This window comes from Eschrichtius robustus, chromosome 20 (genome assembly GCF_028021215.1).
Source record: "Eschrichtius robustus isolate mEscRob2 chromosome 20, mEscRob2.pri, whole genome shotgun sequence".
Lineage (NCBI taxonomy): Eukaryota > Metazoa > Chordata > Mammalia > Artiodactyla > Eschrichtiidae > Eschrichtius > Eschrichtius robustus.
Genome location: NC_090843.1, coordinates 7590215 through 7834007, shown reverse-complemented (window position 1 = coordinate 7834007; position 243793 = coordinate 7590215). Strand labels below are relative to the sequence as shown.

General features: G+C 53.2%; 15 protein-coding genes, 1 long non-coding RNA gene and 1 other non-coding gene across 40 annotated transcripts; 12 read left to right on the top strand and 5 right to left on the bottom strand.

Annotated features, from left to right (window-relative positions):
- The first annotated feature begins 534 nt into the window (after positions 1 to 534).
- EVPL (envoplakin) lies at positions 535 to 16911 on the top strand. The gene is made up of 22 exons (XM_068531105.1): positions 535 to 641; positions 2922 to 3021; positions 3375 to 3529; positions 3640 to 3766; positions 4524 to 4649; positions 4857 to 4895; positions 5023 to 5184; positions 5259 to 5366; positions 5583 to 5678; positions 6655 to 6777; positions 7229 to 7375; positions 7668 to 7822; positions 7985 to 8082; positions 8381 to 8553; positions 9878 to 10056; positions 10144 to 10282; positions 10414 to 10607; positions 11159 to 11309; positions 12042 to 12125; positions 12253 to 12363; positions 12475 to 12567; positions 13236 to 16911. The coding sequence occupies exons 1-22, from the start codon at positions 544 to 546 to the stop codon at positions 16683 to 16685; spliced, it is 6108 nt and encodes a 2035-aa protein (XP_068387206.1). The 5' UTR covers positions 535 to 543; the 3' UTR covers positions 16686 to 16911.
- A 338-nt stretch (positions 16912 to 17249) lies between these two features.
- On the bottom strand, positions 17250 to 20877 carry CDK3 (cyclin dependent kinase 3). The gene is made up of 7 exons (XM_068531193.1): positions 20686 to 20877; positions 20256 to 20333; positions 20056 to 20176; positions 19772 to 19942; positions 19588 to 19689; positions 19116 to 19319; positions 17250 to 17962 (listed from the first exon to the last, which is right to left on the bottom strand). The coding sequence occupies exons 1-7, from the start codon at positions 20850 to 20852 to the stop codon at positions 17837 to 17839; spliced, it is 969 nt and encodes a 322-aa protein (XP_068387294.1). The 5' UTR covers positions 20853 to 20877; the 3' UTR covers positions 17250 to 17836.
- A 738-nt stretch (positions 20878 to 21615) lies between these two features.
- TEN1 (TEN1 subunit of CST complex) lies at positions 21616 to 40527 on the bottom strand. Of its 2 annotated transcripts, none has more exons than XM_068530389.1 (4): positions 40339 to 40527; positions 31593 to 31689; positions 27964 to 28121; positions 21616 to 21968 (listed from the first exon to the last, which is right to left on the bottom strand). In XM_068530389.1, exons 2-4 carry the CDS (start codon positions 31679 to 31681, stop codon positions 21847 to 21849), a joined length of 369 nt encoding a protein of 122 aa, XP_068386490.1. In that variant the 5' UTR covers positions 31682 to 31689; positions 40339 to 40527; the 3' UTR covers positions 21616 to 21846. The 2 variants fall into 2 exon arrangements, with proteins under 2 accessions (XP_068386490.1, XP_068386489.1); XM_068530388.1 differs by lacking the exon at positions 40339 to 40527 and adding an exon at positions 40041 to 40224.
- Positions 40528 to 40589: 62 nt separating this feature from the next.
- On the top strand, positions 40590 to 65282 carry ACOX1 (acyl-CoA oxidase 1). Of its 7 annotated transcripts, XM_068530383.1 has the most exons (16): positions 41199 to 41285; positions 42048 to 42207; positions 43648 to 43774; positions 45700 to 45860; positions 51666 to 51826; positions 54376 to 54483; positions 55693 to 55812; positions 55953 to 56068; positions 56481 to 56650; positions 57581 to 57743; positions 58338 to 58528; positions 58796 to 58975; positions 59099 to 59204; positions 59338 to 59481; positions 59640 to 59846; positions 60892 to 65282. In XM_068530383.1, exons 4-16 carry the CDS (start codon positions 45796 to 45798, stop codon positions 60940 to 60942), a joined length of 1782 nt encoding a protein of 593 aa, XP_068386484.1. In that variant the 5' UTR covers positions 41199 to 41285; positions 42048 to 42207; positions 43648 to 43774; positions 45700 to 45795; the 3' UTR covers positions 60943 to 65282. The 7 variants fall into 7 exon arrangements, with proteins under 7 accessions (XP_068386482.1, XP_068386481.1, XP_068386488.1 ...); XM_068530385.1 differs by lacking the exon at positions 43648 to 43774; XM_068530381.1 differs by lacking the exons at positions 42048 to 42207; positions 43648 to 43774; positions 45700 to 45860 and adding an exon at positions 40590 to 40850 and having other exon boundaries at positions 41126 to 41285.
- A 622-nt stretch (positions 65283 to 65904) lies between these two features.
- FBF1 (Fas binding factor 1) lies at positions 65905 to 88780 on the top strand. 9 transcript variants are annotated; one of them, XM_068530050.1, is made up of 31 exons: positions 65905 to 66026; positions 66466 to 66526; positions 67590 to 67673; positions 68386 to 68413; positions 69218 to 69259; positions 71287 to 71380; positions 72020 to 72080; positions 73013 to 73063; positions 75287 to 75428; positions 75965 to 76042; positions 76579 to 76698; positions 77059 to 77179; positions 77303 to 77436; positions 78042 to 78141; positions 78411 to 78848; positions 80142 to 80240; positions 80581 to 80669; positions 80836 to 80894; positions 81717 to 81872; positions 82026 to 82126; positions 82253 to 82459; positions 83164 to 83271; positions 83353 to 83492; positions 83577 to 83695; positions 85025 to 85147; positions 85233 to 85418; positions 85867 to 86043; positions 86124 to 86261; positions 86363 to 86480; positions 86905 to 87014; positions 87612 to 88780. In XM_068530050.1, exons 3-31 carry the CDS (start codon positions 67671 to 67673, stop codon positions 87693 to 87695), a joined length of 3426 nt encoding a protein of 1141 aa, XP_068386151.1. In that variant the 5' UTR covers positions 65905 to 66026; positions 66466 to 66526; positions 67590 to 67670; the 3' UTR covers positions 87696 to 88780. The 9 variants fall into 9 exon arrangements, with proteins under 9 accessions (XP_068386151.1, XP_068386152.1, XP_068386150.1 ...); XM_068530051.1 differs by having other exon boundaries at positions 65905 to 66063; positions 66462 to 66526; XM_068530049.1 differs by lacking the exon at positions 66466 to 66526.
- On the top strand, positions 84023 to 84126 carry LOC137755721 (U6 spliceosomal RNA). Its single transcript, XR_011072104.1, has one exon. It is a non-coding gene; the product is annotated as a U6 spliceosomal RNA (small nuclear RNA).
- A 4769-nt stretch (positions 88781 to 93549) lies between the features above and the next one.
- On the top strand, positions 93550 to 98554 carry MRPL38 (mitochondrial ribosomal protein L38). The gene is made up of 9 exons (XM_068531800.1): positions 93550 to 93689; positions 93806 to 93985; positions 95333 to 95467; positions 95547 to 95755; positions 96301 to 96373; positions 96544 to 96589; positions 97492 to 97650; positions 97836 to 97972; positions 98195 to 98554. The coding sequence occupies exons 1-9, from the start codon at positions 93623 to 93625 to the stop codon at positions 98329 to 98331; spliced, it is 1143 nt and encodes a 380-aa protein (XP_068387901.1). The 5' UTR covers positions 93550 to 93622; the 3' UTR covers positions 98332 to 98554.
- A 103-nt stretch (positions 98555 to 98657) lies between these two features.
- On the top strand, positions 98658 to 105196 carry TRIM65 (tripartite motif containing 65). 2 transcript variants are annotated; one of them, XM_068531798.1, is made up of 6 exons: positions 98658 to 100489; positions 101748 to 101843; positions 102090 to 102323; positions 102409 to 102583; positions 102722 to 102787; positions 103341 to 105196. In XM_068531798.1, exons 1-6 carry the CDS (start codon positions 99872 to 99874, stop codon positions 103913 to 103915), a joined length of 1764 nt encoding a protein of 587 aa, XP_068387899.1. In that variant the 5' UTR covers positions 98658 to 99871; the 3' UTR covers positions 103916 to 105196. The 2 variants fall into 2 exon arrangements, with proteins under 2 accessions (XP_068387899.1, XP_068387900.1); XM_068531799.1 differs by lacking the exon at positions 102722 to 102787.
- LOC137755606 (uncharacterized) lies at positions 105142 to 114718 on the bottom strand. The gene is made up of 4 exons (XR_011072029.1): positions 114533 to 114718; positions 112659 to 112754; positions 112081 to 112154; positions 105142 to 105166 (listed from the first exon to the last, which is right to left on the bottom strand). It is a non-coding gene; the product is annotated as an uncharacterized lncRNA (long non-coding RNA).
- On the top strand, positions 113717 to 118499 carry TRIM47 (tripartite motif containing 47). 2 transcript variants are annotated; one of them, XM_068531797.1, is made up of 6 exons: positions 113717 to 114441; positions 115432 to 115527; positions 116103 to 116333; positions 116509 to 116707; positions 117173 to 117244; positions 117527 to 118499. In XM_068531797.1, the coding sequence occupies exons 1-6, from the start codon at positions 113767 to 113769 to the stop codon at positions 118165 to 118167; spliced, it is 1914 nt and encodes a 637-aa protein (XP_068387898.1). In that variant the 5' UTR covers positions 113717 to 113766; the 3' UTR covers positions 118168 to 118499. The 2 variants fall into 2 exon arrangements, with proteins under 2 accessions (XP_068387898.1, XP_068387897.1); XM_068531796.1 differs by having other exon boundaries at positions 117170 to 117244.
- A 14085-nt stretch (positions 118500 to 132584) lies between these two features.
- WBP2 (WW domain binding protein 2) lies at positions 132585 to 140353 on the top strand. 3 transcript variants are annotated; one of them, XM_068530546.1, is made up of 9 exons: positions 132634 to 132708; positions 134336 to 134438; positions 134989 to 135097; positions 136290 to 136425; positions 137291 to 137383; positions 138033 to 138167; positions 138381 to 138503; positions 138941 to 139017; positions 139152 to 140353. In XM_068530546.1, the coding sequence occupies exons 3-9, from the start codon at positions 134996 to 134998 to the stop codon at positions 139203 to 139205; spliced, it is 720 nt and encodes a 239-aa protein (XP_068386647.1). In that variant the 5' UTR covers positions 132634 to 132708; positions 134336 to 134438; positions 134989 to 134995; the 3' UTR covers positions 139206 to 140353. The 3 variants fall into 3 exon arrangements, with proteins under 3 accessions (XP_068386646.1, XP_068386648.1, XP_068386647.1); XM_068530545.1 differs by lacking the exon at positions 134336 to 134438 and having other exon boundaries at positions 132585 to 132708; XM_068530547.1 differs by lacking the exons at positions 134336 to 134438; positions 138033 to 138167 and having other exon boundaries at positions 132585 to 132708.
- A 1325-nt stretch (positions 140354 to 141678) lies between these two features.
- On the top strand, positions 141679 to 143758 carry LOC137755041 (protein unc-13 homolog D-like). Its single transcript, XM_068530992.1, has 7 exons — positions 141679 to 141795; positions 142552 to 142587; positions 142825 to 142932; positions 143026 to 143085; positions 143174 to 143240; positions 143468 to 143652; positions 143705 to 143758. The coding sequence occupies exons 1-7, from the start codon at positions 141679 to 141681 to the stop codon at positions 143756 to 143758; spliced, it is 627 nt and encodes a 208-aa protein (XP_068387093.1).
- Positions 143758 to 155232, top strand: UNC13D (unc-13 homolog D). The gene is made up of 27 exons (XM_068531765.1): positions 143758 to 143839; positions 144067 to 144111; positions 144246 to 144314; positions 144498 to 144567; positions 144756 to 144860; positions 144956 to 145048; positions 145123 to 145226; positions 146449 to 146566; positions 146673 to 146797; positions 146937 to 147027; positions 147101 to 147157; positions 147244 to 147341; positions 147447 to 147498; positions 147591 to 147721; positions 147809 to 147929; positions 148290 to 148433; positions 148599 to 148697; positions 148806 to 149012; positions 149193 to 149261; positions 150310 to 150389; positions 152133 to 152238; positions 152316 to 152387; positions 152951 to 153034; positions 153130 to 153250; positions 153464 to 153587; positions 154058 to 154254; positions 154965 to 155232. The coding sequence occupies exons 2-27, from the start codon at positions 144107 to 144109 to the stop codon at positions 155072 to 155074; spliced, it is 2652 nt and encodes an 883-aa protein (XP_068387866.1). The 5' UTR covers positions 143758 to 143839; positions 144067 to 144106; the 3' UTR covers positions 155075 to 155232.
- A 1519-nt stretch (positions 155233 to 156751) lies between these two features.
- Positions 156752 to 190237, bottom strand: UNK (unk zinc finger). Of its 2 annotated transcripts, XM_068531767.1 has the most exons (19): positions 190071 to 190160; positions 185816 to 186072; positions 185361 to 185526; positions 185133 to 185235; positions 170981 to 171190; positions 169767 to 169943; positions 169496 to 169626; positions 168787 to 168922; positions 168119 to 168236; positions 167031 to 167115; positions 165694 to 165836; positions 165083 to 165283; positions 164440 to 164505; positions 163650 to 163824; positions 162662 to 162763; positions 162322 to 162510; positions 159983 to 160164; positions 159104 to 159361; positions 156752 to 158248 (listed from the first exon to the last, which is right to left on the bottom strand). In XM_068531767.1, exons 4-19 carry the CDS (start codon positions 185189 to 185191, stop codon positions 158093 to 158095), a joined length of 2388 nt encoding a protein of 795 aa, XP_068387868.1. In that variant the 5' UTR covers positions 185192 to 185235; positions 185361 to 185526; positions 185816 to 186072; positions 190071 to 190160; the 3' UTR covers positions 156752 to 158092. The 2 variants fall into 2 exon arrangements, with proteins under 2 accessions (XP_068387868.1, XP_068387867.1); XM_068531766.1 differs by lacking the exons at positions 185133 to 185235; positions 185361 to 185526; positions 185816 to 186072 and having other exon boundaries at positions 190071 to 190237.
- Positions 190238 to 193958: 3721 nt separating this feature from the next.
- On the top strand, positions 193959 to 195540 carry H3-3B (H3.3 histone B). The gene is made up of 4 exons (XM_068529866.1): positions 193959 to 194078; positions 194556 to 194693; positions 194813 to 194966; positions 195063 to 195540. Exons 2-4 carry the CDS (start codon positions 194566 to 194568, stop codon positions 195189 to 195191), a joined length of 411 nt encoding a protein of 136 aa, XP_068385967.1. The 5' UTR covers positions 193959 to 194078; positions 194556 to 194565; the 3' UTR covers positions 195192 to 195540.
- An 8658-nt stretch (positions 195541 to 204198) lies between these two features.
- Positions 204199 to 212108, top strand: GALK1 (galactokinase 1). 2 transcript variants are annotated; one of them, XM_068530175.1, is made up of 8 exons: positions 204199 to 204489; positions 205351 to 205540; positions 205981 to 206100; positions 206304 to 206439; positions 206549 to 206730; positions 211452 to 211602; positions 211704 to 211866; positions 211959 to 212108. In XM_068530175.1, the coding sequence occupies exons 1-8, from the start codon at positions 204199 to 204201 to the stop codon at positions 212028 to 212030; spliced, it is 1305 nt and encodes a 434-aa protein (XP_068386276.1). In that variant the 3' UTR covers positions 212031 to 212108. The 2 variants fall into 2 exon arrangements, with proteins under 2 accessions (XP_068386276.1, XP_068386277.1); XM_068530176.1 differs by having other exon boundaries at positions 204442 to 204663.
- A 179-nt stretch (positions 212109 to 212287) lies between these two features.
- ITGB4 (integrin subunit beta 4) lies at positions 212288 to 239417 on the bottom strand. 3 transcript variants are annotated; one of them, XM_068530172.1, is made up of 39 exons: positions 239339 to 239417; positions 238254 to 238336; positions 237931 to 238032; positions 237575 to 237779; positions 236794 to 236890; positions 236437 to 236608; positions 235037 to 235300; positions 234627 to 234716; positions 234217 to 234339; positions 233638 to 233802; positions 233387 to 233463; positions 232471 to 232673; positions 230035 to 230138; positions 229816 to 229914; positions 229512 to 229641; positions 228638 to 228760; positions 228431 to 228537; positions 227633 to 227666; positions 227265 to 227456; positions 226899 to 227002; positions 226525 to 226583; positions 226370 to 226393; positions 225225 to 225373; positions 224947 to 225130; positions 223968 to 224112; positions 221231 to 221435; positions 220265 to 220422; positions 219740 to 219920; positions 219456 to 219593; positions 217406 to 217588; positions 217183 to 217318; positions 215872 to 216037; positions 215072 to 215378; positions 214189 to 214338; positions 213439 to 213627; positions 213186 to 213343; positions 212941 to 213103; positions 212740 to 212847; positions 212288 to 212632 (listed from the first exon to the last, which is right to left on the bottom strand). In XM_068530172.1, the coding sequence occupies exons 1-39, from the start codon at positions 239415 to 239417 to the stop codon at positions 212493 to 212495; spliced, it is 5496 nt and encodes a 1831-aa protein (XP_068386273.1). In that variant the 3' UTR covers positions 212288 to 212492. The 3 variants fall into 3 exon arrangements, with proteins under 3 accessions (XP_068386273.1, XP_068386274.1, XP_068386275.1); XM_068530173.1 differs by lacking the exon at positions 215872 to 216037 and adding an exon at positions 214763 to 214921 and having other exon boundaries at positions 215072 to 215308; positions 217187 to 217318; XM_068530174.1 differs by lacking the exon at positions 215872 to 216037 and having other exon boundaries at positions 215072 to 215308; positions 217187 to 217318.
- Positions 239418 to 243793: the final 4376 nt, after the last annotated feature.

Genomic DNA, 243793 nt, shown 5'->3' with positions numbered 1-243793 from the left:
GCCCCCGGCAGGCTGAGAGCCGTGGGTGGGGGCGTGCCTGACAGCACTGTGTTGGCTGGAGGTGTTTATTAACCTTGCGCCCAAGCTCTAAGGTCGGGCCTCGGTCCCTGAGCCTGTGCGTGCATACACACGCACGCACGTCTGTCAGCCCTGTCCCTCCTGGGCCCGGCTATTTCCACATCTGGGTGTGATCTCTGCCGACTCCCTCTGGCTCTGGGTGTGTGAGTGTAACAAGTCCAAACCTTCTCTGAGAGTCGGGCAGGCTCGGGCGCCCCGCCCTCTGGGCTGTGCCCTTTCCTCCCAAACTGGTTGTGCAGGAGCTGGCATGAGTGGGGTGTGGGCAAGCGTGGGTGCGCACAGCCCCGGCTGCTCGCCCGCCTCACCTGCAGGGAGGGGCCGCACAAAATCCGCCCGCCCAGTGCCCGGCCTCCCCACCTCGCCAGAGCCCAGCTGAGCAGCCAGCGAGGACTCGCACCTGCTGCCTGCCACCCGCCTGCCATCGCCGGCCAAGCCCAGCCCGAGCCCGCACCTGCCTTCACGACCATGTTCAAGGGGCTGAGCAAAGGCTCCCAGGGGAAGGGGTCCCCCAAGGCCTCCCTGGCCAAAGACTCCCCCAAGGGGTCCCCCAACAAGCACAGCCGGTGAGCGGGGCCGGGGGAGGGGGTGGGGGCCGGGGTGGCGCGGGACCAGGCCAGAGCCGGGGCCGGCCCAGTGCTGGCATTCGGTGTCCTGAGGCCAAGAGCCCGGGGGTGGACTCTCTCCCCGGCCCAGGCCGAGCTCCAGCCCTGGCAGGAGACCAGGGATGGCCTGGGGCTCCCCACATTCTCCGGGGGGCCTGAGGGCCACGGGTTAAGGCTGCTCTGCAGACGTGCTGGATGGGGGCCTGAGCAGCTGCCTTCCTCTGCTGGGAGGCTGGGGGACTGTCTCCCTGTCCATAGCTCTGCCCTCAAGGCTCTGCTTGGATTGTGATGACCCTTGGGACCTGGGCACAGCACAGGGTGGGCAGAAGGACTGAGGCTGGAGAAGCGGAGAGGTGGCAGGTGGGGTGCCCGGAGGCAGGGCTGTGCTGCCCCCACGTCCAGGCTGCAGCTTTCCCCACCCGGCTCACGCCTCGGGTCTTGAGAGTTATTACAGAGTTGAGATGATTCCTTCACCCTACGGGTGTGTGGAGGGGGTGCTGGAGGGAAGGGGGAGGGGCCCGTGGGCCCAGGACATCCTCAGAGCCTCTCTCAGTTCCCCCAGCTCCCGGCAGGGCCCAGCCCAGCTCTCCAGAGCCACACAGTCTGCAGACTTGGCCAGCCTTCTCCCACTCACTGGCCATCAGTCCCCTCTGCAGGGTGGAGGTGGCGGCTCGCGGGGTCCTGGGTGTGGAGGTGGGAGCGGAGATGAAAGGCCCATCACCCCAGTAGGGCTCAGGGTGACGACTCAGAGGCTGGGCTTCTCGGCAGATGGGAAAGATGGCAGTTAAGACTCACTGGAGTGAGCTGTCCTCCCTGGGGCTCCTGGGCCCTGCCCAGCGTGGAGTGTGCTCCTCCCAGCAGCGCTCCCAGGCTCAGGACCCAGAGCTCCCGTCCCCAGCGAGGCCGCTGGGCAGCTCGGTCCCTAGGGCCCTGTCCTGGCTGCAGCCGCCCCAAGAGGGCTCATCATTCCCCTTATGTGCAATCTGCTTGCTCAACACATATTTATTGAGCACCTACTGTGTGCCAAGACTGGTCTAGGCCCCGGGGATGCCATCGTAAACAGAATCGACAGGTCCCTCCCTGCCTTCGAAGCGCCTACATTCTAGAGGAATAAAAACTAACACTGGGTGCTGACTCTGCACAGGACACTTCAGATGAATCAGTTCTCTTAACACAATAACACGGTGAGGTAGATATTACTAGAGCCTTACTTTACAGGTGAGGAACCTCGGGCACAGAGAGGTTAAGTAACTTGCCCAAGACCACACAGCTGCAGTGGTGGAGAAGGACAAAAACCAGGCTGGCTGTCAGAGTTCTTTCAGACTGTGTCTGTGTCACCGCCCCTCTGCTTTGTCCTCTGGTTCAAGGCCCAGCTAATGAAGGTTTACCTTCCTCAGGATTGTGACCTCACAGGGTGTGTGCTCCTGAGGCTTAGACCACTCTGCCTTTTATTAGGTCTGCTCGAGCCTCTGGGCTCCAGAGTGAGCTCAGTTCCACAGGAGGCGCCCTACAGAGGCTGGGAAAGGACCCTGGCAACCCAGTTCAGGCTCATACTCTGCTCCTGGCTGTGTGGCCTGCGGCAAGTCAGGTCCCAGTTTGGGCTCTGAACCCCTAAATCTGGAAAGGGTTGGGGTGCCCTGGCAATCTCGTGGACTCCCCCTGCCCCGGAGCTGTGTGTCTCCTCTGGAAGCTTGTTAGCCTGGGCACAGGAAGAGAGCCCAGGGGCAGCGGTGGGGAGACAGGGTTGGCGTGAATGGAAGTTGGGCTGGGGGACACGCTGCTGCTCCCCTGTCCCCAGCCAGCCCAACTGCCCCTCCCCAAGATCCAGCCGTTCCGTCTCAGGTATTAGAGGCTGAGCCAGTGATTCACTCACTCCCCTGCGGGCTGCCTGCCCTCCAGCCAGAAGAAGCGGCAGGGAGCTAGGCGGGGTTGGGGACACACTTCCAGGACAGGGAGGTCGGCTGGCTCCGCGGTGCGGCGTACACCCGGGACCCCCATTTTCTGAGCCCTCCTGTGGAGGCAGTGCTTCCCCGCCCAGAACTGGGTATCTCACAGAGATTCCCACAGAGAGGCCAGAGCTCCCCAGGTCTGGGACTCCTCTCTCCAGGGCAGTGAGCCCGGCTGTAGGGCAGGATGGGGCAGGCGGAGGAAGGGACACCACCCAGGTGGGCAGACCTCTGCCCAAGGGAAACAGAGGGAACTTTTCCAACCACGCTACCCTCTGTCCCCACCACCCATCAGAGATGCCACCAAGGAGCTGGCCCTGCTCATCTCTCGCATACAGGCCAAAGCCGACCAGGTGGAGAGGGACATCCTGGAGACCCAGAAGAAGCTGCAGCAGGTGAGGCCTGGGGGCAGATGACAGGGCATGGGGATGTGGGAGGCCCATTGCCATGCCTGGCGGTCCCTCCTGTGCCCACTTGTCGTGGTGAAGATGGACAGACAGTCCCGTCCTTCCCTGGCCACTCTCCAAACACAGTGGGAGAGAGGGCTTATCCCTCCTTCTCTGTTGGGCTCCTAACCTGCGGGGTCAAAGGGGCTTGAGGGGCCCAGGCCTCCCCTGTGTCCTGAGTCCGCCCCGCAGGTGCCCATGCCCTGCCCTCTGCCAGTGTGGGCACAAAGGTTGGCCAGAGTCCCTCAGGGCGGGGCTCAGGCAGCAGCGGTGGGCAGTGAGGATGCCATCTGCTGCCGCAGGACCGGCAGCACAGCGAACAGGGCCAGGCCCTGCAGCACCGGGAGGATGCGGGCCGTAGCCTGAAGGAGGCCGAGGAGCTGCTGAAGGACCTCTTCCTGGACGTGGACAAGGCCCGGCGGCTCAAGCACCTGCAGGCCGAGGAGATCGAGAAGGAGTGAGTGGGGTGCGGGTGGCGGCGGGGGGCTGGGGCTCAAGGATGGAGGCGCTGGGCATACGGGGGGAGCCCCGGGCCCAGCTCCGACCTGCTGGCCACTTCCTTGGCAGCATCAAGCAGCTGCACGAGCGGGTGACCCAGGAGTGTTCCGAGTACCGCGCCCTGTATGAGAGGATGGTGCTGCCGCCTGACGTGGGGCCCAGGGTCGACTGGGCACGGGTGCTGGAGCAGAAGCAGGTCAGGAGCCATCCCCAGAGTCGGAGACCCCTCAGGGATCTGGAAGTCACACCCAGCAGCAATCAGAGGGCAACCCAGAGCTGCGTTTCGTCAGGGGCTGATGCGTGCTTGGACCTGGGGGCAGCTGGCCATCTGGGAAGGGAGTGGGCAGAGGCGACGGTGCAGTCAGGGAAGGCTTCCTGCAGGTGGGAGGGCTCGGTTGGGTTGGGGTGAAGTGGTGAGGAGAGGACATTCCAGAGAAAAGGAAGAGGCCTGGAGGAAGCCTGGGGTGCGATGGGAAGTGGGGTTTTCTGGGCAGGTAGGCAGAACCAGGTCACGGGCACCCTGAGCATCACGTGAGGAATTGTGCTTTGATGTCACGACAGAAGGGGTGCCCTGATAACAATGAGGGGACGGGGGGGGGCCCGTGGACAGGGCAGGGTGTGCAAGGCTCCTGGAGCCAGGCTGGAGGTGTCCCGGCAGGAGGCAGGGCAGAGCGTGGAGACTTTTCAGAGGCTGAGCCCTGAGTGCTGGGGACCAGTGAGGTTCAGGGTCCTCAGTCATGCGATGCTGAGGCCTCGGCCGGGGCCACTGGAGAATAGCACGTTCCCCGGGGTGAGCCGCAGCCCTTCACCCAGGCGCCCACCCGTCCACCCTCTGCCCCAGTGACCAGCTCCGCCTCTGCCGATGGGGATGCCAGGGGCCAGGGGGAGGGGAGGTGCAGGAGGGCTCCCACCCCAGGCCCTGCAGCAGAGCTGAGCGGCCAGCCCTTCTGCAGAAGCAGGTCTGTGAGGGCCAGTACGGGCCAGGCATGGCGGAGCTGGAGCAGCAGGTCGCCGAGCACAACATCCTGAAGAAGGAGATCGAGGCCTATGGGCAGCAGCTGCGGAGCCTCATAGGGCCGGTGGGTGAGCTGTCGGACGCACATCCCTGCTTGGCCCCGGCCCCACCCCCGGTTCCCTTTCTCCCATCAGATCCTGAGTGAGGCCTGGCTGGCCCTCTAGGGCTAGGGATGGAGGAGGGGGGCACGGGAGGCCTAGGACGTGGGGACATTCTCCCCTGCACCCCATCTCTCACTGCGCTCGTGTTCTCTCTCCCTTGGTCGAGGCAGGACGCGGCCACCATCCAGAGCCAATACCAGGATCTCCTGGTGAGCAGGGGGAAGGGACAGGCTGGCGGGCTGGCGGGCTGGCGGGCTGGGCGGGCTGGGAGTGGGGCACAGCGTGATGGTGCCTCTTGCTACCCCTTCCCTCTCCCTGCCCCTCGCCCGAGCACAGAAGGCAGCCTCGTGGCGAGGGCAGAGCCTAGGCAGCCTGTACACGCACCTGCAGGGCTGCACGCGCCAGCTGAGCGCCCTGGCCCAGCAGCAGCAGCGCATCCTGCAGCAGGACTGGAGCGACCTCATGGCAGACCCCGTGGGCGTGCGGAGGGAGTACGAGGTCAGTGCGGGCAAGTGGGGGCGAGGTGGGGGAACGTCCTCGTCCTCACCGCCCGCTCCCCGCCTCTCTCCCAGCACTTCAGGCAGCACGAGCTGCTGAGCCAGGAGCAGTGCGTGAACCAGCTGGAGTATGAGGGGGAGCACATGGTGGAGCTCGGGCACCCGGCCGTGGGGCCCATCCGGGTGCGAAGGCCCACACACTCCCTGCTGCCTCGGGGACCCTAACTCCCTCGCTCGGGAAGCTTCCCAGGGAGGCTGGGAAGACGGAGACGGAGACACCACTCGGGTCGGGGACGGTGGGCAGGACCAGCAGAGTGGGTGGGTGGGTGGGTGGGTGGGTGGGCGGGTGGATGGACCAGGTCGGGGCATGGTCCGAGGACTCCGTGCTGCTGCCCCCAGGCCCACCAGGAGGCCCTGAAGTTGGAGTGGCAGAACTTCCTGAACCTGTGCATCTGCCAGGAGAGCCAGCTGCAGCACGTGGAGGATTACAACCGGGTGAGCCTGCGGGCAGGGCCGGGCAGGGGCACGGGGGTGTGTCTGGAGGACGCCGCAGGACACGCTCGCATCTCGGGGGTCAAGGCACTGAATAAAAAAGACAGAGCTGTGTTGTTGTGACTAGTTCCCGGGGGGAAAATAATGTCACACATACATCCTCAACAGGGTGATATCACTCCTGGGGGATGAAAGTTGGTTCTCATGGGCGAAAAAAAAAAAAATCTTATTCTTTTTATGCATAAATCACAGATATACATACGTAAAGGATATACAACATATCTATAATACTAAAATTTCATGGCGACAATGGGGAAAGTAACGAAAAAAATGTCTAAAAAACCCCTTAGAAGGGACAATAATGAAACAAGGGTTGACAAACATTGATACAATAGACTTACAAATAGAAAAAGAAAAAAAAGAAAAAAAGAAAAAATAAAAAAATGTATATATACAACAGGGACTTCTTTTTTTTAATAATTTCCAACTAAAATGGTTTATATACTTTGAGAAAGACAAAAGTCGAGGATTTTTTCCTTCCCTTTTCTTTTTTTTTAAAGGCATTTTCCTATATATCCACAATACCATTCTCACACCCACTGATGAGAATTCCGTAATATCACCCAACTGTAGGATGTTTCTTTAAAGCACACTCCCGGCTTCTACTCTGAGGCACCCTGGGCACCCGGGGTCCCAGCCAGGACTCCAGGTGCTAGAGTGAGGCGGGAGGGGCACTGCCCTTCATCTGTGCAGGAAGGACGAAAATCAAAGTGTTTCACAACACTAAAAGAAATTAAGTTCAGTGACCTCAAAATGCCTGATCTGCAGAGCAATTTAGTTAAAAAGACTGCACTGCCTGGGTAGAAAGACCGATGGCAAGTGGCAGTTTGGGTTTAACCGGTTTGCATTTAGCTGCTTTGCGGGGTGCCCTAGGGCAGCGGGTGCCCCAGCTCTGCCCTTGACCACCCACCGACCTCAGTTCCAGGAAGAGGCCGACTCTGTCAGCCAGACCCTGGCAAAGCTCAACTCCAGCCTGGACACCCAGTACAGCCCTGCCCCGGGGGGCCCACCTGGCGCCCCAACAGAGCTGCTGCAGCTGGAGGTGAGATGGCCCCACCCAGCCCCTGCACCCACTCCTGGGAACGGGGCCTGCCTGTGTGTCTGGGCCTCAGGCCTCCCGGGTACTTAGTCCTGCCCGGAGTCCCAGCCTTCGGAGCAGGAGAAGGAGGTCGGCTGCAGCAGGAGGAGCCTGGTCTGTTACCAGCAAGCCCTTCCCACCTCCGGACCTCAGTTTCCTCGTGGGTGATGTGACAGGGGCTGCCCAGAAGAGCTCTGAGGCCCCTCCAGCTCCCGCTCTGCAGGCCTGGGTGGTGCTGGGCAGCCTCCTACCCCACCCCAAGCAGCAGGCCCTGGGATCCTGGGTGCCCTGGGAGGGGCTCCTTTTACTTTGCTGACTAAGAGACCCTGTCTTCATGAGGGCCAGACCCCTCCCTGGCCCTCCTGGGGGGCACGGATGAGGCTGGCCTGAGCCCCCATTGTCTGGATCCCTGCAGGCAGAGGAGAAGCAGCTGGCTGTGGCCGAAAAGACCGTTGGGGACCTGCAGCTGCGGAGCCGGGAGGTGGCCCCTCTGCCGCAGCGCAGGAACCCACCCCAGCAGGCCCTGCACGTGAACAGCATCTGTGACTGGGAGGCGGGAGAAGTACAGTCTCTGCCTGCCCAGCTCCTCCGGCCCCGCCCACCCCACCCCTGCCCCCTCCAGTCCCTCCCCTCCCCCTCCTACCCACTCCTGCCACTGCCCCCGCCCCCTGCCCCGCCCCTGCCCGAGCACTACCCCTCTCCAAGCCCTGTCCCGCCTCTGGCCCGTCCCTGCCCCTGCCCCAGCCCCTGTCCCTCTACCTGTCCCCGTCCCCAGCCTCTACCCATCTTGGCCTTGATCCCTTCTCCTGCCCGGCCCCTGAGCCTGCATGAGCCCCTCCCCACCTGCCCCCTAGGTGCAGCTGCTGCAGGGTGAGCAATATACGCTGATAGACAACACTGACTCGCACACCTGGGTGGTCCAGGGCCCGGCAGGCGAGACCAAACGTGCCCCAGCCGCCTGCTTCTGCATCCCAGCTCCGGACCCTGAAGCTGTGGCCAGGGCCTCCAGGTGGGTTTGCCTGGGGATCCTCAGGGACAGGAGGCAGGCTGTGGGCCCAGAACGGGCCGTGTGGTTTGAGGCCATTGCCTGGCCTTCGCCTGGACCAGTGACTGCTGGGGCCGAGGGGAGAGAGTGGAGGGACGTCCTTCTCTGATCTCCTCCTTGTTCCAGGCTGGCCTCGGAGCTGCAGGCCCTGAAGCAGAAACTGACCACAGTCCAGAGCCGCCTGAAGGCCAGTGCTGCGGAGCCCTTACGGCCTAGCCAGAAGGGTACCGAGGGCTGGCCAGGGAACAGGGGGAGGCACTACTGGGACAGAGGGAGTAGACTCGGCTCCGGTCACTGTGAGGGCTGCCACGGGCAGGGGGTGACCCTGAATTAAGGATTTCTGCTCTGGGGATTTCATCTCCTGGGTTGGCAAGCCCCTGGGGATGTCCCTCCCTCAGTTAGGCCCTGCCCGCGGCCCTCCCGCCCTACCCGCCACAGGACCCTCTGCAGGCACTCAGGGAGGGGCCCACCAGGCAGACGTGAGGTAGGCCCTGGACCCTCACAGGCACTCTCTTACCCCAGCTCCAACCAGCTCAGCCCCAGCTGACCCACAGGCCCAGAAGCTCCTGACACAGATGACCCGGCTGGAGGAGGACCTGGGGCAGATAGAGAAGCAGGTGCTGACCTGGATCCGGGCCCCGCTGAGCCGCACCACACCACTGGAGGACCTGGAGGGCCGCATCCAAAGCCACAAGGTGGGTGAACCAGGGCAGCTGGGATAAGAAGTGGTCCGGCCCTGGGGGATGCACAAAGTAAAGACGAGGCAAGTGTGGGAGCAGCCATGGGGCCCCGAGGTGGAAGAAGGGAGTGGACAGTCCAGGACTCACACAAGCTGGTTCCCATCCTGGCTCCTCCACTGACTGGCTCTGTGGCTTTGGGCAATTCACTCAGCCTCTCTGGGCCTTGGTTTCCTCATCCCTGAAAAAAGGCACAATAATACCCAGCTCATCTGGTGTCCTGAGGATGAAGTATAGCGAGGCCCAGGAAGGTTCTAGAGGGGCAGGGCTCAGAGTAAAGGCCCTGTACCCCACGCTGGAGGGGTGTTCTGGCGAGAGTCCTGAGAGCAGCAGGAAGCCTGGAGCACCTTAGGGGTGGTTTCTCCCGGGTGGCAGGCAGGGAGCCTCCCTGGAGAGGTTGCAGGAGTATAAACATGATCCCAAAAGGACTCAGAAGTGCCAACAGTGAAAGCCGCCCCTCCCCCACACCCGGGGGGGGGCAGCAGTTTGGGTTGTATCCTTCCAAACCGGTTTCTACTCAGATATATTGTTTGGATATCGTTTTTAAAAATTTGAAGCACGTTGTTCATGTTATTGTGCAACTTGTTATTTTCACTCTGCCGTGTTCCGTAGCGTTTCAGCTGGTTCAGAGCGCTGGCCGGGGGCGGGAGGGCTCCAGAGGTGGGAAAGGTGCTGCAGATGGGGTCCTGGGGCGGCAGGGGGAGGAAGCAGGAGTGGCAGAAGGAGACACTGTGCGGCCTCAACGATACCTCTGCCCACGCCGGGCCTTGGTTGCCACTGCCCTGGGACCTGGCAGTCTCCAAGTAGGTCCTTGGGTTTTGAAGTCACAGCGTCAGGGGTGTCGGGGGTCCAGTTAACCTGGGAAGGAGGCAGTGCACGGCATGGAGTCGGCACCAGTGGCTTATGGACTAGATGAGTGAATAACTGATAAAAGAATCAACGCAATAACCCCAAGTGGATGGAGCTAGGGCTTTGCTGCCTGACCTGGAGCGAGGGGGCAGGGAACTGAAGGTTTTGCGAACAGGATAGTGACATGAAGACCAAGGTGGGCAAGAGCTCCTGACTCACAGGGTCTCATCTCATCCTCCCATCAAGCATTCTGTAGATGAGGAGACAGAGTCAGAGAGGTTGACTTGCCCACGGTCATCTACATGGGAACTGAGCCCCAGCACGTCCGCACCACACTCTCAGGCCTCGTGGGCAGAGTTAGGTTGACACGGCAGGAGGGCTGGGTGGAAGCCACCTGCCCAGAGCAGAGATCCTGAGCCCCGCCCCACCCCAGGGCATGGCCCAGCGGCTGCAGAGCCTGGGAGCAGAGAAGGCGGCAGCCCAGCAGGAGTGTGAGGCGTTTCTGTCGGGGCAGCCTGCGGGCCCCGCCGCCCTGCACCTACCCGTGGCCCTCAGCAACGTCAAGAACAAGTACAGTGACGTGCAGGTTCTCTGCAGACTCTACGGGGAGAAGTGAGTGCTCTGGGGATGGGGGTCGCTGGGCGAGGCCGCACGGGTGTGGCCAAAGGGGTGTCTGACCCTTGGCCTCCTCTGTGGCAGAGCCAAGGCTGCCCTGGGTCTGGAGCGGCAGATCCGGGATGCGGACAGGGTCGTCCGAGGCTTCGAGTCCACCCTGGTGCAGGAGGCCCCCATCCCTGTAGGCCCAGGTGCGCTGCAGGAGAGGGTCAGCGGGCTGCAGGTGAGGGGCTGGGTGGCCTCCTGGCAGAAGGGGGCCACAGCCTGCCCAAGCATTTGAGGACAGGTGGAGGGTGGACGTGGTGTCCGACCGAACCATGAGGGTGCATCACGCTGTGTCCCCTCCTTCCCCAGCGCCAGCGGAGGGAGCTGCTGGAGCAGCAGGCCTGCGTGCTGGGGCTGCACCGCCAGCTGAAGGCCGCCGAGCACACGTGCAGCGTGCTGCACAGCAATTTCCACGAGTTCTGCCAAGACCTGCCGCGCCAGCAGCGCCAGGTGCGGGCCCTCACGGACCGCTACCACTCCGTGGGTGACCAGCTGGACCTGCGGTGAGTGCTGGGCCGTCGCGGCTCATGGCACAGCCCCACAGTGCACGGTGGCCACGGCTGGTGAGCTGTGTGACCTTGGACTGGCGACTTCACCTCTCTGAGGTTCAGTTTCCTGACCTCTAAAATGGGATAGAGGACTTCCCCGGCGGTCCAGTGGTTAAGACTCCGCGCTCCCAATGCAGGGGGCCCGGGTTTGATCCCTGGTCAGGGAACTAGATCCCGGGTGCCGAAACTAAAGATCCCGCACACGGCAACGAAGATCCCATGTGACACAACTAAGACCCGGCGCATCCATATAAATTAAAAAAGGAAAAAAAAAAAGGGAGAGTAACAGCACCGACCTCCCAGGTGGTACCTGGCAGAGAGTGTCCGGTCCATCTCTGAATGCCCAGCTCCAGCACAGGGCCAGAGTTAGGGGATCGGCATGGTGGGTCACTCAGCCCTCCTGACCTGTCCCAGGGAGGGAGGCGCCCACCAGCCTCCTCCGTGCACCCCTCATCTGTCCCCTGAGGGCAGCTCTCACCTCTGCTCTGGGCCTCATCCTCCTGCAGGGAGAAGATGGTGCAGGACGCTGACCTCACCTACCAGCAGTTCAAGAGCTGCAGGGACAACCTGAACTCCTGGCTCGAGCACCTGCCCCGCAACGAGGTGCGGCCCAGGGACGGGCCCAACCAGATTGCCTACAAGCTGCAGGTGCAGAAGGTGAGGAGCTGGGGCTGCAGGCGACCTGGGGGCCGGTACCCAGAGCTGGGCCCTCAAACCTCATCCCTTTCCCTGGCCACCCGCGCAACAGGGAGAGCTGCCTGTGTGCATGTGGCCCTCTAGTGGCCAGTGTTTTAATGACCTCAAAGCTCAGACCCCAGAGGCCTTGTGTCACACCCCCCACCCCAAATGCTCCAATTTGCCCACAGAAACAGCCAGCCCTTCTCTGTCTGGTCCGAGGTGGACAGCGGGCCTTATGCTCCTGAGCGTTCCAACTCCTACTGCATCCTCTTCCTCATACTTGCCAAGCCCCTATTACATGCTGGTAATGAACCAGGGGCGGGGGTACAGCCCGGCCCTCAGGCAGCCCACAGTCTGAGGCGGAGGCCAGTGCATCCCAGGCCATGATGCTGATAAGTGCTTTGGTGGAGAAGTCAGAGCGCTGGGGGAGCCCATTGCGGGATGTGCATGGGGGCCGGGGCAAGCAGTCTGGAAGGAACTGACACCCAGGCTGAGGCCTGAGGAATAAATAGCGTGGCCAGGTGTGCGTGTGGAGGGGTGAAATGTCCTGAGCAGAGGCCACGGTGGATCACAGTGGGGGAAAGGCAGTTTCGCGCAGAGCCCTTCCCGCCTCTGGGCGGTGCTGGCCGGCCGCCTGAGGCCCTGGAGGCGCCCGGCTGGAGAAGAGTCCAGGTGAGTGGTGTTTCCTGACTTTCCCTTCTGCCCCGGCAGAGGCTGCTGCAGGAGATCCAGGGCCGAGAGCAGGACAGGGCCAAGGCATCCCGCCTCTCCCAGCACCTGCAGGCGGCCCTCCAGGTAAGCAGTTACTTCAGCTTGTCCCTTTTATCTCCCACCCACCCACCCTCCCTCCGACAGCCCCCTCCTCCCCCTCCCCCCTCCCCCCGCTGAGGGCCAGCCTGTTGTCCCTTCCCCCGCTGCTCAGGACTATGAGCTGCAGGCAGACACCTACCGCTGCTCCCTGGAGCCCACCCAGGCGGGGGCGGCCCCCAAGACACCCCGAGTGGCTCCCCTGCAGGAGACCATCCAGGCCCAGGTGAGCTGGGGCTCTGTATTCCTCATTCCTCAACACCGCCGCCGCTGGGCTCCTCAGCCTCTGAGGCAGGAGCTGACACCGCCCTCCCCCACCTCCCTGTGGCCTCTCCAGGAGAAGGACCTGATGAAGGCCTACGCTGAAGTTGCAGCCGCGCACCAGCAGCAACTGCACCAGCTGGAGTTTGCCGGAAAGATTCTGGAGAAGGTATGGGGGTGAGGCCCATCCGCTCCCGTACTAGGCAGCCTGGCCCAGTGGCTGACCTGGCAGGCGTCCCTTCCTCCCCCCCCCAGCAGCTCTTACAGGCTGGTGACCATCTCAGAGTTAGTACCAAGAGATGTCATTCAATGCGGTCACAGCTTCGCCACTGGGCAGTGCTCCGGCGGGGACGGGAGAGAATCCCCACAAAGTCTTCAGCCTAGGGTCCAGCCCCAGTGGGCAAGAGGCCACCTAGGTCTCCATCCCCGAGAGACCAGGAGCCGGGTGCTCTCCATGACTCTTGGTGACTGGCCAAAGGACTGGCCAGCTTCTTCCCACCCAGAGGCGTACTCCAGGGTCCCCCAGAGGAGTGCGGGCCCATTTCTGGGAGCCTGGGTGGAAGTGGAAGGAGGAAAGTTTAGGAAGGGAGGACCTTCCTATTTGCACGTTCTAGTGCAGACGCGGCCTGAACGCTGCCTTGAATCCTAACATCCTGGGCGTCGATGGAGCCTCTCAAAATCCTACCTCCAAGCATCCCAGGTCTTCAGGTCCACCTCCCAGGACCTACTAGGAAGTCTCAGGAAGCAGGAAAGGGTCCTGATCTCAGGAGGGTGTGGTGGGCTTATCCCTTTCCTCCCCTCACCCCAGGACTCTCCCCTCTTCTTCTCACCCTGCAGAAGGAGCTCAGTGAGGACATCCAGGTGACCCATGACGCACGGCAGGGGTCCGAGAGCCCAGCCCGAGCCCGGAGGGAGTCAGAGGCCCTGAAGTCCCAGCTGGAGGAGGAGAGGAAGCGGGTGGCCCAGGTGCAGCGCGAGCTAGAGGAGCAGAGGAGCCAGCTGCTGCAACTGAAGACCCAGCAGCCCTTGGAGAAACTGGAGGAGAAGGAAGTGGTGGAGTTCTCCCGGGACCCCCAGCTGGAGAGCACCCTGTCCAGGGCAAAGTCCCAGGTGGAGGACGAGGGCAAGAAGCGGGCTGGCCTGCAGGCAGATCTGGAGGCGGCGGCCCAGAAGGTCATGCAGCTAGAGGACCAGAGGAAGGCCACGCAGCCTCACCTGCTGACCAAGGAGGTCACCCAGATCGAGAGGGACCCTGGCCTGGACGGCCAGGCGGCCCAGCTCAGCAGCGAGATCCAGCTCCTGCGGGGGGAGAACACCGCCGTCTTGGCCCAACTGGAGGCGCTGAAGACGGAGCTGCTGGCCCTTGAGCAGAAAGAGGCGAACGTGAAGGAGAAGGTCGTGGTGAAAGAAGTGGTCAAGGTGGAGAAGGACCTGGAAATGGTCAAGGCAGCCCAGGCCCTGAGGCTGCAGATGCAGGAGGACGCGGCGCAGAGGAAGGGGGTGGAGGCAGCCGTGGCCGGGCTGCAGGCTCGCATCGCGGAGCTGGAGCAGGCGATCCGCGCCGTGCAGCCGAAGGTGATCGTGAAGGAGGTGAAGAGGGTGGAGCAGGACCCAGGCCTCCTCCGAGAGGCGTCCAGGCTGAGGAGCCTCCTGGAGGCGGAGAGGCAGGAGAACGAGGCGCTGGCCGGGGAGCTGAAGGAGCTGCGCGGCAAGCACAGCGCGGAGGAGAAGCAGAAGCCCAGGGTGGACCTGCAGGAGCGTGTCCACGAGATCTTCCAGGTGGATCCGGAGACGGAGCGGGAGATGGCGCGGCTCAGGGCCGAGCTGCAGGAGACCGCCCGCAAGAGGAGCGGCGTGGAGGAGGCGGCGGCGCGGCTGCTGCCCGAGCTGGCAGCCCTGCGGGCGCAGAAGCCCGTGGTGGAGTACAAGCAGGTGACGCAGGAGGTGGTGAGGCACGAGAGGAACCCGGAGGTGCTGCGGGAGATGGACCACCTGAAGGCCCAGCTCAACGAGCTGGTCAACGGCAGCGGGCGGGCCCAGGAGCAGCTCATCCGGCTGCAGGGGGAGCGCGACGAGTGGAGACGGGAGCGCTCCAAGGTGGAGACCAAGACGGTGAACAAGGAGGTGGTGCGCCATGAGAAGGACCCGGTCCTGGAGCAGGAGGCCGAGCGGCTGCGCCGGGAGGTGCGGGAAGCGGCCCAGAAGCGACGGGCGGCCGAGGACGTGGTCTACGAGCTGCAGAACAAGTACCTGCTGCTGGAGAGGAGGCGGCCCGAGGAGAAGGTGGTGGTGCAGGAGGTGGTGGTCACCCGGAGGGACCCGAAGCTCCGCGAGGAGCACGGCCGGCTGAGCCGGAGCCTGGATGAGGAGGCGGGCCGGCGGCGGAAGCTGGAGCGGGAGGTGCAGCAGCTGCGGGCCGCCGTGCAGGAGGACGAGGGCCTGCTCAGCTTCCCGCAGGAACACGGCAAGAAGCTGGCTGTGGAGCGGGAGCTGCGGCAGCTGACGCTGAGGGTCCAGGAGCTGGAGAAGCGGCCTCCTGCAGTGCAGGAGGTCATCGTGGAGGAGGTGGTCCAGCTGGAGAAGGACCCGGATCTAGAGAAGTCGGTGGAAGGCCAGCGGCGGGACCTGGACCAGGAGAAGACCCAGGTGACCGAGCTGCGTCGGGAGTGCGAGAACCTGCAGGTGCAGATCGACGTGCTCCAGAAAACCAAACTGCAGGAGAAGACCATCTACAAGGAAGTGATCAAGGTGGAGAAGGACCCGGTCCTGGAGGGAGAGCGTTCCCAGGTGTGGGAGATGCTCAACAGGGAGCGCGCAACCCGGCAGAGCCGGGAGGAGGCGGCGAGGCGCCTGCGGGAGCAGATAGACCGGGCGGAGGCGCAGAGGAGGACCTGGTCGCGGGAGGAAGCCGAGCTCCAGAAGGCCCGGGACCAGAGGAGCCAGGAGTGCAGGCAGCTGCAGGAGGAGCTGCAGGAGCTGGAGAGGCAGAAGCAGCAGAAGGTGCTGAGCCTGCAGGAGGAGTCGAAGCTGCTCAGCCGGAAGACAGAGCGCGAGCGGCAGGGGGCAGCCCAGCGGGGCCAGGAGCTCTCGCAGCTCGAGACGGCCATCCTCCGCGAGAAGGACCAGATCTACGAGAAGGAGAGGACCCTCTGGGACCTCCACACCAAGGTGAGCCGGGAGGAGCTCAACCAGGAGACCCAGACGCGAGAGACCAACCTCTCCACCAAGATCTCCATCTTGGAGCCCGAGACGGGGAAGGGCCTGTCCCCGTACAAGGCCTACAAGAGGGGCATCATCGACCGAGGCCAGTACCTCCAGCTGCAGGAGCTCGAGTGTGACTGGGAGGAGGTCACCACCTCGGGTCCCCATGGGGAGGAATCTGTGCTCCTGGACCGCGAGAGCGGGAAGCAGTACTCCATCGAGGCCGCCCTGCGCTGCCGGCGCGTCTCCAAGGAGGAGTACCACCTCTACAGGGACGGCCACCTCCCCATCAGCAAGTTCGCCCTGCTCGTGGCCGGGGAGACCAAGCCCTGTTCCTCCCTCTCCATCGGCACCATCATCTCCAGGTCCCCGCTGGCCTCCCCGGCCGCCCAGAGCACCAGATTCTTCTCTCCCGGCTCCTCTCTCGGCTTCTCTCTCAGGCTCAGCGAGGACAGCTTCCCCATTGCCGGCGTCTACGACACAACCACGGACAACAAGGTCACCATCAAGACGGCCGTGGCCAAGAACATGCTGGACCCCATTACCGGGCAGAAGCTGCTGGAGGCACAGGCAGCCACAGGGGGCATCGTGGACCTCCTCAGCCGGGAGCGCTACTCCGTACACAAGGCTGTGGAGAGGGGGCTGATCGAAAACAGCTCAGTGAAGAAGCTGCTCAATGCCCAGAAGTGCTTCACCGGCATCGAGGACCCCGTCACCAAGAAGAGGCTGTCGGTGGGCGAGGCCATTCAGAAGGGCTGGATGTCCCAGGAGAGCGTGCTCCCACACCTGCGGGTGCAGCACCTGACCGGAGGGCTCATCGACCCCAAGAGGACGGGCCGCATCCCCACGGTGCAGGCCGTGCTCTCCGGCATGATCAGTGAAGAGCTGGCCCAGCTCCTGCAGGACGAGGCCAGCTACGAGAAGGATTTGACAGACCCCATCTCCAAGGAACGGCTGAGCTACAAGGAGGCCATGGGGCGCTGCCGGAAGGACCCTCTGAGCGGCCTGCTGCTCCTCCCAGCCTCGCTGGAGGGGTACCACTGCTACCGCTCGGCCTCCCGCACGGTCCTGCGCTCCCTGCGCTGATGGGGGCCAAAGCAGTCACGGGAGCGCGTGTGAGCGGGGAGGTAGGATGCATGCACCCCTGGCCCCAGAGCAGCCCAACCCGAGAGGGTGGGTCTTCCCTCTGTCTGACTGACTCCCGGTGTTGGGCTCTCTCCCCTGACCTGGATGGAGATGAGCAGCTCTGTTTTCCTCCCTCTTCCCTCAACCCAGTGCTTCCAATAAACGAATTCTCCTGGTGCCTTGTTCACATTTGGGAACATAAGAGTCGATTAGTCTGGGGCATGAGCATGAGGGACAGCACTACTTGGGTCCTGGGGAGTGGACACGCCCAACTGGCCCTGCTGGGGATGGGGTGCTTTCGGGGGCCTGTGGCTCCTCTGACCCTAGGAAGGACCCGACGGGGGCTGGCCTCGGAGGATGATGCCCCCCCATACCCCCACCCCCCACCCCCCACCCCCCCACTCCCCACCGGCTCAGGGCCTCTCGGTTCAGGCCAGGAACTGTCTTCAGCCCGCTGTCAACCTCCCCCTTGTCGGCAAGTCCCTGGTGTCCCCCCCCCCCCCGAGCAGAGAAACACTGGAAAACTCAGGAATGCATCAGTTTTATTTTCTGTTCTTAAAGCCAGAAGCAAACAAACGTTAAGCATATCCTAGATGACGAGACAACTACTTAGAACACCCGGCCTGCCCCAGGGTCAGGAAAACGTCCTCTCTCCCTCACCCCGCTTCCTGTTTAACTTGGGACTCTTAACTGGAACTCAACTCTTCCCCAAAACATTTTAAATCCAGAAGACCAGCCGGGAGAAACCCTTTCCCCCGGGGTCTGGCTCTGCAACTGAGGGCCAGGCAGCTGAAGGGCGCTAGGAGGGCCTTGCTGGCGGCCCGGGCAGGCTTCCTACTCTCCTCGGCACCTGCCATTCTGGTGCCAGGGGACCCAGCCTCTAACGGACCCCCTCGGGCATGGGGCTTCTGTGCCCCCATCTTGAAACGGCACCAGCACACCCAACAAACAACACAGGAACTCGCTAACCTGCTGGCAGGACAAACCCAAACTCAGCCCTCTGACGGCTGATGCCAAATTGCTCTCTCCCCAGATGTGTCCTCTTTCTTGGGAAGTGAGTGGGGAGGCAGGGGGGCAGCAGCTGGAGAGACGCTTTGAGGCCTCACACCTTCTCAGCGGCAGAAACCCTCCAGCACACACTGGCGCGGGGCTGGGGAGGTCTCGGTGGACGAGAAGTACGGGTGCGCAAGGGCGGCCTTGGCTGAGATGCGCCGGCTGGGGTCATACTGCAGGAGTTGCTGCGGAGGAAGGAGGAGGAGGAGAGAGAGTGGGCCCGGGTGTGGCCAGGGCCCCAAGCCCCAAAGCAGAGCTGCCTTCAAACCCAGAACGACACAAAGCCTGTACCTCCCAGCTTGCGAACCAGTTCTGGATACTCCCGGAATCTGGGGACAAAGACTTTGTTCTAGTCCAGCCCTGCTAAGTCACCCCCTGTCTCCTTCACGTTACTGAGGCTGAGTCAGTCTCCCCACTTCCTTAGGGAGCTTTCCAGGCTCCAGCCTAGTTCTAGTTGAGACAGACTTTTCTCTAGGTATCGGGATGAGGGAACCAAACCTGTCCAGGGAGCATGCTTGAGGGTGGGGCAGAAACACGAAAATCCCTCAACCTGGCCAGGCTGTGGAAGGACCCCCCTGCCTTAGAGTAGCCAGGATGGAGGGCTAGGAGGCTCCGTGGGAAGTCCACTCCATCCTCCTGGCATTGGGTTGGGAGACGCACACAGCCCTCTGGAAAGCTGGACACAGAGCCTGAAGATGAACTTCCTGCCCTGCCTTCCTCTGACCCAACACCAGACTAAAGAGAGAAACGTGCTCTGAGTCTTTGTGGGCAAGAATGGATAGCTCTGCCTGAGGCCCTCTGGGCAGCCTGGCCTGGGCCAGCCCAAGGGGTCAAGAGGGTACAACCGGAGGGGTGAGTGAGGACCGGGGCAGGGGCCGAGGCAGCGGGGAGCAGCCTGCTCTGAACAGCCTCGTGTGAAGAGTAACCGCTGTGGAAGGCACTGCGGGGGTACCGAGGCAGTGGGCGGTGTGGTCCCTGCCTGGGAACGCTTACAGCTTAGATGGGGTAATAATGTCCACGAGAAAAAAATTACCAAAACACAAGGCAACTAAGAAAAAGGGCACATATCACAGCATAAAAACAAAGCTAACTAGAAGAGAGAAGTTTTAAAAGGGATGATGAACATTGGACCTATCATGGGAGAGGCTTCCAGGTGGAGCAATCAATACACATGGGGACAAGCCACCTCTGTATAGGGGTCAGAAAAGAGACGAGCTGGGACTCAGGAGGAACCAGGGTTGCACAAGAGGCTGGATGACAAAGGGGACACTTCTAGCAAGAGCAGCAGCTGGCGCAAGGAGGTCTTTCTCAGCCTCCCTGCCGCCCACCTGTACCTACCATGAGCAGGTCCTTGCCCTCTGGCTCCAGGTGGGGAACGATCTCCTCCAGCCCCTTCCTGGTCCACTTGGGGAAACTGCCCTTATAGTCAGGCAGCTGGGTGACTCCTGGCCACATGGCTTCACTGGGTGTCCCCAGGGTCCGAAAGATACGAAAGAGTTGGTCAATCTCAGAGTCGCCAGGAAACAGGGCTTTGCGGGTCACCTGGAACGGGGAAGGGGAGAAGGTGTGGGGTCTACTCCCTTGTCATGCAGAATCCAATACCAGAAAAGAGGCCAGACCAGGGAGGCACCTCCAAGATATCTTTCCCAGGGCTGTGCTAAAAATCCTGGCCTTTTCTGGAAAAAGACCTTAGCCAGTCCCAAACACCCCTTAATCCACTTCTAATAGGATAATCAGAGCCCCTTCTACCCCCCACCCCAGAGGACCCTGCCTGTGGCCTCCCTGTGGCCATGTGTGGCCCTCTCTCTACCATCTCTGCGAAGATGCAACCAATGCTCCAGACATCCACGGCTGTCGAGTAGAATCTGCTTCCCAAGAGGATCTCGGGGGCACGATACCAGAGTGTCACCACCTGTGGGGACAAGAAAACAGCATCATTCAGGGTGGCTGGGTGCACGGGGGACATCCCTTCTCTCCCCTCTGTCCTGCGGTACCTCATGGGTGTAGGTGCGCAGGGGCACCCCGAAGGCCCGAGCCAGTCCAAAGTCAGCCAGCTTGATGGCCCCCAACTCACTGATGAGCAGATTCTGGGGCTTCAGGTCTCGGTGGATGACCCGATGCGAGTGGCAGAAGTTCACCCCCTGCAGCAGCTGGAAGAGGTAGCTCTGGAACAGCGAGCGTGAGAAAGAGCTGGCTGAGCGGAGGCGGGGCTGGCTGAGCGGAGGCGGGGCTGGCTGAGCGGGCGTTCGCTGGTTGCCCCCTGTCCTTCCCCCGGTACCTTGACTAAATGCAGGGGGAGCTCAGAGGCTGGGGTGGAGTCCATGTACTTCTTCAGGTCCTGGCTGAGGAACTCAAACACCAGGTAAAGCTTCTTCTCGCTGTGCACCACGTCCAGCAGCCTGGCCGGGCGACACCAGTCAGCATGCGGCTCCCAGCCGGGCTGGGAGAGGCCCACTTCCCCGCTCCTTCCCGCCTCACCTGACGATGTTGGGATGTTTAAGCTCTTTGAGCAGGGAGATCTCCCTGATGGCGGTACTTGGGACCCCCTCGGTCTCCCTGGAGAAGAGAGGGGTACAGCAGTGGAGGCAGGAGCTGAGCAGGCCCTTCTGCCAGGGGGCGGGGGGCAGGCGGGGGGTGTCACCTGTGTTCCTTATTCCCTAAGGATGCCCACCCCCCTCTCCCCAGCGATGGGGCTCTGTGCTCCTCGGCACACACCCGTCACCCCCAGCGGCCGGGGGCAAAGCCTGGTCGGGGTGAGGACGCGTGAGGGCTGCACCTCTGTGGCCCCCGTGTAACTGGGGAGCACTCGGAAAACGAGTGGAACACAAAACCCTGTGATGAGGGACGGATGGGTGGGCTGTGGGTCACCCCTGGACCAGGGGGTCTCAGAGGCCGTCCCAGCACTCACAAATCCAGCCTAATCTTCTTGAGGGCCACGAGCTGCCCGGTCTCCTTGTTCTTGGCCTTGTACACCACCCCATAGGTGCCCTCTCCGATCTTCTCCACCTTCTGAAACACATCCATGCCCGCAGAGCCGCCCTGGAAACAGAAAGCGCCTGGGGCGTTCGCCCCCATGCCCAGCACCCCCGCTGCCCCTCCAGCCTCCACGGCACAGCCTGCCCGGCCCCTGCCCAGGCCCCGCCCCGCCCTCCCCTCCTCCCCTCCACCCCCCCCCCCCCCCGCCCGCCCCCGGCTCCTGAGGCCTGTGGCCCCCAGGGCTCACCCTGCTCTGCCTGCCAGGCCGCCCAGGCCCAGGCCTGGATCCCACCGCCCGCCAAAGCCCCGGCCCCAGCCCCAGCCCATCCCCGGGAACCTGGTGTGGAGCAGGGCTGCCCCTCGCCCAGCCCAGGCCGGGCAGGAAGCCCCAGGCCCCAGGAAGCAGCTGCCCTGAGCCGCGCTACGGAGCGCAGGAAGGCCCAAACTTCTCCTGCCCCAGCCCCCCACCCCTGCCCAGCCAGGCCTGGACCCTGGGGGCAGAAGGCTGCCCGGAGGGGCCGCCCAGGGGGGCCGGGGTCAACTCAGGGCAGAGGTCAGGGGTCAGGAAGGGCTTCTGAAGCCACAGTCCTGCCCTAAGGCCGCATGGCCACGGCGAGGTGCTGTGCCTGGCCTGTTTGGGGACGCTCGGCCTCCTGTGAGGGCAGAACCTCGGCAGGAGCAGCCTCCACTGTGTCCCGGGCCCCCCCCAGGTCCTGAGCGCCCCCAGCGCCCTCCCCTCAGGCCCCTAACCCAGAATTCACCAGAAACCCTCCGCTCCCGCAGCCTCACTGCCGGGCCGGCTGCCTGCTCCGAGGCTCCCCCTGCTGGCCCCTCCCGGCGCTGCACCACGTGCACGCACTGCTCCGTCACACCACATGGCTTTATTCACGAGGACCTTCTGCAACCCTCCAGGACCCACACGGGGGCCAGCTCCCAGGGCCCCAGAGACCCGCCTCTGATCTCTAGGCTCCCATTTCTGGGGCAATCCCGATGAACAACCCCTCCCGTCTTCTCTCCAGGAAGCTCCTGCATCTTCTCGGCAGCAGCGCAGCGCGGGAGCGGGGGGGTTTGCCAGGAGCTGCCGTTTTGCTCTCTACTGGCTGCTGTCCCTCTCTCGCTGGTACAGCCTCTGCTTCCGGATGGCTTGTTCTAACAAGGGGAGATTCATTCCTTCCACACAAGTCAGCACCCGGGCCTTCACCACGCAGCCTCCATCTGAAAGACACAGACACCAAGGCACAGGCCGTGTCAGCAACACACCCTGCAGATGCATTCCAGCCGTTTCCCCTCGACTTGATCTCGGTCCTGGGTTTCGACAGAAGAGTCTGACAGGGCACAGGTGAGAAGGATGGTTTACAGGATGCTGACCATTTGTCTTCCTGGGCCTCAGAACTGCGGGCCCGCCATGCACTACAGGCACATGGCTGAAACTCAGGGGGCAGCCTGAAAATTCCATTCCTCCAGGGAGGAGGCCCAGAGAGATGTAGCCTCTACTTCCCTCTTTTGTCATCTTAACTCCTACCAGCTTCTCTGTAGCTCCCAAGTGCCCAGAGTTGAGGAGGGGCCTCAATCACCACCCTAGTTCTCCATTTGTACCAAGGGAAGGGCCCCTTGGCTTCGTAGGGCTCACTGGCATTGGAAATTGGGGCAAAGAGAACCCCATATTTAATCAATCCAAGGGGAGAGTCTGGCCTTACAGGGGCAAGTCATCCCACCCTGGACAAGGGGCTGGGGGGCGCTTCTAGCAGATGCTGTGGTGAGCTGATGGAAAGGTTTGTCAATGTTCAGGTGACACCAAATAGGAAGGACATCCGGGGTTTTCCCTAATAGGTTGTTTTTGGTTGTTGTTTTTTTTTTTGCACTATGTTCTCTCTGCTCTCTGGGCACGTCAGTGAATACATTCAATGTTCTAGAACATTATGCTGTCCTCTTTTGATGCCGTTTTGAGATAGAGGCTCTCTCTGGTTAAAGTCTATGCCTAACTTTTCCTCTAGTCTAGGCCACTTTATTGATTTAACAGAGCCCGGGGGCAGAATTCAGAGAGTTGGACTGTGTAGATTCCAGGCTTCAACACAGAAAGATGAACTCATTTGAAACATGAGGTTGCCTGTGTGTCGTCAGCTTCTGTTGGCCCCAGCGCTGGACTGCAGGGGCTGCATGGCCTAGAGTGGGGTTGCGGGGGGGGGGGGCATGGGACAGTATGTGGATCTGTGGATGGGTGTAGACTGTTGATTCTCATCACTCAGGCCTCTTCAGGAATAGCTGGCTCACCTATACTGATCAATCAAACAGGATATTTGCCTAAACTTCATTTGGCACTGAAAGGCCTAGACCTTTTCTTGTGACACATGTGGCCCTAAATAGTTTTCACAGAGCAGCTGCATGTGTTCAGGATGACACAGGGAGAGCAAGGACAAAATCAGAGTGCTCTAATTCGCAGTTAAAAATCTCAAAATAGAAGCATAGGTCAAATGTTTCCAAACTTCCTGTATGAAGATTTTCTTAGTATTGGACTTAATTTCACAGAACTTTCCTTACAATAATAATGCCTGTCAGCTCTTTCCTCCCCTCAGCCTGGGGAAACCTTCTCTTCGAGATACAGATAGTGGAACATGTTTCTTCCTGTGAATGAAGAAAAGTTATTAAAAATGGAAGTGAATTTTACAAGTATGATTATCACAGGGACAAATTTGGCAATTCTGTTAGTCCATCTGCAAAAGGTCTGTGTAAATGGAATAAAAGAACGGCATTTGAAGAGTGCTGCAGGGGAGGAGAAAGGAGTTTATGAACCCAGAGTAATAGTCATTTAGGGGAATCTCTTCTTGCAAAGAAAAAGAACCTGCTGCAAAGGAGAAGGGCTGAGGGAATTCCCTGGTGGTCCAGTGGTTAGGACTCTGCACTTTCAATGCCGAGGGTGTGGGTTCAATCCAGAATGCAGTGGGTTGAGGTGTGAGTCTGAGATAAGGAGGGGTGATATGGAGAACAGATCGTTTTTTTTTTTTTTTTTTTTTTTTGAGAACAGATCTTCTTTTAGGAAGTTTGACTGTGGAGGGAGGAGGGTCACAGCTAGGTAGGGATAGAGCTGAACTTGACATTATTGTTGCTATTATTTTAATACAGAAGAGGCTTGAGCGCTTTATATGCTGGGAGGGAAGAACCAGTGGTAACAGGTTAAGGATTCAGCTGAGAAAGCAAAGCCCCTGCAGGAAGGCAGGCATGCATCACAGCACAGGGGCTGCACCGCAGGCAGGAGGGACCCTCCTCTCTCCCAGACTGGAGGAAAGGGGCTACTGATGGGTGTGGATGCGTATAATTTTAGGAGAGGCTGCAGCTGTGGCCTCAATTTTACCTGGGATGTAGGAGGTGAGGTAATTTGCTGGAAGGGACGGGGAGGTGATGACGAAGGGGGTCCTGCGTGAATGCCTGAAATAGCTGTTGCGGGTCCGGGGGAGGGGGGGCCAGCCAGGACATATGGAAGGAATTCTAGGCAGCGTGAAGGGCCCGGAAGAGATAAGAGACCTTGAAACCATTGTGCTAGGAATCCCTGGAGCTTTGTGAACTTTCTCCATCAACAGCTGGGTGGGACCTGAGAGGGTGGGGATTGGGGTTTAATCAGGGAGGAATGATGGGAGACGAGGGGTTGGAACTTCTGCCAGGAAAGTGGTTGAAATGATAGTGAGGTCAAGCTGGAGGGGAGAGAAGGTGGTCCCAATGGGTGACGAGGCAGAAAGATACTGAGGGTGGAACCTAGTTTCAGGCGGCAGAGGCCGGCGGGTCCGGGTACGTCAGGCAGCAGTGGGGCGGAGGTGGCAGAACTGGTCGCTGCAAAGGAGGAGCTGCCAGGATTTCCGCCCCACCTCTGGGTTCTGTGATGCGTGCGGGGCCTGGGAGCCTCCACGTGGGAGGGCGGGAGGGGAACTGCTGCCTGGGGGGAAAAGCCAGGTTTCAGGCAAGTCCCAGAGAAGGGGGCTTGAAGGTTCGAGAGGACACAAGGAAGGCCTGTGAGGGCAGGAAACAGTCAGGTGCACGGAAACCGGAACAGGTGGGATTTATGGTGAGAGCTCTGGGGCAGCTTCTTGCTGTAGGCGAGTAACCTTCAGCCTGGTATTCCATGCGGGCCCCTGGAGCAGAGCGGGGCCGAGGCTGTGTCCTCACATCTTAATCCCCGGACTGGACGCCCTCGGCCCTGCGGGGTGTCCCGGCCAGCTGCTGTTGGCACATGGCTGGCATTTCTTCTCTTTCGTGTGCAAACATTTCAGAAAGGTGACTTGAAGGGGCCTCTGGTCCATCCTCAGAACTGCCAACCTTGCCACGGGGCAGGCAACCGTGTGTGGTTGACCTTTGTGTCCCCACAGGACTTCAGACCTGGCCGGGGGCCAGACAGGCCACCGCAGGTTGGAGGTCAGCGACCACTGCCAAACTCAGCCCACACTCTGCCCTCCCTCTTCACCGTCGTCTTTCTTTCCTTGTGTCAGTCTCGAAAGACGAGCATGTAGTCTCAGAAATTAGAAACTGAGGGGAAAAATTTTTTTAAGAAAAAAAAACCCTACACATTGTGATGAAAATAATGATAAGTGGTAAACTAGCCAGAGCCTAGGAAGAATCCTGCTGGGTCTGAGGCTTAGTCTGACTACTGAGGTTCCATTTTTTTTTGTTTTTTGGCAAGAACACATCAGAGCAGTACTGTCTGTGCTCTCCTGGTGCATCACGCCAGAGGCACACGATCGATGGGTCCGATTTTTGTAATGTTTGATCACCTGAGCTACAGTGTTCCCGGCAAGAGCTACAGTGTTCCCGGCAAGCGTCCACCTAATGATCTGAGCGGCCAGTGATAACGATCGTTGCCTGGATTTATTATTTCCTCGGGGCTTTTAACACGGTGACTTTAGCATTTAATTGTTTCTCCTGCGGTTATTCACTGTGCTTCTTCTCTAAAGAACGTTCCCTCCTCCAGCCGTTTGGTTTCCCTGAAATACATTCCTTTCAGAAAAAGGTAGGATAAACTCAAGGGAAGAGCAGGTTTAACGCAACCAGGTGGAAGCAATTAGCTACTTCCAGAACCAAGTTCTCCAATAAATAGCATTAAAAAAAAGGAAAAAAGGAAGACAGAACTGTTATAGAGACTTGGGATGTGTAACCCAAAGACAATGCATGGACTTTGTTTGCCTCCCGCTTTTAAACTAACTTTTTGTAAAAAGCCATTTTGGGGCCGAGGAGGGGAATGATCACAGACAAGGTATGTACTAGAGTATATTAAGGAACGGCTACTCGTTTTGTTGGGCGTGATCGTGATGTTAGAGATAGACGTTGAGGCATTTACGGGTAAATGAAATGATGTCAGATTTGCTCTAAAACACACCAGCAACATAAGTAAGTAAATGCGGGCGATGATGACACAAGAGTGGAATGTGGATCACTGCTGAATCTGGGTGACGGGTACGTGGAGGCTCATTCTACTTTTGTGCTCGTTTGATTTGAAAACATTAAATTTAAAAAGTTGTATGGGTTGAATTTGTACTTTAAAGTTTTCTCCATTTTTCTTCCCACAAATAATTCTAAATGTCTTCTCCAGGTCCCGCCCTGGTCCTGGCCTGATGTCCCACCTTAGTATCAACCCCTCTCTGTATCTGCAATCAGACCTTTGAGTTACAGATACTGGGCAGTTGGCTCCTGAGAGCTCCCAGGACTCCCTGTCGGGGCCAGGAGTGCAGGAGGAAGTCTCAGGTGATGTGGGCTGCAGTCAAAGTGGAAATGATTTATTTAGTGGAGTGAATGATTTATTCAAGGCCCTTTGTACCCATTTCCACCCCTCCTCCTGATACTTCTCTCAAATCAATTACGAAGGCAGGGACTCTGAGCTCAAAGGCTTAAGCCTGAATAAAGATTAACTTTTATTAAATCAAACGTAATTAAAGTAAAGCCCATTTACTTTTTTTCTAGTGCATTTCATCCAGAGTTAAAAACCACTGCAACTTTTAGAAAGTAAGTTGGGAGTGTAAATCAAGAAACATAAATGTTCATATCCTTTAATGTAGCAATTCCACTTTTAGGAAACTACCCTAAAGAAACAATCAGAAAATGGACAAAGATTGGTAATAGTTTAAGGCTATTAACTACAGCATTTTTAACATATATCTAGATAGATTGTTTAAACTGTTTTTTCCCTCTGGCTATAAAGCAATACATTTTCATTGTCAAATGCTAATAAAAGTATAAGGAATCCCACAGCCCCACCACCCAGAAATAATTACTATTAACGTTTTGGTAAATAATATTTCAAACTTTTATGTGTATAAAAAATGTCTATTTAACAAAAATGAGATCATATGATACATACTGTTTTGTAAACTGCTTTTTCTTAGTAAAATACTACGAACATCTTTTCATGTCAACTGATATAAATTTACAACACCATTTTTGATGGCTGTATAATATTCTCCTGGCTGAATATCTCATAGTTTCTTTAACCAATTAATGTACAGTGTACTTACAAGAGCAAAAAATGGAAACAATACAAATGTCTAATGCTTGTGTGAATTAGTGTACACATCTAATCTATAAAATATTATATAGCCACTAAATACTATATCTAGAAAAAATTTTCAAGACATGGGGGAATGCTTATGATATAATGTTAAATTAAAATAACCAGATACAACGTGTTATAGTTACATAAAGCATGTGAAGGAAAGTGGCACAGGGACAGCCAGAGAGAGAGGCAAAGAATACAAGTACCTAGGTTTTAAAGGGCAAGCTTCAACCCTTGATGCCATAGAGATTCTCCCAGGTTGCTTCTGTTCCTTCCCTTGTGTTTTATTTCTCTTACCCTGACTTCCTGGCCTGTTACTCCAGCCCCATCCTCTCTGAGCCTTAGTTTTCTCATCTATGAAATAGCCATAAGATGACTCATTAAGGGCTGGTGAGCAGATTCAAAAAGATTTAAGCAAACCTCCTAGTACCAGGCCTGGCATGTTGTAGGCCTTCAGAAATTAATGATTTCTCTCCCCTCTTTCTCGCTTCCCTACGGCAGGTCCACCTCAAGCCCAATCACGTCTCTTTGCTATGAGTCCCTGTAATTCGTGGGCTGATTTGGAAGGAATGTTAACCCCAATGAGGGACCCCTGCTGGGTCAGAAGCCAAGCCCAGGCACCCACAAGACTGCCCCACTCAGGACCCAGAGTGGAAAAGGGTGTGTGAAGCCAAGGCTTACCCTTCTGGTGCTCCAGCTCCCCAAGGACCATGTAGAGGGAGCCCACCTGGGCTTGGAACGGTTCTACCAACTTGGTACAGACGAGGATCGGGTGCTGGTCAGATCTGTGCTGAGCCATCAGGGTCACTCGGGACTTCGTCATGTCGTAGCTGTACAACCTGGAGGTCAGGTAAGTGTGATCATTTCCATCCATAGACAGAACCAACCCAAAGTTCAAAAGGTTCTGGGAGGCCAATACATCCATGGGAAAATGTTCAGCCTCACTCGGATCAGAGAAATTAAAGTGGCAGCAACAGAAAAGGTTAATTAGGTCTACATAACTGAGGTATAAATTACATGCATTAAAAGGGACCTGTTCATTGACTGTTGACAAAAGTATACACTGTGTAACCAGCACCCCAATCAAGCTTTGGTACATTTCCATCACCCCCAAAAGTCCCCTTGTGCCCCTCTGAACTCAGTCTCCCCACCTCCCACCCCAGGCAACCACTGATCTGCTCTTGGTCTCCACAGATGAGTTTTCCTACTCAAGCACCTCATGTAAATGGAATCCTAACAGCATGAATTCTTCTGTGTCTAGCCTCTTTCACTCAGCATAATGGTTTGGAGACCCATTTATGCTGTTGGGTAAATCAGCAGTTTGTTCCTTTTTATTGCTTGGTAGCACTCAGTTGAATGGATCAATAAATTACTATATCCTCACCAGCTGATTTGGTTTGCTTACAGACTTGTGCTGACATATGTTTTCATTTCTCATGGGGAAATACCCAAGTGGGATTTCTGGGTCATATGGTCAATCTGTCTGTTTAAAGGAAACTGCCCAATTGTTTTTCAAAGTGGTTGTGCCACTTTACTTTCCCCCCAGCAACATATGAGGGTTCTAGTCATTCCAAATCCTTGTCAGCACAGGCTACGGTCAGTCTTTTTAATTTTAGCCACTCTAGTGGGCATGAAATACCGTACCATTGTGGTTTTAATTTGCATTTCCCTAATGACACACGATGTTGAACAAATTTTCATGTGTTTATCTGCCCTCTGTATATCTTCCTTGGCAGTGTCTTGTTTAAATCTTTTACCCGTTTAAAAATTAAGTTCTTTGTCTTCTTATTGGGTTATATGAGCTCTTTGTTTATTCTAGGTACAAATCATTTGTTGAATATAGATAATATACACACACGTTCACTTATTTTCTACCAGTTCGTGGCTTGCCTTTTAATCTTCTTAATGGTAGCTTTTGATGAGAAGCTTTTAATTTTGTTGAAGTCCAATTTATTCATTATTTTTCTTTTATGGTTTTTGTTTTGTTTTGTTTTGAATATTTATTTATTTATTTATTTGGCTGCACCGGGTCTTAGTTGCGGCCTGCAGGATCTAGTTCCCTGACCAGGGGTGGAACCTGGGCCCCCTGCATTGGGAGCTTGGAGTCTTACCCACTGAACCACCAGGGAAGTCCCTATGGTTTTTGTTTTCTGAGTCTAAGAAATCTTTGCCTATCTCAAGGTGTATATGAAGGTTTTCTCCTGTTTTCTTCTAAAGATTTTATAGTTTTAGCTTGTTCAGTTATGATCCAGTCAGAATGATTTTTTTTTTTTTTTTTTGGTATGCTGTGGGGTAGGGATCAAGGTGTTTTTTTACCCCCATAAAAATATCCAGTAGTTCCAGCACCATTTGTTGAGATGACTATACTTTCCCCACTCAATTAAATTGATGTCTTTGTTGAAAATCAATTGATTTTGGTTAAATAAATAGATGTGGTTAAATAAATTATGGTATGTCTATGCAATGAAATAAAATGGATCTATTTAAAGTGATGATATAGATTTACATATTTGGCATGGAACTAGGTCTACCATACACAGTTAAGTACGGTACAATATAGTAATATAATAGGATCTCATCTAGCTTAAAATATTTATACATGTATGTATATATATGTCTCCAAGATGGTCCCCAATGATTCTTATCTCCTGGCATCCACACCCCTGTGTAGTCCCTACCACCCTGACTAGTGTTGACCTGGGTAACCAACAAAACATTGCAGAGATGACCTAGAGTGATTTCTGAGGTTAGGTCATTGACATTGTAGCTTTCTCTTTGCCCTCTCTGTTGAGTCACTCCTTCTGGGGAAAGCCAGCTGCCATGTCATCAAGACTCTCAAGCAGCCGTATAGAAAAATCCGTATTGAGGAAGTGAGTCTTCTTGACAACAGGCAGCACAAAATTGCCAAACATGTGAATGAGTCATCATAGAATCAGATCCTCCAGGTCCACGCCAGCCTTCAGATGCTGGCAGCCCTGGCTAACATCTCGACTGCAATCTTCAAAGTCAATCTGAGACAGAACCACCCAGCTAAGCCACTCCCACATTCCTGACACTAAGTATGAAAAAATAAGCATCTATTGTTATTTTAAGCCACTTAATTTTGGGGTGATTTGTTACACAGCAATATGTGACTAACACAGTATATGTGTATATACACATATTGTGTATATACACACCCACCCACATATACACACAAACACACATGAAAAAGCATGTAATCACCAAAAGGTTAGCGGTGGGTGGTTGTCCAGACAGTGGAATTACAGGTGATTTTTACTTGCTTTCTTTACACCCTTACGGATTGTCTACATTTTTTACAATGAATATGTATTAATTTTTTAGCATTTAAAAATTATTAGGGACTTCCCTGGTGGCGCAATGGTTACGAATCCGCCTGCCAATGCAAGGGACACGGGTTCGATCCCCAGGCCGGGAAGATCCCACATGCCGCGGAGCAACTAAGCCCCTGCGCCACAACTACTGAGCCTGTACTCTAGAGCCCACGAGCCACAACTACTGAAGCCCACGAGCCACAACTACTGAAGCCCGTGCGCCTAGAGCCCGTGCTCCGCAACAAGAGAAGCCACTGCAATGAGAAGCCCATGCACCGCAACGAAGAGTAGCCCCCACTTGCCGCAACTAGAGAAAGCCTGCACGCAGCAACGAAGACCCAATAAATAAATAAAAATAAATAAATATATTTTAAAAAACAAAAATAAAAATAATTAGATAAAATTATGACTATTTTAATTTTTAAAATAATTTTGAAAATATAAATAGATAATAATAAATAATTTAAAATGTAAAGATAAGTGATTTTTTAGTAATTAAAAATATGTACTTTAGGGGACTTCCCTGGTGGTGCAGTGGTTGGGAGTCTGCCTGCCGGTGCAGGGGACACGGGTTCCAGCCCTGGTCCGGGAGGATCCCACATGCTGCAGAGTGGCTGGGCCCATGCGCCACGGTTGCTGATCCTGGGAGCCCGCGGGCCACAGCTGCTGAGCCTGCGCGCCACAACTGCTGGGGCCCGCGTGCCTGGAGCCCATGCTCCGAACGGGAGAGGCCACCGCAGTGAGGGGCCAGCGCACCGCAGCAAGGAGCGGCCCTGGCTCGACGCGGCTGGGGGGAGCCTGCGTACAGCGGCGAGGACCCAATGCGGCCAAAAATAAATTAATTAATTAATTAAATAAATTTATAAAAAATATATATATACTTTAAAAATAATTTTTAAAATATTATAATTTTTAAAAAAGACTATTTTAATTTTTTTTAAACATCCCCCCACCATGTGAAAAAACCATTCTCACCTGCCGAACGTCCTCAGCGTGTCCCCGTCAGGAACTTGGCCGGCACTGACCTCCCAGGGGAAGTAATAGACCCCAGGCTCGGGCAGCATCTTTGCTCCTGTAACCAAATAGTTGAGATGGATTTTTGAAGATTCCTGACAAACCAAGCCAACCACAAGATGAATATTAACAGACACGGGACCAGCAACAACTGAAAAGGCAGTTCCAGGGGGTGGTGTTTTAACATTTAAAAAGATTTTTTGATAGGTTTATGCGTTCACATATTTTAAAAAAAAAAACAACAATATACAAAAGATCTATGTGGAAAGTGTATTATTCCCACTCTAATTCCCGTGCAGCCCATTCCCTCCCCAAGCCCCTAAACCTGGGATCGGTAAAAAGGCAGATAGTAATATATGACCTCTGTCACAACTACCAAACTCTGCCATTACAGTATGAAAACTCTCAAAGAGAATAAATCACGAATGAGTGTACCTTATTTCCTTCAAACTTTATTTACAAAAACATGTCATGAGTTGTCTTGGCCTATGCTGATGTTTGCCAACCCCTGCCCTGAGGGGACCATTTCCATAAACTTTTATTTATCTTTTCATTATGCAAATAAGGACAAATATGAGTATATATTTATTTCCCTTCTATACTATAGTATACATACTGTTCTTTTTTTTTTTTTAATTTTTATTTATTTATTTATTTATGGCTGTGTTGGGTCTTCGTTTCTGTGGGAGGGCTTCTCTAGTTGCAGCAAGCGGGGGCCACTCTTCGTCGCGGTGCGCGGGGCCTCTCATTACATACTGTTCTTGATTTCTTTTTTCACTTAATATATTTTGACACTTTCATAGTTGTATATAAAGGGAGTCTTCACATTTTTTAAATAACTTTTTATTTTAGAATGGTTTTCATTTATTTTTTAAAGAAACCTGTAAAGATGGTACAGAGAATTCCTATAAACATCACACCCAGTTTTCCCTATAATTAACATCTTATGTTAGTATGACACATTTGTCACAATCAGCCCGTATCAATATGGTACTATTAACTCAACTCCGTACTTTATTTGGATTTCATTGGTTTTTCCCTAATGTCCCTTTCCTGTTCCAGAGTCCCCTCCAGAATCCCACATTACATTTTCTTTTTTTTTAATAAATTTTATTTGTTTATCTTATTTTTGGTTGCGTTGGGTCTTCGTTGCTGCACGCGGGCTTTCTCTAGTTGAGGCGAGCAGGGGCTACTCTTCGTTGCAGTGCGCGGGCTTCTCATTGCGGTGGCTCCTCTTGTTGCGGAGCATGGGCTCTAGGTGCACAGGCTTCAGTATTTGCGGCACGTGGGCTCAGTAGTTGTGGCTCTCGGGCTCTAGAGCGCAGGCTCAGTAGTTGTGGCCCACGGGCTTAGTTGCTCTGCGGCATGTGGGATCTTCCTGGACCAGGGCTCGAACCCATGTCCCCTGCATTGGCAGGCAGATTCTTAGCCACTGCGCCACCAGGGAAGTCCTAGAATCTTTTTTAAAGTAATTTTTCTACTCTCACCACGTATAAGCTAAGCTATAAGTAACTATATCATTAAATTTATTTTTATTTTTAAAATTACCATGCAGTAGCATTGACTCTTTGTGGGGTTAGGGTTGGGGGAGATAACTCTTTTGTAAATTTTAACCTCAATTTCTTCTTCAAACAAAAGCTGCTATGTGTTTGTTAAGACACTTCTGTTAAATAAGCACAGCTGGCTCCATAAATCATTATCCATACATTATCACATATTCAAGAAAGTTTCTGAGAAGACATATCAGGACAGGCTTCTCTTGTGGGTCAACTGGATTTCAAATACTCTCTCTAGAAGTCTGAGTAATGATACAACCTGTACTTCGAGCCTTGCCCTTTTCATTCCCCAAGGCAAAATATCCACTTCTAGGAGAAAAAAATCCATGGTATGAAGAGAAATATGCTTCTTTTTAACAACTGGGAAGTTTGAAAATACTGTACAGGAAGGATGGTGAACCAATCTGACTGCTTCTTTCATCTTTTCTGAAGCAACTGTCAAGATTTCTGTAGTGGGATTGAAGGTCAGAGAAGTAACACTTATAACTAGGTTCATCATAGCTTTTATGGGCTTTGGGTTTGTTTCTTGTGGACAAGAAAGTTGATTGTATATGTTTACCACCCCACAATTAGAATAGGTTACTGGTTTGTCATAAAAGGATGTAATTCAGGAACAGCGAGAGAGAAGAGGTGCACAGAACACGGTAGGTGGGGAGGGGTGTGGAGCTTCCATGCCCTCTCTGAGCTTTGCCACTTTCCCAGCCCCTCCCTGTGTTCACCAACCCAGAAGCCATTCATCAATGTGTTTAAAGTTACAAGTCTTTGTTAGTCTATATTACACAATGAATCTCCAACATTAAAACTCGAGTTACGCCACATGATTTGACCTATGGCCTCAAAAGATTCTATCACCTGGGGATTATTTCCAATTTTAAGTGTAATCTCAACTAAATGAATTTTACAGTAACCGAATAAAATGATTATTTTACTATGCCTTTAAAAGTTTTGCAATCACCAGAGTAAAAATGAATTCAAGGAAGAATCACCACTGGATGCAAAAAGTACTGGGTAAAAGTTTGATGAAGAACCGGCATATTTACATGGTCTCTACAGTATCTCCCCCACAGATTACTTATGAATTACAAAGGGAAAAATGGTCCACTTCACAGTGAAGAAAATTAGCAAATACAACATTCATGTGCCTTCTGGATGTGATGCACTAAGAAGGACACATTGTTTCTGTGATATTCCTGTAAAAAAAAAAATGTATAATCTAATCACCAAGAAACATCACACAAATCTGAATTGAGAGACATTCTACACAGCAACTGGTTTATATGCTCCAAAAGTGTCAAAATCACAGAAGATAAAGAAATTGCTCCAGTTAAAGGAGGCTAAAGCGATAGGACAACTGCTATGGGTGGAATTGTGTCCCCGCAAAAAGAGATGTTGAAGTCCTAACCCCCAAGGACCTCAGAATGTGACCTTATTTAGAAAGAGGGTCGGGCTTCCCTGGTGGCGCAGCGGTTGAGAATCTGCCTGCCAATGCAGAGGGCACAGGTTCGAGCCCTGGTCTGGGAAGATCCCACATGCCGCGGAGCAACTGGGCCCGTGAGCCACAACTACTGAGCCTGCGCGTCTGGAGCCTGTGCTCCGCAACAAGAGAGGCCGCGAGAGTGAGAGGCCCGCGCACCGCGATGAAGAGTGGCCCCCGCTTGCCGCAACTAGAGAAAGCCCTCGCACAGAAACGAAGACCCAACACAGCCAAAAATAAGTAAATTAATTAATTAATTAAAAAAAAAAAAAAAAGAAAAGAAAGAGGGTCTTACAGAGGTAACCAAGTTAAAATGAGGTCATTACGGAGGGCCTAATCCAATATAACTAGTGCCCTTATAAAAAGGGGAAAGTTTGGACAGAGACAGACATGCACAAAGGGAGGAGGCCAGGTGAAAAGGAAGGCAGAGATTGGGGTGATACGTATACAAGCCAAGGAAAGCCAAAGATTGCCAGCAAACTATCAGAAGCTAAGAGAGAGGCATAGAGCAGATTCTCACTCATAGCCTCAGAAGGAACCAACTCTGCTGAAGCCTGGATCATGGACTTCTGGCCTCCAGAACTGTGAGACAACAAACTTCTGTTGTTTAAGCCACCTGGTCTGTGGTACTTTGTTATGGTAGTTCCAGCAAACTAATACAACTAAATATAATTCATGATCCTGGATTGGACCTTGGCTGGGAGAAAAAATTGTGATAAAGGACTTTATTGGACAATTGTAAATCCACAGAAAAGTCTGTAGGTTAGGTAATAGTATTGTATCAATGTTAAGTTTCCTTAATTTGATAACTGCTGTTCTCCTGTTCTCTTTGTCCATTTAGGTGGGTCCTTGGGAGGGAGAGGAAATAGGCACAGGAGGACGATGTTTTAACCAGAACCAAGTCCCATGGCTTTAATACCACCTCCAAGCCACCCTTCTCCATCCCTGATCTGCTCAAGCCCAGGAGTCATTCTTTTTTTTCTTTTTTTTCCAGGAGTCATTCTTGATGTGTCCCTTTCTCTCATGGTTGCATCCAATCCATCACAAATTTCTGTCAGTTCTACGTCAAAATATTGAATCTGTCCACTTCCCTCCATCTCCATGGTCACCACCCCATCCAGGCCTTCACCACCTTTATAACTGGTCTCTTTGTTTCCACTCTTTTCCTTCTACAGTCCATTCTCTTCATAACAACCAGGGTGATATTTTATTGTATTTTTTTTATAAATTTATTTTTTATTTATTTATTTAGTTTTGGCTGCATTGGGTCTTTGTTGCTGCACGCAGGCTTTCTCTAGTTGTGGTGAGCGGGACCTACTCTTTGTTGCGGTGTGCGGGCTTCTCATTACGGTGGCTTCTCTTGTTGTGGAGCCTGGGCTCTAGGCACTCGGGCTCAGTAGTTGTGGCTCACAGGCTCTAGAGCACAGGCTCAGTAGTTGTGGCGCACGGGCTTTGTTGCTCCGAGGCATGTGGGATCTTCCTGGACCAGGGATCAAACCTGTGTCCCCTGCATTGGCAGGTGGATTCTTAACCACTGTGCCACCAGGGAAGTCCCCAGAGTGATATTTTAAAATAGAAAACATGCCACAGGAGTATTTTTTGCTAAAGCCTCAAGCCTGAATCTCATAAAGCCTCTAGATCTAAGCAACAGCTTATAGAAAATACAGAAATAGAGGAACATGTTAAAGATATCACAGAGAGGGAAATCGTGGGCAAGTCACATGAAAAACAACCTAGCTTTTTCAATAAATAAATTGAAGAAAAAATCAATGTCTAGTGGAAACCTATACATTAAAAGAAGCTTAAGATTCTTATCAACCAACTGCAACGTGTAGACCTTGTTTGGACCCTGATTTGAACGAACCAACTGCAGACTATTTTTTACAAAGCAATCAGAGCAATCTTAATACTGATTGGATCTGTTGAGGTAGGAGATAGATGGGCCCCTGGGCCAGACGGCTGGGGTTTGTCAAGTGGAGTAAAACTGAAGCTTTGTTCTCACCCAGACACTCCAAGGACAAAGCTAGTGGCAGAAGCTGAGCTCTGCTGAAGTAAAGAGATAAGATGACCACTCCTGACGTCAAGGAAAACTTCCCTGTCTGCACATGCGCAGGAAGACTCCTTGGGATTCAAAAAGGGAGGGGGTGCCACCCCATAATAAGTGTGGACATACTCCCACAGGCTTCTGCAGTGGGATCCACCTTAGCAAAAATATGCGCACGCATGTCGGGGAGGGTGTACTGGTCAGGTGTGAACAAAGAAACGAGATAATTGGCCAAAGGTAAACAAAGACCGGGAAGAACTGTCCTATATAAGCGATTTAAATTACTTTTTTTTTTTTTTTCCCCCCGGCCACGCCTCGCAGCTTGTGGGATTTTAGTTCCCCAAGCGAGCAGGGATCTGAGCAGGGATCGGAGCAGGGATCGAACCCAGGCCCCCTGCAGTGGAAGCACTCAATCCTAACCACTGGACTGCCAAGGAATTTCCTAAATTACTTCTTTATTGCGCTCTTCCTCATTAGAGAGGATGCCCATACCCTTTCTCTCTGGGTATGTATTTCTGCCTAGCTTCTGACTTCAATAAACTGCTTCTCTGTGTGCTCTCCCATACATTGTGCTGTGTCTCTGATAATAAACTTTGTACCTGTTTTTACAGTTTTTGCCTCCTTGAAACGTTCTTGCTTTCAAACGGGGAGGGGTGGGGGTAGACCAGGGCCACTGGCGGTCTGGCAGCTGGGATTCCTGGTTTTCATCCAGGTTACCCAGGTTCAATTCCTAGGCAGGGAACTAAGATCTCTCTTCAGGACCACTCGCTGCTATCTCTGTGAGATCACTGGGATGACAATAAGGAATTTTTATTACTATTTCTAAGAGTGACGATGGAATTGGGATTGTGATTGTATTGTGACTGTGTCAAAGATAGTTTAAGATACATCCTGAAAGCTTTTATGGATGATATGATATGGGATTTGCTTAAAATTAATGTGGTGGGGGAGTGGGTGGTGGCACAGTGGGTAACTGTTGAACCTGGGTGAAGAGTATATGGGGTTCTTTGTATTATTCCTCCTACCTTTGCGTGTTTGAAAATTTCCATAATAAAAGGTTTAAAAATGTAAATCAGATCACATAACTCCATTGAAAATCTATTAAATGCTTCTTACTATAACTGGTAAAATTCCAAGTCTACATTGGCCCATAATGCCATGTGGGGTCGGCGCCTGGCCTACCTTTCTGCCCTTGTTTGCCATCACCTTTCCTCTAGCTCTCCTTCACCTCAGAACTGCACATGTGCTTTGCCTCAGACTGGAACAGTCGTCCCCAGACTTTCACATGGCTGGTTCTCTCCCCTCTTTAGCTCTCAGGCCATCCACCTCCTCACCAAGGCCTTCCCTGTTCACCCCATCTAACCACCCCCAGTCACTCCATCCTCACTGCAGTTTACTAAATAACAGAATTTCAAATAGCGAGATTTGTTTACTTGGTTAATGTCTATGTCTCCCACTAGCTTATCAGCTCCATGAGGGCCAGGATTCTGCATAGTTCCTCAGCGTATTCCCTGTGCCTGACAGTGTCTGGAACATTTTAAAATATTCATTGAACGGATGAATACACTCAGGAAGAAGAGAGTGAAAACCAAAACCATCTACCCTCCACACTCAGCCTGTTCACAGAGAACCCAAACCACATCGTACTGTCCACATTGACTTGACGTTGTGCTCCTGTGTCTTCATTAGCATCTTTTACTCTTCCTGGCTGTCCAGTCCAGACAAATGGTTTGAATATCAACAGCCAGTTTGCCCACTGAGATTTTTTGAATTCCCTCGCCTTGCTCTTTCCACCAATTTTGACTGTTGTGCAGCGCTGTGTACCCAGTCCCCATCAAGACCCTGAACTGAAAGACTCGTCTTACACCAAACTTCCAATTCTCAGTAAATTCTGGCCTTACCCTCTCTCTGAGGCACTGCTGAAGCTTTGCCAAGTAGTGGGCACCCTTACTCGAGTAAGCAATCAACTCAAATTTGTCTCATCAACAGGTTGTGTTGGTGATATTTGGAGAGGCAGCTTTTAAACAAGAGGAATACACAGTAGCCAAACTAAATAGTCTGATGCCCCGGGGGGCATTAAAAACAGCATCAGTTATCTGTGACTTGCCCAGATACATTGGAGCCTGAGACAAAAGGAACAATCAGTAATAATGATTTGTCCCTATTTAAGATTTTCATATTTTATTCATTGTGGATTTTCCTACATTTTGATTTTTTAAAATGTCTTATTAAAACACTACTAATCTTGGGCCTTCCCTTAGTCCAGTGGCTAAGACTCCGCACTCCCAATGCAGGGCGCCCGGGTTCAATCCCTGATCAAGGAACTAGATCCCACATACCGCAACTGAGAGTTCGCATACCGCAAGTAAAGATCACACATGCAGAAACTAACACCCAGCAGAGCCAAATAAATAAATAAATATTAAAATAAAAAATACTACGGACTTCCCTGGTGGCGCAGTGGTTAAGAATCCGCCTGCCAATGCAGGGGACACGGGTTCGATCCCTGGTTGGGGAAGATCCCACATGAAACCGAGGGACCAAGCCCGTGCGCCACAACTACTGAGCCTGCGCTCTAGAGCCCGTGAGCCATAACTACTGAGCCCACATGCCACAACTACTGAAGCCCGCGCGCCCGGAGTCCGTGCTCCACAACAAGAGAACCCACCGCAATGAGAAGCCCACGCACCACAATGAAGAGTAGCCCCCGCTCGCTGCAACTAGAGAAAGCCCGCGTGCAGCAACGAAGACCCAACGCAGCCATACATTAATTAATTAATTAATTAATTTTTTTAAAAAAACCTACCAATCTTGATTAGTTTCTTGGTGCTCCCTTTACTGTGTCTGAGGGGAATGCCTCACTCACCTTACCCTATTCTCAGTAGTGTTATTAAAAATTGATGCGTCAGTTTTACAAACAAGTTTTTTAAACTATTAACACTATTAAAAGTGTATAGTTTTAAAAAACGGGATTAGTATGTTGTTTAAAGTTACAAAGGTAAATGAGAGATAAAGGAGATGGGTAGCGTGCCACACCTTCGTTACCATGGCATAAGGTCAAAAGGTAACTAAAATGAGCAAATCAAGAAATAGCTTGGAAGTATTTTACTTCGATGTTCTTTAGGAAACAAAACTAGAAACACAATTTATTATGGTTAAAGTGGCTGCCTCTGAGGATGGGGAACTTCTGCTTTTCATTACAAATCCTCTTATACTAGCTTTTTTCAACGTGTGCTTTTACTACTTTGATGACGGTAATTGTGAAAACAAAATGTCTCCTTTCCAAAACCTCTAAGCACACTGCCAGTTCCGTCTCACTCTAAGTCCAAACTCACCCCATAAACAGGGGGGAGCGCCCCCAATTCCACACTCAGCTCCCCGCGGCCCACGCCTCTGACAGCAAAGATGCCGTTATCTTAACAAACGATAGTTGGAGCCTCTCCCCGGTGCGACCCTTGTTCCCGTCCTTTTTTTCTCCAATCTTGGAAGGTTTTGGGTCATTCCCGGGGATGCCTTAGTGCGCGGACCCGGAAGCGGCGGGGGGGGGCTCCCCCCCCCCCGCGGCGCGTCCCGAGGCGCAGGCGCAGTCGTCCTCAGCCTCGTTGTCCCGCCCCTTCCCAACCACTCGCGAACCTTTCTGGGCTTCCTGGCCTTGGGTTCCCTCTTTCCGCCCAGCGTGACCACGTGACGAGGGAGGGGTGTGTTGCGGATAGCGCTTCGCTTGCCCCCTAGGGCAATTTCTTGACCTTCTTCCGGGGTCTCCCTGCCTGGGGCCGCTTAGAGGCTCCCCTGGCCGAGAGCAGGGGATCCGCCCGCCCCGGTGCCGCCTCCGCCTCCGCCTCGGCCGCGGTCGGTCACGCGCGGAGGGGCCGCGGTGAAGGAGAAAGGGCGGGCCGGGGCGGGACGAGGCGAACGGGGGCGGGGACTCGCGGTGCCCTGGGGAGGCTCTTAGGGCTGGGCCCGCGCTGGAGGTGCGGACGCTGGCTGTTGCTGCTGCCCGCCGCCTTGGTCTCCGCTGCCTCTGCTGGCCGTCACCATGAACCAGGACCTGCAGAAGGAGCGGGCCGCCGCCAGCTTCAACCCGGAGCTTCTCACGCACGTCCTGGACGGCAGCCCCGAGAACACCCGGCGCCGTCGAGAGATCGGTGAGGGCGGCGGGCCAGGTCTCCTTCCTTCCCCGGGCAAAGCTTGAGACTCCCTCCGGGAGGAGTCGGGGGACGTTGTAGGGCGTAGGCCGCAGCCTCTGGCCCAGCTTTAGGGGAGCCGGGACCCCCATTTCCAGGGGCGGCTCTGGCGGGGGGAATCGCCTATAATGAGAGGGGACCTGTGCCCTTGATTCTGAAACCTGCTGTGACCCAGGGAGCTTTAACGGAGCCCTGAATTTCTGTCTTCCTCTTGATACCCTTTAACTCCCTACCAGAGAACCTGATTCTGAAAGACCCAGACTTCCAGCATGAGGACTTGAATTTCCTCAGTCGTAGCCAGCGTTACGAGGTGGCTGTTAGGAAGAGTGCTACCATGGTGGAGAAGATGAGGAAGTTTAACATCGCAGACCCTGCTGAAATCATGTGGTTTAAAAAGTAGGTATGCCTTAGCTTAGATCAAGTGCCTAAACCAAATCCGCAATCTGCGGTGTCCTTTTTCATCGTGCTTGACGTTTGAAGACTCGAATTGGCATATTTTCACGCCATTTTAAAGTTATTTGTGTCGAAAATAATGTTTACTTTTGTATTTAAGCCTTTTAAAGGGATGGCATTTGTAAAAAGTTGATCATGGAAATGCTATAATTTTCTATCTGAAGAGTCATACAAATTCGGTCCAGATGTCTCAGTTTTGAGTGATTTAAATACAGAATGACTTTGCTTTTTGTAAGAAGGAGGCCTGCTAAATTTAGAAGCTGCATTTGGAAGGATGCTTTCAGTTGCAAGGACCAAACATTAAATATCTTGGGGCAGTAACAGTTTGTATTTTCATATGCGTGTAGATCTTGAGTTTAAAATAATGGAAAATATGGGTGGATGAAGAAGAACCTTAGTCAAACCTCAGAATGAGTATAAAGTATTCTAAGAACCCAGCATTGTTGAATCTGGTGATGGTATTTAAATGGCTCCCCTGTGCATACAAGACCTCATAAAAACATGCCTTGGTCCTACTGCTGAAAAGAGTATGTCCTTTTTTCAGACCATCTGCTTTTTGTAGTATTTTTAGATTAGAAATAAAACACACATTTTTTTTGTCTTTATGTAAATAAACACTATAATTATATAATCTTAGTACAAGATTTCTTTGACTTTCAGCACCTCTTACACTTCTTGCTTATTCCTGGGCATTTCCTGTTTTAGGCCTCTACATTTTAGAAGAACTCCAGTATTTTCATCAATAAAGAATAAATGGTGTGAATGGTACATATTTAAGAGCCAAGAAAAATGAAACATGTTACAAGTTCTGCCTTTATGTAGCCATAGGCATTCCTCCCTTATACTACTGCTGCAAATACATTTGGTATGTAATTATTTTCAATTTGACCTGGTTATTATTGTCAAGAGGAAATGATTTATTCCAGCCCTCAGGACCACACTCAGAACTCCTTTCCATTTTAGTTACAAAAATACAGTTAATTTGGTAGTCCAATCAGAGTACTTACTAACTTCCAAATGCTTTTTTTTTTATTTTTAAAGTTTGTAACTCTTGGCTGTGAAGGTATTGAGGTGGAGTAACTCCTAGAAGATTATGTTTCTAATTTTCCTGAGTTTGGTCTGTGAACTTTAAAAAATTAGTAAGATTTTATTCTTCCTTAAAACAACACAAAAGAGGAGGTTTGTTTTGTTTTACTTTAAAATGGCTGATGCCGTGTGTTTCAGAGTTGGTTAGAAGATTTCATGATCTGTGGTGGTGCATAACGTGTAACCAGACTCCAGTGAAGTCACAATGAAATAAAGTCCTTTATGTGAGTTAAAGATCAGTGGACACCAGCCAACTGTTTTGCGTATCATTTTTTATGACACAGACCTCACTATTTGGGAAATACAAAGTACAAACTGTGGCATACCCTCTGACATCCTTCCAGTATTTCTGGGATGTGACAGGGAGATCAATGTATGTTAGAGAAGGGGATTGAAAATTAGTCTTGGCAATTACTGAACGCCATCGATTGTCACTCACACCCATGTCTTATGTATCACTAACAAAGTTAACTATGATGTACCATTAATTGTGAGATGCATCAGATTTCTTAAATGCTAAAATTGGCTGTGAGGAGAGGGATGCTATAATTAATGAAATAGAGTAATATTTCTCTTTCTGGGGATTTTAGGCATTTACTGGTCTCTTTTACATCCAATTTCTCTATCACAAAATAAAACTCATGAGAATATGTTGAAATTGACTAAAGTATTAGTAAAGTACTTTGAGATTTCTCAACTTGAGCAGTGAAAGAATTCATCTCTCCATTCCTTGAGAAAATAAGACTTTGCTGTTTGGGGAATAGGAGTTACTTTCCTAATCTCCTTTCCTGTAATTTTGTCTTTTAACTATACTGTTTGCTATGCAAAAACTGTAAAATATTCTTAAAAGTAATTTAAAATTCTGATGAGAATCATTCATGGTTTTTGTTATCCTTATTAGGTTTTTAAAGCTAGTTGCTTGAAAAGCATCTTCAGGAGGGATTAAACATAACTTAAAAACAAGCACTCAGATTTTGTTCTTGAGTTAACTTTCAAGTGGCCTCAAAAAAAAAAATCTCAGTATGTTTATGAAAACATCAGTATTTGACAGTCTTTATTTTGTGTCACATGCTTTTCCCTCTCAGTTTCCTAGAGTTAATTATTTCGTGTCAGTGTCATCACTTTACCGACCCAGAGCCTCCTCAGTTCCCTCAAGGGATTGGGAGTGTCTTATATTGCCACCATTTTTAGCACCTAAATTACTGGTTTTATTTCTCAGAAATTCTCGCAGGTTCATTTCCTCCTTTAGTAAAGCATGGTTGTGAGAGAGTGCTGTGGTGCCCTTGCTGTTGAGAGGCCAGTTTCTACATTTATCTCCTCGTTACTTATCTGCACTTTAGTGATGGGTAAGTTTTGCAAAGTGCCTTACTTCTCTTTGTAGTACAGCAGCAGGAAGTTGCTGCTTATTGGTGTTACTTGGAACTCACCTCTGCTGTTCCTACACCTCCTTTCCCCTCTTTCTCTCCTTTCAGTTTAAGTTTGTTATTTTTTAAGGTATTTTTTTAAAAATTTATTTATTTATTTTTGGCTGCGTTGGGTCTTTGTTGCTGTGCGTAGGTTTTCTCTAGTTGCGGCGAGCTGGGGCTACTCTTTGTTGCGGTGCGCGGGCTTCTCATTGCGGTGGCTTCTCTTGTTGCAGAGCACGGGCTCTAGGGCGCGCGGGCTTCAGTAGTTGTGGCTCGCGGGCTCTAGAGCACAGGCTCAGTAGTTGTGGCGCACAGGCTTAGTTGCTCCGCGGCATGTGGGATCTTCCCGGACCAGGGCTCAAACCCGTGTCCCCTGCATTGGGAGGCGGATTCTTAACCACTGTGCCACCAGGGAAGCCCTCAGTTTAAATTAACATTTGATATTTGTGTGAAAATCATAGAACCTCAGGGTTAAAAAGCGTTTCTGATGTTGGCTAGTCCAGGCATTCCTTGGATGTTTGAATCTGTCCCCAGCACCCCTGAAAGGTGGTGGGATGGTTTCAGGGCCTCCCCAGATGTGAATTGGCAGCCTACCCGGCCCTTTCCCTTAACTCATGCTCTGCGTGTTGTACAAGCCAGGATAGGCTGGCGGTGACACTGCTTCCAGTCCATCCCTTGAAAAGTCACGAGGGTCAGTTAGGTGGTACGTACTTTGTACCCTAAGCTCTTTTTTTTTATAAATTTATTTATTTTATTTATTTTTATCTTTGGCCGTGTTGGGTCTTCGTTGCTGCGTGCGGGCTTTCTGTTGCGGCGAGCGGGGGCTACTCTTCATTGCGGTGCACGGGCTTCTCATTGCGGTGGCTCCTCTTGTTGCGGAGCACGGGCTCTAGGCGCGTGGGCTTCAGTAGTTGTGGCTCGCGGGCTCAGTAGTTGTGGCTCGCGGGCTCTAGAGCGCAGGCTCAGTAGTTGTGGCGCACGGGCTTAGTTGCTCCGCGGCACGTGGGATCTTCCCGGACCAGGGCTTAAACCCGTGTCTCCTGCATTGGCAGGCGGATTCTTAACCACTGTGCCACCCGGGAAGCCCCTGAAGCTCTCTATGTAGATAGATCTGACAGAATAGACCCCTGAAAAATCTACAGCACAATGTAGCCGAGGCTGACTAGTGTACGTAACTCGTATTTTGACTATCTCACAGATTCTCTTTTGTGAGAAAATCGTTGAAGACTGAATTTCATTATGATTAGAGTTCCCTTAATCTGGAATAATTTTCAAAGACCGTTTGTGATAAATGTTTAATGCTCTCACATTACCTACTTAGCTGTCTCTAAGCTCTGAAGACCTTTAGAGATTTGTGCTTTGGCCCCAGAATGTATATGTACTATCCTGGACATTTGCTTCGGTTACTAGGGAAAGGCAGTTTAAATTCTTCTTCTTTGGGACATTTTGTTAACAGCTCAACAAATAAGTGTTCTGTGGAATGTCTTTTGATTTTCAAAACAAGTAAAACCTGAAAATAAAGCAAAAACAAACAGGCAGACCCTCCAAAAACTCAAACCAAAAAATAACACCAACAAAATAATAAACAAAAGGGGGTTGAGGCTAAAATATGGTAGAATTTGCTTCCTGGATTAAGTATGAAATTCAGAATTCTGGCCCTGAAATGACTAGGGGGAGAAGAGATTCCACTAGATTCTGCTGTTGGCTTTTTAGGTAGTAAATGATAAATATTAGTCTTAATTTCATAAGAAAGGGGTTTAAATTTTTCTAACCTTCATCCTCAGGGCCACAGCTATCTGGCAGGATTGGTAGTAGAATGCAGTTTCCAGAGTAAGGCTGAGATCCTTTTCTTTTCTCTCCCGTAGACTACATTTGGTCAATTTTGTGGAACCTGTGGGCCTCAATTACTCCATGTTTATTCCTACCTTGCTGAATCAGGGCACCACTGCTCAGCAAGAGAAATGGCTGCTTTCATCCAAAGGACTCGAGATAATTGGCACCTACGCCCAGACGGAAATGGGCCACGGTTAGTCCACGTTTGAGGCTCAGCGGGTAACCCACCTCAGGACTTCAGTTAACAAATGACTCCTGGCAAAACAAACAAACAAACAAAAATGACTCCTGGCATTTGACTTTTTTCTGCTGCTACACATTTGGGATTTTATTTTTAAATGGTTAAATCTTAAATAAAATTCAACCTCTTATTTTCTGATAGTTTCTTTCCCCTTAAACTGGTCCAAGACTCTGGCCTGAAGCATCTGTCATTGTTATTTTTTAAAGCTCGTTACCATTGCTGCATACACCCATTAAAATGGGTGTTGAGCAGTTTGGAAAGATGGGGTTGAAAATATGGCAAAGCGCCGCATTGTATTGGTGTCTGATTAAAGACTTAGTTGAAAATTCTTAAGAGGGTTCATGCCTCACCAACATCTGGAAGATGCTCTGCTTTAATGAAGTTGAAGATGTGGATTTTAATGGGGCAGAGGGTTAGAGTGGCGAAGGTTGTGAGATGGTTTGGGAAAAAGTCCACGATGCTCTTCATTTCTTTTTATTCATTTTTCTATTCATGTCCGTGGACTTTATATTACCAGTAATTTTTGGTTAAATTGTTCCTAAAAACCTGGCTACTTTCAAAAAGTTTTGTGTTCAGTCTTGTGAAACAGGTTTGTTTTCATAGATGAGGCCACTGACAGGTTTGAGTGTCTTGGAATTTGAGCTGCCCGGTTCATAATGCTTCCCTTATGTAAATAAAGGAAAGTAAAGAAAAAGAATGAGAAAAGGATGCAGATATCAGGAAGGCTTCATTTTTGTGCTTGATTTGGTGCTTTTTGGTTTGCAAATAGGTTTAAGGAAATGTTCTTTCCCATAATGCCTGTGGGAACTGCAGATTCTGGTCATGGTACAGTTTTATGAACACCCTGTCAAACACCCGTGGCCATCTTCAGGATGGTCAACGCTGAGATGACAGACCTGAAGGAAGGTGTCCTAACGGAAGGAATATCACGTTCCTACAATGTTCCTCTCTTGGAGTGTGCGTGGATGTTTGGTAATCTTGAGATAGCTTTGAAATAGGGGGCATAAGATGTAAACTATTGTGAGGCTAAGTGAGTCTGATCTGTGTATCTCTTGTTGGTCTAATCCTTCTGCCTCTATTTATAAGGTACATTTCAAATGTATATTTGAAGGAAGAGAGGAGGAAATGATGACTTGAACTTCACTGGTTTGAGGAGCCCGGAATGTTGGACCGAGGTCCTGTGTTGCTCCGGGCGAGTTTGTATTTGTTAGAGTTTTCTTTCCCTTATTCCTTCTAGTTTTCGAATGCTTTCTTGTATTCGAACCAACTTTGTCTCAATCTCTGTGGTTTATTTAGAGAACAGAGTTTTAAGATTAGGTCTTGTTTCTTGCTGGAACTTTGTCAGTTCGTATTAGTTGTGCTTCGCTGACTGCTGTTCTTTTCCAGAGAAACCAGTCAGTTTGTTGGCTAATTTGCATACTGTGACAGTACAGTCTTATGTAGAATATATAAAAAGTGCTTCAACATCAACGGGATTGGAAATAGAGCAACTTGTACAGGATGAAGATTTGACCATTTAAATTCTGAGATTTTGGAACATTGGTCAACAGTGATTATCTAAGTGTTCTCACAGAATTGGCTGTAACTTCGAGACTCTTTCACCTCTAGGTAGCCGCTGAGAAGTGAGGAGACTCAAAATTTCTCAGGCTTATTCCAGAATCCTCAAGAATCTTAAAATTCAACCACTTGCAGAAAGTCTAGGTCACCAGTTTTCTCTCTTCCCTCTAGAATTGTGTCTTCCCTCCTCTAAATACACACCTGTCTGTATAGGCACACAAGCCGCAACACACATTTGGTCTGTGGGTGTGCGAGCCTTAATCAAAGGCAGAGGCCTGGGCCAAGGAGGGCACCCTCTTCCTGGGGTTCTGGTGTTAAAAGGACAGTCTGGGACATGGTCCAGGGGTATTATCCTGACTCCGTTTCTCTGGGTCACAAAGCAGGTAGTGTGTTTGGTCTTCACAAGTATTTGATCATTTCACGTTCTGGCCACTTAATAGGAATTCTTCTTGCCTTTTCTATTATTGTTATTTTAATTATTAAGGAAAATAGAGCTTATGTAGTACATACTTATCATCCTTGAAGATGGTGCAGATTCTTTGCAGACTCCCATCACTAATACTGCAGTGTGAAAATACTCTTGCTCTGAAACTTGAAAAATAAATAGTAAACTCGATTTTGTAAGTCACTAATCTTTCTCTCCCTGTATCTCACTGCTCTGTCTCTCCGAGAGTCTCCTGTCTTCTTTTTCCAGGAGGGATTCTCTTACCTGTTGGACTTCCCATGAGACTTGCTCCTTGGGTATTCTAATTTCCCCACTGTTAGTAATAACAATATCAGTCTCTTTACAGAAACTATGTTCTTTGGGTTATGCCTTTGGAATATCTTTCTCAGAAATGAATTACTACATTTGAAGGGAATGAACACTTTATAGCTTCTGTTGCTCAAGACGTGGAACAAGTTTTGATGTACTTAGTGTGCTTGTGTCTCCATAGTCCCATCAACATGATTACTTTGTTTTCTTGCTACTTTTATATATATCTAAGAGTTAAAGTTTTAATTCTTCCAGTGCTAGTGAGCCTGGATGTTACATGTTTAGCTTACTGTAAACAGGGTTTTTCTCCTTTGAGTGTTGAATAAATAGAATCTGCATATTGACCTTACAAGATTTTATTGTATCCTTCCAATATTTCTTTCTGTTGCCTCTGTTTGATTAATGTGTTCAATGCATCCTTCTCTGAGTAGGTATAAATTTTCTTCTTCCCATATCTTGGATAATTATCTTCTATTTTATTCCCTTTTTTGTTCGTTTGATTTGTGTTTAATGCTTTGACTTGTGTATGATACGGAGATGAGTGAACCCCATTAATATTTATATGTTTATTAACTAGTAGCTCTTTCCCCTTGTTATGTTCTTTCTGGTTCATCTTAGAGTTTTGTAATAGTTTCAGTTTATTTATGGAACCTTAAATATATTACATTAATTTTTTTCTTTATTTTTCTCCTAACATCATAAGCTTTGGCTCATTGTTGCTTTTTAAGATATTTAAAAATCTGATAGAATAAGCCTACTATTGCTATATTTCAATTTATATGTATTTGGTGTTCTTGCATACTTATTCTTCTAGATGAATTCTGATCTCAATTTGCCAAGTTCGAAAACATATTCTGTAGGAATTTAAAACTCATTACCTTAAATCCCTGTATTTTCTTGGGAAGTATTAATTTTACTTAGTCCTCTCAGCCAAGAATTAGCAATTTCTTTCCTATTGTTCATTTTCGTATCTTTTATTCATCCTATTAGGTATTTATATTTTCTCTTAATTAAATCTGTAATATTCTGAGCTAAATTACTTAACACATTTTTAAAATATTTTGTTGCTCTTATAAATCACCTTTCTATTTACCAGGGTTTTCTATTTGAATGGCTCTAATGGATAAGAATGAGTGATTTTTTTTTTTTTTTTTATCCTGGTTTTTCTAAATTCATTTATTATTGATGGTGTTTTGTTTTTGTTTATTTCCTAGGATTATAATCATACTGTCCGTGGAGATGCTATTTTGATTTCTTCCTTTCTCATATATTATTCATCTAATCATTTTGTCCTCAGTATTGACTGCGAGCCTTCCCAGCCCTGTATCATGTAGGAGAGCCTGGGAAGGCCTTCTGGTGTTACGGTTTTGAAAGAATCGACTCCAGCTCTTTACCAAGCAAAATGTTGGTGCTTTGCAATTTTAAAATAAATTAATTAAAAATAATATATGATCTTTATCATGCATAAAGAGTATAGCAAATACTTGATTTAAATCAAAAACTATCCAGGTCACTTTCTCCTTGTAACATTTCTGCATTTCATCCACTTCTGAATAATCCTTATCCAAGTCAGAAGAGACATTTTTCTCCGGAAAACATTTTTCTGCTTCAAGACAGTTTCTGATTATAAGTAGTTTTACCCCTGCCCTCCTGAGTGTACTCTGTGGTAACCCTTGGTGCCCCTCATTATTCCCGAATACACGCCCACCCATGACGAGTCTGATGGGCGCCTCTGAGCGGCCTCTCTTTCACCAGGAATCGCTCTGGTTTCTAGTCATGGAAAGTAGCCTCTCCGCACTGTGAGTGGCTGGCCCCAGGCCACAGCTTTCAGTCCTACTTCAGAGTTTTCTTCTTACAGCTCCTAGGCGCACATTAATTTTTCTTCCTACACATCATTCTTTTAAAAACAGCACAGTTGACGTTCCTGTTTGTGCGTGAAAGGTACTCTCTCATCCCTGGAATGTGTTTTTCCAGGGATTTCCACTTTTTTTCTTTTCTTTAACTTTTTATTTTGAAATGATGACAGATTCATAGGAAGTTGCAAAAATAGCACGGAGATGTCCCGTGAACCTTTCACCCAGCTTGCACCAGGGGTGACATCTTACAGGATTTCCACTTTGATGCTTCCAAGTCTAGCTCTGACTTTGGCAAGTCTTTCCAGTGTCCCCACCGTTGCCCTCAGCCCAGGTTGCACTAGAAGACGTGATTAGGAGATGAGATTCTTGTCCTTGTTTTGCCATTATCTTTTTGACCTGAAGACACATAATTCCTCTCAGCTTTAATTTCTCTGTAACATGAGGAAGTTATTCATGCATTCTTCAATCTTTATGTGATTGGTTAGCTGAAAGCTCAGCCCACCCGCACCCTCATTGGAACACATCACACGTCAGCCCCTGCCTAGAGCACCCTGTCCTGATTATTTTCCTCAAGTGGAACAGTCGGAGAAATTTTGAAACTGAAATGTTTAGGCTCATTTCTAAGATAGTGAGCATAGTAAGAGTAATACAGAATTGATTAATTTTGAGCTGGAAGTTTAATAAAATGCCAGTAGCATGCAACATTACAAAGCCATATAGAACTATTTCCTATCAGAAATAAATTCACATAAAAGTCTAAGGCACCTGCAAATTTTAAATGGAAAAGAATGACTTTAGAAAGTGGATTTAAAATGACAACTAACATATGTTTATTATCATTTGTGATAATTCCCGTATAATTGTAATGGGAGCTTGTTATGCATGAATCTGTTATTTGTAAATGTTACGGTCTTCACTAAAAATCGCATGTCTTTTTATTTCTGAAATTAATTATTGGGATGAAGAGCACTGTCAACTTTTGTATTACATTGTTTCAGTAGCATGTGGCTGGATATTTGTGATGGATCCAAATGAAATGACCGGAATTATGTGAGGAATGTGGATTAATGCTGGATGTTTTATGGACAAACAGAAAAGATTCTAGCCTAGAAGCATTATTGGAATTAGATCCTGGAAAAACTTTTGTCCAAGAGAACCACTATGTTCTCCTGTCTCAACTTTTCATTAGAATAAATAAATCATTGTACAACTTAAATTCTCCATTCCATCCAGCCTTTTCAGGTTTTTTATTTACTTTAATTGCAAGGCTGGAATCCTCTGCCTTGCTCACATGGTCTTGTGCTGCACAGGCTTTGGCATCGGTAGCCAGTCCCTACTGAGATTAATTAATTTTAGAGATGAGTAGCATTAGAAAATACTTCTCGCCAACCTAAGAAAAATGGAAATTGCTAAGAGTTATAAAGTAATACAGACGGGGCAGTGCTCCCATCCATGATAAAGTCCACCCATTAATTCATACTTAACAGAAGGGTTTTTTTCTCCTTCCCTTGCTCTGTTTGTTCAAATTGCTGATTCTCTCACACCTGCTGACTCCTCTCTCAAATGCCCATCCTTGGTATTTCTTTGAAGCTTTGTGCACCGAGGGCAGTCTGGGCCTCTGGATCTTCACTTGGGCATGTTCCTGCCCACCTTGCTTCACCAGGCAACCGAGGAACAGCAGGAACGCTTCTTCATGCCCGCCTGGAACTTGGAGATCATTGGCACTTATGCCCAGACAGAGATGGGTCATGGTACGGTGCATTCAGTCTACCTTCTGGGTTGGGCGGGGCTCTTCGAGCTTAGCATGCATGGAGTGTCCACCACGTGTCAGCAGTGGCATGTCCACCTGCTGTGTAAGATCTGTTTAAATGCAATCGTTCTGCAGCGGCCAGGGTTTTCACACATGTAAGTCTTGGCATAAATAATGCTTTGGTCGGTGGAAATTAAAGCTTATATTATCACAGACATGCTGATTGATTATTCATGGTTCCCCTTCAGAAGGTCAAGAATTACAAGTCAGGCCTTACTTAATAAGTGATTTTTCAAGTTTACTGAAGTTGTATGGAATTTGTGTGTATATAGAGTCTGAACCCATCTCTTTTTCTTCATTACTATCTGATGATCTTTGCTACTGATACCTTAATGAACTTGCACAGATTGCAGAAGAAATACAGATTAATAGACTGTGTGCTCTTTGACTTGCTGAAGGGAAATGAGTGGCTTATATAACCAAAACATGCAGCATTTTGTACCTTGACGTTATTTGTGCCTTGATTCAGTAAATTCAGTAAAGTTCTGAAAGTGGCTTTGGCCAAAGTTTAGAAAAAATAAGATAAGTTGTACTTCCGGGCAGTTGATTTCACACTCTGTATGTACCGCCTTTCTTCTTTTTTTAAAAAAAAAATAAATTTATTTATTTTTGGCTGCATTGGGTCTTCGTTGCTGTGCGTGGGCTTTCTCTAGTTGCGTAGAGTTGGGCTACCCTTCATTGTGGTGCGTGGGCTTCTCATTGCGTGGCTTCTCTTATTGTGGAGCACGGGCTCGAGGTGCGCGGGCTTCAGTAGTTGTGGCACGTGGGCTCAAGTAGTTGTGGCTCGCGGGCTCTAGAGCGCAGGCTCAGTAGTTGTGGCCCACGGACTTAGTTGCTCCGCGGCATGTGGGATCTTCCCGGACCAGGGATGGAATCCGTGTCCCCTGCATTGGCAGGCGGATTCTTAACCAGTGCGCCACCAGGGAAGTCCCTGTACCACCTTTCTTTTTTCTTTCCATCCCTCGCCTGTCTTTTCCTGTGAACTGGATGGGGCTGGAGGTGGTGGCTGTGCCAGGTAGCATCCGTTCCACATTGGTATCTGTGTTTGCCATTCATTTACTTCTGGCTTCTCTTTTCCTACTCAGACGTTTCAGAACAGCTGGTCTAGTGTATATTTGCCACTTGCTCCTTACTCCTGTACAGCTTCATCTTCATTTGATTGCTAATTTGGCTTTCAGCTTCTGTGGTAAATAGTATTTTAGAGGATTTTCCTAAGACTCGAAGTGGAATACTATTTGATTCAGTTGTGCATTTGAAAACGTTTTGTCATTACCTGTTCTGTTTAATATGCTACCTCGTTTTCTATAAAAGTTTTTTCTTTGGTGAAAGGAGTCTTAGTGTCTGATTCCTTGATTCCCACACAGGGGAAGGTTGTGGATCACACATAAACTGTCCATTTCTGTTATTTAACTCAGGAGTTTCTAAGTGTTTCACAGTTTAAGTGTTTAATGAGATCTGGCATTATCAAAGCAGTTTGGTAAAAGGTTCTCAGCATTGGCTACAGGATAGCATTACTAGGGAGGGTGTCAGAACATTTTTCTGTAACTTTTTTCAAATAATTTTGGCACGCTTGTATTAGGATTTAAACATCTCCATTATAAATAAAAATGGAAACTCTTCCTGGTCACACTAGTGAACCAGCCAGGAATAAGTTAAGACTTAGCGTTGAGTCTGCAGGGTGAACTTGGACCTCTTACTATTGGACTTTTAGAAATTTTAAAAAGTCACTGTTCCAGGTCTTTTCCACATAATGATTATAACTTTTTTTTTTTTGCCGCACGGCGAGGCATGTGGGATCTCAGTTCCCCAACCAGGGATCGAACCCGCGCCCCCTGCATTGAAAGCGCGGAGTCTTAACCCTTGGACCGCCAGGGAATTCCTGGTTATAACTTTTTAAGTTCTTGTTTCCCTTTCTAGCATTCATTCTGAAATAAATTCTCAGTTTACAAGAACTTTAGTCAGAGTCTCTTCCTGTCACGTGTTCTCATTCTTTGTTATAATACAGAATTCCAGAACATTGCATTGGTGTGGTAGACACAATACAAATGAGTTGAAATTGGCACACTAACAACTTAGATATGCCTTTAAAAGGTCAGTTAACTTCCCTGTTAAATTCGTATCCTGTGACCTTAACGAAACTATGATTCTAATCTGCCTTTATTTTACATTTTCTTTTGGTTGATCTAAATAAATGTTCCATATCCACTGCCACAGAAGTGCACTAAATCAAGTACAGAAATGGAATATGCTTGACATTTATATTTGCAGCTTAATAGGAACAAATCAGGAAATTACGTACTAATTAATTAAGCATAGGAAATTATGTATCTTAGTTATCAACCATTTGTAGTTCATCTACAGATGTTTTGTTGTTGTTAGATTTTGTTACTCTCTGAGATGCTAGAGCTTTAAAGGACTGGGCAGGAGATTCTACCCTGTACCTATTTTTTCCCATATTCTATCTGAAGTAGGTGTAATTCATTTTCTTAGGAACTCATCTTCGAGGCTTGGAAACGACAGCCACTTATGACCCTGAAACCCAGGAGTTCATTCTCAATAGTCCTACTGTGACCTCCATCAAGTGGTGGCCTGGTGGGCGTAAGTGAATTTTTTAACAGTTATTGGATGTTTTAAGATTTATTACAACATGTTTAGAGTGTAGAGCTTATATGAGAATATAATTTTGAAATATAGAAAAAGCTATAGAACTTAAACTCTTAGAACTTAAACTATTCTAAGCTATTTCACATTCTCTTGTGTTGCATGTTACAGATATTTTACATTTTGCAAAGTGCAGAAAGGACAGCTATCTTACTCTGCTTTTCATGGTTTTTCATTTAAATAGTCTCGTGTGTTAGCATAGTTTCCATAGTCATCATTTAAAGTAATTTAGTTTTCCCTGTTTGGTTAGTAATTTCCATACTGGAAAGCATTTGAGTTGTTTTCAAATTTTTATTATAAATAGCTTTGACATGAAATTTATTTAATATCGTCTTCCATTCTGAGTTATTGTTTTAGGATATATATTTCAGATGAGATTAGTGGTTGAAGGGTTTTGTTATTCATGTTATATATTTTAATATGTGATGTTACATTTTGATAGGAAAAAAACTAGCATGCAAAAAAAGAAATATTTCTGGATGCGCTAACCAAAAATCTCTTAAAGCAGCTGTATCCCATAGTACTTTCTGCAATGATGGAATATTCTCTGTCTTTGCTGTTCACTATGGTAGCTACTAGCCACTTTCAGCTTTTGAGCACTTGAAATGTAGGTAGCTGACTGAGAGACTGAATCTTTTATTTTATTTAATTATAATTAATTTAAATGTAAACAGCCACATGTGGCTAGTGGCTACTGTTTTGGAAAGCCCTGCCTTAAGGGAGAAAAAGGATGTAATTTAAAGTAATGTTCTAGGATTATCCTAAAAATTTCTTTATGTAAATGAATGAAAAATAAGTAGAAAAGAAAGCCTACTTTTTAAAAATGCTATCAAATTAACATGCTGTATACCTTAAACTTAGACAATGTTATATGTCAATTATATCTCAATTAAAAATGTGTTTATATATTTAAAAAAATGAAGGATTGCTTTGCCAAAATTCAATGAATTTTAATAACTATCAGCTTAACTGGATTTCCTTCTGAAAACTAGGCGTGGCACTGTCATAAGAAAAGCTCTCTGGGCACGCTTTATTGATGGAATCTAGTGTTATATTTAACATATGCTTTTTTTCCCCCTCTTTTGTTTCTGTGAAAATGTAAAAATGTTTGCTCACTTCCCTCTCTTGTTCTCTTTGATGTTGCAGTTGGAAAGACTTCAAATCATGCGATAGTACTCGCCCAACTCATCACTCAGGGGAAATGCTATGGATTGCATGCCTTCATTGTACCTATTCGTGAACTTGGGACCCATAAGCCTTTACCAGGTTAGAATTGTTCATCTGATGTTGAGGTGAAAATTAAACCAATCACTTTCTTCTGCAAAAAGTATAATACATAACTAAAGAAGAGGAGGGAAGCCAGGGATTCCAGAGCATAAACACCTTGTGACTTTCATCTGCGGTAGGTATTACTGTTGGAGACATTGGCCCCAAATTTGGCTATGATGAGATGGATAACGGCTACCTGAAGATGGACAATTATCGCATTCCCAGGGAAAACATGCTGATGAAGCACGCTCAGGTATATTTAGACAGAAAATAGGAGGAGAGGTGTCAAACACGGGGGTTTCGGTGGCTGTTGATAATCACGGGGTTAGAAGGATCTGTGCTTTCAGAAGGTACTAACAGGTTTTTGCTTCTGAAGCTGCTTTTATTATGACCATGAAATCAAAAGCAGTTGGCAGGTATGAAGAGCATGTTTTGTTTTGCTGAACCAGTGGGGCTCTAACTTCTGCGTGCATTAGAATCACCTGGAGGGCTGGCTAAAGCCTAGAGTGCTTGGCCCCCAGAGTTTCTGACTTAGGAGGTCAGGGTGGGGACTGAGCATCAGGGGGTGCTGATGCTGCCTTTCTGGGGACACTTGGAGAACGACTTGCCTAAACTGCCACTCGGTTTTAACAGAAGGAAGCGTCCATCTCACGTTCTTCTTCCAGGTGAAGCCTGATGGCACATACGTGAAACCCCTGAGCAACAAGCTGACCTACGGGACCATGGTGTTTATCAGGTCCTTCCTTGTGGGAGAATCCGCTCGGTGTCTGTCTAAGGCTTGCACCATTGCCATCCGATACAGTGCCGTGAGGCATCAGTCTGAAATCACGCCAGGGTAAGGGTGGAGTCTGAGATGAGCTTGGTACTGAAGACCTGGCTTGGACCCCATCCAAATATCAGAATTCCCAAATGTGTTGTGGGGAAAGTGCATTTGCTGTAAAATTAGCTAGGATGGCAGTGTACTGGGTCTGAGAACCTAGACTTCCCTTAAGTGGAAGGATGAGAATAACCACCTAATTATTACTTTTAACCTTCTAAGAAAAACAGTAATATTACTTGAGCTTTATAAATGAAATGTTGAAAACACTGAAGGTGGTGTGAAGATTCTAGTTGCTACTAACAATTACAAATCGGGTATAGTGAAAGTGACATTAAACTTGATTCTCTGTTGTGTTCATGGACATGGTTTATTCTTGCTACTGCCTATTACTTGGGCATGACTCGTGATAAACTTTTTACTCTTAAAGAAGGAATAAAGAAACTGATAAGAGCAGACCTGCTTAGACTTCAAATATTTAACTCAGTGCATTGGGTCTCCTCAAATTGTGGTCAGAATATAGTTTATTCAGCCATCTAGACCCCTTTAACGTTGTCTTCCTCCTGTGAAGTTAATGAACTTTGGTTCCGGAAGTTGCCATGAGATACAATTTTCTTAGACTGGAAAGACTAAGAAAAATATGAAAGTCAACTAGAAAATCCTGTCCACCTAAGGCAGCTCATCAGGGTGGTTAAGCACATGGTCTTCTATAGCCAGATACCCTAGATTTAAATCAAGGATCTGCCACTTATTAGCTCTCTACCCTGGGTAGGTTCTTAACCTCTCATTTTCTCCATCTGTAAAATGGGGGTAATAACAGTTAACCTCACAGGATCTTTATAAGGATTCGATAAATTAGTCTTTCAAAGTGCTTAGACCAGAACCTGGCACATAGTAAGCTCTGTATAGGCATTTAATTTTTTTCCCCCCTTTTTTTATATGCTTTAGTGAACCAGAACCACAGATTTTGGATTATCAAACCCAGCAGTATAAACTCTTTCCCCTCCTGGCCACTGCCTATGCCTTCCAGTTTGTAGGCGCATACATGAAAGAGACCTATCATCGGATTAATGAAGACATCAGCCAAGGGGACCTGAGTGAGCTGCCTGAGGTCTGCGTCATGTCTCGTTCCCTTGTGGGCACCCTTCTGGTTCATATTTGCCTATTGGATCATGTCCGGAGAAAATTAAACATTGGGATATCTTGAAAAGAATCCATATATTCTCAAAAGATAAGAGAAAATTTTCTAATTGAGAGTGGATCAGATGTGAAGATGTGTGGATTTGTTTTTAAGTTTCAGAATTACTGTACCATGTTGGTCATTTATTAATCAAAGGAACTTAAGTGGTGCCTTTTTTGCCAAGTAAAACAGTTGAGAAGGGAATGTGGGAATGTTACTAGTTCAGGCCAATCAGATGAGCATGCTTTTCAGTTCACATGGCATAGCAAGTGATTTTGTTTGGTTTTTATTTGGTTTTGTTTTTTTTTGGCTATGCCACGTGGCTTGTGGGATCTTAGTTCCCTGACCAGGAACCCGGGTCCCTGGCAGTGAAAGCGTGGAGTCCTAACCACTGGACCGCCAGGGACGTCCCTGCCAAGTGATTTTGAAAGTGACGAGTGCTGTTAAGTGAGGCTAAGTGTGTCTCATTGGAATGTGGGCTGTCAGCACCGCAGATGTTCTGATGGCCTGTGCTTCTCCCTTCAGCTTCACGCCCTCGCTGCTGGGCTGAAGGCTTTCACGTCCTGGACGACTAACACTGGTATCGAAGCATGTCGGATGGCTTGTGGCGGGCATGGCTATTCTCACTGCAGTGGACTTCCAAATATTTACGTCAATTTTACCCCAACCTGCACCTTCGAGGGAGAAAACACTGTCATGATGCTACAGACGGCCAGGTGAGAATCTAATTCATGATTTCTCATATGTGTTCTCAAGAATGTTCAAGTCCTTTCCGTTCGTTCTTATTCCCATGTTTTCTCTTCTCATTATATTTGTTCCAGAAAGATGTCATTTTTGCCTTCCATCCTGACCCACGGTTTTTTCTTGGGGTCAGGCTAGTATGAAACAGCTGTCACACAGCTTAAAGTCATTTCAGGAGTTCGTTTTATTTCTGTTTCACGAGAAGCATAGTTGCTGAAAGCATGTGTCCTGGTGACTTTCAGGTTCCTGATGAAAAGTTATGACCAGGTGCACTCAGGCAAGTTAGTGTGTGGCATGGTGTCCTACTTGAATGACCTGCCCAGCCAGCACATCCAGCCACAGCAGGTGGCCGTCTGGCCAACCGTGGTGGATATCAACAGCCCTGACAGCCTGACAGAAGCGTACAAGCTTCGTGCGGCCAGGTGAGCACACCCTCAAGAGCTGGGACAGGGCCATGGGGCCCTCTGTGGCCAGGGGCGAAGGCACAAGTACTAGCGATCACTTCCTTGAGCTCCAGTTTTCCAGTTCTTTTCTTTTTTTAACAGATTAGTAGAAATTGCTGCGAAAAACCTTCAAACTGAAGTGATTCACAGAAAAAGCAAGGAGGTAGCATGGAACCTAACTTCCGTTGACCTCGTTCAAGCAAGTGAGGTCAGCGATGGTCCTCTCTCCCCCTCCCCTTCTCCGTCCTTCACCAACCTCCTCATTTTCTTAGTGCAGAAACCGTATCACTGTTGAGTCTTTTTCAAAGGTTCTTGCACTCTGGTGTTTTCTTTTTATCTAGGCACATTGCCACTATGTGGCAGTTAAGCTCTTTTCAGAAAAACTCCTCCAAATTCAAGAGAAATCCATCCAAGCCGTCTTAAGGAATTTGTGTCTCTTGTATTCTCTGTATGGAATCAGTCGGAACGCAGGGGATTTTCTTCAGGTATTTTCTAAGTTTAAGTCCTTTTATTTATGTATTTCTTAATTTTTTATAGAAAAATAATTGTGGTTTACTTTGTGGTTGTATGTGTATCTATACATATATAAATATATTTATACATACCTATGTAATATCTCTGTTTGCTTGCTTGTTTCTTTCAGGGGAGCATCATGACAGAGTCTCAAATCACCCAAGTGAACGAGCGCATAAAGGAGTTACTGACTGTGATTCGCCCCGACGCTGTTGCTCTGGTTGATGCATTTGATTTTCAGGATGTGACACTGGGCTCTGTGCTTGGCCGCTATGATGGGAATGTGTACGAAAACTTGTTTGAATGGGCCAAGAAATCCCCACTGAACAAAACAGAGGTAAAAAAAAAAAAGTCTTTTCACCTTTTGAAATTGTTCATTTAAATATTAAGGCAGGAAAGACCTCTTGAGTGATCATCTGTGAAAGCTTTGAAAGCTCTCATGGCCACTTCGGACAGTCTCTTTCTTTGAGCAACAGGTTCTGAAGGGAACAAGGTCATTCCTGCAGTGTGCAGGTTTTTAGTTTTCCCCAACTATCTAGCAACAATTGAAAAATTTCAAATGTATACACAAATAGAATACTCCAGTGCATCTCCCCCGTACCCTTTGTCATGTTTCAGCAACTGTCTGCTCATGGCCAGTTGCGTTTCATCTGAACCTCCCAGCTAAACATTATTTTGAAGCAAATCCAAGATATCAGATAATTTTATTCATAGATATTTCAGTATGTATCTCTAAAAGATAAGGACTCTTCTTAAAAAACATAAACACAATGCCATTCTCATACCTAAACAAATTAAAAAGAATTCTTTAATATCATGAACTACGTCCCAGTCAGTGTCCAGATTTCCCCAGTTAGCGCAGTTCTTTTTCTCTCCCCACTTCGGATTTTTTGAATCAGGATCCAAATAAGGTTCAGATAATTTCTTTTTTTTTTTTTTTTCCCCCAGATAATTTCTTGATTAAAAGTATGCTATTTTATTTTATTTTATTAATATATTTATTTATTTATTTTTGGCTGTGTTGGGTCTTCGTTGCTGCACGTGGGCTTTCTCTAGTTGTGGCGAGCGGGGGCTACTCTTCATTGTGGTGCACGAGCTTCTCATGGCAGTGGCTTCTCTTGTTACGGACCACGGGCTCCAGGCGCGCGGGCTTCAGTAGTTGTGGCACGCGGGCTCAGTAGCTCTAGAGCACAGGCTCAGTAGTCGTGGCGCTCGGGCTTAGCTGCTCCACGGCATGTGGGACCTTCCCAGACCAGGGCTCGAACCTGTGTCCCCTGCATTGGCAGGCGGATTCTTAACCAGTGCGCCACCAGGGAAGTCCAAGTATGCGATTTTAAATTGCAAACTCCGTATCAGCAATTTTTTCTCTCCCTTCCCTGCAGGTCCATGAATCTTACCACAAGTACCTAAAGTCACTGCAGTCCAAGCTCTGAAGTGTCTTGAGGACAAGTTCGATCTGCTCCCAAAAGTAACTGTACTCTACTCCCCTTATACCTGTCACACAAATTTGCGTGGAATCTTTATCAAATTTAGAAAAGCTAGAGCAAATGATAAATTGACCTTTTCTCTTTTTATAAATGAAAAAAAAAAAGAACAGATTTGAGATTAAAGGAAAAAACCAGATGTGTTTTACAAGTGCAATTAACGCTGAAAGAGACCTGTTAAGCATTCAGAAAAAGCTTTAAGAAATGCAGCGTGACTTCCATCTGTAACGCTGCTGGTCCCAGGAGGCCAGGACTTTCGATAATTAGTAGAATTTAACTACTAAGTAGTTAATTATTTTCACATCTTAATTGCTAATCACTGGATATGCAAGTGTTTTTAAGCAAAGGTAATTTTTAAGTGGGGGTAGAACCCTTCCAAGCTTTCCTGCCGTGGGCCCTGGCTAGAAAGCAGGACTGAAGAAGAGGGCCTGGGGAAAGAAACTAATCAGGAAACTTGGGGTGTGTTGTGTGTGTGTGTGTGCGCGCGTGCGTGTGCACGTGCGTGTGCGTGTGTGTGTGTGTGTGTGAGTGCGTGCTTGATACATTGACATGTTTCCTGCCTGCTTGCCCTCCTTTGCTGGTGTATTGTTCCTGTCTACCTGTTCACAGTAGCATTTTTCTAACACAAGGATTTCTTCAGCACAGGCTACTGCAGGGTCACTGCCCCATGTGATTAGGAGCTAATCTTCCATTGGAGGGTTTCCCTAAATTGTTGCTCTCGTAGCAGTACAACTCCCTTCGCCCCAACTTCTTGGGAAGGGGTAGACAGCAAAGTTATCTCTACATATAACTTTTGGCAACTGATGGGACCTCCCAATCAGTGGTTTTGCTCTCCCTCTCTCTCTCTCCCTCCCTCTCCCTCTCCTTCTCCTGAGAGAGATGCAAAAAAAAGGAGAAAAAGAGAGTCACATTTCCTTCTTAGTAGAATAAGGGCAGGAAGAGCTATCAGTTATGGTTACTGTAACTTTGGTGACCATATTAACGAAATTTTCTGGAACAATCCAGATTCCCTCTATTCTGTCACTTTGGTGTAAGCTGTGAAAATGCTCGGTGGTTACAGTGTCTGGCCTTACAAAAAGAAAAGCATCACTCGCCGCCTCTTACACCCAGGAGTCGCACAGAAAGATCCTTTGATAAACCATGTGTTCTGATTTTTGGATCAGAAAATATAATCATTGAAACTGTGGCTAAAGGATAAATGGATGTTCCATAGAAAATCCGTTTCTTATTGTATATCTGGCATTATTTTCAGTATGTTTCTAGGAGCTTTTTCTGACTTGCTAAATTGTTCTTTCAGCTGAAATCTAATTTATACAATCATTCTATATTTAAAGCCTAAACATGTATCTCTTAATGAATTTTTTCTTAAAATCAGCATAAAACAAGTTACTTGACTTTTTGTTTTTGTTAACTCTTTGTGACATCTGCCTCATGAAACCAGTTGTTCTAGCATCAGTCTTGAGAATGTAGTATGTAATTCAGTGGAAATGTAATTCCTGTCTTGGGACCTGCCATAAAATCTATCCCAGTGGAACGGGTAATAGGAGATAAGGTCCAGCAGAAGAAATACTGTCAGTTGACAGAAGCCTTTATCTTTCCACCAGGAGAACTGATTGATAATTGTGTTAAGACTGAAGTAAAAAAGCACTCTGTTAATCTCATTTGGGTATATCTTGGACTAGGTCAGATTCTGGGAAATAACAGAGAGTAAATTCAGATTCCTTAATATTGACCTGTTAAATGTAGAATTGTTTCCAATTAGGGGTTAAAAGTCTTATTCACAGAGAGGATATCTGTGGTCAGGATCTAAGGGTGTTTGAAATGACACCCACCCAATCCAGCTGCATAGATCTGGGATCTAAGCAGGTTGGAACAGGTGGTGGACTCTGTAGAGCCACCTTCAGTCCAGCACCTTGAGTTTTATTTAAAAACAATCTGATATTGACAGTATTTTTATTAACATTGGAATGTTTTGTCTTGAACTTTGGTCTCTGTAATTAAAGAATAAAGATAGCGTAAAACCTCACTTTGTTACTATCAAGATGGAAAGAACGTGCCACATAATTAAACATAAGTTTAAATTATGAAGAATTTTAAGATACAGGTGTAGGTAACACTAAACAAAAGAAGGAAGGAGTGAGAACTGCCTAAGCAGATAAGGCTGACTGGGCCGTGACGCTGTCATTGCAGAGCATCTGAGTGCTCTGTCCACGCAGGAATACAGGCCTCTTGGCTGCTCGTAAGGAAGCAGCAGGCCCAGCCTGCTGTCCCTTAGAAGCCAGACTTTGCCACAGATAAGTTTGGTTCTGTGGGGTTCTTTTATGAGTCGTTTTCACAAAGAGTGCAGATAAATTTCAACCTAATCTCCAAAATGATGATAAATCTCAATAGAATTAGTGAGATTTTTCTGTTCGATGATACTGATATAAGCCTTTGAAGTTTCATAGAGGTTTTTGCTATTTGTAATGGATGAAGGTTGATACTTCCTCACGTATTTGGAGTTCTGCTTCATGCTCTACTCAGTAGATACCAAGGTGTACTTAAGTGTTTGGACATGAGTGACCTCAAAGCACAGTTGGCCCCAAAGCCTTTGGGGGACTTCATGTTCTTGTCTTCAGAACATAGTACTGCTAAGTAGCAGCTTATCTTCAGAACATTCACTTAATTGCAACATTAACCACGTTCAGATACTTTCTGAGAACTCACTGCTTGTAATTTCAGATACCATATACCTAGAGGCGTTTAACAGTTCCTAAAGTTAACATGTTAGATCTCAATTCTTGGATTCTCTCAGTGCAGGGCGTGGTCGGGGAAATATATCCAGATTCATCATCCTCGAGTCCTCTGGGGAACAAAAATTCCTTAGACGATTGACTGTTGGTCAAAGTTCCTCCTACCCCTTTCTGAGTTTTTTCCATCCATCCTAGTAGAAAGGGAGAGGATTAGATGCAGATGGCCTGTAACACCCACTAATCTTTTTATACATGTGGAAGGGATTTTATAGCTCTTCTTCAAGCAGTAGCTCTGCTGCAGCTGGAGAGAGGACCAGTGCCAGGAGAATGATGATTCTGCTTGAGACGAAGAGATTTTTTGAGTCTCCTCAGATAAAGGTTTTGATCATTTTCATGGAATAACACAGAGATCATCTCAGCTAATTGAATATTTACTGATCCATTCCTGGAGGATTAGACCAAGTCATTGTAAATGATGAAAATGTATTTTCATTTTAAAATATTGGTGGAGTTTTGCTTATAGTTGTCCAAACTAAAATTTTCAGTACCTATTCCTGTGGTCCATGATAGTAAACTTAGAAACATAAGGAAATTTTAGAGTTACTGGATGTTAGCTGTTGCAGACCTGCAAATTCCTAGATTCGAAGGGATTTTGTTTGATTTTGATTTTGCCTTAAATTTAAGTGAGCCACTGATTATCTCTGGAAGATCACGGAAAATTGGGAGTGATTTTAAGAATTCCAAACCAGGGACTTCCCTGGTGGCACAGTGGTTAAGAATCCGCCTGCCAGTGCAGGGGACATGGGTTCGAGCCCTGGTCCTGGAAGATACCACATGCTGCAGAGCAACTAAGCCCGTGCACCACAACTACTGAGCCTGCGCTCTAGAGCCCGCGAGCCACAGCTACTGAAGCCCGCACGCCTAGAGCCCGTGCTCCGCAACAAGAGAAGCCACCACAATGAGAAGCCCACGCACCACAACGAAGAGTAGCCCCCGCTTGCCGCAACTAGAGAACGCCAGCGTGCAGCAACGAAGACCCAACACAGCCAAAAATAAATAACTTTAAAAAAATAATAATAAATTTTTTTAATGTATAAGAAAAGAATTCTGAACCAAAATAAATTGTTTTGCCACATTACTGTCAACTGTTTCACAGATTAGGTAACAAGTATGTGATCTTCCACATAATATTCCAACTGATGATTGCTACTTTGTAAACACCATTTTATTTCCAATTGCTATGGATTCAAGGAAATGACTTGTATCTTTTGGAGTGTGTAATTACTTTGCTACCTTTTTCCCCTTTAACTGTTGTGGTTTGAGTTTGGTTCCTACCTGACGAGATGCATTTAGCATGTATTGTTACCCATCCCTGGCAGGACATGTCAGTGAGGGTGGGAGTACCAAGGAGGCGCGGGGGGTACAAAGCGTGAGAATCGTGGTTGGACAGTGGTGACCCACCAGCTTTGCTGGGCCTGCGAAAAAGCCAAACCACTAACCTCTTCTTCTTTTGTAAAACTGACAAACCCCTAATAAAATCTGTAATCAACACAAAAAGTGTCTTTATTAGGTGATGGTGTTGGGTTTCATTCTGGCTTCCCAGCTTTGATTTTCATAATTGAACAGGAAGGTCACAGCTACTTTCCTAAGCTTTGGGGTGTGGAATAAATGCATATTTATAGTTTCACCACGTCAGTCTTCCACTCTTGACACATTTCTCACGCCCTCCACCTCTCCGCAAGTCAGCCCTCCCAAGAGAGCTGGAAAAAATTGATTTCCGCGCGCAAGGGGGATCCTAGTTCCCCGACCAGGGATCGAACCCATGCCCCCTGCAGTGGAAGCGCAGAGTCCTAACCACTGGACCCCCAGGGAAGTCCCTGGAAGTGTTCGGTCGTGGAGCCCAGGCCCCCGGCAGTTCCCCAGGGAAACCGGGAGGAAGAAGCTCACCGGCCTTGGATCCCGGTAGCGACCTCTTCGCAAAGGAGCGTTCAGGCAGCTCCTAGCAACGTGCCAAGCCGCAAACAGAGGCCGGGCGCCAACTAACGGCCTCGGCGAGCCACCCTGGGAAATGTAGTTCATCTCGGCTGCCCAGGTTCCCTCGGCTCCGGTATGTAAGCGGGCCTAGGACTACAACCCCCAGAATGCTTCGCGTCTCGCCTTGCTTCCGGAGGCCGGGCGACTGAGAGATTGGCGATCTAGAGGCTCCGAAGCGGGAGGCCTGATTGAGCTGGGCTCGAGTGGGGCCTGGAGCAGCGGCCATGTCTGGGACACGTCCAAGCGGCTGCCCCTCCAAGGGCAATGGCGCGTAACGGGGGGGATTTCAGGGGCTGGAAGGATCGTAGGTTGCGCTCGGGATCGAGACGGGCTGGGCGCGCGGAGGGGGTGGCGCATGGAGGGACGCGGAGTCTCGGGACCGAGGGGGTGATTCCGGGAGGGCCCTAACTAAGGGGCGTCCTCGGGATCTTAAAACGCCTGGCACGAAGTTGGCTGAGCAGATGCAATGACGCGATGGTCTTTGTGGCCCTGAGGCCTTTGCAAGCCTCCCTTAGAAATTCCCACGGTCTGGGAGGCTGGGAGAGGATCGCTAGGAGATGGCAGACGCCCTTGGATGTGATAAGAGACAAAACGTGTTGAGACTTGTAGTCCGTGAACATTGCATTACAGAGAAAGAAACACAGCCATTCAGAGTGGCCCCTATACAGTAACCTCACATAAACTTTGCATTCTAATAACAAGACAGGCCGACACCAGAGAACTAGAGAAGCCCACCTCCCACTCCTTTCTTCCAAGCTGTGCCAAAGGTCAGTTTTGGCAACGTTGAGGAGGGGGTGGGAGAGAATGATAATTCTGGGGAAAACAGTTCTCTATTAATGGAGTGAGTCGGGCTTACAGTTAGTGTGAAGGGAAATTTTTCCACCGACAGTGAAAATACTATCAAGGAGTAACCAGCATTCGCAGCCGCTCTTTGCCCTGAACGCTGCCAAGAAAGTAGTCATGGGTGTTGCCTGGGAAGGTGTATTGGCCATAGTGCTAGGCACCCACCTCCTTTCTGAGATGGGTACCTGCCATTTTCCACATTCTCTTTCAGGGTAAGGGATGAGGACCACTGCACTTTTTTCGAATAATCTCCAGGCCTCGAAAAGTTACCCAGGGGACTTCCCTGGTGGTCCAGAGGCTAAGGCTCTGCGCTCCCGATGCAGGGGGCCTGGGTTCGATCCCTGGTCAGGGAACTAGATCCCACATACCGCAACTAAGAGTTCCCACATGCTGCAACTAAGATCCGGTGCAGCCAGATAAATAAATATTTGAAAGAAGAAAAGAAAAGAAAGAAAAGTTACCCAGAACACTTCGCTTCTCATCTGAATTGCTCACCCTACAAGGAATTTTTTTTTTTTTAATTTATTTATGGCTGCGTTAGGTGTTCATTGCTGCGCGCGGGCTTTCTCTAGTTGTGGCGAGTGGGGGCTACCCTTCCTTGCGGTGCGCGGGCTTCTCATTGCGGTGGCTTCTCTTGTTGTGGAGCACGGGCTCTAGGTGCATGGGCTTCAGTAGTTGTGGTGCGCGGGCTCAGTAGTTGTGGCTCGGAGGCTCTGGAGCGCAGGCTCAGTAGTTGTGGCTCACAGGCTTAGTTGCTCCGCGGCATGTGGGATCTTCCCGGACCAGGGCTCGAACCTGTGTCCCCTGCATTGGCAGGTGGATTCTTAACCACTGCGCCACCAGGGAAGCCCTACAAGGAATTTTTAATTGATGGAAGTGTTTTGACCTCTTGAATGGGTAAAGTGAGAGAAGGCTTGATCAACCTTGGACTCAACCACTGTTAAAGCCAAATCATTTTTAAGCAACCACTTTAATTTTCTTCATTAGGGAGGATGAGCCTGATGGGCAGAATTCAAATGAGCTGGACAGCGCTGTGAAGGAGCTGCAGGCAGCCCCCAGAGCCTTGAGATGGTAGGCAGAATGCAGAGTAGGTGTGTGGAAATGCGAGCCTGCCCTCACCCCTACTCCCACCTCCAAGATCTTGACTGCATGAAGTACTTGGGGGGCTGGGTGGCGCCAAAGAAGAGTGATGGTTAGGAGCATTGATATCAAACTTATTAATGGGACTTCCCTGGCGGTCCAGTGGTTAAGACTCCACGCTTCCAATGCAGGGGGCGCGGGTTTGATCCCTGATCCAGGGAACTAAGATTCTGCGTGTCACGTGGCATGGCCAGAAAAAAAAAAAAAAAAAAAAAACTTCTTATTAAACAGTAAGCAAGCATCTCTTTTGAGCCTCTGAATGTTCATCTGAAAGCATCCTTACATGTCTGTCACTGATACTGAAGAGTCAGGGACATGGAATAGAGGGAAACTTTACATCCTGGCTGGCTGGGAGGGTTTGCGTGTGGCGTCTGGAAATCTGAGGGAAAAGGAGAGACTTCTGCCCACCGGATGGCACCCACAGTGGTGTCCACTGCTGGTTAGTGGGGGCCCTTTTCGTGCTCTGAATGAGTCTATTCTCAGAAACTCAGGAAACCATAAAGGGCGTCTGTCTATAAATGCCATTGGTGCTCCTTTTCCTCTGGTGACTCGGCAAAAGGCAGAACAGTTCAGTCTGCGTTGTTGGTTTCAGTACACGTTCACTGTCTCATCTTGTTAATGTGATTTGTTTTTCCCATTTTAGGCACCAAAAACCAAGAAGGGATTGAAAGGTGAGTGGAGATGGAACACCACCCTTAGGCCAAAAATAACTCCCCCACTTTGGGTCCACACATAACTTAGACATGTCTGTCTGAATGTTTTCGGTGTGAGTCTTGCTGATTTCCCCATAATCCCATAGGCAGCTTTGGTTTTCCTAGGGAATTCCTTATGCTGCCTCATTGGCCCTTGGAGTAATTCAGAAGTAAACAACAGATGGGACTTGGGGGAAAAAAAATCCTTCTTGTTGAAGTATTTGTATCTAGAAGTATACCGTTGGGGTTAAGGGTGGTAAAGGCGCTTAAGCTTGATTTGAGAACTAATTCAGTACTCACACCTGGGTTTCCCCTACTTGCTGCATCGGAAAGTGGCCGAGGAGGTGTGTCTTCAAACCGGCTTGGCAGGGGTGGGGTGGGGGCGGGCGCTCAGCTGGAAGGGGACAAGGAGACTGTTGGTATGAAAGAAGCTTGTATATGTGCCTAGAAATCCTGAACACTTTTCCCAAAGAAGCATCTGGGCTTTGTTCAGAGTCTGGAAGACTGGCTTGTTGGCCAGTGTGTCACGTAGAATGTAGGTTCTACTGAAAAATCTTCATCATCCTTTGAGAAAGTTATTTTCAATTTCCACCCTGGGGTCTTTCAACAAAGCATTGTGACTTGTTGCCAGGAGTTAGAAAACATCTCATGGCCAGTGAAGAGAGAGCCAAGCCTAAGTCCCAACCTCTGAGGGCTTTGAGGTCCCGGATGAGGTCTCAAGACATGAGGCCCTAAGGACCATTCTTTCTTCCTGAAGCCACAGTGGCCCCTTTTCTGTTCCAGGCTCCATCGATGATGTCCTTGGTGACCTCCTGGGAGACGAGAGTAAGTGCCCCTTTGCCGGAATCCCCTGATTTAGGCTTGCTCTTTTTTTTTTAACTGAGATAAAATCCACATAAAGTTCACTCTTTTTTTTTTGGCTGCCTTTGGTCTTCGTTGCCGTGCACGGGCTTTCTCTATTTGAGGCGAGCGGGGGCTACTCTTCGTTGCAGTGCACGTGCTTCTCATTGCGGTGGCTTGTCTTGTTGTGGAGCATGGGCTCTAGGTGTGCGGGCTTCAGTAGTTGTGGCACACGGGCTCAGTAGTTGTGGCTCACAGGCTCTAGAGCGCAGGCTCAGTAGTTGTGGCGCACGGGCTTTGTTGCTCCACGGCATGTGGGATCTTCCCGGAGCAGGGCTCGAACCCTTGTCCCCTGCATTGGCAGGTGGATTCTTAACCACTGCGCCACCAGGGAAGTCCGAAGTTCACTCTTTTAAAGTGTACAATTCGGTGACATTTAGTTTATTCAGAGTTGTGCAACCATCACCACAGTCGAATTCCAGAACTTTTTCATCACCCCATGAAGAAACTCCATACCATTAGTGTCACTCCCCATTCTCCCCTCCCCCACCCCTAGGCAACCACTTATTTAACTTTCTTTCTCTATGGATTTGCCTAGTCTGGACATTTTACATAAAATGGAATCATACAGTATGAGGCTTTTGCATTTGGCTTCTTTCACTTTCCGTAATGTTTTCGAGGTCTGTCCACATTGTAGCATTCCTCTCTTCATTGCTTTCCATGGCTGGACAATAATATTCCATTGTATGATATATCTCGTTCTGTTTGGTCATTCATCAGTTGATGGACATTTGGGTGGCTTCCACATTTTGGCTAGGCTGTTATGAATAATGCTGTTATGAACCTCCATGTACAAGTTTTTGTGTGGGCATATGTGTTCAGTTCTTTTGGGTGTAAATTTAGGAGTTGAATTACTGGGGTATATGGTAACTCTATGTTTAACTTTTTGAGGACCCGCCAAATTAGTTTCCACAGCAACTGTACCATTTTACATTCCCACCAGCAGTGTAAGAGGATTCCAGTTTCTCCACATCCTTGCCAATACTTGTTATTTTCATTTTGATTATAGCCATCTTAGTGGGTGGAAAGTTGCATCTCGTGATTTCCATGGGCATTTCTCTAATGACTAATGATGCTGAACATGTTTTCATGTGTTTCTTGCCCGTTTATATCTTTGGAGAAAGGTCTATTCAGATCTTTGCCCAGTTTTCGTTTTTTTTAATTTTTATAAATTTATTTTATTTTGTTTATTTTTGGCTATGTTGGGTCTTCGTTGCTGTGCGCAGGCTTTTCTCTGGTTGCGGTGAGCGGGGGCTACTCTTCATTGCGGTGCGCGGGCTTCTCATTGCGGTGGCTTCTCTTTGTTGCGGAGCACAGGCTCTAGGTGCATGGGCTTCAGTAGTTGCGGCACGCGGGCTTAGTTGCTCCACAGCATGTGGGATCTTCCTGGACCAGGGCTCGAACCTGTGTCCCCTGCATTGGCAGGAGGATTCTTAACCACTGCGCCACCAGGGAACCCCTGCCCAGTTTTTAAATTGGGTTATTTATATTTTTATTGTTGAGTTGTACGAGTTCCTTCTATATTCTGGACATTAGTCCCTTACCCTGTGTGTCCGTGTCTGCTGCACTGAGAAGCAGGGCTTCGGGGTCATGCAAAGCTCACCAGGGACAACAAGGCCGAGGTTCCCCCGACCTGGCCCATAAGAACCCACAAAGCACAAGCCCATGGACAGTGCCTTGTTGTTCCTGCATTTCCATGGGGCTGCGCTGGCATTGGAGTAGCCTCTTCATTTGGCACCAGTTGGGTTGACTTCCTGCTTGGAAATATACCGCTCCCTCCCCCATTCAGGTTTTTAAGGGACCTGCCTACAGGGCCAGTTTCCTTCCTCCAAAAAGGCCCCTCTTTCAGTAGGAAGGTGTGGGAGACAGCTTGGTGGGGAACTTGCAATCCTTTTCCCCTTGACTCCAGTTCTCTGTGACCGAATCACATCTTTTGTTTTCTTTTTTTCCAGCGACACCGCCTGAGAAGCCTGTTAAACTAGCTTCACGTGCCAGAGACGCCACAGGTGCAGCTCAGGCGCTCCCTCCCTCAAGGGCTAGAACAAAGTGAGCACACGGGGCTGGCCTGGGCATCCAAGCCCCATTTCAGGCCCAATGCTCCTGCCCCTCCCCTACCCACCCGCCACTTTCCACTCACTGTGGGCCCCGCTTGTAGTGTCACCACCTCCCAGTCCTCCCGTCAGCTCCTGGGCAGTGAAGGAGCCTGGAGGAGTGCGAAGAGAACTGAACTGGAGGTCGGAGGTTCTGGCTTCTAGTCCTACATCGGTTATTTACTGTGTGACCTTGGGCAATTCCTGAACCTCTCTGAGCCTCAATTTTCTTACCCTCAGAATAAGAGGATAGGCCTAGTTGGGTGCCTCCCAGATTGTGTTTGTCCTCCTGAGCGTCTCCTGAGAGTTGCGAGATAGGGAGACACTTTGTGAGCTCTCTGCCCTCCACCTTCATTTTAGCCCAAGCAGTTCTGTTTTTCTCTCTTACCTGTTGTTTTTAAAGGGGCTCTACTGCTTTAAAAAAGTTTAAAAATCACTGCGTTAGGTGACCTGTGAAATTCATTTCAGCAACTCTGTTCTTCCAGAGAAGAGTCTATCCAGGTTCACTTGGACTCTAAGCCACTTCTCCTTCCTTAGAATCATCTAGTGCCCTGGGGACCATTCGTGGGTGGGTGCTGACTCTGCCCCTTTGCAGGTCCCTCTTGGAAGATGATGCCTTCAGCACCAGGGCAGGCTTGGCAGGAGCTGATGCTGAGGTGAGCCTGGCCCATTCCCTGCTCCTCACCAACCCTACTTATCCCCAGAGACAGTGAGATGGGTGTTGTGCCGAGGGGCTGCCCACAGAGGTTTAGAAGTCCCTGCAAAGCCAGTTTGTTCTTAAAAGGGCTGCTGGGGCTTCCCTGGTGGCGCAGTGGTTAAGAATCCGCCTGCCAATGCAGGGGACAGGGGTTCGAGCCCTGGTCCGGGAAGATCCCCCATGCCACGCAGCAACTAAGCCCGTGCGCCACAACTACTGAGCCTGCGCTCTAGAGCCTGTGAGCCACAACTACTGAGCCCACGGGCCACAATTACTGAAGCCCACGTGCCTAGAGCCCGTGCTTTGCAACAAGAGAAACCACCGCAATGAGGAGACCGCATACTGCAACGAAGAGTAGCCCCCGCTCGCCGCAACTAGAGAAAGCCCGCGTGCAGCAACGAAGACCCAACACAGCCATAAATAAATAAATAAATAGATAGATAGATGATAGATAGATAGATAGATAGATAGATAGATAGATAGGGCTGCTGAGTGGACCCAAAGCAACATCCTTTTCCTTTCTGCCAGTGAGATGAGCTAGAAAGTAGAGCTCTGAGCAACTGCTTTAGGCTCGATGTTGCCCCTTCTTACTGCACTTCCCATAATAAACTCCACGCTGTCCAATCACGTGGATGGAAAGTAGCCTAATTTGAGTCCTATGATGGCTGTGGACTTACTGCTGAGAGGACCAGAAAGTGGCAGCGCTTTCTGGGTGTCCACAACTGGGCAGGCTTGACTTCATACAATACCTGAGCCCCAAGTGAGGGCAGGACCCTCCAATTTATGCCCCCTGACCCAGCTCTGCTCCTTCCCTAACAGAAGCAAGGCGACAAGGGCCCTGAGCTTTGTCGGGCCTTGACTAACACGCCTCGTTACCCTCCCGTCTTGTAGGTTTCAGACATCTCCGACGCAGACCCGCAGGCTCTGCTCCAGGCCATGAAGGTGAGGAAACAGCTTGCACAATTCGGGGAGCCAGGGACATGGGGTGGGATACTATTTTGTGCCAAGCCTTCATTCTCCCTCTCATTTTTTCTTTTACAATTTGTATTTCTGAGCCCTACCTCACGCAAGAATGGCATTCATCCATGAGCTCTTGCCCTCCCTGCCCCTCTGGGTATAAATCAGATTTCCTGGTTTATGGAAATTCACCCACCCAGAGACACAGTCACGTCACAGGCCTCTGGTGAAATGGGGCTGCCTCCCCCCATGAGGAAAGGGGGAGACCGTTTCCCCTAAATCTTGTTCTTTTTTTTTTTTTTTGGCCACGCTGCCCTCACCAGGGATTGAACCCGGGCCATGGCAGTGAAAGCCCAGAATCCTAACCACTGGGCCACCAGGGAATTCCCCCCTAAATCTTGTTCTTAATCTTCTCCAGATTTCTCTTCACATCCCCTGCCAAGTCCCCTTTAGTACAGCTGTCCTCTCGTCAGATCAAGCCCCAAGCTGATCTTTGCAATGGAATTTTAAGACATAAATTCTGAACCTAAGCACCATCTCATGGGGCTCGGGTGGCCTGGCTGGGGTCTAAAACGTTGAGTGGTCCTGTTTTCTCCCTCCCCTTCTGTCCGGCAGCATCTTCCCTCCTGACCTCCGCTTCACATCCCTTCTGGTTAACCCATGCTGCCACAGGCCAGGGCTGAGCGCTTGCTTTCAGCCCTGTGGGGCCCTGAAGGGTTGGGGTCTGTTTCCTTCTTGGCTCCGGAATCAGCTTCTTTAACCTCAGTTTGAAATTGCTCCTCCCCAAGACCAGGCAGCTGGGCCCCCTGGGCACGATGCTCGAGTCCTCTGACGAGTCGAGAGTGGGGCTCTGAGTCTCTCATCCCAGAACCATGAGCTGAACCCTCCACCCACTCTGCTTACCTTTGGTTCCGTTATCTTGCCCAACTCACCTTTTTTCTGAATAGTTTTCTCATTCTTTTGTTTCCTCACATTTCTGCCCCTGGAGCGCCAGCTGCCCTTATCAAAATCGTCATGCTCCCAGTCTGTACCAAGGGCTTGTGGCGACCAGGGAGTCCCCGGCCGTCTTCCTCTCCCAGCTTGCTTATGGTGGTTTTTAATGCCCTTACCGTAGAACATTCATTGACCCAGAATAGCATTCTTATCATACCTCTGCCTCTGTTGTCAGTTTGCTTCCCCTGACCCAGGCAGGCTAAGGAATCCAGATCAAAAAAAAATTTTTTTTAAAGGCTTTGTATTTTGCAGGCTTCTTCATGCCTTTTTTTTTTTTTTTAAATGAATAGCCCAGTTTTGCTTTTTTTTTAAAGAAATTCACGTTCTTTTATTTATTTATGACTGTGTTGAGTCTTCGTTTCTGTGCGAGGGCTTTCTCTAGTTGCGGCAAGTGGGGACCACTCTTCATCGCGGTGCGCGGGCCTCTCACCATCACGGCCTCTCTTGTTGCGGAGCACAGGCTCCAGACGCACAGGCTCAGTAATTGTGGCTCACGGGCCCAGTTGCTCCGTGGCACGTGGGATCTTCCCAGACCAGGGCTCGAACCCGTGTCCCCTGCATTGGCAGGCAGACGCTCAACCACTGCGCCACCAGGGAAGCCCCCTTTTTTTTTTTTTTTTTCTTCCCCCTGGCCAAGCTGCTCGGCTTGCGGTATCTTGGTTCTCTGACCAGGGAGCGATTGAACCCGGGCCCCCTGCAGTGGAAGCGCGGAGTCCTAACCACTGGACCACCAGGGAATTCCTGAGATCAAATTTTTCTTGACTTTGGACGGAGGGTTATCTTCTTGCCTCAGGTCCCTTCTCACTGCCCAGTGGGAGTCCCTTGGGGAGTCTTAAACCGCAGGATCCTGCTGTTTCGTTTCTACTGCAAATAGCTTTGACATTTGCTAAGCCTTTGTGAGAAGCTGCTGAAAGCAGGTTTTAGGCACCCTCTCATTCTAGCATCAAGGCAGGAGCTGCCAGTGGGGCTGATAGGAGTACCAACCTGAGACCTTTCAGCTTATCTGAGATGGACCATGTGGAGTCTTAGGGCTTTGGCCCTGCCTCTGTCCTTGTTCTGTGACCCTGTCGGGGTCAGTCCCCCACCCCAAGTCCCCGTTTGTTCCACATGGAAGCTGCAGGCAACATCCTCACCAGGCTGCTCAGAGCATGAGGGTGTTTAGCACCCGCTGGCTGAGCACCTGTGGGGATTCCTCCCTCCTTCCTGCTTTTCCAGGATCTGGATGAAATGGATGCTGATCTCCTGGGTCTGAAGAAGTCTAATCTAGCCTCAAGCAAAAGGTCTGCAAAGGGTTCTGGGAAAGAAGAGCAGCCTAGCCCTCTTAAACCTGCTGGTGTGTTAACAGCCAGTGAGAAACGTGAGTGAGAGATAGGTCCTCGAATCAAGGGGCATTCTGGGGATGTGGGAGATGCCAGATGCCCAGAGGGTAGCGCTCAGCCCTGTGGGTTTTCTCTGCCTGGGATGGAGAGGCCAGGAGCTCACTGTGTGCAAGTGTGTTAGTGTGTTTACAGTGGGGGAGGGAGACAGGCTGAGCTTTCCTCCTTCCTATGGCTTTTCCAGTCCCTCTAAGTCCAACATGGCATCTCCCAGAGAAGCCATTTGAGTTAAACTGGAGAATTTTATGGTAGCCTGTGCATCTCCCAAACCTATGTCCCTGTTGGAGCAACATGTGAATAGGGGGCCAGAGGTAGCTTCCAGACCACATTTCCCGGCCAGAAGCCTGTTTGAGAACTGGAGAGGTGTAGACCCACCCCATGGCTGTGTCCACGGCCACAAGCCCTCAGCCTCCAGGTAGAAGTGCGCGCCAGCCCAGTGGTCCCAGTCTTGGTCTGGCAGAACATAGGCCAGGAGAGATCCAGGCCTGTGACCTAGGCTTCTCTTTGCTCCCTGCAGGAGATGCCATTCCCACCAAGAAGCTATCTCCCTCTCCCAGCAGCCTTGGGCATCAGTACAGGAAGTTCTCCTTCGAAGGTACCACAGGCCCTGCAGTCACACCTCTGGGGTGCTTCAGTTTTGAGAGTGCAGTAGGCTGGGCGATGCTTGCTTGCTTGCTCGAGGCCAGGCCACTGTGTATGTCAGATGAGGAGCAGATAGCTGGTACCACTGGTTTTGTTCCTCGTGAATTCAGGGAGGGACTAATTATGTTCTACTGGCTGGCATATCTGGGGCACTTATTTGCAAGGACTTAGAAGCCAGGTGTCAAACTGAAGACTTTATAAAGTGTGGAGAAAAGTTCCTTTTCCTTCATGAATGCGTGGATGTTTTACTTCTCATGCCTCAGTGCAGGCCCTGAAGCCCGGGCCGCCCTCCCTGCCTCCTCTCCCCTGGCCCAGCCTGGTCTGTGTCCGAGCCCCGCTAACCCAGGCCCCCAGATGCCGAGCGGCTTGTATAGGTATCAGAGCGGCTAGGAGTCTCCAGTAGAGCAATAACTCCCCTAGCACAGCACAGCGCTTGTTTTCCTGAACGAAGTGTGCAGTCTTCCCTTTGCTTCCCCTTCTGGCCGTGAGACTTGGAAGACCCGTTGGCAGGACTCCTCTCTGATGATGAGGAAGGAATCGCCAAGAAGCTGCCAGGGACGGAGAGTAAAACAGCTTCCGTAAAGAGCCCAGCCCCGGCCAGAGATCAAGGTGGTGTGGGCGTGTTACCCATCCTGGGGCAGGTGCAGTTGGCTAACTGAACTTTCCGGTGCAGAGCCAGACACCCCACCAGGCAGGGACCACAGGTCTCAGATCCTGGACCAAGAGGTTATCAGTCTCTGGGAACGGGGAGGGGGGATGCACGAGCCCGGGAGTTGGGGCTGTGGGAGTGGGGCCGGGGAAGCTGGGTGCTGTGGGCAGACCAGACACTGCCATGCCCGCCCTTCCACCCAAAGGCCAGGGTTGCAGGGAAACGCCCCCCTCGACCCATTCAAACATCACCGTTGCGGGCCAGAAGGCTGTGGGCATTGTGCCCTGTGTTCTGTCCCTTAGGGCCCTCTATCCCTCTAGCTCCTGGGAACACTCCGGTCCGAAAGAAAGAAGAGTTGCTCTTTGACGATGGAGACGACATCATGGCCACCCTGGGGTTTGGAGACAGCCCCAAAGCAGAGAGGAGGCACACGGGAGACCAGTAAGGGTCCCTGTGAGCGGACAGTCCCTCCCCGGCCAGGGAAAAGCGAGAGGGAGGGTACAGTGTGGGCCCTCCAGGAGCCCCTCGTGTTCACAGGTACCTGCCCTATGTCCCATCCTGCAGGGAGGGGCGCCTCCCTGCCCGCTCCAAGCTGGATGAGCTGCTGGGTCGGGGCACTGCCGCCAAACTCCTGGCCCGTCCGGGCACCGGGGAGCACAGGGAATTCAAGCTAGACAAGAAGTATCAGCGGCCACAGGGTGAGGAAGCGTGTGGGGCAGGGGCGGTGGGGAGTGGACCCCCAGAACAGGGTTTTACCACAAGCCATAATAAGAAATAAGCTTTACATCATGACACACATTTAGTTATTCACGTTTATAACTGAGACCAAAAATGTCAGGAAATAATAATCACCACGTGCAACACTTATTTATGTGCTCTTTGACTCATAAATACGTTGGTTGCGACTCATTAAATTAGTATTTCCACCTGCTAATAGGCGGCAGCTCACAGTTTGAAAAACACTGCCCTGGACCAGTGTCCCTCCGTTCAGAGCGTCGGCCCGCGGGCCATCTGTTGGGAATCACCCTCGTGGCACGCACGGCTCACTCGGCCTCACCTGCAGGGGGTCTGGGGCAGGCCCGCCGGTGCACTTTTCGCAGCTCCTGGGTGATGTTTTGTAGGCTGGAGCCTCAGCTGCTGGCAGACGCCCAGCCGCTCACCCTGCTTTCCCCACAGCGGCTTCCCTATCGCTCGTCTTGCCCATCAAGCTGCCAGCTCAGCTTTTCTTAAACAAAGAGTTCTGCAGCTACGGAAGAAGAGTTTGAGTCGCCCTGCTCTAGATCACAGGGTCCTTCATTCGCAGACAAAGAAGACACCGGGGGTGACGAGGACTTCACCTTTGGGGCCTATCAGCCCACCGTGGGCTCCTCCGAGGGCCGGCAGTCCCGCCGGCAGTCCGTCAGGTAAGCGGGGCCTGCGAGGAGCTCGGCCTTGGGGGCAGGTTGCCCGCTGGGAAAATGGGCGGAATCCAAGATGTCTTTCGTGGGTGTTCATGGTGTTCTACGGACACCACTCAGCTTGCCGCGGCTCTGGCTGTGCAGGGCCCCGGGCATCGCGACTTCTTAGCATGGGCCCCATAGTCACCCCCAGCAGTGGAGGGAAAGGCCAGTCAGGGGGCTCTTGGGAGAGGCTGCTTGCCCCGCCTTAGACCCCCCACTCCTCTGTCTTGAAGTAGGTTCTTTGAAGGCGGCACAGACCCCAAGGCAGAACCAGGCTCCAGACAGAGCACCCCAGCAGCATCCAGCCCCACCCAGCCCAGGAGGGGAGGTGCCGACTGGCTGGGCCTCAAGGACGAAGGCTTGGACCTGCTCCCTCCCTCCCCGACCAGGGAGGCTCGGAGGGGACCCCCTCCCGCCAGCCAGCATTCTGCTCCCAGCCGCCACTCTGCCCCGGCCGGGCTGCCCTCCTTGGGGGCGAAGCCACCAGCCGAGGGTACCGGTTCTCCTGCCAAAGGCAGCCAGCCTTCCCAGCCAGGAGCGTCTGAGAAGGAGGAGGCGGGGGACTGGCTGAGCCACGCCCTGTCTCGGAAGCAGTCCCGGGGTCTGGCCGGAGAGGAGCACGACGTAGCCTGTAAGGGCCAGCACTCGGTAGGGGCGCTGCCTTCCGACAGGTAGGGGCTTGGGCTGCTGTCCCTTTTCTCTTCTTTTTTTTAATATTTATTTATCTGGCTGTGCCGGGTATCAGCTGCAGCGCGCGGGATCTTTGTTGCCACGTGCGGGGTCTTCGTTGAGGCACGCGGGATCTTTTTTAGTTGCAGCACGCGAACTCTTAGTTGCGGCATGTCGGATCTAGTTCTCTGACCAGGAATCAAACCCAGTCCCCCTGCACTGGGAGCGCGGAGTCTTAGCCACTGTGCCACCAACGAAGTCCCAGGGCTGCTGTCTCTAGCGGAAGGAGGACCTTGCCGCCTCGGTGCCTCAGAGCAGGGCACCACCTCTTAGCCGTGCTTCTCCCCTTCTTTAGGTGCTGGGGAGAGTGTGTAGCTCCCTGCCTTTGCTCAGGTGAAAACACGAGGGAGCTGGGGGGCTGCTGACGCTCACGCCCTGACTGCTGTGGGGACAGGTGCCGACCTGATCGGGCAGGAGACCGAGGGCACCCTTATGGCAAACACACGGCCATCCCGGTGCCTCTGAGCAGGGGCTCCGTCCACAGCGCCCTCGGGCTGGCGGGACACCCGGTGCCCAATTGCTCTGCTGACCAGGCTAAAGCAGGCAATGCGTGCGCGGGTTGGGACTCACCCGTGCTCTTGGGGAGTGTTCGAGAAGACCATGGCTGTGAGGTGGCTCCTAGGGGAGGCCGCAGAATGTGGGGGGGGCGGGGATAGCAAGCGGCCCCGAGGGGGCGGGCGAGGCCGGGACTGTCCAAAGGAAGCAGCAGGACGCTATGCGGCTGGACCGAAGGGGAGGTGAGGGGGCGGTTGTGTGACAGGCCAGGGGTGTCACCCAGCCCTGGGGTTGGGGTGAATGAGGAGGGCGGTTTGGACCTGGACCTGAAACCGAGGTGACCCCGAGAGCCGAGAAGCAAGGGGGAACAACAGACAGGAGAAGAGAGGAGCCCAAAGGGTGCTGGAGCCGGCGGGAGGCCGAGCAGGCCCTCCGTCGAAGCTGAGCGAGCTGCGTGGACCAGAGCGCGGCCTTGCTGCCCGTAACAGGCCCGTGGTCGCTCCTTGGACATCATCAGGTGGTCCCAGTGAGCACTGAGGCCAGGACGGGGTACGGAAGGCCAGGCGCTCAGACTTGGGAGGAGAATTACCAAGACGGGACGGCAGGAACAGGAGGAAGGCTGAGGGAGGGCGGGAAGAGGGGCGGCCACACAGCTTCACTCGTGGGCTTTGTCCCAGCCCGTCTCGGTCCAGCCTGACCCGGACCTTCTGCCTCCTTCACTTTAACATTTACTTCCTCAGCCAGCCTGCTGCCGGCACCCAAGGGCTCGAGCCAGCAGCCGCCGGGGGGACCCCAGGCACGGCAGCACAGAGGCCGCCCGCCCGGCCTGCCGCCTCAGGGTACATTCATGGCGGGGGCTGCGGGTAGGTGAGGTGCGGCAGGGCGGCCCGGGCCTCCTTCCCTAGAGCGGCGGACGGCTGTGCTGGGCTCCACGTGGTCAGTGTGGCGTGTGGTATCCCAGACCACGTAGCAGGCCCACGGAGTAAGGGGCCCGAAGCTGGGTCCCCGTCCCCTTTTCCCAACTGAGACCTCACTCTTAGTAAACTGCCAGCCTCCAGGCCTTTCCAGTCAATGACTGGAACCTGACATTTTCCTTTCCTGCTGGGCCAACCCTCCCCTTCTCCTGGCATCCTACACAGAAGGCTCTTCAGCTTGCCACCCCCATTCCTGTGTCCTCAGGTCCCCTGTGACTTGGAACCCCGCTGCCTTGGCCCTCCATGCGGGTGACCCAAAGAGGGGAACAGCCCCTGGAGATTGCTCCGGCACTGGTTTGTGTTCTCTTTGTTCCAGGGGTGTAACTGGGTAGAGGAGAGACTCTGAGAGCTTCCTTCGGGGGCCCCGGCAGACGAGAGAAGCTGGGCTCTCCCGAGCACACACCCAGCCCGCGGGGCCTCGCTGCAGCTCCTGCTCATTTCTCTGCTGTTGCTTTTTCAGAGCCTGCAGTTGGTTTCCCAGGCTCCCAGGAACCCCCAGGGCTCTCTGTGCCTGTCCAGGTAGGGAGGGTGAACCAGCAGGTGTAGGTTTCGGGCCCATGGAACAATTCTCATGTGCCCAGAGGCGCACCACCTGCCAAACCTGACAAACTGCTGGGAGGCACGCATCGTGCTATCAGCTAGCTCCCCCGGCGCTCCCCACCAGCACTTTCCGTGCCGCTCCCGGGCAGGTTTGGGTGCGAATTTGCCAGCACCGGTAGGGAAGTGAGGTGGCACCCAGGTGGGGCAGCTGGGAATGCTCTAATCAGAAAGCAGGGCTGCAGGTGTCCTGATGCTCTGTCTAGAAAGCCTCCTCCATCCTTGCCATCCTCCCACTGCACCGCCTCTGTTTCCCAGGTGCAGCGGCGCCTGTGACCCCTGGGCCTGAGGAGGACTGGCCCCACGGGGGCACCTCCCGGGTAACCCGGAAGTGCCTTGGAGACGGTGGGTGGTGGGCAGCCTGCAGGAACCAGAGCAGCTGTCTACACTGGGACTTCAGGCCTGACAGAGAGGGCCAGGGTCATAACCTTTTGCTGTAGCTAAGGCTCTGCTGGGGCTCGGCTGTTCATCTAGGGATCTGGAACCCTTGCTGGGAGGATGTTGTTCTGAGGGCGGAAGGGGGACTCATTTTCCCCAACGAGACCTGCGAGGGGAGGGGCAGTGACCATCTGACTCTCCTGGGCCTCATCCTTGGCCTCTCGGTGTCACGAGCTTGTCCCCGTCTACAGCCACAGATCAGACACAGGGCCTGGGAGGTCCAGTGAGTGAGGGCCAGAGGTAGGTGAGCTCAGCTGAGACCCTGTCCCCTACCTAACAGGGACCATCCCTCCCCTTCTCCTCCAGTGCATGCTCCCAGAGTCCCTGGCCCGGAGCCTGCTGCCCGGCTCCGAATACCAGCAGCAGCTCCTGGCGGCACAGGCTCAGCTTCAGAGAGGCACTGCCGAGCTCCAGGCCGACCTCCTGCAGAGTCAGGCCCGGCTGGCGGAGCTCGAGGCCCAGGTGCGGGGCAGAGGGGCAGCCGGCTCCTGGGGCAGGGCTGAAGTGGGAGCGGGCCACGTGAGGGCTGGACGGCTTCCCCAGGCGGTCTAAGGGACCCCGCCACCTCCCCCCAACAACACACACACACACACCGTCCCTCCCGCCATCTCCCAGGTGCGGAAACTCGAGCTGGAGCGGACACAGCACCAGCTGCTGCTGGAAAGTTTGCAGCAGAGGCACCAGGCGGACCTGGAGCTCATCGACAGCGCCCACAGGTACCCCCGCTCCTCCGGCCCGGACTTCCGGTGGCACACGGCCGGCCCCAGCTCCCGTGCTCTGAGAGGCCCTTCGGGTGGCCGCTGTCACCTCCTGAGCCCCGCGATTGGGTGTGCTGTTGGCAGGAGCCGAGTCAAGGTGCTAGAAACATCGTACCAGCAACGGGAAGAGCGGCTGCGGAGAGAGAATGAGGAGCTGTCTGCCCAGTACCTGTCGCGCTGCCAGGAGGCCGAGCAGGCCCGCGCCGAGCTCACAGCCCAGCACCAGCGGCGCTTGGCGGCCACCGCGCAGGAGAAGGACCAGGAGATGGAGCGGCTCCGGGAGCTGCAGCGGTGAGGGGGAGGCCCGGGGGCAGGGGGGCTGCCTTCAAGGGTGGCCAGAGGAAGCCAATTGCTGTAAGACCCCCAGCCATGGGCTCAGCAGCCTCTGAACCGAGGCTTGACCCCTTCCCTTCTGGGTAAGGACCTAGGCCGAGCTCACTGCCCCATCGCCCCACAAGTGGGGACCCACCACTCCTACAGAGGGGGGAGGGCATACCGGCAGGGCCCAAGGTCACTAGCTGTTCGGGCAGGGCCTGGCAGCAGCAAGCAACCCAAGGGCTAACTCAGCACCGGTTAACCCACTCACCGGCCGGACTTCTCGAGTCTAGTCACTAGACTGGCCCTGGAAAAGGTCGTGCCTGGCGTGTTGATCTTGTTACCTTTCTAGATGAGAGCAAAACTCAGAAAAAGCACGTGAGGGAGTTGGCCGACGGGGGCAGAGCAGGCCTTTTCACACGGCTCAGATTGGCCAGACACGAAAGGGTTGTCGGCACACCTGTCGAGTGTCCTTTGCTGAAAAACAAGCAATCTGCCCCCAGAGAGTGGATGTGGCATTGAGGCACCAGGACAGATAAGGCAGAGGAGCCGGGGAAAGTGATGCAGTGCCCGGAGATGGGGAGGAGAGGCCCACGGAGCATGGACCACCCGGAGGCACGCCCCTGCCACGCAGAGCTGCCCCCGGTGTTCACTGCCCCGCCCTCCCCACTGTCCCCCAGGGCCTCCATCCTGGAGATGCGCAAGGACCACGAGGAGCAGCTGCAGCGGCTGAAGCTGCTGAAGGACCGGGAGATCGACGCCGTCACCAGCGCCACCTCCCATACGCGGTAGGCGCGCCATCCAGGCCCTGCCCACCTGGCGCGGCAGTGCTGGGGTCCACGGGCCTTCGTGACCTGAGCCCCCCGCAGGTCCCTGAATGGCATCATCGAGCAGATGGAGAAGTTCTCCAGCAGCCTGCACGAGCTGTCCTCCCGCGTGGAGGCCTCGCACCTCAGCACTGCCCAGGAGCGGGAGCTGGGCATCCGGCAGCGAGATGAGCAGCTCCGAGGTACTGCAGGCCACATGTCCCTCTCTCCTGTCCCCCGTTGTGGGAAGGGGGGCGGGCAGTGAGTGCCCTGTGGGCCGCCCCCAGCGCTGCAGGAGAGGCTGAGCCGGCAGCAGCGGGACATGGAGGAGGAGCGGAGCCGGCTCCAGGAGGTCATCGGGAAGATGGAGGCGCGCCTGAGCGAGCAGAGCCGGCTGCTGGAGCAGGTGGGGCACATCCTCCTGCCGCAGGGCCTGTCTCCCCCGGGCACCCAGGGGATGGCAGCTGTACTCTGACCTCGCCTCCTCGGCCTCGGGACTTTCCTCTGGAATGTCTCTCCTGCCCTCTCCTGCCTCTGCAGGGGCTCCCACCTCCCCACCTCCAGAAGCGCCCCAGGCCCACCCCATCCAGCTCCTACCTGCTCATCAGGGATGCCTGTGACTTTAGGAGAAGTGCTCTTGCCTTCTGAGCTGTAACGGATAACGTATTTAAACTCCCTACATATCTTCCGTGTATAAGAGCGAGCTTCAGTCTTTAGAAAATCATGGCTTTTCGTGCTCGCTTCAGCAGCCCATATACTAAAACTGGCACAACACAGAGAAGGTTAGCATGGCCCTGCGCAAGGATGACGCAAATTCGTGAGGTGTTGCATATTTTAATAAGTGTGCTTAAACAATTGGCTGTACTATGGGGAACTCCCTGGCAGTCCAGGGGTTAGGACTCCATGCTTTCACTGCAGTGGGCCCAGGTTCGATCCCTGGTCAGAAAACTAAGATCCCACAAGCTGGGCAGCACGGCAAAAAAAAAATTAAAATTAAAAAATAAAACAATTGGCTGTACTTATGAAAAAACTCAAATTGACCCCTACCTTATGCCAAACAAAAAAGCAATCCCTGATGGAATTGATCCAATAAATATTTGATGAATTCAGAAATAATAATAATACCTTTTCCTTTTTTGTACAAGGTTATGATACATCTCACTGAAAAAACTAAAATAACAGGCAACAATAAAGAAAATAAAAATTACCCACTAGCCAGAGATAGCCATTGATGACATCACATATATCCTGTAGACAGTTATGTAGACATAGACGTTTTTACATCGTGAACCATATTTATTCAGCCCTTCGTTCGGTGCTTTATTCAGCGCCTGCCTCGGGCCAGGCTTGTGTGTGCCCCGAGTCCCCTGGCATACGGTGTCATGCCCACCCTGGTGCTCTTTCCCTGTTGGATGACAAGAGACAGGCAGGCAGTGCTGTAGTTGGCGATTCAGGGAGCAGGGATATTGCTGTTCTTTGGCCCTTTGGAGCCGCGAGGTGCCTCTCTCAGCAGCGGTTCCCGAGCCATTAGCCTCAGCACGGTTGATCCCAGCGGCTGGGCCCTGGCAGGCCTCAGGCTCCGTCCCATTTTCACCGCTCAGGAAAGGATGTGTTTGTGGGAGAAGCCAGATGAGGGCGGTTTGCACAGCTCCCCAGGGCACGTTCAGGCCTGACTGGGGGCAGGCGGAGCCTCCAGGGGCACGAGCTCTCAGCCCTGACCCTGCCCGGCCCGCAGGAACGCTGGCGGGTGAATGCCGAGCAGTCCAAGGCCGAGTCCGCGCAGCGCGCTCTGGAGGAGCAGAGGAAGGTCATGGTCCAGCAGATGGCCATGGAGCGGGAGGAGCTGGAGAGGGCCAAGGTGAGTCCAGCCACACCACGGTCAGCTCTGTCCCCGCCACCGCGCCCAGGGATGCTCACCCCGTGCCCTCACGCCCTCGCCCCAGAGTGCCTTGCTGGAGGAGCAGAAGTCCGTCATGCACAAGTGTGGGGAGGAGCGGCGGCGCCTGGCGGCCGAGTGGGCCGAGTTCTTTGCACAGCAGAAGCTGAGTAAGGAGCGGGCCGAGCGTGAGGCGGAGCGGGCGCTGCAGGTGGACACCCAGCGGGAGGGCACCCTCGTCAGCCTGGCCAAGGTAAGACCCAGAGCCTCCCCGGACAGCGGGAAGCCCAGGCAGCCCTGCGCCTCTCCCCACCCCGGGGCCTCACTGCTCCTCGGTCAGGATGCGTCAGCTCAGCAAAGAGCGCAGCGGTAACAACGAGTATAGGAATTCAAACAACAGTAATCATAATAACTACTTCCTTTTATTGTATCATCGCAGGTACTTTAGACACATTTGCTCATTTACTCCTCATCACGTTCCCATGACTTAGATATTCTAGAAATCGGATTCCGAGAAGTTGAGCGCAGGGGCGAGGGGCTGCAGCGGGGCTTGGCCCCAGGTCTCCCACCACCTCCTCCCAGAGTCAGGGCGGAGCCGAGCCACAGCGATGAGGCAGGGAGGCCAGCGGGTCCTCGGAACCCTGAGCAGAGCCCAGTTCAACTCCGGGGAGGAGACTGCAGAGAGGCTTTCCTGTCTCCAGGAACAGGCAGAGCTGAAGGTCAGGGCGAGCGAGCTCCGGGCCAAAGAGGACCAGCTGGCGGCCGAGAGGGAGGCTCTGGAACAGGAGCGCCAGGAGCTGCGGCTGGAGAAGGAGAGGGTCGGCGCCGCCGCCCAGCGCATCAGGCTGCGCGCTGAGGAGGTGGAGCGCCTGAGCCAGGTGCCCAGCGGCTCAGCCCCTGGGCGTGGGCAGTGCCCCCACCCCAGCCGGCCCAGCTGACCCAGGCGGCCTCCCCGCAGGTGGCCTCGCAGAAGTACGAGGAGGGGGAGCGGGCACTGCGCGAGGCCCGGCAGGTGCAGTCGGAGCAGCAGGCCCGGCTGCAGCTGGTGCAGCAGCAGCAGGAGCGGCTGCGGCAGCAGGAGCGGCACGTGCACCAGGCAAGGCTCTTCCTGGCTCCCGCTCCCCCCGCCTCCCAGGGCATCCCTGCCCCCAGCCTTCTGCCCTCACAGCTGTGTCCTCTCTGGGGGGACGGGGACAGGAGCACCTGAGTCTGGCCCAGCAGCGGCTGCAGCTGGATCGTATCCGACAGGACCTGCCCTCCGGGCCCGTGGGGCTGCTCTCCAGGGCCCAGGGCCCGGCAGCCTCCGGCCTGAGTGGTAAGTGGCTCCAGGAGGGTGGGACATCGGCTCAGCCGGCCCACTGGGCAGGACAGGGCCAGCAGCACCCTGCCCACGCCTCCTGTGTGCTCAAGTTAGGGGGCAGCTGGGTTTTAAAGTCATCTTGGGTTTTTTTTGTTGTGGTTTGTTTGTTTGTTTGTTTGTTTGTTTGTTTGTTTATTTATTTATTTATTTATGGCTGCGTTGGGTCTTCGTTGCTGGGTGCGGGCTTCTCTAGTTGCGGCGAGCGGGGGCTGCTCTTCGTCGCGGTGCGCGGGCTTCTCATTGCGGTGGCTTCTCTTGTTGCGGAGCATGGGCTCTAGGCGCGCGGGCTTCAGTAGTTGTGGCATACGTGCTCAGAAGTTGTGGCTCAGGGGCTCTAGAGCGCTGCAGTCCCTGACTCCGTCCTCCTCGGCCTTTACAGCCATCGTGGCTCCTGCCCGCCCCACTCCTCAGTGCAGCCAGCTGCCAGCCGGCCTGGGCCCCTCGCACCTCCACGCCAAGCTGGTGCTGCTGAAACACACAGCTGAGCAGGTGAGCTTCCCAGAGCAGACGCCGCCCTGGTCCAGGCCCGCCCACTCCCCCTGGACTTAGGGCTCCTCGTGTTCACACTGGGGACAAGCATCTCTGGCAGAGGCAGGAGGGAGCACGGCCTGGCCCCGGGGAGGGCTGAGCCCACCCCCTGGAGGAGGGCAGCAGCGCAGATTGCTTAGAGGACACGTCTCAGAGATGCTCACCGAGTCACTGATGGAGCATTTCCTACGTGCCAGGCTCTGTGCCGTGCCTGATAAGCTTTTACCCCCCCACAGCCCTACATGGCAGGTAATGTTATTTTCTCCAGTTTACAGACAGGCTTAGAGGGATGAAGTCCGTGCGAACAAGGGGCCCCACCGCGAGTGAGAGCTGGCGTCTCACTCCAGTGCGCGTGCTCGCTCCCTGCCCCTCCCTCCCCCACTGACTCCCAGAGCCAGGCTGAGCCGGGATGTAGGCGAGAGGGTCCCCGAGGGAGGGCTGCTCGGCTGGCACCCAGGGTCCACCTCACTCTCAGTCCAGCAACCCAGCGTCCCTGTGCGCAGAAGCGGGGGCAGGAGGGAACCAGAGGGTGGCAGCTCACTCAGCTCTGCCTTTCAGGACCGTGACTTCCTGGAGAACGAACAGTTCTTCCTGGAGACCCTGAAGAAAGCCTCCTACAACATGACGTCGCATTCAGCCTGAAGGCCCCACTGCCTCCTCAGCAGAGGCCTGACTCTAGAACCGTCCCACTGCCCGCTGGCCGCCAGCGCCGAGCAGGGGCGCCGGGGAGAGCCCTGCAACGCCCAGGGCCTGATTACAGCTCCTCCCGTGGACGGGGTGCCAGCGCGTTCTTTCCGACGCTCCGGCCCACGGGGGGGCAGGCAGGCGCCCCCGTGCCTCTCAGACTCCCCAGGAGGCAGCAGCCTCTGGGGAGACGCGAGGCTGAGGCCATCTCAGCCCCACGACACCGTCAGCGACAGCACCGGTGCTCCTGCCCCGCAGACGTCCGGCTCAGGGCCCAGCGTCTGACTGGGCTCTGTGGACCCCTCGGCCCCTCAGCCCATCGATGGTCTGGGGATCTTTTCGCCTGGGCCTCTTCTGAGGCGGGGGGTCTTCTCGACTCCCTTGCCACAAGGAGCCTGCTGCCCTCCCTGCCTGAGAGGCCAGCAGAGGGAGCGCCGGGTCTCCTCCCTGATGGGGACGTAGAGTCAGGCCGCAAATCTTCAAGAGCCTTCTAGCCTCCTGGCGGAGGGGGTGGGAGGTGCTGCAGGGGCAGGGAGGGCGCCGTGCCCGGCGGCTTTTACCTCACAGACTGACCTGCCCTTGGGACTCAGCCAGCCCTCCCTGCTCCCAGGCTGGTGCACAAAGCCCCCGCCTCGTTCCCAGCTGCCTCGTTCCCAGCTGCCGGGGCAGCGGACTCACTAGCACAGATGCTGGCCTCATCCGCTTCTTCTAATGCGTTCCCCAGAGGCAAAGAGGGGGCTGCGGGTGACAGTGGGGTGTGGGGAGGGACAGAAGGCTTTTCTCCACGCTGTTCACTTGCCACAAAACCCCGGCCAGTGGGAACGAAGATGACAGCGAGAGCCCCTGCCTGGGAGGATACAGAGCGCCGAGGACCATGAGGGGCCACACCCCGGCCACTGTCCCGGGTGGGGGGCTCTGCCCTTCTCCACGTGTGGGCAGAGGGCCAAGGCCAGCCAGAGGGGTGCCAGGACAGGGGTGGGAGGATTGGTAGTTGTCTCCTGCAGACCCAAGGACTCAACTAATAAAATCACAATTAACCTCTAGAGCGGCTTCTCTCACCTCCCATCAGAGGGGACCGTCTGGGGAGCGGGAAGGTGGTGGAGAGGGCAATGCCGAGTGGGGTGTGAGCGGGCACAGGTGCATCTCTGCTCTTTTAGAACAGCTTTCAGAGGGAGCTCATTTATATACAGCCTCTTGGACCCACTAAATTGCTATATTCTTCTCTTTTTTTTTTGGCCATGAGGCTTGTGGGATCTTAGTTCCCCGACCAGGGATTGAACCCGGGCCCTCAGCCGTGAATGCACAGAGTCCTAACCACTGGACCGCCAGGGAATTCCCTAAATTGCAATATTCTTAATGATTGGATTCTTAGAATTTGCCATGGCTCATCAGAGTTTGAACCTATTTCTTGGAAACGTTCGCTCTGTCGGGCTGTTATTTGCTGTAAAACTGGCCAGGGCTGGGACTCTCCAGCCCCATACTCCCCTGGCTGGACCACAGGCAGGAGAAGGGTGTGATTATCACCCCTACTTCGCAGATGAAGGGACTGAGACTCAGAGGTTAAATAATCTGCCAAAGGTGACGCAGCAAATAGCAGAACCTGGATTTGAGTTCTGCTTGGACAGATTCCGAAGCCCCAGGCGCTCAGCCACATCACTGCTGGCTCCTTCTAGAAAAGCGTGCTGCACACGGTGCTTCTGTGAAGTAGAAGATCCCCAAGCCGCTGCTTGGGGTGGTGCCCACACACAGGAGGGACGCATTCGTGTCCCATTAGAAGCCTTGTTGAAGCTTGGAATTCAATCCTCTCAACACACACTTAACGAATTCCCACCTGTGTGAAGGGCCGGAGGTGGGTCTAAGGTTGGGCACAGCCTGGGAGCAGCTGGCATTTAAGCAATCACCTGACAGATATGTGGGTGATCACAGGCACATGTTGGGGGAGGGTGCAGGGAGACCCAACGGGAATGAGTTTAGAATTAGGGGGCAGGTCGACGAGGCTCTGTATACCTTGTTAAAGTTTGAATTTTTATCTTCAGGGCAAATGGGTGTTCATTGAAGGGTTTTAAACAGGGTGGAACCATTTTGTGTTTTAGAAAAACTACTGTGGCTTTGGGTGGAGAACAGACCGACCAGAGGGGGCAAGAGTGGGGACAGGGAAGCAGGCAGAAGGCTGTCTGCCGTGGTATTGGGGAGACGGGAAAGCACTGCGCCGGGCGTGGCACTGAGGGACCTGGTGCCTGACATGCAGGCAGGGTCAGGAAAGAAGGCGTGTCGAGGCGGACCCCCAGGTTGCTGTCTTGGGCAACTGGGTGCCCATGGAACAGCCAAGTAGACACGTTCCACAGGCACTTAGTTACGATGACACATTACCCAGTGTAACTGCTCTGGATCCCTGTCACTGGCGTTAAGGTGTGGCAGGTGGCTTACACACCCCCTTTTCATTAACGTTCTCCCACGCCACAGGCGGGAGACAGCTGCACACAGGATTGAGTGTTCTGTATCTGCTGATCTTTCTTTTTCCCTTCAAAATTATAAACAACTCCTCAAGGTCATAACCCAGATGTTCCCTGTAGAAAGAGAAATACTGGTGGAAAGTAATGATGATCAAAGACACTGGCTGGGCTAATACTTCCAGTTTCAAGAGTTATTCATGTTTATTATTTGCCTCAAGTTGATACAAGTGGGAATCCCTGCTAGGCCTTTCAAACAGTTAAAATCCCAGCAAGCCCCATTCTTAGAGGGTTCTAGGACAGCGAGAGAACAGGAATGTTTTTCAAAAGTAAGGAATAATGGAGAAATAACAGCCATCTGACTGACCAGCAAGCCCTATGCCTCTGCCCCGGAGGTCCCATGAGTCTTCATTTCTAGAGGGGCAGGCTGGGGTGGGGGTGGGTTTAGAGGCATGTAGAAGAGGATTCAGAAACAAAAGGAGAAGATAAAATAGCAAAGGAGGCCAGATTAAACACACGCAGGACATTAAGAATATAGGAACCCCTGTGCCCCTCCCGGCCTGAGGCACAGTCCTGGTCTGCCCACAACCTTCAGCTCTGCTCTTCGATCAGCAGAATTTCACAAATTAATAAGCAGTGCCTCCAGGAACTTCCCTGGCGGTCCAGTGGTTAAGACTCCACGCTTCCACCGCAGGGGGTGCGAGTTAGATCCCTGGTCGGGGAACTAAGATCCCACATGCCATGTGGCGCGACCAAAAAAATAAGTAACATCTGAATAAAAATGAAAATATAAAAAATAATAAAAATAAGCAATGACTCCGTAAGGGCAGGACTGGGTCCTATGGGCCTTAACATAATAGTAGCTGTGCATTGATGGGTGAATCGGCAGTGACAGTGAGTTTAGCTGTTTGGCTGCTGTTTATGAAAGCCAAATTCAAGGTGTGGCCACTTCCTGCTGGATTAAGAGACCCCTCATGCCATTTCAGTGTGAATGTGAGGGTCAAGCTTCTGCTAGTACCAGAGCAACTGAATGGGTCAGCAGCCCTGGTTGAGACATCAGGGAAGGCTTCCTGGAGGGACCACTTCACAGGGTCTAGGAGATAGCCAAGCAACAGAGGGAAAGGTAAGGAGTGCAAGGCAGAAGTAACAGCATGTGCAAAGGTCCGGTGCCAGGGGGAGAAAAGTGCTGAGTAAGTGAAAAATGTGAAACCGAGTCCCTGTAAAACCGTGTTCCCTTACCGAGTTTATGATTAATCTCTCTATCCAAAACTTTATTCCCTTTCTTGTCTCCTCTGATCTCAATCCTGTGCTAACTGAACAGTAATCAACCAGAGTCAGATGACTAAAACTGCTGCTGTTGATAACATCGTTAATGTACTAAAATTGCTATTATTATAGATATCGCCGTTAATGTGCAAACTCAGGCCGTTTCTCCAGGGCAAGATGAGCTAACAGACCCCCAAGCCATGGACCACCTGGCCAGAGAGTCGTAAACCAGAAACTTCCTGATTCCCAAAACTTCGATTAAGAAATGTAGGGGGGGGCTTCCCTGGTGGCGCAGTGGTTAGAAATCCGCCTGCCAATGCAGGGGACACGGGTTCGTGCCCCGGTCCGGGAAGATCCCACATGCCGCGGAGCGGCTAGGCCCGTGAGCCACAGCTACTGAGCCTGCGCGTCTGGAGCCTGTGCTCCGCAACGGGAGAGGCCGCGACAGTGAGAGGCCCGTGCACCGCGATGAAGAGTGGCCCCCCGTAAAAAAAAAAAAAAAAAAAAAAAAAAAAGAGTGGCCCCCGCTCGCCGCAACTGGAGAAAGCCCTTGCACAGAAACTAAGACCCAACACATCCAAAAATAAATAAATTTATAAAAAAAAAAAAAAAAAGAAATGTAGGGGGCTTCCCTGGTGGCACAGTGGTTGAGAATCTGTCTGCCAATGCAGGGGACACGGGTTCGAGCCCTGGTCTGGAAAGATCCCACATGCCGCGGAGCAACGAGGCCCGTGAGCCACAATTACTGAGCCTGCGCGTCTGGAGCCTGTGCTCCGCAACAAGAGAGGCCGCGATAATGAGAGGCCCGCGCACCGCGATGAAGAGTGGCCCCCACTTGCCCCAACTAGAGAAAGCCCTCGCAAAGAAACGAAGACCCAACACAGCCATAAATAAATAAATAAATAAATAAAATAAAAACCCAAAGTTTAAAAAAAAAAAAAAGAAATGTAGGGACTTCCCTGGTGGTCCAGTGGTTAAGACTTCGCCTTCCAATGCAGGGGGTGCGGGTTCCATCCCTGGTCAGGGAGCTAAGACCCCACATGCCTTGCAGTCAAAAACCAAAACATAAAACAGAAGCAATATTGTAACAAATTCAATAAAGACTTTAAAAGTGGTCCATATTAAAAAAAAAATCTTAAAAAAAAAAAGTCAAAAAACGATGATTAACCCCAGCTTCCTTTTTCCTCCCCTAAAAAAAAAAAACACAAAACAAAACTCAAAGACCAAGTTGGGGTGGATGTGAGGTTTGTCTCCCACTCCCTTGCTTGGTGCCCTGCAATAAATCTACTCTGCTGCAAATCCAGTGTCAAGAGTCTGGCTTTCTGCATCACAGGCACAAGAGCCCTTTGCTGGGTTACAAACGGTTGGTGTCATGGAAGCTTGAATTCCAGAACAGAGGGACCAGAGCAGAAGCGGGTCCAGATCACCTGGGGTACCAAGTTTCATCTTGTTAGAACTGAATCCCAAGAACAACACAACCCTGAAAAGGTTTAGGCAAAGGCAAAAACTTGGAGGTGATCAAAAGCTAACACATATCCCACAGTTAAGTTCTTTATATATGTTAATTCACATTTAATCCTTCTAACAATCCTATGAGGTAAGCACTATTATTACTACGTGCTTTTTTCTTCCAAATGAGGAAACTGCAAGGGCGACAGCAAGGTCACAATCTGGAATCTGAACCCAAGTAGGAGGACTCCTGAATCCCTGCTCGCAACCCCCTCCCCTGCCCGTGCTGCCGGGGGTGCTCAGGATGCCGCCTTCAGGGACTGGGTGACCCTTGAGAGAGAGCAGCACCCAGAGCCCCGCAAAGCACCTACCTCGTTGAGCCGAGGCGGCTGCGGGCCCGGCCGATCGTCCCCACTCTGTGCCGCCCCCTGGTGGCTGGACGCGGGAAGGGGTCCGGACCGCTCGCAGCTCCGCCTCGCCATTCACCGGTCACTTCCGGAGCCGTGGCGCCCGAGGTCCGCAGCCACCTCCCGGAGGGAGGAGCTCGGGGATCCCAGGAAGTAAGAGTCCTGGGCCTCTGAGGGGGCGTGGCTCCTATGACGCTGGGGCGGGGCCTGGGGGCGAGGCCTCCGCCGTGCGCTCAGGCGGTGCTGCGGCCGCCTCTTCCGGGTCTTAGGAGGGGCAGTGGCGACGGCGGCGGCCGCGCCGGCCTGAGGGAAGATGGCGGCGACCTGGTGGCGAGTCGCGCTGTACGGAAGTCGGAGGTGGCGGGGCTTCAGCACCTCAGGTGAGGGCTCTTGGAGGTCTCCGTATAGCCGAACCCTGGGGATCGAGCCAGCTCCCGCCCCCGACCTCCGTGGGGCCGGGCCGGGGCCAGCATGACGTCCCGCTCTCTGCCCGCAGCCGCCCTGAGCCGCCGGACCGCTCCTCTGGGGCCGATGCCCAACGAGGTCATCGACGTGAGCAACCTGGAGCGGCTGAAGAAGTACCGCAGCTTCGACCGGTACCGGCGCCGGGCGGAGCAGGAGGCGCGGGACCCGCACTGGTGGCGGACCTACCGGGAGCATTTCGGGGAGGAGTCAGGTGCGGGGCGACCGGAGCTGGGCGGTGACCCCGCCGCCTTGGGACTCGGGGGGGGGGGGGCCCGCCGGCGTCCTCCCCGAGCTTGGGGGAGGGGGCCTGCCAGCGTTCCCGTGCGCACCGGTGGCGGTTTAGTCCCACCAGGATTTTTCACCCCTTTCGGTCCCCCTACTTGGAACATTCCCTTCTGTCATTATTAGAGTTCCACCTTAGATATTTCTACACCTAAAGTCCTTTCCAGAGCAGCTCCCCACGGCCCAGTTCCGGGTTAGAACGCCCCTCTCTGCTCCTATAGTACTGTTCATGTAGCCTTGGCCACGCCGTATCCTGACTCTTTTCGCTGCCTCCCTCCCAGTTTATGAGCTCCCTAAGGATGGGGATCCTGCCTGTCTTGACCACCATTGGATCCTTGCACCCGCACAGTGCTTGGCACGTAGGTGTGCAGTACTTTGCTGAATTAAATTGAAAGCCCTGGGCAAGGTGACTCAGGGACCCTGCTGCTGAGAGACTTAACTACGCTTAAGGAGTTTGTTCTTTGGAAAGCATTTATGAAGGCATTTTAATGATGGTTAAGGGCACACACGTGGAATCTTATTTAAACCCAAGTCAATCTCTTGGTAGTGACTTCCCTGAGGTTCAGTTTCCTCAACTATAAAATAAAAAGATTGTGTCTGTGTCACAAGATCGTTGTGAGGATTAAAGGATGCAGTTAATCGGAATTCTTAGACTAATGTCACGCCTGATGTGGGCTCAGTGTCTGTTTCTTATTGTCATAGTCTAATGTAAGTGGGAAAGGGTGTTGGATTGAAAGTTTTCTAGGGTCTTGCTCCTCAGAGTGTGTTCTGGGAACAGCAGCATGGGAACCATTACCTAGGAGCTTGTTAGGAATGCTGAGTCTCAGGCCCCACGCCAACCTGCTGATTCAGAATCTGAATTTGAACAAGTTTCCCAGGTGACTTGTGTGGCTTTGTGTATTAAAGTGTGAGAAGTGCTTCTTTCCTTCTAGCTTCCGCTCTGAATTCTGCCAGGTACACAGCTGCGAGTCCATGGCCGGCTGTGAACAGGCTCGAAGGTGCTCCCACCTACAATAGGGGCGACCATCCGCCCTCGATTTCCCGTGACCGAGACAGATGATGTAACCTGGTTTAGGGATCAGTCTCAAGTTGTATCCAGTTTGCTTAGCAACTGGACCCTGTTCAGGTCTGTGAAGCTGACCACACAGTATATTTTAGTTTTGTGAATTAAAGGGTAAGCTTCAGCAGCAGAGCTTGCCCAGGGAAAGGAAAGGTTTGGACAGGCAGCTTAACCAAGACCTGATCCCACTTTCTCCAACACACCTTCCCTCCCCAGATCCCAAAGACAAGATTGACATTGGGTTGCCTCCACCTAAGGTCTGCCGGACCCAACAGCTGTTGGAGCGGAAACGGGTCCTCCGGGCGCTGCGGGCCAACGTGGAGGAGGAGCGGGCCGCTCGCCTCCGCACAGGTAAGCCTTCCCAGGGGAGAGGGTCCTGGGTGTGTCCCTGCCCTGACCCTGCATCCCAGCTGGCATCATTCCTTCCCAGCACGCATCCCGCTGGAGGCAGTGAGGGCTGAGTGGGAGAGGACCTGTGGCCCCTACCACAAGCAGCGTCTGGCTGAACACTACGGCCTCTATCGAGACCTGTTCCACGGGGCCACCTTCGTGCCCCGAGTCCCCCTGCACGTGGCCTACGCTGTAGGCGAGGACGACTTGATGCCTGTGTACTACGGCAATGAGGTCACTCCAACTGAGGTAACTGCTGGCCTGTGCCCCTCCCCGCCCTGTGTACACAGACGCAGCCCACCATGGGGCCACAGACAACAACTCCTTTTTGAAAGCATTTATAGAGGCGGTTTTTATGGTGGTTAAGGACACAAGCATGGCATCTGTATAGGCTGATCTGGGGTTTTCTTGTTCTCTGTCTCCTCTTTTTGATTTCCTGATAAACAACACCATGATACAGTAATTACAAAGACGAGAATGTAAAATGAAAGGAAAAGAAGCTCCAACTTGGCATACTACTGTGACTGACCCTCTGTCTTCAGAGTGTCCTCCTAGCCCCTGGTCATTGGCCTTCTTGTGGTTCAGATCTTTGCATAGTCAACTCTGTAGGGTTCTTTCTACAAGTCTCTCTTCACCCACCTGCCTCTCAAGGGGCTGTCATGGGCATTTGGTTCAGAATGGGCTCTCCTTTCTCCAAGGTTCCTCAGGCTCCTGACCTCCAGAACAAAGGTCTGTTTAGAACAGCTTGTCCATCCCTGACGGGGGTGACAGCTCCATCGTTCTTTCCCCACCAGGCTGCCCAGGCCCCGGAGGTGACCTATGAGGCAGACGAGGGTTCCATGTGGACACTGCTGCTCACCAACTTGGGTAGGTGTCTGGGGCTCACTGGGACTCCTGCCTCCTTCACCTCCTGTGAGCCAGGGCCCTGGGGAGCTGGGGGAGGGGCCAGATGGAAAGCTCCAGGCCCAGGTCCTTCCAAGGGAGGATGTGGGAAGGGGCGGCAGTTCCCGCAGTCAGTGGGGTGTGTTTGTGTGCAGATGGACACCTGCTGGAACCAGATGCCGAGTATTTGCACTGGCTGGTGTGAGTACCTGGGGTAGGGGAGTGGGTCAGAAGCATTCCAGGAGGTCCTGGCATCCTGGAAAGAGCTGCACCTGAATTTCAGTCTTGGCTCCACCGTGGATTGACCACCACCTCCCATCCCTGGAGGTGGTTCGTCACCTCTGCTTCCTGAGGGTGTCAGGGGCCCTGTGATCCAGTGGCTGAAGACGGGTGCAGAAGGAAAGCAGGCAGTGGGCCTTGGCCTCTCCCACAGGCCTCCTGGTCTCCCTGAACTCATTTCCTGACCTGTGAAAGTAGGATGATGCCACCACATGCCTTAGCCACCCTGAGGGGCTCTGTGACAATCAGATGGGAAAGGAGTCCATGAGAGGCCTCTGGTACCTGTGGGCTGCCTCTTGTTTCCTCGGTGGCCTTTGGTTCTGAGCACCAGGCCAAGGGGAGGAGGGCAGGCATTTTTATTCAACTGCAGTTACCAGCCTGTGCAACAGGACCCTCTGGGGAGTTGTACCTGGGGCAGGTACAGCGGCCATCCCAGTGCCAGGCTGGGCAAACACTCCCTGACAAACCTAGAGGCTTTGGGAAACGGGGAGAGAAACAGCCCAAGGTCGCATGGCTCTCCTGCGTGCACGGCTGTGGCATCCCACAGCTCCCCAGGGCCAGTAAACGGGCTGCTTGACCTAGCTCTCATCTTGACAGTTCCTGGGGCCCTTGTTGGCCTCTGAGCCCCTACTGTTCCCTCCACAAGTTTGCAGTCCATCCGAGGGTTTACAGAGCTCTACTTCCTACTTGATTGTACAACAGAGATCATTTTAGGGTCTCTCTTCCTGGGGAGGTATATCAATCTCTAGGGAGCACACGGGTGGGGATGTTCCTGCTGCCATCTCCCGCGAGTGGCAATTAACAGATGCTTTTCGTCCCACCAGAACCAACATCCCGGGCCACAGGGTGGCTGAAGGACAGGAGACGTGTCCCTACCTGCCCCCCTTCCCTGCCCGAGGCTCCGGCTTCCACCGCTTTGCCTTTCTGCTCTTCAAGCAGGACAAGCCAATCGACTTCTCTGGGGACACCCGGCCCTCACCCTGGTAATCTGTGCCCCTCCCCCCGACAGCTACCCCCAGCCTCAGGCCAGCTTCCCAGTGGTCAGTCTTTCTCAGTTCTCCTCTCTCGTAACTTGAACTGTGCTAGGCAGACCCTGAGGGGCTTCTCAGCATTGCCTGTGGGGCTCTGGTGCCCCCCTCCCCACTCTAATGCTTCTCTCTTCCTACAGCTACCAGCTTGCCCAGCGGACCTTCCACACTTTTGATTTCTACAAGAAACACCAAGATGCCATGACTCCAGCTGGCCTGGCCTTCTTCCAGTGCCGCTGGGATGACTCGGTCACCCACATCTTCCGCCAGCTCCTGGGTAAGGGCAGAGTGGGCTGGGGGAGGGGGCGGCTGGCCTGAGCTCACAGACCTCTCCTGACTTGCCAGGAGGAGCGCCTGTCAGGAGAGGGCCACCAGCAGGCGTGCCACTCCTGGGGTGGGCTGGCTGGGTGGTGCCAGCCTGGGCAGTCCCACCTGGCAGACGAGATAGGGGCTCAGGCCAGCAGCAGTCCACACACACGCCCCTTCACTCTTCTTGCAGACATGCGAGAGCCTGTGTTTGAGTTTGTGCGGCCGCCCCCTTATCACCCTAAGCAGAAGCGCTTCCCCCACCGGCAGCCCCTGCGCTACCTGGACCGGTACAGAGACAGTCACGAACCCACCTATGGCATCTACTGAGTGGCTGGAGTGCCACCCCCCTCAGAGAGTGGACTGGGCCTCTCAGGCCACCCTGTCAGGCTCTGCAGGCGGGAGCAATAGAGACACAGTGCCAAGGGGGCCAAGCATTGGGGTTCTCCGGCCTGCCTGAGGCAGCCCCTCTGCTGTCCTCCCAGCAGGCCCAGGGCTTGGGAGTGAAGAATGCTGGGGGGTTGCGGCTATGAATATATTGATTTTTGCTGTAGCTGGTCTGGGTCTGTGTTCTGGGAGCAGCCAGAGTGCCCCCTGGTGGGACTCTTGCTTTATGGGTGGGAAGAAGGCTGCTTCCCACACCCCTCACCTCTGCTTCCTGAGGGTGTCAGAGGCCCTGCGATCCACTGGCTGAAGACGGGTGCAGAAGAAAAGCAGGCAGTGGGCCCTGGCTGCTCCCACAGGCCTCTTGAAAGAAATTTGCCAGCCCTGGGCATTGGCCCCTTGCCGGCTGTTCACAGGCTCCTGGCCTCCAAATGCTTTGAATAAGAAGCCTTGTCAGGTGGGGGCAAAGGCAGGTCTCAAAGATCTCTGGGCATGCCCCCTGCTCAGGACCCAGAAAGCTCCTGAGTGCTTGCTTGGATGGTTAGGGTATTTCTCCTATCTAAAGGCAAAGACTGCCTAGTAGCCAGTCAAGAGATCAATGCACCTTTTCCAGCAAGAGAAACTTCACATATTACCACACAGAAGACATAATATGCTTGCTGCATCGAAGGGAAAGGACGCCCTGCCTCAAAATTAGGCCAGCTCCTTTGGAAAGAAAGAGTTTAACCCTCCTCCAACTCACGCTGGCCCAGCACACACTACCCCAGGGCAGGTGGGTTAGCGGTCAGGATCCTTCTGTGCTCAGCTGCCGGGGAACCACCTCTAAAAAGTGAGGTTCCAGAACAGTTGGGACCTGCAAACAAGGAACTCTCCCCAGCAGAGGGCTGACACCAAGAGGGGATTCCAAGTGCAGTTGAAGCTTGCTTTGAGTTTCCATTAAAGGGGGTAGGAAGGAACCACTGTTTTTTGGTCTCTGTCTCTTGGTAACCAGAAATTTCCACCTCACTGTTTACCTTAAAAGAACCAAAATTAGGCATAACCTAGAGAAGGGAGACACCCTAATCCGGCAAGTGCCTGAAACTCAGCTCAAGGAAAAAGTGCAGCAGGGCCCCTCGGGTCAGGAGAGAGCATTTAATGAGCACTAGCTGTGTGCCCCATGCTCATTGCCAGGCACTACCATGTGCGGTCCTGTTCCATTTAGTCGCCAAAACCCCTGGGAGGTAGATAACAACAACCCTTGTTGTTGTTAGTATTTGCATGAGATTTTCAGATGAGGGGCTCAGAAGAGGTTCCTGTGGTGGCCCTCAGCCAGGAGGAGGCCTGGAGGCCCGACGGGTTTCCCAGATTCCCTGCACGGGAGCTGCTGGACTGAGGATCTAGGGAAGCAGGATGGAGGTCCCAGAGAGTTGCTGGACCCCAGCTCCCAGCCTGGGGTGGTAAAAGGCAGGCAGGGGTGGCTCGGAGTTGACAGGGGCCGAGCACCGGAATGGGAAGCCAAGCCCGCAGCCGTCGGCGCAGGGTGGAGCGGGCGCGCTGGGAGTGGCGGCTGGTGGGGGCGGAAGAAGGGCTGTCAAGTTCGTCTTCCCAGGCGGGTCATGGCTCCGCCCGCCGCACCCGCACCCGGGCGCCGGCGGGCCCTTTAAGAGGCCCCGGCCTTCCGCCCGCGCGCCTAGGGCCGCCCGCCGCCGCCATGGCTTCGCAGAGTATGGAGGACTGCCTGACCTGTGCCATCTGCCTGGGGCTCTACCAGGACCCGGTGACGCTGCTCTGCGGCCACAACTTCTGCTGGGCCTGTATCCGGGACTGCTGGGGCCGCTGGGAGAAGGTGTGCCCCGAGTGCCGGGCGCCCTTCCCCGACAGCGCCGAGCTGCGCCGCAACGTGGCTCTGTGCGGCGTGCTGGAGGAGCTGCGCGCCCGGCCGGCGCCAGACCCCGGCCCCGACCCCGGCCCCGGCCCCGGCCCCGGCGCGTGCTGCCCCCGGCACGGGAGGCCGCTCGAGCTTTTCTGCCGCACCGAGGGCCTCTGCGTGTGCAGCGTGTGTACCGTGCGCGAGTGTCGCCTCCACGAGCGGACGCTGCTGGACGCGGAGCGCCGGGAGCGCGAGGTGACCCTCGCGGGACCCCGCCCTGCTCTCTGCACCCGGGCGGGGCTGGCAGCTTCAGCAGCTTCGCTTGGCCCTGTTTTTATTCTGGGTTGAAAGGAGGTGGTGGTCAGAAAACAGATGCTTGAAAGAGATGTTAGAGCTGGTGACGGGTCCAGGGTGAAGTTACAGGGGTGAGTGGCTGAGATGGAATGAGGAGGTCAAGGAGCCCAGAGCTAGAATGTTGGAGGATAATCCCTGTGGCTGCTGAAGGCACAGAGTAAGGACAGGATGTTACTGCTCGTGGGGCCTAAGACCTTGCACTAAGCATCGAAGTTTGCAGTGGAGGCCAGCGGAGGGCAGCAACAAGGAGAGAGGGAGGAACTGGTGGTACAGCCGGCCAGATGCACTGCAGGAGCTAGAATTTGGCTAGAGAGAGGGGAAGTGACGCTGGGGTGTGAGGGGCTGGATGTGTGCCCTTGGGGGAGAGTCAGGGTGAACCAGAAAAATCTGCCCTGCCCCCTCCTACCTTCAGCATGTTTTACTGTGCTGGAGGCGGTGAGGCCTGAACAGAGGCACAAGCGTTGCACTTAGGAAGACCTGATTACTTTGGCCAAGTTGGCAGCTTCTCTGACCCGTTTCCTCATCTGTGAATCGGGGATAATATCAGTCCTTCTGTCAAAGTGTTGCTGGGACGAGAAGAATCAAGATAGGCTCTTGACCTGATACAGGGAACCAAATCCTAGCAGGTGCGCAGTCCTGAACTACGAGAGTACAGCATTTTGATCCTCGAGGAGACCAGACAGGTCACAACCAAATAGGGGTGCCCCCTTCCCCCTCATGTCCAAAGCTGGGCCTGAGGACTGGCCAGGCATTTGGAAGAACCCACCTTATACCTGCGCTGCACTGCCCACCTGTCAAAAAGCTTTGGTGCTTTGGGTCGTTGCCCCTTCCCGGCAAGGCTGCCTAAGCTCCCATTTATTGACTTGGCGTAGTGGGGGGCTGCTCTGCCCCAGGTTGCTCGTCTTCAGCCCAAGGCCTCTGCGCCACCCGTGCACCACCCTGCTCCCGGTGGGGAAGGGGCTTTGTCCAGGCCTCCCTGGGACTCTGACCCAGTTCTCCCGGGGCTTACACCAAGGCTGATGCTCTGCATGCTGGCCTCACCTGGGGTGGCATGAGGAGGGGATGCCCAGCATCTGCAGGTGTTTTGACTGGCTGAGGGGGGAACTTCACAGCCAGTCCTGGCCCCCTCTTGTCACTTGTCCCCCGGTGGGCACCACAGGCCCAGCTGAGAGCCACACTGGAGGTCGCCCAGCAGCAGGCCACCCAGGCTGAGAGCCAGCTACAGGAGCTGCAGCAGCGAAGCAGCCAGATCCAGGTATAAGGCCTGTCTGTTCCACGCCCCCCATGTCCTCATGCTGTGTCCTTCAGGCAGCCACCGGCTGGTCCCTGGGACACTGGGCGGTAGGTATAAGCTGCCTTGAAAATGCCTCCTGGCAGCAGGAAAGGAAGGGCTGAATGGGGGGAGAGATTCCAGGGACCGTGGCTCCCCACCTCCCCACCCCTCAGGCCAGCAGGCAGCCCAGGGCCCTGGCTACCCTCGACGACTCCTGTGCCCACCCAGAGCTCAGCCTGCACGCTGACCTCCGTGATCTCTGGCAAGTTCAGCCGCCTGCTGCAGGCCCTGGAGATGCAGCGGGACTTGGCTCTGAGGGACATCGAGGTGGCCAAGACACAGGCGCTGGAACAGGCCCGGGACGAGAAACAGCGACTGCGGGGCCACCTGGAGGCTTTGTCTTGCTGTGACCACAGGATTCGCAACCTCCTGGAGCAATTGGATGACCGGACCTTCCTCCAGGTACCGGGCCTTGGGGCGGCAGGGTGGGGGACCAGTGTGCCTGCCCCTCGTGCCCCGGCTTACTGCAGCTGTCCCCGGGGCTCAGGAATCACAGCTCCTGGCGCCCCCAGGCCCTCTAGGGCCACTGACTCTCCCGCATTGGGACGAAGATCAGCAGCTTGGTGGCCTGAAGGAGTCACTGAGCCAGCTGTGTGCCCTCCTCCTGGAAGAGGGGGGCCACCCCGGAGCACCAGCCGAGGCTGCTGACTTGGGCTCCATGGGTAAGGCTGACCCCAGATCTCTCTCTACCCCTCTGGGCCCAGCTGTTCTTCCCACTGGGGTGGTAATGGAGTCAAGGCCCAGCCCCCCATGAGCTCCCCTCCAGATCACTCCCCTAAAAACACTGCTTTGCCCCCTAGAGGCCCCAGGTCCCCTGGCACCAGTCCCGAGCCTCGTTTGTCCACGGAGGAGGAAACTCTGGCAGAGTAAGAAGGCCCATCGAATGTGTGTGTGCACCTGTGTGAGCGTGTGCGTGTGCGTGCATTGTGCGTACACATGGGTCTGTGTGTGTACACGTGTGCACTGTGCGCACGTGTGTGTGCGGGGCACGTGCTGTGACTGTTCTGTACAGGAAGTCTGTTTCACTCCCCTCCCTGGGGCTAGCCTCGCCCCCCTGCACACCTGTTGCAGGATGTACACCTCTCACATGTGCAGGCAGCATAGTGTTTAAGGAGATTCTGGGCACCCAAATCTGGGATCGATCACAGTACTTCCACTTACTACGAAGTTAGGTGACCTTTCTGAACCTCCGTTTTCTCATCTGTGAAACGAGGCTGATGGAAGGTTCCACCTCAGGGGTTGCATGGAGGGTCGGATGCTGAGACGATGTCCACGTTAGCTCAGCTTGCAGTCGCCCCGGCAGATGTCTAGCGATCTGCCCGTGGAGCTTCAGTTGCTGTCTCTCCCCTCTGGGGACAGGGTGGTGGCCAGGCACAGGCACCCTTGCCCACTCACCTTCCGTCCATCTCCGCCCAACAGATTATCGCAACCTGACCTTCGACCCCGTCAGCGCCAACCGTCACTTCTGCCTGTCTCAGCAGGACCGGCGGGTAAAGCACTGTCGCAAGCCCCAGGGCCCAGATGGGCCGGGCAGCTTCGAGCTCTGGCAGGTGCAGTGTGCCCAGAGCTTCCAGGCCGGGCGGCACTACTGGGAGGTGCGTGCGTCCAGCCACTCGGTGACGCTGGGCGTCGCCTACTCGGAACTGACGAGGCGCAAGCTGGGGCCCCACACGGACAACATCGGCCGCGGGCCCAGCTCCTGGGGGCTCTGCATTCAGGAGGACAGCGCCCAGGCCTGGCACAACGGGGAGGCCCGGCGCCTCCCAGGGGTATCAGGGCGGCTCCTGGGCGTGGATTTGGACCTGACCTCTGGCTGCCTCACCTTCTACAGCCTGGAGCCCGAGACCCAATCCTTGTATACCTTCCATGCCATCTTCGCCCGGCCCCTCTACCCCGTATTCTGGCTCCTCGAGGGTAGGACCCTGACCCTGTGCCATCGGCCCGAGGCCAAGCTCCCTCCAGGGCTCCAGGAAGAGGCCTCAGGGCTCAGCTGAGGAAGGCACGGGATGGAGCTCGGGGTCAGGACCAGGTGCCACCAGGCCTGTGGGCCCAAGAACTGCCCCAGCCCCTGGCCTGGGGGCCTGAGGCCACAGCTCTAACGGGACCAGTTGTTGGCCGGAAGACCGAGTCAGGACCAGGCACTTGGAGAGAGAGGTGGGTGGAGCCTCCAAACTGGAGTTTACCTTTCCAGCCTCTCTGAAGGGGACAGGGGCTAAAGGAAGTAAAATGGGAGCCCAGTTCTAGGCACTGCCTGGACCTCAGAGGCTAGTGCAGTGCCCAGGGCTCCTGGTCCTTTAGGAGAGCGAGTGTGGTGCGGGACACACCACAGAGTGGGACAGACAAAATCATACATGCAGCAGCCCCAGTGTAGACCGAGGAACAAACGATTCCTAGAGGAAATCTTGGGAAAATTGATATTTACCTTTTCCCTCCTCATCTTTATCTCTTTTCTTTTGTTATTTTCCTTAACATTTGGTATATTTTGGTCTTTTTCTCTTCTACTTTGTACGTCCTTGTGATCGTATTCTATAAACAATTGTGTTTTCTGCGTGTTTTATTTAACAAGCATTTTTCACATTGTTAAAAACTTTTCTCTGAATGACTACAGTATAGACAGTCATTCTAATGACGAAGACAAATTCTAATCAGAATTTGTTTACCCATTATTGGACAGTCAAAACGTTTTATTTGAGGGCTGTAAAAATATGGCCGTGATGACTATTTTTGAACAGGAAGCTTTGGCCATATTTATTGTTACGTACATAGGCTACATTTCCTAAAGAGGAATTGCTCAACGGAGAAATTTCTGTTGAGTGTTCAGAAATGAACACTTGAAGATTTTTTATTTTTATACAAAGGACCAAAATAAAGGAACCTTGAGTCAGGCCAGCTAGGGCCCCTGCCCCGCATCCCACCAGGCCAGCTGTTGTGGCAGAGCCTCAGCCGCCGTCTTCCCCACCTCATCCCCAGCCGGGGTGTGGGGATTAAGCACAGTCATTCGTGTAGGTGCCAGCACACTGCCGACTCCTTTTATTTTGGTTTTTGCTCTTCAGAACATGTTTCCGCGAAGATCCTTGTACGTGTTTTTGCTTGTGTTTCTGGAAGTGAGGGCGCTGGGCCATAGGGGAGCAGTAGCTTTGTACTTGAAATGTTCCACTTCTTGATCTGGGTGGTGGTTCCAAGGGTGTTTGCTGTATAACTTTTCCCACTGCACACACACGTTTTATATACTCATGTGTAAGTATCTGACAATAAAAGTTTTATTAAAGGATAACACATACTCCAAAAATTAAAAAATATTTTTATATTTATATAAAGTGTACCTCCCTCCCCACACGGTAACCTGGCCCCGGCTGCTGCCACAGTTGCAAACTCCATCTTGCGGCCTCACTCCTCAGCTGTGTGGCTCTCTGTTCAAGGGCAGGGCCAGGCCTCTGATTGGTGCAGCCTGGGCAAGGCGCTTCCAGTAAGAGTCCTAAGGTGGGGAGGTCCCCAAACAGGGGAAGGAGGTTGTGACACTGGGCAGCCGGCCCGACAGTGTGACAGCTGGGTTAACAGCAGGAGCTGAAAGGCCTGGCAGGGCGGGATGCAGGATTGGGCTGGCCAGGTAGCCATCATCGCTGGCTGTCCCGGCATACAGATTCTAACTGTCCCTCATGATCCCAGAGCCCCGACACCCAACACAAGTGTCCAGCTAGCCGAGCCCACGTTCTGAAAGGGGCAGAGAAAGGAAGAACAGCCCCTTTTCTGCTTCCGTGGTGGGAAGTGTCTTGGGTCATTTATTCTGTGGATTTACTTTTTTATTGGGTTGTTAGTCCTTTCCATGTTGTCCTGTGGGAAGGTTCTATATTGTGATCATTAACCTTTGTTTACATGTGACACTACTGCCATTTTTCTTTTTCTTTTTTTTTTTTTTGCCGTGATGCTTGTGGGATCTTAGTTCCCCGACCGGGGATCAAACCTGGGCCCCCCGCAGTGCAAGCGCTGAGTCCTAATCACTGGACCACCAGGGAAGTCCCTATTTTTATAGAGTGCTATGGAGAAGTGCTTCCCAAGTAGGTCTGGAGGCAAGCATTGACAGATCTCCTGGACAGCTACTTCAGATTAAATTCGCTGGGTCCTCCTGATTCTAACAGGACTCTCCGCCTCCTCTCCAGGAAAAATGCCTTGGTGTAGAGGGAGAAAGAAGCATGGGCTTTGGGGTGTAACTTTTATAAAGAGGACACATTTGATGAGCCTAGGGGTGTTGCCAGCACCTCTGCCCCACTCCTCGCAGTTTCTGGGCGTCTGTGAGGCAGAATCAGCAAGGTGGGCGCAGGGACAGAAAAAGAGCAGGGGAGGGCGGGAGAGATTTTAAAAGACAGGGGCCTCTGGGCCAGTGGAGTTGGAGGGAGTTGGATTGGAGGCCAGAGAGGGGAGGGGTAAAGAGAATAAGAGGCTGCTCTTGCCCAGGCAGGAAGGGATGGAAGGGAGCAGCGTGGTGACAATAGGAAATGTGGCTTCAAGTAACACGGGGCTGGAAGCTAGAAGACAATGGAGCCAGGCCTTTGAGACTCTGAGGGGGAAAGATTTCCATTTAGAATTCCATACACGGGACTTCCCTGGTGGTCCAGTGGTTGAGAATCCGCCTTCCGGTGCAGGGGACGTGGGTTCAATCCCTCGTCGGGGAACTAAGATCCCACATGCTACGGGGCAATTAAGCCCGCTCACCACAACTGCTGAGCCCACATGCTCTGGAGCCCGCGCACCACAACCAAAGATCCCACATGCCACAAGAAAGACCCGACGCAGCCATAAATAAATAAATAAATATTAGAATTCCATATCCAGCCAAACTGTCAATCATGGGCAAAGCCTGAACCAAGACATTTGCAGACACTTCCACATCCATTCCCAGGAAGCCCCCAGAGCACCCACTTTTCAAAAATAAAGAAATCAATGAAGGGAAAGGGAGACCTGGGATCCAAGCAATGGGGAGCTCAACACAAAGGAGAAGCGATAAAGAATCAAAATTTCCAGAAATACGAGCACAGACGTTCACACATTCAGGGCTTATAAGCACGTGCTTTAGAGACGAGGAGGTAAGTGCTGGAAGAGATGGTTAAGAGTTGAACCTGGTTGTCCATGGGAGCAAGAATCTGGAGGAGGTGGGACACGGGACTGCCAGCTTTTGTTATAAGCCTCATTAAATTGTTTAGTTTTTAGATACTCTAAATATAGTACTTTGAAATAAACAAGTGTTTTAAAGCACGTCAGTAGCATAAAGAAGAAGTGCTACTGTGGGACATGGCTTGGATCCCATTTCCATTTTTTTTCAGAGATGCAAGCAAAGCTAGCCGTGGCTTGCTAAGTACTATCATTTGCTCAACTGCTTTTGCTTGTTTGTTTTTGTTTCTGTTTGACTTTTTTTGTTTTGTTTTTTTTTTGGTAAGCAGTACTGCAGCCAGACAAGGTCATTTATGATGTGAGGTTTAGGATTACTTTCAGGTTGCACCTTCTGGGTTTAAATTCCACCTCCTCCACAGGACTAGTTATGTGACCTCTGGCAAGATATGTAACCTATTGGAATTCTATTTCCCCTCCTTCATGACAGTCCTGGCAAGGGCAGAGTGAGATGCAGGCGTCAGCAGAGTGTCAGTTACCCTTTCCCCTTAAGAGCCAATTCATTTCAAGAATAATGAATATATTGGGCAACTTAAAGCTACCGTAACGGAAATGAAGTATCAAAATGCCGCCACCCTGGCAAATCACATCTCCAAGCTTTCCTGAGGGAGCACATCTTCCTGAACAGGCTGTGGGGTGGGGAGCAGAGGGCTGGCTGGGACTCATCCCTGAGCACCCCCAAGCCTGAGTGGCACCCTTCTTTCCCCTCCAGAACCAGGCGGGTCTGTGGTCTCAGCAAGCCCAGGCATCCTGGCTGCCAAGCTGCCGAGCAGGGTGGCGCTGATGCCTGAGCCTCTGAACCGTTGCTGGGTCTTGGCAAACAAGGGACAGTCAAGATCAAGTGCTCCTTGTGGAAACCAACTTATGGAACTCATTACCCGCCTTCCTGCCAAACTAGGCACACCCAGCCTGGTTCCCTCTGCTGCTCTGCCCAGAAGATCTTTTCCCACCCTAGTTTCTGCATGCCTGAGCCCTAGCAGTCTGTGAAAGCCCAACTCAAATGCTACTTCCTCCATGCAGGCCTCCACGGTTTCCTGCCCTCCCCCCCACTTCCCACAAAACCCCCAGGAGTGGATCCCACCTCTCTTAATACATAATAGATCTTAGTTTTCTTCTCTCTTCCCAGGAGGCTCTGCATAGCATCTTTCTAAATTAGCCTTTTTCTGGGGGGGGGGGGGGAGCTGTGCTGCAGGATCTTAGCTCCCCAACCAGGGATTGAACCCAGGCCATGGCAATGAAACTGCCAAGTCCTAACCACTGGACTGCCAGGGAATTCTCCCTAAATTAGACATTTTTAACCCGGGGTCTTAGGGGGGAAATTCTCTTTATTTTCACTGTCCTCTAATGGAAATTTAGCATTTCTATTACAAATGGAGAAAACACACTGCAGTGATGTTAGCAACAGCTGTGACTTGTCACCAATAGAAATTACAGATTTTTTTCAAAAAATACCTAGAGACAAATTACAATGAAAACACGATGATCCAAAACCTATGGGATGCAGCAAAAGCAGTTCTAAGAGGGAACTTTATAGCAATACAAGCCTACCTCAAGAAACAAGAAAAATCTCAAATAAACAATCTAAACTTACACCTAAAGGAACTAGAGAAAGAAGAACAAACAAAACCCAAAGTTAGCAGAAGGAAAGAAATCATAAAGATCAGAGCAGAAATAAATGAAATAGAAACAAAGAAAACAATAGCAAAGATCAATAACCCTAAAAGCTGGTTCCTTGAGAAGATAAACAAAATTGATAAACCATTAGCCAGACTCATCAAGAAAAAGAGGGAGGGGACTCAAATCAATAAAATTAGAAATGAAAAAGGAGAAGTTACAACAGACACTGCAGAAATACAAAGCATCAAAAGAGACTACTACAAGCAACTCTATGCCAATAAAATGGACAACCTGGAAGAAATGAACAAATTCTTAGAAAGGTATAACCTTCCAAGACTGAACCAGGAAGAAATAGAAAATATGAACAGACCAATCACAAGTAATGAAATTGGAACTGTGATTAAAAACCTTCCAACAAACAAAAGTCCAGGACCGGATGGCTTCACAGGTGAAATCTATCAAACATTTAGAGAAGAGCTAACACCCATCCTTCTCAAACTCTTCCAAAAAATTGCAGAGGAAGGAACACTCCCAAACTCATTCTATGAGGCCACCATCACCCTGATACCAAAACCAGACAAAGACACTACAAAAAAAGAAAATTACAGACCAATATCTTTGATGAATATAGATGCAAAAATCCTCAACAAAATACTAGCAAACAGAATCCAACAACACATTAAAAGGATCATACACCACGATCAAGTGGGATTTATCCCAGGGATGCAAGGATTCTTCAATATACGCAAATCAATCAATGTGATACACCATATTAACAAACTGAAGAAGAAAAACCATATGATCATCTCAACAGATGCAGAAAAAGCTTTTGACAAAATTCAACACCCATTTATGATAAAAACTCTCCAGAAAGAGGGCATAGAGGGAACCTACCTCAACATAATAAAGGCCGTATACGACAAACCCACAGCAAACATCATTCTCCATGGTGAAAAACTGAAAGCATTTCCTCTAAGATCAGGAACAAGACAAGGATGTCCACTCTCGCCACTATTATTCAACATAGTTTTGGAAGTCCTAGCCACAGCAATCAGAGGAGAAAAAGAAATAAAAGCAATACAAATTGGAAAAGAAGAAGTAAAACAGTCGTTGTTTGCCGATGACATGATACTATACATAGAGAATCCTAAAAATGCCACCAGAAAACTACTAGAGCTAATCAATGAATTTGGTAAAGTTGCAGGATACAAAATTAATGCACAGAAATCTCTTGCATTCCTATACACTAATGATGAAAAATCTGAAAGAGAAATTAAGGAAACACTCCCATTTACCATTGCAACAAAAAGAATAAAATACCTAGGAATAAACCTACCTAGGGAGACAAAAGACCCGTATGCAGAAAACTATAAGACACTGATGAAAGAAATTAAAGATGATACCAACAGAAGGAGAGATATACCATGCTCTTGGATTGGAAGAATCAATATTGTGAAATTGACTATACTACCCAAAGCAATCTACAGATTCAATGCAATCCCTATCAAATTACCCATGGCATTTTTTACGGAACTAGAACAAAAAAATCTTAGAATTTGTATGGAGACACAAAAGACCCCGAATAGCCCAAGCAGTCTTGAGGGAAAAAAACGGAGGTGGAGGAATCAGACTCCCTGACTTCAGACTATACTACAAAGTTACAGTAATCAAGACAATATGGTACTGGCACAAAAACAGAAATATAGATCAATGGAACAGGATAGAAAGCCCAGATATAAACCCACACACCTATGGTCAACTAATCTATGACAAAGGAGGCAAGGATATACAATGGAGAAAACACAGTCTCTTCAATAAGTGGTGCTGGGAAAACTGGACAGCTACATGTAAAAGAATGAAATTAGAACACTCCCTAACACCATACATAAAAATAAACTCAAAATGGATTCGAGACCTAAATGTAAGACCGGACACTATAAAACTCTTAGAGGAAAACATAGGAAGAACACTCTTTGACATAAATCACAGCAAGATCTTTTTTGATCCACCTCCTAGAGTAATGGAAATAAAAACAAAAATAAACAAATGGGACCTAATGAAACTTAAAAGCTTTTGCACAGTAAAGGAAACCATAAACAAGACGAAAAGACAAGCCTCAGAATGGGAGAAAATATTTGCAAACAAATCAACGAACAAAGGATTAATCTCCAAAATATATAAACAGTTCATGCAGCTCAATATTAAAGAAACAAACAACCCAATCCAAACATGGGCAGAAGACCTAAATAGACATTTCTCCAAAGAAGACATACAGATGGCCAAGAAGCACATGAAAAGCTGCTCAACATCACTAATTATTAGAGCAATGAAAATCTAAACTACAATGAGGTATCACCTCACACCAGTTAGAATGGGCATCATCAGAAAATCTACAAACAACAAATGTTGGAGAGGGTGTGGAGAAAAGGGAACCCTCTTGCACTGTTGGTGGGAATGTAAATTGATACAGCCACTATGGAGAACAGTATGGAGGTTCCTTAAAAAACTAAAAATAGAATTACCATATGATCCAGCAATCCCACTACTGGGCATATACCCAGAGAAAACCGTAATTCAAAAAGACACATGCCCCCCAATGTTCATTGCAGCACTATTTACAATAGCCAGGTCATGGAAGCAACCTAAATGCCCATCGACAGACGAATGGATAAAGAAGATGTGGTACATATATACAATGGAATACTACTCAGCCATAAAAAGGAACGAAATTGAGTCATTTGTTGAGACGTGGATGGATCTAGAGACTGTCATACAGAGTGAAGTAAGTCAGAAAGAGAAAAACAAATATCGTATATTAACGCATGTATGTGGAACCTAGAAAAATGGTACAGATGAACTGGTTTGCAGGGCAGAAGTTGAGACACAGATGTAGAGAACAAACGTATGGACACCAAGGGGGGAAGTGGCGAGGGGAGTGGTGGTGGGATGAATTGGAAGATTGGGATTGACATGTGTACACTAATATGTGTAAAGTAGATAACTAATAAGAACCTTCTGTATAAAAAATAAAATAAAATTCAAAAATTCAAAAAAAAAGAAGTTATAGATTTTTCATAGCACATTACAGAGGTGACAGAGAACTTGAAATATGTTTACATTCATCACTATTTCAAAAATACAGTAATTCTTAGGCCTCCATCAGATCTTGTTATTTGTTCTTGTGTTAAAGAAACACATATATAACTTTATCGCAAATTTCTTTTCTTTATATTTTGAACCTGTATTTCAATGTAATTGGTTGCCATGGAATCTTCTGCATTTTATTTTGTGCATTTAAAAGCATTATTCCGGAAAGGCTTCTGAGACTACACCAGGCTTCAAGAGGGCCCCCCGCAGAGCAAGAAAGGCTAATCCCCACCTCTAGGTGGATCAATCCTCTCCACCACTTTATTCCTTCCACTTTGGCCTCTCATCAGCAGCAGGTCTGCAGGCCTAGGGGTAGGAAGCATTGCCCCAATTATTTTAGTTTTTTTTTAAAATGAACTTTTAATTTTAGAATAGTTACAAAGTTACAGAAAAGTTACAAAGATCATTCAGAATTCCCATATACCTCCCTCCCAATTTCCCCTTCTGTTCACATGGTGACTATGGTACATTTGTCACATTGAAAGAGCCAATATTGATACATTCTTATTAACTATATTCTATAATTTATTCGAATTGCCTTAGTTTCCCCTTAACATCCTTTTTCTCTCTCAGGAACATGTCCAGAATACACATTACATTTAGTTATCATGTCTCCTTGGGCTTCTCTTGGATGTGACAATTTTTCAGACTTTCCCTGCTTTTGTTTGATGACCTTGACAGTTTCAAGGGGTTCTGGTCAGGTGCTGTGTAGTCTGTGTCTTATTGGGATTTGTCTAAAGTTTTAATCATAATTAGAGTGGGGTTATGGGCTTTTGGGTAGGAAGACCACATCATATCAAGGGTACTTACTGCCGACATGACTTATCACTGTTGATGTTGACCTTGATCACCTGGCTGAGGTGGTTTTCATTAGGTTTCTCCATTGTAAAGTTACTCTTCTGCTCCCTTTGGAAGAAAGTCACTATGCACCGTCTACACTTAAGGAGTGGGAAGCCATTCTCCACCTTGGAGTATTTACCAAAACTGTTTGGAATTCCTCTGAATGGGAAATTTGTCTATTCTCCCTCATTTATTTATTTATCCAGTCATTTATTTACACCAGCCTGAGCTCACGGATGTTTGTTTATTTTATACTTTGGGTTACAACCCAATGCTACTTTTGTTATTCTGTTGCCATTCTATTTTTTTAAATTTAACATTATCGAGGTATAGTTTACATATACTAAAATGCACCATTTTGAGTGCATAGTTGAACGAGTCTCAGCAAACGCCTCCACTTGGGGAACCCACACCCCTAGCCCCAGGCACACCACAGGAGTGTCGGTGGACCAGAACTGAATTCCCAGGACGATGGACCTGGAGGGTGACATCAACTTCCCATTTCAAGTTTAGAGAAGCCCAAGTTTCCCACCCGGGTTAAATAGGGGCAAAAACATGCGCATATCAGCAGTTATTCCCCCCCACCCCCCCACCCCCCCCCCCCCCCCCCCCCCCGCCTTCAGCAGCTCAGCAACTTTGCTTAAAGGTGCTGCGGAGGGGTCTGGAGCGCAAAGGTGCCTGCGGAACAAAGTGGGGTCACCCAGCCCCTCCGGAGCCCCTGGCTGGCCATGGGGTGGGGGAGTTTATGGGGGGTCATGGAGGAGTGAACTCCTTCCCTGCTTTCAGCGTGTCCCCCGCATTGCCTTCTCTGCCCTCTGCCCTCTCTCTCTCACAGCCCTTTCGTCCAGGAGCCCTTAGGGGTCAGACGGGGCCCAGAGGCCACCCCGCGCTGTCCGGGGGCCTGGGGCTGGGTGTCAGGGCCGGCGGGCGGGCCTGTGGCGCTGGGGGGCGGTCCGAGCCGGGGGGCGGGCGGGGGCCGGATCCTTGGCCTCGGTCCCAGGGGCGGAGCCGCATCGCGAACAGTCCGGGTCCCTCCCAGACGGGAGCAGCACAGGCGGTGCCCCGCGACCGCGGAGCCATGGACGGCAGCGGCCCCTTCAGCTGCCCCATCTGCCTGGAGCCGCTCCGGGAGCCAGTGACGCTGCCCTGCGGCCACAACTTCTGCCTCGCCTGCCTGGGCGCGCTCTGGCCGCACCGCGGCGCGGGTGGCGCCGGCGGGCCGGGAGGCACGGCCCGCTGCCCGCTGTGCCAGGAGCCCTTCCCCGACGGCCTGCAGCTCCGCAAGAACCACACGCTGTCCGAGCTGCTGCAGCTCCGCCAGGGCTCGGGCCCGGGGCCCGGCCCCGGCTCCGGCCCGGCCCGGGCCCCCGAGCCGGTGGCGCCCAGTGCGCCGCCCAGCGCCCCGGAGCCGTCGGCTCCCTGCGCGCCGGAGCCATGGCCGGCGGGCGAAGAGCCGGTGCGCTGCGACGCGTGCCCCGAGGGCGCCGCCCTACCCGCCGCGCTCTCCTGCCTCTCCTGCTTCGCCTCCTTCTGCCCCGCGCACCTAGGCCCGCACGAGCGCAGCCCCGCGCTGCGCGGACACCGCCTGGTGCCGCCGCTGCGCCGGCTGGAGGAGAGCCTGTGTCCTCGCCACCTGCGGCCGCTCGAGCGCTACTGCCGCGCGGAGCGAGTGTGCCTGTGTGAGGCCTGTGCCGCCCAGGAGCACCGGGGCCACGAGCTCGTGCCGCTGGAGCAGGAGCGCGCGCTCCAGGAGGTGGGGCGCGGGCGCGGGCGGGCGACGGGCCTCGCGTGGCGGCCGAGGGCCGGGGACCCCCTCACCCCCATCCTTAATTCCCTCCTCTAACCTGAGGATTTTTGCGGTCCCTTCCAGCCCTGACGGTCTCCGCTCGCTGTGGGACATTCCGCTCGGGACGAGAATGGGGGTTGGAGGGACCCAGTGAGAACTCGAAAAAGATGGGCGGGCTGGGAGCCTGAGGCTGGAGCAGGGGCCTTGGGGTTTAAAGCAGCAGGGAGCCGGGTTAGGCCCACGTGATCCCAGGCGGCTGATTTTCGCCGCTCAGATTTGCCTGGGCTGAGGGTTTGGATGGGTGTGGCAGGCGAAAGGAGTGCTGCAGAGGGTGGGCCGAGCACACAGACCGCTCTGTCCAGCTGTTCCGGGGGCCCGTGGTGGGAGCTTGTGCACGCTGTCCGGCCGGTTACCTCCGCCCGCAGTTTCCTTTGGCCCCCAGCCCGGTCTTGGCGCCTCTGCCTTGGGATTTTCCGTCTCTCCTGCCTGGAGTGGTGACTCATAAGACCCAGGGGATTTGCCCGGAATCCCTATTTTTCAGGCCTGGGCTGGGGGCACAGACTCTTTGGGGACAATGATCCCCGGGACAGCTGAATGCCATCTTGTGCAGGGCCCCCTCCTCACTCTCTTTCTCTGCCTCTTCCCCACTGAAGGAAGTTCTCAAATGAATGTGAGCAACACTGAGGACCATAGATGGCCCTCTACTTGCTCACCAGTCAAAGAGGGGAGGCAGACAACACACAGCTGGCCAGCCTGCCCTCTCCCTGGGCATTCGGGAATGGCATCAGCCTGGGCTTGAGGCACCTCTGGCATATCATGGCCACTCCCAGTCCCACCTATACCCAGATACCACTCCCTCCCAGGTCACCCCTCTCCTCCCCCCCTTGGTGAGGCCTGGGACACCAGTGCAGTGTTGTGACCTCTGCCAGACCCCGTGCTCAAGGGTGTCGTTCACAGGCCGAGCAGCCCAAAGTCCTGAGTGCTGTGGAGGACCGCATGGACGAGCTGGGAGCGGGCATCGCACAGTCCCGGCGCACGGTGGCCCTCATCAAGGTCAGATCCCGTCCTAACCCCCGTTCCCTCCTGCGGTAGGCTCCTGGCAGTGTGAGCTCTCAGCATGGTACCGTCCACTCTAAAGAAGCCCACGCTCGGGCTTCCCTGGTGGTGCAGTGGTTGAGAATCTGCCTGCCAATGCAGGGCACACGGGTTCCAGCCCTGGTCTGGGAAGATCCCACATGCCACGGAGCAACTGGGCCCGTGAGCCACAATTACTGAGCCTGCGCGTCTGGAGCCTGTGCTCCGCAACAAGAGAGGCCGCGATAGCGAGAGGCCCGCCCACCGCGATGAAGAGTGGCCCCCGCTTGCCGCAACTAGAGAAAGCCCTCGCACAGAAACGAAGACCCAGCACAGCCAAAAATAAATAAATAAATAAATAAAATTTTAAAAAGAAGCCCACGCTCAAGGCATTGCCCGGCTCCAGTGAGCACAAGTGTCTCCCCTGACCTGACATAGATCCAGGGCAGCTGGGGCTGGTGCTTCTGTCCCCCCGAGAGGGCAGGGTGGGAAAGTGAGGTCTGGGAAGTGACGTTCTTTGCCCTCATCACCGCCACCTCTGTCCTCCTGTGCAGAGTGCAGCCGTGGCGGAGCGGGAAAGGGTGAGCCAGCTGTTTGCCGAGGCTGCGGCCGTCCTGCAGGGGTTTCAGACAGAGGTGCTGGCCTTCATCGACGAGGGGGAGGCGACCCTGCTGGGCCGCTCCCAGGGCGACCTGCGGCGGCAGGAGGAACAGCGCAGCCGGCTCAGCCGGGCCCGCCGCAACCTCAGTCAGGTCCCTGAAGCCGACTCGGTCAGCTTCCTGCAGGTGAGGGCAGCTCTGCAGGCCAGAGAGGACACGGAAGGGGGTAGGCGGGAGGCGGAGGGAGAAGGCAGCGGGTGCCTGGGCTTCAGGGCTGTGCCAGCCTCCTGGCGGAGCCGTCTCACCCCAGCCAGGAGGAGCTGTGGCCAGCAGGGCCTTAATGGGCGTTTGTCTGGCACAGGAGCTCCTGGCGCTCAGGCTGGCCCTGGAGGAGGGATGCGGCCCTGGGCCCGGGCCCCCAAGGGAGCTCAGCTTCACCAAGTCATCCCAGGCCGTGCAGGTGGTACGAGACGGCCTGGCTTCAGCCTGCACCAGCCAGTGGGAGCAGCTGCAGGGGCTGGGCAGCGACGAGGACGGGCTGCAGAAGCCAGGCACGGAAGGTGGGTGCCCCCCCGCAAGTGACTCATCCTTCCCCAGACTCCCCGCACAGGCCCCCAGGCCTGGTGCCCGTTCAGGAGTGGAGGATGGAAACTGCCAGGCTCAGGGTGGGACCCAAAATCCTGCCAATGGCTGGAGCCACCACCCTGTAAGCACGAGTCAGCCCCTTTGGCCACAGCCCAGGGGGCAGAGCAGGCCTCTCCTAGACCACCCTCTAGCTTCAGAAGGGCTGAGGCCCAGGGAGGAAGTGGAGTGGGGGCAGAGCCCGAGGACCAGGCATGTGTGTGAACACAGTGTACCATATTTGGGCATGTGCCTGTCCCCAGGTGGCCTGGGGTGCTGGGAGGAAGGGGGAGGAGGGGAAGTTCAGTCACAGGTTCGGGGTCGGGGGGGAGTCACCTTGCACAGCGGCCCAGCCACGGGCAGCCGGGGAGACCCCCTCTGCGCTGTCTCCTCTTCTGCAGCAGATGCTGAGTCCCAGGACCCCGAAAGCACCAACAGCCTGGAGAGTGAGGCTCCCAGGGATTACTTCCTCAAGTGTAAGTCGACACCTGGGCTCGCCCCGCTGCTCATACTGGGCCCTCCCAAGGCTGCTGGGCTGGGCCCTGGCGCATGAGGGCTTGGATTCCTGTCCCTCCTCATTCATGCTGGTGAACCAGGTCAGCTCATGCGGTGCTCCCCAGGGTGGCCTGGTTGCGGAGGGCCAGTTGCAGAGGAGGGGAGAGGCTGTGTTTGGGGAGGTGGGCCCCTAGGGGAGGGGCTGTCCCACCTGACCTTGGACCTGAGCCCTGCATCTCTCTCTGTCTGTTCCGTGGGAGCAGTTGCCTACATTGTGGACCTGGACAGCGACACGGCAGACAAGTTCCTGCAGCTGTTTGGAACCAAGGGTGTGAAGAGGGTGCTGTGTCCCATCAACTACCCCGAGTCGCCCACCCGCTTCACCCATTGCGAGCAGGTGCTGGGCGAGGGCGCCCTGGACCGGGGCACCTACTACTGGGAGGTGGAGATCATTGAGGGCTGGGTCAGCGTGGGAGTCATGGCCGAAGACTTCTCCCCGCAAGAGCCCTACGACCGGGGCCGGCTTGGACGCAATGCTCACTCCTGCTGCCTGCAGTGGAACGGACGCAGCTTCTCCGTCTGGTTCCACGGGCTGGAGGTGCTCCTGCCCCAGCCCTTCTCGCCCACCGTCGGGATCTGCCTGGAATATGCTGACCGAGCCCTGGCCTTCTACGCCGTGCGGGATGGCAAGATGAGCCTTCTGCGGAGGCTGAAGTCCTCCCGGGCCCGCCGGTGTGGCACCCCAGCCTCCCCGGTTGACCCCTTCCAGAGCCGCCTGGACAGCCACTTTGCGGAGCTCTTCACACACAGGCTCAAGCCCGCCTTCTTCCTGGAGAGCGTGGATGCCCATCTGCAGATCGGGCCCCTCAAGAAGTCCTGCATATCCGTGCTGAAGAGGAGGTGATGCAGGGGGCACGGGGCCTCCTCCCGCTGCTGTCCCAGCTCCTGGGAAGCTTGCTTCTCTGCACCCCTGCTTTGCCCCAGGGAAGACACCAGCCTTGGAGCCCCACACATTCCCCAGGCTTCTAATTTCTAGAGGCCTCCACCTTCCATATACAAGGTCTTCCACCTCTCAGGGAGGAGGCTGAGACCCTGTCCCCCTGCGGGCCTTGTTTCTGGGAGAAGGCACTGCAGCTTGGACAGCTCCAGGGTCACCCCGACCTTTCCTCTCCCAGGTTCTTGGGACAGTGCCTGGCACATAGTAGGTGCTCAATAAACATTTGTCGAATGACTGACTCCCTTTTCTACCCTTCTCTCCACCCACCAAGAATTCCCAATACTTCTCATCTTTCAAGAGCAGGTCTTGAAAGGCAGGACAAGGGAACAAGCCTAGTCCCAGATTCCTATTGGGAGGGAGAACCCTGGCCCAGGAAGAGGAGGCTGAAATGGGGTGCCTACCCTTTGGGGCACACCTGCTCCCTGGTTCTGGACAGGGAGAGGTAGAGGTGGCTTCTCCCGGAGGGGTTCAGCCCCACAGTCATTCTGGCTGCCCGAGTGTTTGCTTTGGATAGCCTGGTTCCCATCTGCTATTTTCATCCTTGATGCCACAGCCTAGTTCTGGACCTGCCTAATGGTGTTTGTGCCCAGGATTAAATACAGACATCACAGCCCCCAAGAGCAGGGCATGACTCCTGGGCATGGGCAAGAAAGTTTGAGACCTAGAGCTTCTTTCATACACATACTTTCTCAGCCCATGAGAGATGTGGTTGGACTGACCCCCGGGTGCGGCTGGAGCGGAGAACATCTACACTAAAATGACCTGTGTCCTCCTTTGGAAGCTGCCTCCCATCTCCACACCAGCTGTGCGGCTGGAACGGTGCTTCGCCTCCACGCGGGGGAGACCCTGGGCCCTGGGCCCCAGCAGAACCTCCGTCTCTCTCCCAAGAAGGCCCAGAGCCCCTGCCGCTCCAGAACCCCCATCCTAGCTTGGGATGCCCGCGTTCTGCTTGCAAGGGGAAGGCTTGCTCCCTGAGGCTACGAGGTGAGTGTGTTCCCAGGCCAGCCCCCTCCTCCTGGGGTCGTCTGTGACTCAGGTGCACCCCAGGGAGGGCCATGCCTGGAGAGCAGAGGCAGGCAAAGAGCCCAAGGTCCGGTGGGACAATGGGTGAGTTATGCAGCCAGACAGCAAGGCCATACAAGTCCTGCCCTGGCTGCCTCACCAGCTAAAAATAGCCCCTCCTACAGAGCCTGCTGGTGCCCCAGAAGCCAGGATGTTGTTTTTCCGGGCGGGGCCTGCTGGCTCCTGGGGCTCTGTGTTCTCTCCACGGTTTCCTTGACAGCCAAGGGCCCCACCTCCCCGGGCCTGGGGCGGATGGGGGAGGCTGCTCCTGTCACTGTCACAACGTGGACCAATGGGAGCCTCCCGCCTTTCCCAGAGCCCCTCCCACCGCCCACCCTGGCACGCCCCACCCCACACACTCCCCTTACAGAGAACCCTCGGGTCCCTGATCCTGCAGGGTCCTGGCATGTCACGGAACGTGAGTCAGATGGACGAGGCCCCTGCACAGGACTGGCGCTTCCTGGTTGGAATTCGGGCCTGACTAGTCAACTCTGCAACCACAAAGTCCCTGCCACTTGCAGAGTGACTGCCAGCTTCCAAAGACTCATGGAACCTTGTGCATCTTTTTCTTATTTTTATTTTTGGCTGCGTTGGGTCTTCGTTGCTTCACGCGGGCTTTCTCTAGTTGCGGCGAACGGGGGCTACTCTTCCTTGCAGTGTGCGGGCTTCTCATTGCGGTGGCTTCTCTTGTTGCGGAGCACGGGCTCTAGGCACGTGGGCTTCAGTAGTTGTGGCACGCGGGCTCAGTAGTTGTGGCACGTGGGCTCAGTAGTTGTGGCTCACAGGCTCTAGAACACAGGTTCAGTAATTGTGGCACACGGGCTTAGTTGCTCTGAGGCATGTGGGATCTTCCCGGACCAGGGCTCGAACCTGTGTCCCCTGCATTGGCAGGCAGATTCTTAACCACTGCGCCACCAGGGAAGTCCTGAACCTTGTGCATCTTAATCTCACTTCCCAGTGTTAACAGATTTACAGCTCAAAGCAGGGGACTGGCTCACCCAGGGCTGCACAGCTGGCAAGGGGCTGACTGAGCTCGCCCCCGGGTTTCAGTGTTATCCCCAGAGTGGAGTGTTAGCTGCAACCCTGCACTTCCTCTGTGACTCTAGGAAAACACTAGAGCCGGAGAGATGGGGTGTATGTGAGAGTCTATGTGTTTTGGGGTGTATCTCTTTGCCTATGTGTGTGTTTGTGTGTCTATGTGTATCTATGTTATGTGTCTCTGTGTGTGTGTCTGTGCTTGTATGTTGTGTGTGCATTAGCGTATAGGTCTTCATATCTGCCTGGGTGTATGTCTGTGTATTTGTGTGTGTGGATCCAGCCCAGTAACTTTTCAAACATGCTCTGAGGACACCTGGAGTTCTGAGGAGGTATAATGAGGCAGGGCAGGCTGGAGGGGTGGGAGGGGAAACCAGGGGTCGAGCCCCTCACCGTCCCTAACAACACTTTAATCAGAGCAGATTTTACCCAAGATGACTTGCAAAAAGAGAAGCTGTTAAAAAGACGAAAGGTTAGAAAACCATAGATCTAGTCCAAATCTTCTTTTACCACTACCGTTTCCAGATGAAGAAATTGAGGTATGTGCTTAAAAATGTCTAAACTCACATGTACACGCGCGCGCGCGCGCGCGCGCGCTGCTTCCCAAAGCTAAGCCTGTGTAAGAGCTGCCCTTGGCCCAGTTTCCACGGCCACCAGAGCCCTTCCTTCCAGAGCTGCCTGAGGATCTGTGATCTCCGACACTCCCGTCGGAGCCCCGCCAGTCACAGACAATGGCAGTGTGTGAAGAATGTGAAGGGTCTTCTGAGGCTGTGCTGCTATTAGCTGAGTCTGGCTCCTTTGGGCCAGGCGGGGAGCCAACCGCTGCCTGAGCTTTGTTTCTGTGGGAAAATGAGCTCCGGAATTCCAAACGACAGACTGATCAATGGACTTAAGCATCATTCCCCTCTTGGCAACTACGGACGGGCTGGGTCTCGTACCCCTCACCCCTCCCACCATCCCCCCCCAACCCCCAACTCCAGGAGGAAAGGGACAGACGCATTCTTTTCCCTCCCTCTCCTCCTCCTCCTCCGACCCACTCAGGGAACTCACAAAAGTGCCTTTCTTCACCTCCCCTCCTCCCAGGAACAGGGTGAGGCTGGACTGAGACTGTGGCTAAAAAGGAGGGCCTGGCCAGGAAGATGGGGCTGAACTGGGAGGGGCAGAGGTTTGCTCTACTGGTGCTGGGTTTTCTCGCCTGGGAAGAAAATAGCATTTAGCTGCAGGGTCTGTGACCCAGTCAGCCCCACACCCAACACACACATTCCCATTTGATGCCAACGTTCAAAATCTGGAACACGAGGTCACTCCCTTTCTGCACCATCACATCCTCCAGAAGATGCCTAAGAACTGCAGGAGGCCGTGGGTGGTCCTCATGGTCTCCACCTGGATAGAAGCCTCGACCTCCTCCTTCCCAGCGTCCTCAGAGAAGGGGCCAGGGAGGGAGTTCACACCCCGAACACTGAGGCAGGTAGGACACATTCTTTGATGCCTTGTGTACTTGGTCTTTAAATGACATTCAATTTTTGAATTTTACTCGATGATATCTCTGACTTTGCTTTAATATAAAGAACAACACTTCTCTGCCCCAGCAGTGGAGAATGGTTTTTGTGTGTGAGTTCTGGAATCAGAAAGTCTTGGCTAAAAATTCCACTTTAGCCGTTTCCCAGCTGCATGCCTTTAGGCAGGGTGCTTAGCCCCCTCCGTGCCTCGGTTTCCTCACTTGTAAAATAGGGATAATAATAGAACTGCAAACACAGAGACAGAGAACGAACAGGTGGCTTCCAGAGGGGAGTGGGTTGGGGGAGGCAAGAAACACGTGAGGGAGATACAGAGTAAACTGCCTAGCTTTATTTTTTATTTTTTTTAAATAAAATAAAATTATGGAATATAGTTTTTTTTATTTTTTGTTTTTTAAATTTTATTTATTTATTTTTGGCTGCATTGGGTCTTTGTTGCTGTGCACGGGCTTTCTCTAGTTGCGGCGAGCGGGGGCTACTCTTCGTCCCGGTGCGCGGGCTTCTCATTGCGGTGGCTTCTCTTGTTGTGGAGCACGGGCTCTAGGCACACGGGCTTCAGTAGTTGTGGCACGCGGGCTCAGTAGTTGTGGCTCGCAAGCTCTAGAGTGCAGGCTCAGTAGTTGTGGCACACGGGCTTAGTTGCTCTGTGGCATGTGGGATCTTCCCAGACCAGGGCTCGAAACTGTGTCCCCTGCATTGGCAGGCGGATTCTTAACCATTGCGCCACCAGGGAAGTCTGTGTTATTTTGAGGATTAAATGAGGTAATTTAGGCAAAGTGCTTGTCGCAAGTCTGGCACAGAGTGAGCTTTCAATAAGTGTTATTGATATTCTTCTCTTGAACGATGAGTAAAATTGATATTCTTGGAAGTTTCGTCAATCCTTGGGGGATCCATGGATTTGTTCTTTGGATGCTAAGATTAACCCAGACCTAAATTTGTCAGGAGGCTTACATTTTGCCCCAGCCGCTAAGATTGGACACTTTCACTCACTCATTCAACAATATTTATTCAGTGTGGTGTACTGTTCTCCGGGCTGTGGATACAGTGGTGAGTGACCCAAACAGAGATGCCTGTGCCACACAACCGGCCGTGTGATAATTGTGGCTGTAGTAAGTACTGTACAAGAAAAGGGCAGCAACTCCACCCCTGCGGATACACCCAAAATAACTGAAAGCAGGCACTCAGACAGATGCTTGTACACCCATGTTCACAGCAGCACTATTCACAACAGCCAAAGGGTGGAAGCAACCCAAGTGTCCATCAGTGGACGAATGGATAAACAAAATGTGGTCTGAATATACAATGGCCTTAAAAAGGAATGAAATTCTGACACATGCTATCACATGAATAAACTTTGAAGACATTATGCTAAGTGAAATAAGCCAAATGCAAAAGGACAAATCTTGTATGTTTCCACTTATATGAGGCGCCTAGAATAGACAAATTCAGAGACAGAAAGTAGGAGGGGGGTTCCCAGTGGCTGGGGGAGGGGGGATTGAGGAGCTCGTGTTTAATGGGGTCAGAATTTCAGTTTGAGATGATGAAAAAGTTCTGCAGATGGATCGTGGCGATGGTCTCACAACAATGCGATTGTACTTAATGCCACCGAACTGTACACTTACAATGGTAAATTTTATGTGACGTATCCAGTGTATTTTACTACTGAGGGGAAGAAAAGTTTTGCCTCTGCTATTTTACAAAACAAAACACAAATTTCCCAGGAACAGAAATTAAAAAAAAAAAAAGATAGAAGGAAAAAGACAGCGGTCACGAGAATGGGCCGTATTAGGCGCGTGGGGGAGGCTCATTTCCAGGGAGGACCTCCCTGAAGGGACAGCTGAGGCCTGGAGGACAAGGAGTTAGCAAGACAAAGAGGATGGGTGTGCGCTCCGGAAGGGGCCAAGTACTCCAGGGGACCAAAGTGTTTTAAGGAAGGCAAGTGACATGACGTGGCAGTGCAGAGCCTGGTATGGATTCTGGACTTGACTTAGGAGGAATGGGAAGCCAAGGCAGGGTTTCACATGGGTAAACAATACAATCAGATTTGAAAGTTTAAAATCACTCTATAGGGACTTCCCTGGTGGTCCAGTGGTTAGGGCTCCACGCGTCCACTGCAGGGGGCGCGGGTTCGATCCTTGGTTGGGGAACTAAGATCCCGCATGCCGCATACAGTGCGGCCAAAAAAAAAAAAAAAAAAAAAATCACGCTGTAATTTAAGTGAGAAATGGGTTTAAGGAGGGAAAAAAGAGGATGAGAGAGACCTTGCATCTTTCCAGGGAGATGGAGATGATCCCCCCCACTCCCCACCACCCCAGACTGTTGGAAGGAGGACCCAGAAATAGCAGGGAAGGACCCAGACCCACTAGAGCCCCTCCTAGCCCCTCCCTGAGCTCCCTCCTGCAGAAGGGTCCCTCCGGGCGTGGCTCCTCGGTGCTGGGGTGGGGACAACTTCGAAGGTGATGCCTGTGTCTTTCTGCCTTTCTGGGATTTTGGAGGCACGGAGGGGAAATGGACAGCAGGGGCGTTGTGTAAACACTCCTACAGCAGGAATCACTCAGAACAGGCCTTGCAGCTGTGCCTGGGGATACTGAACTCCACAGAGCCGGGGAGGTCTGGACTGGGAGCCACTGGGTGGGGCTTATCTCCGTAGCAACCAGAAACAGCCCCAGACAAGCCCTGGCTGGGCTTACTGATGGAGGAGCAAGGAACTTGTGTTACTGAAGTACCCGTGGCCAAAACGACACGCCCTGAAATAGCTCACTTTCCCATCACCAGCGCCCCACGTGGCATCTCCCACTCTGTCTTCGAAGCCCAAACAACCAACAGCAAATGGCAGAAAGTTGAGGGTTACCAAGAGTTTTCTTTCTCCTGCTGGCTTATTGGAAGATGACGACCGGCTGAGTGAAACAAAAACTACGGTGTATCAAGCATGAATTGGCTCCATAACACTCAGGTACAAGAAATGTCAATTTTGGTATTTTTCCTAAATCATAAAATTTGATTATGAGCTGCCCTTTGCCAAGAGGGAAAGGAATTCAACCTCAGGGGGGTTGGGGTCTTCTGTCCACTGGGGCAGCTGCTGAGACGCCCGTTGTCTGAGCCCAAGTGGTCCTTGTATGGTGACCTTCCTCTCCCTTGGGTCAAACAAGGTTTAGAGATTGTGACCAGCTGTTGTCTTTCTGCTCCAGCCCCTTTGTGTTAGTCTGTTAGGGCTCTCGTAACAAAGTACCACAAACTAGGTGGCTTAAACAACAGAAATGCATTGTCTTCCAGCTCTAGGGAGGCCAGAGTCAGAGATCAAGGTGTTGACAGGGTTGGTCCCTCTGAGGCTGCGAGGAAGGATCTGTTCCAGGCCTCTCCCCTAGCTTCTGGTGATTTGCTGACAATATCCGGCAATCCCTCTAGCACTCTGCCTTTGTCTTCACATGGCGTTCTCCCTGTGGGTGTATCTCTATCCAAATTTCCCCCTTTTTTTTTTTTAGTTAATTAATTAATTTATTTTTGGCTCACGGGCCCAGTTGCTCCGCGGCATGTGGGATCTTCCCCAACCAGGGCTTGAACCCGTGTCCCCTGCATTGGCAGGCAGATTCTCAACCACTGCGCCACCAGGGAAGCCCCAAATTTCCCCTTTTTAAAAGGACACCAATCATATTGGATTAGGGCGCACACTAACGACCTCATCTTTAATTATATCTGCCACAGCCCTGCTTCCAAATAAGGTCACAATTTGAGGAACTAGGGGTTAGGATTTTGACACATGAATTTAGACGGGGGACAAAATTCAACCCATAAAATCCACCCTCTAAGCTGGGCTCCCTGATACAGGGGCTGGGACTCTGCATTTCTCCACTACCTGCTTCTCCCTGCCGGGCTCTGCCATCAGGGGGCGCTAGAGGGCTTTCAGGGCTGAAGGAGAAGGGGCCGGCTGCTTCCCAGCTGCTGGCGGTTCCATCATCACTGGAAGGCTTCTTCCCTGGGGCAGCTGCAGTTCCTTAGCGGCAACTAAATGCACTTTGTAGTTTTTCTGACCCTTGCAGAACCAGCTGCCTGGAGCCCCCTTCAGAGGCACCAGCACCAGCAAGCATGTGCCCCCTTCGGAGAGTTGGGTTTTAGTTCCCAGGGGCTTTTCCTTCAAGCTTCTGTGTTTTAATTATTCCGACTTTGCCTTTTGGTCCCCCAGTCCTAGGTTCAGGCACCTCTGGGGCACCTTAGAATTATTTTTTTTCACCTTTTCAGTTACCTAGCGACCTAAGCGACATGGCTAGCTTTATACCTGTGTTAATTCTTTTTTTTTTTTTTTTAATTTTTAAATTTTTTTTGTGTTAATTCTTTATAGTAAGTTCCCTCTGTTCAGATAGCTGGACCCTTTCACACAAACCCCCAAATCACAGTTCAGGCCTCCCACTGACCACACCCCACCTCTTGGGATTGCCCTGTGGGAGCAGGACGGGTGGCAGGTGGAAGGGCTACCACTGCAGAATCCCGCAAACTCTGCTTTGGTCCTGGGGCTCTGGAAGGCACCCCTTCCCTCTCTAGGTCCAGCCATTCTGCCCTCTCTGCCCTCCAGCTCCTACAGCCCCAGACACACGCAATAGGCTGCAGACAAGAGCCTGGGGCTTTGTACCTTCAAAGTATCTGGCACATTCCGTGTTCAGCCAGAGCTGCAAACAACTGTTAGGGGACCCATAACCCTGTTAAGGTTCCCTGTTAGGGAGCAAGAAGTCTTGCCTGCCCTCTTGGTCGAGGGATAGAAAAATGCCCCTCAGTATTTTGAGTCTTGCCTGAAGACTCAAGTACTGCCCCTCAGTATTTTGAGTCTTGCAAGAAGTCTTGCCTGCCCTCTTGGTCGAGGGATAGAAAAATGCCCCTCAGTATTTTGAGTCTCCTAGCCCACGAAGAGTGCAGCAAAGATGTGATATCTTAAAAAAACTCTCCTCTCCACCCAGAGGTTGAGAGTGACCTAAATCTCACTGACACAACCCTTTAGTAAACTGATTTGGGAACCATACATACAGGACAGTTTCAGCTCCAGGAGGTGGGTGGATGCAGGTCCCATCTCTGGGGGGGTGGGGGGTGGGGGAACTCCAGGACTCTCCTCCTCTCCTCCTCCCCGTCCCCCTCTGCCCCCATCCTTTCTTCTGGAACAGGAGTTTTCAAGCTGAGGATTGCAAAATCAATTTACGGCATAACAATTAGCAGTTTTTAAATGACAAAATATCATAGAAAATCTCAGAGGACATCACAATACAAAATAAAAATTGTCCCAAACCTGGTCTGGGGCAATTCTTTTTTTTTAGGTGATACAATTCACAGTCTCTTTCTGGGGAAAAAAAAATAGCATTTATGATAAAATGCTTAAGCAATTTTTATTTCTTTTATTGAGGCAGAGTTAATTTATTTTATTATTATTTTTTAATTTAATTTAATTTATTTTTGGCTGCATTGGGTCTTCGTTGCTGCATGCGGGCTTTCTCTAGTGGAGAGCGGGGGCCTACTCTTCGTCCCCGTGCGCAGGCTTCTCATCGCGGTGGCTTCTCTTGTGGTGGAGCACTGGCTCTAGGCACACGGGCTTCAGTAGTTGTGGCTCACGGGCTTAGTTGCTCTGCGGCATGTGGGATCTTCCCGGAGCAGGGCTTGAACCCGTGTCCCCTGCATTGGCAGGCGGATTCTTAACCACTGTGCCACCAGGGAAGTCCCTAGTTAATTTATAATGTTGTGTTAGTTTCAAGTGTACAACAAAGTGATTCAGTTATACATATATATATATATATATATATATATATATATATATGTATATATATATATATATATATATATATATATATTCTTTTTCAGATTCTTTTCCATTATAGGTTATTACAAAATATTGAGTATAGTTCCCTGTGCTATACAGTAGGTCCTTGTTGTCTACCTATTTTATATATAGTAGTATATATAGTATATGTTAATCCCAAACTCCTAATTTATCTCCCTCCCCCCCCATTAAGCAATTTTTAGATAAACTTTAATGGCATTAAGATTTATTCTGGGGGACTTCCCTGGTGGTCCAGTGGTAAAGAATCCACCTTGCAATGCAGGGGACGCGGGCTCGATCCCTGGTCAGGGAACTAAGATCCCACATGCCGTGGGGCAACTAAGCCCACATGTCACAACTACTGAGCTTGAGCGCCTCAACTAGAGCCCACGTGCAGCAAACTACAGAGTCCACGCGCCCTTGGAGCCTGCATGCCACAACTAGAGAAGAGAAAACCCACACGCCACAACTAGAGAGCAGCCCGTGCACCATAATGAAGATCCCGCGTGCTGCAACTAAGACCCAATGCGGCCAAAAATAAAATAAATAATAAATAAATCTTAAAAAAAAAAAGGATTTGTTCTGGGAACTTAGTTACCTCTCCCACCTACCTGGTTGTCTTCAATCAGAAACCCAGTGACCTCTGGCCAAGCAGTGGCTCTCTGACCATACTCCTTCTATAAGTTGTCCCTTCTAAGAGGGAACCTCCGAATTGACCCTCAAGGGACTCATAACTAAAAGTGTTCTTCAGCAACATGTAGTAGGGTAGATATCGTTTCAGGAAAGTTGTTTTGGTAAAGCCTCTGCAGCCAGCCACCAGCGGGCACAGCCTCCAGGCTTGCCCCAAGATGCCCAGCCATCCATGAGCGGGAAGAGGGAAGCTGTTTTTCAGGTTTGTCTTCTAAAAGATTCTGAGGAGAGTCTATGGGAAGCAAGGACCAGTTCTGGAGTGGGTGCTGTTTCTGAGTGGGAATTAGAAGCACTGGGGATTAACTAGGGACTGGGGGCCATCACGAGGTGAGTGGTTTAGTATTGGGGCACCCCCGCCAATAGTTGGGAATTGCAAAACTTATCTAGGGGTATCATTGGTAAGAAAGCAGCAGTTGCTGAGAGAGAGGGGTGTCGTTCCCTCTTATGACTGCTGCTGACCCTGGGAGAAGTCAGGTTTCCTGCTGGCTCTGCTGCAGGCTTTGTCCGTGTCTCTGTCTGTGAGTCTGTTTCTGTTTTGTAGGTAAGTTCATTTGTGTTGTATTTTAGATTCCACGTATAAGTGATATCGTATGGTATTTGTCTTTGTCTTTCTGACTTACTTCGCTTAGGTATGACAATCTCTAGGTCCATCCATGTTGCTGCAAATGGCATTATTTCATTCTTTTTTATGGCTGTGTAGTACTCCATTGTATATATATACCACATCTTCTTTATCCATTCAGCTGTCGATGGACATTTAGGTTGTTTCCATGTCTTGGCTATTGTGAATAGTGCTGCTATGAACATATAGGTGCATGCATCCTTTTGAATTACAGTTTTCTCCAGATATATGCCCAGGAGTGGGATTGCTGGCTCAGATGGTAACTCTATTTTTACTTTTTTGAGGAACCTCCATACTGATTTCAATAGTGGCTGCACCAACTTACATTCCCACCAACAGTGTAGGAGGGTTCCCTATTCTCCACACCCTTTCCAGCATTTGTCATTTGCAGCCTTTTAATCATGGCCATTCTGACTGGTGTGAGATGGTACCTCATTGTAGTTTTGATTTGCACTTCTCTAATAATTAGTGATGTTGAGCATCCTTTCATGTGCCTGTTGGCCATCTGTATGTCTTCTTTGGAGAAATGTCAATTTAGGTCTTCTGCCCATTTTTCAATTGGGTTGTTTGATTTTTTTGATGTTGTATGAGCTGTTTGTATATTTCCAAAATTAAGCCCTTGTCGGCCACATCATTTGCAAATATTTTCTCCGAGTCCGTAGGTTGTCTTTTCATTTTGTTTATGGTTTCCTTTGCTGTACAGAAGATTGTAAGTTGACTAGGTCCCACCATTTGTTTATTTTTGCTTTTATTTCTATTGCCTTGGGAGACTGACCTAAGAAAATATTTGTACGATTTATGTCAGAGAATGTTTTGTATATGTTCTCTACTAGGAGTTATATGGTGTCATGTCTTATAGTTAAGTCTTTAAGCCATTTTATTTTCGTATATGGTGTGAGGGTGTGTTCTAACTTCATTTACATATGGCTGTACAGCTTTCCCAACACCACTTGCTGAAGAGACTGTCTTTTTTCCATTGTATATTCTTGCCTTCTTTGTCAAAGATTAAGTGACTGTAGGTGTGTGGGTTTATTTCTGGCCTTATTGGGTCCTTTATTTATTTATTTTTTTGAGTCACCGTGTGGCTTTCAGGATCTTAGTTCCCCAACCAGGGATTGAACCCATGCCCTCGGCAGTGAAAGCGCAGAGTCCTGACCACTGGACTGCCAGGGAATTCCCTTATTGGGTCTTGATATAAAATGTACTTCTTACTGTGGGTCAACATTAAAAAAAAAAAAGGAAAGCCACCATCCGAGAAACTGCTCCCTAGTCTTTTAAACATCAGGACACACATAGAAAATGATTATTTGTTCGGTTCAAATGATACTTGTCCAACTCACTGGGGCAAATAAATGAAGCTTCTTGGAGCTTAAGAGGTGACTGGAACAGGGTCACCCTGGACCCTGCCTGGCTGTCCTGTGGCGATGGGCACAATGTCCCAGGCAAGCCCGAAGCACTCGAGGAGCTCCAGTCTGCAGAATAGGAGCAATTACAGCTCAGCAAAAAGCCATCATTTCTGGAAACAGCCAGAGTCCGTGTGGACTAAAAGGCAGGAGTGATCTGAGTTCTGAGACCTGGGCCCAAACAGGACCTTTTGCCACCGACTTGGTTCAGCAATGAACTCCCCTTGAGCCCCTCAGTGTGGGTCCTGGAATGCACCTGCCCTCTCCACCGCCTGGGAGCGGCCCTCACAAGGCGTTCACATGATCACATGGTTTTATAAAATTTGCAAAATTTGGACACTTAAGCCAGAATCGGTTACGCCTGCTATCTCGCTCCACTCAGACTTCCTCTTCATCACGTTTCCCTTCATGCTAGGAGGCCTCAGTGTGGCCACAGCACTGTGTGTTCATAATCGTGTATCTTAGTTCTACAACAGGGCCTCCAACGTTGGAGAGGCTTCAGGACCTACAAAACCCGCCTCTGCCTCTGCCACCAACCGGGGTCGCAAAGGGGTCAGGGCAGGACTGCACTGTTGTCCCACCTTCCCTCTTATGGTCCTTGTAGCAGCCATTCTTGCACACCCATTACTGGGTGGGTTTTCTCTTTCTTTTTGAAATGTATTATTAATATTTAAAATGCACACAGTAAACAAACAGTACAAAAGAGCACACAATGCACAGTAAGTCACCTGCCAACCCCAGTTCCCAGAGCTGAGCTTCGAAGGGAGAATGCCAAAAACAGTGTCTGGTGGATCTTTCAAGAAAATATCTAGATCTAGATCCTATCCTATTTTTTATACAAATGGAAGTATATCTATACGCCAGTTGTACAGACAAACCTTAGCAATCTTTCCACATCAGCACATAGAATATGACTTCATTCTTTTCAACCGCTACATAGATTGTATGTGTGGAATTTACCCTAACCCTTTAGGGCAGACTTCATCATGTCCATGACGCACTACTTCACTGCACTTGTCCTGCAACTTCCAGGTGGTTTTGCGCAAGACCTCACAGAAGGCTGTTACCTGTTTCATTATATTTTCCAGTTTTTGATCCTTCACCTAAGAAATCTCACTCAAAAGGAAAGTCAAACAGGTGGATCCCAAAGTTGGCCACCACGGGTCAGGAAATCAGCTGTTTGCTTAAAAATCAAACTCTGATCCCTTAAGATTAATGATGCACCTGCGCCGTCCCGTGGGGAGTGAGACCCGCCCCCCTCACCCCCACAATTGCGGGTAAAGCTCCACCTCGGAGGTGCGGGAGTTTACATAACTACAGCGGCCGAGTGGGGGCCGCCCAAGTGCTGGGTCACAATGAGTCAGCCTCATTCTGCAAGCTCCGGGTGTCACAATTGTGCCCAGTTCCATTCAGCTCCTCCGAGTCCGATTTAAACCTTCCAGCCTATTAAAAGCTGGGAGGGCGGGACTGCAGAGCCAGAGCGTTCTAGAGCGAGCAGCGCCACCTCGAGGCCAGCTGTGGTGGAGGCGACGGTCAGGTGCCGGCGCTGGGCCAAGGTTCTCCTCCCCGCACGGAGATTCTCACCGCCCACTTCGGAGGGTGTGGGTTTGATTTCAAGGGAGGGATGGCAGTTTTTCTTGACTCTTCTCTCCCAGAACACAGACTGATTCTTGGACTCATCATCTCTCTGGCTCAGTGATTACCCAAGTGTGTGGCGGGGGAGCAAAGTCATATAGGAAGTGCTCCCCATACGCTTGCGGACTGAAGGAAGATGCCCCAGTAAGTGTTCAGCGCTCCCACAGCAGGTGTAGGTTATAATCCCCATTCCGTGCGTATGAACTTTTGCGTCCAGGGCCTTTACGACGAATTTCCCTGTGACGCACCCAGCTATTTACGCCGGTCCCTCGGAGGACCGGGTGGAGGAGGGTGGGGATTGGTCATGCAACGAGCGGAGTCAATCCGGGCCTATGGTATCGGAGACTACAAGTTCCAGAATGCAGCCTTCCGTTAGCGTAGTGAGAGGTCGAGGTTCAGGGAGCCTTCTGGGAACTATAGTCTTGAGTTTGTTTGTGATGCGAGCGAAACTAGGGGGGAGGGGGAGAGGGAGTAAACTATTAGCACGTGACGCCAGGGATCAGGTGGTAGGGCCAGCCTCCGCGCAAGAGCTGATTGGCTGACTCTAATACGAACGACGCCACTAGGGGTGGGCCGAAGAAGGGCGCAAGCGCACTGCGTCCCGAGTCTCGGGACCCTCTTCCGAGACACTATGGCGCTCAACAAGAATCACTCGGAGGGCGGCGGAGTGATCGTCAACAATACCGAGAGGTGAAAACACTACGGAAGGATCCTGGAGAACGGAAGGGCGGGCGTCGAGGGTGTGGGTAGTGGGTGGTGGGTGAGTGGGCGGTGGGGAATAAATCCGTGAAGAGGGGAAACTGATGGGGGGGGGTGGGGAGTGGGGTAACGGCTGGGGGCGGGGCTGAAGGAAGGTGGTGGGGCGTGAGGGAGGGGCGGGATGTTGCGATCAGCTGTGGGATGGGGGTGGGGCGGCTGGATAGGGTAGGGGTTTGGAGAGACGGGTGGGGCTTTGGAGAGACAGGCGGAGCCTCTGGGTAGTTCTTGAGCCCCTGTCCCAGAGTAGGTGACTTTAAGAATTGGGAAGAGCTTTAGACAAAAATAATTGCCATTTATTGGGCGTTTACTGCGTGTCAGGGACTACACCTCTTTTGCTTTTTTCAATATGTAAATTCTGTGCGGCAGATACTATTACTATCCACGTTTCACACGTAGGGAAACTGAGGCACAGAGGTAAGTATCTTGCCTGAGATCACAGAGCTGTAACAGGAAAGGAGGCCTGATTCCAAAGTCAGTAGCCTTAACTCCCAGTATGTAGCCTTACAGTATATTCCAGAACTGCTCAGTTTCCAGATGAAACACTGAGGCCCAGAGGTGAAATTACATAGCTAACGTTTGTCACATGTCTGACACGTTTCCTGTAAAGGTGTAAAGGTCTGTCTTTGCCTCTCTCCCTTGAATTCCTGTTGGCTTGGGTCACTTCCCAGAGCAGAGGTCTCCCAACTTCAAGGTTCTTCCTACCCACCCCCCTGTCAGTTCTGTCTCTTCTCCACCTCTGGGCTCCTTGGATGATTTCTCTTCTCTTGCTCCTTGGGCACTGAGAATCAGACCAGCCAGCCCTGGTTGAGCTATGCTGACCTGAAAGCACCTCTTGAAGGAGCATAGGAGGAACCTGAGTCCCCACAGGAGACTTGGTGGGGTCAAAGCCTGGTAGCTGGTTAAGGCCAGCACCCAGCCCAGGGCTGTCATCCGGGAACGCTTGATGAGTCAGAGGAGAACACCCAGGGAGCCCAGACCTCAGAATACTGATTCTTCCTCCATCTTACCTGCTCAGCGACTGGCAGTCCCAGCCTGTTCCTGGTAATGACCTCTTTTCTCTGAGCTGTATTTTAATTTTCTGGTACTGGTCCTCTTTCCCACTTACCCCTCCCCAGTGAAGGAAGTTGTGATATCTGGGAGGCAAAAGAAGACAAATGGAACTATATGAACTTGGACCTTGTTGTCTTGTAATCAGAGAAACTTCACATTGCCCTTAGTGTGTAGCTGCTCTGTGTGCAAGCCAGTCCTGGACCTGGACAAACCCTTTTGATGCCATTTGATAACATCTCCTGGGACTATTTCTTTCTCTCTCAGTGAGACTTTTCTGGAACAAGAATGTATCTATCCTGCTGGGCCTCCTACCCGGTTTAGGACTCATTGCTGCTAAATAATGATGTGCCTTGTTTCAGAAACTGCTTCAGCCTCATTTCTGAAAAAATTGTGTAAACAGTAATTGAAGTCCACATTCAGCATTTAAAACTTGATGTGTAAAATAGTGAACCTTACTCTTCAAATCATGAATCCCTTTGAGAGTGATGAAAACTATGGTCTCTCCCAGGAAAAAGCACGTACATGATCATCTCAAGGGCTAGTGGACTGACGCCCCTGCAGACCCAGCTTCAGAACCCCAGGTTTAAAGGAACCCTGAAGTGAGCCCTTTGGTAACGTGTAGAGTCATATCTTAAAATGTTTGTATATCAGGCTTAAAAAAATAAACCAACAAAAACAGAACACCTGTCATAAGGACCTAGAAGAGAATAGAAGAGTTAACCCGGATAATCTAACCTGATTTGAGGGATTATGGTGTCTCCAGAGCCCTGTGGCTCTTCTACAGCACTGGTCACTTTTTTTTTTTTTTTTTTTTTTGGCTGTGCCTCTTGGCTTGTGGGATTTTTGTTCCCTGACCAGCGATTGAACCCTGGCCCTCAGCAGTGAGAGCATGGAGTCCTAACCACTGGACTGCCAGGGAAGTCCCTGCACCGGTCACTTACGGGCTGTCTGTGTGGGGTTTAGGGGAAATTCTGTGGAACCCGAGCTTGCTCATCTCTTCCATGGCTGTGTTAGTAGTTTTCTCACAGCAGTGTTGAAGCAGATGACGTGCTGGCAACTACTAATAATAAGCAGCTGCTACCCAGGAGGGTCCAGTCCCTGGGGGTGACAGATTGTGACTCCAGCTGTCTCATCAGGGCATTTCCTCTTTTCTCATCACAGCATCCTGATGTCCTATGACCATGTAGAACTTACGTTCAGTGACATGAGGAATGTGCCAGAGGCCTTCAAAGGGACCAAGAAAGGCACCGTCTACCTTACCCCGTACCGGGTACGTTGTACAGCGACACGGTTGGTTTGGCGAGTCAGTTGGTTTGGAGACTCATGGCTCCTGGAGGCTGATGGGAGTCTTGGGTCAGCCTCAGCCTTGTGAGTCTAGTGGCCGCTGAACCCTGGTGAATGTTAGCATGTTTCTGTCACATGCTCCTGGTTCTAGAGGCACCAGCCTCTTTGCACAGCAGAACTGATGGCTAGGCAGTGAATCCGTGTAAGTTCCGGAGGTGCTGCTGCAAAACCTCTCTGTAGGTGGATGCAGCTGCTGGGATGACCTGGGCCTGGAGGGGAGAGACTGTTATTACTTTGATTTCTGTAGGAGTAGCCCGTGAGGCCTTTGTGCACATCCAGCGTGATAAATGTGGTCAACAGGATACAGTAGCATGGCCACAGCCTCGGGAGTAGGCAGAGAGAGCGGCCAAACCCTGCAAAACGAGAAATGCCAGACTGCAGAATGGGCCTTGCCTGAGAGTTCCCCAGGCAGACTCTGAGAGACTTCCAGAGAAACACAGATGGATATTCTTGGAAGAGGATCGCTGCGTGTAGCTATCTCAGAGTTAGACTTAAGGATGGTTAGAGGAAGAGGAGCACAGGCCTTAGCGGAGACCGGGGTGGGGTGGGGGTCTCAAAACCCTATCTCTGGGGGTTCAAGCTGGCATCTTCAGTCACAGATTGAAGTCACGGGGGTAAAGCAGAATGTTCTCCACGTGCAGGGTGGGAGACTCTGGCTGTTTGGGCAGAGTCTGCAGAAAGGTTAGGATCGTCCCTTCTCCCGGGATCTGCCACCCGCTGCCGTTCCCTCTTCTCAGTTCTGTGAAGCTCAGGCTGAACTCTCCCTTCAGGAGCCCTGCCCTGCCTCGGCCCTGCCTCTCTGCCCTGGCCTTGCAGGCCCTTCACTTAGGCTCCACAGCCGCCATCTCCTCACCACCACGTCTCAGTGGCAGAGCAGTCTGTCCTGCTCACACGTGCCGTCTGAGCCACACATTTTTCTTGTGAATTCACACGTCTGGCCTCTCCAGCCCGGCTGCATCTGAGGCCTTTTACTCTAAAAAGCGCTCTCCGGGGCTGGCGGGTGCTGGCTCAGGCCACCCGCCCCAGCCCTGGGAGGTGATGGCCTCCCACACATAGGGGGTGATGGCCGGGCAGGCCATGGTTCGGGTGGTGATGGCCCTTGTCCTCTGTCCCTGCAGGTCATCTTTCTGTCCAAGGGGAAGGATGCCATGCAGTCCTTCATGATGCCGTTTTATCTGATGAAGGACTGTGAGATCAAGCAGCCTGTGTTTGGAGCAAACTACATCAAGGGGACAGTGAAGGCTGAAGCAGGAGGTGGGTGACACGGGGGCTTGGGGACACTGACGGGGCTTCCAGAGAGGTGCTCTGGGGCATCTCTGACTGCTGCCCTGGAGATGTCCTCTTTGGACCCTATCCCCCTAGCCTTGTCTTCTTCCTGGCTCTGGATTAGCTTCCAAGACCAACACTTGGGCTGCCAGTGTTCAGCAGGGGTGAAGTTGCCAAGAGCTGGAAAGTGCTGACATTAAAGGTGACAGCTCAGATCACCTTTTCAGAGAGGGAAGTCAGCAAAATGACTGTAAACCAAGTGAAAATGCTTATTGTGACCTGGGGAGTGTTCAGATGTTAGGTATGGGAGGGAGCTGTCTCAGGTTCTTGGGAACGGTCTTTCCCCTAGAGCCAGGCAGAGCCCGCTGCCCCTCTGTAACACCCGGAGAGGCCCTGCTTGGTGGAAGGCTCTTTGCAGACCCCAGAGACCCCTGCGTCGAACTCGCCTTCCCGCCCACGTTCAGCCTGGCCCGAGCCTTGCTGTTGAGCTCACAGTTTCCCTCTGGACAGAAGCCAGGCTGGAGGGGCCTGGGGTTCGTCCTCAGGACCCCTCGGCATGAGAGATCTGCTCTGAACTTGAATGTCAGTTGTTGCTGAGCGTGCTTGTTGCTGAGAAGCTGCTTCACTGGGGGTGGGAGGCCTGAGTGCAGATGTGCTTACAGGGCTGCGCAGTAAGCGGGCAGGAGGTGGCCGGTCTGCAGTGCTGGCATGCGATGTGGGTGGTAAGCCAGAGCAGCCCTTTCCCTGCAGGCCTCCTGGCCATTGGATGGGGCCTGGAGAGGACGAACAGCCATCTCTTCGGACGTAACTTAAGTTCTTTTCCGGAGCTGTTGATGCACTGTTCCCTTCTCAGGTGGCTGGGAAGGCTCTGCATCGTACAAGTTGACCTTTATGGCGGGGGGCGCCATCGAATTTGGACAGCGGATGCTACAGGTGGCATCTCAAGGTATCAAGGCTCTAAAAATCAGGGGCCAAGAACGCATTGCATGTGTGTGCTATTTGCTCATTTGGGTTTGTTTACTTTTTGTTTTGTTTTTTAAGCAGTCAGGAGATGAGTTTCTGGGCCCCAGGCTGCCCAGGGCTGGGAGTTGGGAAGGAAGCCTGTAATAAACATCACCCTCCTGTACCTCAAAGGCTGGGTTTCCCCTGCCTGGAGCAGGTATAGGACATTTTAACAAAGCTGTTTGGACTCAAGGACATTTTACTGTGGCCTCATAGAAACAAACAAAAACCCAACCATTAAGCTACTCTCAGGCAACCATTTTAAGTCCCCAAGGGCTGTGTTCAGCAGACCTCCTCACCTCGTCCCCAGCCTCACCCAGCTCCATTCTCTACCCCACTTCTAGCCTCCTCCTTCCCTCCATCCATCCCTCCACCCCTGTCCTGGACCTCCTCCACCCCAGCTCTGACCTCTCTCCCCATCCAGACCCCTCGCCTCATCCCTGACCGAGGCGGACTCCAGTGGGGAGGGGTGAGGCGTGTCTGCTGTGCGCATTCCTGGGACCCTGCAGCTCCCCTCGGCAGGCGGTCGGGCCGCCCTCCTCCCCAGTACCCGAGGCCGGCGACACTCATTTCTCTCTCCCCTTGTGCTGTAGCCTCCCGAGGTGAAGCCCCCAACGGAGCCTATGGTTACTCTTACATGCCCAGCGGGGCCTATGTCTTCCCCCCACCAGTCGCCAATGGAATGTACCCCTGCCCTCCTGGCTACCCCTGTCCACTGCCCCCAGCTGGTGAGTGTGTCCTTTGCTGCCCACGCCTCACCCCCCCCCCCACCTCCCCCCGCACTGACCACCCTCACCCAGGCCAGGGGGTTGTAGAGGGGAGACTTGTTCTTTGGCCTGCTTCAGGACTGACAGAGCAGCTGGAGGGGCCTGGGAGGGTGCCAGCTACGGGAGCCGGGGCTGGGCTGCTCACTGGGTCCCCGTCACCCTCTTGCCGAGCAGAGTTCTATCCGGGACCTCCCATGATGGACGGGGCCATGGGGTACGTGCAGCCCCCACCGCCGCCCTACCCCGGGCCCATGGAGCCTCCAGTCAGCGGCCCCGATGTCCCCTCCACTCCTGCAGGTGAGGGCCCTGGCTGCTCCCCATGGTTGCACGGAAGCCCCAAATAATGCATGACCACTGGCCTAGGGACGATCCCAGGGGACCGGCAGCACGGTGGCCTGGTGGCGAAGGGGTAGATTCCAGCCCCCACGCTGTCCTTTAGCTGGCCGTGTGCCCTGGGCCCAGGAAGGTCCCCCTCTGCACCGCAGTCTTCTCATCCACAAAACGTGCCAGCGGCACCACCTGGGGGGTTTGTGGTGAAGGTCAGGTGGGGCAGCAGGTGTAGAGGGACCAGATGGGACAGTGTGGCATGCAGTAAGTGCTCAGGAAAGGTTCACCACTGTTTTATTGATGGAACTGGGTCCTGAGCACCAGGGGGCCAGGGCCATGGGGGCAGCCGGAGGAGGCGGGGAGGGCTGGTCCCCGGGGCTCTTCCCCAGTTTGTGTGTTCTCAACAGCTGAAGCCAAGGCCGCGGAAGCAGCTGCCAGCGCCTATTACAACCCAGGCAACCCACACAATGTCTACATGCCCACGGTGAGCGGGGCTGGTGAGTGGGGCCGGTGAGCGGGGCCGACGGGACCCGTGCAGCTCCAGTTTGCTGGGATTTAGGGGCAGGAGAGACCTCGTCTTTCTGACCCTTCTAACATGATCTTTCCTTTCTTCCTCAGAATCAGCCTCCGCCACCTCCTTACTACCCCCCAGAAGATAAGAAGACCCAGTAGACCGTTCACACCCCCCTCCTCCCGCCTCTCTTTGTTCTTTCCTCCCCTCCCCTCCCCTTGGGGCTGAATCTGGGGTGGGGGGCGGGCCTCATCCTTTCTCCAGGTCTGATTATAAAGCAGTCACCAGGAACTAGCTTGGGGTGGGGGAGGACCTCTTGACTTGGATGATTATAAAGCAGTCCCCAGGAACTAGCCTTGAGGGGTGCGGGGAGGGCCCCTTGACTCGGGAGCGGTGCCTCCCAGCTTCCCACATGAGCCCAGAGCCCACGGCACTTCCCTCTCACCATCCCCGGGGGGCGTCCCCCTCGTTCCTGTCCTGCTCTCATAGCTTCTACCCACGGAGGGACTCTCTGGCCGCCGCCTCCGCCGCAGTCCAGCTCTCTCGTTTTGTAGCCACTTCATCCCCTCGAGCTTTGCCCTCCCCAGGGACCCCTGCCAGGCCCTGCTCACATTCCATCCACTCTGGTCTGTGCCTGGCTGTGGAAGGCCACCTGTCTGCCGGACTGTCAGCCTACATTCCATTCCCAGCCAGCCTCAGCCCCCGTCGTGCTCGCCTTCCCTTCCCTGTCCTTGGTCATCCTGTTGCCACTGCTTTTGACTTTTGGAGCTTTCCCACGAGCCACCAGGGGGTGGGTGGCATCAGGGCCAGGCTGCTGCATCTGGGGAGGGAGCCCCTCTGCTTCCCTGCTAGTTTTTCTGGCACTTGTTTCCCTTTGCCTTCTCTCTTTTCCCTCTAGAAGGGGCTTCTTGGATTGGAGCTGGAGATTGCATGTCCACTTGGGGGCTGCCGGGAGGGCCGGGAACAGACCCCTGGGGCCTGGCCTGGGCGCTGACCATGACCTCTCGCCGGCCCCTGGGGCCTGGCCTGGGCACCTGGGGCTGGCGAGAGGTCCAGCCAGGGGCCTGACCCCTGGGGCCTGGCGTGGGCGCTGACCATGACCTCTCGCCGGCCCCTTAGCCTGCCCTCTTCCCTTTAAGCTTCTTGCCTGGTTGGTGATATGCCCCCTGGATGCACTAAAATTTGCTCCCATTTGCTCCTGGATTGGCTGTGAAGAGAGGAGATGGTTATTTAAAGAGAATTCCCTATTTATTTGACAAAAAAATTCAGTTAATATATTAATGTGAAATAAACCCTGTTTGCACCTTGATTTGTCTGCTGAAAATGTGAGCTAGTAAAAATGAGTGACTCGACCCTGTCTGGCTCTGCCTGTGGTGACGAGGCAAGCTCTTGGGAAGGAGGGCTGTCGGGCTGCTAGGGGCCAGCGGAGGCCGTGTTCCCTCCCGAGTGAGAGTCCCTTGTTCTCCTGCCTATTTGGGCCCAGGATGCGAAGGCCTCTCCTGTGTCTGTTCCATGGCAGTTGCTCAGCAACTGTGCCCACCCACCGAGTCCCCTGGGGCCTGGCGCAGCCCAGCAGCTGCCCTGGGTGGGAGGCGTTGGCAGGAGGGGCCAGGCTGGACGTGAGTTCCCGCGTCCCTGGCTGCTGTGCTCACCGCCTTGCCTCGTGGGAGTGAGAGGGCACGTCAGTGAAGGCCAGCCATTCAAGACTGGTCCCCTGCAGTGCGGGCTGTGGTGCCACCCTCCTTGTGAACCCTGGGACCAGGGGCGGGTGGGAAACGGCCACCGTCCATGCCCAGGCCTGCACCCCCCGGACCCTGGCCTGGAGGGAGGCCCTGGGACCCTGTGGTGGAGCTGAGCCCAGCACCGAAGCGTCCATTTTCCTGCCCCTTCTGGGCCGAGTCGCCCTGTCAGAGGAGAGGCTAGGCGGTAGCCTCCCCAGCCTGTTCCCTCTGCAGCCCCGCCCAGCAGCTCCTGGGGTTGACTGAGCCCCCTACAGGGGCGTTTGAAGGGAGCACCCGCCCGACCATCCTTATGGGGGCAGGGGCCGTGGGGCCGTCCCTGCCCCGTGCAGCCTGGCGCTGTCACCTCGGTGGAATGTCACCTGGGGAGCAGAGCAGGTTGTGCAGTTGGCCGACGGCGGGGGAGACGCCCCTCCGGGGCCTCCACCCTGTCCCCCGCCCACCCCTACCCCGGGTCTGCGGCCGGTTCAGGGAGACCTGAGGGTGAGAACCCCACCGGCCAGGGCAGCGTCCCCCAGTCACCTGGATGCGGCAGGCCCGCTGCCCCCCTGCCCTCATGCCCCCTGCCCGTGGCGCTGGACCCTCCCCAGGGCCCCTGTGGGAAGGTGGGGTGGGGCGGACCCGCCCATCTGGTCTACCTCTGCCTCCAGCCCAGCCGAGTTCCTCCCAGGATCCCAGCCAGCAGGGAGGGAGGAAGGAAGGTGCAGGGGCCTGGGAGCCGGGGCCCCCCAACCCCAAGGTGGTGAAACCCCGGCCTGACCGTCCCCTGACCCGCCCTTCCTTCCCCTTCCCCTGGCACCGGGTGGCAGCCCTGGGCTCTTTGCATAAGCCTGTGGCTTCCCTATCTACACCCAAGGCAGTGGCACGGCGGAGGGGAAGGGCAGGGCTGGCCACCATGGCGACGCTCTCCTCCCAGCCCCGGCGGCGCCCTCCCCTTTCGCGCCAGGCCATCAAGATAAGGCGCCTCAGGGTCAGAGATCTGAAGGATCCCCTGCCCCACAGGGCTCAGGAGGTAGGAGGGACCTCAGTGGGGAGAAGAACAGGCCTGGGTGGGGCTCTGCCCTCTCTGCGTGCGCGGTGCCCCACTCTTTGTGGGCTGCGGCTGAGGTTGTGTGCCCCTCCCCTGCCCACCCTAGCCCCCGGCAGAGCCTTCGGGGTCTGCAGAAGAGGGTCTGCCATGTGTTCTCTGGGCCACCCTGGGGCTCAGGTCTGGGGTCTGAGCCTTTCGGAGCCCCCCTCCCTCTCGCGCCCCGTCCCCAGCCATCCTCTTCTCCTCCAGTCCCAAAGCCACCAGCTCCACTAGGCAGGGAGTGTCCCTGCTGGGGGCTGGGCCTTCGGGGGCCAGCTGAGCAGCCCCCAGGCCTGCTTGGCGTGACCCCCCGGTCTCCCACCTCTGCTGCTGGGCCTCACTTCCGCCGCCGGGGTGCGAAGCGGAGCCGCCCCCGATAAGCAGCGCTGTTTCCTCTGGGGACGGAAGGGAGGTTGGGGGAGGTTGAGGCCACGGGCGCCTGCTGGTGCAGCTGAGCCGGCGCAGCTGAGCGCCAATGGACCCGAGCCACGGCGGGCCAGGGGATGAGGGAGGTGGCCCGGGTGACGGAGCCCCGGGAGCCCTGCTGTGGGAACAGGTGTGCGGCACTGGTGGGGCTGGAGGCCAGGTGCTGGGGCCCCCTCAGCCCTCGGGCTGGGCCTGCTCTGTGAGGAGCCGCTCCCGCATCCGAGCCCTGGTCCAGGCCTCGGGGACACCTTGTCTTTCCACCTCGCTCCCCAGGTCGAGCCTCCATCCCACCACTTGTCCCCTGAGGAGGTAAGAATCGGAGTGTTTCCGGGGCGCAGAGGGGTGCTGGGAAGCAGCCCTGCATCCTCCCAAACACCCCCCTAGGCTGCTGGCCAAGGCTGGGTCTCAACCCCCTCCCCTCCCCTGCGCGTGTGGACGCCTGGTCCCCGCCTTGGGCATGTGCCGTGAGTGCCAGGGGTGGCTGGTGGGGCTCAGACCTTGTGGTGGGTGGACGGAGGTTCCCAAGGTGACCCTGCCGTGTCTCAGCGGGCCCTGCTCTACGAGGAAGCTCTCTACACGGTCCTGTACCGCCTGGGTCAGCCCGAGCCCGCCCATGTGGGGGAGTCCTCTGAGCTGCTTCGATACCTGCAGGAGGTAAGGCCAGCCCCCACTCCACCTGCCTCCCTGCAGCCTGGCCGTGTCCCCCCGCCCCCGTGCCCCAAGCTTCCCGCACTCCTACCCCGCCAGGCCTTCCGCATGGAGCCCGAGGAGCACCAGCGGCTGCTGCGGCAGGTGCAGGAGCTCGAGGTAAGCCCGCCGGGCTGTCCTGAGCGAGCACGGGGGCTGCGAAGCCCAGCTCCCTCTGGGACTCAGGCCCCACCTCCTGTCGCTCCAGAAACCAATATTCTGTCTGAAGGCCACGGTGAAACAAGCCAAGGGCATTCTGGGCAAGGATGTCAGTGGTGAGTAGGCGATGGGGGCCCTGAGGGCCTTCTTCCTGGCTCCTTCCTCTCCCCATCACAGCCTGTCCCAGAGCTTGTGATGGGAGTTCCCATCTCCCAAACATCCCCTGGGGCTCACTTTGGTGCTGCTGGCCCCTTGTCCTTGGAGCCTGGGATGGAGAGGGGTAGGGGGTGATAAGGGCTCTCTCCCTGGGAGCCTAGCCAGCACCCCTCCCCTTCCCCCCCAGGGTTCAGTGACCCCTACTGCCTGCTGGGCATCGAGCAGGGGGTGGGCGTGCCGGGGGGCAGCCCTGGGCTCCAGCGACGGCAGAAGGCCGTGGTGAGGCACACCATCCCAGAGGAGCAGATCCACCGCACCCAGGTCCTCACCCAGACACTCAACCCCGTCTGGGACGAGACCTTCATCCTGTACGTGGCCGGCCCCAGCTCCTACCCGCTCTGGGCCTGCTCGTTGATGAGATCAGCAGCACTTCCTGGCTCGGGGGAGGGAGCTTGGTTTGACTGGGGGAGGAGCCTGATCCCGAGGCAGGGGAGACTGACAGGAGGCCAAACAGGACACAGCAATGGCATAAATGCCACGTGCTGGTGGCGGGCAGAGGGTCAGGCACATCTGGGTTGATCTGGGGGGGTAGCCTGAAGCCTTACTTTAAAGGAGAGAGAGATGCAGTTGGGAGGGGAGGAGAATTTGCAGGGAGGGACTAAGACTTGACAGTGGGTGATACTGGGATGGCAGTTTTGGGGGGCAGGCTCGGAGCAGAGGTAGCCTGTGGCCTGGTCAGGGGTCTATCCCTCCAAGACCCTCAGCCATGCTCTTTTCTCACTACAGGGAGTTTGAGGACATAAGCAATGCCAGCTTTCATCTGGACATGTGGTGAGGGGCATGTCCCCCCCCGCAACCCGTAGGGGTTGGGAAAAGAAGGGGGCCTGGGGGTGAGGGTGGCAGAAAGGGGTTGGGGGCTCCCAGGACACCCTCTCTGCCTCCTGCTCAAACCTCTGCCCCACCAGGGACATGGACACCGTGGAGTCCGTCAGACAGAAGCTCGGGGAGCTCACAGATCTGCACGGTCTGCGAAGGTGAGGGCCATGGGTTTCCCGGGGAAGGAGTCAGGGCTCCTTCTGCCCTGCCTCCACATGCACACTGGTTGTTGGGCTGCAGGCTCTCACCTGGGCCCAGGTGGCTGCAGGTAGGGAGCAGATTCCAGCCTGACCCGGTCAGGCTCCTGGCCCCTCTCCCTCACGGGACCCTGCCTGGAACAGGATCTTTAAGGAGGTCCGGAAGGACAAAGGCCAGGATGACTTTCTGGGGAACGTGGTTCTGAGACTACAGGTGAGTGGAGTGGGGAAAGGTTCCCGGGAGAGAGGCAGAGAGGGGGTGACGAGGGGATCAAGGGAGGGGTTCCAGGTCTGCACCAAGCGGAGCGTGGGGTCTGCCTCCCATCGCCGCCCCCGCCCCCGACCGGGTGAGGCACCTGCGGCTCACAGGTGTGGGCATGCCCTGCCTGCCCGGCCTGCCAGGACCTGCGCTGCCGGGAGGATCAGTGGTACCCTCTGGAGCCTTGCACGGAGACCTACCCAGACCGTGGTCAGTGTCACCTCCAGTTCCAGTTCATTCACAAGCGGGTAGGTGGCCCGGCTGGGTGGGGAAGAGGGGCTGCACCGGGCGTGGGGTCCTCTGCTCACGGCCGCGCCGGCCCCCCCCCCCCGCCCCCCCGCAGAGAGCCACCGCGGCCAGCCGCTCGCAGCCCTGCTACACGGTGCACCTCCACCTGCTGCAGCAGCTCGTGTCCCACGAGGTCACCCAGCACCAGGTACTGCCCTCCTGGGGCTGGGCAGGGCCAGGGTCTGCCTGTCAGGTGCTGACACCCTCCACCTGTCCCCTCAGGCGGGCAGCACCTCCTGGGATGGGTTGCTGAGCCCCCAGGCCGCCACCGTCCTCTTCCTCCACTCCACGCAGAAGGACCTGTCCGACTTCCACCGGTCGATGGCGTGAGTGCCCAGCCAAGCCCGAGTGCCCGAGGGCCGTCTGCGCCGCACCACCCTCTCCCTCCCTGCCTGCCCTCCTACAGGCTGACAGCCCGAAGTCTAACACTCAGGAGATTTCTGTTTGGGGCCCAAACTGTGTATTTTAAGTTTTGAGTCAGTTGCCAACTCTTAAAACTCTGGAGATTTGCTGTGCAGATTCACATCACCAGTTTCCCTTGAAAGCTTCGTGCTGGAATTGCAGGGCTGTCGCTTTGCTGGGCTGCAGGTGGTCAGGGCAGAGTAGCGTGCCCTCCCCCATCCATCACAGTTGCCATCTGGCCGCTTCGTCCCCTGACATCACCTGAGTCCTTCTGGGCAGTTGAGTTTGCCACCCCGGGCCCAGACGCCAGGGCCATTGAACAAATCTGTGCGCTGATGCTCCTGAATCCGTGTTGAGGGCCCGTCACCTCCCCTGAGCCTTGTTAGATTACGGGAATGCCAGGAAGGGCACACAGGAGTTTGTAGATCTTTCCATGCACGAGAGGAGTAGGGGCACAGCCCGGGTGCTGCCAGGAGGAGGAGTGAGAGTGGGAGCTGACACTTGGCATTCAGTAGGGGGTCAGAAGGAGGCTGGCGGAGAAGGGCAGCTTCTAGGACCATGGGCAGGTGGGTATTCCTGGATGGCTGTGGGGAATGCGTGTGAGGCTGGAGACTGGAGCAGGCACCGAGGGAGGGTGAGGGGGCTCATTTGCCTGCAGGGCCTCAGCAGGGAGTGCGGTTGGCCGCTGTGTCCTCCGCGTGGCGGAGGCCTGTCCCTGGGCTGCTCTTCTCCCCCAGCCTCCTTCGCCCTCCCTCTTGTCTCAGTTCGGTCACCTCTGTGAAGTCTCCCCTCGACTCTCTAAAGGGATGCTCTAGCTGATGTTTTACATGTACTTGAAGGCTCGAGTCTCCAAATCTGATTTCTCAAAATAAGCAAGAAGTCCTGAATTTTAAAATCACAAATATTCTAATTTAAGAGATGGACAATTCATTTACATGTTTGAAAAGCACTTCTGGGAACAAAAACAATCCTGTAGGTTACCTTCAGCCACTGGTTTTCAGCCTCTGCGGGTCGATGGGGATCCCCAGGAGGCTTTGGGGTGGGGATAACGCCCCTCCCCCCCACCCCCCGCCAGGCCAGGCCAGGTGAGCTGTGGGAAGGAAGGTGCCCCACTTGGCCAGGCTGAGGGCTTCCTGTCTGCCGCAGGCAGTGGCTGGCCTACAGCCGTCTCTACCAGAGCCTGGAGTTCCCCAGCAGCTGCCTCCTGTACCCCATCACCAGCATCGAGTACCAGTGGATCCAGGGCCGGCTCAAGGCAGAGCAGGTGGGCTGGGGCGGGGCGAGGGGTGTTGGGCAGGCAGGGCTCAGGGAGCGGCTCCCCGGGCCCCATAAGGCAGCCCCCGCCTCACAGCACCTTCCTGGCCCTGCAGCTGGAGGAGTTGGCCGCCTCATTCAGCTCCCTCCTGGCCTATGGCCTCTCCCTCATCCGGAGGTTCCGGTCTGTCTTCCCCCTCTCCGTCCCCGACTCCCCAGCCCGGCTGCAGTCTCTCCTCAGGTCAGTGGTTACCCCCCGCTTCAGTGGAGTTGGGGACGGGAAACAGCTGGGGCACCTCTGGGGAGGGGAAGCCTGCCTGAGGAATGCGTGGGGGCTACGGGGCAACAGGCATCTCGCACACGGCTCTCTCTCCCCACAGGGTCCTGGTACAGATGTGCAAGATGAAGGCCTTTGGAGAAGTGTGCCCCGAAAGCGGCCCCCTGCCCCACCTGGTGACCGAGGCACTGCGGGTATGGTGCCCACCCTGTAGGTGTGGTGCCTGGGCCCAGCAGCCCTCCCTGCTCACTGTCTCTCTGCCCACAGACCGGCACCACTGAATGGTTCCACCTGAAGCAGCACCACCATCAGCCCATGGTGCAGGTGAGGGGGCTCGGGTGAGGCGGTGGGTGGTGGGACGGGATGCTTGCCCCTCAGAGCCCTGCCTGGCTCACCTCTGTCCCTGCCAGGGCATGCTGGAGGCGGGCAAGGCCTTACTGAGCCTGGTACAAGACATCATTGGCGACCTGCACCAGTGCCAGCGCACGTGGAACAAGATCTTCCATAAGTGAGCAGGCGGCCGGGTCGGGAGGCAGTGCAGCAGGGGTTCAGAACGGGGACCAGAGGGACCCTGCTGTGTGCCACCAGATCACACCTGCTGCCTTTCCTCCAGTGTCCTCAAGATCGACCTCTTCTCCATGGCTTTCCTGGAGCTGCAATGGCTGGTGAGCCCCCGCCCCGCAAACCCCCCCGCGTCCCAAGGCCACGCCCTCTGCCCTGGCTCTGGAGCTCCGCCCACCACGCCTTCCCTTCGCAGGTGGCCAAGAGGGTGCAGGACCACACTGCGGTGGTGAGCGGTGCCGTGACCCCGGAGATGGGCGAAAGTCTGTTCCAGCTCTACATCAGCCTCAAGGAGCTCTACCAGCTGGCCCCGGTCCCCTCGGAGAGGTGGGCAGCAGGCTGGCTGCAGGGAGAGGAGGGCCCGAAGCCCGCAATGGCCCCGGCTTTCCCCAGGCTGACCCTGGCTCTCCCCAGGGATGGCGTCCTGGCCCTGGAAGGCTTCCACCAGTGGTTCCAGCCGGCCATCCCCTCCTGGCTGCAGAAGACGTACAGCGTGGCCCTGGCGCGGGTGCAGCGCGCCGTGCAGATGGACGAGGTGGGGTTGGGGCCTGGGCTAGGGGCAGAGTCCCACATTTCAGGGTGTGGCTCGCAGCTCCGCCAACCGTGTGGCACGTGCAGAAGCGGTTAACCAGCTTTGAGCGGTGCTCTCGAGGCCAGCTGAGTGCAAAATGCTGCCTCCTGTTATACTGGGGGCGGGGTGGGCTTCGTTTACACGCTGATCCCTGCAGCCTGGGGGCGCTGGGCAGAGCCCTGCTTGTTCACCTTGCCGCCCCCTGCCCAGCTCTGTGCTTGCTGGCTGTATGAGCTCTGGATGCTTGCAACTGGAAGTGGGGAGGGAGAGCATGGATTTGGCAAGCCTTGAGCCCTCCTTTCTACACACTCCCCCATCTCCTAGCTGGTGCCCCTGGGTGAACTGACCAAGCACAGCACGTCGGCTGTGGACCTGTCCACCTGCTTTGCCCAGATCAGCCACACTGCCCAGCAGCTGGACTGGCCTGACCCAGAGGAGGCCTTCATGATCACCGTCAAGTTTGTGGAGGTGCAGCCTCCTTCCCACCCCACGATTTCTCCCAAGTTCTCATCCTAGCAGCCTCCAAAAGCCCATGTCCTAAATCCCCCAAGTCACTGAAATTCCTGTGCCTCCCCCTCATCTGCCTCGCCTCGGCACTCCCCGCCCCCACTGATCATCCCCTCCTCACCCCAGGACACCTGTCGGCTGGCCCTGGTGTACTGCAGCCTTATAAGGGCCCGGGCCCGTGAGCTCTCTGCCGGCCAGAAGGACCAAGGCCAGGCAGCCAACAGGGTAGGGGCCAGAGCTGGGAGCTGAGGCTGGGACGGGCTAGGGGTGGAGCCTGCCGGTCCTGGCACTATTCAGGAAGCTCGGCATCCCTGTGCCCGTGCCTGCCTGCAGCTTTGTGTGGTGGTGAATGACATGGAGCAGCTGCGGCTGGTGATCGGCAAGCTGCCCACCCAGCTGGCATGGGAGGCGCTGGGGCAGCGGGTAGGGGCTGTGCTGGAGCAGGGGCAGCTGCAGAACACGCTGCACGCCCAGCTGCAGGGCGCCCTGGCTGGGCTGGGCCATGAGATCCGCACTGGCGTCCGCACCTTGGCCGAGCAGGTAATTTGTGTGACCCACAGTGACCCCGCCCCACCCGTCCTCAGCCTGAAGCACCCTCCAGCAGGACTTGGGCCCATGTCCAGCCCCCTTCCCTTCCCGAACCTAAACTCAGGCCCCAAGCAACCTCTCCTGACCCCCGACTCACACCCTGGCCTCCCTCCTACCGTTTTGTGTCTCCAGCTGGAGGTGGGCATTGCCAAGCACATCCAGAAACTCGTGGGCATCAAGGAATCCGTCCCGCCTGAGGATGTGAGTGGCCCTCCCTGCTTGCTGACCTTTGCCAGCAATGTGGGTCAGGGATTGCAAAGGGGCTTAGGGTGGGCAGGGGGCTGAAGGCCATGGGGTGTCAGAGATAAGTCCCCCAGACTTGGGCAAGGAATGTTCCCTCCTGGCCTCGGTTTCCCCCTTAGATGCTAAGAGGGTGGGGTTGGGTCATTCCGTGGGCTCTCCCAGCACTGACAGTCAATGTGGGAGCTGCAGTGGGGGAGGCTCTAGACTTTGCAGCCAAACAGCCCTGGGCATGCCCCCTTCTTAGCTGCCTACTAGCGTGGCTGTCCTGTTTATATAGGTCAGCCGACCTCAGGCTCCTCATCTGTCAGCAGGGATAATAAATTACACCTGTGATTGCTAGGGAGAGGGCTACTCACTAATTCATCAACTATTTAAGCACCCACTTTGTCCCAGGTATTGATTTAGGCACTGGGGATATATATCAATGAACAGTGTGACAAAAATCCCTGCCTTCCTAGAGTTTTCATTCTAGTAGAGGAGGTGAAAAAAGAGCTAAGTATATAACTATAACTATAGCTATTATTAGAACTATACATATGTGTGTGTGTGTGTGTGTGTGTGTGTAAACATATATATATATGTATACACACACGTATCATATGTTAGTTAATGATAACCACTCAAGAGAAAAATAAAGCACACAAGGGAATGGGAAGGGTCAGAGGACTGTATTTTTAGACAGTGGCCAGAGAAGGCCTTACTTGGAGGGTGACAGCTGAGTCAGGACCTAAAGGAAGGAAGAGAAGGAGCCACGAAGATTTCTATGGGAGAGAACAGCATGGGCAAAGGCCCTGAGGCAGGACCAGGGCTGGCAGGTTCAGGGCTATAGCAAAGGCTATACTGTCTCCAGCGTGGCTGGAGCCGACTGTGGTCAGGGGCTGGCTCTGCACACATTCCACAGATGCGCAGGAAAGCTCCTAGCCCTGTTTCCTCTCCGGGTCAGGGCAAAGGAATGGGGGTGGGACCAGAATGGGCCAGAACCAGACGTGCTGCTGCCCCTCCCCAGGCCATTCTGCCCCTGATGAAGTTCCTGGAGGTGAAGCTCTGCTACATGAACACCAACTTGGTGCAGGAGAACTTCAGCAGGTCTGCAGCAGCGCCCCATCACCTCCACCTCTCCTCCCACCCGCCCCTCCTTCCCGGCCTCAGCATCCATCCTCAGGGGAGGATGCAACCAGCCTCTCTTAAATGCTTGCTCCAAGGGTCAGGGCGCTCATGGCCACACAATGCTGTCCATTTCACCTCAGGCTGAGCTGAAACCTGCCTGTCCTTTCTCCCTTAGCCCTGGGCTGCGTCTTCGGGAGGCTGCAGCTCTGCCCTCCCTAACATTACAGGCAGCTGGTGTTCCAGGGGAACTGCTCGTTACGGTCTCTCTCAAAACAGGGCCCAGCACACTGGGCAGCAGTGGGTAGAGGTCAAGGGCATGGGCTCTGGACGACCTGCATTCATACTCCAGCTTCACTGCTGCTTGGTGGGTGGCCTTGAGCAGATTACTCAAGTTTTCTATGCAGATGATCATAGTTCTGGCCTCTACTGAGGACTAGATGAGTCATGTGAAGCGCTGAGAGCAGTGCCTGCAGCAAAGGAAGTGGTTGATGACTGAGCTGCTGTGACGACGGTGACGGTGATGGCGACAGGTCCTCCACATGGGGCTGCTGGCCCCCAGAGTTCTGCTCCCAGTGGGGCAGCGGGGCCTCGGGAGCCCACCTTCTTTATTTCCTAGGCCAGAGAATGCCATTTGTTCAGCTCTGATCTTCACACAAAATAGAGTTTAATCTCTACTAAGACAGGAGCTTGACTTACCACTCACTGCCTCAGAACATTTAGAACAGTGTCTGTGCATAACGAGCACTTAAGTATGGGGACTAAATTAACTACTTTTATTTTAATTTTTTTTAACTTATTTTATTTATTTCTGGCTGCGTTGGTATGGGGACTAAATTAACTACTTTTATTTTATTTTAATTTTTTTAAACTTATTTTATTTATTTCTGGCTGCGTTGGATCTTCGTTGCTGCACGGAGGCTTTTCTCTAGTTGAGGCGAGCAGGAGGCTGCTCTTCATTGCGGTGCACGTGCTTCTCATTGCGGTGGCTTCTCTTGTTGCGGAACACGGGCTCTAGGCGCCGGGCTTCAGTAGTTGCGGCATGAGAGCTCAGTAGTTGTGGCACAAGGGCTTAGTTGCTCCGTGGCATGTGGGATCTTCCCGGACCAGGGCTCGAACCCATGTCCCCTGCATTGGCAGGCGGATTCTTAAGCACTGCGCCACCGTGGAAGCCCCCCCCCACCCCATTCTTAATTACACATTTTTGTGCTTATCTGCCTGACTCTGCTTTGACAAGTGAAATTTCAGTTATTTCAGGTTGTTATTAGGAGGGACTGTGGCTTGGTTGCTATTTTTTTCTCGCCACAGGTAGTACATGCTTATCCATGCTGTGTGCTGAGATCCTATTCATCTTGGTCACTCCCATCTTGACTCATGATTCTGTCACTGGGGGGCCGCCCTCCTGCTCCCTTTTTTGTTGGGGTTTGCTAATCCTAGTGAGAAGGATCCTTCACTAGCTTCCAAGACATGCTGGATAGGACTGGGCCTGTCTGCCCCGCCCCCTGCCCTCCTTCCCTCAGCAGACCAGCCCTCCCTCCCTCCCCTGCCTGCAGCCTGGGCCCCAGTCCCACCAGTGGAGGCAGGTGGAGGGTGGGGGTGGGGAGGCACTGGGGAACGGGGGTGGGCCTGGGTCCCACGAGGCCTCTTCTTTCTCAAGAGCATCTCCGCTTCCTCCTCCTCTGTCCTCCTGTCCTGTGTCCGGCATCCCTCTGCACGTCACCCCAGCCTTCTGACCCTGCTCTGGACCCACACACTCACGGTGCTGGCGGAGGTGGCCGCTTCCCAGCGGAGCTGCCCTCTGGCTTCTAGCAGGCTGAAGATCGCACTACAGGTAATAATACCAGTGACAACAATAAAAACCCTGGTGGGAGAGTGCCTGGGGGTCACCTCTGATGTCTCGCCCCCTAGAACCTGGAGATCTGCTTCTACGCAGAGGGCTGTGGCCTGCCGCCCGAGGCCCTGCACACGGCCACCTTCCAGGTAGGGGCCTTTTGGTTAGCTGGTGGCGTGGGGAGCCTGCCTTCCTGTGCTCACCTGTGTCCGGGACCAGCTATGTGATTTACAGGGCCCAGCACAAAATGAAAATGTGGGCCCCTTTAAAAAAAAATAACTGAGGCGACTTCCCTGACAGTCCAGTGGTTAAGACTCGGCGCTTCCAACGCAGGGGGAGCAGGTTCCATCCCTGGTCCGGGAACTAAGATCCTGCATGCTTCGTGGCACAGCAAAAACCAAAACCAAAACCAAACAAACGCCGCCCCCCCCCCACCCCCCCCCCCCCCGCCAAAACCAACAAAAAACCCCTCCACGTGTGAAGTTCTTCTAAACACCGTTGGGGCGGGGGCGGCTGTGAGACACACCTGTGGAGCCCACCTTGTCGGGTGCCTCTGGCTGTCGCCAGGGCAACCCTGGCTGTGGCCCCCCAGCGCCCAGTGCTTTCCACGTCACGTTGTCGTCTCCCCGTTGGCTGCAAGCTTCTGAGGGGCAGCACTGGGCTGCGACTGAGTGTGACAGTTAGTGACTCCTCAGCTGTGCCCCCTCCCCAGGCTCTGCAGAGGGGCCTGGAGCTGCAGGCGGCCTCCAGCCGGGAGCTCATCCAGAAGTACTTTTGCAGCCGCATCCAGCAGCAGGTGAGTCTCCCTCCGCCGCCGCGCTCGCTGCGCACCTGGAGCCCCGCCTCGCCGGCTCAGCCCCTGCTGACGCTGCCCCTGCGCCCCGCCCCCAGGCAGAGACCACCTCCGAGGAGCTCGGGGCCGTCACGGTCAAGGCCTCCTACCGCGCCTCCGAGCAGAAGCTGCACGTGGAGCTGCTCAGCGCCTCCAGCCTGCTGCCCCTGGACTCCAATGGTGAGTGGAGGCTGCCCCAGCCACTCTCCGTGGCCCCACTCTGGTCCCCCGAGTCTCCGGGGGCTCTGCTCGTCCAGCCGGGGCACTGGGTGCATTTCTGCTGGATTACCAGGAGGGGGCAGTGCTGCCGAGCGGGGCACAGCTGCTGGCGTGGGCACCGGAAGCGGGGCTGGGATATCCTCGGCCAATGTCCCCTCCCCGGCCACTTGCCAGGCTCCAGCGACCCCTTTGTCCAGCTGACCTTGGAGCCCAGGCACGAGTTCCCTGAGCTGGCCCCCCGAGAGACCCAAAAGCACAAGAAGGACCTTCATCCACTGTTCGATGAGACCTTTGAATTGTGAGTGGTCCCACTAGCCCTGGACCCGCCTCAGGCCTGCTCCTCCCAGCTGAGGCGGGCCTAGGGGCTCCCCTCAGAGGACTGGGTCTGAGTCCCAGGGAGGGAGCACTTGGGACAAGTGCTTGCTGGCACAGGCCTCAAACCTGCTCCCCTGCAGGTGGAGTGGGGCTGCTGGGGAGACTCCTCCCACGTGTTGGACTCAGAGGCTTGCTTTCAGGGAAGGGTGCTGCCCCTGAGGTCCTCTGTTCCCCAAGTCAGGCAGGCCTGGGTACACAGGGGCCCCTGCTTTAAAGCATCGGCCCACAGCCAGAGCAGGCATCATGGCGTGTGGCCCAAGGTACACCAGCCTGAGCGCTTTCAACCCTAATCCCACCCGTCTGGGCGAGCCCGCTTTGGAGGCGGGGTGGGGCCGGGGTGGCAGCGGTAGCACGTGGGGCAGGCAGCTGAGCCCGGCTCTGTCCCCCGCCCAGCCTGGTGCCTGCTGAGGCGTGCCAGAAGGATGGGGCGTGCCTTCTCCTCACCGTGCTGGACCACGACACGCTGGGGGCTGACGACCTTGAAGGGGAGGCCTTCCTGCCGCTGCGCTCGGTGCCGGGCCTGACGGGGACTGAGGAGCCCGGCGACGTGCCTCAGACCCGCCTGCCCCTCACCTACCCTGCACCCAACGGTAGGCCTGAGCCCTGTGAGTGTGGGCCCTGGCCCAGCACTGGGGATACAGGGGAGGGGCAGCCATGAAAGGCTCAGGGGCCCCCAGAGGCCGAGTTGGGGTCAGAGGAAAGCCTCCTTGGAGGCGGAAGCCTGTGGAGCCAGCGTGGTGGCTTGTGTTGCTGAGATCTCGTGCCTGATCAAGGACCAGTGAAGGTTAAGTTAGGCCAAGTGTGTGCGACTCTCTCTGGTGGGGTAAGGTCATCGACAAGTTTGCCTGGGGAGAAGGGCCATTTCTGTGCCCTGGGGGCACGTTCTTGCAGAGCAGTCCCCAAGCTTGGTAAGAGGAGTAGGTCTTGTGTTTGAGCACTCACGAGGGGTCAGTTCTAAGCACTGGACATATGTTAACCCTCAGTCCTTACAACCACTCAGTGAGGCAGGTGTTATCGCTACTCTCCGAATGAGTAAACTGAGGCACGAATTGGTGGACTGGCCCTAGGTTCTTGTATGAAAAGGTAATAGTCGCCACCTGAGGACCTGAGGCACACGTCAGCCTCTCGCACCGCAGGTGCACCCCGCTGCCCAGGGGTGGCAAACGCGTCTCCTGCCTCATCTGTCAGGCTGTCTTGCGAGCTTGGCTGGTGTGGGCCCATCGCTAGTTTCTGGAGAATGGGGCAGTGCTGCAGGCCCTGCCACTCCCCGAGTCTGACCCCCAAATGCCTCTCTTTGCAGGGGATCCAATCCTGCAGCTGTTAGAGAGCCGGAAGGGTGACCGTGAGGCCCAGGTGTTTGTGCGGCTGCGGCGGCAGCGAGCCAAGCAGGCCTCCCAGCACGCCCCGTGACCAGGGCAGCAGCAGCAGGGCTTGGGTCCCTGGGAGGCCTGGGTTCTCCCCACCACAGCGCAGCCCTCCCGCCTGGCCTAACACTCCAGGAGGGCCCTGCAGGTCAGGGGAGCCCCAGCGTGCGGGGTTCCCGCTGCCAGAGCCGGGGCCCACAGTGATGGGGGCCCCATTCGCAGTATTTATACCCCCTCCTTCCTCCCCTCAGCCCCAGCCTCAGCATTCTCTGCCAAATCCAGCCCCTGGGGGAGCGGAGACAGCTGTCTGCACCCCTTACCCCTGCTCCCCTCTTCGGGCAAAGCTGCTCTGGCAGAGGAGGGGCTCAGCCCTTCCTCTCCTGGCAGGCCTGTTCCAGCCACTGAGGTGGGGGGCCAGGTGCCTTGGGCCTATTCTTCAGCAGCCATAATGAAGGGAGCCTGGGTCCTCTCCTGAGGGAGCTGCCAGCACCCAGGCTAAGGAGCCTAGAGCCAGGGACCTTCTGGCTCCGAAGGGGTGAGAACTGGTGGGCAGTGGGGCTGGCACAGTTTGGCTAGCTGTGTCTGCTGAGGACCGCTCCTCCTTGGGACAGTACCTAGAAATTTTCTTAGCAAAAATAAAAAAATTAACAATACATCGTCCTCTTACTAAACATACTGTCGGCCTGCAGCGGGGCCTAGGTTACAGCCAAGCCATTGCAAACCCCTTCTCAGCCCTCAGGAGAGCCTGGGCTGCCCCCGACCCCGGGCCCCGGCCCACCGCTCACTCCCCCATGTTACAGAGCAGCGGGGTAGGTGTGGAGGTAACTGACGCAGCAGCAAAGGCTTCGAACAAAACACCACCAGACGTATCGGGTTCTGTCGCCACTGCCTAACACAGGAGCCTGGCACTCATGGGGGCACCATGAGTGGGGGGCCTCCCAGGGGTGGCAGGTTGAGGCCGAGGGGCTGCTCTGAACAGAGGGCTTAGAGGAATGGGGCCCCAGACCTGCCTGGGGGAGTGGCCCATGTGCTGGGAGTCAGAGCCTGAGGCTCACTTCTCATTCTAGTGTGACCGGCTCACTTCTCATTCTAGTGTGACCGTGGTTGAGTCACCTAACCTCTCTGAGTCTGCACAGGTATGATGGATGGGGGGAGGTCAGATAAGACCACATCCAAGGCTTCTTTCAGCTCTGCTCCTCTGAGACCCATATAGACAGCCCACGAGGTATGTGTTTTCCCACCCACCTAACAGGCCAGCTAAGAGCAGGGGGAGGGAGGTGGCTCAAAGGCTCCCTCAGGGGGCAGGCCCACCTTTCTTTCGATGCTTTTATGAGCAGGCACTGTCTGTTCCTCTGAGAAGCTACTAGGGGCCTTGTTGTCTTTTGGAAAACAGTAAGTATACCAGTTGCATCTGACGATAGATAGAGCTCTGAAGAGCCCTAGGGCCTGGGAGGTCTCTGGGTCCAGGGCTAAAGGTCCCCATCCCATCAACCCCAGCAGGCCTGCGTTAGAACACTCAAGCTCTGTCTAGGAGCCTGGAGCAGCCTTTGGGCCTGGATGGGCCCAGGGTGCCTCAAGGCCTCTTCAGCTACCTAGCCACACCTCAGGGGTCAGGCACGAGCCTTTTCCATGGCTGAAACCTGGGCTGGGCTGGCTGAGCTGGGCCAGAGGCCCTCATTTGGGGCCCAACCCTCCCTCACCCCGACATAAACAAGCTACCACCGCAAGTTCATATTTTATTTCCAATACGTTTGGAGCTTTGATTTTTGCGTTTTTGTAAAAAAGTTTTCACTTAATTCGTTGAAAGCCCTTTCGTGCTGAGCCCAAGGGGGCGCCTGGGCCGGGCCAGACCCTTTGCAGCCCTCTTGCTCCCACCCCAGACCCCCAGTGCTGGGAGTGGGGTGGCTTCCCTCTGTCCACTCTGCCCTCCCACCCCCTGCTGCATCTCTCTGTACAGGACAATTTTAAAAATGGAAGCTAAGACACAATATACATCGGACAGGCACGCACACACATGCACACAGGCGTCTGCTCCAAACGGGCAGGACGTCAGCTGCACTCAGAGAGCACCAAGGAATGCATAAGGAGCCCCTCCTGGGGAGGAGGGCGGGGCCTGGGCCCCACCTTGGTCCTCACAGTCCGCAGCTCCTCCCCACCTGTTGCCCTGCTAGCTGCCAGAGGGAGGGGTGGACAGCACGGAGGGCTGTGCACGAGGGGAGACAGCTGAGGGCAGCTGGGGGGTGATGGAGAGGGCAGTGCCAGCCTGGTAGGTCGCCCTGGGGCCAGGGAGGCTGCTCTAGGAGCCCGGGGGTGGGGGGAGGACTGGGGTAGACCCCCGGCCTCAGGTACCTGAGGGGTAAAAGGCCTGGGCTTTGCCCCTCAAGGAGCTGCAAGGGCCCGGGGTTGGGAGTGGGGCTGGCCCCACGGCTTTGGCCCGCCAGCCTGGACTAAACACACGCTTGGTAACCCTAGAGCTAGGCGGGCTTGGATGCCCCGCTCTCAAGCCTCACAGCTGGGAACCAGGTCTGGGCCCAGGTCCTCCACACCCCTGGCTCTCGCCCTGGCCTGGGGAAGTGGGGTGAACAGGGCCTGCCCTGAAGGCTTGTCCCCTCCCCTCGGCCCCTTCTAGCTTTCCACCCTTCCCTGCTCAGGCCCCAGGAAGAAGTTAAAAACAGTTAGTTCCTACATAAAAAAGAGGCTGAAACCGATTCCCTGCCAAAAGGCTGGTGGGAGAAGAGGGGACTTTGTCTCTGCAGTGGGAAAGGTAGGGAGCGGGCAGGGGGAGGACTGCAAAATAGTTTTTTCTTTTAAAAAGTGCTTGGTAAGTCTGTTTTAAAGTGTGTGTCTATATCTATGTATAGATATACACACAGACACTGTTCACACACTGGCCGCCCACGCACACCTACACACATACAGAAATGTATACATATACATAATCATATACATATACATACATACATACATACATACATACATACATACATACATACATACATATATATATACTTTAAAAAGTCCTAGGGGAGGAGATCTGAGCCAGGCCGGGGCCAGGCCTGCAGGGTCACGACTGGAGGGCATGGGCCCGGCCTGGCTGGCAGACGGGGCACTCACTGCCCTCGGCACAGAGCTCACACAGCACGGCGTGTTGGCACGGCAGCACTGCTCGGTTCTGCTCCTGACACTTAAGGCATTTCACCGACTGCATGTGGAACACGGCCTGCGGGGAAAGGGACATCACGGTCACTGGCGCAGCCCCATGTCGGACAAAGAGCTCCCCCAACTCTCACTGCAGCCCCTTGGGATGAGGAAACTCGACAGTGTGCTTACAGGCCCCAGCTGATAAGGGAGAGGGCAGGGTCAGGGGGCAGGCTGATCACCTCAAGGCGCCTCATTTCTGCTTTCAGCTGCAAGGCCGAGTGGGGCTGAGTCGGAGCTGTGCGGGGGGAGCGGGGAGGGCCAGGGCTGCTCTGCAGCGCCCAGCCGGACGGGCTTGCCCTCGCACAAAGGCTTCTGCCTCTGTCTCATTTGATCTTATAATGACCCTAGGTCCCCAGTGAGAACTGTGGGGTCTGGAGAGGGTAGTGACGGGCCCGAGGTGACACGGCTGCACGTGGGGCCTGGCTGCCAAATGCCCAACGAAGGGAAGAATGCTCTTCCCACTGTGCCGCACTCCCCTGGGGACCCAGAAGGGCACCGAGGAATGCAGACAGTAGCCCTGGGGACCTAACCATTCTGGAATGTCTGCTGGCGTGTGCAGAGCTCACGGGAAGAGAAGTGGTCGGGAGGAAACTTAGGGCCCAGGCGCACTAATGCAGCTCAGCTCAGCGCCTGCCCTCGAAAGTGCCAGAGGTGGGCCCTGGTGCCCGTCTACCTCCAGGTTTCCCACCTCCCCAGTGAGTGACGTTCTATTCCGAGCTCCTCTCCAGCGGGCTGGCATTTTGTGTGAGCTCAGCGGGGACGGAGGCTCTTAGGAGGGTGGCCATCCCTGGAGCAGCAAGGACCCATCCAAGTCCAAGCACTGGCTGAGCCCACTTACCTCCCCACCCTGTGCTCCCCAACCTCCTAAGCTGACCTTGTCCACTTGCTCCAAGTGAGCCCGCAGCTGCTTCTGGAGAGAGTAGAGGGTGGAGAGTGAGAGGGCTTCCAGGTCGGGGAAGGTGGGCAGGGCCTGCGGGTCAGGGCCCGAGTGCAGCCGCTCCAGCTCCTCCTGTAGTTTCTTCACCTGCACCTCCAGTGCATCGCGCTGCTCCCGGGCCAGCTCGCACTCAGCGCCTGCCGCGCTGGCCCGCTCCCCGGCCTCCTCTGCCTCCTTCTTCCAGGCATCACAAGCCTATGGGCCCAACACGCAGCACCTTGTCATGATGGGCCCCCTGCCCTTGCCCCCCACCCCGAGAGTGCATCTCTGGGAGCCCGTGTGGGCCACTGTGGCTGCGGGGCCTGCTGGGGAGCTGGGTCAGGTGTCTGGGAAGCGGGGCAGGGAGGAGGGCTGATGCTGCCTGCAGAGAGGAGAGGTTTCAGGGCCTGCAGGAGACCCTCTGTGGGCAGGGAAAGGGGCCGAGCCCAGCACAGCAGGGGAGCACTAGGCAGAGCTGGCCAGCACCTCTAGGGGCAGCCATGCTGTGGCTGGACGTAAGGCCCATCTCAGAACCTAGAGCCCTGGACCTAGAGCCCTGGAGAGTCAGGGCTTCTGGGTAGAAGCAAGCAGTGCTATGGGCCCAGACCAAATAAGCAGCTCACAGAGGGAATTCCAGGCCTGGGATACCAGCCACCCCAGGGTCCTGACCGGCAAGGCAAGTTTTTCCACAGCGGGAGAGAATAAGCCAAACGGAGTTTCTGCTCTGTTCCCCAGGACCCCTGACCTCCCCCGGCCCCTGTACCCACTGTGTAAGATGGGCTTGGGCTAGATGCCACCAGGCCCTGGGAAAGGCAGGTGGGCGTGGGGCCCCAGTACCTGTTTTGCCTGCTTCCAGGACTCCTCCCACTGCTTGATGGTGCCGTTGGCGTCATCTAGCTCTTGCCGAAGCCGGGCCAGCTCGGCAGCCCCGGGCCCTGACAGGAAGGCAGGGGAAGTGCCCGGGGAGAAGCTTCCAGAGGCAAAATGCTCCCAGATGCTGCTATTCATCCCATTCAGACCTGCCCCAGGAAGGGGAGGAACATCAGAGCTCTGAAGAGCTTTGGGCTTGGGCCTGGGCCCGGCCCTGTCCAGCCCTGCCTGGGGGCCTCCAGGGGCTGGCTGTGCAAGGCTCCAGCAATGTTAGGTTGGGAAATTTCACAGGGAAGTGTAGGCGCCACCTGTTACTCATCGGCTGCTATTTAACTTCCGAGTCTCAGCATCCCCATCTGTAAAGTGGGGTTCCCATCACTTGCCTCACGAGGTGATTCAGGGGACTTGGGAAGTGCTGTAGGGAGAGCAGTCTGTGAACGTGGCAATTTGTGAGCCCAACTTCACTTTCAGGCTAGAGAAAGGGGAGCCTTCTTGCACCCTGATGTGAGACCCAGGAGGAGATTCAGGAAAAAAGACACGGGTCAAGAGCCTCAGATGATGGCAGAGCTGGAGCGGGAAGAGCACAGGGAGCCCTTGGTCCATCCCCCTTGTTTTACAATGAGGAAATTGAGATAAAACATGTTGCCAGGAATCACAAAAACAGTTAAGTGGTAGAGCCAGGACACAGCCAGGGCATCTGGCTCCAAAGGCCTACTCTCTGCAAACAGCTAAGCTGTGTGCTCGTCCACCGCCCCCCTCACCCACTCATTCAGCAGATGTTTAACTAACACCACGTGCCCCTGCTCTGTGGCCCCCAGGACGGCCCCTGTCTTCTGAGGGAGACCCACATCCACTTCTGGCCTCGTTCTGCCCACACACATCATTCTAATGACTTCTTTCTTGTTCCCTTTCCCACTAATCCAGCCAGGATGTTCTAGAACCAAATGGATTTAAGAGAGTCTATCCTCCAAGCAACACAAGTGCACCTACGTGACCAACGTCGTCCTGTGCGGAGATACGAGGCTCTCTGCCCTGTCCTGGAGGCGAGGACTTGGGATCCCTGCTGAGGCAACCCTGGCCAGCAGCAAGCTCCACCTGTGCTTCTCCTCCCGCTCGGGCGGCATTTCCTCTCGTGGAGAGGAGCCACTTCCTCGGGGAGCCCCACCCAGGTTAGGTCCCTCTATGATTCTGAATCACGGCGCCCAGCCTGTTGCCTCCACACGACAGTGATGGTCTCTAAGTGTGATGTAATGCCCGGGCGCCTCTGCCTCTCCCAAGAGACCATGGCTCCATGCCAGCAGGGACTGCTGAGCTCACCTTGTATCCGTAACTATGTGCGGAAGGAAGGAATGCGTGGCCAGTAAGTAGGGCTGCAGTCAAGATGCCTCCAGAATATGGGCAAAAGCCAGACAAACGTGACACTAAGCATCTGACGCTGCAGCATCAACATCAACTGTGAGCTGCCCTGATCTTCAGAGAGATTAGGGAAGGACCCAAAGCTAGTCAGAACGTCAAAGGGCAGCTCAGAGGCTCAGGCGCGGTGTGACCAGGATGCCCAGCACCCTCAGGGAGGGTGTTTCTGACCTCCTTGAACAGCTGCTGGGGGAGGGGGAAGTAAGAGGAGCAGCTGCTGCTGAATGAGAGGCAGCAGGTTGGGCGTCTGCTGCTTTACGTCTGTTACCTCAGCAGACGTTCGCACCGGCCCCGCGCACACACGCAGGTCTCCACCTGCGCTTCTAGACCCTCTGCGCTGACGTGCCCTCCAGAGCCCCTGGTCCACACAGTTCTAACACTGGGTTCAGCAAACAGCCTTTGGGGCTACAGCTGGGCCCGCGTGGTGCTTCTGCTGGACAGGGAGGCCGCCCTGCGCCAGGGCTGAGCCTGTTAGGACCTCTCCCTTGGCCCCCAGGAGCTCTGGGCGACTAGGCAGAGCCGCCACACTGGCACGGAGAGCAGACCTAGGCCCTGGCAACTCTGAGGCCACGCTTCTCACTGTGCACTGGCCCGGGGCCTAGCACTTCACTCACGTTATTTCATTTAAGCCTCACAACCACCACACGAGGTGCGTGCTGCCGTTATATTATACCCATTTCACAGAGGAAACTAAGGCAGAGAGGCTAAGTCACTTGTCCAGGTTCACACAGCTCAGAGAATCGTGGAACTGGGGCCTGACTCGCCTCCGTGCCCAGAGCCCCTACTCTAACCTCCACTCTGCACTACCTCTAGCCATGGACAAAACGGCCAAAGGCACTTTCCAAAAGCCCAGATTCCTGCCCCAGGCCTTAGAGAGCCATACCCGCTCTTACCCAAAGATCCATGTGATGCTGAGGTCCCCAAAAACGTGTTTTCTGACTGGCTCAGGTGGCCCTGGGGCTGCTGCAGGAAATGCGAGGAGAGGCTGACAGGAGGGGAGGGGGATGCCGAGTGGAAGGAAGCAGAGCTGCTCAAGGAGCCTGGGATGTTCACGGGTGCGGAGCTCTGCAGCAAACTGCCACCTGCAAGAGAGGCCCAGGAGCGTGGCCGAGTGAGGGCTGGGCAAGCCATGTGGGGCCACACTGAGCAGGGCATGGCTCGTCTGCCCACCCCCTGGGCCAGGCTGGACCCCAGGGGCCCTCCCAAGCCATCCTGCCCACCCATGCCCAGTACCGATTGTGATGCTGCCGGGGTGGGGCACCGTGCTGGTGTCGAAAGTCTTCTCCAGGGCAGCTACCCCAAACTCGTTCAGGTCCAGGTCATCCAGGGCAGACTCTAGAGACGCAGTGATCGGAGTATGAGCCTCCCAGCCTCCCGAGGGGCCACAGTCCCGAGGTTCCAGGCCTCACCTCCTGGACCACCTGCCCTTTACTGCCTCTACTCCTGCCCCTGCCTCATCTTCGAGCTCAGTCCCACTGGAGCCGTGCTCGCTCAAGCCTCTGCTTGTGCCTGGGCTGCCCCTCTGCCAACACCGATCCCCTAGCCAAGTCCCGCTCAAATGGCTCTCCTTTCGGAAGCCTTCTTCGATACCCCCGGGGGAAATGAGTTCTAATCCAGCTGACAGAGGTCTTGTCCCCTGATGTTGCAGCTTGTATGTCTCACCCCTGAGCTCACTGAGGGCAGGCAGGTCTCTGGACCCTCAGTGGCTAGCGCACAGTAGTTGCCCAACAAATGTCCACTGCGCTCTGAGGAACTGGACTGGGAGGGCAGAACAGCATGTCTTCACCTCTGTCACCCCAGCGCCTGCAATAGGACCTAGCACAAAGTGGCACCCATAAATGACTGCTGAAAGAGAAGGGCAGTGGCTTCTCATGACCAGCTGTGCAGGTTGCTCACAAGGATACCTAGTCGGGGTTGCGTGACATACGTCGTGGAAATGAGACCGCACGTACCCATGGGAAGAGGCACCTCTTTCTAATCTGCACAAAAGAGCAAATTGGAGGGCTAATTTGCTATAAAGGCTAGTCTTGGCCCTACACCTTGGGCTCATGTTCCATTTAGGTCAAAGGGCTCAGAATGCCCACCCTCTGACTCTCCCAAGACAGATGTCTAAAGTGACCAGTATGCTGGTTTGAGTCTCACTCCAGAGACCTAGTATCTCTGACTCCAGACCTGCTCCTATTTTAAATGATAGACTTAGCAACAGAAATGGCCCAATTACCTATGACCGACTCTACCGTGTCGCTGGTGGGGTAGAAGGGTAGAGCATTTGCATTCATGCCAGGAACACTGCTGGTGCCGGCGGGGCTAGGGGGAGTAGCTGCTAGGCTGGAGGTGATACTAGAAGAGATGCTTGAGGTCAGAGGGCTGCCCACAGGGAGGATGCCCAGCACGTCCTGCAACGAGAGAGTGAAGGAGAGACACAGTGGGAGGGCTGCCCACGGGCAGGGGCTGGAGGCGGGGGCTGGCTGGGGCAGGAGGGAAGGGTGCATCCCCATAGTGGGAGGGCTGCCCACGCGCAGGGGCTGGAGGCGGGGGCTGGCTGGGGCAGGAGGGAAGGGTGCATCCCCATAGTGGGACGGCTGCCCACGCGTGGGGGCTGGAGGCGGGGGCTGGCTGGGGCAGGAGGGAAGGGTGCATCCCAGCTCTCGCCTGGTTGCCCTCAACACCTTGTTGGGAGGCTGGAGTTGGACAGGGGTGGCTTGGAGGCTGCAGGGCCTACTCACCCCTAAAGTTCTGCAGTAGGGGAACAGAGAAGCAAGTTCAGTGCAAGGACAGATGTTTAATAAATATTTTTTTTGACTGGCTAATGAGTGAGTCTGGAGGTGAGGGGCTCAAGGGCCTGACTCCCACCCTCTCTGAATTTGGGGCTGAGGCCCCACCTTAATCCTGCCCTCGGTTTGTAGAGAAAGCGGTGCCCCGTGCTCCCCGAAGAAGCCTCCTGGGGTTCTGGGCCTGTCCTGTCCACAGCAGGTGCCCGAAGGGGAGAAAGGGGGCTGAGGGCTCTATACCTGTTTGGGTTGAAGCAGAGGCTGCTCTTGACTCCTGGGCTCTAGTGAGTGGGGTTTTAACTTGGCCTGAGAGAAAAATCAGGGAGCAGGAGATGAGTGCGGTGCTCGGGAGGGACCCTAAGCCATGAGCCCTCCTAAGCAGCAACTTGCCCTGGCTCACTGAGGGGGCAAGGAGGCGTCAGACACCTGTTGTACAGTCCCCCTCCACACACATGCACCCTCCCTCCCTAGCCTGGGAACCCGGGGAGCTGCTCCTCTCCTCCCTGTGACTCCAAGTCACAGATAAGCCAGCTCCAGACCCCTCTTGTCCTGCTCCCCAAGGCCCTGCTGTCCCATCAAGGCAGCACAGGGCAGGGAAAAGTCCAGACGTGGGGTCAGAAGACTGAGGTAGTGACCCCTTCCCCTCTATTAACTGGTTCTGACACTGGGTGAGGTGCGCAGCCTCTAACCTGCCTGTCTTCATCTGTAAAATGGGACGGCCTCACCCCACTCTGCTCAGTCTCGAAGAGGCTGGGAACAGGGGCTTCCTAGCTCCCAGTCGCGTTCCCCATAGCTGGGCCAGGACAACCCTCCAGGGCTTCTCCTGCCGCATGCAGAAGGCTAGCCCATGCTAACCTCACTGGGCTGCCCCCTCATCCCTTACCTGGCACTTCAAAGTTTTCAGGTACTCAGCTCCCACCTGGTCTTCCCTCTCGAAGCCAGGAGCCTTCTTATAACTGCCAGGGGCGAGGCCAGACTCCCCAGGAAAGACAATGCCTTCCAGACTCGGGGGCTTCCTGATGGAGCCCGGTGGGGAGCCGCAGAGGTTAGATGCGCTGCCGAGGCTGCTGTTTCTACAGAGGAGCTGCAGAGAAGGAAGAGAGGAGGCTGGTGGGCAAAATGCAGGCTGGGGCATGGCCCATTCTCCGTCCCCGCGTGGGAGGGAGATCCTTCATCAAGAGGCTCAGTTCCTTTTTAATTGGCCAGGGGGCAGCAACCACCACCCAGGACCCAGAACCTCATGCGGAAGCTGTGTGTTGGGGGGCGGACAGGCTTTGTCCCTTGTACTACCTGTGATCAGCTCTACCCAGGCTGATCGCAGGGCTCTGGGGACACCACTCCAGCCACTATCAGCTTTTGACAGAGAGAAGAACCCTGGGGCAGAAAGGGCAGAACCCTTGGGCGGAGGCCTCCTCCCCAAGCACAGGGCACGAGAGGCAGGTGTTGGCTCTGGGCAGGCAAGGTGCCCACCCCATCCCCTGGACAGGCACGTACTGCACTGAGGTCAGGGGCATGCGGGCTGGAAGGGCTCACGGGCACCGAGTCTCCGGCAGCAGATGGCATGTACAAGACGGGACCTGGCTGGGTGGGGCTGGACACAGCTGAGGAAGGTTGCAGGTCGTCACTGAGGGGTGGCTCTGCAAGAGACAGGGGCAGCGTGTCAGCAGGCTCCTGAGCCAGCTCTGTCCCTCCAAAAATGCATCTGGGTCTCTCTTAAAGGAGAGCATGCATCCCCCTGTGTATAAAGGGAAGGCTTCTGTTTCTATTAATATCACGTGCTGTGCACTTACTATGTGCCAGGCAATTTGTATTAATCGTAAATCTTCACAATGACTGGAAGATAGAAGTAATACCATGGTCTCCATTTTACAGATAAGGAAACTGAGGCTCAGAGAGGTAAGGTATATCTCCCAAGGGGGCTGAGCTAGGAAACTTCTGAAGAGCTGGGATCTGAACCCCAATCCACACGACTCCAAAGCTTGGGCCATTCACTGCTTCTCTGTGCTGCCTCGGCTGGGCCCACCTCTGAGCCACGTGTGTGCTTCCCCCTCCCTGGGCCCTCAGTTTATTTTTCACTCTAATCCCAGAGATAAGGCCTAAGGCTAGAAGGAGGTTAAGGACAAACAGAGCAGTGGCCTGGGGTAGACACAGGTTGTAACTCAAGCCTGTCTCTGAGACTGGCGGTGGTGGTCTGGACCTGCACCGAGCGGTACCGCAGCCCAGGACCACGTGCAGCTGCTGAGCACCCGGAACGTGGCTGGTCTGGGTTGGAATGTGCTGCAGCTATTCAAGTACACACCAGCTTTCAAAGACTTGGTTTGGAAAAAAAAGGGAAAATATCTTGATTTTATATTGATTGTATTTTAAATGATATTATTTTATGTTGGGTTAAATAAAAAAGTATTATTAAAAATTGACCTATTTCTTTTTCTTCTTTTTAGATGTGGTTACTAAAAAGTCTAAAATGACCTAAGGGGGGGTGCATTAAATTTTGATTGGCCAGCCCTGCTCTCAGCAGGGCAGAGTGCCGTGTTCAGCTAACGATGTCTGCCATGGCTGTGGCACGGGGTGGCTGCTGGGGTCTGCCTAGCTGGCTCGGGGAGGGTGCCTTACCCTGCCTGGGGCTGTGAGTGCGCAACCAGGGGCACAGTCCCTGCGGTCTCACGACCTTGGAAGCTCCAGGGTTTTGAGACCAGTTCCAGAGAGGGGGATGGAACTTCCAGTGGGGACAGGGGCCCACTGCTGGCTGACACTGAACTTAGGGGGAGGGGGGACGGGAGGGGAGGGGAGGGGGAAGAGGGCACTGCCTCAGGGCAATGGGAACAGCATACGGTCTACGTGGGCGAAGGCGCAGAAGGGTCCGCGGGGACAGCTGCCCGACTGCTGCATGTCGTTGCACTTGGTAGATTTATAGATCTGGAGGGCAGAGCAGAACAGAGGCGGGTCAGGCTTGGGCAGAGAGAGAAAGGCAGCCAGGGGTGCCTTCAGCATGGCTGGGTTAGCTTAGAAATCTCTCCTTTCTCCTCCCCACCCGATGCCGCTTCCCCAAGTCTCTCCCTGCCGACTGCTTACTCAAGCCAGAGTGAGCAGACACTGCCGCCCGCACGCCAGGGACCACCCCCTCCTGCGGTCACAGGCCCAACCAGCCCCGACCCAGCTCTCACAAAGGGATCTTCTCCATGCTACTCTCACTCATGATCTTGGCCAGGGCTGTGACCTTCCAATGTGCCTCTGGGCATTAAGGGAGCCAAGTTCACAGGCAACACCCGCCCAGCCTGGAGCAGTCTGGGTTGGATCTACGCTGGGCCTAACCTTCCACCCTGTGGTCCGTAGCCCACGTCACGCAGTTTCTGTCCACGTGCCCATCTCAGGGTGTCCTGACCTCCACGGAACCAAGGGAAGCAACAGCACATGCCTCTACATACCACACACGAGATCGTGGCACTCTGACAGAGCCCAGGCCACACCGTGGGGCCAGAGGCTGCATCAGGGAAGTTGCTGGTACCCTAGGCCCTCATATGGTACAGGACAACGGTAAGGGGATTTCTTATTTTTTAAATCCTGATGCCACGTTAAGTACCACGAGTGGCGCAAGGCCCAGAACGGCCAAGTCACCATGCCCAGTGCGTGCTCTCCCTATCAGGGGGGCTCGGGGAAAACAAAACCGGGAGCCAAGGACGGCTCGGTGAGTGTGGGCTCAGACAAGGAAAGCTGCCAAATTAGGGTGCGGGGCTCCTTCAGGTACTGCCCGGGGGGGAGCCTGTGGCTACAAATCCCTCTCCCAGGATGGTGTCAGGATGGATTCTGCCAGCATCGGCCCGGACCCTCCTTTCCTTTCTCCTTGCTTTCCAAAGAGGATACGTTAAGCCACCCCCAACCCTCGAAGGGCCGCAGCTCGGGCCCCAGCTCCAAGGCCCACCTCCGGGTGGAACTGCTGCTCCGTGCGGGTGTGGCAGTATTGGCAGGAGTCTCCGTTCTCACACTTGCCAGGGTCACCCCATTCGTCCCCGTGTTTTACGTTCGGACACGGAGAGGACCTGGTCAAATAAGAGGGTGGGGTCAGGTGGACGCAGAGAGGATCTGGGGGATGCCAGTGAGATCGCTGCTGTTCAGGGCCCCTCTCTGGTCTCCCGGCTTTGCAAAGCCAGGCTCAGAAGCAGGAAACATCAGCTGCAGAGTGAGGGCCTTACTGGGGCCAGAAGCCAGGCTTGGCTTCTCTGGCCCAACCTGGCTGCATCACCAAGAAGGACACTGTTTTGCTCCCTTCAGCCAAGTCCTCCCCCCGAGCACTGTGCAGCCCAAGGAGAGCCAGGCTACAACCACACCGCAGCTGGGCCCTGGCAGACGCCCCTCAGGATCAGAACTAGAGGAGCTTCTAACCCAAGATCCTCATTTCATGCCAAAGGAGGATCCAGGAAGGCCCCCTATCGTTCAGCTATCTTGACCATTCTCTCCCCTCATACCTGGGTCCTGTGATTCTGTGATCCCCAGGGCTGGCCTCCCTGAGAGCACAGTGCAAGCAGCCCCTGCCGTGATCCCTTCCCTGCCACCCTCCCTCCCACGGCTGGCCTGCTTGGGCCAAAGGACCTGTATTTGTGTTTCCGGGGACTCCGCCGCCGGTCCTTGCTGTTGTGGTAGTAGGGACAGGCATAACCCTGGCGGCACAGCCGTGGGGGCTTCTTGCACGGCTCCGTCTTATAGTTCCCCAGCACATAAGCGGTCTCTGCACAGGGGGCCAGAGGCAGGGGTCAGGTGGGTGAGGCAGGGGCGGGGCACGGGGAAGGGAAGGAGAAGCCACTAGGAAGGAGTCTAGGAGCCGAGGCTTTTTTGAGAGGTATGAGCAGGGCCACCTCCTTGCGGGCCAATGCCAAGACTGAGACCCGGGAGAGAGGTAAGGAGGATGCCGCCGTCCCTCACTGGAGACACTCACAGCTCACAGAGTTAAAAGGGCGTCCGCAGGAGGGTTGAGAATACACCTATGTGTACTCATATACGTGTACGACCGTGTATGTGTGAAAGCCCCCTGAAGGAATTTAGGGAGCACCTGGGGTGATGGGAGCAGGGCAACGTGTGTCTGGGGAGACTCCCCCAGAAGTGCCCCTGGATGCCGGGGCTGCAGTTGGTGGGATGTGAGGTGGGATGGGGGGGCAAGTGCCTCCCAGCAGAAGTGGCGGCTTGGACTGGAGAAGGCAGTAGGTGGTGGTGAGCCATGTCCTCAGAGCAGCCATGGGGAGGAGAGGGGGGAGGACAGACAGCTGGTGGGAGGGGGCATGGCCATTTGCGTGGCCACCTTTACCTTGCCACCGTGGCTCCTCACTGAGGATTTTTTCTATCATGGCGTGGCTTGCGGCCCCAGCCGACTGGCCCTCTATGCTGCCCTCTACTGTGGTCTGGCCGTTCTGCAAGGCCTCCATTGCCTGGAGCTCCCTGGGAAGAGAGGAGAGGACAGAGAGAGCGGGGAGGGGGCATGAGGAGGAAGGAACCAGAGTGCCAGCCCTGCACTCCGTCGGTGGTACTCACCGTGTCCGCAGCCAGGCCCCCACCCCGGCCCTCAGCCATCAGCCCACCTGATGTCGTAGACAGGGGAGCGGAGGTCATGGGGCCCATGAGCAAAAGCGCAGTGCAGGCCGTTTTTGGTGCAGTTGCCTTTTGAGTCTGTCTCGTGGATGCAGATTCCAGTCTTATAGTAGCGCAGGTGGTACCTGCGCTCAGTGTCCCCTGTGGTCCTGTGCAGGAATGGGCACCTGAAACACAACAGCGGGGGTGGGGGTCACTCACCTTCGCCCCCTGCAGCCTGGGCTACCAGCCGTGCCCTTCCCTGCCTGTTGAAGGCTTTCTCATGACCCGGCGGGTGTACTGATGGTGGGCCAAGGAGGCAAGCAAGTGACGAGTCCTGCTGAGGTAACAGAGCCACCCTCCCACTGCAGGTGGGTGCTGTAGCCCAAAGTGGGGCCTGAAAGGCCTGGCATTCCTACTTCAGCTTCTCAAAGACTGCTCAGCCAGGGCCCTGGGCTGTCCTGAAGAGAAGCTCCAGAGGGGGGCACTCTTGGGAGAACAAACACAGCCTAGGTCAGGGGTCTTCAGAGAAGCAAACGCCCTCGGGCCCTGGGTGCTTCATTAAGCTGGGGGGGAGGGGTGAGCAAGCCTTTGACCCCTGGGGGAAACGGAAGAGCTGGTGTGGGATGGTTCAGTGAGGCGCACCCACAGAAGAACCCCCGCAGTGCCTCCATCACTACCGCTGCACGGCTGAAACCCTTGTTAGGTAGGCAGAGTCAGGAAGTGCTCCCTCTCAGTGACGTTCCCAGGTTTGCCACCTCATGTTTGTCATTTGTTATGCCCTGTCTCTTCACAGAGCTTTGTGGCAAAATATTTAGGGTCAGCAAAAAGGGGAACTAGAGAGGCTCTATGTCTCTAAACAGCCAGCCTTGGTGGGAACTGCATGGGATGGAGTGGGTAGTATGGGCTGGGGAGAGGGTCCTCGTGACCTGCACGGGACCAGGAAAGAAGGCCCAGGAAGCCACTTTGGTTCAGATGTGGCCCTTAGGCTTAGCAGAAGAAAGGCCAGTGTAGGGCTTCCCAAAAGTGGGGGAAGGAGAAGGGGTCTCCCCCAGAGGATGGCGGGGTCTGAACCCAGGTTCAAACCACAGGAAGGTGGGCCAGGCTGCAGCAGGTCCCCAAAGGCAGGCTCTGGCTGGCTTCTTGGACTCTGCCTGGACTATTCTGAGGGCATCTGATCCAGGAGACGGGGGGCTCCTCTGAGGGCAGGCTGGGTAGCACTCACTCGTCGCCCTCCGGGCAGAGGCCTGTGGCCTCGTCGTACTTGGTGCAGTAGACGTCGGGGCTGTAGTTGAAGGTGCCGTCCCGACGGCGGATGGACCGGCGGCGTCGCTGGTTCACGAAATGCCAGTGGAAGCAGGTGTAGGGCCGATGCTGAGTACATTTGTGTTGCACAAAGAGCGGGCACTGCTCAGTGCGGAATTCCTTCAGGTACCTGCAGGGAGAGCCCCCGAGTAGGGTGGGCCAGGAGCGGAGAGTTAAGTCCCTTGTTTCCCAGCAAGAAGTTGGCCACCAAGTCCCCCAGGGGCCCTACTCTGGGGGGCTAGTTCAACTGAGACACCAGGAAAGACCCAGAACTAAGGCAGGCCCTCAGCATCAGGATCCTTCCTAACACGCAGGTCCCCAGCCAGCCTGAAGGGCAGGAACCATAGAGCACAAGGGCCCTCAGTGGTCAGCTGCCTGCCGTGGTGACCAGAGGAGGGCTTAATCAGTGGCTTGTTCTCTGAGCGCTCCCCAAGGTTTCCCAGGCCAAACCACTGATCACAGGGAAAAGGCTGCAAACCAGAGCTCGAGGAGCCTCTCCTAAACTTCCTGCAAGGGTCTCTGCTGCCCAGATCTGCCTGCCAATTCCTGGAGGCCTCACTTGTCTCAGGAGCAGGGCTGGGGCACCAGGCCGAGGGCCAGGACAGCTGCTGCTTTAGAGCTGAGCGCCCAGGTCACAAGGTGTCCTTCTGGACCACTGACACAGGTCATCACTGTCCTGTCCGCTGACCTTCCAGAGACATTTCCTAGCATTACCCAAGTATGTTTGTGAAGCTCATGTTGGAAGCATGTGAAGAGACTCCCTCTCAGCCTCGCCTCCCACAACAGTCTTGCAAGTGAGTACCTGAAGCAGCTGAGGTATTCTATTTCCATCCTGACTAACCTGGGGTTGGGGGGCTCTGACTGTCCTCCCAGTCTCCTCCCTACCTGCATCTCTCTCCTTTACTCTGCATCTAAAAACCAAGACAACCCGAAGCTCCTCCCCCCACACCACCCAGTGGAGGGCCTGACCCACTTACCCCCTTACAGAACCATACCATCCATCTGTGTTTTCATTCACTTTGTGTCCGGGTGGAGGGTTTCTTAGATTTACCGCCACTGCCCGCCCCCGACACTCACACACAGACACACAGTGGGCACAAGCAGGCAGCCCAGTTCTCTTTATTCATTGCTTCAAGCCCTAGCAATGAAGGCAACAAATGGCTGGATAGAAGGCATTTGATGCCAGTGAGGAGGATGGTTCTAGAAGGCACAGAAGGTTGTGTGCAGAAGGGAGTGTGGAGGGAGCAGCCACCTGGAGCTGGAATGCCTGGGAAACAGGCGAGAGGGTCCAGCCCATGTCTTTGGCTCATGCCAGGATATGCAGGGCCTTATCAGTCTGGGCATATGGAAGGTGTGGGGACAGGTAGGTCCAGGGCTGAGACTTTCCAGACAGGTTTCCTTTAATGCTAACAAGAGTGCTGTAAAATCCTCCCAGCCAAGGGGAATTGCCTGGCGGCCCAGTGGTTAGGACTCCGTGCTTTCATTGCCAAGGGCCCGGGTTCAATCCCTGGTCGGGGAAACTAAGATCCCGCAAGCCATATGGTGTGGCCAAAAAAACCCCAATCCTCCCAGCCCTGAAGTGTGGAGAAGTGTCCAGGCATGTGTACTGGGCGGGGGGAAGCTGGAGCTGGGTGCTCCCTAAAGAACACAGATAGGGTGTTTAAGGGGCAGCGAAGCTTCCAAACAGCCTCCTATCCATTCAGCACCTATTTACTGAGCACCTACTAGGTGCAGGCATGGTGGTGAGCACTGAGGACACTGACGTAGCAGGTCCTTATCCTTAGGAAGCCCGTATTTTCATGGGAGACACAGCAGTAACAGGTGGAATCAATCAACTGTGGAAAAGGTTATGAGGAAGGTTTGCAGAGGGCTCTTTGGGAACCCAGAGGAAGGATCCTTGACCCAGGCTGGCACAGAGGAAGGGGGAAGGGAAGGAGAGGTACTTGTGGGTGAAGAATGTGGGAAGGGTGTTTTAGGCCAAGGGAACTGTATGAGCTTAGAAACAGTATGCATAAGTCAAAAGAGCTCCAAGCGCCTTTGTGGAATGTGAGTGGGGTAGGAGAAGAACTGGAAAAGGGAAATGAGGATCAGGTGAGGTGTGGGAGGAGCCAAATTTCAGGGATATCATCTCCAGGCTGCAGATACATTCTGAGACACTGGGATGAAACCTGGAAGGCTCTGTAGAGCCTCTCACAGCCCCTTTGACATTGGAACGTAAGGTCTTTCTTCCTGTCTCCCTCTCTGTCTGGTTATAGACAGAAACCTGCCCTGCACACTGGGGCAGTATCAAACCCTGGCACTGAGTTGGGACACCAACCCCCCCAGCTGCTAGACTGACCTCTCCTGCGCAGCACATACTCTACCTGACTCCTGACCCACAGGAGACTAATTCAGGAGGTAACAGGTGGGAAATGGGAGCAGAGGAAGCTAATCCCAGGGCCGGGGAAGAATGAGAAGTATTGATAGTTAGGACTGACAGATTAAATACAGGACACCCAGTTAAACTGGAATTTCAGATAAATCAAATATTTTGTGGGACATGCTTACACTAAAAAATTATCCATTATCTGAAATTTCAATCTAACTGGCATCCTGTTTTCCTTTTTTTTTTTTTTAAGCATAGCTTGGGTTTCTTTTCTTCTTTTATTTATTTGGCTGCGCTGGGTCTTCGTTGCGGCACACGGGATCTTCATTGCCACGTGCAGGATCTTTAGTTGAGGCATGCGTGTGGGATCTAGTTCCCTGACCAGGAATTGAACCCAGGCCCCCTGCAATGGGAGCGCAGAGTCTTAACCACTGGACCACCAGGGAAGTCCCTGGCATCCTGTATTTTTGTTTGCTAAATCTAACAACCCTAAGAGTGGCGTCTGCCTGCTTAGTATCAGTGCCTCAGTAAAAACCCAGGGAGGCAGTCCAGAGAAGTGACTGTGGGCACACTCTGTCCTCTCGGAGAAAGAGAGTTCCTGGCGAGCCTGCTTCCCTGGGGCAGCCATGTCCACAGTGTTACCTACAGATGCTACGGCTCCAAAGGGCTCCAGCTGGCAGAGGTGTCACAGAGGAAAGACATGGAGGCAACAAACTACCTCATTCTAAGCCTCTTCATCTCCATGCCCACCGCCACGGGTCAGGCACTTGGCACCTTTTAATAAACCGGTCTCCTTGTATCCGGCCTCTCCCCTGTCTAGTTTATGTTGCACAGTACTCGTCATTCTTCCCAGAACCTAAATTTAATTTTCACTTTCTTAAAAGCCTTTAGCTTCCACCAGTAGCCACTGATAAAGACCAACTATTCGGCCTGGCATTTCAAGCCCTACACGTCTGGTCCAATGTACTCTTCCAGCCTCATTTCTCTTGAATCCAGTAACACTGGAGTCCCTGGTGTCTTGCAAAGAGATCTTTAACTTCCCTGCCTTTGCTCATGTCCCCTTCCTCACCTGGAGAAATCTTTCAAGGCTGAATTCAATGGTAATTAATCTTCTGATGCCATCACTTCCATGAAGTTTTCCTTGACCTCTACCTATCCTCCCCCTCCTGCCCTTGTCCCCAGCTAAGTTATCATCTCTAAGCTTCTACAGCACTTTCTCTAGACATTTCGTATAGTCCTTATCCTGCACTGCATATTAATAATGTGTACATTTTCCTCTATTACTAGATTATAAAGTCCTTGATAGCAAGCATGTAGTAACCCAGTACAGTGACAAGGCTTGCTGAATGAATGTAACAAGAAGTCGCACAAGAGGCAAAGTCTACAAAGCAATATCAACAATTTTATGATGCCGCCCACAGGCAGACATTGAGAGCTGGAAGCTTAATCCTATTCCCTTGTGAAAAGCACTACAGTGCAGGAAATCTGTAGCTCTGCAGATAGGGCGGACTGTCCTGCAGAAAAGCCTCTCATGAGAGAAGGGGCCAAATGACTGAATCTAGGCAGGCAGAATACCCACTTTCAACCGACAATAATCAATGAGAGAAATGTCTAACCTTCTGCTTAAGCCATTAACAGAACTGTGCCATCCTCCACCTGGGAACCAAAATGTTCAGTCAGAACTTCCCACTCTCCCTGTACCCCTCCAACCTTGTGCTAACCAGCAATGCACTGTCCAGACAGCAAGGAGAAACGCACTTAGAAATCACTCTTTTCTACTTTCATGGATTGAAATGAAACAAATTTTCAGTGGAAATGAACAACTGTCTCCATTAAGCTCCAACCGATCTTTCCATTTTAAAGGTTTGAAAGCATAAGATCTAAGAAAATAGGCTGAGACTTACTCGTTTCAATTCAACCAGCTCTCAGGAAAACCAAGAAGTCCTGGAATCCCTGGTTAGGAGAGAAGACTCACCAACCACCCCTGCCCCACTCCAAGATCTGGGGCGCACAGGGCCACAGAGCTCAATTCTTCACATTTCCATCTCCCAGGAATACCCGCACTCAAGGATAAAAGACAATAAACGTGGACTAGCTTCAAATTGCAAGGCCTCAGTGACCTACTGTGGCCAGGGTGAGTCAAGAAACCACTCAGGCCCTGAATCAGTAAGAGCTGATGGAAAAAGCCACACCTTCGTCCTTCCCAGCAGAAGGATCAACGAAGGTTGGAGGAACACTGAGTCTGCTCAGAGCCTCACCTTGACTAAGGAGCAGCGCCCACATGTTTGTCCCAACAGGGGCTGACTTTCAATCAAAGCTATCTTTCACTCCTTATTAGGACATCATATTAATTATCCTATTAATGGTCTATTTGTAAATGTAAAGGATCATTGTGCAAGTAACAGGCCCACTTACAAAAAACTTTTAAATGTAGAAAAGGGGGGACTTCCCCGGTGGCGCAGTGGTTAAGAATCCGCCTGTCAATGCAGGGGACACGGGTTTCAAGCCTTGGTCCGGGAAGATCCCACATGCCGCGGAGCAACTAAGCCCGTGAGCCACAACTACTGAGCCTGTGCTCTAGAGCCCACGAGCCACAACTACTGAAGCCCACGCGCCTAGAGCCGGTGCTCCTCAACAAGAGAAGCCACCACAATGAGAAGCCCGCGCACCGGGACGAAGAGTAGCCCCCGCTCACCACAACTAGAGAAAGCCCACGCGCAGCAATAAAGACCCAATGCAGCCAAATAAAAATAAATTTTTAAAAAAATATTTTTTTTAAAAAAAGGGCAAAATCACCCTTAATCCCACCACGAATAATGCTAGACTTTTGGTAAATTTTCTCCCAGTATTTTTACAAATATAATCATAAGGTATCATATTACTGAACTGCTTTATAAAACTAATACCTTTCCCTAAAAACTTTTAAAATCAAATACATGCAAACTTTTTTTTAAAAAATCAAATGATACTTTCAATATTTACTGGATTATCTTTACTTTCCAAAATTCTAAAACAGCAAAAATCAGGCTACTTGAAATCAAAATTCAATCACTTGCCCCATTAAACCAACAGTGATCACATAAGGGATTAACAATATATTCAGTAAATTACATCACTCTTTATGGACCGTATTTAAAGTCTTTACTGAATTTGTTACAATGTTGCTTCTGTTCTATGTTTTAGTTTTTTGGCTGCAAGAGGCACGTGGGATCTTAGCTCCCTAACCAGGGATTGACCAGAGATCGAACCCGCACCCCCTGAATTGGAAGGTGAAGTCTCAACCACTGGACCACCAGAGAAGTCCCTACATCACTCTTAAGGTGTTAAATCAAGTGCTAACTGCTACCAGCTCAATTTCCAGCTAAACTTTATTTTTTGGGCTGTACCGCTCAGCTTGCTGTACCGCTCAGCTTGCGGGGATCTTAGTCCTCTGAGGACCAGGGATCGAACCGGCGCCCTTGGCAGTGAAAGCACAGAGTCCTAACCACAGGGAATTCCCTCCAGCTAAACTTTAAATCCTATTCTAAATTGTCTCAATGGCTTATCTGTTTGGGTGTTTCACTCTCCTCTGGGTAGGAGGGTGAGAAGAATTTGAATAAACTGAACAAACAGAAAAGTATTAGAGATGACTTAGAAAAACTACATAAATTTTTATTTTTTAAAATTAATTAATTTATTTTTGGCTGCATTGGGTCTTTGTTGCTGCGTGCGGGCTTTCTCTAGTTGCGGCGAGCCGGGGCTACTCTTCATCGCGGAGCACGGGCTCTAGGTGCACGGGCTTCAGTAGTTGTGGCGCATAGGCCCAGTAGTTGCGGCTCACGGGCTCTAGAGCACAGGCTCAGTAGTTGTGGCGCACGGGCTTAGTTGCTCCTCAGCATGTGGGATCTTCCCAGACCAGGGATCGAACCTGTGTCCCCCGCACTGGCAGGCGGATTCTTAACCACTGCGCCACCAGGGAAGTCCTATTTTTCCTTTTTATTTTTTTCCAAGATTTTTTTTTTGACATGGACCAATTTAAAAGTCTTTATTGAATTTGTTACAGTATTGCTTCTGTTTTCTGTTTCGGTTTTTTGGCTGCAAGGCATGTGGGATCTTAGCTCCCTGGCCAGGGACTGAACCCACAACCCCTGTGTTGGAAGGCGAAGTCTTAACCACTGGACCACCAGGGAAGTCCCAAAACCACGTAAATTTAGAGACAATGGGGAGGACGTAGCTGACGTTTTAATCCGCATCTATCTAGTTCCCCCCTGCTTCTAGAATCGTGCTTAGCATGGCCTCACTCTGACTCTACCTCCCCTGCTGCCACTGACCTGCTCCTCTTGCCAACAGCAAGCTAAACTCTACAGCAGGGTCAGCAAACCTTTTTCTGTAAAGGACCATATAGTAAGTATTTCAGACTTTGAGGGTTAAAAGGCCAAACTGAGGATATTACGTACGTACTTAAACAAGAGAAAAAACAAATTTCCACAAAATTTTTATTGGTGAAAATATAATAATTGGCTACAATTTTTGGTAACACAGGTCTACTAATAAGAATGGGTTTAGGGTGGCAGGAATAACATTTGCAAAGTTGGGGTTCCCTTTCACCAAAATTGGTTACGAATGTTCATCTGTTAATGCTGATTCTGTAATAAGCTTTTACTTATTTCACCTTTGAAAATGTCTTTTCACATAGACTGACAAACGCTGATATCATTCTACAAGCATGATTTTAATTGAGCATATTGGTCTTAGAAGACATTTATAGAATTCTATTAGCGTCTTGATACCTTTTTTTTTTTATATCTTTATTGGAGTATAACTGCTTTACAATGTTGTGTTAGTTCCTGTTGTATAACAAAGTGAATCAGCTGTAAGTATACATATATCCCCCCATATGATGCTTTTCTTTTAACTACTTCCGATTGAAGGTTTGGCATAAACTCATTTGCAAAAGTACATGGATTTTGAAATATGGAAATTTCCTTTGTATTCCTATCAAGATGCAAAATCACTGCTCAAACTATAATTTGGGTTCAGAAATCATATCCATGGGTAGGGACTTCCCTGGTGGTCCAGTGGTTAAGAATCTGCCTTCCAATGCGGGTACGTAGGTTCGATCCCTGGTCGGGGAACTAAGATCCCACATGCTGTGTGGCACTGAGCCTGCGCGCCACAACTAAGACCTGACGCATCAACCAATCAATGAAATCACATCCATGGTAAATTTGTGTAGGGATAGAGATCTCACCTTTGTTTTAACTTCTGGCAGCAGAGGAAGTGTGTAAGGCAGTCTGACATGACTTATGTTTCAAACGTTAGTTGTCAAAATGACTTTACTGCAACATAAGGTTTGCATATAAGTGATGTTTTGCCTTATAATTTTAGGGTGAATTCATTAAGAAACATTATCAAGTCTGCAGCAAAAGCTAATTTCCAAAGCCATTCAGCGTTCAGTAATAGTGGTTGAGAATGATTCTTCTTTCAGAAAAATTTCAATCTCAGCCCTGAACTCAAAAAATTACAAGAAAACTTCACCACTGCTAAGCTATCTAGTTGTGTAGTAGGGCATGCCAGAATATTCAGCTTCTATTTTTGATAAAAATTTATGGAATTGAGGATTGTTAAGTCCACAAGAGAGGGTGAAGCTCATCACTGATCCTAGCAGTTCAAGAACTCATGACAGATTCGAATATTTTCCACAGAGTCCCTGCTGATGAATAATACAATAACCACAGGCTTTAAACACCTTATGTTTTCATAAGCTTTGTAAATTTGTCCAATTAAATTTTTCTGCTCCACACATATTCCTACCATCATCAGTTGTAACAGGTATCAGCAGATTATACTTCAGGCCGTAGTGAATTAGTGTTTTCTTAATGTTTTTGAACAGAAAATATCCTCAGCTGTAGTTGTTTTAAGTAGACTATTCATAGAAGCTACTTCTTCAGTCACTTCAAACGCGGCATTGACTTCATGAATACAACTAAACAGTAGCTTCTGTTGACACATCAAGAGCCAAGAAAAACCACACAAAATCATTTGCCTTGTTTTCTAATTGACTACTGATGTTTTTCCCATTGACCTCAACATTTTGAGAAATTGTTCTTGCTGAAAGGCTGATGCTCTTAAAACAAGTTTGTTTTCTCTGGACATGTTCCTTCAGCTTCTTCCCTCAAACATAATTTAATTAATTTGCTATCTGTAAATGGCTTTCCTTGCCTGGCTAACACATGAGCCACTCAGAAACTTACTTCAGTTGTAGCCTCGTTTTCATTTTTGTGAAGAAATTCTGCTGTAATGAAACAGTCTCTTTAGAATTTTCTAATTTTTCTGATCGTTGCCTTTCTATGAGTTGGGAATATTGTGACAACTACGTAGTCTGGTAATGTTAATGGATTCTTTCTGCACAGCTTTTTAATTACAGATAGCTTTGCCAACTAATTCAGCGACAAGAAAATCCACACTCCCCTGTGCCCTAAAAACACGACATTCCAAGTCCATTCTTCTCTTCTCGTTTTGAAGGGATACTTAGGCACTGGTAATAAAGAATAAATAAAACATTGTGGTATGCTGACACACATGGCGCTGGAAAGACTGTCAAGTTGTAACTGTGTCACCATGATTTGTAGCGCACTGAAGAGCAACGCAGAGCAACAGTCTGGTCTCCATCAGAACTACTGAACTCTGTGGTTAAACTGCAAAAGCAGCCATAGACAATATCTAAACCAATGACCGTGGTTTCCAATAAAGCTGTATTTATGGATGCTGAAAATTAAATTTCTTTTTTATTTTTTGGGCCACACGGCATGTGGGATATCTTAGTTCCCCGACCAGGGATCGAACCCACACTTCCTGCATTTGAAGCACAGAGCCTTAACCACCGGACAGCCAGGGAAGTCCCGAAAATTAAATTTCATATAATTTTCATGTGCCGTGAAATATTCTTTTTCAACCATTAAAAATGTAAAAACTATTCTTAGTACACGGGCCATACAAAAGCAGGCAGCAGGCTAGATTTGTCATACGAGCCATAGTTTATTGATCTCTGCTCAACACACCATAGCCTCCCCTCATTTTTGACCTCCATGCTTTCAATCATGTTGCTCCTGTGTCTGGATCACCCTTCTGGCTTCTCTCTGCATAAGAGTTTCTTGCCCTGCCCAGTGGTATTAATTGCCCTCTCTTCCATGTTTCCACCACACTGTGTGAATACAGCAGGTATGGCCCCACCACAGTTGATTTCAACTGCTTTGTATACAGCCAGGTCTATTCATCTTTGTACCCCTGCACAAAGCCAGCTTGTAGCGGGTGTTCAGGACGTGTTTGTCCAAGAAAAAGCAAAAGTGTTAAAGCATCCCAAGTGGCACAAGCCTGGTCCACAGCAGCTATGTACTGACCCAGCAAAACACAGACAAGCAACTTAGATGCTTCTCCTGGCAATTAAGAAATCAGTAACTTCTCTAGCTACCTTGCCCACAAAGTCTGCACAGCCTTGTTCCTCACCCTCAACACTAAATTTAAGATCTTCAGCTTCACATGCAGACTAGAAAAGCAACCAGTGGGATGGCTCACTCTGTAACTGCTGCTGAGAATGTGCAGAGATAAACAGAGATGTATTAAATTCCGTTTTCTGTTTCCTCAAACAACTAAAAGGTATTATGATGACTATTTGGCAAAAGCTGGGTACAAACTAGAGCTATATTAAGTGAAAGAAAAAATATATATATATATAACTGGACAATTAGGTAAACTATATGCAGAAAGAAAAACTGGAAAACTACATCCAGTATTATTGGTTTTAGTGGTTATCGTGGCTTTTCCAAAATTAAATGAAAGATGTATGATGCTAATAAGTCAGAAGAGTTCTTTTAAGTTAAAAGTGAACTGCGGTAAATCTTTTTGTAAAACAAATGACTATTAGAATCTCATCCTGCTTATGATTTGTAAAGTCTGATTGGATACATATGTAAAATGGTCAGATGTGAATAAAAAGGCACATAGGCAAGACAATGATGGCCTCTGGAGAAGCAACAGGAAGAGATGGTATGTGCTCGGGACTTGATCTGTGAGCCCAACAAAAAGGGGGCAACAGACAGAGCTGACAGTAGAAACCCACCCCTGACACCCTGCAGACTGAAGGTCATGGCTCTGCTCCCGAGGAGCCAGCTGCTCTCCTGGCTAGCCAGTGGTCACCGCTCATGAGACTCACACAGGGGTAGCAGAGCTCTGGCCACGTGACAGATGTACCCACATCCCTAATAAGCCACCGCTGTTCATCTTTATTACAGCTAGTCTTATTAAATCCGAATTTCATCTATTTCAAGCAATAATCAAGCTTTATCATGGAAACAGAATCTTAAAATGCGAGAAATGGTCCTGTTCTTAAATATTCCTTATTGAAATCTAGCCACAATGTGATAGGATTCTGAAACTAGCAAAGGAAAGAAAAAACAAAACAAACAAAAAAACCCCAAAAATTCCAGTCACTGTCGAAGACAACATTGTGGTGTCCAAAGGCTCAAATGACACTTATCTATAATCTACTGTTTTCCATATTTATATTAACCCTACTGGCTACTTTTTTTCCCCCATACATAACTCCCATAAAGAAATTTAGTCACAGAGCTCATAGTTCATGACTTACCAAAGATTCTTCATTTTTAAGTTTGAGAATAAAATCTTTTTTAACTTCAAGGAGAATATTGTAAGAGCAGATAAGCAGTAGATTAAGAATCCTAAATTACTTATCCAAGTGTGTGTGTGTGTGTGTGTGTGTGTGTGTGTGTGTGTAAAAATAAATATTTCTTACAATTTGCTGAAAAATCTTTCCTCATTTTTGAAGAGCTTTAGGTAAACTATTAGTTCTGGATTCAATGTTTGTAAGGACATACATACACATTCTGTTTTGACACCAAACATAACCCAGAAACCATACAACTTTATGACAATAACCACACTAGTAGGAGTTACCCAAAAAAATGGCTTTTTGAAAAAACAATGCCAAATAAAGCTAAAATTGGTTATTGGTAAATATTTGGACAATTATTTGTCCAAATCTTTATTTAAGATAAGATAACGTGCTATCTCCTGAAGTGATCCTGGTTTAGAACACTCCGGCAGAAAAAGCAAGCCCAGATAGTATTATTCAGGCAAACAAAATAAGCATCTAGTGAATTTCTGCATGTGTCTAAATCTTTAAGACAGGCTTGAATCCTATAATTGCACTTAAGCAAGCAAACACTTTAAGGTGGGGTGGAGTCACTCACAGGCAAATGATTTCAGCCCATTCTCACTGGGAAAGAGCTGATACCTGTGACATGTCCCGGCCCCAAGAACTAACAAGAACCATGAACGGTGCAACGCTGGTGTTCCTGGTTCCTTCTGTCTATAATTTTCTCCTTGCCCCAAGGATCCTGGAACTGGTAAAACTGAGGAAAGTTCATGTAATCAGTGACTCAACATCACTGATTTTGGAGAACATGTGAGGGATACTGAAAACCCTGGTTCATTCCCTAAATTAGATAACACCTTGTTTTGATTCAAAGTTTTCCTGTAAACAGCTGGCCTCAAAAGCTTCCAATATGACAAACATTTTAGTATAAAGGTTTTAACTGATGTGTTATTTTGAACACTGTTTTCTGTACAACAGTCTTTATCCCTGAAAGAGTAGTTTGTTGAGAACACAAATTCATTGTCTGAGATATATAACCCGGCTGATGGAGGCTATAAGAACTGCGAATGAAGTGAAATTCGAATGGATACGGAAGAGAGGCGTGTGCTCTGAGGACAACACGGACCCACAGGCTGTTGAAGGAGGCAGCAGTGCAACTGAAAGCAGTAACCTGAGCACTGTTCAGATACTGATAAGAATCGTACTTACACTGTGCTAAGTGCCAGGCACGGTTTTAAGCACTTTACATACATTAACTCACTTAATCCTCATAACTACCCCTTGGCACAGGTATTATTGGTATCATCAGGAAACTGACACACAAAGAGGGAAGTCACTTGCCCAAGGTCCCACAACTAGTAAGCGGCAGAGCTGGCCTTCAAACCCAGACAGTCTGGTCCTAGAGTCACTAGTCTTAAACACCACGCTGTTAACTATGCTTTTCTTAAATGAGCTACAGGAAAAACAAGAGTAGTAACAACAAATAAGCATAAGTGGCTCTCTAGAAGCTGTTGAAAGTATGTCCAGGAGTTTTTGACAGGCCATAATTACAATACCATAAAATAAGTTACTAAAAACAAAAACAGAAATGTTAACTTCAATGTACTCTACTGGATATTTAATATTCATTTTATGTATTCATTATAAAAGTCCAATAGTAAAATCTGTTCTGTCTGGTTTTAAATAAGAAAATATAAGTACAAGTTTCTAATTTATGTTGTTTGACTTACACAAACCCTAAACTGGCAGGCTACCAGATGCTTGGCACCTCTTAGCAGTAGAAGTGAAATAAAAAAGATATAGTAATGTTCTTACCAAAATTAATAAAAGCTCAGACATAAAAACTACTACTTAACATTTTTAAGTCATAAAACACCATGCCAAATGCTTTTATCAACCTCTTCCTTCCTAAACATAACGCTCTCTCTTCAATGGGGTAGTTTTGTGAATAGGCCAAAATTTCATAGGAAGGTGGGAAGATGGGTCTTCCCCTCCTCATTAGAAGTCACTTTGTTACGACTTATGGTGGCCATATGTTGTTTCAAATACTAATAGGAAACAAATGAGTCAACTTATGAACACAAAAAGCAAACTGTGATGTAAAGAATAAGGAAAGGGAGGAAAATAAGCTCAGATATGACATGACGATACTATCACAGGCCTTAGTATCTTCTTTGTCTCCTAAATAAATTGAGCCACCAACAGGAAAAAGGTCACCTCACAGAGAACGCTATGAGATTTTTAAGTTGCTAGACTCCTTTCCATCTTCTCCTCCTCATCAGCTCTTGATACTGCTGTCAAATTCTACACACTGGCAAAGAAAAAAGGGGTGAAAGTTGAGGGATTTTATAGAGAAAATATTAAAAGTTTGTTGTGATTATTTGAATGAAAATATTATAGCCATTGATATCACTTTAAATGCCTAAAACACATGGCCTATTCTTACAGAAATGCCCATGTGAACATTAGAACAATCATCACAATACCTGATGAACAGAAACAATTCATTTTAGCAGAACAGCAACCTCTTCTACCTCCCACCCACCCTGGGAAGTAAACACAATTCATTTTATGAAGGTATTGGGAAAAGTGTGCTTGTTCTTTATAATGGTTATCAATTCAGAGACAATTTAAAGTACAACTACCAACAACTAGGAGTCCCAAACTTGCTGAGTATTCACTTCTTAAAAGAATCTCCTCAGACTTACAACATGGAGGCATTCGCCTAGAATGGATACACGGAGACGAAGCCATTGAGAAGGCTGGGAAAAGGGTGCCAAGAGCTCTTCACAAACTGCAGGCTTTCCCGTGCTGAATGATGCTGCCGAGCCCTGACAGGCCATGTGTCTAAGGCCCCTCTAGTTGCAGGGACTCATATACACTGATTATAACCACCCTTTTTTTCAAAAAAATTGAGCTGTAACTTATACAACATAAAAATTCACCATTTTAAAGTGTACATTTCATTAGTTTTTAGTATATTCATCATGTTGTGTAACCATCATCATGGTCTGATTCCAGAACATTTCCATCCCCCCAAAATAAACCCCATACCTATTTTCATATGCAATGATTTTACCCAAACTTTCTCCGTAGATCTCTCTGTTGCCCATGCAGGTATTTTAAGATGGCTGGCTGGGGTGAATCTATAGAGTATCTATATGGTAAGAAAACAAGAAAACTACATTGTCCAGAAGGATACTGAACGCAAATCCTTGGCATTTTTAGCAATTAGGCTAATGTAATTTTTATATATTGGCTAAGAATGGCAGAGAAACTTACATTCAACATCCATCTTCACATAACACATTAGTGTGCCCCAAAATTCATCCAAGGTGTTAAAAGAAGGGAAGACAATCTACTATGATTAGCCATAACTGTCCATAGTTGTAATTTCAAAATATAGAAGATGCATATGTGGGAAAACCTCCTTTAGTATCAAGCACAGCTGGATCAAAAAAACAAAAAACAAAATGAAAAACTTTATGATTAAGCAAATATTGTCCCCACTTGGGAAAATAATCCCTAGATCAGTTCTCTATTTAAAGTAATGTAGCTTTAAATGCAACCTTACTTTTATCAGTCTTCTAACCTAGAGTCTCTCCTAATGAGAAAAATAACCTTTAGGCAAAGGTCTGGTAGGAAAGCCTGCAGATGTGCGGTGCTCAGGCTGTTGCAGGCCTCTCATTACCTAAGTGAGCTCACGGCTTCTAAGACACACAGGAAGGAGACCTCACCTTCAGGCATCAGGGTGTTGAAAGCGGGAGGAAGTAGGTCCACGAGGGTGTCTTGCTTTTGTGCACTTATCTGGGGTGCTATTTGCAGAGAAGGAGCTCCTTTATAGAGTGTGCCCAAGATGGATTTCTCTAAGTTGCTCTCAGAGTTGTCCAGCTGCCCTCACCAATAAGCCACAGTCTTTGTAGGTTGATAGAAACCACCAGTCAAAGCAGATGCATATGGATTGTGGGGAAGCCTTCTTTAGTATCTAACATAGCTGGATTAAAACAAAAAAACTTAACCATTAAGCAAATCTTCACTTTAATCATTAATTTAGATTATAGCAAATATCAACTAGGTGCTAAAATTGAGTCTACCCTTAGCATGGGCACTTAACACTTATTAATGGGGATTTTGTGGACTTGCCTGAAGGCCACAGTGAGCTCTCAATTTCTGTCCTGCAAGAAATTAGTTCTCCTTGATAAACAAGTAAACAAGATCCAGAAATGTTTATTGGTAATTTAACTCATTCTTGCTGAGGCTGCTAAGCAATGCTTCCAATGACTTCCATTGTGCAACAAGTTGTGCTCTAGTAATGTATTTACAAACTTACTGCAATCTGCAATAATGATTTAAATACTGTTCATTGCCTGGATTTTCCAAAACACAATCAGATGCAATCAAGTGAAGCTCATGACATTTACATAATGTATAAACTAACAAATTTCCCTCAAAGTAGCTTATCTATGGAAGTACTGCTACATTATTCTTCTTTAAAGATGCCCAGGAAACAGTCCTAAATTAAAATGACACCTGGCTAGATGAGGGTATAAAGCACTTATCCTCTGTCTACCTATAAGAAATCACCCAGTGGCCAGAAACCTCCAAGTAACCGTCAATAAACTAGAATTTCATTTTCCTTTAATACAAGAGAATTAAGAAGTCTGAGAATCAACTGCAGGTAAAAGAATCCAAAAATGATTTAACGTCTTTGAGGTTTATATCCTCTTATAGGGTCAAAATAATGAGGTCAAAAACTTAATTTTTTTTTTTTTTGCCGTGCTGCGCGGCTTGCGCAATCTCAGTTCCCGGACCAGGGATTGAACCTGGGCCACGGCAGTGAAAGCACCAAGTCTTAACCACTGGACTGCCAGAAAATTCCCAAAACTGGGATTTTTTTGACCACACCACGCAGCATGCGGGATCTTAGTTCCCACTGGGGGTTGGACCTGTGCCCCCTGCAGTGGAAGCGCAGAATCTTAACCACTGGACAGCCGGGGAAGTCCCAAAACTGGTATGTTTTATTAAAGACGGCAGGTTTTTTGGTGACCTTTCAGCTATACACTTTTAACAATATAATTGTTATGTAGTAAAAAAGCCCAAAGTTAGCTAAGTTTGTAGATACATTTCAGAATGTAAATTGTTCCAAAATTTCCCATTCTTCAGTCTGTTTTTATAAAACTCTTCTAAAATATAAGATGGACTTGTTCTAAATAAAGCTGCATTAAATTCAGTCTTTGTCAAAAAAAATAGACAAATTACCTAGCAAGAGGTCACGTGGTTCTTGTGTTGAAAAGTACTAATACATAAATATTATCATTTTACTTAGTGCTAATCAAATACTTGGAACTGTACAACAGAGGAAATTCTGATATAACCGTTATCTAAAAGGGATGAATTCCTCAAGTCTAGCACAAGTGCCCGCTACACCAATTTTCTGAAAGGATTAATTCTAAGTTTCCCTTAAAGTAAGAATATTCAACAGCTTAAAAAAAGAAAACAAACAAAATAATTATCCTTCAAACTATGTTACGAATAATCCTCTTGGTTTGGGAAAAGGAGGGCTCAAACTCTAGGACTTTAGTTGTGGTATAAGAATAAAGGGCAAGAAGCAAGCCAACAGGAACACAATTTTTGCTTTTGATGGATTCAACTGTGTTTGCCAAGACTGACATTATGATGAGTGGGATTCAATTTTAATGCAAATCTCTTCTAGATTATTGCAAAATTAACGCATGTCACATAGTCTCAAATAACATCAGGTACAAAAAAATACACAAAATTAACGTATAAGAAAGTTTTAAAATGTAAAAAAAATTTGACAGGTAAAAAAATACAAACATTCAAAAAAAAAAAAACAAGGAGTCTATATCTGTATTCAACAATGGGATCAATGCAATAGATAAGGTCATATTCAGGTTGGAACAAATTCTGGAAATTCATGCTACAAAAGAGAATGAAAAAAATGCTCGGCAGCTCAAAATTTTATAGCAAATATTGAAATCAAAATTAAAATGTTCGTGTCTCCTAACCCCCAAGGAAAACAAATGGGTCCACCTTAAATAAATAAATTCAGAGCCAACAAGTGTACTCGTGCCATCATCAGTGTCCTCATGCTCCCTGCTCCTCAGACCTGAGTGAAGCTTTCCAAATCATCAAGGTTTCTGAATGCCCATAAATCTACCAAGAAAGACAACTGACTTCTATCTCTGATTTTTGGACACACACACACACACACACACACACACACGCACACACACACACACACAGAGGAACAGATAACAGAAAATAAAGAGATGGGAACACCTCCAACCTCCAACCACCCAATCAGGCCTGGGCTTTTCATCTGCTGCTAAGCCACTTTAAGAGCCCAGACTGATTACTCTGTACTTACCCACAAGGAATGGAAAGACAGATTTTAAACAAATGAGCATCAAGAGGACAAAGACTCATATTAACACACACAGCTGCTGACTTGTTTCATCTCTCAATTCCAAAATGATTAGAAAGCCTTTCTAATATAGACTCCATAGTATACTCAATGACAACACAACACAGAAACAGAGGTTGCTGAAACCAAGATTCACATAACTCAAAACGTTATCCGTATTTTTCTGAAAAAACGTGATCTGAGCAACCAGTGATTATAAATAAGTTCCAATAAGGTGAAGTTTGCAGATTTCCAAATCAAGACCCTACTGTTGCTTGACCACACCATTCATCTGATCACTGAATTCTCTGAGATAAGACCAGCTCACCAAAGCCAGCGGCAGGATTGCAGAAAGAACTCCAGTAAGAAAGCAATGCAAATGGCCATATTAGAAAAGTTACAGTTAACATGAGTCAGACTTAAGTCCACAAAAAGTTTCAAATGATTTCAACCAATAACAGAGAATCTCACGAAGAAACCAATACACTTCCTAAAATCGATGTTCCCTAATACCAGAAGAGTCTCCCAATGGGTCTCACTTCCATCAGTGACAAACAAGCGCTCCTGTTGTCTACTTCTTTCTACTCCAACACATGCTTCTTGCTCTTGGTTCACCAGACAGCATTATTGTGTTCCCCTTAAGGGCTGTTCAACCCCCAGCTTCCAAAATCTCCAGCAAGACTGAGGTACACTTGGGGATCCTTCTAAACTTGCACACAACTTGGGAGACGAAGGGGATGTGGGGCACTCAAAGAGCATCAGGGAAAATGGAAACCAACACTGTGCTTAACAGGAGGGCCTGCCTCTTTTTCTCTTTCTTTCTCCCAAAGCATCTAGCACTAGGTAGTTGCTTAAAGTGCCTTGAGAAGCAATATTATAAAAAGACGACAGGGACCTACATTTAGACACAAGCAGATTCCCAGGAAGAGGCTTCCCATCTCACTGGACTCTCGTAGCATCAGCATTTGGGGCTCCCTCTGATGCCACATTTGGCTTGGGCCTGAGGACACATTCGGACCCCATCACCCTCGGGATCCCTGACTAGGGCTGGGTCAACTGTTTCAGTGAATTCAAGCAAGAGTGACCTCTGTGGACAACACACGGGCCTCACGGACACAAAAGGCCTCCTGTGCACACTACATGGGTCGCCCGACAAGACTTCACGCTAACGGTCATTTATAAGCGGGTCTAGGGCTGGCCCCTTAGGAACTCATTCTGGTCGCATCTTAGACTTCTTATCGCCCCAGAAGTGCCTGGGATTGTGGTTTTATGGTCTGAGGAACAGTTAGGCCTCGAAGGCCCGGCCTAAAATGTGTGCACTCCGCATCCCAAGCTCCCGCCTTCCCCACTCGGCGGCGGGGACCGGGTTTCCCGCCCCTCGGCCGACCAAAGGTTGGTGGCAGTTGAAGGCAGTTGGGACCGGCCCCAGCAGGTTGGAACCGGTCTGGGCCGGGCCGGAGGAAGAAGGGGGGAGGGAGAGGCCGCCTCGCGCTCTCCCTGCGCGCGTGACTCACGCTGGCCGCTGACGTCAGGCGTGCGCGCGCGGCGGGGGGGGCTCTACGTACGTGTAGTGCTGCGGTTTCTCGGGCTGTGCCTGCAGCACCTGAGCGGTAGCGGCCGGGGGCGCCGACGAAGCTGCGGAGCCGCCGGGCCCTGGGCCCTTCGACATGGTCCTGTCTTCCTGCCTCTTCGCCGCTCCCCTTTTATTATTCAGTCTGCGCGGTCCGCGCCGAGGCCCCAGTGCGCCTGCGCCGCGCCACGAGAACGTGAAGACCCCCCGCACGGCAGCAAGGGTTGCTGGGAGTTGTGGTCCCAGGTTCGGCTGGAATTTTACCGTCAACAGAGGGTTGCTGCCGAAGTAACGGACCACAATACCCAGGGATCCTTGCAGACGGTGTCCCGGATGCTCAGGGCCCGCGACGGTTTCTGGGGATTGCAGTCCGGCTGCGTTTCTTCTTAACAGCGGGTTTCCAGGTTCGTAGGGGAGCCTTTCCCTGAAATTGGAGCCTCTGGAGTAGAAGAGGCCCAGAGCTAGGGAGGGCCTAACGACTGCTGGGAAACGGTTCCAAGTGTAATTGCACTGCCAGCAATGTAACAATTACCTCGCCTCCATACTTAGCACACCCTGGGCTCGGTTCTGATGCCGGCCCTGAGCAGTGGGCGTTTGAGCTTCAGGCAGCTGGAGTCCGCCAACATCCTCATTCCTGCAGTGGGACCAAGCTGAGAGGCGTGAAGGAAAGTCTGCCCGTTGGAAGTCAGCTTAAGAAACTTTTGCTAACGAAGAGCTACACGACACAATGCTCTGTTCCTGCGCCTTTGCTGAGGTGCTCCGTAAACCTTTACCAGCCCTGAAACCTGGAACTCCACGACTTGGGTCCCTTCTCAACTCGACACCTGGCTTGACCAACTTGTTTCCAGTACATTAAGGGCCAAGGACGAATTTAATCTCCGTCTAGCATAGTCTCAGGTACACTGGCAAGTTGCAGGGGCGTCGAGAAGCATCACAGTGTCCAGAGGAAGGACCTGGGTTTGAGTAGGGAGTGCGATTTATAATCCACTCCAGTTTCCTGCTGCGGATGCCAGCGTTTCTACTGGTGAAAATGTCTCCTACCCGCTTCCCGCCAGTTGGGCGAAGTTCTTCATAGATATTTTAACATTTGTTATTTAACTTTGTTTTCCATATTGAATCTATTTAAAACCATTGTTTTACAGACTAATTTACATTTTATTAGATAACGTTAACTAATGTTAATCTCATTAAAGAAACACATTCCGAATAACGAATAACCTTACGGGTGAAGAAGGGTGGGGTGAATGGAAAATGTTAATGTTTTAAGACATACATATCTATTTTATTTTGTTACGAGTAACTTCACATCAGAAGCCAAATTGTCAGCCTACAAAGTTGAGAAACTGGTATTTCTTAAACATGTCATATCAGTTGTTTAACCACTAGGGGCATTTGAAGATAAATTCCAAAAGGACAAAAAAGTTGTATATTGCTTTACTCCTATTATTAAATCCAAATAATTGGCATATTTGTTATCCCCAAAATACCCAAGTGTGATTTGAATGAAGAAATGTAGTTAAGAGTGCTAGGTTTTAAATAAGGGTATACCATGAGCTTCAGAATAAGTGTGTACTGGTAGAACTGGGAGATGATATCATCCAAACTGCTTAATTTACAGAAGAGGAAACCAAAACTCAGAGAGGTTAAGTAACCTGTGCGAAGTTACTCAGCAAGTCTGACAGAACAGGAACTAGGACAGTAGCCTACATGCTGCATCATGTTTTGCATTGTTTTGAGTGTATTAACATTTTCAGTTGTTCCCTATTTCCTGTGTTGCTTTTCCTCCCCTGCATCCACTTAGGAAAAAGAAAAACATAGCGATAAGACAGCCAAGTAAGAGGGACAAACTGTTTCCACTAATCATCCTTAAATGGATGCATGTAAATTCATACCTAGTTTCTCCTGGAGCAGTTTTAGTTCCTCTGTAGTAATTAGCAAAACTGGGGACGGGGATGGGGGGCGCGGCGGATAACTAGACTATTCCTCCTGTAGAAAGCATGGGACAGACAGGGTTCTGGATCTCCTAGAAAAGCCTTGGAACACAAAATGGGTGATAATTCAGGAGCCCATTCCTTCTCCAGGCCATCTGAGCAGTCAAAAAAAGATGACAGGGTATTTTTCTGGTTACATCCCAGGACATTTGTCAGCCTCTTACGTGAGATGTAACCAGCGCCCTGTTTCTCGGCTTTACCCAGGTTCTGAGAACAGGGCATCTTGGTTTGTCTTCTCAGTCTGGCATGAATGAAACAGCTTAATTTTTCCCCTACCCTAAACTTTGAGCAGAAGGCAGAAAACTAAAGTTGATTGAATTATCACATAAAAGTTTAGATACATAATAATTAAATACATACTGTGTGTGTTATGATTGAGAGGGCTGAAATAACAAGAGGAATTTGGAAATAGAGGTTGGGTCAAAGGTGTTTTTTGCCATAGCTGCTTTTTCGAACTGCATTTTTTTCTCTCACTATTGATGGTGAGAGGGGGGATCTCTGGAGTCAGGAGTAAATTTTTGAGATATTTGTATTTATGTATAATAATTCTCTGAGTTGAAATCTATATGTACCTGGTTTTGCTGCTTTTTTATTTTAATTAAAATATTCGGTGAGGGACTTTCCGGGCTCTTCAGTGGTTAGGGCTCCGTGCTTCCACTGCAGGGGGCGCGGGTTCCATCCCTGACCGGGAGCCTGAGATCCCACATGCCGCACGGCACGGCCAACAAATAAATAAGTTCGGTGAACCCAGAGTAAGAACTGCGGAGTAGAATGCCCAAGGCTCTGTTTCAATTTTCTGAGCTTTGTTCGGCGGGTCTTAACCTTAAGCCTGCTTTGATATTTTATATAACTGAGTCACCTGAAAAACTAAACATTAAAATCAACTCAAGACATTTAGGCAAAGGTAGGGATTACCATTTTTATACATTTGTCCTGTTTCTTCAGAAGTAACACATTCCAGGATATACCATTAAATACAAGTGAACGTATTTAATTTAGTTTTCTTTTGTTTACTCTTTATGGACATGCAAATACTGTTTTAGAACTGACTATTCCCATTCTGGCTGTAGTTATTTCGTTCAGTTGAATTACATAATTTTAAAAATATGTTGCTTAGTGGGTTACTTCTTGTTTAAGCATTTTGAAATCAGAAAGTATTTTGTGATGGTCTAAGAACATACAAAACTGTACTTCTAAAATAATTTACTGACATTTGTTTTTTTGTATCTATTATTTACCCCTCCCCACCCCACCCCACCAAACAAAAGAACTCCCTTTTGATTAAAATGTATATGCCTGATATATAAAATACTTGGTTAGATAACATGATTTACTGAATTCTAATTCTCATTTACACTACGTACCTATCAAAATGTTAATGAAAAGTAATCACAGGGAATACATTTTTTTTTATATTGGAAAATATTTACAAAATTTTCGTTAAAGAAACCTCTCCTCCTCCTGCATTGTATTAGCTTGATGCAAATAAGGTTAGGCTCCTTCCCGTCCCGACTCTTTAAGTCCTGATAGGGACCAGTGCAATTCATTTGCATTGACTTTCTATTGTAGAGCTTTGGAACCAAGGGAAGGATCCAAACATAGCTCCATTTTATCCAATCAGAAGAGCCGCTTAGTGCTAAACTCTGATTCGTCCATTCCGCTTTCCATTCATCCAATCATTAGGCCACTTTAACAGCCAATCAGGGGTCTAGATGTCCGCCAATCAGCGAACGGGTCCGAAGCACGGCCTTTGTGTCGGGGGATGTCAGCGCGTCGGCGAAAGCGTCAGCCAATAGAAAAAGTCGTTGGTGTATGCAAATTAGGGTCCTATGACGCAGAGACGCAGCGTGAAGCGTGGGTATAAAAACGGAGGCATAGGGGGGGCCTGGAACGCAGAGCGGTTTGGTCGTTAGTCGGAGGAGCTTCTTCTATTAGTTCGGCGACTGCGGCTCTTCATTGGGCAGCAGGAGCGGCGCGGCTGTCGGAGAAGCGGCGTAAAATTTCGGCATTGGGTGAGTGTTCTTGGGTTTACGCGTGACATGAGGCCCTGTCAGCCGTTGGTGTCGCGGGCCGCGGCCGTTGAGAGCCGAGTGCCGGCTGCTGCGGGCTGCCCAGGCTGCTTGCTGGTGCCGGCGTGGGGGGGACGGTTGGTTTTCCCTTGGGGCTTCGTTCCGGAACCATGTCTCCGCCTCTTTCCCGCTGGTGATTCAGAGGTCCCGACGCCGGGTTCCGGGCAGCCGGGCCTCCGCCCGTCGAGGAGGGGAAGTGACTCCTCCCTGCGTCCCCCCTCCCGGGGGAGGCTGTTGCTAGTTGCAGCCTGAGTCATTAGGGGAGGGGGAGGAGGCGGCAGCCCTCGGCCATCTGCCGCCCGCCTTGGGGCGCGAGGAGGCGGGAGGGCAGGGGCGCCGGGCGTCCCGCCCCCTGCACTCCCGCCGCCGCATCCCGGGAGGCGAGCGTCGCGGCCCCGGAGTCAGGGATTTGTTCCGCAGGTGAAAGAAAATGGCCCGAACCAAGCAGACTGCTCGTAAGTCCACGGGTGGCAAAGCGCCCCGCAAACAGCTGGCCACTAAAGCGGCCAGGAAAAGCGCTCCCTCTACCGGCGGGGTGAAAAAACCTCATCGCTACAGGTAGGCAGCGCGGCAGGAAAACAATGACTCGGCGGCGCGCCGCGAGCGGGACGCTTCCTGCTGCTTGATCTGCGCTCTCGGTTAACCGGTGTCCCTTTACGCCCTCCTCTTCGCTTCAGGCCCGGGACCGTTGCGCTTCGAGAAATCCGTCGTTACCAGAAATCCACCGAGCTTCTGATCCGGAAGCTGCCTTTCCAGAGGTTGGTGAGGGAGATCGCCCAGGATTTCAAAACCGACTTGAGGTTCCAGAGTGCCGCCATTGGTGCGCTTCAGGTGAGGTGGCCGAGGCTGCGTGTAGCAGGGGCGGAGGGCTTGTGTGCGGTTCTCCTCCTCGGAGAGCGTTAATAGTGTGGCTCTTGTCCTCAACAGGAGGCTAGTGAAGCGTACCTGGTGGGTTTATTTGAAGATACTAATCTGTGTGCCATCCACGCTAAGAGAGTCACCATCATGCCCAAAGACATCCAGTTGGCTCGCCGGATACGGGGAGAGAGAGCTTAAGTGAAGGCAGTTTTTATGGTGTTTTGTAGTAAATTCTGTAAAATACTTTGGTTTAATTTGTGACTTTTTTTGTAAGAAATTGTTTATAATATGTTGCATTTGTACTTAAGTCATTCCATCTTTCACTCAGGATGAATGCGAAAAGTGACTGACTGTTCACAGACCTCAGTGATGTGAGCACTGTTGCTCAGGAGTGACAAGTTGCTAATATGCAGAAGGGATGGGTGATATTTCTTGCTTCTCATGATGCATGTTTCTGTATGTTAATGACTTGTTGGGTAGCTATTAAGGTACTAGAATTGATAAATGTGTACAGGGTCCTTTTGCAATAAAACTGGTTATGACTTGATCCAAGTGTTTAACAATTGGGGCTGTTAAGTCTGACCATACATCACTGTGATAGAATGTGGGCTTTTTCAAGGGTGAAGATACAAGTCTTAACCACAGTGTAACTTACAGTTTCCTTATTAAAAAAAAAAAAAGTAAACCTGGCAGCTATAGAATACACTATGTGCATTTATAATAGCTATTTTATATATTGTAGTGTCAACATTTTTAAATTAAATGTTTTACATTCACATGTGGTGGGGAGTCTTGTCATTAAGGTGTGTGTAATATAGAGTCCGGTTGGTTTTCTCCTAACTAGACTGCACTTGTTTTTCATACGTAGTAAAATGCTTTGCGCATTATACCTTGCATAAGTCCTCATTCTACCACATGTTGACTAACCCTCTAGCTGATAATGCAGACACTAACGGGATTTATTTATAAGGGCTCTAGAATATAATACAAGTTATTCACACCAGCATCATCTGTCACTAATACAGTAGTTAGTGCAGCTTTTCTTTGTGTTGTGGTTGGTCTCATAACTAGGTTGAGTTTTTCTCTGCCAAGAGGGAACAATACCAAACTTCTTTTCCTTGCGGAGTTTGTATTATAATAACCCTTAGGCTAAACTTGCTGTGGGGGAGGGACACACAGCTTCAGCTCATGGAACCTCTGCCGGTTAAAATGGTGTCATCTGGTATAAGGTCCTGGGAAAAATCACTTCATAGAGATGGCTTTCTAAGTGGTTTTAAAATTTATCCTTCTATTGAAGTTTTTAGGTCAATTATGTATGTTGACTAAATTTACAAATAAACTTGTTTATCCAACTAAGTGTCAAAAACCTAAATTGAATGTTGAAAGCTTAATACATCCTTTATTTAGGTCCTTTAAGTTTATTTCAGGTTTTGCTTGGTAGACAAATGAAGCATATTTATTTACAGAAATATTTCCACAAAGCATGTAAACAGCTCTCTGCTCTATAAAAATGCCGTGACAGCTGTATATGCAGTGTGGGCTTAAGACTGTATTAATATGCTTCTCCCCCCTGCGCCTCTGTTGTGAAGGAAAGTAAATTTCTTTGAAATTCCAGGACTCAAATTTGGGGTCTGTTCCTGAACCTGTTTGTGAAGCACATTTATAGATCTCTTCATATAGCGAGTTATTTTAACACAAGCCCACAGGTATAGAATCTTAAGTTAGTCTAAGCCGCTTTTTCAGTATGAAACTAGTGTTCTTGACCAATGATGGCCACCAGTGAAGCATAGTATGTCAGCAAGACATGGGCACAAGAACCACACCAATCAGACAAAAGAATTCTGTATAATTTGAAGTCAGTAGCTGTAGGAAGTCTCTATGCTCTGATAAAACAGTTCGGTGGGTTTTTTTTTTTTTTAAGTTTGGGCTAGTTTCAAATTTAGGGTTTTAAGGGGTTTAGGATTGGAAAGAGGCAAGTCAGATTAGGATTGGGAATCTTGGTAATTTAGTGAGCTTTTTATGAGGTGTCAAAATCTGATACAGTATAATGAACTGGTTTCCTAGAAGGTGCATCATAATGAGTTCTGGAACCAATTCTGACAATTTACTTGCATTGTTCTTGTAAAGGACATTGAAATCCTAGCCAGTGGAATGTGGTGTGGAGTGTCTGGCAGTTCCAAACACAAGTAGAGAAACAGCTATGGTGATGCGTCTCCTTGAGTTACCACTCGAGCTAGAGTAGGCGACAAACTTTCTCACCAAGTCTGCATCCCAAGGTAGGATTTTACGGGGCAGCTTGGAATCTGCTAAAATAGTGCAACTTACACTTCCATACTTTCAATTTTTAAGCCGACAGGCAGAAATATTTTCTGGTTCTAGGAAACTGCCCACATGTTATAATACCCATGGGTTAAAGTGGTAGAACAGTCTGAAGAGAAAAGCAAGCAAAAATTGGAGCTGATGAAGGCATCCTGTGCTGTTGATGGATGAGACAAAAATAAAGTTTTTAAAGTTTAGACTTTCTCATCTTGTTAATGGTCTTCATTTGGATGATAATGTTTTTCTTTCACAAAGTTTTGTGGGGGAAATGTCCAGAAAGCCTTGCCTTCTGACTCAGCTGGTGGTGGGTGGGGGAGTGCATTCCTCAGCTCTCCCCGATGGTCGTGTCCTGGGGCTCCCCCTACCTGGTTCTTTGCAAGCACTGTTTCTTGCCTGGTGTCAGGTGTTGGGGCTGGGGTCTGCCTCAGTAGGAAAGCAGGCCCCTTCTGGAACACTTTCAGGTAGGGCAGCAGAGGGTGGACACAGTCTAGTCAGCTGTGTGCCATTGGACCCGCAGGAAACTCCAGGGCTTGCCCTTAAGCTTCTGCAGGCAAGGGCCAGCCTGCCTGTGGACGCAACAGCACAAGGTTAGGGATCAGTGCCTCAGGCCTGTGGCCAACCTGCCCTGCCACAGAGAAGGACGAGGGGTAGTTTTCAGCACACCCTTCTGTAGCGGTCGTCTCACTGTGGGTAGCGGCGTGGCCCGCTAGGCCCAAGAGCCTTGAGCCTCCGCCCTGGGCATCCCGCCCTCACCCCCACCTCCCCATCCGTTGACAGTCACCTCACCACGGCAGTCACAGCGCATTTCCCTGGACCCCACCTCGGGCGCTGATACGAGAACACAGCTGAGCTCCATGTGCTATGTCTGCGCTCCACGGCCTCTTCCTTCCCTCAGCCCATTGGCCGTCGCACCTGCCTCTGTAGGCGTTCCTCAGGGATGTCAGCAGCCCAGACCCTTCCATCAAGCTGGGCCTGGCTTCTGGCCAGCAGCTCCAGCACAAGCAGCCAGCATTCCACCTACCTTCCTGAAGGCAAGGCTGGAGGAAGGCAGGAAGGAAGAACTGACCCTTGCCCAGGTTGCTAACCCAAATCCTTGCAGCCTGCTCAGAAGGCTAATGTCCTTGGGCCAGGTGGCCAGCCTTTTGGCTCCCTGACTCCTTTGTCAGCAGGTCTGGGGAGTGAGCAAGGCTGTGGGCCGAGGTGGGTGGGTGCAGCTGGGACAGCTTTGAGTATATTCACAGAGGCTGTGCTGTGAGCAGGGACCAGAGGCTGTTGTCCTCCCTCCTGGGGTGGGTGGAGAGGTGCTTGCTCCCTGTGGTCCTGCCTGCTGCCCAGCTGCCCCTGGCAGTGAGGGATCCCACCCCGACAATCACCGTTGTTCCAAGCAGAGTCATGGGACTTGGGTGTGATGTGTCCCCAGCCTGTCCTGGTGTCCTCACCTGAGCCCTGTGTCCAGTGTCCAGCCAGGGACCCTCCACCCCCATTCCACCTACCCCATTGCCCTTCCTGAGAAAGAAGCTGAGAGGTTCTGCAGACACCCCCCCCTCCACCCCAGCTAGGGAAGCAAGGCGGGGGGCGGCGGGGAGGCTCTTCAGTGAGGCTGTGACTCTTGGAGGAGCTAAGAGGTCACATGTGATCTGGAAAGGGGCACAGAGGGGCGTGGTTGGGCAGTCAGGGTCTGGGGTCTTCTCTCTGGCAGCTACCAGCCCCCGTTCAGGAAGCTGCAGTTCTGGGAATATACACAGTGGAAGGGAGAGTGGGCTGAAAGGGAGAAGGCCATCTCCAATTCACCAGTACCGGTGACAAGAAGGGCTCTGGGGAAGGGAGGCTGGTGGGCTGCAGGCTTCGGGCTGGCCGCCGTTGGCTGAGGGGTGTGTGAGGGACTGCACACGTCCCCAGGGAGATGGTGCCCGGGCTCCGTTAACCTCTACTCCCTTCCCACCCTCTCTGTCGGACACACTAGGCCCCAGGACCTTTCTCATAAGCTCCTCACTGCCTGGCACTGAGCCAAGAGCATCAGCATGGGGTTGGGTCCAAGGCCCAGCCTTCATGAACCTGAGGGTCCTGCGACAGTCCAAGGGCCTCTCCCTCCTCAGTGCCCCGCCTTTGACCAGTCTCAGTCTTCCTGCCCACCCACAGTGGCCTGGAGACCTGCCAGCTGCTGTGCATAGGGCGAGGTGCAGGGAGAGACAGCCGCAGCTGCATCCTGTGAGTCTGGATTTGCTCCCTGCCTGGCCATCAGCAGGGTGGTCGTCAGCCTAGAGGGCAGGAACTTCAGGGACACAGTGGGGGTACCAAATAAAACGAGGCCTGCAGCTGGCGCCTCTTAGCGGGGCACCTGAGGCCGGGGATGGACAAGAAGCTCCCGGTGCTCCGAACGCAAGACCTGAGTCTTGTCTGCCCCTGGAGTCGTGCCTGACACACAGCACAGACTCCAGGCGTGTTTGCCGGCCGACCCAAGGCCCTGGCAGCCCCACAGCGCATCTGGCTGGATCTGCTTCTGGCATGGGTGGCGAAGAATCAGTCAGGTTCCCAAGAGCTTTGGTAACTGGCCTGGCTTCCAAATTGGGAGTGTTCCATGTAGGAAGTGGGGCTCCAGGGGTCCAGGAGAGCAGCCGCCCCTCCTGTTCCTTACTATGAGGCTGAGCTTTGGATTTTAATCCTCCAGTAAGCAGAGGCTGGCAGAGCAGAGGCTGCAGCAGGTCAGAGTGCTCCTGGAGACAGGGCGGTTGCTGAGAGAACAATCTCAGTATCAGACAGACCCAGGTTCAAGGCCCAGCTGTCCTACTTGGATGAGTTCCTTAACCCATTTGTGCTTCTTTTCCTCATCTGTAAAATGGGAATAAAACCACTGTCTACCCAATAGACTTGGAAGGATTTAATGAAACAATGTGTGCAAAGTCTGGGGCCTTTAAAACCGAAGTCCAGAGCACTGACCAATCAGAACAGGCACTGGTAGTGAACAACCAGTGCTGCCCTGCAGGCTGCATCTCAGCCCTGATACCAGGGTTTACCACAAGCTTGATATTAGTATTATCAATATTACAGAAGCTGTTATCATTAATGTAGCAGAAGGGCAAAGGGGGCCCAAATCAGGAGATAGGTTAACCCCCTGGGAATAACAAAAAGAACCTCCCAGAATGGGTGAAAGGGTGAGCCACCTGCTGAGAGCAAACATTTTCAGAGACTGTAGATATTAGCTTGGGAGATATGGATCCAAGTCCCATCAGGAAACCAGTCTTTAACTGCAGCAGAGAGGCCAGAGCTGCATGAAGCACGCAGACCTTCATTGCATGAAGAAAGATGGGGTCCAGCAGGGAGGGCCCAAGGGCTAAGAATTGAGTGCAGGGACAAACACGGACTCTGGGAGAGAAGAGCCGCCTCTGGAAAACCTGTCCTCAGTGGTGGGCCCGGTCTCGCCATGACCTGGACAAACAGCTTGCCTAGGCCACTGGGTACTCAGCCGGCACGGGTGGTATTCCCACCACTGGATAATTTGTCCCCATGGGGGCTATTACTGAGAATTCTATCATGACACCTCAGTCCTGTGTGACAGTTGGCTCTGGTTGCTCTGATACAAGTAAGTTTTTTTGGCCAGCAGAGCAGAGGACAGACTTTGGGTGGCAGTGTCCCCTTTAAGGTGCCACCTTCCCGTCATTCTTGTGACATCTGGCCAGGAAATGGGAGGGAGGGTTAAAGGTCAGAGGCAGACTTTCTTCTGAACAAATTTTATGTAACATGCTAGATGGGATTCAAACACTGAGAGTAAACAGGTCTCCCAAATGAAATCAGTGTTTCAGAGTCCAGAGTGAGCCATCAGGAGCACCTGCCCTTGGGTCAAATCAGGTTTTCCAAGAACAACTGAGACATACAAAGGATGAAGATGGGTCAAAGGGAGTGTTTTCAATCAAAATGAAACAATGGAAATAAACAGAGGTGTGGGCTGCCTAGTGATCAGAATTCCCAGAAAGCTCTTTATTCCTTTGTCAGAGCATTTATATCAGTCAGGGTGGGGCGAGGGTCAGATTGAGACTGCCTCCCTATCAGACCAAGGCTTTTATCTGGCCCACTGCCTGCTGGAGAGTCCAACAATGTCTGTTGTATTAATGGATGATTGATTATAATAGCAAACATTTATTCTGTGCTTACCAAGTGCCAGGGGCTGGGCTGGGCACTCTATGAAGATGACCTCATTCACTTCCTTTTGAAACAGTCTGTTGGGAAGGAAACACACTAGCCCCACTTTACAGATGAGAAACTGAGGCTCAGAGGGGTTAAGTCATCTGACCAAGATCACACAATAGTAAGGGCAAAGATTTGGGCTCAGAGCTGTTGGACATCAAAGCTGAGGTGGGTAAATGATGTGCAGAGTTGGGGAGGCTTCTCCGGTCATTGCCTCGTGGGGAGGCATGGTTTGTGTGTTTAATTCCATTTCAACCAGCCCCAAGGGCCACTCACCGTTTTGTCTTGTTTTATTTTGCCTATGCCAAAAAATGCTTTACTGGGGAGTGCTCAAAAGGCCCATTTAAAGTGTATAATTCAGTGGTTTCTGTATATTCACAGATATGGATAAACCATCACCACTGTCAATTTTAGAACATTTTCATCACCACAAAGGGAACTTGGTACTCTTTCCTAACACCCTATTATTCTCCCATTCCCCTCAGCCCCAAGCAACCACTAATGTACTTTCTGTCTTTATAGATTTGCCTATTCTGGACATTTCGTCTGGATAGGATCATACAATTTGTAGTCTTTTGTGACTGGCTTCCTTCATTTACTATGTTTTCAAGGCTCATCCGTGTTGTAGCAGGTATCAGAACTTCATTCTTTTTATGGCTGAATAATATTCCCTTGCATAGGCCACATTTTGTTTATTCATTTTCCCTTTTGGATTGCTTCCACCTTTGGGCTAATGTGAATAGTGCTGCTATGAACATTAATGTACAAGGTTTTGTGTGGCTATATTTCTTCTCTTGAGTGTACATTTAAGAGTGGAATTGCTGAGTCATACGATAACTCTATGGTTAACATTTTGTGGAACTGCTTAATTGTTTTACATTCCCAGCAGCAGTGTATGAGCGTTTTGATTTCACCACATCCTCACCAACACTTGCTATTTTCTGTCTTTTTTTTTTTTTTAACTTAAGCCATCCTAATGGATGTGAAGTACTATCTCATTGTGGGTTTTTTTTTTTTTTAATTTGTTTATTTTTTGGCTGCGTTGGGTCTTCGTTGGCCGGCTTTCTCTAGTTGCAGCGAGCGGGCTTATTGTGGTGGCTTCTCTTGTTGCGGAGCGCGGGCTCTAGGCACATGGGTTTCAGTAGTTGTGGCACATGGGCTCAGTAGTTGTGGCGCACAGGCTTAGTTTCTCCGCGGCATGTGGGATCTTCCTGGACCAGGGCTCGAACCTGTGTCCCCCGCATTGGCAGGTGGATTCTTAACCACTGTACCACCAGGAAGTCCCCTCATTGTGGTTTTGATTTGCATTCTCCTAATGACTAATGATGTTGAGCATCTTTTCATATCTTCTCTGGAAAAATGTTCAAATCTTTTGCCCATTTTTTTCAAGCTTTTAAACCTTTTCTTTATTGATCCCCAAGCCTTATATTTAATCTTTTTGCCCATTTTTAAATTGTCTTTTTTACCGTTGAGTTGTAAGAGCTCTTTATACATTCTTCTTTCTTTTTTTAAAAATTTATTTATTTAATTATTTTTTTTGGCTGCATTGGGTCTTCTTTGCTGCGCGCGGGCTTTCTCTAGTTGCGGCGAGCGGGGGCTACTCTTCGTTGTGGTGCGTGGGCTTCTCATTGCAGTGGCTTCTCTTGCTGTGGAGCACAGGCTCCAGGCGCGTGGGTTTCAGTAGTTGTGGCACGTGGGCTCAGCAGTTGTGGCTTGTGGGCTCTAGAGCACAGGCTCAGCAGCTGTGGCACATGGGCTTAGTTGCTCCACGGCGTGTGGGATCTTCCCAGGCCAGGGCTCGAACCCGTGTCCCCTGCATTCTTAACCACTGCACCACCAGGGAAGCCCTCTTTATATATTCTTGATACAAGCCCCTTAAATATGATTTGCAAATATTTTCTTCCATTCTGTGGGTTGTCTTTTCACTTTCTTGATGGGGTGGTCCTTAGATGCACAAAAGTATTTTATTTTGATGAAGTACAATTTACATATTTTTCTTTTGTTGCTTGTGCTTTTGGTGTCATATCTAAAAAACCATTGACTAAGCCAAGGTCCCAAAGGTTTAACCTTATGTTTACTTCTAGGAGTTTTCAGAGCTGACTTTTGAATGTTCTTGGGGCAACCCCCTGAGCAGACCCCAACCTACCGTGGCTGCAACCCTCCACAAAACTCCCACTCTAATCCCGAAGAGTGTGCTTACATTTCAGCCTTTCCCCTCCAAGGTTTCATATGTGGTGGCCAACTGTGGACAGGCATCCAGTCAGGAGCTGCGGACAGCTTGAAGGTTTAGGATGCAGGCTGGTGAGAGAGGAGGTGGCTAGTGTCAGACTCTGGGCACCAGGCCCTGGGACCAAGGTTCCAGGCTGAGAAAGCACCTGCTGGGGCCAACAGCCCAACCTACCTTGGCAGCTGGGTGGGTCCTTCCAGGAGGGGCTGGGCCCACTGCTGTCCATCTCTACCCTCCCTACTCCTCCATTGCTAGGAGCTGGGACAGCAGGTCCACTCTAGAAGAGAAGCCTGTAGAAAGTGACTCCACCAAACTTGGCTTTCCTTATTTCTATTTACACTGATTGTCCGGCTGCCCTCTTACAGATTTATGATCAGAGGCTGGTGACCTCTCACAGTTGCAGGACTTTAGGACCTAGGAGATCCTTTTGGGAAACCCAGGTGTTGGAAGCCAGCTCTATTGCTCCGGCTCGGGTAGATGGCTGGGTGGATGGGTGTGGACACAGAGAGGGGCACCAGGGCCAGGAAAGAGCAGCTCAGATCTCCCGGGCCGGCCAATACCCGCCCCGCTGGGCGCCCAGCACTCCTTTGGAAAGCCCGCCGCCGGCCCGCCCCGCGCGCCCAGCTGGTGGATTGGGCCGGAACCGCGGGCGGGGCGGGGCCAGCGCGGCCCGATTTGGGGCGGTGCGTGGAGCTATGTGAGCCGACGCCGCGCGGCTCCGCCCCGAGCATCCCGAGCCGACCCGACTGCGCCCGGCAGAGCCGCAGGGTGAGTGTCATGGCCGCTTCCGAACAGCGCCAGCCCGGGGAGCTGCTGGCCAAGGCCCGGAGAGCCTTCCTGGAGGAGTTCGGGGCCGAGCCCGAGCTGGCCGTGTCGGCCCCGGGCCGCGTCAACCTCATCGGGGAGCACACGGACTACAACGAGGGCCTGGTGCTGCCCATGGTGAGGGGCTGCGCGGGAGGCGCCATCTCCCCGCGCGCGCTGTCGGGCGGGCCGCTCCGAACTTTTACTCCAGCCGAGTGTGGGGGACGAGCACGTGGGAGAGACCCTAGGACGGGGCATTTCACACGTTGGAAGGGAGGAAACGGGGAATCCGCGAGGAAGTAGGCTGTGGACCGCTGATCCTCGCCATCTCCTTGGGAGCCACCTCAGATTGTCGGGGAATGCGGAAGGGGGCCCAACTGCAAACCGAGGCGAAGTAGCCCTAAGCCTCCTGGTCCAGCCTGTTCAGTTCGCAGAGGAGGGAATGGAGGCACAGAAAGGGCTAGTGATCTGCTCAGGGTCACACAGCTGAGGTGGAGCTGCCTTAGTCTGGGGCTATGTCCATCCCGCCTTGCATCTTCCAAAATGGGAAGGCGTCAGAAAGAGCTCGTCTGATTCTGTTTTCCTATTGACCCACAGCCAGGAGCCCACGCTTAGGGCAGAGTACAGGTCTGCACTCCCTCTACACTGGCCCTGCCCCTGAAGACCTATGGGATGGGACCCAAGCCCCCCAAGGCCAGATGAACACGCAGGCTCTTCCCTGAGACACTCCCTATTCCCTTCATGTTGAGCCTGGAGGTCACCTCCTTGTCTGTCCCTGGCCCCTTGGTATTGGAAGTTTTGCATACTATTTGTTTCTTCTGCCAGGCGCTGGAGCTTGGGACTGTGCTGGTGGGCAGCCCCCGGGCAGATGGGCTTATCTCCCTCCTTACCACCTCTGAGGATGCCGACGAGCCCCGGCGGCTGCAGTTTCCCCTGCCCACAACCCAGCGGCCACTGGAGCCTGGGGCCCCCCACTGGGCCAACTACGTCAAGGGAGTGATTCAGCACTACCCAGGTACGGGGCCCAGGCCTGGGTCAAATTTCTGTCTCTCAGCCACAAAGCTCATTAGCTCATCTAATCCACTGTGGGGGTAGGCATGCAGGGTGGAGCATTCCCATTGTACAGGTGAGGAGACTGATGCCCTGAGAGGTTCTAGAACTTGCCCTGGGTTGCCCATGACACGATTGGAGGAGCCAGGGTTCAAACCCCAGCCCGTTGGTCTCCAGAGCCCTAAACCAGGAGAACTAGGAGACCGTGTCCTAGGAACCTCAGGGTAGGAGGATGGAGGGCGGCGCACCCCTTGGCCCAACAGGTTGGTGGCCTCTGACAATTGAGACACATTTCCCTGGAAGCAGCTGCCAGGCAGTTGCCTCCTTTGTACCAGAATACATGCCCTTCTTGTGCTCATCCTTCCAGATGGCCCGTCTTACCATCATCCATTCTTTCTCCTGCAGCTGCCCCCCTCCCTGGCTTCAGTGCAGTGGTGGTCAGCTCAGTGCCCCTGGGGGGTGGGCTGTCCAGCTCAGCATCCCTGGAAGTGGCCACGTATACCTTCCTGCAGCAGCTCTGCCCAGGTACCTCCTAGACCCCAGCTCCCAACCCAGCCCTCCTTCCCTGAGGTCCTATGATCAGAGCTTCCTACCCCAATTGTGGCTTTGGGGCAGTGGGTGGGGAATCTCCCTGGAGTATCATTGGACACATTGGGGGCTGCTCCCACCCTCCCACCCCTAGTGCTCCCTCCTGGGCCCCAGCCTTCCCACCTTGCCCTGTGCTGCAGACTCGGGGACAATAGCCGCCCGGGCCCAGGTGTGTCAGCGGGCTGAGCACAGCTTCGCAGGGGTGCCCTGTGGCATCATGGACCAGCTCATCGCACTGCTGGGGCAGAAGGGCCACGCGCTGCTCATTGACTGCAGGTCAGGGGCTCCCCTTGTCCCCTCCCACCTCGTAGGAGCTCCTGGATGAAACATGCGTGGCAAACAGACGCTTGGCCTTGTCATCTTCCTGGCTCCATCTCCATCCCAGGTCTCTGGAGACAAGCCTGGTGCCATTGTTGGATCCCAAGCTGGCTGTGCTCATCACCAACTCCAACGTCCGCCACTCACTGGGCTCCAGCGAGTATCCCCTGCGGCGGCGCCAGTGTGAAGAAGTGGCCCGGGCGCTGGGCAAGGAGAGCCTTCGTGAGGTGCAGCTGGAGGAGCTGGAGGGTGAGAGCTGGCTGGGTGTACTGTGTCCTGGAGATGGCTGGGCACCCTGGGGTGAGGGGGGCTGCCGGGGTCTCGCTGTGGCTTTTACCCGGATGTACATCCCCTCACCTCCAGGGACCTCTGCCAAGCTCTGCCCACTCCCCCAACACTGCTGACTTAAGACTGCTTGAAATCTCCATATTGTTTTTTCTAATGTGAGGAGTAAGTATCCACCGTGGAAAATACAGAAGAGTACAAAGAAGAGGACTTCCCTGGTGGCGCAGTGGTTAAGAATCCGCCTGCCAATGCAGGGGACACAGGTTCGAGCCCTGGTCCGGGAAGATCCCACGTGCCGCAGAGCAGCTAAGCCCATGCGCCACAACTACTGAGCCTGTGCTCTAGAGCCCGTGAGCCACAACTACTGAGCCTGTGCTTTAGAGCCCGCGAGCCACAACTACTGAAGCCTGAGTGCCCAGAGCCCGTGCTCCGCAACAAGAGAAGGCACCACGAGAAGCCCGTACACCGCAACGAAGAGTAGCCCCTGCTCGCCGCAACTAGAGAAAGCCCGTGCGCAGCAACGAAGACCCAACGCAGCCAAAAAAAAAAAAAAGTACAAAGAAGAAAATAACAAGCTATAAGATCACTACCCAGAGATAGCCACTATTAGCATTTTAGTATATTTCCTTCCAGTGTTTTTCTACACCTGTATTTTCTTTTTTTAAATTAATTAATTAAAATTTTTTTTTCTTTTTGGCTGCGTTGAGTCTTCGTTGCTGTGCATGGGCTTCAGTAGTTGTGGCGAGTGGGAGCTACTCTTCGTTGTGGTGCGCGTACTTCTCATTGCGGTGGCTTATCTTGTTGCGGAGCGCGGGCTCTAGGTGCGCAGGCTTCAGTAGTTGTGGCTCGTGGACTTCAGTAGTTGTGGCTCGTGGGCCCCAGAGCGCAGGCTCAGTAGTTGTGGCGCATGGACTTAGTTGCTCCGCGGCATGTGGGATCTTCCCGGACCAGGGCTCGAACCCGTGTCCCTTGCATTGGCAGGTGGATTCTTAACCACTGTACCACCAGGGAAGTCCCAATTTTAAAATTTTTAATTGAAATATCCTTGACTTACAATGTTATGTTAGTTTCAATATCTGTATTTTCAAGGTTGAGTATACGCGGTGTTGCCACCTGCCCTTTTTTTTTTTACTTAACATTATCTCAGAGCCCTTCTCTATGTCATGAAAGGCCTGTCATCAACACGGCTTTTTAAAGCTACATAGCATTTCAGCATCTAGGTGCACTGTAATTTACTTAACCATTTTCTGGTAATCATACCTAACACCGTGATGGATTTTTTTTTAATATAAATTTATTTATTTTTGGCTGCTTTGGGTCTTCGTTGCTGCACACAGGCTTTCTCTAGTTGTGGCGAGCGGGGGCCACTCTTCGTTGCGGTGCGCGTACTTCTCATTGCGGTGGTTTCTCTTGTTGTGGAGCACGGGCTCTAGGTGCGTGGGCTTCAGTAGTTTTGGCGTGCAGGCTCAGTAGTTGTGGCTCACGGGCTCTAGAGCACAGGCTCAGTAGTTGTGGCGCATGGGCTTAGTTGCTCCACGGCATGCGGGATCTTCCCAGAACAGGGCTCAAACCCTTGTCCCCTGCATTGGCAGGTGGATTCTTAACCACTGCGCCGCCAGGGAGGTCCCTGTGATGGGTTGGTTTTTTTGTTTGTTTGTTTGTTTGTTTTTTTTAATGAGAGCCTCTGGGAACTACAGTTTTGTCTTTTTATTTTATTTTATTTATTATTTATTTATTATTTATGGCTGTGTTGGATCTTCGTTTCTGTGCGAGGGCTTTCTCTAGTTGTGGCAAGTGGGGGCCACTCTTCATCACGGTGTGCGGGCCTCTCACTATCATGGCCTCTCTTGTTGCGGAGCACAGGCTCCAGACGCGCAGGCTCAGTAATTGTGGCTCACGGGCCTAGTTGCTACGCGGCATATGGGATCTTCCCAGACCAGGGCTCGAACCCGTGCCCCTGCATTGGCAGGCAGATTCTCAACCACTGCGCCACTAGGGAAGCGCTGTTTGTTTGTTTTTATTTTTGGCTGCGTGGTTCTTCATTGCTGTGAGTGGGCTTTCTCTAGTTGCAGTGAGCGGGGGCTACTCTTCGTTGTGGTGCTCGGGCTTCTCATTGCGGTGGCTTCTCTTGTTGCGGAGCACAGGCTCTAGGCACGCAGGCTTCAGTAGTTGTGGCTCACGGGCTCTAGAGCGCAGGCTCAGTAGTTGTGGTGCACGGGCTTAGTTGCTCCGCGGCATGTGGGATCTTCGCGGACCAGGGATCGAACCTGTGTCCCCCGCATTGACAGGCGGATTCTTATCCACTGCGCCACCAGGGAAGCCCCCTTGATGGGTATTTTTTTTTTTTTTTGGATGGGTATTTTTATACATAATTCTTTCTCTGCATTTTCTTCCTGTTTTCTTAGGATTAGATTATTAGGAGTAGGATCACAAAGTCAAAACATAACTCTTTTTTTTTTTTTTTTTTTGGCCATGCTACATGGCTTGTGGGATCTTTTTTTAAAATTTAATTTAATTTAATTTTATTTATTTTTGGCTGCATTAGGTCTTTGTTGCTGTGCGCGGGTTTTCTCTAGTTGTGGCGAGCAAGGGCTACTCTTTGTTGCGGTGCGCTGGCCTCTCATTGCGGTGGCTTCTCTTGTTGCGGAACACGGTCTCTAGGAGTGCAGGCCTCAGTAGTTGTGGCTCACAAGCTCTAGAGTGCAGGCTCAGTAGTTGTGGCGCATGGGCTTAGTTGCTCCGCAGCATGTGGGATCTTCCAGGACCAGGGCTCGAACCTGTGTCCCCTGCATTGGCAGGCGGATTCTTAACCACTGAGCCACCAGGGAAGCCCGGCCTGTGGGATCCTAGTTCCCCAACCAGACCAGGGACTGAACCCGGGCCTTCGGAAGTGAAAGCGTGGAATCCTAACCACTGGACCGCCGGGGAATTCCCATAACGTGTATTTTTAAGTTTCCTGATACACATGCCCAGGAAGATCTATTGAACAGTTTAAAGGTCATATAAACATTAACTCATTTAATTCTCTCACAACTCTGTAGAGCAGATATTGTTATTATTCTCTCATTTTTTTCTTTTTTTTTTTTTTTGATTGGGGAATGTACAGTAAGTGGCAGTGCTGAGACTTGAACCCAGGCTGATCAGCGCCATCCTCCTGACTGAGGGGCCAGGCTGCTGGTGTTGGGAGCTGTGCCCTCCCTCGCGGTGTCGGGGTGCCCATCTCAGAGACCATCTTGTCCTTGGTGAACTGTCACCTTCAGACCTGCCCCACCTGCTCTCTGCAGGTGACTGTGGCCGAGCTTTTCACACTTGAGCGCTTTTGCTATTTCTTCCCTCCACCTCAGCCCTTCCATCCGCTGCCTCCCCCGGGGGTCTCCCTCTACCTCAGGAACAGTGCTGCCCTCTGCCTGCCTTTCTGCCCTCTGCCTGGCTCCTCCCCTTCTGCTTTGAAACATGCCCAGTTTTCTAACCTCCTAAAATAGTCTCCTTCCCATGCCAGTCCTCTGGGAAGAGTACCCATTGCTCACGGCCCCCGTTTTCTCATTTCTCCTCATTTCTAAATCCTCTGAATATGCCCGCCCGTCTCCCAAGCCACCCGCCGTGACAGCTCTCCCAGGGGTTCCCCACAGAAACCTGGGGGTTGCCCTCCCTGCCCTCTCAGTGCCAGATCTGCTTGGCCACAGCCCCGTGTCTCTGCCCAGGCCTGCCCCAGGCTTTGTCCCCAGCACAGAGCGCCAGCCACGGCTGCTCCGCGGAGGTCTCCGATGGGAGCCTGCAGCCCCCCACTGGGGTCCTGCAGCCTTCGCCTGACCCTGACAGAACGCCTCCTCCTTCCCCTGGACGCCTCTCCTTTTGACTTCCCCTTTTCTGTTATTTCCTCGCCCTTGTCACTGCTGTCTGAAACTTCAGAGCCACCTCTGAGTCCTCCCTGCCCTCCTTTCCTTCCTCCCCACACCTGGCCTCTCTTGGTCTCTGACTGTTTTAACAGCTGCCATCTCCTGGCGCTGGCTTCTCCCAGCAGGGCCCCCTGCGCAAGGCGGTCACTTTCGTCAGCTAGAGGTCAGCTCCATCCCTCCCCTGCTCCAGAACCTCTCTGGCACCCAGAATTAAGTTGTAAAGTCCTAAGTGCTCAGGGCTGCCATTAGCGACTCAGCTTGCTCTGCCCGCTTCAGCGTTAGCCAGTGGGACGGCTTGCTGGTTCCCTGGGGTGCCCCGGGCAGACCTGGTCTGTACCCCAACTCTGGAGCCCTGGCCATCGGAGGCTACGCTGTTAACTCCAGCAAAAACACCAGCAGGACTTTTCCTTCCTGTTCTGTCTTGGCCTCTTGAAGGCAGCATTGTGTCCCACTCACCATGGAAGCACCAAGAGTCTGGGGCTCAAACTGCTGTTTATCGAGCACCCGCTGTGTGCCAGGCACCCTGCTGGGACCACTCCATGCGTCTGCTCACCCAGTCTTCCCTGCGCGCCAAATGAGGCGGGTGTCCCCTTTTATAGTCGAGGAGGGGAGGCTCTGAAACCTTGGTCACCAACCCGAGGTTCTACCCAGAGCTCGGTCAGAACCAGGTCTCGGACTGGAGATGCCCCCGCCCCAGCCAGCGCCCTGGAGCCATCGTGCCCCTTCTCCACGTGCACAGGGGCCCAGAGGCGGTGGATGGTGGGTCTGCTGACTCCTTTTCCGCCCCAGCTGGCAGGGAGCTGATGAGCGGGGAGGCCTTCCGGCGGGCACGGCACGTGGTGGGCGAGATCCAACGCACGGCCCGGGCAGCAGCCGCCCTGAGCCGTGGCGACTACAGAGCCTTCGGCCGCCTCATGGTGGAGAGTCACCACTCGCTCAGGTGAGATCCCGGGTGCCCAGCACCTCCTGGTCACAGGCTGTCCCCTGTGCCGGATGGGGCTGGTTCACGGCCTCCGCGCTCCCCCTGCGTCCTCTCTGCAGGGATGACTACGAGGTGAGCTGCCCCGAGCTGGACCAGCTGGTGGAGGCCGCGCTCTCTGCGCCCGGGGTTTATGGCAGCCGCATGACAGGCGGTGGCTTTGGTGGCTGCACGGTGACCCTGCTGGAGGCCTCCGCCGCTTCCCTAGTGATGCAGCACATCCAGGTGGGCAGGTGCCAGAGACCGGGGGGAGCGGGAGAGATGGGTTCCCAGGGCCGTGCTGTGCTCAGACCCCACCCCACCCGTCCCTCCTACAGGGGCAGTACAGCGGGACCGCCACCTTCTACCTTTCCCAGGCGGCCGACGGCGCCCAGGTGCTGCGCTTGTGAGGCCCTCCCAGGCCGGCCCACGGCAGGCCTGCCCTCCAGCCTGGGTGCTCAATAAACTTGTATTACCTCCGGCTCTGATACCTGCCTGTCTCCAGAGGTGGATGTGTGCTTGGGCATCAGAGAAAGGTGGGTATAAGAACTGCTCCCTTGCCCTGGGCAGGCCCCAGAAACATGGACAGGGCAGAGCCAAGCGGTAGCAAAATCTTTTATTAAGTGGAGAACAAAGCTGGGACCTTGTCATGCTGGTCCTAGCTCTTTGGTTACAAATGGGCTTGGGCCCAGGGTAGGAGGGCAGCCGAAGGGCCTTCCGGGACCACTTCATGCCTCCCAGAGGACACCTACCCCCTGCTCTGTGGCCAGAGGCACCGGCCCTGTGATCAGCATGCGGGTGGGCTGGCCGCCAGGGGTCCAAGGATGGAGTAGCTGAGGCAGCGCCAGGGAGAGGAGGTGGGGGTCGGGGGCTCAGGTCTGAAAGAACTGTTGGTCCACGTGGGTGCTGAGGGTTCCACTGGTGGTCAGCGTCCGGCTCACAAACTCCTGTGTCATGTGCCGGGTGAGGGAGCCGTGGGCTTCCAAGTGCTGGGACCCCAGGGTCAATCCGTCTGCAGGGGAAGAGGTGTTGAAGGGTCTACCTGGGTCCCCAACCCCCTCTCCTCTGTTAGCACTGTGCTCCCCCGGGAGAGCCAGGAGCCCCCGCCGGGCAACTCACCCAGTAGGACGGGCTCAGTGGTGCTGGAGTGGGTGGTGGTGATGCTGTACTCTCCTGGCATTGGGTGCTGGAAGAGCCCCAAGTGGCTGCCCAGCTGTGGGAAGGGGCCTGGAGTGGGCAGAGGGGCCAGTCAGAGGGTGGTGCCAGGAGAAGGCGTGGCCAGAGAAGGGGTGCGGGTGAAGAAGGGGTGAAGCAGCCTACCTCCATCCTGGGACTCGATGGTGATGATACCCTCACGCTCCGGCCCGAAACCTTGGGTGGTCTTGGCCTGCACCTTGAACTTGTAGGGCACGTTCTCGCTGAGGCCTGGCACGGTCAGCCGGCTCTCGGGGCTGTCGCCATCCACCAGGAACGTGGTGGCCGGCTCTGGGCAGGGAAGATGCCTTTAGCCTCGGTGGCTCCCTCTCCACCCCTCCCCTGGCCCCCCTGACCCTGGGGCGGGCAGCACCTCCTCCGTGGGCCATCTCACAAGTCACCAGGTAGCCGAGGATGTCGCCATCAGGCCTGCGCGGCCGCTCCCAGCTCAACTGCAGAGAGTCTGGGCTCAGGGCGGTGAACACCAGTGGGCCCGGGGCGCTGGGCGTGCTCAGAGTGAAGGCAGAGCCTGGGGACAGCAGAGGAAGGGTGTCGGTGGATGGGTGGGTGGGTTTGTGGGTGCAAGATGGGGGGGCAACTGTCAGGGTGGGGGGGGCAACTCACCTGGCAGGGGGCAGAGTGGGCTCTGTGGGTGCACCTGTGACTCGATGGTGATGACACCCTCGCGCTCTGGGCCCCAGCCTTCCTGGCTCTGGGCCCGCACGCGGAACACGTAGGAGTGGTTGGGCAGGAGGTCTTCCAGCACCACCGAAGTCTGGCTGGGGTTGGGGATGTTGAGCTGATGCAGCTCACCTGGGTGGGGATGGAGGCAGGTAGCAGAGCAGCATTATTCCTTATTCCCATCCCCGGCCTGATCCCAGCCCTTCCCTAGGCTACTGTCAAGACCTAGCCACCACCCACCCAGCATTAGTTGTGGTTTGGGTACAGGTGGGGTCAGCCTTGTATAGTATGGTTGGTCGTTCAGGTCGAACGTTATACGAGGGATGAGTGGAACCTGAAATCCCATCTGCGTATGTTGGCTGTTTATGGGCCCAGGTCATGCTGCCGTGAGTGTGTCTGCCCACGGAAGTGCCACTTCCCGACGCCTGAAAAGACATCTCATAGGCCAGCAGAGGCCCTGGGTCCCTAGGCTGGTGAGGCCTTGTTAGGCAAAACCTAGCAGTGGGAATGATCTGGAGAGACGCCCAGGGAGATGGATGAGGACTCATCAGAAGAGGCAGTGGGGGTCTTGGAAGAGAGAGACTCTCTCAGAAAGGTGGGGTGATGGGGGGAGCATTAGTGTTCAAGGGACTTGGGTGGATTCCTGACAGTCGGGTGTCCCCGTGTGTCAGCCCGACAGCAGCCGTGTCTCACCGCCATTCAGCAGCTGGTACTCCACGCTGTAGCCCTGCAGCGCCCGCTCGCACTGCGGCTCCTGCCAGCTTACTTTCAGAGACGTGGGTCCCAGGGCTGAGAACACCAGGCGGGTGGGTGTGTTGGGCACACCTGCAGCCAAGCGGGAGCCTGGAGACAGGAGGCCACAGTCAGCCGGTGTCGGGGGTGTCTGGGCAGGAGTGCTAGTTCTAGCCCTGCCCGCCCTCAGCTGTGGCGCCTGCACTGACCACTGGCCAGGTGGCCCACTCACCCTGCAACACCCTATCCAGGCCACCCAGCACCTCCTGAACGTCCTCAGAGTGGGTGCGGGCCCTGCCTGTGCCGAGACGGGGTGAGCCCGTGAGTCAGCCGGCCCCCACCCTCCTCAGCTGGCCTGGCCCCTCTCCTGCCCCAGCCCAGCACCCCAGGAGGACAGAAGCCGCGTTCGGCACCAGCGCTGATGTGGATGGAATGGAGGGTAAGGTGGCACGGGCGGCGGCGGCGGCGGCGGGTGGATGGGTGAGAGATGGAGCAGGACAGCTGTGGAGGCACAGGATGGCCACCCCTGTACTACCTGGGCCCCAAAAGGGTGCTGCTGGCTGCCCAGCCAGGATTATAGAGTCTCTTGAGTCCCCGGAGTGGGGGACCCCCTTCATCTGAGCCCGACTCCAGGACCCCAGGGCCCAGGACAGCGGAAGCCTGCTCCTCCCGTGTTCCCAGATGGGAGGGAGGCCTAGGGCAGGACAAAACAAGAGTGAGAGGGCAGGAAGTGTGCATGTCAGAGGATGGGCAGGAGGGCGACGGCAGGCCAGCAGCCCGAGCCTCCAGGAGCTGGAAGAGAGGAAGGATTAGGGGGAGAGCAGGGGAGGTGGCAGGCACTCACTCTGGGAGGAGAGGGAGGTGAGGGTTGAGTAGTCCCTGGGCAGCGTGGCCGAGTGCGAGTGTCCCGTGCGGGTCAGCGAGTGGTAGTCCCGCGAGAGGGTGGAGGACGTGCTCAGCACGCGGTGGGGCAGGTGTGGGCTCAGGTGGGTGCTGTAGGCGGCGTTGCTCACAGTCATCCTGTGCAGGGAGTTGGCACTGCCCGGGAAGGCAAAGTCCATCCGCCCGTTCACCAGGTGCTCTGTGGGGTAGAGCAGGGTCACCGGACCGGCCCGCACCAGGCCTGGAGCCCCTCGGGGCAGGCTGCGGCCCTGGGAATTCCCTGGATTACCTACCCTCTGGGGGCCCTTGGCATAAAAACAACCTGCTCCCCTTGGCCCGCCAGGGACAGAGGTCCTTGGAGGAGTCCAAGGGCCCCCTAGGCGTCTGCAACTCAGGTCCTGTGGCCTGGCAGGACGCCCCTATGGACGGCCGCTGACCTCAGCCGGGGACTCACTGCCCCTGCAGTTGGCCCTGCCCTGGGGAGAGCCCAAACGCCTGCCCTTGGGTCCCCTGAGGCCTCTGAGGGGTCTCCTTGGGCACCAGGGCCTGCCCCCTGGACACAACAGACTTGGAAGTTTGGGGGCAGTCCAGCTTTGGGGAGAGCCCCAGCGCCTGCCCTGGGGTCCCTTGGCTCTGGGGTGGCAGCCGGGCAGCCTGGCCGCGGTGGGCTCTGGCTGGAGCCCAGAGGCAGCAGACCAGCGAGCCTAGGTGGGTGCGGGTCAGGGCAGGCCGGTCACCTCCCTCCCCGCCGGTGCCCCGCGCGCCCCCATCGGCGGCGCCGTCGTCCAGGGGCCCGCGGGGCGGCTCGGCGGAGTCGGAGGAGCGCCGGCTGCTGGCCGACGGGCACGGGATGAGCTCCGGGGGCAGCCGCCACGTGACGCGCCGCAGGTCCAGCTCCTCCCCCAGCAGGGGCTCGAACTTCCAGCCGCTGCCGCCTTGGGAACAACGAAGGGCCGCGTTGGCACCGCCGGGAGGCGCGGGCGGCTGCGCGGAGGGGCTGGGGGAGGAGGCGGGCGGCGCTGTGACGTGAGCCCATCCTCTGGCTCTCTGGGATCCGGGTGTGTGTGCCGGGGAGCCCGGTGGCCCGGCGAGGCCCTGGCCCGAGAGGTGGAAGAGGGTGGCCCAGGCTGCAGCCGGCGAGGGAAGACCCCTGGACCAGAGCCTGGGCTCTGTCGCCAGCTGTGAGGACTTGCTGCTCTGAGCCTCAGTTTCCCGTCTGGATAACGGAGGGAGTGAGCTCTCCCCTGCCGGCCTCCCAGGGGCACTTCCAGCAGCCAGAGTGCGTCACAGGCAGCCAAGTGTAGTGCAGCTGAGCTGGGGCACCTGATTCGTACCAGCTGCTCTTTACTTCAGACCCTCAAAATCTCAAGACCCTTGGGCTTGGGTTCCTTAAACCCAAGCTTGACACCACGGAGGCCTGGTATAGGCAATGATGGAAGAAAATAGAAATCCCGGAGGATTTTCACTAATGGTAGTGTGTGATTGGCAGCCCATTTCACAGATCAGAAAACAGGCACAGAGAGGGTGATTCATCTGAATTCCTGCAGTGGAGCCAGAGCTAAAACTGAGTCCCCAGGGGTCCCAGTCGAGGGCTCTTTGCATCACACTGTACAGGAATCAAGAAAGGAGGAGGAACAGGGCCAGTGTGGGGAGGAGACACTGCTTTGTGGCCCCCAGAGCCAGGCCTGCCTCCTGCCACATAGCCCTGTCCCTGGGAGGTGGCCCGAGTCCATGGCACTGCTGGTGGGCCTTCGAGTCTCAAAACTGTGTTTCCAGTCCCAGGTGCACGAGCCTGTGTGCATGTGCCCCAAGCACAGGTCTGTCTGCCTGTCCTCACACACAGACGTGCACACGATTCACTTGGGCCACGTCGGCTTTGTCCCCTCTGTATCCAGAGCCAGTGTGGTGCCTGCCAAACCGTCGGCTTTGTAGATACTCGTCTGGGGCTGAGAGGGGACTTCTGGTGTGACCTTCCTGCCCAGTGCACTGGCCCCTTGGCTCTCTCTGGACACCAGTGACGGCCCCACCCTCTACCCAGGACCCCCACCTTCCTCGCAGGCGTCCCAGGCCCACTCACCAGTGTCATCAGAGACGCTGGGCCTCTGGCTGCCAGTCGGGGAGCGGAGCACGTCATCGCTGTACATGAGGAAGCTTTCGTAGTCTTCCCCACTCTGGGCGTCCACGATGGGGATGTCCGGGATGATGGGGACTGCAGGGTGGGAGCGGGTGAGCCGGGGCCCCAGCCTTGGCCTCCTGCCCGCCCCTGTCTGCCCTGTGCCTCCCGCCCACCACTCACTGGACATGGGCCGCTTGGGCTGGGTGGCCAGGTTGATGATGGCCTCCCGCTCAGGCCCCCAGCCTGCCCCGTTGCGAGCCTTGACCGTGTAGCGGTACGGCTGGGACTCCCGCAGGTTCTCAATGAGCAGCGTCCGCTTCTTGGGGCTGTCTACCAGCACCTTCTTCATGGGCCCGATGGGTCCTGGGACAGGGAGAGTGCTTCAGAGGGGTCATCCAGCTTCTGGCCTGGTCCCTGCCTCTGACGCACCAGGACTGTTGCACAGCCCCTGAAGCGCACCCAGGAGTTTGGGGAATGAGTCAGGGAGCAAGCAACTGTTGAACCCCAGCTGCATGCCAAGCCCTGAGAAGCTGGGTGTGACTGGCTTAGGGAAGGCTCCATGCGGCTCACTGCTAAGTTAAGTGGCAGAGACAGACCGGACTCAAGTCAGCCCCACTGTCACCTCTACCAATTGGTAAAGGGTCCTGCGTCCATGTGCGTCTGTGTGACGCTGGCTCCCGAGGCTTGGGCGCCCTCACCACCTGTGTGCCTCACTGCCCAAATGCATGGCTGCCCTGGTCACCTGGGCAAGGACGGGAGGAGAGAGGCAGGCCTGAACCTGCACCTGAGGACAGGCTGAGGCTTGTGAGAGCTAAGGGCGAGAGCAGAGGGGAAGCAGCTCTCCTCCGCCACACCTAGAAGGGTGGACGCAAGCCCTGGGAGAGAGGAGGAAGAGACCCCAGGCTGCTCTGAGCAAGTTACGGTGCCTAGGCCCCCGTGTGACAAGATGGGGCCCTCTATGTTGGAAGACGTCTGGGAGACCAGAAAATGTCCCAGTTTCCAAGGGGTCCAAAGGAGGGCTCTGGAAAAACAACACCTGCTAAGCTTGATGCTGTTTGTTTGTTTGCCCCACCGTGTGGCATGCGGGATCTTAATTCCCCAACCAGGGATCGAACTCATGCCCCCTGCAGTGGAAGCGTGGATTCTTAACCACTGGACCACCAGGGAAGTCCCCTGATGCTGTTTGATAAGTAAACAGCTGTGCTCCAAGAATTGGCTGATGTTGGGCTGTCAGCCGGGGGAGGTCTCTAACTGCCCTCTCTCATCTCTGTCCACCAGGGGGAGAAGGGAAGGGGGCCACCCCAAAGTTGCTGATGCCCTTGGGCCAGGAGGTCTGCCTCACACATTCGTGACACAGCGGAGGCCTCAGCAGGCTAAGGCCGTGGGCTGAAGCCATCAGTCATTCCTGGGATTAAAGGCTGGGTCAGAAGGCACTTCCTGACAGTGGTCCATGGGTGGACCAGGTGTTGTAAACTCAGAATGAGCCAAGGATGTGATGCAGCTGCTGAGAAGCTTGTGCTTGGTCAGCCAGGCTAGTGAAGAGCAAGGAGCCTGAGGCCCAGAGCAATCCTGCTGCCCTCTGCCCTGTTGGGCCACCCTGGGGGTGCTAAGCCTGACTCACTTTAGGGTCCGCAGGTCCTATTTGGGGGTGGTCAGCTCTCCATCCCTGAGATGGACCAAACAGACGTGAGGGCGCAAGGAGGAGGGCCCTGCACCAGGCGAGAGGCGGGACCAAGTTCCCTCAAATAGTTTCTCATCCTGACAACTGGCAGGGGTCGTCCCTCCCCTTCCCAGGACTGGGAGAAAAATAACAGTCCTGCCAGGTGCTTTGGCCTAGGGCTGCCAGATAAAATATTGCATGAAATGTACTAGAAAAATTGTCTATTTGAAGTTCAGGGTGTCCTCCGCTTTTATTTGCTAAATCTGTCAACTCTACTCTGGCCCTAAGAGAACCGTGTAGAGTTGAGCCATTCTAGTTACCTGCATGGGCAGGCAGCCCTGGACACTTGTGACCCCACTGCACATATATAATCTCAGGCCTTCCATCCCTACCTGCCCCGGGAGCTTCTGGGCTTGGCTTTGGAACGCAACTCAGCCCAAACCTGACCACAAAGCTAATGATGCCCCAGGCAATCAGACATATGGGCTCATCCACTGACCGGGGACGCTGTGACCTCCTCCCACTCTCCGCCCCCTCCCTGGGGGCAGAAGGAGAGGCCCACATCCTTACGGTTGTCCTCGTTGACCAGGCCATAGCAGACCTCATAGGCTGTGATCTCGCCGTTGGTCTCGGCCGGCTCAGCCCAGCTCAGCTGGGTCACGGTGGAGGAGACGACATTGAAGGCCAGACGCCCCGGCTCGCTGGGTACTGGAGGGGGAGGGGATGCAGGAAGAGAGCTGTCAGCCGCAGAGAGGGGGCAAGAGTTCTAGGGGGTCGGGGGACAGGGCTGGGCACGCTGGCATCAGGGTAGCTGGGGGGCAGACAGGTGGATGGACGGAAAGGCGAGGCCTCACCTTCCGGGTGAGTGCGACAGGACACCAGGGAGCTGTAGGGGCCCTCGCCCTGCGCCCCGTAGGCGCACACCTTCATCTCGTAGTCGCAATACGGGTACAGGTTGGTGAGCTCCACCGAGGGCACCTTGCTGTCGAGGAGGTGGGCTTCGGACTCAGAGTCACCCTGGATCCAGTACTTCACCTGCTCCCGGGGCGGGGCTGGTCAGTGGGGAGCAGCTGGCAAAGCTGATCGTCCCTCCACTGAGCCCCGCCCTTGTTACCCCCTTTGCGCACAGACACGGAGGGACCGAGTGACCTGCCAGGTTCACATAGCAGGGCTGGGGCAGAGCAGAGGTGTTTCTGGGCTGGTGGGGCCACCGTCCAGGAACTTGCCTCTCCCCCGGGGCACAGATGGGGGTTCCCCCGTCCACTGAGGCCAAGCATGCCCTCTCCTCTCCCTCAAGGGCCCTCTGCCCCCGGGTGGCCCACCTCCCCACTATGTGCCCAGCCTCCCCATCCACCACCCTCATCGCCCCCCCACCTTACCCGGTACCCTGTTGGCTTGCCAGGAGGGGGCAGCCAGTTGAAGTGGATCTTCCGGGACCCGGCGGCCTTGGCATTGGGGTTCTGTGGGGCACCCAGGTCACCCCGGGGGAGTGGGGGTGATGACAGGGTCTGGCCCATTAAGTTCCCGTCCAGTTCATCTGTAGTGGGTCAAGCCAGGGCAGGGCAGCCAGCTGAGACCCCCTGCTGCTTTGAGGGGGGGCAGGAACCCACCGTCGCCACCAGGGGGCGCCAGAAGCCCAGTTAAACCCCAACGCTCCTTCCCTGCACCCCCCCTCAACTGAGACCTGCCAAAGGGGGTCTCTAGAGGGCTGGTGCCCCCATTAGTAAAGCACAGGGCATCCTGCCAAACTTGGGGGGGCCCAGGAGGGTGTCTGGAGGGACGAGAAGGAGGAAGGAGTTTGCTCTCTCTCTCCCTTTGGCAGCCAAGGGTGTGTCCCACGTGAGAACATTTGGCTCCACCCAACGCCCTCCATCACTCCTGTACCCCAAGATTCCTCCTCCTCCCCCATCTTCTCGGCAAGCCTCCTCTCCGGGTGGGCTCACAGACCCCACTATACAGTTCTCAGGACCCATAAGAACTGTTTCACCCCTTCTGGGAACACCTGCATTTTAGCTGGAATAAAGGCTGAAATCAAAGGGCTAAGGCCCTTAGTGGTGGGATTCACAGCCAGCAGCAGGCCGGTGGCCGCGTGACCCCAGCCTCTCTGATTGAGAGGAGGGTTGCCAGATAAAGGCAGGATACCTAGTTAAATTGGAACTTTAGATAAACAACAAACACTTTTTTAGGATAAGTACATCCCAAATAGTGCATGGGACATACTTATACTACAAATGTGGTTGTTACTTATCTGAGATTCAAATTTAACTGAGCGCCCTGTATTTTTACTTGCTAAGACTGTCAAGAAGCCCCCAGCCCTGCTTAAGCTGACTCCAGACTCTGCCTACCTCGGTCCCCAATGATGACAGTGGCAGACTGGGGCTGGCCCAGGCGGGCCCCAAACTTGGGGTTGCTGAGTTGGATGTAGAAGCGGCGGGTCTGGCAGCCCCGCAGGAGGGAGTCCATCTCCTGCAGCTCCAGGAGCTTCACCTGCAGCTCCTTCCAGGTCTCCCCAGGTTGGAATAGCAGTTCGCCCTCTGTGGGGATGTAGTCCTGGGAGTGGGAAGGGGTCAGGGTCAGACCAGGCCTGGGAGAATGAGTAACGGCCCCACACCCCACCCCAACCTCACAGATAATGCAGAGACCCTCACACACAGACTGTCCCACGTGGACACGGAATGGCTCATGTTTCTACAACACCTCTTGTGCATCAAGCACTTTACAAATATTAGCTAGTTTACTCCTCAGGGCAGTGTGAGGTAGAGATATTATTGTCCCCATTTTACAGATGAGGAAACTGAGGCACACAGAGGTGAAGAAACTTGCCCAAGTTCACACAGGTAGTGGTGGTGGAACCAGGATTTGAACCAAGGCACAGAGACAGGGATGCAGATATGGAGGGTCCCATACAGGCAGGCACTCAGCCGGGGGAACTGAGATTTGGAGGCCCCAGACAGGGAGGGAGGAGCTGTTCCCCGCAATGGGGCTCTGAAGTCTGGATCCCACCAGCCCCTAGGCCCTGCCTCCCGGGTGGGGTGCTTCCAACATCTCCAGCTTTTTTTTTTTTTTTTTTCCCCCCCCCAATGCCCCAGAGCTTTCCTGAGCGCCCGTCACATGACGCCACTAGGTGGCACTGCAAACTAACATTCAATTCCAGGCACTGCTAGCCAGCCCCGCTCTGCGGAAAGGGACAAACTCAAACGCTACAAAAACCCAGAAAGAAAAGCAGGAGTCGCCTGCAAGACAACTGACCTGGGGGGGATGCTTCAAAAATGTCCAGGTGACAAAAGACAAAGCCGGGGAATTATTCTAGATTAAAGGAGACTAAAGACACATGGCAACAAAATGCAATGCCATACCCTTGACTGGTTCCTGGATTGGAGGGAAAAAGTTATAGAGGACATTACTGGGACATGTGAACATGGGGGGATCCGAATATGGACTAATTATTAGTTATGAGGACAATGTGACATTTCTTAACTTAGGTAATTCTGTCGTAGTTATGTAGAGTGCCCTTGTTCTTAGCAGGCGCCTGCAGAAGGGTTTAGGGTCTATATGATGTCTACAACTTACCTTGAATAGTTCAGCCAACAAAAGTAAACCAAACACACTCTCTCTCCCTTTCTCTCTACAGTTATAGAGCTATAGATACATATATATATTCTCTCCCTTTCTCTCTACAGTTATAGAGCTATAAGTACATATACACACACACACACACACACACACACACACACACAGGCATGTATACATCTATATAGAAAGAGAGAAAGAAAGCAAGGTGAATCTACGTAAAGAGTAAATGGATGCTAATTTTTTTAGTCTTTCCATTTTCCTGTAGGTTGAAGCTTTTCAAAACAAAAAGTTGAGAAATAAAATGTTTTTAAAAATAGTTCAATACCAAAGGATCTTTATAAAAGCATAACAGGACAGCCAGAATCGCTATAATATGGTATATTCAGTGAAAAGTTATGGGCATACAAATTCCTCTTTGGCGTTTTTATGGGGAGCCCTGGAGCAGTAATGAGAACTGTTCCTACCGATAAAAAGAAGAATAGGGTGTGTGTCGGGATATTCTGAGTGCACGCCTGCTCCCATGATTGCCAAGTGGGCCTGTGGGCCAGTGAGACTAGACTTTATTACTTTTTGAGTGAAGTTTTGATGTGAGTATTTTTAGTTTTAAAGTGTTGGTAACAGGTATAAACTGGATAACTAATGAGAACCTACGGTATAGCACAGGGAACTCTACTCAGTACTCTGTAATGACCTATATGGGAATAGAATCTAAAAAAGAGTGGATATATGTATATGTATAACTGATTCACTTTGCTGTACAGCAGAAACTAACACAGCATTGTAAATCAACTATACTCCAGTAAAAATTAGTTTAAAAAAACATTGGTAATAGGGAATTCTCTGACGGTCCAGTGGTTAGGACTGTGAACTTTCACTGCCATGGGCCCGGGTTCGGGTTCGATCCCTGGGTTGGGGAACTAAGACCCCACAAGCCATGCGGCGTGGCCAAAAAAAAAAAAAAAAAAATACATAAAATGTTGGTAATAAATTTAGAAAAACAAACAGACCTGTAAGCCAAACCAAGCACATCCACCACCTGGATTTGGCAGTTCCCTGAGACTGGGGCCCAGTGATAAAGGGGACACTGCCCTACCACACGGCCCTCCCTGCCCTGAGGGCTGCTCCTGTGGCACAGCCCAGAGAGGGCCTGCCCGGCAATGACAGCCCAGGGACACGGGGTCTGTGATCCCACGTCAAGAAGCCCAGAGTCCCTGCACAGGGGCAGACGGAGGTGTCTATTTCTCTGTGGAGAGTTTGGCTGTCCTGGTGGATCCTGGGATGTTGGGAGGGGGACACGGATGGTCTGGACATGATGAGACCTTACTCCTCAGGGCGTCACTGGCACTTTTGGTGCGCAAGACACCCCTGCTGCAGGGTGGCCGGGCAGGTGGACATGTCCTTGGGAGGCCAGCCAGCGGCACCACCAGCATCCGGAGGCTCAGGCAGCTGCCACGTCCTGCTCCCACCGGGCCCTTGGGATGTGCCCTTGACCTCGTGGTGGAGACTCACCTGGTTGCCCTGCGCTGTGTTGTCCTGCGTGCAGTAGGAGACCTGGGACTTGCCGTTGTCCAGGATACGCCGGATGATGGGGATGCGGGCCACGTGCTCCCCGCGGCTGACCAAGTACTCGGGCTGCTCAAAGGACACGATCCCGCTGGCTGCAAGGAGCCAGGCACCGGTCAGGGGTCTTGGCCACAGTCCCTTCTCAGCCCCCGCCCTCCCTCTGGCCCAGCCCGGCCCAGACTCCAGGAGTCTGCTTGTCACCCCTCTCTGGGGAGGGCAGAGGAAGGGGCTGGAAAAGTCTGCCAGGAAAAAGTTGACAAGGCTGGAACAGTGTCCAACTAACATCTTGGAAGGGTCAGGGCAGAGAAAGGAGGCCGGGCAGGGGCAAGACCAGACATGAGAGCTGAGACTGAGAGCTGGGGCAGAGTAGGCCTAAGTCCTGGGGTCCTGGAGCAGGTGGGGAGGAGGGGTCAGGGACCAGAACAGACCCTCTGGGCACCGGAAAGATGGTTATCAACAAGTCCAGGTTCCCCGAGGAACTAGCAGGGAAGGCACCGTGGGTGACAGTGGTGTGATGCCTTGCTCACCCCTCTAGATAGGCTTGGGCAGAGGGAGGCCCCAGTCCCCTCCCTGCTCTGATGCCCTGTCATCCTAGGGGGGCCCCATTCAGTCTCCCAAGTTCAAAGGCCATAGGGGAAGAACAAGGAGAGGGATGTGCAATGGCCCCAGGAGGACGTAGCACCCTCTGGTGATTATAAGAGAAGCTCCCACACTGAGTGCTTACTACCAGGCACTGTGCAGAGATGTACAGCCACACACTCCTCACAAGAGCCTGATACCCATTTTACAGATGGAGAAACCAAGGCTCAGAGGTTAAGTCACTGGCCTAGGCCACATGGCCAGGCCCCACTTCCACTTGGATTCGAGGAGGAACAAGGGACCCCAGAGCCTCCCTTTTGGACCCCCTGTTCCCCCTGACCCTGACCGACCTTGCTCCTTGATGATGGTGATGTTGACCAGACGGCGGCCGAGGGTGGCAGTGCCCACGGGCACGTCGATGGCCTCCACCAGCAGCTGCTTCTCGTCATCGTCCTCAGGCCGGATGAAGAGAGGCACTCGCACGTCCACCAGCTCCACGCCCTCCTGGAACTCCACCATGCCCCGGGCGTCTGGGCGGGCGGTGGGGAGCCATCAGATGGGGGTCAGGGGGCCGCACAGGGGTGGGAGGTGAGAGGGAGGGGCACAGAGAGCCTGCCCACCTACCCTGGTCTGCAGTGAGGGTGTAGTAGCCAGGGGCCACCTTGAGCTCATGGAAGGCCCCCTGCTCCACGTGCTTCTCCGTCAGCTTCAGCAGGGCCTGCTTGGCCGAGCGGGGCGCCATCAGCACTGTGTCCACAATGGTGTGGTCCTGCCTGGGGGCGGGGTTGGGTGGGGAGGTGTCAGGCTGGCCAGGAGGCTGGCACTTGTCCCGCCCCGCCTGCCTGTCCTCTCTCCATCAGGGGACAAGATTCCAGGCAGCAAAGAGCAGTCATCAGAACCAGACGGTCCTAGAGGCCCACGCTGGTCCCACCACCTCGCCCTGCAGCCTCGGCACCCTCATCTGTGAAATGAGGCAACGACTCCCACCCACCTCACCAAGAAGGGCTGGTGAAGCAAAAGCAGAGTCAGGACAGCACAGATGTGAAGGGTATAGGCCCTGAAGCCAGACTGCCTGGGTTCAAATCCTGGCTCTATATCTTAACAGCTAGGTAACCTTGGGCAAGTTACTTAAGCTCTCTGATTCTCAGTTTCCTCAACTATAAAATGGGAATAGCAATGGTACCTACTTGGATAAGATAACCACACACATGAAGCCCTTAGAACAAGGCCTGGCCCGTTGTAAGCACTCAGAACGCTGGTCTAAATGGTTCCTACTGAAGGTGATGTGCTCAGTGAGAGCTGTACTCTGTTACTGCGCAGTTCTGTCCTCTCCGCATGCTGTTCCCACCCCCACTCTTCCCCTGCGGGGGCTGGGACTCGGGGTAGGAACTGGGAAGGAGGTGTGTCACCCACTGGACCATCTTCTTGGCAGCCAGCGGTGCCTCCAGGATCAAGGCCTTTGGCATCGGAGGAGGGCTGCAGCTGGGCACCAGGCTATCCCGGGTACTGGGTAGGGGGCTATTGCCGGCACGAGGGCAAGGACTGGGTCTGCTTGGTTCCCTGTGGTTTTCCTGTTCTAGTACCGGGGCTGGCTTTTGGTGAGGGCTTCATACTGGTATTTGTTCAATGAAGGTCCTACCCAAGGACAGACACAGACAGCCCTCCTTTCCAGTGGGATGGAGATGGAGATGGAGATTGGGGTGGGGGAGGGGGCAGAGGGGGCAGGTACTTGGGGCTGGTACTACTCCACCTGTGTGTCTTCGACTCACTTTTTCCCGGCATTGGGCTGCTGCCTGTGGAGGACAAAGTGGGGAACGTGAGCCAGGTGGTCCCTGGGGTGGAGGCACGATCTGCCTGGGGGAAATCCCCTGGTGTTGGCTATACGGGCGGCACCCTCACCCAACCCCGGGCACCCAGGACCCACCGGAACTTGGTCTGCTGGAGCTTCTGCGCGCTTGTGATATGCCTGTACACCTCGTTCAGCTGCCAGGCAAGGGAGGGCTGTGAGGCTCGGGCCCTGGGGGAGCCTCTCCACCCAGAGCCATCCCGGCCCAGAGGACCTCCCGGGGTTGGCTGGGGGCGTGGCCATGGGCACGCACATTGCCTCTACCCTTCTGGAAGCATTTACAGGGAACAGATCCCAGGATGATCCCAGGCCAGGCACATGTCCAAGGAAGCCCTTCTTTCCTGCCCGGAAAAATCCAGGTTCCCCAGCTGCTTCCCTCTGCTCTCCCGCCGCCTGGCTCACACCCAGCCCAGAGATGCCAGCTGCCTGGGATCGGCTTTTTTGGCCCTTACGTTCTCCTCCACTTCCTGGCGCAGCTGGTCACATTCTCGGGTGCCAGGCTTCAGTAAGTTCTCGGTGCAAAGGCGGGCAAGGCGCAGGGACAGCCCGTAGGGCGCTAGGGGCAGGCAGGGAGGGGTGTCGTCAGCCCCCTGCACAGTGGGCACCGCAGAAGCCCCAACCAGGAGCCATGCTTGGATAGGGGAGCACCTGAGGCTTATAGCACCATCAGGAAGGATAGAAGGCAGCCAGACCTGTGCCTGCACCCAATACCCAGAGAAAATAGGAATGGTGTGATCCCGGACCCGGGAGCAGCGGTGAACATGCCCTGGGCCCCGACGACAGCCCCAAGACCTGCGGTGCCCAGCCCTGGCCCTCACCCAGCTCCGTGGGGTTGACGCCGGCAGCATGCGAGGCAAAGCCAGGCCGCTGCACGTTGTTGGTGATCTTCCAGCGGACCATGTCACGCCCCTTGAGGTTCCCGCTGCGCAGCATGGGCGTGTCCAGGTGATCCGAGGCCATCAGGTTCTCCCGCAGCATGTAGTGGTCTTCCTTGAATCCCACCATGTGACCTGCGGGACAGGGTCCTCACACTGGGCCGCTCCCTAGACCTTCCCCACCACACCCCTGCAGGTGGGACCCCGGGGCCTCCCGCCTCCGTTCCAGACTCGGCCCCTACTTCCCCTCCACCCCAGCTGGAAGAAAGAGCGGGCAGAAGCCCACCACCCCTGCTGATGCTGGCCCGTACCTCGGTTGCAGCACGGGAGAAGGGCCAGGCAGGCCTAGGAGACAAGGTGGGTGAGGATGAGAGCTGAGGCAGCCACCCCAGCCTAGGTAAGCCCCTTCCGCCACCACCTCCCACCCACGCCAACGGTCCAGAGGGGCCAAAGGTGCCTTCCCCAGACACCAGGATATCCAGGCAGCTGCAGGGGTCTAGGTGTGTGGCACACAAGGTGGGTACAGAGGGTGATGGGGGCAGAGGGTTCCCCAAATTTGTGCCAGGGGACCCTGGTCCTGCTGTATACTCTGGAAAGTAAAGGTTCTGTGATCAAACCCATTTGGGAAGCACGGAATTCCTTCCCCTTATAGTTTCACTATTCATACAATTAGATCAAAGGCTCTGAGAAGTCCTGCAGAGAAGAAAGCGCTTTCTCAAATGTATTTGATCACAGAACCCTTTTCCTCTGTAACACACACTAATATCCCACAACACTGGGGGTCACTGCAGAGTGTTGCCTCTGCGCCCCACAATTCAGTATCCCATGCCATGCCATCATCCATGTTTTCCTGTCTCCTGTCTGTCCTCCCCAGTGAGACTGTCAGCTCCTGGTGGGCAGAGCCCTTCCTTCCCTGTTAGCTCTCATGACCCTTTGCACGTGGCTGACCCCCGGGCAGGGGCTCCCAGGTATCCGGCCACTGATGGTTGGCAGAGGTGAGAGGCTGGGGTGGGGAGGGCGCCAGGGCTGGGCAGAACATGTGGGTTCGCTTGGCCTCTGCCACCCACAGGGACCCTGGTGGCGGGTGGAGACCCTGGGGGAGCCCCCACCTTGCAGCAGGCACAGTACTTCCAGCAGAGCAGCCCCAGCAGTGCCGGGAACAACAGGAGGAAGATAAGCAGGGGGATGAGCCACCAGAAGGTGCCGGGAGGGCAGTCTAGGGAGGAAGGAGGAGGAAGAGGAGGGAGTCGGTGCCATTTCCCCCACCGGGGTCTGCCAGGCCACCCACATCCCCCCCGGCCAGCCCTCCAGCTCACCCTTGCTCCTCTGCACCAGGACGGTGCTGTTGGGCCCGGGGGCGCCGTCACCCTCCACGGTGTAGCTGTACGTACAGTCGTCGTCCTCGTCCCGGAAGGAGCAGTACTCCACCACCTCCTCCGCTGCACCCACAGACGGTCAGCAGGGCACCCGACCCCGCCCCGGAGCACCTTAGGGCCTGGTGAGGAGGCCGCTCCTCACCACGGCCCTACTCTGGGGCCCACCCCGCCCATCACAGGGTGGGAGGCACCTCCCTGGGGAAGAATGCAAGTTCCCGGCAAACTGTGCATACAGATGGGGCAAGGCGGGGGCTGCCCTCCAGGAGCTTCAAAGGCTGCAAATCTGTGCCTGTCCTGGGCATCACTCAGGAGCTGGGCTTCTACAGCATTTTTCTTTTTTCTTTTCTTTTTTTTTTTTTTTTTTTTGGCCACACGTGGGATCATAGTTCCCCGACCAGGGATCGAACCCACGCCCCCTGCAGCGGGAGTGAGTAGTCTTAACCACTGGCCCGCCAGGGAAGTCCCTTCTAGAACATTTCTCTGACCTAGAGGAAAGGAGGCTGTGTGCCCCCACGGCCCGATTATGTGCCTTTGCCGTGTTCGTGGCCCTACCCAGCTCTTTGCCCCCTGCCCAAGCCACAAGCCATCTCCCCAGGTCTGGGGGCCCTGGCCAGACTGTGTGTCCCCTACCTGGGTCTGTGTGACCTGTCTGGGTTCTGTGACCACTCTCAGGTCTGGAACCCCTCTTTCTGGACTGCATCTCCTCAGATTGGATTATGAGCCCCCTACCCAGCTCTACAGCCCCGCCCAGATAAGAGACACCACCTACCCCATCGGAAGCCCCCCTGCCTAGTCCTCTTTCCCTGCCCCATACCTTTCTTAAGCTCATCCACCATCTTGACCTTGAAGCTGCACTCCTTACACGTGTGCCCCTTCTTTTCACCGGTGCCCCACGCCTGGCACTGCACACAGGAGCGCAGGTCCTCACAGAGGCCCAGGTGGATCTGGGTGGGCGAAGAGGGCCAGATGGGCAGTGTGTTGGGCAGCGGCCCCTGCCAGGCCCGCTCCCACCACGTCACAGCCTTGGGCAGTTCCTCTGGCACCAGGCTCAGCCCCTCTTGTCCGTCTTGCCCTGTGCCTGGGGTCCCCATGCCCATACCCAGTGAATCTGGCCTCACCGCTGAGTAGTTGATTTCGCAGATGGTGTCTGTGTAGAGCGACTGCTCGTTGCAGTGGCAGCGGCCACACTCGCAGTAGCCACGCCCATTACAGATACCCTGAGTCAAGAGGAGGCACCAGTGAGCCAGCTGTGCCCCCATCCCTGCCTGAGAGGGAGGGTGGTCCTGATCGGGGCCCCCTCCGCCGCCCCCCACTGTCTGCCTCGTGCCCGGGCCTACCCCGTTGCTGTCGATGCAGGTGGCATTGCTGAGAGGACAGTCACAGCTCAAGCCCGTCCAGCCAGGCTCACACACACACTGGCCCTTGGAGCAATGTCCCCGGTCTGCAGAGAAGGGGAGGGGAGAGGAGAGGCACACTTGCACCCGCAGTCCAGGCTGCCCACTGGCTGGAGCTGCCTTGGGAGCTAGGATGTCTCCAGCCAGGGGCAGAGCCATCTCTTCGCCGCTTTCTTGGAACTCCCTTCTCTCCATTTCTCCTGCTCTCTTGTGCCCTTCTACCTTCCACTCTGCAGCTGGGGTGATCACCCCCAAAACACAAACCCAATCACGTGTCTCCCCTGTTTAAGAACCTCTAATGAGTCCTGGCCAATGCAATAAGGTAAGAAAAAGAAATAAAACATAAGTTTTGGAAAGTAAGAGATGAAAAACTGTCATCATTGGCAAGTATCAGAAACATGTCACAAAATAGCAAGAAGAATCTATACATAAGTTATTAGATTTCATAAGTCAGATTAGCAAGGTGGCTGGATACAAGGTTAACAAACAAAGAGTTAGAAAATGAAATTAAAAGCACCAGTGAGGGGCTTCCCTGGTGGCGCAGTGGTTGAGAATCTGCCTGCTAATGCAGGGGACACGGGTTCGAGCCCTGGTCCGGGAAGATCCCACATGCCGCGGAGCAGCTGGGCCCGTGAGCCACAACTACTGAGCCTGCGCGTCTGGAGCCTGTGCCCCGCAACGGGAGGGGCCGCGATAGTGAAAGGCCCGCGCACCGCGATGAAGAGCGGTCCCCGCACCGCGATGAAGAGTGGCCCCCACTTGCCGTAACTAGAGAAAGCCCTCGCACGAACCGAAGACCCAACACAGCCAAATAAATAAATAAATAAATAAATAAATAAAGTAGATATAAAAAAAAAAAAAAAAAAAAGCACCAGTGAGGACTTCCCAGGTGGCGCAGTGGTTAAGAATCCGCCTGCCAATGCAGGGGACACGGGTCCGAGCCCTGGTCCGGGAAGATCCCACATGCTGTGGAGCAACTAAGCCCGTGAGCCACAACTACTGAGCCTGTGCTCTAGAGCCCACGAGCCACAACTACTGAGCCTGCGTGCCACAACTACTGAAGCCCGCGTGCCTAGAGCCCGTGCTCCGCAACAAGAGAAGCCACTGCAATAAGCCCGCGCACCACAATGAAGAGTAGTCCCCGCTCACCGCAACTAGAGAAAGCTCGCGCGCAGCAATGAAGTCCCAATGCAGCCAAAAATAAATAAATAAATTTATTTTTTAAAAAAACACAAAAAAGAAACACACCAGTGACTCCCTTTTGCCCAAAGGATGAAGTCCAATATCCTTACTAGAATAGGGGTTGATTAACTACAGCCTGTGGGCCAAATTCAGCTCACCACCTGCTTTTGCAAAAGTGTTATTGGAACAGAGCCACACTCATTTGCCTTTGTATTGCCTATAAGCTGCTTCCTGCTACAACGGCAGAGCTGGGTAGTTGTGACGGAGACCACATAGCTTACAAAGCTGAAAATATTTAATGTATAGCCTTTTAAGAAAAAGTTTGGACTAGACTAAAACTGGACCCATCCTGGACTGGAACACAAGCCCCTCGCGCTCTGGCCCTGCCTCCTTCCTGGCTGCATCTCCCTCCCCTCCTGTCTCAGCTTGGCCTGTGCCAAATGTCTGCCTTTCTCCAGACGTCCTGGGTTCTCCCTCCATTTCTCTGAGCACACCCTGGGGTGGGCAGGTGAAGAGAAGAAATGGCAGACAAAAGCAAGAACGGAGGAAAGGGTAGAAAAGCAGGGTCTTGACCCCCCGTGGCAAGTATACAGTTGGGGCTTAATAAGTATTTGGTGAGTGGATTTTCATTCATTCTCCTCCATTTACCCATTCAGTACTTCCATGTGGCCCCTGTGGGTTCTGTGACCCCTGCCCAGCTCCGGAAGCCCTGGCCAGCCTATGTGCCCATGGCCTGGGCCCACACTGTGTTAGGCCCTGTGGGGCTACAGAGGATGCATTACTCCAGGCCCTGTCTGCTAGAGATGTAGCACCTTCCGAGAGAGGAAAGATCGCCATGCCATATACCACCGATCACTGAGGTTGAGCTGGGTGGTACCCACTCTAGTGGGATGGGAGAGTGGAGAAGGGGGTGGGCACGGGCCGGAGGACCTCAGGGGGACATTCCACAATGGGGATTTCATGTTGGCAGGGGCCTTGGGCATCAAGTTTGTGGAGGAGGAGAGAGGTCCAGGTTGGGGCTGGACTTGGGAGAGGCACTCAGGGAATCCGGAGGAGGGCTGGGCCTGAACATGGGGGTACCGACTCCCAGAGAGGCCCTCCCAACATGGGCTCTGATGGCAGAGCCAGAGGCGGGGGGCAGGGGCTGGACACCCAGGCCACCCTCTCGGCTCCACCCAACCTGGGCCAGTAGCTCACCGTTGCAGAGGAACCCGGAGGCGCGGGGGCACTGGAAGTTGTCGTATTCGCAGAATTGACCCTCATAGCGGCCTTCACCATAGCACACGCAGTGGCCGCACTGGCACTCGCCCTGCCCCGAGCACAGCTTGTCCTCACCCTCCCGCCGGCAGGGCGCCAGGTCGCTCAGGGAGCCAGTGGAGCAGTTACAGGTCTTGCCGCTCCTGCGGGAGAAGCCAGTCACTTCCGCACGGCGCAGCAGGAAGGCTTTCACCATCCCATTTTACAGATGAGGAAACTGAGGCTCTAAGTGGGCCCCTGTGGGTCTGAGTTACGTAGACAGCAGGGGCTGAGCTGAGACTCAAACCTCAGTCCCCTGAGACCCTCCCCCTGTCCCTTCCTCAAGTCATGACAAACTTATTCAATGTCTTGAAGCTTGAAAAGCCCTTACTCTTACTAACATTCTCTTATGACTCCCTTCTGCTCAGGTAATAGGTGCCCATGGCTCAGATACTAAAGGTCCAAAAGGGATGGAGGGTAAAGTACGTCTCCCTCCTGTGTCCAACCCACAACACCCTAATGGCCACCACTGCCCTGATTCTTACACGTCTTTCCAGAGGTAATCCTATATATCCATATATTTCTTTTTTTTTTTTTTGGCCACGTCATGCAGCTTGCGGGATCTTAGTTCCCCGACCAGGGATCCAACCCGGAGCCCTGGTAGTGAGACCGCTGAGTCCTAACCACTGGACTACCAGGGAATTCCCATATACATGAATTTCAAAGTGCTTTGAACTGAATCCACCTGCCAACTAGACATACCCCTTTCCTAGCCCTTTCTATGCCCAGCTGCCAACCCACCCTCAGCAGCCTACACGGTGTGCCCAGCCCCTCCTCTGGGAGCTGCTGGCATCCTGGGTGCTGGCTTCACACTCACCAGCCCTCATTGCACACACAGTGTCCGCACATGAAGTCCCCGTTGGAGCTGCAGCGAGGTGACCGCTCCTCTTTTTGCTGGAATGAAATCATGGTGGGGTGGCTGGGGGGGTGAGGGACGCTGGACGCTGCCCCTCAGGGCACCCCGAAAGGGATTTGTGGCCACAGGATGCTCTGCTGTGTTACTCAGGGCCCTGGGGTGGTCGGCTTAGCCTCTCCCTCCCTCCGCGACCTGGCGGGGCCGCATCATACCAGCTCACAGGCGCACACGTCACAGACGATGTCCACGTCCATCTTGAGGCCATTGGAGAAGGAGGGCTTCAGATGGATGTTGCCCTTCTGGTCCGCTTCTGGCAACTGGCACACGTGAGTCCCCTCCAAGTCCTCGATAGCCCGCAGCTGCACTTGGTATGTGCCCTGCAGGGACCCCACTGTCAGACAAGGGAGCCCTGGACAGACCACCAGGGGGCAGTTGTGCCTGAAGGCTCTAGGCCCTCAAGCTCCAGGGATGTGTCTGGCCCCCGACACCCAGCTTCCTGCCCGCCCTTCCTCAGGGCTGCAAACTTGCTTCTTCCAGGCACAGTCGCGGTAACAATAGCACCAACAGTAACCAGGGTTGCTTTTGGTCCATTCACTCATCTCAGCAGCCCTGAGCTCCGAGCTGATTGGTCTCCACTTTACAGATGAGGACAAGCCAAGGGGCTGATCCAGAGGGCTTCAAACCCAGATCTGACTCCGGAGGCCATGCTCTGGACCTCTGTTCAGGTAGACCCCGCCCCGCAGGGTGCTGTGCCCGTCCTCCCCTGCCCCGGGACCCCCACGGAGGCGTACCACTTCCCCCCGCCGGATGAGAAAGGACCCAGTGTTCGTCTTCTGGAACATCCTGGAGGTGACCTCTGTCCGCAGGCCTCGGGGGCTTTCCAGGGCCCGGATATCCAGGTTGGAGCGGATGCGCTAAGAGAGCAGGCGATCAATGGCCTGGGGGTACCCCGGGCTCACCCACCCTGGCCTGGCCTGTCTGTGCTGCACTCCCACTTACACGGAGGCCTGGGGTGCTGGCGGGGCGGGGTGGGGGGGGTGTCAAGGGAGAAGAGCCTGCAGGAACCTGGGGCCAGGACCAGGGGGCGCTCCTCAAGGACTGCAGAAGACCCTGCCCCCCTCCTATCCTATTTCCCAGTCCTCCGCCCTTCAGCCTTCTCTCCAGCCCCGCCCCAGAAAGGCTCAGCCTCCAGAGCCCTCACATGGAAGGCCTCCTGCAGCAGATCCACGATGTTGGAAGAGTCCTCCTGCAGCACCCCCAGCGAAGAGACAGGAAAATACGAGGACAGCTTCTGCAGGAGAAAATGCCAGGCCGGGGCTCAGCCTCCAGAAGTGTCAACTCTTTGAATCCAGACCACAGCTTTGGGGTTCACTCACTTTGCAGATGGGGGAGCTAAGGCCTGGCGCCTGCTGTGTGTTCCGGAGCCTGTGCTCTTAGCCCCCACCTGCTTGGGAGGGGGGCTGGGGAATGGGCATGTGGACTCCTCTTCCCACCAGGGCCCATCCCAAGTTTTGGGAAGGAAGGGAGGAAGGCAGATGGGGGTGTCTGAGAAGTTCCACGGACCCTCCCGCCTGCCCCCATCCTGCCCAGTGAGGCCCCGGCCCCCCGCACCTCGTAGTAACCATAGGAGTAGTTGGTGACTGCGAAGATGGGGATGATATTGTGCTGGCCGAGCAGGCGCACCAAGGTGGGCACCGACGGGTAGTCCTGTGTCCTGTACTGGGTGTAGGTGCCCGTGGTGTCCAGGTGGCACTCCTCGTCGTTGCGCCTCATGATGCCAGCCAGCACGTTGGCACCGTCCGCCTCGTAGTGGAAGGCCGACTCGGTAGAGAACACGAGCAAGTGGGTGCTGTCGGGGCGCCAGCCGATGTCCCTCTGGGGAGAGCGAGGAGGGGTGCCCGTGGAGCAGGGGACACTCATCACAGCGTCGTGCACAGTGACAGAGAAAGCACGTCCCAACACGGGGCTCAGCGAGGACACAGGATTAACAGCCTGATGCCCCCGTGAATGACGCATGTGACAGACAGCACATGAGTGATGACGGGGGAAAAACAGAAACCAGCGATGGGAAGTGGGAAACAGAAGCAGGGGCTGTGCCCACAGTGGGCACCACGCAAGATGGGAACCAGGTTCATCCAGCTGTCCCCACAAGGTCTTAACCACTCTGCGAGAATATCTCAACTGCACAGAAAAATGCACACCATGCAGCGTTCAACGGAAGACTTAAAATAGGTACAGCAAGCAGCACGTGAGAAATACATGGGATGATTTTGAAAACCATGTATTACAAGAGAAAATGTTTATGATAGCATTAGGTGAAAAAAAAAAAAGCAAGTTTCAGAACTATACGTACACTGATTCCAACTATATAAAATAAGGAAAAGGGAACAAAATACGCTGGTGGGGTATCAGTGGCTGGCTGTCCGATGGTGGTGAAATTATGGGCAATTTCTGTTTTTTGTTTTCCAAATTGTCTGTAATATGGATACATTATTTTCATTTTTATTTCTTATTTTTAAATTTTGTTTTATTTTTTGGCCACGCCATGTGGCTTGAGAGATCTTAGTTCCCCGACCAGGGATGGAACCCCGGCAGTGCAAGTGCTGAATCCTTAACCACTGGACTGCCAGGGAATTTTCTTTTTTGTCTGTGAATACATTATTTTTTAAATGAAAAAACTGATGTGCACATAAAAAGAAGTGCCCTCTTGCAGCACAGTTGGAGACGGGTATTAACAGGGAGATTGGGTGGGAGGCTGGCCTCAGGGCACTGAAGATTCCAGAACCCCAAGACTCACGTCCGCCTCACTGGCCAATACAAAACCAGGCTGTGACTGCTCAGGCCCTGATACCTCTAAACTCGGATTGGAATTGAGGGCCCCCAAGTGGGTCTGAGCTTGTCTTAGGGGATGGGGGTCCCAGCCTGGTACCAGAGCAGGCCAGTGGGCAGCTCATGCCCTTGTTGAAAAGCACAGCCGGGTCTAGGCCGGCAGGACCCGCCCCGGCACTCACGGTGCACACGGCCGTCTGCAGGATGGCATCGAAACCTCCTTCGGGGGCGTCCAGGTTGCCGGAGATCCACTCTCCCTTTAGCTTGTTCCGGAACTCCTCCACGTCTTCCGTCAGGCTGATGACATTTTTGAAGGAGAAGGGGGCGTCACTGTTGGGCCAGGGCTCCTTCAGCCTGGGCGGAGGTGGGAAGGAGAGTGTCAGGGAGGGAGAAAGTCAGGGGAGGAGACGCCCCCAACCCCCTGCCCACCCTCTCTAGGGACCGCCCCCTCGGCTCATTTCAACCTGAAGACTTCCAAGTGCTTGGGTGGAGAGGGCGTGGGCCACCTGGCCAGGACCCCTGCCCACTCGGTCACTCACTTCTCGGGCCTCATGTCTGTCTGAGGGACGCTGACTTTGTCCACGAACTTGCCAAATCCAATCGTGTAGTCGCTGGTGAGCTGCCTCAGGACCTGGGCTGGGCATCAACAAAAAAAAAGAGGGGGCAGCTGGGCCCCAAGAACCCCACATCAACACAGGGGCCAGGGGCTGGCTTGGGAAGGAGGAAGAGGAAGAATAACTTATTGTCAACACTTTGCATGTTGGGCGTCAGCTCACGCACGACAGCCCTTGTCCTTATTTACGGATGAGGGAAATGGGACTCGGGGGACCCAGAGTCGTGCATGCAGCTAGTTGGAGGGTGCGGCCGGGGAGCTGGACCAGCCGTCTGCAGAGCTGGGAATTAACCTCAGCCTCATGGCAGCTGGTGCCCTCCTTGTCAGCACCAGAGGAGGGACTTCCTTGGCAGTCCAGTAGTTAGGACGCTGAGCTTCCACTGCAGGGGGCGCGGGTTCAATCCCTGGTCAGGGAACTAAGATCCCGCAAGCCACGAGGCGCAGCACATCCAAAAAAACAAAAAGGACCAGAGGGTTCTGGTTCCCACCCGGTTGGGGCCTTCTCTGCACTCCCGAGTGGTTACTGGGGTCTGGACAGGACCCGCCTCTGAGAATGGGGGGAAGGAGTTCTTGGGGTGCTCAGATGTCCTGTCCTTCCTTGAGGAGTGGGTGCAGCTAGCCTGAGCCCTGGCCTCCTGAGCAGGTGCCCAGCCAGCTGGGGGAGGCGCCTCTCTCCATGCCCTGCCCTGCTCTCTTCCGCGCCGTACCCAGATCCTGCCCCATCTTCTTGAGGTTGTCCAGATCGTCAGACATGGAGTTGGAGAAGTCCATGAGGATATACAGGTCCATGGGGCTCTCCAGGGGCTCAAACACCTGCAGCTCAAAGTGCCGCTCCTCTCCCGGCCGCAGCCGCACCCGCAGCCCCTGGGGGGACACCTGGCTGCGGTGCAGGGTGGTGTCGATCTGCGTTTCCTGTGTCCAGGGGAGGGGGACACCTGGCTGGAGGGTCTCTCCAGATCTGATGGAGATACCTCTCAGCTCAGCCAGGGGACACGATAGCCTCCCACAAACAGCCAGCCTTGAGCTTGGAGGGCCCAGCCCCCTTGACCCCCACTCTGGGCACCTCTGTGATCTCGAAGCTGCTCTCCATGACCACCATGCTCTCCTGCCGGCAGCCCGCAGCCAGCAGCTCTGCCTGGGTGTTGCAGCGCCATTCCTTGAACATCTGGCCGGAAGGAGATGGAGTCAGGAGGGCAGTGCCCTTCCCCTGGCTGTCCTAACCCTGGATTTACCCTCCCCCCCACCACCCCGATTTTCCTGACCCTTGCCTGTTCTCCCACGACCACCTGGCCTGAGGCTGGGCTGAGGGCAGGGCAAGTGTGGGCCAGAGCCCAGGGGTGGGGTGTAGCAGGGTGGGGCACGCAGGTGGGGAAGGTGGCCTCGCACCTCGTCCGTGCAGTAGGCGCAGTGCTTGTCCACGCGGATGCACTCGGTGCAGCTCTTCACCTGGGCCTTCTTGCAGCGGTTCGCTGGGGAGCAGAGATGGGCGTGCCCACTGAGATGCGCCTCACCCACTGCCAAGCCCTTCCCTTGTGCATCCTCATTGGAAAGAGGGGGAAGTGGAGGCCAGCAGGTACGTGGTCAGTCCCAGGTAGCACAGCTAGAAACCCGCAGAGCCAGGTCTCAAACCTGGACTCTCCACTCAAGTCTGGAGGCAAGGATGGCGGGGGCTGAGACCGAGGCGCTGGCCCATTTGCTGGCGGGGACACCCTAACCATCCCCTTCACCTGCTCCTCCAGGGTAAAAGGGATTCTGTCTTGTTTATCACTGTGTCCCCAGTGCCTAGCCCAAGCCCCGCACACAGTGAGTTGTTAGTAAATGAAAGAGGTAAAACTCCAGTTTCTCCAAAGGTTGGGATTCCCTTTGGTTTTGTTCAGTTAAAATCACAGTAAGGACCTATTATGTGCCCTAGTGGGTGGTCTCCTGGGCTCCAGGCAACGGTGCACTGTCAATGTTTAGCAAGGGCTGGGGTGAGGGCGGGGAAGCCCTGACTTGCAGCATTTGCCAATTTCCAGGGTGTAAATGTTCCCACCGTGGTCTATTTCAAACTATCAGCATGACCTCCACTGACAGGCAACATTTCATCAGTAGGAGCCGGCTCCAGCCCTTTGCTGCCTGCAGACGCTGACAGAGCAGGTGATGATCACCTTTCTCTCCTCCAAATTCCTCTAAAACTTTTCGATTCAGCTTTCCAAGCCCCAGTACATCCTGCGAGCGCCTCCATTCTCTGCGTGGACGTCTTCTCCCTCCTCTAGACCAAGTCTCCTTCCTCCCCTGGGTGTTCTTGGGCCATACGGCTCAGGCTCATGGCTCCCCAGCCTTCAAAGTGGGTGGTGGTTGTTTGTTGAATGGCCGAGTGAGTGTCTGGGTAAAACACTCGATGAGAGGGCACCCCCCCCACTTAAGGGCAGTGCCTTGGAAGTTGAGCCCCCCCGTCACAGAGGGGTGTTGCAGGGGCGTGTCTGACTCACCCATGTCCCCGGGGAAGCTGACGCTCAGCAGGGCTGCCAGCAGCAGCCTGGTCCACCAGCTGGGGTGCGGCCCTGCCATCCTCTTCCTCCTGTATAACAGCAACAATCGACATACGATGCCTGACAGCCCTGGTCCATGTGTCAGCTCACTGGGTCCCTGTCTAAGCTCCATCATTCCCATTGCACAGATGTAGAAACTGAGGCTCTACAGAACTTTAGTGATGTTCCAAGGCCACCTGGCCTGCAAGTGGCAGGACTCAGGGTCCCTGACTCCTCTCTTCCACTGCCCCCTTCCTTGTCGTCTCTGGAGTGGCCAGATGCCCTGCAGGCCTATGCCCTGCCCAGGGAGGCCCCCACCCTCTCACCACTGAGGACTCTGGGCTCTGAGCCTGTCCCAACGTGAGGTCTCTTGTGCTGATCTCCCTGAGGGTAGAACAGGGCTTATTCCACCTTTGCCTTTCAGACCCCAGTGGCCTGGGTCAGGCTTGGCAGGGACAGGGCCACCCTAGAGGGTCCTGGCTCCACCTTCCTGTCCCTTCTCTGTCCTGGCCCACTTGCCTCTTGGTGAGAGGGTGCAGCCGGGAGGAGGGGGCCCCTCCCAATATCTGGGGCCTGGGGAAGGAAGGAGGAGGCTTGTTGCACTCAGCTAAGTTCTGCAATGGCTGTCTGTCCCGTCAGAGGAGGGGTCCCCACCCTACTCCCCACCTCTGCCTGCCCCAGAGTTGAGTTTTGGCGGCCCCTGAGCAGATCACCCTTTAAAAAATTAGCCTGGAGCTGGATTACAAGCCCCTCCTGCCCACTCACACACACACACACATTGCCAGCCATCCCAGGAGACCCATCTGCCTTTGGTTCACCATTAAACCATCTCAACTCATTAGTGACCTTCGGGGCAGGCACTGGCATCCCTGAGGCCTTTTAAAAGATGGGTATGGGGACTTCCCTGGGGGCACAGTGGATAAGACTCTGCGCTCCCAAGGCAGGGGGCCCGGGTTCGATCTCTGGTCAAGGAACTAGATCCCACATGCATGCCTCAACTAAGGAGCCCACATGTGGCAACTAAGACCGGGTGCAACTAAATAAATATTAAAAAAAAAAAAAAAAAAAAAAGACGGGTATGTACAGCAAGAAACTAATACAACATTATAAAGCAACTATACTGCAATAAGAATTAATAAAAAGCAAACAAATAAATAAAAGATGGGTAGCCTGCTGAAGAGAAGGGGCTGGCCATAGCCACCAGGCCTGCAGAGTTGACGTTAGGACCCCCTCCTCTTTCTCTAGAGCCAGTCACCCAGCAGCCCAAGACTATGCCATGCCTACTGGCCCTCCCTCCTTGGATCTTTGCTCAGTCCTTGGCTTGTGGGGCAGGGGCAGCCCCAGGCTCTGGGAGACTGAAGCCCCCATATGGCTGGGGAGAGCCGGGGCGGGGTGGGGGGTGCGTTGCAGGAAGGCATTGCCTCCATTGCTCCAAGGCAGGTGCCTCCCAGGAGGCACTAGCAGCTCCAACACATCGCAGGCAGAGCCTGCTGGGAAGGATCCACCCTCTAAGAGGGGCCTGGGGTAAGGGAGCCCTGAGCCAGCCAAGCGGGCGCTTCTTGGGGGAAATGACTTTCCTGCAGCCTTGGGGCATAAGCACCACACCCACACACTACACAATATAGGCTGCTTACCCAGGCCTCCCGGGGGCACCATTACACACGCAGGTACAGACACTGGAGGGCCCAGCCCAGCTCTTACTCACCCTCCTGTGCCCCCAGGCTGGGCACACAGTGGGCAAGTGCCCAGCACTTCATGTACATAATTGCCATTTAAATCTGTACAGGAACCAGTGGGGATGATCGCATTGTCCCCATATCCCGGGTGAGACCCGGGCAGCACACACCCCCTGTTTAACCTTCACTTTATACTCGGAGGCTCTAAAATGGCAGCTGGGGGCTAGTTATGCACTCAGGAGTGTTGTGTTTGACTCAACTTGTGTTTAAAAAGTTTTTTGGTTTTTTTTTTTTGGCCTCCCTGCACAGCTTGTGGGATCTTAGTTCCCCGACCAGGGACTGAACCCGGACCCCGGCAGTGAAAGCGCCGAGTCCTAACCACTGGACCACCAAGGAAAATCCCTAAAAAGTTTTAAAAGTAGTTGTTGGTGTTAAAAATAATAAGGTTTCACAAAGAAGTTAGGATTGTGGGCTTATTGGAAGAGGTGGCTGGCCGTGGCCGGCTGGGCAGAGCCCTCGGGAAACATACTCTCCAGGCTACTCTGGGTCCCCAGGCTGCAGGGCCTTTTTATGTACCACCCGGGTCCCGGAAGTATGTGATTGTCACCCAGTGTTACCACATAGTGGCACACCCAGGCCTTGCAGGCACAGGGACATGCATATTCTTGGACACACACTGTGACCCACATGAACATAGGCTCGGCCCTCTCCCCACACCCGCCCTCCCTCCCACCCATGGGACCCCTGTTGCGTGTCTGCACCTGCCCTCCATGGTTCTCTCCCTTCCTGCTTTCCTGGCCCTTCTGCTGCTCCATTGCCCACAGAAATCAAGGCCAAGGAGATAGGCTCTCCTTCCCGGCTGTCCCTCCTGCTCTCCTCTCCCCACTCAGCCCCCAGGATGGAGCCCCTCGGTCTTCACTTCCAGCTCCTTCCGAGGCAGCACCAACCATGCCCATCCTTGGGCTCAGGGTGTGGCAAGGCCATGGGGGAGAAGGAGGAGCCCAGCCGCTGCCCTCTGGGAGCCATCTAGAGGCCCCCCCGCCCACAACCAGAGGCCCACCCGGGGCTAAGGGGGTGGGAAAGGGGGCTGGCTCTGGAGGAGGTTACAGTGGTGGGCACAGCCTCCAGGGGTGTTGGATGAGGTCAAGAGAGCTTCCTGGACGAAGGGTGTCCTGAGCTGACTTTGGGAGGAGGGCCAAGAGAAGAGGAGAGTCAGGGACTCCCCAGACCCCAGACGGACTGCGGCACCACACAGCCAAGCCAGGAGGGCCTCTGCCTCTCGGTGGCTGCTTCTTTTTGAACCCCAGAGGAGCCCAGCCCAGTAGGCCTGCCAGCCACTGCCTGGCCCCTGCCCACTTCTCCCTCATATTCATCCAAGGGCCGGGCGGCCAGCCTTTAGGAAGGGAAGAGCCGGGGAAACAAAAGCCACTCGGTCCACCAATCAGCTCCCCGCGGGCCTGCCCAGTTGGGGTGCGCACTCACTTTCTTCTTCACCCCTCGGAGGTCCCTGAATGGGCGCCCAGCCCCGGCGGCCCGAGGCACTGGAGGGGCGTGCGGCGTGCGGAGGGGCTGCCTTCCCGCCCCGCGCCTGTGCCCCGGCCGCCTGCCGCGGTCCGAGGATGGACCTACCTCGGGGCTGACTCGCACCCTCCCCGCGCTGGGCTCCGCTCGGCGGCTCCGGATGCGGCGCGCGGGCGAGCCGGGACTGTCCGGAGGGCGGGCTGCAGGGAGGGCGGGCGGCGACGGGGAGGGGACCGCTTTATGGGCTGGGAGGCAGGTAGGAAGGAGGAGCTGATGAGTCAGGCAGACCGCATTCCTGCGGACGGCGCGCACCTGTCGGGGCAGGAGCCGGGCGCTGCCGCCTCCGGACCCGCCCCCCGGAAAAGGCTGCGGCTCCCGCGCAGCCCGGTCCCGCGCCCCGACCCAGAACGGCGGGGGCGGGGAGGAGCCACCCCCCTCTCTCCGCTCCGGCGCCGGGAGCGGCGCCTCCCCTCCCCACCCCAGGCTCCAGACTCGGGTGCCGGGCTGCCCCGGGCTGGGGGTGGCCTCTTAGCCCCCTTCTCGGACTGCCGCCCTCTCTCCTCCAGACTGTGAACCATCCCCACTGCCCTTGGGAGCCATCTAGATAGAGCCGCAGACACACAGCCCGGCGGCGATCGAGTGCGCGCACCGCTTCGCTCCTCCCTGCGCCAGCGCGAAGGATGGGCCCCGGGGCTGCCCCAAGCCAGGTCAGCCATTCACCGGGTCTTCGCAGCCTTCCCCCAACTCTCCAACGCACACACGTGTGCCCAGAGGGAGATCTGAGCGAGGACTGGTTCCCTGAGTGTCTTCAGGCAAGCTAATTGAACCTTCTTAAAGTGTCAGTAATATCCATCAAGAGGCAGCACCCACCTGACGTGGAGTAGGCACTCGAATCGTTACAGCTGTTCTTGACAAGCTGGTTCACAAATCTGACCCCTCCAATCCTCTTTCAAGTGCTGCTGGTTAAGTGTGTTCGAGCTGGACCCTCTCAAGTTGCTCCCTGACCTCAACTGGGTGTATTTCTCTGGCCCCACCTGCTAACAATGCTGGACAAAACCCGATTGCTTGGCAGCCCCCCACCAGCCACCAAGCAGCTTCAAGCCAGCATGCTCTTGCAGCCCGGGGCTGTTTTGCACCAGGCTGGTCCCTTTGCTTGGGATCCTCCCACCCCCACCCCAGCCTGGTTTATCCTCCTTATCCTTGAAGGCATTGTGCTGAT

Excerpts from the sequence above, each read along its gene's own strand:
- EVPL (XM_068531105.1), top strand. The coding sequence starts at position 544 with ATGTTCAAGGGGCTGAGCAAAGGCTCCCAGGGGAAGGGGTCCCCCAAG. Across the intron at positions 5,679-6,654 it reads ACGTGGAGGATTACAACCGG|TTCCAGGAAGAGGCCGACTC; the intron begins GTGAGCCTGCGG and ends CACCGACCTCAG. Across the intron at positions 12,126-12,252 it reads ACCTGCAGGCGGCCCTCCAG|GACTATGAGCTGCAGGCAGA; the intron begins GTAAGCAGTTAC and ends CCCGCTGCTCAG.
- CDK3 (XM_068531193.1), bottom strand. The coding sequence starts at position 20,852 with ATGGGGGCGAACGCCCCAGGCGCTTTCTGTTTCCAGGGCGGCTCTGCG. Across the intron at positions 20,334-20,685 it reads AAGAAGATTAGGCTGGATTT|GGAGACCGAGGGGGTCCCAA; the intron begins GTGAGTGCTGGG and ends TCTCTTCTCCAG. Across the intron at positions 19,320-19,587 it reads GTTGCATCTTCGCAGAGATG|GTGACCCGCAAAGCCCTGTT; the intron begins GTAGAGAGAGGG and ends TCCCCGTTCCAG.
- TEN1 (XM_068530389.1), bottom strand. The coding sequence starts at position 31,681 with ATGCTGCCCGAGCCTGGGGTCTATTACTTCCCCTGGGAGGTCAGTGCC. Across the intron at positions 28,122-31,592 it reads ACGCTGAGGACGTTCGGCAG|GTTGTACAGCTACGACATGA; the intron begins GTGAGAATGGTT and ends CCTGACCTCCAG. Across the intron at positions 21,969-27,963 it reads GGAGCTGGAGCACCAGAAGG|ATGGAGGCTGCGTGGTGAAG; the intron begins GTAAGCCTTGGC and ends TGTGTCTTTCAG.
- ACOX1 (XM_068530381.1), top strand. The coding sequence starts at position 40,742 with ATGAACCAGGACCTGCAGAAGGAGCGGGCCGCCGCCAGCTTCAACCCG. Across the intron at positions 51,827-54,375 it reads CCAGACAGAGATGGGTCATG|GAACTCATCTTCGAGGCTTG; the intron begins GTACGGTGCATT and ends TCATTTTCTTAG. Across the intron at positions 59,482-59,639 it reads ACGCAGGGGATTTTCTTCAG|GGGAGCATCATGACAGAGTC; the intron begins GTATTTTCTAAG and ends TGTTTCTTTCAG.
- FBF1 (XM_068530052.1), top strand. Across the intron at positions 71,381-72,019 it reads CCCTCAAGGGCTAGAACAAA|GTCCCTCTTGGAAGATGATG; the intron begins GTGAGCACACGG and ends GCCCCTTTGCAG. Across the intron at positions 83,272-83,352 it reads AGCGCCACCTCCCATACGCG|GTCCCTGAATGGCATCATCG; the intron begins GTAGGCGCGCCA and ends AGCCCCCCGCAG.
- MRPL38 (XM_068531800.1), top strand. The coding sequence starts at position 93,623 with ATGGCGGCGACCTGGTGGCGAGTCGCGCTGTACGGAAGTCGGAGGTGG. Across the intron at positions 95,468-95,546 it reads GGCCGCTCGCCTCCGCACAG|CACGCATCCCGCTGGAGGCA; the intron begins GTAAGCCTTCCC and ends ATTCCTTCCCAG. Across the intron at positions 97,973-98,194 it reads CATCTTCCGCCAGCTCCTGG|ACATGCGAGAGCCTGTGTTT; the intron begins GTAAGGGCAGAG and ends CTCTTCTTGCAG.
- TRIM65 (XM_068531798.1), top strand. The coding sequence starts at position 99,872 with ATGGGAAGCCAAGCCCGCAGCCGTCGGCGCAGGGTGGAGCGGGCGCGC. Across the intron at positions 101,844-102,089 it reads AGCGAAGCAGCCAGATCCAG|AGCTCAGCCTGCACGCTGAC; the intron begins GTATAAGGCCTG and ends GTGCCCACCCAG. Across the intron at positions 102,788-103,340 it reads GAGGAGGAAACTCTGGCAGA|ATTATCGCAACCTGACCTTC; the intron begins GTAAGAAGGCCC and ends TCCGCCCAACAG.
- TRIM47 (XM_068531796.1), top strand. The coding sequence starts at position 113,767 with ATGGACGGCAGCGGCCCCTTCAGCTGCCCCATCTGCCTGGAGCCGCTC. Across the intron at positions 116,334-116,508 it reads ACTCGGTCAGCTTCCTGCAG|GAGCTCCTGGCGCTCAGGCT; the intron begins GTGAGGGCAGCT and ends TGTCTGGCACAG. Across the intron at positions 116,708-117,169 it reads GCAGAAGCCAGGCACGGAAG|CAGATGCTGAGTCCCAGGAC; the intron begins GTGGGTGCCCCC and ends CCTCTTCTGCAG.
- WBP2 (XM_068530545.1), top strand. The coding sequence starts at position 132,650 with ATGGCGCTCAACAAGAATCACTCGGAGGGCGGCGGAGTGATCGTCAAC. Across the intron at positions 138,168-138,380 it reads CTGTCCACTGCCCCCAGCTG|AGTTCTATCCGGGACCTCCC; the intron begins GTGAGTGTGTCC and ends CTTGCCGAGCAG. Across the intron at positions 138,504-138,940 it reads TGTCCCCTCCACTCCTGCAG|CTGAAGCCAAGGCCGCGGAA; the intron begins GTGAGGGCCCTG and ends TGTTCTCAACAG.
- LOC137755041 (XM_068530992.1), top strand. The coding sequence starts at position 141,679 with ATGGCGACGCTCTCCTCCCAGCCCCGGCGGCGCCCTCCCCTTTCGCGC. Across the intron at positions 142,933-143,025 it reads TGCTTCGATACCTGCAGGAG|GCCTTCCGCATGGAGCCCGA; the intron begins GTAAGGCCAGCC and ends CTACCCCGCCAG. Across the intron at positions 143,653-143,704 it reads ACGAGACCTTCATCCTGTAC|CAGCACTTCCTGGCTCGGGG; the intron begins GTGGCCGGCCCC and ends TGATGAGATCAG.
- UNC13D (XM_068531765.1), top strand. Across the intron at positions 145,227-146,448 it reads GACTTCCACCGGTCGATGGC|GCAGTGGCTGGCCTACAGCC; the intron begins GTGAGTGCCCAG and ends TGTCTGCCGCAG. Across the intron at positions 154,255-154,964 it reads CACCTACCCTGCACCCAACG|GGGATCCAATCCTGCAGCTG; the intron begins GTAGGCCTGAGC and ends CTCTCTTTGCAG.
- UNK (XM_068531766.1), bottom strand. The coding sequence starts at position 190,174 with ATGTCGAAGGGCCCAGGGCCCGGCGGCTCCGCAGCTTCGTCGGCGCCC. Across the intron at positions 165,837-167,030 it reads CGCCTTCGCCCACGTAGACC|AGCCACCCCTCAGTGACGAC; the intron begins GTATGCTGTTCC and ends TGTCTCTTGCAG. Across the intron at positions 160,165-162,321 it reads AGCATCACATGGATCTTTGG|GTCTGAATGGGATGAATAGC; the intron begins GTAAGAGCGGGT and ends TTCCTGGGGCAG.
- H3-3B (XM_068529866.1), top strand. The coding sequence starts at position 194,566 with ATGGCCCGAACCAAGCAGACTGCTCGTAAGTCCACGGGTGGCAAAGCG. Across the intron at positions 194,694-194,812 it reads AAAAAACCTCATCGCTACAG|GCCCGGGACCGTTGCGCTTC; the intron begins GTAGGCAGCGCG and ends TCTTCGCTTCAG. Across the intron at positions 194,967-195,062 it reads CCGCCATTGGTGCGCTTCAG|GAGGCTAGTGAAGCGTACCT; the intron begins GTGAGGTGGCCG and ends TGTCCTCAACAG.
- GALK1 (XM_068530175.1), top strand. The coding sequence starts at position 204,199 with ATGGCTGGGTGGATGGGTGTGGACACAGAGAGGGGCACCAGGGCCAGG. Across the intron at positions 204,490-205,350 it reads GCGCCCGGCAGAGCCGCAGG|GCGCTGGAGCTTGGGACTGT; the intron begins GTGAGTGTCATG and ends TTCTTCTGCCAG. Across the intron at positions 211,867-211,958 it reads TAGTGATGCAGCACATCCAG|GGGCAGTACAGCGGGACCGC; the intron begins GTGGGCAGGTGC and ends TCCCTCCTACAG.
- ITGB4 (XM_068530172.1), bottom strand. The coding sequence starts at position 239,417 with ATGGCAGGGCCGCACCCCAGCTGGTGGACCAGGCTGCTGCTGGCAGCC. Across the intron at positions 214,339-215,071 it reads CACCTCCCTCTCCTCCCAGA|GCTCCCGCTTGGCTGCAGGT; the intron begins GTGAGTGCCTGC and ends TCCTGTCTCCAG. Across the intron at positions 213,628-214,188 it reads GTACCAGCTGCTGAATGGCG|GTGAGCTGCATCAGCTCAAC; the intron begins GTGAGACACGGC and ends ATCCCCACCCAG.